A 288,358-nucleotide genomic window follows, 5' to 3' on the forward strand; every position below is an offset into this window, starting at 1 on the left:
TAGCCCCCTCTGATCCACAGGAGTTATGCTCCAAGACCCCAAGGGATGCCAGAAGCCACAGATAGTACCAAACCCTATCTACACCGTGTTTTTTCCTACACATGCATACCCCTGATAAAGTGTAATATATAGATGAGGCACAGTGAGAAATTAACAAATGACTAATAATTAAACAGGACAATGATACGAATATACTGTCATGAAGGTTATGTGAATGTGGTCTCTCTCAAAACACCTATCGTGCCGTACCCACCCTTCTTCTTGTGACGGTGTGAGATTATACGATGTGACCAGATGCAGTGCAGTGGCCAACGCAGGTGCTGTGATGTCGCATTAGGCTACTGCTGACGCTCTGACCAGGTATCAGAAGGAAAATCACTGGCTTCCGAACTGTGGATGACCTCAGGTACCTGAAAGTGCGGAAAGGAGACCACGGACACGGGGAACCACGGCAGTTCCTTAGATTAGCGTCTGGTCTCCGGCAGACGCTATCAATATTCACGAATTGATTATCGTCATTGATTGTTGTCAATTGCCATATTGATTGTTGTCATTGCCATCATTATTTTCTTCTTCTGGAGAATTGCTCAAAGGGCAGGGACACATTAGGTGCTACAAAGCACCCACCTAAATTAATGGAACGGGTACATCAAAGAATGAGAAAAATTGTGTCCTGTGTCTCCTATTGACATAATAGTGATGCAGCATTGACTTAAATCATTAGTATGGATGTTCCTGCTTTCAGATAATCGATAATGGCTCCTTAAGAGGCAAAATATCTATATTCCTTTTTTTATTATTATGGAAGGGCGTGGCCTCAGAAGGTACTTCTTTTTTTTTTTTTAATCCTTATTTATTTTTGAGAGAGACAGACAGAGTGCGAGCAGGGCAGGGGCAGAGAGAGAGAGAGAGGGAAACAAAGAATCCAAAGCAAGCTCCAGGATCCGAGCAGTCAGCACAGAGCCCAAAATGGGGCTTGAACCCATGAACTCATGAGATCATGACCTGAGCCAAAGTCGGACACTTTGCCAACTGAGCCACCCAAGTGCCCCAGAAGGCATTTCTAAGAATGGTTGTCACTTTGTAACACCCTGTGGTAATAACCACAATAGCAGCCGTGTGAAGGGTGATTGCTCAGTGTCACGCATGTTATGTATACTATTTCATTAATTTTCAGGATAATCCCAACAGGGATGTTATCACCGCCCTTATTTTACAGTTGAAGAAGCTGAAACTCAGAGAAATTCAATCACAGCTGGTGGGCGACAGAGCGGAATTCAAATCAAGAGCTCTAGTCTCCCACACCTGGCCCCTTGAATCTAGAATCTTGATTGCAAAGTTAGTTATGAAATTACCGAACAATGGTTCAGACTTTCAGTTGGAAGCCGCCCCCAGCTTCCGAGGCTGCTTCACCAGCAGAGCGAGGGCAATTCACCAAGTGTTTCCAGAAAAGTGTGCAGGCTATAGCAAGTGAGTGGAAATCATGGGTCTTTGAGCTTATGATTAGGAAATTTAAATAATCTAGGGGAAGAGATCAAGGTTGAGGGAAAATAGTAAGTATAATAACGAACATTATACTCATTAAACATTCGTATGCCCCTGCAGCGCACAGATGTTCAAAAAACAAATAAAGAGAGTCCCTGGCAAGATCTCCTTAACAGATAGTGTAGTGTGGTTACATCCATTCCCAGCCGACGCATTACCCTTCGGTGTGCGTGCTACAGAAATCACGGGTAGGAATTAAGGTCTCGGGCTGAAATGAAGCCACCCAGCCGGCAGTCAAAACGAGGGACCCCGCCAGACGACCCGGTGCCGCCCGCCTCTGCCCATCAGAGATGATCTGTCTTCCTTAGAAAGTCAGCAGAATCAGAACGGATTGTTTTAAACACTTCGGCAACTTTGATGTGACATTTTTCCACGGGATCCAGTTTTGTCGCCTTGCACTTGATCGGTGTTGGCAAACCCCTTAGGTTTATTAGCAGGTGGTGTTGACAGGTTAATTACAGGAGGAAATGAGCGCACATCAGAGGCCACGGTAATCGCGCTTGCTTGCAATCACCTTTCATTGTAAATGATCTGATACAGCTTGTCATTCACCTCTGGGGCTAAGGGTTTGAACAATAAGGAAGGTCCGCGCAACTCAGGCCTCTTAGCCTGGCTGGGAGTCTAGCCCTGTGTCTTTGCTAGAAACTTGGCAAAGACTAATTTGAATGTATAAAATATTAAAGATAACCGGCACACAGCATATTCCTTCCCTGAGGCTGCCGTAACAAAGTGCCACAAGCTGAGTGGCTTAAGCCTCAGACACTTTTTTAATTTATTCTGAGAGAGAGAGAGAGAGAGCAGGGGAGGGGCAGAAAGAAAGGGGGACAGGGGATCTCAAGCAGGCTCTGCACCATCAGCCCAGAGCCCGATGTGGGGCTTGAACTCATGAACTGTGAGATCATGACCTGAGTCGAAATCAGGAGTCAGACGGATGCTTAATCGGCTGAGCCGCCCAGGGGCCCCAAACCTCACACATTTACCCTCTCGCAGGTCTGGAGGCAAGAATTCTCAACTCAAGGTGTTGGCAAGGCCATGCTTCTTCTAAAAGCGTCTGTGTCCAAATTTCCATTTTTTTTATAAGGACATCATCCATCACATTGGGTTAGGACCTACCTTGGTGACCTTATTTTAACTTGAATACCTTCGGAAAGACTCTGTGTCCAAATAAAGTCACATTCTGAGGTCCTTGAGATTCGGACTTCAATACAGGAATTTGGGGTGAGACACAAGTCAACCCATAACACACTGTGACTATCATGATGGCTCTAGCAGCCGAGGTGGCTGAGGGAAGGAGGAAGGTACCCCATTGTATGGTCAAATGGGCTCAGGGTCGTGCAGACCTGGATACGAGTCCTGACCTGGTCACCTGTGAGATGGGGCCTTCGGGAAAATACTTGTATTAATTGCTGAAAGGTAGGTCGTAACTGAGTACCTTGCAAAGTGTGATCCTTTAAAAGTACATTTATTTTATATGTGTAACAAATACGTAGTTTACAAATATTATTTTATAAAATCCTTCTAACAACCCTAGGGGGTAGATACGCTTGCCACACAGAAGGCAAACCAAAATTAAGTAACTCACCCTCAGCCACACAAGTAGCAAGAGGCAGGGCCTGGCCCAAGACCTAAGGACTTAACTCACACTCTCTCTTCTGCTTATCAACACCAGGGCGGTGGCCCCCATTCCACGCAGGAGGTCATGCCCCACTTCCCCTTGCTCAACATAGTTGGCGGGCTTCCCATCTGACTCGGAGGGAAAGTCAGGGTCCTGACCGCAGCCTAGGAGGTTGTCAGAGATCTCACCCCCGCCCGCTTGTGACTCATCTGCTGTCACTTCCCCCTCATCACTTCCGCTCCTGCCAAACTACTCTTCCTGAACACTCAGGCACTCTCCGACCCAGCCCTTTGCCTTTGCCTTTCCCTCTGGCTGTAATGCTTTTCCCGATACAGCTTCTATAGGACGTGCTTGAGTCCCTTGCCCAGAAAGCACCCAACTGTATGCCTGGCCACTCTCTCTGCACCTGATACCGTTTGTTTTCCTTCACGTTGCTTATGTCCACCTGACATAATATGTTTATTGCTTGTTTGCATGTTGCTTTTCTCTCTGACCGCCAGGGCTTCTGAAGAGAGAGTCTCTGTTTATTCACCGCTGTGATCCCAGGGCTTTGTGACTGGGTACATAGGTCAATGGCTTGGGTGATCACCACCAGGCTTGATCAGGCTTAATACATAACAGTGGTGATTTTTTTTTTTTTTTTAATGCAGAAACCAAAAGCCATTGAAAGGGGCACAGAATTGGGTTGAGAACAAAATGATTTGGGCTGGGGGAGTTCTTTTCTTGATATTGAGGAGGATGTGCAGGCACTGAAATTCACCATGCATCAGGCTTTCCAAAATGTACTTGGGCACAGAGTCCGGCATATAGGAAGCACTCAGTGGCCAGGGGTTGAGGAAGAAAGAACACGAGGAGAAAGAGCTAGAAAGGGAAGAACATGGGGGGAAGGAGAAGGGAAGGCCAGCAAAGGAGAAAGAAGGGGAAGGGAGGCAGCCTGCTTTGTGCTGGCAACGAAGACGAAAAGTCAGGGCGGGCTCACGAGAAGCCCACTGTCTGGAAACCGGGGAGGTGCCCGTGATAAAAGCTACAGCATGACAAAGCCACTCTACTTTTCTGCCGATCTGGTCATCTGCATGGCCCTGAGTGCCTCCCTTCTTCATTTCTCCTTTATGCAGAGAAAGGATTTTCTCGGAGCCCCTGAATGCCACGTTTCTACGCCAGGGGGGCACCCAAGATCAGCAGCGAAACTCCTTAGACGTGCGGTCACGTCCGGAGGCACTTTTTGTCCTTGGTGACACAGGGCAGTTCACTCAGCCTCGTGTCAATTCGTTTTGTCACTGGCTTGTGAAAGTCGAGATAAATTATTTTCTGATGGGCTTTTTTTTTTTTTTGTCTCTTCCTGCGGTTCTCAGCAAAGGGAAACAATAGCTTGCTAGTGACTCTGAGTCTCTGTCACCCCTATAATAATAAACTACCACACTGAAAGTCTAGCAGAGGCAAACTCACTCCGCAGGAAGTGCATTTTGGCTTGCAATTCCAAACGTTTAGAAGAAAAATGGGCCAAGCCCAGGTCAGAGCGTCTATGACCAATAAAAACTCTGCCAGCTGCCACCCTTCACTGGTCTGAAACAAGAGCCGGCATTTAACGGGTAATCATGCTGCAGGGATCCTTCCTTAACCCGACCCCAGCATTCTCTTGTGGAATGTCCTTATCAGCATGAAAAGTCACCGCATTCCATACAGATCTTTCTAGCACAGGGAGTGTGAAGCGAAGTTACTATATAAGGTTATGTCCAGCCGCCAAAGGACCACTTTCAGTGACAAAGCTTCATGTCTCAGACCATTCTTCCCTAGCCCCCAGCCCCCCGCAACAAACCGAGAGCAAGAGGGAGAAACTTCTTGGATGAGATCGTTTGGAAGCTGGACCACAAAATGCAGAAGTAGGCTGCTGTTAATGACAGCTGACGATAATATGCATTCGACATCTGAAAATACGTGCCCTTTTTTGGCATCTGGAGAGCCAGCTCTTCGGGGTCATGGTTCACAAAGGTACATTTCACGGATTGCGCAATTCAGGAATGCACATATGCACATTCACGGTAGAGATATGGGAGGGTCCCCCGATGATTACTTTGTTTTCAGAAAATTGAAAGAGGAATGAGTTCTGATTTCTAGGTAATTTTCTAGTAACTAACTTTTCTTGTGAATTCAAGGTTCACACTGTAGAGGATGGCTGGAGGGAGGGGAGAGAGACAGGCAGCATCCATTGTATTTGATGTAGGTTATGGAGTGGAATACATCTACCTTCCATGGGATATGTTTTTAAACTTAACATGACAATGCATTTGCATATTCTGGAAATGTACCAACTCCTCTGTTTACTCAACCAACGCTGATCTGCCCCATTCTCTGCTGCTATGAAACGTTTGGAAAGAAAAAAAGAGGTCGGCAAAAGTGATCCAGAAATGTCCTAAATAAATTGTGAGGGATAATTAAGAGGTGACAATAATACCCACAACAATCAATAATTTTGCATTCTTGGAAACGTAGCCAGAAAATAAGAAATGCAAATGCCCTTCGAGTTATTAAATAGAATAAATCTCTCAGGACGCAGAGGAAAAGATTTTCTCTATAATATAACGGGGAGGAACTTAGCATGTCTAAATCCACAGGGCTTCCATTTCCTTCGCTGCTGTGGCCTACAGCTTAGAAACTTTTGCTTAGCCCTGCACGTAGGCATGTTGCAGCAAAGATTTGCAAAAACCACTTTTACCCAACACCAACATCACCCTCGGAGATAAGAAAGTGCATACAGAAACGACTATGCTATGTTTAGGAGTTACGGGAACGATGTGACCAGAGTCCTGTTCTCAAAGATCAACTCGACCAAGGACAAAGAAGTTACACCACCTTCCTCAGATGTCTACAGATGTCAGTCACCTTTGGACTCCAACCCCCTTCTGATTTCCCCTTTTGCTAACACAAAAGAAGCTCAAATTCCTTGCCTAGTCGAGGTGGTTCTTTGGAGCAATGGTCTGCCACCTCTTTGGTTTGTTGGCTTTCCCAATAAAATAACTTTCCTTGCCCCAACATCTTTCCTCTTGACTTACTTATTGGCCTGTTGTGGGGCAAGTCAAATGAGCTTGGGCTTGGTTACAAGAGAAGAGAATAGAAAATCAAAATCACCCCTGTCATATTTAAAATTGTTTCAAAAATTTTTTTTGCTGCTAGGCAATACTAGAAGATATGGATTTAGATCAAAGTGCTTTTCCAAATCATAAGAATGATAGAATTATAGAAACCATTTTGGTTTCCTAAGTGTAGAGGACATGGTCTTTGGTAGAACTCATTTGGTTTTCTTCCCATTTCCTTTCATTCTTAAAGTCAGCAAAAGGTTACTTTCGTGAGCCCTCCCTCCACATGCATAATCATAAAACCAACCTCTAAACACATCGTAGAGAGGAGGCAATTAGGAAAACTGTTTTTAATAGTAACTTCTCACATTGGATCTACATAAGAATTATTTTCTATCTCCACAAACTAAGTTTTCTTCACGTTACCATTAGTGAAAGCAAAACATGATGAAAATTATTCCAAGAATATAGGATTCATCGTGCAGGACTGGGATCAACAGAGAAGAAAAGATGATCAGAGAAGTCTCTTAGGGAATTCTCCCCAAGTCATTGGTGAAAATAGAAATTATGTGCATTGGAATCCAAGGCATTCATCTTGGGAATCTCCAATACGACAGACCATGTCTTATACACATTCAAAACATATTCAATTAGTTCTGAATCTATTTAAATGAGTAGAAATGAACTTCTACTGGGGGCAGGGGGAAGCATATGCTTGGAAATACCCAGATTCAGATAAGAACGTGCAAAAGCCTAGATGAGTAAACCAAGATTTACTGACCATCTGTCTACTAGATACCTACATCTTCAAGGTATATAAATCACAAGGCCCCCAAAGTATGATGGTCAACTAATGTAATCAGTGGTTTGGTATTAACTTCTATGTTTATATCGCTCAGTCTGAGCTAGGCATGCGTTAGGTAAGGTTGTTATGCCAAGGAATAGGAGTTTCCTGATGTGCCCATCTTATGCAAAGACATTTTTGAGGGGGTTATTAAACGATAGTAATATTATAAAGTAGAATACAGAAGTCAGAGGAATTTTTAAATAAAACAAAAAGAATTCATAGCAATTTCAGGCATGAGGCAGAGTTTGGGGGGTTATGTGTTCATTCTCTTTGGTCCGAGGGAGTCTTTGGTAGAAAGTGTAAGAAGTGTATCTCTGGGTAACTTTTCAATGGATTTGGAACCCTCAGTAGGAATATATGCCAGATGCCTAGAAAGAGCTAGACCACATAACAGTTTTTCTAGACTCTGGGTTCTAGACTTCCTCAGAGCTCACCACCCATTTGTGTTGAATTGAGCCCACTTCATTCTTGTGGAGTCTTGGTGTTATGGACTGAACGTTTGTGTCTCTCCAAAGTTTCTATGTTGAGCCCCTAATCCCTAACGTTGAGCGTGACGGTATTTGGAGGTGAAAACTTTGGAAGGTGGTTAGATGATGAGAACAGAGCCCTTCTGTTGGGGTTAGTGTCTTTATACTAAGAGATAAGACAGGGTTTGCTTTCCTGTTCTCTCTCCCTGCCATGAGAAGACACAACATGAAGACAGCCATCTGCAAACCAGGGAGAGGTTCTGACCGGAGCCCTGGCATGCTGGCACCCTGATCTCTGACTTCTAGCTTCCAGAACCATGAGAAACAAATTTCTGTGGTTAAGGCTGCCCAGTCTGTGGTAATTTGTTATAGCAGCCGGAACTGACTAAGACACTTGGTCTCCAACATTCTTCCCTCTTCTTCCCCATCTCATGCTTTGGCTTCAGAATTGGATTTGGAACTCTCCACCTTTGACCATCCTCCCTACTCTGTGTATATTGAAGGTAAATAGGTTCCCGTGTCTTGCCATAGTCAGTTCAGTCCCCAACCTACCTGAGAATGGTGATAAGACAGCACAGCACAGCAAAGGTTGGGCTCTGCACTGGCAAATCTACCAGAAGGGCCAAATGTGTCCTATATACGGGTTTTATAATTTCCACTCAAATATCTTGATATAGTATGCTCAAATTGTTGTGTAATATGGAAAAAAGCAAAACTTCTGTTAAAAAAAAATGGTGAGCTTATTCACCATGAAAAGGCAGGAATGTGTTTACATCGAATTTTCTTTGGGTCTCTCCAAGTGCTGCTTTTAAATAGTCACTATCTTCAAATGTGCCCCTTAGGGTAGGAAGGGAACTAACATTCACGGATTTCCACCACACTGTGCCAGGAATTAAGCACCGCCTTAAGATACATACTATATTAATATGTATGTATTAATACATACTAATATTATACATACTATAATAATATCACCAAGGGTTATTTTTAGCACCATCTCACAGATGAGTAAACTGAAGACCAAAAAAGACTCAAGTCCAGTTCTTTCTGGCTCCAAAGTCTGAATCCATGGTCTTTCTACATTATATTGCCTCTCAAAAGACATCATCCCTTTTTTTTTTTTTTTTTTCATGCCCAACACAGGCTCGAACTCACCATCCTGAGATCGAGACCTGAGATCAAGAGTCAGGTGCTAACCAACTGAGCCACCCGGACACCCCTCCAAAGACATCACTCTTAAGTTTGCTCCAGTTCCCAGGTAAGACTTAAAAGCTTAAAAAAATCAATCCTCTGCCTCTGCATCTCACGTGATGCAGAAATCCCCCTGCAGTGTCCGGACAGATTATTTAGCCTCCTTAACATTCCGTAGGCTTGGGATACCTCTGTCAACAGAGAGCTCACTACCTTAAGAGACAGTCCATTCCACCGTCTGGCAGCTCCAATTGGTTCTGGTAAGTTGATTCCACTCAATGTTTGTGCAAACCCATTAAGGACTACAGGCTTAGGAAACAAGAGGAATAAGGGAATGTAATTTTTTGGTAATATTTACAGCTGAATGACGGATTCTGAATTTTAAATAGATTTTTTTAATAGACTTGTTCTTTAGCTGAATTCTGTGTTCCTGATTTTTTGACAATCTTGGCATGTCTTCTCAGACCCCCCAAGACTAGGTTAGGGGTGTCTTTACGTGCTTCCACAGCATCGAAGACCAGCACCCATCACAGTTCATAGCGCACCAGGTGAACGCTGACATTTTAAGATCTGTCACCCGGGGCGTCTGTGAGGCGTGCAACTCCTGATCTCAGAGTCATGAGTTCAAGCCCCAGTCAGTTAAGCGCCTGACTCTTGGTTTAGGCTCAAGTCATGATCTCACAGTTTTGTGAGTTCGAGCCCCACGTCAGGCTCTGTGCTAGCAGTAAGGACCCTTTTCGGGATTCTCTCTCTCTCTCTCTCTCTCTCTCTCTTTCTCTCCTTGCCCCTCCCCTGCTCATGGTGTCTCTGTCTCTGTCAAATTAAATACACAGACTTTAAAAGAACAAAACAAGACAAAAAACCTTTGCCTAGACTAGTCCAAGGTTTCAAAAAATAATAAAAAGAAGGTTGAACTAAAATCTCTGCCACTCTTCCATTTTACTACAACCATCCTTGAATGCAAAGAGCTGAGTTTGATTCTTTTTTGTCTAGGACCTAGCCCCATCTGGCAGATAGTAGGGACAAAAAAGACTTTTGTTGGAGGAATGAATATACCTCTTCTTTTCACTAAGTTAACCATTCCAATTTGTTTGTGAAATCCCGTTTTGAGACCACCCCCACCCCCACCCCCCACCTTCTTTGGATTATCTCTAGCTCCTTAAAAAGATGGAGGCCAGTCCTGAGAAAATCACTGTAACCATGAGCCATGACCTGATAAAGTGCACCGTGTTATCTCCTGCTCGGGACACCAACCTACCCTTCCAAGGTGATGGAGTTTTGCTTAGTTTCCAGCGCACTCTGTGCGGGATCCAGTGAGTTGACAGTACTCGCCGTGATGATTGTGAATTATGAGCAAGACGGATAGCGGACAAGGATGCAGCGGACGGCATGCTTTTGGATCGGTAGGCCCCCTCCTGTGCCTTTCTGTTGTAGATGTTGAGGATGATCCTTTATTACTCATAACCTTTGTTATTTGAACCACGAAGATGATAGAGTAATCTGAAATGCCATGGGCAATAAGTAATCACGGTTTTGATAACTGTTACAAAGCATGAGTACTTCTTCGAGCTCAGGGACGATTTCTGGTCATCTTTGTCCTCCAGCAGCGTGACCGCCACAGGCAAAGATATCCAGGTGTTGACCACGTCTCACAACCTCTATTGTAACATCCTGGCTGGGAACCGTCATCATCTCGCCCCTGTGTGAATACAACAACTTCTTAATTGGTCTCCTTGTTACTGCCATTCATCGGCCTCTGTGATGATTAATTTTATACATCAAATTGGCTGGGCCACAGTTCCCGGGAAGTATTTGGCCATTTGGTCAGGCAGTATTCTAGATTTTCTGTGAAGGTAATTTTTGGATGAGATTAACATTTAAATCAGTAGACTTGGAGCAAAGATGGTGGCCTTCCATAATGTGACTGGGCCTCATCTAATCAGTTGAAGGCCTTATGAGAAAGACTACCCTTCTTCAGAGAAGAGGGAATTCGGCCAGCAAACTGCTTTCATACTCAAACCTCAATTCTTTCCTACATCTCCAGCCTCCCAGCCAACTCTAGATTTTGGATTTGCCAGCCTTCACAATTGCACGAACCAATTCCTTACAATAAATCTATTGTATGTGTATAAATATCCTACTGATTCTGTTTCCCTGGAGAACCTTGACTAATACGGCCTCCAACAGTCTATCTTCAATGCAGCCATCAAAACAACCTTTTAAAAGCTAAGTCAGGAGCTGTCTACCCTTTGCTCACAACCCTCCAGTGGATTCCTATTTTACTCCGAGAAAAAGCTATGCCTCCTACAAAAGCCTCTATGTGATTTGTCTACCTGGTACTTCTATGGTCTAATCTGTTACCCTTACCCTTGCTACTCTGCTGCAACCACACTGGCCCCCTTGCTACTCTTTGAGGTTCAGATTATTTGTACTTGCTATTGCGCTGCCTAGAATATTCTTTCCATGGAAATCTGCCTGGCTCTCTCCATCTCTCCTCACTTTCTCAAGGAATTCTTCCTTTAATCACTACTTCAAGCACACACACACCCTCCTCCAACTCTCCTTGTCCTCCTTAGGTAGACATATTTTTCTCCGCAGCACTTGTCGCCCCCTAACACGTTCTATCATTTACTTCTTTCCTGCTGGCTCTCTCTTGTCACCGCTGTCATGGAGGCTGCACGAAGGCAGGGATCTTATGTTCCCAGCTTCCAGGAGGCCTTCAGGAAATATTGAACAAACAAATGGATGAATACTTTTTGCCCTCTCTGAAAAAAAAAAAATTACTCTCTAAAAAAAAAAAAATTCTTCTAGAGTCTCCATTTTAGCAAAACAAAGCAAGACAACAAAGACCAACTGTGAACCTTTTCCAGGGTTCCAGTCTCAGTCCTCTGTCCTTAGCACTCTGTCCTGGCTTCCTGGGTGACTTTGTCAAAACCCAGGGTTTCAGTCACAAAGCACGCACTGATGGCGTCCATGGGCGTCATGATCTCTGGACAACCCTACACATCCCTCCCCTACACTTCATAAACATCTCAGACTCAGTGTTTCCAACAGCGAAGCCATTGTCATTCCCCTCAACCTACCCTTCCTGGGTGTTGCTGGTAGGTGACACCTTTGTCCACCCAATTCGTTCCAGCTGGAAACCCACATTCCCTTGTATGTCTCCCCACCTCCTCATCCCCAAATACACATTTGCGTGACGTTCTTTCAATTTTACCCCCTAAATCACTCTCAAACCCATCTTTTCTTCAGGGGCCCAGTTAAGACTCTCACCAGTTTCTGTCTGTAGTACCACCTAACCCCTAATGGCCCTTCCTTCCTCTTGTCTTCTCCCTACCCCCCTCCTTGATCTTCCATGGCTGCCAGAGGCAGTCCTTCCAAAATGCAGACCAGATCTTGTCACACCCCAGCTTAAAAAACCGTCCCTCGGCTCCCCACAGCATTAAGAAAGAGAGTCTAGGAGTGCCCGGGTGGTTCCGTCGGTGAAGCGTCCGACTTCGGCTCAGGTCATGATCTCGAGGTTTTTGAGTTCGAGCCCCGCGTCGGGCTCTGTGCTGACAGCTCAGGGCCTGGGGCCTGCTTCGGATGCTGTGTCTCCCTCTCTCTCTGCCCCTCCCCTACTCACACTCTGTTTCTCTCTCTCCGAGACTCTCTCTTAAAAAAAAAAATATTAAAAAAAATAATTTAAAGAAAAGTAGAATCTAAACTCTCTTATGATCCCAAGCCAACCTGGTTTGCCCCCGCAACACCCCTGACCTGTACGTTCCCCATTCCAGACAGATCGCAGGTCCCAAAGCATCGCCTCATCAGGGTTTCTTGCCTTTATTCATGCTGATGCTCCTGCCTGGAACACGCATCTCCCTTTTATTTACACAGCGAACCTGTACTTAAGACTTCACCTTGAGTGACTCCCCCGTCAGGATGATTTAGAAACCCTGTCTCTGAGTGTGCACAGCATCACACATATAGTACGGCCAGCACCTGGCATCCATTACCCTGAATTGGAGCTGATTTACTTACTTCCTCCGTCTTCCTCAACTTTACGTTTGTTTTTTTTTTTTAAGGGCAAGGAATATATCTTTATGAATTTTTTATCTCTCATGCTTAGCTCAGTTCCTGGCATAGAGTAACTGTCCAGTAAATCTTATTTAAATGAACTGATTATCTTGTCTGTTCCCAGCATAGCATAAAGCTAAATAAATTGTAATTAAAGGCAATAGATGGACCGTGACACTCAGGGCAGCTTGAGATGAACTGAGAGCGAGGGCACTTCCCCCGGGAGCCTGGGGAAAGGATTCTACCATGGATAGAGTAAAGGCTCCTCCCATATCTCCACTAGGGCCATGGGTCAGAAATGGCAAGAGTGATTCAGAGCTCTGATGGGGGTGGCCAGTGACAGTGGGGGAGATGGAGAGAAAGGAATGGTTTGGAGCAGGGAGCTGTGTCTGGGTGACAGAAATGACAGTTCCCATGATCAAGAAGAATAGTAGGGATATTCCAAAGTGGGGGGTGGGGGTGGGTAGAGAGAACAGGACCAGTGGCCTCAGAGAACTGGAATGTTTGCCACAGAGAATGTTTGGTTGATGCCCCAAAGACCCTTTTGGAGTAATGATAGGAATGGACAGACTCAGATTCTCTTGGTTCTTTCTTGAGGGCTAAAGAGCCAAAGATTCCTTTTAAGGTGTGCAAGGAAGGTGCATGGATTAAGTGTCTACATAGAATGCACTTTCCAAAGGCAAATCCATTGAGCTCACATCTTGCTCTACCAGAGGAAGAAGCAGAAAAGAAGAAAAGAAGTAGAAAAGGAGAAAAGAAGTAGAAAAGTACGTGTAAATGGGAGTGAAACACTAATTGTCCAAGTGGAGGAGTGGGTATAAAGTTGTGTGATCCACTAAAAATGGGGGTGGGATTACCTTCTCGGAGTCACTGACCACATTTTTTAACACAGAAAGGTCAAGAACAGAGCTCTATGCCCCACGACTTCCTTTAGGCTCCACAGCAGATCAACAACTCCCCTTGAGAGCAGTGTCCCCACATACTTCCAAGTGGTCTGACCATCACACTGCCCTCGTCACAATCCAGCCTTAGTCGCAAGACTATTACAAGCGACCTTATCAAATGACCAGCTGACATATGATTCCACTTTGTTTATGGCAGTGGATTAGAACCTCTGCAAAGGCGAATGGGTAGCTATCTGGATAAGTCTCTGAACCTCTGTTTTACCCAGAAGAGCTAGGGAATTCTTCTAGGAACTTTATATATTCAGATTTGAAGGGTTTCACCGATTTTTTTTTTTGAGGTGTGTAAACCAGTTATGTATGGCATCGATCAATGTAGCCAGTTAATTAAAAAAGAAATTAGGAGAGTTTAACACAGTCTTCTTTATTGTATGTATTTTGGTTCATGATTTCCCATTCCAAGGACAACCAGTAGAGGGAAAATAACAAGACTTTGGAGCCAGATAGATGCATTGTGTGGGGCAGCTTTTCTGCTTGCCAGCTATATGAACCCTAACCAAATTACTGAACTTTGAGCCTCAGTTTCCTTATCTGTAAAATGTGTATAATATAATATGCATAATATTATGTATAATAGTAATTAATTGTGTTATTACGTGGGAGGCGCCTGGCTGGTTCAGTCGGTAGAGCATGAGACTCTTGATCTCAGGGTTGTAAGTTTGAGCCCTTTGTAGGGTATAGAGATTACTTTGAAAAAAAAAAAACAAAAGCCTTAAAAAAAAATTAAAAATTGTGTTATTGTATAGATTAAATTAGATGTAAGTTCTAAAAGAATCTTGGTACATCGAATTTTTTTAATTAGTCAATTGTAAAAAAAAAATTTAAACTATTGACATCTCGTCTGCATGATGTTTGGGTAGCTATACAATTCAGAATCCTCACTTTGCCATTTTGATGATCTGGATGTTTTCCCATTTCAATTATCTGGCAATTCTATATTCTCCGTGTACTTATACTGCATATATTTACTGATATATGCCAGGCAAGAGTCCAGGCACTGAGGGTACAGGAGTGAATGAAAGAGATTACGTCCATGCTCTCATGGAACCGATAATCTAGGAACTAAATGAGGTCAATTTTGGAAAAAGTGCCGAAGACTAGCATTGATTTCGTTACCCAGAAATAACATTTATCTGCAGTTAGAGATGAATGCTTATTTCTAACACCTCGATATTCTTGACTGACTTCCCTTCTATCTTGTGTCCATTTTCCTCTTGAGATGTTGTGTCCCTTTTCCAGCGTAAAGATGGTTCGTCTTTATGGAAAGGACAGAAGCAAAATCGGAGATGCATAATTCCATCTTCCTTGTTTCCTATGGTAATACTCTGCCGGGTTCTACACGGTATTTTTCCTTTGTTCTTCTTGGTGCCCTGGACAGAGTTTCCAAAGCTCCTTTGGCTTCTAACCCAGCTCACCCAAAGAAGAGTCCTGACACTTACTGGTTTCACTCCTTTATGTTTGTCTTTTGAGGCAAGTCCTTTAAAATCTGAATTTAATAATAAATATCTAAGCTCATCAGAACCCTCCTGGCTTGTCATATTGGTTGATGCAATGCCAATCTCTTTACTTAATTTTGTCATGCATCCTCTCTCTCTCTCTCTCTCTCTCTCTCTCTCTCTCTCTCTGTCTTGAGTCATATACCCTTTTAGGTCTCTGGCTAAAGCACTGAAATTTTGTATTGGCCTTCCTAAAATCTGAGCTCATAATGATTCTTTAGACCTGTGCCAGCTGATGTTAACCATATATGCAATACGAATTCTCCAGATCTCCTATTTAAACAAGAAAAGCTGAAACAGGTAAAATTAATGATATGTTTTATTTAACCTAATATATCCCAAACATTGGCATTTTAATGTGTAATTAATAAAAAAATTGTTAAATTAAAACAATTTTTTAAAAATATTAATGAGGGGTGCCTAGGTGGTCAGTTGAGTGTCCAGCTCTTGATTTTGGCTCAGGTCATGATCCCAGGGTCTTGGGATTGAGCCCTGGATGGGGCTCTGCTCTGAACATGAAGCCTGCTTAAGAGTCTCTTTCTCTCCCTCTGCCCCTCCCCCGACTCTCTCTGTCTCTGTCTCTCTCTCAAAAAAAAAAATATTGAGATATTTTACATTCCTGTTTTTGCATGCTAAGTCCTCAAAACCAGGCATCTATTTTGTACTTACAGCACATCTCAATTCAGACTAGCCCTATTTCAAGCATTCAATAGCCACATGCCCCTACTGGCTACCATATTGCCCAGCATCGCTGTAGACCCATCATGCTATGCATGCTTCCTTTTAATATTAAATTAATCGCTTTACATCAGTGCATTTAGTTTGTAAAAATTTAGCAAAGGATAGAAGCCCCTTAAGATCTACAGCTGAGCCAGTCTGAAGTAGTTGGACAGTATTATCTGTTCAAATCTCATGACTTTTGCTTCCTCTATTTCTCATAATTTGTATATTAATGTACCTGACAATATCATCTGAAATAATCATCACCTTAGTGGGGGCGTCACTAACCGTTTCTGCCTCTCTCTGCTCTCCATTGCCTTTCATCTTCAGTGTCTTAGCTTATCATTAAGATAAAAAGATAATGGATTAATCTAGCCTTAAAAGATATCAGGAAAACAAACAAATTGGAAAATGTTTGATCTCATGAATAAGCAAATACATGCAAAATAAAAGACCGATTGGGAGCTATTTTGCCTGTTAAATTAGTGATTTATTTTTATATATTTTTAATGTTTATTTATTTTTCAGAGAGAGAGAGAGAGCAAGCACCCAGGGGAGAGGCAGAGAGAGGGGGGGGGACAGAGAATCCGAAGTAGGCTCCTCACTGTCAGTACAGAGCCAGACGTGGGGCTCAAACCCACGCACCATGAGACCTGAGCCAAAGTCTGAGGCTTAACCGACTGAGCCACCCAGGCACCTCAGTGATTTATTTTTAAATGACAGCACCTGCTGAGGATAAACCTTGTAAACTCTTTCTCACACACTATTGTTGATATTGTCACATCCTTTGAAGAAAGCCCTTTGACAGTGTGAGTCAGTGATGTTAAAAAAATCTTCATTCCTGTATATCATCCTACAGGAAATTTGTTCTACAGGAATTGCCAGGGATATTGACCATGAATTCACATGGAATGCTTACTCCAGAATTATTTATAAAAGCAAAACGCGAAAACAACCTCAACGTCCAAATGGAAACGAGATAAGTAAATTACAGCACATTCATTGGGCACCGTATTAAATATGGAGTGAAATTAAGCTCATTGAAAACCTTTCAGCAAGAAAAACATAAGAATGGCACATTAAGTGAAAAGCACACGGCGAAATTTTATACACATAGAAAAATCTATTAAAATCGTACGCAAGTCAAAGAAAGATACTAGAAAGTAATATTTAAAAACAAAAACAACGGGGGCACCTGGCTGGCTCAGTGTGTGAAGCATGTGACTCCTGATCTCTGGGTGGTGAGTTCAAACCCCACATTGGATGTTGGGATTACTTAGAAACAAAATCTTAAAAAAAGACGAAAACAATGATTTATTTGGGTACTAGGATATAGATGATCTTTTCTACGCACCCATGCTCCATGTATGTATACATTTTACAAGTTATTCATACGATGTTAAGGTGCTGCAGAAGCATTCAGTTTCCAGCAGCCCAAGAAAGGGCCTGGGTCGTGTTCCTAATGAGCTGTGAGGCCTGAGCACACAGCGTGCTTCTCGGCCTCAAGTTTCTTCTCTACAAAATGAAAAACAGAGCAAAGCGACCCTGTGAATTTTCCAGCTCGAAAAGTCTATGATTTCACAAAAGCATGGGCCAAATGAGGTGCAGTGCCAACCTGGGTCCCTGTTTTCCTGTTTTCCTTGGGGACTGGTGGACAATGGAAGACATTTCAACAAATTCAAATCCGTGTCGTTGAAATAAGAGACCTGAACGTGTGTGTACATCAGCTTGTGTCTTCCTTTCCTCGCGCAGGAACAGTTAGCTGAGAATCACACTTGAGAACAACATTTCTTGGGGGTGTTTGAAGACTACTGCCGGCGTTATGCATCCATCTAGTGGTTTCTATGATTACGTGTTTCTGCGCTCTTTTTTTTCTGATTTGGTTATCAAAGCGCGGACATTGTCAGGACGATACGTAGAAGTTCTGTGTACAAAACGGTAAAAAAAAATACCGGGCATCATGAGTTTTAAATACTAAAAATAGGGGCCACGTTTGACTACCAATTCGCAAGGCCTTGATTCTGTTGAGTTGTAACACAAATTTGGGTTTTCACGCATGACTTAATTTATTCAAGAGATGGCTCCGTTCCAACCAATTTCGAATGTCGTGGGCGTCCGCCGACTAAAAAATAAAATAGGAATGTTACCTCGAGGAGTTTACAATTTGAGGAGGGGTGTAGAAGGACACTAACGAAGCCAACAAATAAAGAAACAAAAAACATCTATGATAAGTGTGACTAGAAGGTGTTAGGTGCCGCAAAAAGTCTACTAAAAAAGGACTCTCCTTTTTTTTTTTCTGAAGTTTTTATTTAAATTCTATTAGTTAACATACGGCGTGGTGTTACTTGCAAGTGCACCATGTAGTGATTTGACATTTCCATTGGGCACCTGGTGCTCATCACGACAAGTGCCCTCCTCCCTCTCGGTCACCTGTTTCACCCACCCCCCACCCCTCCTCTCTGGTCACCATCAGTTTGTTTTCTAGAGCTAAGAATGTCTTTCTCGGTTTGCCCCTTCCGCTCTCATTTTTTTTCCCTTTGCTCACTCGTTTTGCTTCTTAAATTCCACATAGGAGCGAAATCATATGGTATCTTCCCTTCTCTGACTTATTTGGCTTCGGATAATACTCTCTAGTCGATCCGTGTCGTGGCAAATGGCAAGATTTCATCCTTTTTGTGGCTGAGCGATATTCTATTTTACATATATATTTATATGCATATGTATTTATATATGTATGTGTATGTGTGTGTACGTGTGTGTGTGTGTGTGTGTGTGTGTGTGTATACACCACATCTTCTTAATCCACACATCAGATAACGGACATGTGGGCTGCTTCCCCATCTTGGCTATTGTACATGATGTTATAAGGAACGTAGGGATACTTATATCTTTTTGAGTTAGTGTTCTCATATTCTTTGGGTAAATGTCCAGTAGTGTAATTGCTGGATCATAGGATAGTTCTGGTTTTAACTTTTCGAAGAACATCCATACTGTCTTCCAGAGTGGCTGCACCGGTTTACATTCAGTGCAAGAGGGTTCCTTTTTTTTCTCCACGTCCTCACCGACACCTGCTGTCTCTTGTGTTGCTGATTTTAGCCATTCTGACTGGTGTGAGGTGATAACTCATGGTAGTTTTGATTTGTATTTCCCTGACGATCAGTGATGATGAGCATCTTCTCATATGTGTGTTGGTCGTCTGTATGTCTTCTTTGGAAAAATGTCTATTCATGGCTTCTGCCCATTTTTAATTGGATTATTTGTGTTTTGGGGTTGGAGTTGTATAAGTTCTTTATATATTTCGGATACTAACCCTTCAATGGATATGTCATTTGTAAATACATTCTTTCATTCAGTAGGTTGTCTTTTAGTTTTGTTGATTGTTTCCTTTGCTGCACAGAAACCTTTTATTTTGATGTAGTTAAAGTGGTTTATTTTTGCTTTTGTTTCCCTTGCCTCAGGAGACACATCTAGAAAGAAGTTTCTATGGACTGTGTCAAAGAGCTTACTGCCTATGCTCTTCTCTAGGATTTTTATGGTGTCAGGAAAAGGACCCTACTTTAGACTGCACGGTTAGGGGGTGCTCTCTCTGAATAAATGACCACCATTACTGAGAGAATGAGGGAGAGAGGGAGCCAGCCAGACAGAGGTGGCAGAAAAGATCCACCGACAGAGAGCAAGCAAGCACAGACACTCCTAGGGGCGATAACTGACTTTGTTATCTCCCAAATAAGCCATCGCTTCTTTAACGATAAAAAACTCATGTATTAGAATATAGTAAAAGTAGATTCAATATATATTTTGGTCTGTTTTTACGCTCCATCGTCTTGCTCCCTTATAGGGATATATATTTGCCAATAATAACATATTTTAATTATTCTTAATAATATTTGGCAGGGATAGGCACCTCTCATTATTCTTTCTTCAGAATCTACTTGGTTATTTTTCCACTACACTTAAAATTACTTCATACAATTGCAAAAGTAATTTCCTCTGGTGTTTCTATTGAGATCACATCAAACTTATGATTTAATTTTGAGGAAATTGAACTTTACACTATTGAATCATCCTACCCACGAATAGAGTACATCTCTCTATTTGGACAGGTATTGTTTTTAATTATTCAGTAGTATTTGAAAGATTTCTTTATAAAGATCTACTACATTTCTTATTCTCTTTATTTCTTGCAATTTTACAGGCATTACAGTGATTTTTCTAATAGATTTTCTTTTTTTTTTTTTTTTCAACGTTTATTTATTTATTTTTGGGACAGAGAGAGACAGAGCATGAACGGGGGAGGGGCAGAGAGAGAGGGAGACACAGAATCGGAAACAGGCTCCAGGCTCTGAGCCATCAGCCCAGAGCCTGACGCGGGGCTCGAACTCACAGACCGCGAGATCGTGACCTGGCTGAGGTCGGACGCTTAACCGACTGCGCCACCCAGGCGCCACTCTAATAGATTTTCTAACTGATTTCTTGTATAAGTAGTTAATTGATTTTAATATGAACTTCATAGCTTATGTAAGTTCATTTATTGTTTTTAGGGTTTCCAGATAGACAAATCATAGAATCTATAAATATCAATATGTTTCCTTCATCTCCTCCTAGTTTTTACTTCTCATTTCTTTTTTCTGCCTAAATGTACTTATTCTTCAGAATAGCATTAAGCAATGGTGATGATTCTGGACACTCATATGTTTGTGACGAACGTATCCATCTAGGGGCATCTGGCTGGCTCAGTCCATACAGCAGGTGGCTCTTGATATCAAGATTGTAAGGTTCAAACCCCCACCTTGGGTATAAAGATTACTTAGCCAACACCGTCATAGAATGTAGGAAAATGACACAATGAATTTTCATGTTGGTAACACTGTGGTAAAATTTGGAGCTATCCCTGGTACAAACCCCACTTGGTTGTGGTGTGTATTCTTTAAAGATGGACCTTGACCTTATTAACTACTATTTTATTTATGACTTTTTTTTAAGTGTATTCATTTTTGAGAGAGAGAGAGAGAGAGAGAGAGAGAGAGCATGAGTGGGCGAGGGGCAGAGAGAGAGGGACAGAGGATCTGAAGCAGGTTCTGCTCTGACAGAAGGGAGCTCATGTGGGGCTCAAAACCACAAACTGTGAGATCATGACCTGAGCCACAGTTGGACGCTCACCTGGCTGAGCCACCCAGGCGCCCCTTATTTATGACTTTCATCTTGCTTTCATAAGGTATATCTGTTATCAGTGATAAGCTAGTTTCAAAAAACTTAGACAAAAAAAGTGTTTCCTCAATGCTATGAAATAGTTTAATGATGTGAAAATTGTATGTCCTCCAAATTTTGGTAGAATTCAACTCCAAAACTAACGGGGCTTGAAACATTTTTGTTGGAAAGCTGACTCGTTAGCAACTTCGAAAGGTTTTAACCTGTGGTAATCAGCCTGTCTTCATTTTCTAACATTCTTAGGATCAGTTTTGGTGGCTTTGTTATTATAGAAAATAATGAATTTGTCCAGACTTTCAAATTTATTTTCACAGAGTGAGACAAAACTTTTATGTTTCAATTTCTTTGCTATTTGTGGTTATTTCTCACTATCAGTTTTTTTGCGTGTGGATTCCTTCTTTTATAGATAGTGTTTTTTTTTTTTTCTCTCTTTCAAAAGGCTAGTTTTTGGTTCATTTTTTCCATGACATTGCTGTTTTCTAATTGACTGCTTTCCACTTTCACCTTTGTAACTTCTCTATATTGTTTCCTGCTGGTTTGTACTATTTTTCTAATTTCTTGAGGTTAAGTAGAATTGTTGTGTGCTTAACAGATTTATCATTATCACGTAAGCTTGGAGAACTTTAATATTTTCCGTTAAGCGCTAGTGACATATGCTCTCAACTTTTAACTGAAAATGTCTTAAACTTTATTTTTGAAGTATAATTCCTCTGGATACAGAATTCTAGGTTGAAAATTTTCTTCTTTCAACTCTTTAAAGATGCCAGTTCTTGGGGCATCTGGGTGGCTCAGATGGTTAAGTGGTCAACTTTGGCTCAGGTCATGATCTCACAGTGTGTGAGTTCAAGCCCCGCATTGGGCCCTGTGTTGACAGCTCTGAGCCTGGAGCTTGCTTCAGATTCTCTCTCTCTCTCTCTCTCTCTGCCCCTCTCCCACTTGCTTGCTCTTTGTCTCTCAAAAACATGAATAAATGTTAAAAAGATTAAAAAAATAAACATGCCAGTTTTTGGTAGGCTGTCTCATACTGTTTTTAATGAGAAGTTAATAGTCATTCTTACCTTTGGAAAAATTTCAGCCATTATAATGTTTCTGATTTTTTTCTCTACCTTCAACTCTCTCTATGTTCTTCTGTGGCTCTAGCTATACATATGTTTTATGCTTGATATGTCTCATGGGTCACTTCATTTGTAAATCTTTTTCTGTGTTCAAATTTAGATTTTCTGTTCCCCTCCATTAAACTTACTGTTCCCTCCTGTATTTTCCTATCTGCTGTTCAACTCACCTAGTGAATATCTCATTTCCGATTTGTTTTTCGTTCCAGATTTTCCATGAATTAAATTTTTATGGTTTTGACTTCTCTGCTGAAATTTCCTCTCTCTTCCCTCAGTGTGTTTATGCTTTCCTTTTAATCCTCAAACAGATTTATAATACTCTTTGGAAGTTTTTATTCATAATTCCACCATCTGAGTCATCTCAGATCTGTTTCTGTTGACTTGTTTTGCTCCCGGTTATGGGTCACATTTTCTTGCTTCTTTGTATGTCTAGGGACCCTGTATTGCACGTTCGATAATGAAGCCGCTATGCTGCATAGAGTCCGGATTGTGTTTCATCCCTTTAAATAACGTTGAGCTTTATTCTGACAGGCAGTTAATTGACTGATGAATGAACATGACTTTGGCTTCACAAAGATGGCTCTAGCATGGCACTTACTCTATGGTTAGTCTAGCCCTACTGTGTGTGTGTGTGTTTTTTAAAACAATCCAATGATTTTAGTACATTTATAGAATGTGTCACCACCACCACAGTCCAATTTAAGAACATTTTCATCATCCCCACATGCTCCTTTGTGCCATTTACAGCTAATTAAAGTTTCTATCTTCAGTCCTAGGCAGACACTGACCTGCTTTCTGACTATAAATTTGCCTTTTCTAGACATTGCATATAAATCCAATGGTTTTTGTATCTGGCATCTTTCACTTAGCGTATTTTTAGCTTCGGACATTTTATAGCATGCATCAACAATTCGTTCCTTTTAATTGCTGAATGCACCATTTCCCTGTATCCATTTAGGTTTATTCCATCACCAACTGATGGACATTTAGATTGTTTCTTTTTTTTTTTTTTTGGCTATTATAAATAATGCTGCTGTGAACACTCATGTACAAGTCTTTATGAAGACCTATGTCTTTACTGGTCTTGGGTAGATTTCTAGAAGTGGATTTGCTAGGTTGAATGGTAAATTTACGTTTAACCCTTTAAGAAACTGCCAAAATGTTACCTGAAGTAGCTGTACCGTCTTCATTCCCACAAGAATACATGAGGTTTCCTGGTTCTCCACATCTTTGTCAACACTTAGTAGTATCTGACTTCTTACCACAGTCGTTTCAGCGTGTATGTAGTGCTAGGTCACTATTGTTTTTTGGTTTTGTTTGGTTTTGTTAATGTTTATTTATTTTGAGAAAGAGAGAGTGAGCAGGGGAGGGGAGGAGAGAGAGGGAGACACAGAATCTGAAGCAGACTCCAGGCTCCGAGCCATCAGCACAGAGCCCGATGCGGGGCTCGAATCCATGAACCGCGAGATCATGACCTGAGCCAGAGTCGGAAGCCCAACCGACTGAGCCACCCAGGCGTCCCTAGATCGCTATTGTTTTAACACACATTCCCCTAACGGCTAATAATACTGAGCAAATTTCCATGTACTGATTAGCCATTCATCTATCTTTGTAAAATAAAATGTGCATTCGAACATTATGCTCACTCTTTAGTTCAGTTGTTAGCCCTACTTTTTTTTTTTTTAGTTATTATTTTAATTCCAGTTAGTTAACATACAGTGTAATATTAGTTTCAGGTGGACCGTATAGTGATTCAACACTTCCATACAACACCTGGGGCTCGTCATGATCTCCTTCACCTAGTTAACCTCATAACCCCAAACTCCTACCCTCTGGTAACCAAAAGTTTGTTCTATAAAGTTATGAGTCTGTTTCTTGGTTTGTCTCTTTCTCTCTCTTTCTCCCTTTTTCATTTTCTCCCTTTGCTCATTTGTTCTGGTTCTTAAATTCCACATATGAGTGAAATCATATAGTATTTGTCTTGCTCTGACTTATTTCACTTAGCATCATACTCTCTAGCCCCACAAATTATAGCTGTCTTAGAAGCCCTGATCTCTTGACATCTGTTTCCTCCACTAAGCAAAACCACGGCTCTCAATCTGGGTTAACTTCCTTGTCCTATAGTTTGGAAAGTGCCCCAGGCAGAAAGCTGAAGTGAATATAGGAGATATCTACATTCATGTGTTTTCCTTCTTTTAAGAACAGAAGACAGGGGCGCCTGGGTGGCGCAGTCGGTTAAGCGTCCGACTTCAGCCAGGTCACGATCTCGCGGTCCGTGAGTTCGAGCCCCGCGTCAGGCTCTGGGCTGATGGCTCAGAGCCTGGAGCCTGTTTCCGATTCTGTGTCTCCCTCTCTCTCTGCCCCTCCCCCGTTCATGCTCTGTCTCTCTCTGTCCCAAAAATAAATAAACGTTGAAAAAAAAATTAAAAAAAAAAAAAAAAAAAAGAACAGAAGACCTACCTGGTATATGGTCTGATGTCTGAAAACAGCTAGCTCATATCTTTTGTGTCTTAGGTAGTTAAATCCAATAGCTGTTATATGGTCATGTCCATAACCAAAAGTTCCATCTTTATTTAAGAATGTTTATGTATTTACTTTGGGGAGGGGAGGGGCAGAGAGAGGGAGAATCCCAAGCAGGCTCCTTGCTGTCAGTGGGGAGCCTGACGTGGGGCTCAATCTCACGAACGGTGAGATCACGCCCTGAGCCCAGACCAAGAGATGGATGCTTAACGGACTGAGTCACCAGGCACCCCAGAAGTTGCTTGTTTTTTAACACCCAAATGGTTATCTCAGAAATTTTACTCTAAATGTATATATGTACGTGTGTGTGTGTTTATTTATTTAAACACACCTTAAACTAGTCTGAAGTTTTATAAAAACATTTTGAAGACCTCAACTGCTTTTTATTTTCAAACAAATAATGCTTTCTCCTGGGGAGATTTTTAATGTTTCCATAAAACAATAATACATATCACTTTCCAGCTGAAGTTTTCACTGTTCTGGGACAACTAAGTAATGACTTACAAAAGCTTGGTTTTTTTTTTTAGGTGAAGTTTAAACTTATGAATCTGGATTGTTTTTGTTTTGTTTCCTATTCTAACTGCTTCATAGAAACAGAAAATGCATGCTAAAAAAACCTCTCCCTGAGAAAGCAGATTGATGCACAAAAGGGCTGCAGTTCACATTTAAGAGGCTATTAAAAAGGAAAATAGAAGAAACCATCAGTAGCCTCATTGATCTAATCATAATGAAATTAAAATGTAAATATAGTCTGCCAGAATGGGATTATTTGTGAATGCCACATTAACAGATGGCAATGACTACAGATCAAAATACACTTTGTGTGCGGGTCTGGAATAGTGGAATGCAGAGAAGTGTGTTTGAGTCTGTACTTAGTGCGATGGATAAGGACATTTTTTTTAACGTTTGTGCCAGATGTCACTACAGGGATTCATATCTAAACATTTTGCAGCTAACGTCCTAGAAAATCCCAGATCAGCCCACAAAGTGGAGACAAGTCAGTCAAATTCTCAATACAAAGGCTTTGAGAGATTCCAAATTAGGATCTCGGCTAAAAAGACTTTGCCTAGCCTCTCTTGAAGCCAAACAAGAAAGACAATCCATGTCATTTCAACTGTCTGCAAGAAAAAATGACCTGATGGAATCCTAACTGTCCCATTTACATTCTGACAAATAACTCCCCCTACCCACAAAGACTAGATATCTATGTATGTATCCATTTTATTTATCATCTATCCGTCAATGCGTTCATATCAATAACATGATTTAGTCTAGCATTTCTGCCACTGTAATTTGTTAAAGCCGTTTGAGTTAACAACTTGAAATTCTTTATCATTTATTTTTGTTAGTGATTTATATTTCAAACTTTTTTCATTCACATGGAAAAATATAAGCATAGATTCTACCCTTTGTTTCGTATTTCTAATCTCAAGGGGCGGGACAAAATTATTAAGATACAGTTAGTTTTGATTCATATCCCTATATAGGAAATGTGTACTGTAATATAATTTTGAGTAGTGGCGACTAGACAGGGTCCAAAAATGAGTTGAAATCACTGTCCAATAATTAAATGATCATATCTTGTAAATGTGAAACATGATGAAAGGTGGCAAAAAAGATTAGGAATCAGGAAATCTGAATTCTAATCCAAGCAGGACAAGATTAAATTAAGTGATTAAATCTTCGTTATCTCCATTATGTTTTTCATCTAAAACTAAGGGCTTTTATCGGAAAGATCACTGTGGAACACATCTCCAAGAACTTCATTTTATGGCTTGCAACCCAGACGTTTGCACAGAATATTTAATAAGCACAAGAGGGTGCCGAAGCCAGCCCCGGAAGAGCCACACCTTTCAATACGCCTTTCCTTCTCTCTCTTTCCCTCATTCTTTTTTCTCAGTGTGCTTTCTGAGCACGTAATGTATCTGATTGCTCCTGCAGAGGGCATTAAGATCAGTTCAAACCACAGCTTTGTTTTACCATTATTTATGAATCCACGAATTCTCAAGTTTTTCTGCTTTCCACAATGATTACACCTAGACTTGGTAGGCTTCTAACATTTCTTTTGTTTTCCTTTGGCTTAAAACTTGTCTGGAATTTTTTTAAAAAAACATTTCTCTTAGCTGTTCTTGTTGAAAGCACATTTTCTTTGTAATACATAAATCTTCCCTATTTGATGCTGGGGACAGTTACTATATATATATATATATATATGTGTGTATATATATATATATATATATATACACACACACACACACATTCAATATAATATAATATTATAATAGACAATATTATATTGCAGTTTGGTCTCTAGCATGATTCTTGTATCTCCACTTTCAAAAAATCAGATGATGCACACCCTTTCCTGAGTTACTCGGGAGGGTCACCATTTGAGCTGACACCACATCCCTGCAGGAAGCATTCACACAGTGTCACTCTCATTAGTAATCGCATAGAGTTTCTAATATTAGTAATGACATCTTCGCGTACAGCACTGTCTGTTTTGTTAGATGATTCTAATACACGTCTTCAGTGACTCTGCCTCTCAAAGCTCTTCCGAAGGGGGCATGGCAGGCACTCCTCTTTAAGAAGAAAGAAAAGGAAGATCAGAGAGAGTGAACCACAGCGACTACAAGTAATGGGATTGAGGGGAGAACCCACGTTCTACAGCCCCTGGTTCAGGACTCAGTCCAGGGGGCCATCTTGCCTCTCTGAAGAAACAGCCATTTCCTTCAGCCCTGAATGACAGTGAAAATCTCACTGGACATCTCCATGAAAATACCTTGTTTCATATTAACTCACACGCGATCAGAACTCTTGCTCCTAGTTGGAAGAATGATAGATCTCAGAGTTGCCAATGATCTGCTAGCCTTCTGACTGGTATACTGATTGTGCTGTCTTTTTACTTCACATCCCTGAGGCGTGACGTGAGGAAGCCATTTCAGAGAGTGATATATATATATATATATATATATATATATATATATATATAGTTTTGGCTTTTATTATTTTTTTATTTACATAAAAGGCAAATTTCAAAGAATGGGGGGGGAAATGGTATTCCAATGTGATCCGATTTCCCTTTGACTTCCCTCCATGATGAGTTCCTAAAAACAGATGTCCAAATTTCCAAATACCTGCTTTAATCTGCATTTGAAATTGTTTTTCTCTTTTGCATGGTTTCCGATTGTTAATACAGGAAGTGCTTGAGTTTGGGGCCCCATGTATGGGCTAATTCCAAAATCTTAAGGAGTTGGGAATAAATGACAAAATAATTGGATTATTATTCTGGGAATAATAACATGGGATTATTATCGGGGGAATCAAGTTTTGGGAGAAGAGCTGTGAGGTATTCCATCGTTTCTATATCTTGGTTTTCAATCTCGATCATAATCTCAGTCTTTTGGCAGGTAAAAAAGCAGCTTTTCTTTTTGCCAGGCTGTCTGGCAAAATACGTTATCGTTATCCAAAGAGAAGAAAAGGATTTTAAGATGAGTCATCAAGATGTTAGCTCCCATGTTTTATGACATGAGAAGAACCAAATCTGCACTTCGACAAATATAAGCTCTTACCTTAACACACTTGGGTTAGCACAACGGCATCCAAAATAATATTCACATTTTCACATACTGACTTTAGCGAGGGAGTGCTTTGGCATTGGGGTATATTTTTGTTGGCTCGAGAATCTTCTGGAAGTCCCCAAATACTTTCTTTTGGATTACCTCAGTTCTTTTCTGCAATAACAGATTGGAGAAAGCTCACAAGCCAAGCTAAACATATGTACAATCAGAATCATAAAGTGGTCCGTACATTTGGAGTATCAGCTAGTACCCTGACATATCTTTGTTGGCCGGTGAATCTCACCAAACTGCCATCATCGCTTTTACTGCTGTGTAGCCAATGGAGTCATATGTTGTTTGCACCTATATGTGATATAGTCTTTATTTGGGATTAAATAGCATTTACAAGAAGAAGGAGAGACGGAGAAGGAGGAGGAGGAGGAGGAGGAGGAGGAGGAGGGAAAGAGGAGAGAGGGGGAGAAAGGAGGAAGAGGAAAAGAAGAAGCTTTGATGCAAATGAAAACAAAGATATGTTCATGTATTTGATTATTAATCTCTTATGTAAATTTCCGACATTGTGGAGGAAGATCTGAAGTAATTGAGAAGGAAAAGAATGTGAGAATGCTTCCAGTAGACTTAAGCCCAGAGTGTGGCCTCACACTGTTTCATATTAGAAAATGGAAATTGTCGGGGCGCCTGGGTGGCTCAGTTGGTTAAGTGTCCGACTTCAGCCAGGTCACGATCTCACGGTCCCTGAGTTTGAGCCCCGCATCGGGCTCTGTGCTGACAGCTCAGAGCCTGTTTCTGATTCTGTGTCTCCCTCTCTCTGACCCTCCCCCGTTCATGCTCTGTCTCTCTCTGTCTCAAAAATAAATAAACAAAAAAAAAAAAATGTTAAAAAAAAAATGGAAATTGTCATGGATGGAAATTATATGGTTGTTTATGAAGTACAGGAAACACTGAAGATCTTTCTCATGTCTTCATACTAAAACATCTATTTATAATTATTTGTTAAGAAATTTAAAGAACCATAGTCATCTGGAGAAGCTGACAATTAGAGCAAATCTGTAGGTGATTATTAAATACCTAGCACAAACAGAGACATTTTTCTCTCTGAAAATATTGAGCGCTTATAATTATAGTTTACAAGAACAAAAGCCTCTTTCTTCTTTGTAGATGAAGATTCAAGTTTGTGAATCACTGCAAGTGTATATGCCAAGAGAATAACTGAATTTATCTTAATTTTAAACACATATGTTCAGCTTATCCAATGGTGGCCTGGTAGCTGGGAGAGAATTTTGATAAAGAACAAGGGAGATAAATATGCATTGAAGTGGACTCAATTTTTCTGGGGCCTTGGACAAATATTTATCCATTTTAAGCCTCAGTTTCCTTAACTGAAGAAGCATGCAAACCCTATGGTGCTTAAAAAAAAAAAAAAAAAAGAAAAATGAAATGAAAAAAAAACATGTAAAGTGTAAAACATGTAAAGTGCCTTGCACACAGTACTTTTCATTTTAATATTTATTTATTATTTCAAAAATGCTATTCAATAATTTGAATGTATAGTGGTGTTGATATAAAACTTACTGAACGTCTACATGTTCAATTTCATAGAAATTTCCAGTCCTTTTAAAGAAAATTCATGTGATATCTTTTGAGCTTTCTTTTTTTTTAATTTTATTTTTAAATGTTTTTAAACTTGTTGTTTTAACATTTATTTATGAGAGACAGAGGGAGAGCACATAAGTGGGAGAGGAGCAAAGACAGAGGAAGACACAGAATTTGAAACAGGCTCCAGGCTCCGAGCTGTCAGCACAGAGCCCGATGCGGAGCTCGAACCCACAAACCATGAGATCGTGACCTGAGCAGAAGTCAGACGCTTAACCAACTGAGACACCCAGGCACCCCTATTGAGCTTTCTGTTTTGTCTTTAATCTTAATTTTTATTCTATTACATAACTTGTACAAAAATATTTTTTCCTTGGAAGTATTAACACATTACTTGTACGTGACCACTGTTCTGAGAAAAAGCTAACACCCTTTCTAAATTTCTATTTAAATTTTGGTTTTGTTCACTTGTGTTGCAAGAATACATTTCCTCTTTCTAAAGCATTAAAACATTGCTTGTTAGCAACGCTGTTAAGGGAGGCACTCATTCATCACCATGGTGGGACAAGAATAACGGTAACATTAAAAGCAGCAACAAGAGTAATGCTGACCTGGCTACCCCTTCCTTTCCAGACTTACTCCTCCAGAGGATGTGAAAGAAAGATGTGTTACCTAGGTGGTGGGGACAGCATTGGTCCACATTTTTAAGTCAAGTGGAGCCCGTCTCTTAAAAGGTTACGAGATTGAGGAACCGGTCTTTTAACTCCCTTCTCTGGCTCTGACCATTATGAGGTTATGAAGAACTAAACTCTCTTGCAGAATGTCCCCAAGGCTTGGACTGAAAGGGAGAGGGGACATGCAGGGGGTAAATGTGATGGGAGCAAGACCTCAGCAAGCCTGTTTGCTTGTGGACCTAAGCCATCGGCTCCGTTATAGCCTTTATCCATCATAAAACTGACATTTTTGTCCCTGTCTACATATTAATCTGTTCTTGACTTGCTGGGCCCATAAAACCCGATGAATGTCCACCCCCCAATGCCTTTGCCATGATCCCCAGCTCTTCAGCTATGAGTTGTATCATTCCATGACTTTTCTTGTGCTTCTACGTAAAGACATATGACTCCAGGGGTGCCTGGGTGGCTCAGTCGGTTAGGTGTCTGACTTCAGCTCAGGTCATGATCTCATGGTTTATGAGTTCAAGCCCCACGTCACGCTCTGTGAGGACAGCTCAGAGCCTGGAGCCTGCTTCAGATTTTGTGTCTCCCTCTCTCTCTGCCTCTCCCTCTCTCTCTCTCTCAAAAGTAAACAAACATTAATTTTTTTTTTTAAAGACATGTGACTCCAAACATCTGTACTCCGTTTGGTTATATCTTTTTATATTCTACATATAAACTGTACCTATTATATGAGTTTTCCTGCTACTGTTTACTTTTATCTCAAGCTAGGCCCTGGAGATCTATCCCTCTGTTTAATACTTTCCTTTTTAATCATGCTTAGCATTTCAGAGAAGGAATATGCCCTGGTTTATTCAGCATTATTCCATCGAAGGAGAGTTAGGTTTTTTATAATTTTTCAACATAGAAAAAAACCCCAAAACAATCACACATTATTTTGGTTCCCATTTGTCTATGTGTTTCTGTCTGTGTTCCTGCATATTGAGCATTGGTACAGAGAAGGAGGGACACAGACTGCATTTTGGGTTTTGGTGAAAACTGCTAAATTGTTCTTCTCAATGGCTGCATCAACTCAGACCTCGCCAGCCGTGTCTAAAAACAGCTATGGCCTGTCTCCATAGCCCTATCCACACTCGATGCCATTAGGTTTTTAATATCTACGTACCTAGGGAGGGAAAAAAAAATCTCATTTTAATTTTCCTTTTCTCATTTTTGTTGAAGGTGGACATTTGTAATATATGCGTTGGCCATTTGAATTTTTTCTGTGAGTTTCTTAGTCTTACCTTTTGAACATTTTCCTACTAGGTCTTTTGACTTTTTTTCCTTACCGGCTTATAAAATATTTTAAATATGTTTTGGGTGAGTATCTTTTGTGAGATATCTAAGGCAAATCCGTTCCCCAGCTGAGTTGTCTTTCTTAACATTTTAATGTTTTTATGTTGAACCAAAGTATGGCATTTTGATGAACTTGAATTTTTAGTTTTTGCTTCTTACCTAAAAAAAAAGGCTTTTTCTACCTCAGTGTCATAAAGATAATACCTTATATTTTTCCTAGTAAATTTACAATTTTCCTTTTTATAGTAATACTTTGAAATGCCATCTTAAGCATTTGAAGTCCCCAAAACATAAACTCAAAGAATTAAATTCTTTCAAACACTGTTTATAAAATAATCAAATTCTTTAAAAACATTCCAAGCATAACTTTTATAACCTAATCCTCTCAGGTACTCTGAATACTGCGCTGGGAGGCAAAAACAAAAACAAATAACCCTGAGTATAAAAATTCTCCTTATCATTTAACCAGCTCATTAGAGGTCAAGAGTGAAGATCAGAGCATAAAGCAATGTTTGACTGTCAGCCCATTGTCTTCTGGTTTCTTTCCAACTTAGGTTTCCCCAAAGTAAAACCAACAGGTATAATTGTAATATAAGAATGAGGCAACCTTGATTGAATACTTATTATAGGCTAGGCAGGTTCATTACTAAATACCCTAATGAGGTGTCATTAGATCTTCCCGCCGATTTCTGAGTTTTGGATTATTTTTATCCCCATTTTTAGATCAGGAACTTGAAGTACAGGGAGGGTCAATGACCTATTCGGGAAAGCTTGTAAGCAGAGGAGGAAGGAAGTAATCTCAGGAACTGTCCTGGAAGCCTGCGTTGGTAGCCAGTGGCTACTTTGTATCTTTCCTTTATTTATTTTTTTTAAAGTTTATTTATTTATTTTGAGAGAGACAGAGAGAGGGAGAATCTCAAGCAGGCTCTACACTGTCAGCCCAGAGCCCGATGCCCGAAACTGTGAGATGATGATGCGAGCCGAAATCAAGAGCTGGACACTCTAATGACTGGGCCTCCCGCGTGCTGCCACCCCACCCCCCGACTTTTTATCTCCCTAAAAGGATGTAGAGTATTTACCTTCTTGGGACATCATTTTCCTCATCGATTAAATGAGAAGATTGGAGGAGCTTTTTATATCTAAATTCAGTGATTCTTAAAAGCACACCCAAGACTCAAAATAAGAAAGTGACCTAGAATCAAACCACATCAACTATTTCCAATCACCGCTTCAACTGTGTAATTTGGATGTCCTCCTGTCCAATTGGGTGTGACCTTGAAGTTGCCAGGCAGTGAGAGCAGCCCCAGTTCGGGCACAACCGGAGATGCTGAGAGGCACCAGCCTAATTCTGCTGGGTGGGGCTTCTCTCAGCAACCTGAGGTTTAGTGGTTCTCTAACACCGGTCTCTGGGCAGACCTGGGCTCTGTGGAGATTTTGGCTGTGATCTTCCCTAAAGAAAACTCTCTGTGCCTCACTTCCTGCTAGATTCCACCAAGAAAAAAGGCAAGCATGGAACAGCCTCAGAAATCTGTACCTTTCCTTGAGTGGTGTACTTTTCATTTGCAAATATCACACAGCTCTTTTTGCCAGCAGGCCGACAGCCCATCTTCCTGGGGATGAACAAGAACAACTTCGCTTTTTCAAACTTGGAGACAGAAGAGTTCCCGTAAGCTGTCAGCAATAACCTGTTCGGCTTATTCATTTTCCTTCTGCCTTGTCTGGTTTTCCTGCAAAGCAACAACGTTAGAAAACATTGTAAACATGGGGCGGCATTTACACAAGGGCGCGGGTGGGTTTTAGACAAAGTCTAAGACTAAGACAAAGTCTTAGTCGCAGACAAAGATCTGACCGTGGTCTTGCGCAGGGAAGGTGCTTGCAAGTATTTGCTGGACGACTGTTGGCATCTGCCCTGTTGCAAAGCATCCCAACTCACTTAAAAACTCTAGTCATCAGTGCTAACATATATTCAGATGTTTCTATGCACCAGGAATTGTTAATTTCTGCGTACTTGCTATATTTTTAACTGAGATATAATTGACAAATAACATTGTGTATGTTTAAGGTGTGCGCTGGGTTAACTTGATACGTTTGCATATTGCGATGCGATTGCCGTTGTAGCATGAGCTGACACTTCTTTCACGCCATGTGATCAGCGTTTCTTTTTTGTGGTGAGAACAATTAAGATCTAGTCTCTTAGCAACTTTGGAGTTTATAATACAGGATTGCTGACTATAATCACTATACTGTGCATTAGGTCTCCAGGACTTACGCATCAACTAGTCGCAAGTTCATACCCTTAAACAACATCTGCCCAACCCTCCGTTCTACTGTGGCTCCATTCTACTGTTTTTTCCAGTTCTGCTTTTTTAGATTCCACATGTAAGTGAGATAATACAGTATTTGTCTTTCTCTGTCTGACTTATCTCAGCATAAGGCCCTCAAGGTCTATCCATGTGGTCATAAATGGTAGGGTTTCCTTCTTTCTCATGGCTGGACCGTACTCCACTATATATATCTGTATTTATATATAATGATAAAACAATAATGGTTATTATTATATATAAAGATCACATTTTCTTCATCCATTCCTCCTTTGATGGACACTTAAGTTGTTGCCATAAATCTTGGCTGTTGAGAATAATGGTGCAGTTAGAGGCATGGGAGCACTTACCGTTGCCCTAAATGACAGATGAGAAAATTGAGGAACAGAAAATAATTTGATAATTAGCCGGGAAATTGTGGAGTTGGGATGTGAATTTAAGCATTCTGTTCTTAAGATTACTCGTTTCCATACGCAAGATGTTACATGCCTCTACCCGTAGTACCGAAAAGAACTAAGACTGAAGCTTCTGTTTTGATTTGACAAACAGGTAAACTCTAGAACATATAACACCTACGCTAATAATAATCTATGGGCCTGGAGATACTCTTTGCACATTCACTCTTTCTTGTTCATATTCCATACGGTCATACATCTGCGGGACGATTTACAGCAGTTAGGAACGCAATCATTGGCCACTGGAATAAGTCCTGAGCAGAGGCTGAACTGAAGTTCAATCACACTCCAGCCAACAGATCTAAGTGGCCCCTAAGACCGGGCTAAATTTTAATGAAATGTGCAGGTTTTACACATCAGTTACACCATATTACAAGTCATTTACAAACACACTCAGAATGTATGCCATATGCTGAAGAGGAAGTTATTGAAGTAGCAAGAGTAAAAACAGCAATGAAAGCTTTAAGTGCTTGTAAGAGACAATAACGAAAGTATGTTGTGAAATATTGGCTCTAGTTCAGCTGAAACGCTAAGGAACATAGGACTCTCCCTCTAGAAGAAACTTTAAATGTTTTGACGCCTCAATCTGTTTTGTCTTCCAAATCCCTCTTTTTTTTGAAGGATTTAGAAAAATGACAACAAAGAGTTCACAGGAATTTGTTTAGTTACAAAACAAAACAAACACAACATTTTCTAGGATAGGCCCCTGGGGTCCCTGTGTCAGTTCTGATCTTTATCTCTATTTAAAGAACCTTCGTGGGCATTGACCTGAAGGCATTCAGGGTTGCTTAAGCATCAAAGAGGATTGATGTACCATGTACTAAACATTTTACAACTATTTCCAACAGAGGCTGAAACAAAGAAAAATATCTTTTATCAAGCATTTAACTTCGTGGTCATCCACCAAAGGAAGTCATTAGTGATTTGGGTCTGAAATTAATTTTTAAAAAGCTGAGTTTTAAAAGTTATTTTTTCTCCCATAGATTACTTCCTGAGGTTCAGTTTCTTACGGTCAACATTATGAGTTCGGAAAGTTGCAGCCCCTTGTAGACTATGAAATGGTGCAAGTTATTTTATCAGAATAGTTGATATACTTTCGATGAAGGCTGGATCTTTGAATAATTATTATAATGGTACATGGTACATTGGTTGGTTATGAATAAGCGGACTCTGCATGAAATCTTAAACTACTTTTGGTGGGCTACTTCTAGGGAACACGAGTGCGGAAGTAACAGAAACGGTCTCAAGGTATAATGTATAAAGATATTCCAAAATAACAAAAATCAAAGCTCTCAAAGGATGCGATTGCTGAATCAAAACCAGTCTTAACATTTGACCCCACGGGGCCAAACTAAGCCTTGCTATTAGCAAAGAAAACTAAGCATGCCTGGCTAATTGACTGATCTCAAAGCTGGCTTTTCTTTCCATGATTGACCTCCAGGAATGTAAACTCCTGTTGTCTTTCACCTAACATGGTTTCCTTAGACCCCATTTGGCAACATTCATAGGTAAATAACCAAACATAAGGTCTTTCAAGTAACTGGAAATGACTGAATGAAAGGTGTCCTGTCTCCAGCAAAACCAACTACAGAACAAATGTCTATTGGTCTTTACAACGTTATAAAACCCACAAATATGTGGACTTTATGAAATGATTCACTTCTATGACTCAGACACCGAAAGTAAGAACTGGCAAGTAGGCAAGGGTTAGTTCTATAGAGTGACCTCCACTGGTTTACTCCGAGATATGGAATCACTTGCTAAGGAGCTCAATTATTTCTTTTTCACTTTTACTGCTTCTGTAAAAGGAATTTATTCATGTCTTCATTTCCTTCTGAATTCCTATCTTTGCTTTCTTGACATTATATTTAAATAGCACAATTTAAGATATTTTTTAAAAGTACAATTTGATGCTCCCTTTTGCCCGAGAAATACATTTAAATAATTTTCTCCTCTATCAAAAATCATAGAAAATTGCTTTATTTCTTCTTAAAAATGTTTCCAAAAGGATCAAATTCAGAGACTTTATGATATAATGTTACGCTGTGTTCAAACCACGTTTGTATCCAAAACAATGTGGATCTATGTTCAACTTTCCCTTTTCGCCTGACTTTAACTACCATAAGATAGGTAACAAAGACCTCTTTCTGAATGATGATTAATAATTGACACCTCATATACTTTGGAAATTTGCATGTTTTATGCTTGATTAGAATTGTCACTTTACATGCTATTTTATCTCCTATTTAAATATTGCTTCACTAATATTTCTATGGCTCCTGTTATCTCAATGATGAGAAAAGGCATATAGAAAGGTTATAAAATCTAATATCTATACAAATATGCATGGCGCTGGACCTATTCATTTCATTTGGAAATTTACATGGGATGTTTTATGAATACTAAGTAGACTTTCACCTAGAAATGAATACAATACAACGCAATTACTGTGTAAATCATTACTGAAAAGCAGCATGGTTGGGGGGGGGGGGACACGGAGCTTGTTTTCAATCCTAGTTTCACTCACTACTTTGTAACCCTTAGATATATTCTCAACCATAAAATGGGATTAGCATCATATCATATTGCAATTATCAAAATTAGAAATACTGCATTATATATAACGTGACTTGTTCAGAAAATACTCTGTTGCACCCGTGGATGATCTCAAAACATATCTGCATGGATACCTTATTAGTTTAAGTCAGAAAATTGACCTAATTCTGAAAATGAACGTGTCATAACTTTTCAAGCCAGGAAATTTTCACATGTGATTTGGAGTTTCATAACAACAACCTAAGTCAGCTACTTACTTCTTTTCAGAATGGGGGATGGCCTGGGTGGTGGGGAAATAAAATGTAAAGCTTTCCATCATTATCCCAACAAGCAGCCTCACCTCTACCAGAATCCAGAGCCTCAAAAGAATAACTCTTCATTGTGCCCAACTAAACCCTTCATTTCCAACGGAACCTCAGGCATTAGGGAACGAGGCAGCCCTAACTTCTCCGAGAACAAAACCATAGTGATAAGACAACTTTTGTTATAGGGGCGCCTGGGTGGCTCAGTTGGTTAAGCAGCCGACTTCAGCTCAGGTCACGATCTCACAGTTCCTGAGTTCAAGTGCCCTATTGGGTGCTGAGCCTGCTTCCAATTCTCTGTCTCCCCCTCTCTCTCTCTGCTCCTGCTCTGCTTGGGCTCTCTCTCTCTCTCTCTCAAATAAATGAACATTAAAAAAATAAAATAAAACTTTTGTTATATGTTGTGGGGACTTTTTATTTTAAAAAGGGCCCCAACTACAAAATAAGCAACATTTGATCCGTGACGTTGAGAGAAACACCTGCCTGGCCCTTCTTCCTGGGGTTAGAATGTGGCTGGGTCACCGGTCCTCGTTTCTGGGGCTCTTCTTTGCTGCACCTGAACATCGCCAGAGCAGAGAGGTCCTAAGCACCCAAGCTCGCAGAAGTGGTATTCTTTTAGAACTTGGCTTCAGCATGCAGAGGCAGGGAGAAGAGTCAAGCATGCCCTCCCCTGGCTTGTCCTGATAGATCTTAATGGATTGGTGTGAGTAATACTGGAATTTTTAATATCCTGGTCTTCCCTGAAGATATATTCCTCTATGTCTGGTTATTATGCAAATGTGAGTTTTCCTTTGTGAGCCATGAATTCCCGCCAGCTGCTTGCTGGGAGGCTAATCCTGTTTTACGTAAAAGTTAATGGAGACAAGGCATTTCCCTCACAATGGCCCACTCTCCTTTATTCATACTCCCCAAACTCACTCTCTCTCTCTTCTCCTGGAAAGACAACGTCACGGCTATTCTTTATTTATTATTATTATTTTTCATTATGATGCCTCCTTATTCTTGCTGCTGCTGTGACCTTTCTGAAGCCGGAAGTGCTTTCTTGGCTGCATGACGGACCATCCAGGCTGTCCCGCCTGTGGCCCTCTCACAAAGGCCCTTCTCTAGGCTTGGTTTCCAGAGCTTGATGGCCTCAAAACGTGCGCATTTCTTTCTGTATTGTTCAGGCTTGGGATCCAAGCTTGGGATCCAGAAGTCACAGTTACAGAAAAGACTTCCATGATGTTCTCTGTTCGTGAGGGAAGAGAGCGTGGCTATTTTTAAAATATGGCTCTAACTAATGTATTTCTAATATCCCAAGACGATGTTGTTTTTTTTTGGGGGGGGAGGGGGGGTTAAGAATGGCACACACTGAACTTTATATAAGTGAATCTGCTAATTTTTTATTTTTATATTTTTTAAATGTTCATTTATTTTTGAGAGAGAGAGAGAGAGAGAGAGAGAGAGTGAGTGAGTGGGGGAGGGGGGAGACAGGGGGACAGAGGATCCCAAGCAGGCTCTGTGGTGACAGCCGAGAGCCCAAAGTAGATCTCAAACCTATGAACCCTGAGATCATGACCTGAGCCGAAGTCAGAGGCCACCCAGGCACCCCCAAACCGCCACATTTAAAAAAAAAATTTTTTTAATGTTTATTTTTGACAGAGAGAGAGAGACAGAGCATGAGCGGGGGAGGGGCAGAGAGAGAGGGAGACACAGAATCCGAAGCGGGCTCCAGGTTCTGAGCTGTCAGCACAAGCCCGACACGGGGCTCGAACTCACAGACCGCGAGATCATGACCTGAGCCAAAGTCGGACACCCACCTGACTAAGCTACTCAGGCGCCCCCCAAACTGCCACATTTTCAAATGCAGTTTCATTTTTTCCTGTTAAATTTTGTCTTACATCCAGCCCCTCACTCCAGCTGGCCCAATCTTCTTGGACATTGATCCTCATCTATCTGAATTGTCAACAAATGTCTTCTGTAATTTTATTGAGTCTTCCAATTACAAAGAACTGTGGTCAGCTTGGTAACGGGTACTGTGTGTCTACCTTCATGCTCCCGGCATTACTTCCTTTCCCTCTCACTTTTCTGTGCTGTTTTTGCCAGTTCCTGAGCTGAATTATTAGCACATTAAAGAAAGGACTCTGACCCACCGGGTGCCCTTTCCACTTGAAGAGCCCACACACTTCTTTTTAATCTTTTAAGTTGATTTATTTATTTTGAGAGAGAGCTGAGGAAGGACAGAGAGAGAGAGAAGAGAGAGAATCTCAGAAAGAATCCTGATGTGGGGCTTGAACTCATGAACGGGGAGATTATGACTTGAGCCCAGACCAAGAGCTGGATGCTTAACCCACTGAGCCACCCAAGTGCCCCGAGCCCACACACTTTTAATCATCTTCAATTGTGTCCCTTGTTCTTCACAATGTTACCACGGCGTTGCTGGGTTCTTGCTAGACCACTGAAACACTGTCGGCTCCCTTCGTCTTGATTCTTCTTCACGCTTCCTGCACCATTGCTTACGTGCAACGCTGTTGTCACGCAAACTTTTGAAATACCACTCCTGCACCAGCATGATGAAGATGCAAAACAATGAGAGACGCAGCCTTCTTGTCTATAAAATGGGAGAATAATACTTGCCTTGGTTAAAATGAGATTACATTTTTTTAATGCTTCTTTATTTTTGAGACAGAGAGACAGAGAGACAGTATGTGAGTGGGGGAGGGGCAGAGACAGAGGGAGACACAGAATCGGAAGCAGGCTCCAGGCTCTGAGCCATCAGCACAGAGCCCCACGCGGGGCTCGAACTCACGAACCGAGAGATCATGACCTGAGCCGAGCCACCCCGGTGCCCCTAAATGAGATTATAAACAGGACATAGTAGGGATAAATCTTAACCACATCCTCTCTGTCGGTGATGTCCTTCCCTTCTATTGTTTCAGCTTAGTGAAGTCCCTTCGAGGCCACGCTGGAATGTCACATGCTCCATAAGGCGCTCCCTGATCAATTTAAAACCAGGAGCTCTTCCTTATTTGTACTAATGCTCTTGGTTATACATATCCCCTTATTAGTGGACGCCTGAAACCACAGAGTAGTACTGACCTCTATTTACGATGTTTTTTTTCCAATACATTCATGCCTGTGAAAAAGTGTAACTTATCAATGAGGCACATTAGAAGATCAACAGGAACTAATGATAAAATAGAACCGTTGTAGTATACCAAAATGGAAATCAGGTGCGTGGTCGCTTTCTCTCAAAAGATCTTCCTGTACCATACGCACCCCCTTGGGATGATGAGAGGGGATGGAGGGAGGTGAAAGACACAGGCACCACTACTGACCTGCTGGGGATGGGCCAGAGGGAGACCACCTGCTTCTGGGCCGAGGTAGGCTGCGGTAACCGAACCCGTGAACCCGCGGAAGGTGAAGCTCCTTCGCCTCTTGAGATCCTCTGCGCCTTGTGCTTGCTCTACTAGGACGTAAGCTCCTAGAGAATAGATGCTATTTAGTTTGCGTTTAATTCCTATCTCCAAAGTGCTCTCTACATTCTTGGTGCTAAATATTTGTGGAAAGCCCGAGCGAAGGCTCTTTTCCACTTAGGTTGGTTCCCAGACATGATTTTATTTTAAAGTGTATTGATTTTGAGAGAGAGAGAGAGAGAGAGAGAGTGCAGGAGAGGGAGCAGGCAGCGGGAGAGAGAGAATGCCAAGCAGGCTCCGAGCTGTCAGCAGACCAGGCACGATTTTAAGTCACAGAGTCATCTCAGCTATTTTTATTGTACTGTGTAGCATTATCTCTAGAGCCCCAAATCCCATCCCTTCTTCAAAATACAGCAGTCCCTAACATAGACAAATCGCTAATTACTGCAGATAAAAACTTTCTTAACTCTCAAAATGTTTACAGTCTGTGGTTTCTAAGATACGTGTGGTCTGGTATTATTCTCTAGTTTATATGGCCTAAGTCTTAAGCAAGCATGCTCCTTTGGGGTAGAAAGAGTGCTTTCTAATTTCTTTTGTATCTCGCATACTATTGGAGTTTGTTGGTACTTACTACAAGTGCTGGGTTTTGGATGCCTAAATCTGCTTCGGACCCGAGCCTGGTTCAGAGGAGAGGGAACACCAAGGAGTGGGTTATATCTCTGCTTTAACTCTTATGTCTACAGTGCCTGCACAGAACCTTGTATGTATTCAAGGTTCTGGATGAACCCGATATACGTAAAAGCCTCATGACTTTCAGATTACATAATTTGTAGAAAAAGAATGTTTGACCAGTTTTGCTTTAAATTTCTTTTTGTAATGACGGCAGAGAGTCAGGGTCATTAAAAGATAAATATATAAATAATAACCTTCATTGACGGTTAAAGAGATAACTCCAAGTCATGGGAAATCAGTTCGGCAGAAGATTCTTGTCTTAGATTTAATATCCCGTGTTTAGAATGGATAGGTAGTTTTGAGACAAAACTACTTTAATAAAAGTCACCTTTTGGTGTGGCTAAAACTTGATCTCAAAGTGTAAGCTTAAAAACAGAAAAGTAAAGAAGCTCATTGATGTTATATTTTGACCTGAGCACACATCAAGAAATACCAACAGTCTTCCAACAAAAATAATGAACATCTCCATAATCCTTGTTAAGCCCTATCATTTAAAATTCAGATTAGAGATTAAGAGTATTATTTATACTGTTTCTGTGAAGTGAAATGAAAGTCACAGCTGTATTATTAAAAAAAATGAGAAACAAAACCTCTACATGAAATATTATCAGTTAATTATCATTCTGAAAACATTAAGTATCATTATAGCCTAAAGTTGAGGGAATGAAAACAAGTTACTTGAATGTCACTGACGTCCATTAGCTCAACATTTTCATAAAATGGATCTAGCAACTTTTGAAAACTAGAAAGATGAACTTTTTTTTAGAAGTTTTATTAGGTGAGATTTATTTATTTTCTTTAATCTCTACTCCCACCATGGGGCTCGAACTCACGACCCTGAGATCAGGAGTCATGTGCCCTACCAACTGAGCCAGCCAGGCACCCCAGACCTTTGGCTCTTTAGCTACAACACTTCTGAGAGTGACATTGCTGTGGGTTCATAAAAGAAGATACTGAAATTGACTCACATTATGCTTTTCATAAATGCGTAACTGTTTTGCTAATAACATCATCGGGATTTGCTATGGTCATTGCGCTCTCGGTCTCTAGTGACCTGTCTCTTTCATGACAGTACAAGAGAATAAAAGTCACGTGTAGTCTCACTAGCTGCCTGGATTGCATCATTTGAAAGTCACGCATATTTAAGAATAACAATGCTCCTTAGGAAAAGATGACTTTGCAGAAAGTGTTCAACATTATTTCCTTGTATTTTGTTTACATAACTATTTCAAAATATAATGGCTCACACTTAGGTTATAACGGCTCAGACTTAGGTAATGTTTCTTACTTAGCTGTATATTTCAAATGCCAGCAAAATATTTGCAAGCCACATTAGAGTACTAAAGTCACTAATATTAAAGATATGTGTATAATGTAATGAATCTTAAAAAGTCAAGACTGCAAAAGAAACTTAAGATACATGGCACCATTAGATAAAATTCTCAAGGGGGCATCCAATTATATCACAACATTTGGTATTTGGCTAAATGTAGGAAAATTAAGAAAATTCTCCCTCTACAAACTAAAAAGAAAAACCCGATCCTGAAATTCTGAGCATTACTTTTGAATTTAGAGAAGCTATACATACCTAAAATGTGATTACACAATAAAAATGTTACACTGCTTTAAAATCTTTGGCCAAGTACAACAAAAAGTGTAATAGAAAGCATGACGTGAAGTTAAGACAGTAATTTTGAGGTATTTGATGGATAATGGACTTCATTTTCAACAACCGTATTGATAGATGGATATAATAGAAGTTTCTAGGATTCTTTTCAAATCTATCTTGAAATAAAGTTGTTTTTTTTTTTATATTTTTGAGAGAATTTTGGTACTTAATCTGTCGGTAAGTGTAAATAAAAATTTAAGCATGCGTCCAAAGCATCACAGACCCATCAGAGCCTGCTGCGGCCAGACTGCCTTCTAGCGATAATTTAGGTTTAGGGCATGCAGACCGAGATGGCAGGTGCCTTTCCCAAAGTCACAGGAAGCGGGGGCTCACCAATAGCAGGTCTCCAAACTCCTTAGAATACTTCCCCCAAAGAGTCTGTGGTCTCAACGGCTTCAGAGCCCTGGTATCCCCACAAAGGAGGCCGCCTTTAAAAAAATGTGAATGCATTGCCTTCACGATGTGCGACATACTCAATTCCAACGTTAAAATACGTTCTCACAGATCCAGCATCTGTAACGCTTAGGTCATAATGCCAATCGCTGCAAAGGTAACTGAATTTTTTTCTGAATGAGTAAGGGCAGTTAAGCCTCCCAGGACAGGAAAGCATCATTTCTAAAGAGAATCACGTAAATAATTCAAAGTCTGAATTTGGTTCTTCTGTAAATCTTGGGCCCTCTGTGGTTCGGTACTGGTCAGAGAGCTCTCGGAGCGTAAAAAAGCAGAACTTATTATGAGGGAAAGAAAGAGTCCGCGGCTACTGGACAGACCTGGGGGTGGAGCACGGGCCTCAGCCAAGTTCTCAGGACAACTGTTTTTGTAACTTATTTTCTGCTTACCAGAAATGGTCCCACCTCCATTGAGGAAGTTTGCCCATTCCAGGCTCTGTGCCATATGCATTTACAAAAAGAGTTCTAAGTAGCGAACCTTCTAGGAGTTCATGGCTATGAAGTTACTCCTCACAGTTGGGTGGGTTTCACGGAGTTTCGCACGGCAGTAACACCAGTAAAGCCCCCGTTTCTCAAAACTAAGGGTGAGGCTGAGCGTAGACAGAATGTGACCTACGGCTATTTTCGGAACACAGATTACTGATCGCCAAACATATAAAGAAGGCGCAAGTGAAGCGAAGGTAAAGTCAGTAAACAATATTTTACTGAAACATTTCATGACACAGAAAATCTGTCTGAAGTGTAAAGTTACTGTCTTACACAGGAAGGACAGACCCATTTTCAAAGACTAATATGAATACAATAAATATGGAGTTTACATACTAATTTATACACAGAAACTCTGCCCCACAGCCATAAAAATTTATATTTAACAGTGCAACATATAATTTAATCATTTGATTTATTTGACAGGGTTTTTTTTTTCTTTCTAAACACAAATAACTACCTGGTTTTCATATACATATATAATATATATTTTATGTATATAGATATTCAACAATCTGTACAGCTTCTAAACATAAACTCCTAAAAGGCACAAGTGTCTATACAACATGTACAAAAATGGCTGGAGCGGACACAAAACAACAATTATTGGTCAAAAGTTCATGATTGCACAAAGATTAGTCATGAGTTTATGTCAGAAAAATGTGCTTTAAGGAAAGGAGGGTTTTCAAAGAAACCTTTAAGTGTTATATAAAAACAAAAACAAAAACAAAAAAACCAAAAAAACACAAAAAAACCCAAAACCAACCCCACCAAAAGCCCAGACCAAACCAAACCCCCCCAAGTCGAGGCCCACTAGGTGGCGATCACGAGCCTGTCCTCGTCGTCGTCACTACTCACGTCGCTGAACTGCGCGGTGGCCTGCCTTCGGGGCGGCGCTGCGGGCCCGGGCACCTGGCCCTCGGGGGAGCGAGTCCGCAGGCCGCAAGGCTCCAGGGAAGCTTCGGGACGCACCTGCAGCAGAGGCTCGGCCGAGGCGGCTGGTTTGCCCTGCAGAGGGGCGAGCTCGTGCCTGGGCTTCACGTGATTCACGGCGGCGGCCTTGCCCGCGTCCGCTTTCCTTGAGCCGTCGGGCCGGCCGGGGTCTCTCGCGGGGGCAGACGCATCTAGAACGTGTGTTGCATTTTCCCGCTGGACTTGGGGGGACCCCTGAGGAGACGAGGCCCCGCCGCCCTGATCTGCGCCGGCTCCCGAAGTCGGCCTGGGGGGCGCCTCCCGCGCCCTGGGTTGGGAAGGGGGCATCTCGGGAACCCCCGGCGGGTCGGCGGGCACTTGACCGACAGAGGGGATTAAAGTGGGCAAGGCAATGTTCAGGATCTGGAGGCCTGGAATGTGCGCCTGAGGGGTGGGGCTGCTCTGCGGGGAGGGGTTTGCGGTGAGAACCTGCAGGCCCACGGCACTGAGCGCCAGCCCCGGCGGGTGCACCTGCGGGGCCACGTTGGTGTTGGCGAGGCCCAGGATGTTGACGGTCTCCACGCCCAGCGAAGGCAGCGGCTGCAAGGCCTGCGTGCTGAGGTTCTGGAGGCCCGGCATGCGGATTTGGCCAATGGGTATACACGGCACCACGCCGCTCAATTCGGCCACTCCCGCGGGGCTGGGAGCGCCGGGAACTTCTGCAACCGAATCCCCGGGCGGGCCCACAGTTCTGTGAATCACATTGACGGCGGGGATCGTGAGCTGCATCGGCCCCGCCTGGATGGGCACGAACGTGGAGTACGTGAGGCCGGCGGGGACCACGTGGATTCCCCCGACTGGAACCATGTTGTAAGGTGTCCTGGACTGCTGTTGAGAATGCAGAGGGAGGTGGCTGAACAGATGAGTCTGGGGAGAGGGCAGGCCCGGAGGGGTCTGGAGGGTCACTTGCTGCTTCTGCTCTTGGGCGTCAGGCTGAGGCGAGGCCCCTGAGGGAGCCCCCACTGCTGTGTGCGGGCCGCGCTCAGCGGCAGGAGGGGGTTGTCGCACGCAAGCGGTGCCCTGAAAGACAACAGACAAAACCCCTTTCCAGCGAAACTGCCAGCGTAAAATCTCCTCTTCCTAACGAGGAGAAAGCGTGTATATTCACATAAAAATGACAGGCCTGCTAAAAAATGATGTCTTCGTTATAAAAAAGAAATTCCCAACTAAAAAATCTATTATGTCTTTGATCTCTAGGGCAAGGAACAGCAACGCATTTCATGGAATACTCTGCAGTTTTGCAAATTTCCTCCTTCCCTTTCCCTTTCCCTTCCCTTCTTCCCCTCCCCTCCCCTCTTTTCCTACCTTCACCCCCTCCCTCCCTCCCTCCCTTGCTTCCTATGTTTGTGAAAGGTCTACTGAAAATCAGATTTCCAGGCACTGGCAGGTATGTAAGTGATCTGGGATAGAGAAGCTGAGAACACAGGTGACCAGTCTGGAAGTAATTTAATTTAAATATCAAGTATAATGTAAATATTAATGCAATTGTTAAATTATATTAATTTAGAATAGCCTATAGAAATCTGAGCTTTCACAGACTTTTTCGTTTTCTCCAGTGTTACCTAGCAAACCAAGATCTGCCACATTTAGAAATAAACCCTATGGCCATCGTCAATACATACAAGACATAAGAGAAGGTAAGAGACGTTAAGAGGTCAGTGGGATGAATATATTCGGCATAGAATTAAACACTCCTCATGAGCCACCAGGGGTAAAAAGCACACGGAGGGTGGCTTTCTGTAGGCCCGTGTCTAGCCCCGAGCTGGTTCTCCGGCAGGAAGCTTTCCCAAGCTGTCACAGCAATTTCATCATTCAAGCAAAGTGAACTTCTTGATACATTTTTGGGGGCCACATTACCTTTGCCACAGACACTGGTCGCTGTCGTGTCGACAGGGGCAAAGTGCAAAATGTTTGGATAATTTAGCACAGATCCGTCACATCAATCGATGCCACTGGAAAAGCAATTCAGGGCAAGCGAGGGGGATAAATAGGTCCCAAGAGTCAGGTTCCCAATTGGAACATATATATTTTTAAAAAGGAGTGTAGTTTTAGAGAACCATTTGGTTCTTTCACAGATTTATGTGAAGTAACATGTGACCTCTGATTAAAATACCCAGCAAGAATCCAGGGGGCATAAATAAAGTCCTTTGCCTTTAAATACAACCAAAACTTGCGCTTGAACCCACTGACTTAGCCATAAATTAAAAAAAAAAAAAAAAAAAAACAAACTTAAGTACATTATTTTCTTGAGCCATGAGGATCCTCCTGTGGGGAATCCCTACAACAAGACATTTACCTGGGTTAAAGTAGTGTTCTTTCCGGCCACAGAACTTCCCAGAATTTCTTCTGATTCAGGGTAGTCTACAGACATCTGGTGACACGGGGACCTGGGCGTGGCCTCAGGTGATCTAGAAGAGTCGACGGGAGTAGCCGTTTCTTCTCCGTCTTTTGCGGCGTGCGGCCCGGTCTTCACCGGAGACTCTGTCTTCCGGCTGTGGTCTGACTGCACCGTGCTAAGTACGGTCATCTTGGTGGGCAAGGCTCTGGGTAGAACGTCCATCGGGTCCGTGTGCGCCCCAGAAAAGCAGTCGGCGATCCTGACGTCCTCCTCTGCGCTCCCAGGATCCTGGAGGCCACCTCTAGACGGAAGATGCTGCGGGCTGGCCGTAACGGAGGGAGCCGCTGACAAGACAGATTCAGCCTGACTGTCTTCATCGTCATCTTCATTTTCGTTATCGTCCTCATCCGGGCCATCCGACTCTTCAAGGTCATACCCAGACCGCTCGAAACCGAATCTTTGCTTCTCATCTAATAAAAACAACCGAGGGGCGATGTTATAGCATGTTTCGCATGTGGACAGGTGCAGCCTTTTATTTTCTTTTAGTTTTTATAAGCTTGGCAATGCTGTGAGGACCATAACAGAGAAGGGCCCTACTCACAGAAAGTCTCCAGTTTAGCCGAGGAGGGGTGGCAGGGGGAAGAATAAGTCAGTTGGGCCAGGAATCGGACAAGTGGGGCGCTGACAGAGAGTGGCATGGCCAGTACACTTGTCAGGGACGCAGAATGTGAAATGGGCCTCGGGAGGTTAGGCAGGTGAGGATAATATACCAAGAAAATCAGAAATAAAGGCCTCAACTATTTTTGTTTTTTAATTTTTTAACGTTTATTTATTTTTTGAGTGACAGAGAGAGACAGAGTACGAGCAGGGAAGGTGCAGAGAGAGACACACACACACAATCGGAAGCAGGCTCCAGGCTCTGAGCTGTCAGCACAGAGCCCGTAAAGGACTCAACCATTAAAGAAGACGGGAAGATATAAAAAATTTGACAGAGTTCAACACAACTCTTCCTGAGCTCTAGCTACTTCTCTGCCTCTCTTTTGAACAAACTGAAACAAAAAGCGAAACAAACTGATGGCATTTGGATTTGTGAGCCCAATAATTTTATTTGATAATTCTATGAAATACGTGAACTGATATTTGGATAGTATTTTAGAGAGGTTTCCATTGTGCTCTGGGTAGTAATACTCTCTAGGACTTAAGACTTCTACCTTTTTCTTTTCTTTTCGCTAAGAGAGGTGCTAAATTTTCCTGTCATTTTTTCCCTGTGGTAATCCAACTCGCTCCTCACAGGAAGAGGAACCATAACTAATAAGAGTCATTAGTATCAGCCTCATAATGTCACACGGGACCGTGTTTAACAAAGAAGATTCAGGAAGGTCCAGGGAATAGTTTCTTAATTCTCGTAAGATCATGTGGAAACTGGATTTAAATTTTTATCTGTTCAGAATCTCACAAAATTAGAGGTTCTTTCCCTTAGAAAGCTAATAAACTTTTAAAAAGTTAAATGGCGGATGAATGCAACACCTCTACCCCAAATCTCTGGCGCTGAGCTATAATAAAGAAGGTATCAGAATGTATTCAGCTTAGCTGCGAACCGTTCTGTCATTTACGCATACTTTTAACATTCTGCATTTATGTATACTTTCTGAGCAGGAAAAATAATAGGGAAATAAGCAACACGTTTGCTTCCTGCATATCCCAAATGGTCTGTGTATTAATTGATTTTACTATTCCTTCTATATTACCAAGTTCTTAGAGAAAAGTCTCAAAGGATCGACACCAAACCATTGGAGGCTGATTATTTCAAGAGGGTGGAATGGACTAGAACTTTTCTGCTGTTGATCTCAAGCACGTTACTTTTACAATTAAAACATTCAAGGACAAAACACATTCATTTAGGTTACTTTAACACATGATTTCATATGCTTTTTGCGTTGAGGGTTCTGCTGGTTCTGCTATGAAATAATGCTAATATCCTGAATCCCACCAGGCGCCCGTGCTAGAGATGGAATGGGTGATTTCTGGGTAAATGGCCTGCCCCCTGCCTCACAGATAGCTCTCCTGACCCCTATCAGATGGTTGAAATTCAAAACTGGAGTCATTCCCAATTTGTTTTGAATTTGCTCCAACAGTGCCGAGTCAGACATATTTTAAGAGACTGAGGGGAAAGTGGGAAAGAAAATCCAAAGACATGAGATGACCAGGGAACAGGTTACCAGACAGGGGGGCTGACTTCACCAGAGGCGAGCCCGGCTCCAAAGTCCAACTAGGGTGAGATGTGCTTTCACTTAAAAATTATTACTCTATCTTCAACAAACAAACAAACAAACAAACAAACAAGGCTATCTTCATATTGATGACTTTTTCAATATTCCCTATAAAGCTGAGGTCCCCGTCAATCAAACACTCCAAACTGTAAACAGAGACGGTGTCTGTGGGAAGAGAGCAGACATAAGCCAGCATCATCTGGGGTGTGTGCGATGGGACACTGGCCGGGAGGTTGCTGTTCAACAGATGACAGGCTGGTCAGAGCCAAGTATGGACTGCCCACGTTGTGTGAATCCTCTGAAGCTACTCTTTCCTGCAGGCTCTATGCCATGAACCCCATTCAAGTCCTCACAGGAAAGAGTGTGAGGTATCCCCTGTTGTCCAGATCTGGGGGACAGGTGCCGTAGCCAGAGAGAAGGAACAAGACATTCCACCTGGATCCACTTCCTCTCGCTCCGTTAGGGAAAAACACTGCGGAGGGAACGGCACAAGCACTGCTGCCCTTAGGAACCTAGTGAAAACTTACTGCAGTGGGGAGAGGGGAGGAACAGGAGAAAAAACACAGCTCTACTCCTTGAGGAAGGACAAGATTACCAGCTGAGTCCCCCACAACAGCTGAGGGAGTGGTGGGAGAACACAAGCGCCACGGCCCAGAAACCTAAAAGCATGGCGCATGTGGGAGTCTGAGGCTGAATCGGAACCCGAGGGCATCCTGTCCTCCCCCTCACCCCTAAATGCCAAGCTAAGACCTTTACGTAACGGGTAACAGCCGAAAACTGTTGGGAGAGGGATAGGAGATGAACGGGAATGTGTAGACTGACACTCACTGAGACGCCTAAAACTGGGACTGAAATGGGCATTGCCATCCTAATCAACCCCTCCTCCCCCAAAGACAAGTTAAGTCTAGAGGAATCTGAAGCCTCTGGTGCTGGAAGCCTGCCGTATATCACGCACCTGCAGCCCCACTTCTAACTACAAAAACTCTTGATGCCCACACTAAAGGCCCGGCAGGAGAGGCACACCTGTCAAGAGGCAGGAAGCCTATTTACGTAGTCTCCACTGTCTTACACAAGATGTCTAGCTCTCGTAACAAAAATTACGAGACATACAAAAAAGCAGGAAAAAAAACACGTATGCAGAAGAGAAAAAGCAATCAGAACCAGTCGGATAGGACACAGATGTCAGAAGCATCAGAGAATTCAAAATAATTGATGGGTTAAAGGCTTGTGGACCACCCGCAGGGTCCAGTGGGAATTTCAGCTGAGAGCTGGACACAGGTGACGGAGAAGGCAGTGAGATGCTACAAATGAAAAACAAAGTAACAATGACGACAAGAAAATGGCCAAACCCAGAGTTCTATGCTCAACGGAAACCGTGTTCAAAGACAAAGGAGAAATGCAGACTTTCTTAGAAAAATACAAGCGGAGGGGATTCACTGCCAGTAGACTTACTTGACAGTAAATGTTCAAGGAAACTCTTTGGGTAGAGAGGATACGGGCTCAGAAGGGAATGTGGATCGACACAAAAAGCTGAAGAGTATCAGAAGCAGAATAAGGATTTTTCTGTAAAGTTTTAATTGCTTGCTCTAAAAGACAACTGAACATCTGCGGCAGACATAATGGAGCGGGTGTTTACGGCACCGGTAAACGTAGACAGTATGAAAACAACAGCACAAATAACGGAAAGGAGGTACTGTGAATACAGTTACAAAGTCTCTAAGCTGCATGTGAAGTAATGCAGCATTATGTGAAGGAAGACAAGTAAATTTTCTAAAGAGGGGTAAATAACAAAGTCAAGGAGGAGATAAAACAGAGTCAAAAAAAATGCGCAATTAAGTCATAAAAAGAAAAAAAATTAAATAAAAAAAAACACACCCAGGTGGCAAGGTGGTAGGTTTTATTCTACTACATGAAAAATAACATTAAAAGGAATTTAAGTCTAACACCTTAATTAAAAGAGAGAAATTGCTAGACTGGATTAAGCAAGCAAGTGCCAAGTATATATACTATATACAAAAAAAACCCATTTTAAACAGAAAGACATAAACAGATTGAAAATAAAGTTTGGAGATGGGGCGCCTGGGTGGCGCAGTCGGTTAAGCGTCCGACTTCAGCCAGGTCACGATCTCGCGGTCCGTGAGTTCGAGCCCCGCGTCGGGCTCTGGGCTGATGGCTCAGAGCCTGGAGCCTGTTTCCGATTCTGTGTCTCCCTCTCTCTCTGCCCCTCCCCCGTTCATGCTCTGTCTCTCTCTGTCCCAAAAATAAATAAACGTTGAAAAAAAAATTTTTTTAAAAAATAAAAAAATAAATAAAAAAAAGAAAATAAAGTTTGGAGAAAAGTATACCTTACAACATTAACGAAATCACAGCTGGAAAAACTGTATCAGTACCAGGCAAAGTAGATTTCAGAACAAAGAATACTATCAAGAATGAACAGGAACATTACATCATGATAAAAGACATATAATCCTAAATGTATATCAACTAATAAACCAGAGCCTCAAAATAAATGGGGCTAAAACTGAAAAAAGTGATAAACCAATCCACAATTAGAGTTGAAGATTTTAACATCCCACTCTTAGTAAGTGATGGAACAAGCGTACAGAAAATGGGCGACAACACAGAAGGAAGACCTGAAAAACACTACCAATTAACTAGTCCCAGCTGACAGTTATAGAACATTCCAAGCAGTAACACACTCTGCTTTCCTTGTAAGTGTACATGGAATGTTCACCAATCTCTGCCATATTCAGAGCTACGAAGCAAACCTCAACACATTTAAGTTAATAAAAGTCACAGAGTAAGTATTCAGATGAAAACAGAATCAAACTAGAAATCAATAATTGGAAGATACCTGAAAATCTTCCAATATTCCAGACTTACGAAACATATTCCTAAATAATCTGTGGGTCAAAGAGTAAGTCTCAAAGAAAGGTTAGAAATACTTTGAGGTAGATGAATTTATATTTTTAAAATGTTTATTTATTTTTGAGAGAGACAGAGAAAGAGCATGGGGGAAGGGTAGAGAGCGAGGGAAGACAGAGGATCTGAAGCGGGCTCTGTGCTGATAGAGAGATGGATGTGGGGCTTGAACTCATGAACTATGAGATCATGACCTCAGCTGAAGTTGGACGCTTAACTGACTGAACCCTCCAGGCGCTCCTGAGCTAGATGAATATTAAAATATAACACTCAAATTGTGGCATGCAGCTAAAGAAGTGGTTATTGAGAAACTTACTGTATCAAACACTTCTGTTAGAAGAGAGGTCTCAAATAAATAATGTAAGTTCTCCCCTTTAGAAATGAAAAAGAGAAACCAAAACTAAACCCAAAGCAGGGAGCAGAAAGGAAATAACAGAGATGAGAACAGAAATAAAGAAATTGAAAAAAGAAAAACAGGAATCCAATAAAACCAGAAACTGGGTCTTTGGGGAAAGAAATGAAAAAAAAAAAAAATTGACAAACATCTAGTAATACTGGCCAAGGGGAAAAAAAAGATACAAATCACCAGCAATAGGAAAGAAAAAGGGGATATTACTACAAACCCATAGATATTAAAAGGATAATAAATCTATTAAAAACTCTATTGCCCACCAATGAACAACTAGAATTCAAAATTAAAGATACAATACTATTTGGGGCTCCTGGGTGGCTCAATCGGTTAAGCGTCTGACTTCAGCTCAGGTCACGATCTTGTGGTTTGTGAGTTCGAGCCCCGCGTCGGGCTCTGTGCTGACAGCTCGGGGCCTGGAGCCTGCTTCGGATTCTGTGTCTCCCTCTCTGTCTGCCCCTCCCCCATGTGTGCACGGGCACGCTCCCGCTCTCAAAAATAAATAAACATTAAAAAAACCCCACAATGCTATTTAAAATAGCACCAAAAGAATAAAATTTAAAAATGTGCAGGATTTGTAGGTTGAAAACTACAAAATACTAGTTAAAGAAACGAAAGACAGAAGTAAATGAAGACATCTAGTATATTCAGAGACAGACTAGAAGTTTCAATATTGTTAAGGTAGCCTTTCTCCCAAATTCAATCTATAGATGCAATACAATTGCAATAAAAATCTCACAAAATCTCATAAAAAAAGCTCAGTCAGTTAAGCATCCGACTCTTGATTCTGGCACAGGTCATGATTTCACAGTTTGTGAGTTGAAGCCTCGCTTCAGGCTCTGTGCTCACAGTACGGAGCCTGCTTGGGATTCTCTCTCCCTCCCTCTCTTTCTGCCCCTCCCCAGCTCACACTCTCTGTCTCAAAAGTGAATAAATTAAACAAAACAAAACAGAAAGGTAGCTCCATGGGGAAAGGACAGTCTTCTCAATAAATATCACTGAAACGAATGGACATCCACATGGGAAAAACATGACACATACTTTATATCTTCCACAATCACTCAAAACCGATCATATATCTAAATGTAAAATACACAACTGTAAAACTTCTCAAAGAAAACTGTAGAAAATCTGTAACCTTAGGGTAGACAAAGGTTTCTTACGTAGGACACCAAAAGCACAATTAAAAAAAAAATTGATAAACTAGGCAACCTGAACATTCATTTTTTTTTTCCTCTGAGAAAGACATTGCAAAAATGAACAAAAAGATAGACGTAGATGGCAAGACCACTTCTGCAAATTACATTTTTGACAAAGAAAATATTTCCAGGATATATTTTTTAAAAATATTAAGATTCAACAATCAATAAATACATGTCCCACTTGAAAAATGGACAAAATTTCTGAATAAATACTTCACCAATACTTTTCCAGACATCTGGAAAACAAATAGCATATGAAAATATGCTCAATATCATCAACTAAAGAAATGCAAATTAAAACTGCAACCAAATACCACTGTAAACCTGTTAGAATAGTTTTTTTAAACTGTGCTGGGAAGGGCACAGAATAACTCGACTCCCATGCATTGCTGGTGAGACTGTAAAATGATGCAGGCACTTTGAAAAGCAGTCTGGACAGTCTGTTATAATATTAAACCTATACCAGCCATATGACCCAGAGATTCCTACCCCTAGTATGAAACCATGCAGAAATGGAAATTTAAATTCATATAAAAACCTATACGTGAATGTCTTTAAAAAAAATTTTTTTTTTAGCGTTTATTCATTTTGGAGAGAGAGAGAGAGACAGAGTGCAAGCAGGGAGGGGGAGAGAGGGAGACACAGAATCTGATGCAGGCTCCAGGCTCTGGGCTGTCAGCACAGAGCTCGATGTGGGTTCGAACTTGTGAACTGCGAGATCATGACCGGAGACGAAGTCGGATGCTTAACGGACTGAGCCACCCAGGAGCCCCATGAATGTCTTATGACAAGTTCATTCATATTTGCCAAATACTAGCAGCACTCCAGATCTTTTGGCTGGTCTGTGGATAACAAATCATGACACATCAATACAATGGAATACTACTTAACAATAAAAAGAAATGAACTATGGATAACTCTTACTTGCCTTATGCTAAGTGAAAGAAGCCAGACCCGAAAAGCTACTTACTCTGTTTTCCCTTTTATATGCACTCTGGAAAAGAGATCAGTGGTGCTAGGGGTTGCTGGGTAAGAGAAGCAGTTGTCTATGAAGGAATGGCACTAGGGGAGTTTTTGGGGTGATGGACCCTAGGTGACCTTCGCAAAGAGGGCTCTGACCAGGTGAGGTGAAGGCTAAAGACAAAAAGAACTGCACCCAAACACTGCACTGCAACTTAAGTCTGTCCTTCTCGGGTGGGTTAGGATTTCGGGAACTGGCTCACTGATGAACACTGGAGTTGAACAAATACGTAAATGCATTGTAGATGAGGACCGGGTTCCTCATTGTGGGTGAAAGAAAAAGAAGGAAATAGAATATGCTAGAATCAACTTTGTGGTGCTGGCCTGGAATTGGAAACATGTATGGACTCGTGTTTCATTCATGTATATGGCATAACATGTATGTGTGCGTGTGTGTGTGTGTGTGTGTGTGTATTCACACACACAGATACAGAAATAGTGTGTAAGTAGGAGTTAGCACATGTACATATACTTCCTAGCACTATCCACTGAGAGGGCTCAGAAGCAGTGACAGGTCAGTAGCAATGAACACACCATCCAGCGAGATCTTGGTTTCTAAATACCATTCTCCGGTAAAGAGAACCAGAGGCCTTGTAGAAATGGTTGATTTTGGGGTTGAAACATCTTGGGGTGCTAGAAAATCAGGAACTTCTTAAAAAAACAAAACAAAACATGGGGCAGGTTGAAAGGGCACAGGAAGAGACCTCAAAGAGCTCTCGATGGCCCGTTTTATTGAGCTGTACCCAAGCAAACACCGTAAAAGATTATAACCCAAAGAATACAATACATATCTTTGAGTCCATAGTGATATAACTGAATAAAAGGCTGAGGGGACAAAAGGAGACATGGTAACTTCTCCCTGCAGAAAAATTCTAATTAATAAATTAGAACGCTCTAGTAAATCCCTCAGCAAGATCCACCAATGTAGAAATAGGACATCTACATATTCTCAAAGCATCTCCCATAAACGTTTAACAACGACAACAGGCAGTAAGTTAACAGTAGAGAGTCCTGGTTAACGTGACCAACAATACCTACTGACGTAATGTACCTTCCGATACAAACACTAATAAAAGTACAGTCACCCTACGGCACCTTCCTAATACTGCCAACCCCAATCCCATCGTGAGCGTACATCAGAAAACCCTGAATTGAGGACGTTCTACAAAATAACCGATCAGTATTCCCTACAAACATCTAGGTCACGGAAGACAACAGCGACAGGGGAACACATTGGCAGAGTCTAAAGAGGCATGGGCCACGAAGGGCAGTGTGGGATTCTGAAGGAGACCCCGGGGCAGGAAAAGGACAACGGTGGCAAAACTGGTGAAATTCAAGTCAGTTCTGTCCTTTAGTCAGTTAACGCGGAGCTGGAGTTAGTCTCTTAGGGTTGGCAAATGTCCTGCGTTATGTAGACGCCGACACAAGGAGAGGCTGGGTGAGGAGCTCACGGGAACTGTCTACACTCGTTTGCGGCAGCTTTTCTGTGAGACTAAAATAATCTTTTGGAAAACTGCGTGAAACAAACAATTGGTCAGTACTCCAGGGTCTTGTCCTTACTCTATCGACACGAATATTCCATCTCATTCAGATAGGCTTGCATGAAATCCACCTCCCTGCTGTTCTCACAGTCATAAAGACTTCTCTTTCTGCGAAGCAATTTTTTTCTTTCCTATTGTTTAATAAGAAACTATTGGTTCTTGAGACCAAAGCCAACACTTCTCTTGGTCAATTTAAAAGCATAGGAGATTTCTCCAAAATATACCAGGATCTACATACACATGTTAAATTTTTACCACCTGAACCTGTTCCTACCTTGTATCTTGCACCTATTGTTACATCTCTTGGTTCATTGTGCATAAGGGGACTGAATGGCTCTACTCTGGGTCTGGCCACCGGGACTCTAGTAGAATCTAGCTTAGCACGTCACATAGCTCAATCCTATTTGATCATGACTAAAACAAGGACTAGTTAAGGACGTGACATTTCCTCAGATAATAATTTTAAAAACTGTGAAATGCAGTTAATTATTTTCAAGTGTCAAGCCCACAGCTCACAAGTGTCGGGGCCGAGATTCAAACCCAGGTTATGTTTGGCTCCTGAGTCTGTGCTAAACATCCCCCATTCCAATGTCATATTTTAAAAATCTAACTACAGAGTGATATGAAAGGTCAACAATAAATTACAGAAATGCAGCTAGCTTATGACTATGCATGAGTTGAAATGTTTATAGGTACACACATTAGAATCTTTGATTATGAATAGGAGAACATACAAAATGCAATCCCCAAGAAGAATGTAAACTAGTAACTTAACCTTTTATATTTCACCACAAATACACTGCAATTTATATATAGGTACAGATTTTCAGTGTATGCAGTTTATGTGAGAGATTTAAAAAAAAAAACAACAAAAACCATACACTGTTTAAGGAGAAGGGGGTAAAACTATTTGCCTCCATTTTAATCTGATTTCGCCTCGATCACGCCGAGTTTCAGACCAAAGTTGGAGGTATGATGGGTAGGAAGACACACAGGGTGGTTTTACGGGACCTTCCTTTCTCCCTGGCCAGAGCCACAGGCCTACAGCTTGGGAGGACCTAACAAGGGCTGGGATTCCTTTCTGCAGATTTCCTTCGCCAAGACAAGGAGAGAGTAATGTTTACCTCCCTGCATGCGCTGTGTCTTCAAACTCCTGAAGGGGGAGACCACTGTCCTTGTTTGGAAACCTGAAAATGAATTCTGGATCATTACATACTTGTTAAACAGGGTTGATCCTCTAGGGTGACAGAGAAAAGATGGACCGGAGAGCTTAAATGAATGGAAGATGATGGCATCCTTTTAAATATCCGTAGCACCGACGCAGAGCCCACCCACTCACATGAACACGAATTTGTTTATGTGTGCTAATAAAAGTCCTTTCATGTAACCCCGCGGTCCCCTTAGCCCCACTCCTACCCCCAAAGACGATGATTGCTACTGCCCGGAAATTAGGCTGACAGAAGACAAAGCGGGGAAAAGTGACTCGTCTGTGATCACAAGCCAGCGGGGACGAGAACACAGACTTGTTAACCACTCCCCAAACTTAACCATTTAGGACTCTGCGGTATCGCTCGTTTTGCTGTAGCAGGTTACACAGTGTAGTAACTACTACGCCAGACCACGCCGAGCACCTGTTACATCAGAAGCCGGTAAACTACGGCTGCTGGGCTGGCCGCGTGCGGCTTGCTGCCTGTTCAGGTCAGTCAAGTTCCACCGATGCACAGCAGGCCTGCTGGTTTACAAACCGCCTAAGGCAGCTTTTGGCCACAACCACAAGCGTCAGTAGTCACGGCAGGGACCGTATGACCCACAGAACCTAAAAATATTCACTATCCGGCCCTTTCCAGAAGAAAATTTGCCCACGTCTATATTCTGCTGTCATGCTTAAATCTAACAAGCACCTCATAGCAGCACCGATCATCAAATTCATCCTAGTTCAGCGATTTCTATACGGCTCGGGCGCATCAGAGTGGAAATCTGGAACCAGGTTTCCATGTATCCAGGAGTCCTGTCGTTACGCCAATAAGATGTACTGACTTCGCACTATTCTTGCGACCGTTCCCTTCGTGGTGTGGACAATACAGAGTGTAATATTCCAGGAGCGTCAAGGCTGGAGCGTCTGACCCCTCTGCATCACCCGGGGAGCCCGGAACAGATACAAAAAAAAAAAACCATACTTGTTCCCAAACTCATAAATGCGTGGCCCTTAAGACTTCTATTACTTCCTATTTTTCCAATACTCAGTAAAATTTTATGCAAGTGTAAAATTAACTTTATTTTCTGTGAATTTAAATTCACGAGGGAAAGAAGAGGTATTCGGTGCAGTGACCTTGCTCTTCAAGAGTAAATGTTTCGAACAATATCCCTAGACATGGATTTCAAAACCCAGCGCGGGCTGGATGAAGGGTACCCCGCCCTCCCATCCTTGCCAGACAGTGACACCTGCTGGAAGGTGCTCAGACTCACGAGAGGTCAGCACCACCCCGTCCGGGATCCACACTCTCCTGCTGTCATCTGTTTTTGTTCTTCTCACATGTTTAGAAATATTACTTGGAGATCCAGACAAACAGCCGCAAAAACTGGGGAAATTTTCCTTGAAAGCCCGCAACTACTGCAGTAATAAACTTTTGTGTTATTTTTGGATGTTTTTAAAAAGATGAAAACATCATTCAGCATGTAATGGGCCAGAGTTTACCGTTTTACTTTAGGAAGTACACCGAAAGACTCTTATCTGTGTCGTTTGTTAATGGCATTAAGACTTATTTATCTTAAATATAAATCTTAAGAGCTCTTATGGTCTCACATCGTACACGGAAATTTTTCTTAGGAGTACTAATGTTTTCCAACAAAATCCCAGTGACAAAAACATACTGTGCAGGTTTCATGTAGACAGGATTTCATTTAGAGAAACACACTTCAATTTATTTTAAGGGTAAATGTGCTACAGGTTTGAAATCCTGCGAGCTAACATCGTTTTCTTACACACATTATCCTCTACCTCACCCCCAGCGAGAATCACTTTTGCAGCTGCATTTTGCCACGCTGAATGGCTCTCCCAGTTTGGCAGCTGAGGGCACATATTAACATTCCTAGCACTGAGGTCCGGCATTCTGTTGACAAAAACATTCTTTGGATCAAGGCATGAAAGCAAATAGCCAGCAGCGCGTTTTTTGACATAAAAGGTGAAAACGAAAAAGTATTCGCTAATACCCCAAGAACACAGGGACCAAATTCCTGAGACAGTGTAACTTTGCACGACAAGACGAATAGGAGGGCCACGTGCAGCTGGCTGGAGGGATGAGACTTTTCGTGAGCACATACTATAATTACAGCTCGAGTTGCTGGTTTTAAGCTAAACAGAAACTTCTTCACAATGCCAAATGTCCGTATTTTATTTCCTTTTAATTAAAAAAAAATCTACTTTTTTAAATATTTATTTTTGAAAGAGAGAGAGAGAGAGAGAGGGAGATGCAGAATCGTGAAGCAGGCTCCAGGCTCTGAGTTGTCAGCACAGAGCCGGATGAGGGGCTCGAACTCAGGAACCATGAGATCATGACCTGAGCTGAAATCAGAGGCTTAACTGCCTGAGCCACCCAGGCACCCCTTGGCAAATGTCCTTATTTTAATGGTAGGCTTAGAACAATTTGTAATTCCTCCTGCTTCATTCAAAGTAAATGTTTCCAAGCATCTGTCCATTTACTCCCCTTGGACATCAGCACAAGAATTACAGGCTAAAATGGGCAGCCATGCAGCCTGCTGTTACTAAGAGTAGTAAGGAATTTAAAATATCCAGGGTCTTCAGTCCTTCGTCCACCATCCTTTTCACATTGATCCTCAGTAAGTGCTCTTTATCACCCAGCGAGCATGCACGTGACCCCAATGAAGGACATTCCCAGTATCATGTTGGTGGGCACAGAAGAGAACAGGTTTAGGATAATTAAAAAAAAAAAAAAAAAAAAAAAAGATTGACGATAATACCAGGAAAAGAAACACGAAGGTTAAGGAGAAATAAGCCCAGAGGAAACCTTTGTTGAAACTAGACAAAACGAGGCAGACATCCAGAAATAACTATACATATAGCATAGGAAGCCTTGGACTTTTCCCAGAAGGCCCTAAGCTGGCCAAGACATTACCAAATGGTAAAAATGGTTAAGAAATAAATACTCGGGGGTGCCTGGGTGGCTCAATCGGTTGAGTGCCCGACTTCAGCTCAGGTCATGATCTCACGGTTCGTGAGTTCGAGCCCCACATTGGGCTCACTTCTGTCAGCGCACAGCCTGCTTTGGATCCTCTGTCCCTGCGTCCCTATCCCCCTCCCCTGCCTGTTCTCGTGCTCTCTCTCTTTCTCTAGAAAAAAAAAACACAAAAAACAAAAAACAAAACAACCGAAAAAAACCACAAAAAACAAACAAAAAGAAAGAAATATTCTGGTGACATACTCTAGTAATTCCTGCCTTTCTGAGCCTTTGCTACATTTTGTTGAACAAATAGAAGCTCAGAGAGGCTAGTTCTTGGTGGCAATCACACGTGTGCTACAGAAAAGATCTATTTAAATGGCCAAACCCCTAAATTTTTCCTGTAAGCCTAAACACACTGTTCTCAGGATAGGGTTTTGGGTGCTATTCTGGCAAAGTCTGGCATTTAGAATCCGGTTTCCCTAATAACATCATTGTGGGTTACTTTTTCCTTTAAAAAGATTGACCCCCATCTCTCAGAGGTCTGAGGTGATCAAGGTTTAAAGATATGCTGTACGTTATTACATGTCCTGTTAGCATGGGCAGTCTGTCTGCGATGGTCGTGAAGGTAAGCCCCCCTCCTACGGCACCGTAGGACCCCACTGCCCATGCCGCTCCTACACTGTTAAACCAGGAAATCTGTCACGCGGCTATCAAAACTCCGTAGGAATTTAAACCAGTACCCGGAGAAGACAACATCACAAATTTTCATGCTGATCGAGCCTTGACATTTTAGAGGAATGGGTTCGGTTCCCAAAAGACAAGGGGCTCCTGAATCTCACTTAGTTTTCTTGAATCACTATTCTCTTCAGTAGGCATCTACAACCTGTCAGTGTAATTAGTGACCAATGTCAACTGCATTTAGGAAGAGCCAGGTGCTGCTAAAGGACAGTCAACTGGTTGAGTTTACTTAGTTATTCCTGACTTCCACTTTTCACCTGGCTGGACTAGCTGGCTCCCAACAACTTGAGGCTGTGTCGGCATGAAAGGCATCTGCGAAGCCACCGGTACCACTACCTTTCTGAAATACAGGTAAGAAAGCTAACCGTGCTAAGAGCCGTGCACCTCACTGCCAGCCAAGCCCTTGGCACTTTCCTGAATGTTTACTGTGGACACGCGGCAGCTGGAATCCCAGTGTGGTTTCTGACAGTGCGTGTGCACAGGCTTAATACTGGATATATGTTAGATTACAAATATGAGAAACGATATCAAGACCCCAGGATGCCACAGAAGCATTTGAGAAAGCTGTTCACCACTGAAGAACAAAGACAGCAGGTTTGCTCGTTTTCATCGGTGGGGCCATGAAGACGGAGAATACGCTCTCAGGCAGGAATGTCGAGATGGCAGGGGATCCTAGGTGGCAGCTAAAGTCGCAGGAGGAACCACTGCCATGCATCTGATCCCTACGAGGGGGAGGCTGCCCTTGTGGCCAGGGTGATGGGCAACCCCAGCGGGTAAGGAGGGTGCAGAGAAGCGAACTTGAATGGAAGATCACTCGACACTGACCAGCCTCAGAGCCCCAAGCTCCGGTCTACCAGCAGATGTACGCTTCAAAATTTAAAACTGCAATACCTGAAAGCATGGACTCTCCTTCCTAAGTTTTTAAAAGGCAGCCACTTCATCTCCTACAAATGTATGCCTGGTAATTTGTATGTTTCCTCTGGAAGGGAAATTGACGGTAAAAGTGAAACACTTCATAACAAGCTGCTAGGCCTTATCACATCCTTATGGAGTCGATAAGGGCAGGGTTTCCAAATATACACAGAAACCTTAAAAGTGGGAACAAATCAGGCCCTTACCTTTTAGGACAGTCTATTCTATGGGGACAATTCTATACCAGAGTGATGCTGGGTCAGAGTAGAAATTAATTCCAGGGGAAACAGTGCTCCCTAATTTAATAAATGAAGAACGAGATTTCTAAGTTAGTCGATACACATGTATACATGCAATTGGATGTCATGAGAGAGAAACCACACCAGACTTTCCACCCAACCTTGTAAACTCCATCTACAGGGGAATAAGGGACATAGAAGAACTGAGGCACTTTCTCTATAGAAACAGCTTTCCAGAAAGAGCCTTTTGCCCTATGCTATGGTTTTATTGTTGCTGCTGAACGGGACCATCCACTTAATGAAATCATGCTTCTTTTAGTCACTATGGTCTAATTTCTCACTACAAAATAAAAATCACATCATCGGTGGGGGCGGGCGGGGTGGGAGGAGAACAAAAATAAAACCAAAGCAAAACAAAAAAAGAGCTCAGCAATGAAAATTCCAGAGTCACGGGTTAAAAGCCCCATTATCTTTTCTTTTGTGAAAGACAGGTGTATGTGGGTCTAAGGAGGCAATGGCTTTAAATGACTGTAGGTGACATTAAAAAAATTAAACTTTTTAAGTCTTGGGAACACTTTACATATTACGGAATGTTTAAAAGAATAAAAATATGGGGGTGCCTGGGTGTCACAGTTGGTTAAGTGTCTGACTTGGGCTCAGGTCATGATCTCACAGTTTGTGAGTTCAAGCCTTGCGTTGGGCTTTGTGCTGAGAGCTCAGTTTTGGATTCTGGAGCCTGTTTCGGATTCTGTGTCTCCCTCTGTGTCCCTCCCCCATTCGTACTCTGTCTGTCTCTCTCTCAAAAATAAATTAAAAAACAGAAGAGTGAAAGTACTAGAAAAATCATAGCAAAGAAATAATGGTTTTCGAGTGTCACAACATCAAGACATCTGTATCAACTGCCACAGCAGAGACTCTGATTCTATCTAAGGATAAGTGAGCATAGTTTGCACCTGGAGCGAGTGCGCCCTTGCGTAGTCGGACCCGTCCCTCAGCACTGGTCAGCTATGTGTCCTGTCCAACTCTCTCACATCTTGTCCCAGTTACATGCTTATCAGTACCCTACTTCGCTCTCCTAACCTCGGGGCTTTTGCCCAAACGACTCCCTCGGTCCAGAATGCTGGCCCCCGTCAGCTGCAGGTACGTCGCCGATAAAGCAACGTATGGATGGATAAGCCCCTTCCCCTACTTCCGGGACACCCTCGGTCATCTTTCTACAACCAACGAGGCATCTCTGCTCCTTCCCCAACCCCAGCCTTGGGGAGCAAGCCCTGCTGAGTCTGTGCCTCCTGAGGGCAGTGACTATGCATGTAACAGCTGCTCAAGTGCTAAGTACGTAAATGGATGTGTCAATGAGAGAATTAACTTTTCTTCTCTGGAACTACTGAAGAACAGAACAGATCTTCACCCATCTGGAATGGTGGAATCATCGGAGAACTTGAACTAACTTCTAGTCTTCTGATCCAATGACCAATAAATAACAAATTAACACATGCCGTCATCGCCTCAATGTCACCTGTGTCTGCCTAGGCCATGTCATGTAAACACTGCTTATAGTAAAGGCATTAAATACTATATTAGGGCTACCACCGGATTTGAGTGAAGGGATTTCATGGAAACTAACATGTCAAATTCTAAACATAATAATATGGAACAATTTTCTGAGAGCTAATAGGTCATTTTCCCCTCCAGTCCTTCATTAAATCAGCAACTATTTACTACCTGTCACTTGCCAGCCACCATCCTAAGAAGCTGGAGATATGGCAGTGGGCATATTACAATCCGTGTCCTTATGATTTACTTCCTAGTTGAAAGGAACAGATAATGACACACACACACACACACACACACACACACACACACACACCCCGGGTAGGGGTAAGTGCCATAAGAGACAAAGCAGAACAGAGAGGAGCAGGAATTGCTGGCAGGAAGACAGTGAGGGTGATTTTGGCGCAGGGGGGTCAGGAAGCCCTCCTTGACAGGGCGGCACTGGAAGAGGGCGCTGAAGGAGGTGATGAGCGAAGTCCTGCGGGATCTGGCGGAGGGCACTCCGGAGAGAGGAAATGAGCGCAGGCCCCGAGATGGGGCCTGCTGGGCTGTCTAATGAAGAGCAGGAAGGTGCGTGTGGGTGTAGCTGACTGAGCCAGGGCAGAAGACACAGGAAACGAGCTTGGGAGAGACAGTGTGAGGAAGGTGAGTGGGCTGGAGAGCCCCGAAGCACACAGCAGAGCAGAGCTCTGAATGAGACGGGAAACCTTTAGCGGGTTTTAAGCAAAATGATGACGTAAGGAAAACAAAACACTTTGGCAGCCATGTTGGAAGAGTCCGTAGAGAGGCTGGAGTTGGACACAGAGACCAGTCAGGGTCTCCTCCAAGCGATTTCATAGAGGTGGTGATAGCTGTGACCAGGGTTGGGCGGTAGAGGTAATGGGATCCTGAACACCTTTTGAAAAAAGAAAGAAAAAAAAAAAAAAGCCAAAGGTTCTAGGGGTAAATTGGAGACGGAGGGTCTCAAGGGTGACTTCAAGACTTTTGGTTTAGTAGCTGGAAGGATGGGAGAAGACGAGAGGGGAGGCGTGCTTCTTGGAGGTAAGGGGGGAAATCGGAAGTCTGGGGCTCGTCCGACTTGAGATGCCCATCGGATTCGCGAGTGGGGGTGGCCGGCAGCCAGATGGATGTGCCAGTTTGGAGTGAGTGCTGGAATCAGCAGCAGATAGATGGTATTTACGGTCAGAAAACGGAATGAGATTAACCCGGTGAGTGGGTATAGACAGAAAAGAAAAGAGATTAGCCAGCCCAGCCCCAGGGTGGGGAGGTGAGGCCAGGGAGGTGAGGAGGGGCAGCCAAGGAAATGGAAAGAGAAGAGCCAGCTGGTGCATTCTGGGGCTGTGTGCAATCAGAAAACAGGACAGCCTGCAGACAGGCAGCACCCCACTGCAGGCTTCTGGGCTTTCTCCCTTAAAAGCACAGACACCTGAGGAACTGTTAAGCAAGATCCCCTGGCTAACTATCATTGATTTAATAGAGCGGAACTTCTTTCCAAAGAATAATAAGACACAACCACCTTAGGAGAGTAATGAAGAAAACACAAACAAAGATGGCAGACTATCACTCATCTAATGGGCCGAAATGTAAATTCCTGCAATGTAAGTATGGTTAAGGCTGTGCAGAAAAAGAAATGGCTCCGGAAACCCATTCAAAGTTATCAAGCAAAATTCATTTTCTTGGCATCGACATACAAGGTGATAGATACCGTTCATGCAAATTTAAAACACGAGCCAACCAACCACATACTAGTCACGGATGTGGAAATAAATGTATGTCACACGAACTGAAAAGAGAACCCCTTAGCTCAGTTGGCGTCCGCCTCTGGGAGGGAGAGTGACCGGGAAAGGTGACCTAATGACTTGTTTTGCTGTTTTTGTTTTCCAAAAACACACTGAATTTATGAAAAAGACTTGAAACAAATAAGAGAAAATATAATAATCAACTCTGGCATGAATACATGAATACAGGTAATAAAACTCTTTGTAATCTTTTTGTATTTAGAAAAAAATCAAAATATTGTTTTTTGAAAGCACAATAGAGTGAAAGGAAAACAAGACCACTGGTTTCAAACAACAAATTTTTACTACATTTACACCTACATTCCAAGCCCATAATAAAGCGAAGGAAGAAGAGATTTGTTGGCATATTCGTTAGGAACCGTTAGGTCTCCAGAATGGCACGACACTTGGCAAAATCCACCTATGTGCCAATATTGAATCTACTATTCAATAAAAACGGTGAAAAAACAAAATATACTACCCATAATCACAGTAATTAAAAAAAAAGTAGCCAAGAGAAAAACAAGTAAAATACCTAGCTTTAGCAGAGGGTCTCCTCTGAATACGCAATTAGAATATCAAGTTTGAGTTATAACCTGAACCCTGCTGCATGTGCTTTTGGAACAAGCTGCGGAATAGAAAAATGAATGAATAGATGTGTAAGTCGGTCTGTCAGCCAATCTAAACAATACATGATAATTCATGGAAACCACACTTGATTGTCCTATGCAAATTCAGAATATAAACACTCCCTTCCTTTAACTGTAGAGGCTCTTTCACTTACTTTTTTTTTTTTTAATTTTTTTTTTTTTCGACGTTTATTTATTTTTGGGACAGAGAGAGACAGAGCATGAACGGGGGAGGGGCACAGAGAGAGGGAGACACAGAATCGGAAACAGGCTCCAGGCTCCGAGCCATCAGCCCAGAGCCTGACGCGGGGCTCGAACTCACGGATCGCTAGATCATGACCTGGCTGAAGTCGGACGCTTAACCGACTGCGCCACCCAGGCGCCCCACTTACTTTTTATAAGACAGAGAGATCTTCCTCAAGAAGTAAAACCTGTAAATGAGCATATATTGTAATAATACTTCCTGTGTGTCCGTGTTTTTCAGACAGTAGTATTTCCCATTTCTGCCTCGTACCTTTCCTAGTCAGTGGGTAATAATAAACTTGCTGAAACTCTTATTCATTCTTCCCAGTTTTCTACTTCTGAATGACTCGGTAGAATAGCAATACAGCAAATAATAGCAAAGCAAATCAATAATAAAGCAAATAAAAAAATTTATTCCCTTCATGATGGTAGTTCACTCACTGCATGATTACTAACAGCAGAAAATAAACCAACTGTCTATATTAGAAGTGAATTATAATTAATTCTATCAACTGTGTCAGTGTCTTTGTTTCAAGACACGGACGTAGAATTCAATTTCTGGCAATTCAACAGTCGGCTTTTAATAAATAAGTTCCTAAGAAAAGTGACATGTACATTAATGTGATATGCACTTTTAAATCCTGATCTGGCCACCCCTAACATGCATCAAAGCAACAAGGTGTCTAAAACACTTAAAAAACTCCTTATTGTCCTAAATTTGTTACGATTATCTTTTTTCTTCTATCGAGAATGCATCAGTTTATTCCCCAAAAGGAGTTAAAGGCAATCCTCTCCATGTGCTTAAAATACTGAATCATATCAGCTGTACCACTTAAGACGTGAGTCACTTCCTCTGCATATTTAGAAATAAGTTGAGGCTCATTCATTTAGTGTGCTACCGGTTGTTAGGTGGAATTAAAAGCGTTTTGACTTTTTACCTATATTTACCATGGTGTGCTCACCATTTACTCTTTGGAAATATTCTATGTATCAAACTAATGCATGTTAACTAAGACATGGCAAGCAGGTAAATGTCTAATTTAGGGCACTTTTCAAAAACAGAAAGTTTCTTTTTTAAAGAAAACTTATCTCTTTGATAAATTCTTTTTTTTTTTTTTAATTTTTTTTTAATGTTTATTTATTTTTGAGACAGAGAGAGACAGAGCATGAGCAGGGAAGGGGCAGAGAGAGAGGGAGACACAGAATGTGAGGCAGGCTCCAGGCTCTGAGCTGTCAGCACAGAGCCCGACGTGGGGCTCGAACTCACGAACTGTGAGATCATGACCTGAGCCGAAGTCGGACGCTTAACCGACAGAGCCACCCAGGCGCCCCTCTTTGATAAATTCTTGACCTATGTAAAAAGTCTCACGAAAGAAGAATTCTACTTTCTAATTAGAACAGAAGAATGGGTTTATTTTCCCTCAAAATTGGTCAGAGATAAACACTTAGATTTGTTAACACCGTCATGAAAACCCCCAGCCAACGTTTTCAAAATGACAAACATTTTGGGGAAGCACACAAGTGTTTTACTGCACAAACATTCCCAGAGCGGCTGCTACATGCAAGGCCCTGCATTAAGGGCTGCGGGTGCAGCTAGGATCACTCCGTCATCAGTTCTGCTCATGATCTGCTTAAGAATCTCCGTGAGGAGGAAAGGTCGGCACGTAAATAATCCAAAAATGAGGCAGAAAGAGATTCAATGCTTTCAGAGAGCAAACTCGGAAATACTACAGGAGCTGAGAGAAGAGAAAAATGGTTTCCCACAGTGTGGGAAGGAAAAATCAGAGAAGGCTTCATGGCAGCGGTGGATCTGAGGTAGACCTTGAAGGAAAGTACGATTTTGTCCGATGCGCGCTGGGAGCCACGTTTTGCGTGGGGATTGAGGGCAGGGTTTTGAGGGAGGGCTGTACAGGCAGAGAGCCAGATCAATGTCACGTAAGCAGGAAATTTAAGCATTAGGGTAGGTGAAAGAAAGAAAGGAGAAAGAAGGGTGGTAAGGCAGGCACACACCAGATCATAAAGGATTCGGGGGATGCGAGCTCATCATTTATTCAGTCGGCAAATGGAAACCAATGGAAGACTTGCAACAGAGTAGTATGACCAGACGCAGGCTTCACGAAGATTAATTTAACATCCGTGGGAATGGATGGACGGGAAGGAAGACAAATTAATGATGGGGAAACTGAGCAGGAGTCTGTTGTACAGTGTAAATAAACAGTAACGAAAATAAGAACTAAGCAGTATCAGTGGGAATGGAAAGAAGAACATGGACGCAAAAAAAAAAAAAATAGTACATCGTAAATAGCATTTATGAAAAATATGGAATAAAGCCTTACCTGATTCTTCTGTATCTTGTTCATCTATTAAACCTACTGAGACGCCTAAATCCACACATTTCTTGCTATGTGTCTTGGACTTCATGTGTTTTGTCAGATTTCCTTAAGGGAAAAGAATGTTTACTAAGCTTACGCAGTAGTATTTTGCTGCTGCATTTGTCAACACTGGCAAATTCCATTCCTACTTCAAATGAAAGCACAGACTGTGGTTATACAGTTCCAAGACTCAAATTTGGACAAAAGAAAATACTTGTATCTGTATGTTGTAATAACCTTGTTATTTACTACTAACAACTTCTCTTTTCAATTCTGCCTCTTCTACTCGGATAATGTCTACTTTTGCCTTTGGTCTCTATTCTGTCGTCCTTATTTATTTTTTTAAAACATTTTAAACATCCTCAATTTAAAGTCCCTTTTGGATCGCACTAAGATGTGTAGTTCCTGGCGTCCAAATTCTCCACCACTGTGCCTGCCGGATCTCCCTCATGGTACTTTGTTTCCCTGCATGCCTTTTAGTTTTTATCGTAAGCTTATCTTTAGCAAGACTGTTTTCCACGGAGCCTTAAATACCCTGAGTTGCAGAAACATCTCTGTGGGTCAGTTTTCCAACTGCTTCTACTCGGGGCTGAAGGTTTCAGACCTCTGATTCTAGACCAGTTCTTTCTTTCTTTCTTTTTGCATGGCATAGGTATGGGATTTTGCTCTTCAGCAGAAATGTTTTTCCCACATGGTCCAAAGTCACTGGACAGGAGGGCCAGGCTTATTTCAGAGGCCTCGGACTCTATTCCAGTATTAACATTAAAATCCTTGAGCTGTGGGCATTATACCTGGCTTTGCTGTGCCCATGAATTCTTGTATTTTAAATGTTATTTATTATTATTATTATTATTATTATTATTATTATTATTATTATTATTATTTTAAGTGTCTATTCACTATACTAGCATGGAGTTTCTTTTTTATTTCTGTTACCTGGGAATTTGCCTTTTTTAAATTTCAAGCTTGACTATGTATTAAAAACTACATGTTTTATATCATAAACAGCAGTTCTGTTATTTGGAACAGGAGAGAATTTCCTGTGTTAATTTCACTTCACCATATTGACTAGACGTCCCATAACAGTATCTCTAAAGATGTGTTTCCTTTGGCGGCTAATGTAGCTAAGTATTATCAGGTTAACTGGGACCCACTGGGAACGTCCGTCCCAAGTGATCACGAATGCATGGGAAGAGCTCAGATTCTAAGGATGCCAAGCAGTTTGAGTGCAGAACGCCACACACACAAAACATCGCCAACAAGGGAAGGTCCTCTCTTTTGAGAAAACAAAATCCAGATACCTAGCTTGCTGAGCAGGGGCGAATTAGTATTTGAGAATAAGCCTTGAGTTAAAGATGTCTGAATCCTTGGTCTTAACTTTGGGCTTGCAGTAGCTGAAGGGCCTGTGAAACTGCTGTATTTATAGAGCCTCAGTACCACTAAAACTTCCCTAAGTACTTGGAACTGGTCACACTGTTCAAGCCACTTCTTGCACTTCACAGCATGCAGCACCTCAGAGCTTAGTGCTTAAAGGGCTCAAGGGTGACAGGGTTACCTGGACTAGATGATATCTAAGACCCAGCAAACCCTGACTTCTGTAATTCCGGAGATGACACCCGGCTTAAATGGCTTGGCCATGTCTGATATTTACTTGAAATACACTTAAAACAAACAAACAAACAAACGACACATGAGGTAAATATGGCAAAATGTTAACAATTAGTAAAAGGTGGACTGGTTGGTAGACTGGTGTTCATGATACAAATCTCTACTTTCCCGTAAGCTTCAAAATGTTCATATTAAAAAGTTGTAAAAAAAGATGCTTTGGCCATCTCAATACGGCTTAAATTTCCATTTACAAGCCAAAGCACTTCCTAATACGATAACAATATTACAAACCAAATTACTTTACCGAAAGTGCTTTCGTTCCCTACATGAACAGTCACGGAAGGTTATTTGCTTCTTAGAGACGTTAATGGATAATTGTAACCAGACAAATTTGGGACTATAAGCTTTTAATAAACATATCTTCTCATAATTCGAGCTATTACTTACTACTAACCTACTTCTTAAATAAGTTAAAATAAACACGACAATTTGCATTTTAACATGCAAAATAGATGCATATATCCCTTAGCAATGCCATAAACTCTGTGCATCAACATAATAAGTAAATTTTTTAACAGACTTAACAAACATTAGTCTAAATCGTCTGGAAAGCATGTGAGGTTTTGTTTCTGGGCTCCTACAGCTACACAGAGAGTCTAGCTTTCTGTGATATAAATGGTAGTAAATCCTGCAGGGGTGCAAGCTCACTGTGTCTTTTCTGCTGACTGACCTTTAAAGCAGAACAGTGAAAACAAATCAATTACAATTCTTTTGGAAGTGTACTCATCAGATAAATTAAGGGGACAAATGACAAAGTAGAGATTTATAGGCACGAGGCATCAGAAGCATCAATTTCTAGCACTGCAGACTGTTTAGCTGGCCGCAGCGTGCTCTTTCTCGGTACCCATATTTATGTGGCATGCCATTACATCACTGTTTTTCTGTTCCTATCCAGACACATCCAGTGGGGAGTAGAGTTGCGCTGGCTAGGACGACAGAGTAAATCAAGGAGGACAACATCTGCAGCCTAACCTAAAAACGAGTCTACTATTATTCAGCTGCATTTAAAAGATACTATGGAATCTGTTTTACAGATATTCACAAAAGGCAGACTTCTACGAGCAAGCTGACCCGTAAAATAAAGAACTATCACCCTGAGAAGAGGGAAATACTGAATTTCTAATATTTTCTTCACCGGTCTCCTTAGCTAGGGTCGCATTCCTCAAATACGTATTTATCGCATAATTGCAATGGATTTTCTGACAAAACAAAACATCTAACATAAATTCAGATCGGCAGCATATCCGAGAAGTTGGAAGACGTGAAAACTGCAAAGATCTAACGCTCACTCTTCAGGGGTCATTATGCTCTGTCCGCCTCTTGGGAAACATTTATCTAAACCTTTACGTGACGCTGTTTGGAGTTATTTCACTAAGATTACTTACTTGGTGATTCAGAGTATTTTTCTTGGCCAAGAAGGTTCATTTGGTTTTCCACACCTAAGCTTCCCTCCCTTTCTTGCCCTCATTTTATGAATATCATTTAAGTATCCTGATTCCTTCTCTTCTTTCTATTGAGAAATACACATTTCACATTATACCTTGATCCTCTTTTATTTAGCAACATCATTCTGTACTTGGTAATCTTTTTTGAGTTATATTGGCCCATTTCTGGTCTCCTGGCTGTGTACTGGAAATTCGCAGATGTTGCATAATCACAGGATCAAAACCAGTGAAAGGGCAATAAATTGGGTTAAGAAATCATAGTACCTTCTCCTATCAAAGCCTGCACACAAGACCAGGAAAAGCATTCTGAAACCCACCCTCCATTTCCAGAAGATGAATCTACATCACAACCAGAGGACTACAGACAGTGAACCTCTCAACTACTCATGATGTCCCAAAGCTATTCAGAAATATTCAAGGCTAGCTGAAGAACAATTCTGTTATTGTTATTTCTATTATTCTTGCTTCGGGTACTCCCGGCATCTAAGGAGAGCTAATGTGAATGTTTAGTTGCTATGTATCATAACTCTCCTTAAACGCCAAAAAATTCTAGCCAAATAACGTAGTAAATTTTGCTGACGAGTTGATCAATCTCTAAAACAAAAACCCTGAAGGCAGCCAATATAATCAGAAAAAAGTGAATGTTCACTCAAAGGGAATAAAAATAAAGTTTCTGTAAAAAAATCGTCAATTAAATATTTTTTACAGATATTACACTTTCAGACAGAGAATTTTAGGATGACATTGTTTTCTTTTAGAGAGGTTCTTATTTTTAAAAGGTAGGTAGGAAATTGAAGTCTCAAGTAACAAATTTTTATGTAATGATTCGTGAGCAAGGAGCCTAATGGAGAAAGTGGGCATTATTTTTTAAGTAGTGTTCTCGTTATATGTAGCAGGGAATCTGGAGAGGGTAAAATTACCTTAACTATAATAAAGACTTGCAATTTAAATAAAAACATATAAAGCATACAGAAAGAGTACTAAATATAATTTTAATGACTAGTTCTGAGTTCTATGCACATTAAATAGGACAACAGAAGTTTTCTGAAGCTGAAATTCAATAGAATTTGGGTAAAAAACAAAAAGCATCATGGAAAAAAAATGGCCTTTCATGCCTAAAATTAGATAATAAGACATGAACGCAGTCATTGTAAGTTTACTATAGTTATTATTTAAACTTTCACTTCAATCCTGTAGCACAGAAAGGAGTTTCCTTATCATCATGAAAATTTCTTTTTCTTCTTCAGCTCCAAAGTATTTTTGAAATGTATTAGTCATCATGTTATGCAACTCTAATCTGGGGAGGGAAATAAAAAAGGGTAGTTGCTCCTTTTAAAATGTTATATTTATTATCTATATTGTGAGAGTATATAATTAAAAAAAAAAACTTTTTCTTCCTTTCCCTGAGAGGTCTAGAGACATATAAAGAGACAAGGCTACCGTGTTGACAAGATGTTATTTCTATCAGTCTATTCAAGCTACTGCATCCTTGGTCACAGAGTGTCAAGGTGGATCTTGGCTCTACTAACTCAATGCATATCAAAAGGACCACCGAACAATGTCATTTCATACCTTTCGTCTTAAAGGAGAAGTTACAGTAAGTGCAGTGGTAGGGGCGGACATCCGTATGGGTCCGTATGTGTTTCTTTAACATACTAGGTTTCTTACAACGTATTCCACATTCTTCACAAATGTACTTTCCTCTTCCCCTGCCTCGGACATATACATACTCTTCATTTGATTTATATCTAATTTAAAGAAAAAAAATAGGGAGATTGGATACTAGGTCTTTGAGAAAATATCGATGATTAGAATTCAGCTTACAAAATACAAGAAGTCACAATTTTTACACTCAATCAATACAAATTTTATGCACATGTAAGTAACAATATTCCAGCTTTTCGCATCAACATTTAATATGCAAATAGCTAATTCTGATCAAACCACCTTACTCGATACCAGGTTTAATTTTAGAACAGAACTCCCTCTTTCTCAGCCACTGGCTCCAAAGTTTTCTTTATTATTAAATTCAATTACAGCAACTCTAAAAGTACTGAAATTTCTCTTGGCTTCACTAGAGCTACAATCAGCTTTTACAATGTGTTTTTCTCATAACCGAAAACACAGAGACATCCAATAGGCAGTGAATTTGTCTCTCTTCGAGCAGATTTCCCACGGAGCTCCTTATTGTAAATCAACGTGAAACCCAGAGTTTACTCTGAAAATAGTTCTTAGCTGCCTCCTAGGACCTATGAGGTTTCCTAAATATTTTCTTGATCAAAATGGATTTATTTAACATGACATCTAACATATATTTTGCCATGAAGATTCTGTTAATAAGCTGAGAAACCTTGTAACATTTATATAAAATTGGCACTGGTCAAGTCTTCATTCACATGAAAACAAATGTACATTTAAAAAGTAAGTTTAAATGTACATTTAGAAAGTAAAATTTGTACTTGCCCTCCATCAAATATTTTAATTCTTCTTGGTTCACTTTTGATTAAGGAATTTTCTTTATCTTGCTCACTGTTAATTTCAGAGGCATCTTTATTGCTGAATTCAACTACTGTGGACTTTTGATTACCTAATGCTCTCTGAAAGGAAAAAAAAAAAAAAGAGAAACTAATTTAATAAAACTGAAAACACAAACATGCTAACGTTTCACTTGGAAATTAAAACATGGCAGAGTACCGTACGCGTAGTTAACTTAATGGAATGCATTTCAAGGAAATAACATGTTTAAAGGTCATTTGCTCTCTCCCCTCCCCTATCTTTAACCTATCTGTCTGCACCACTGCGAACTGATAAATCCTATGTTGTTTTAAGATCCCACCACAGTCTCCTGACCAATCACTCACACTACACTTTATTTCTGAAACGAGCTTTATTCTTCCGAGATGGGAAAGCGCTCAGCTACCCCGTTTGGTATAATAATGTCTCATACTCTGAAGAACGTGACCAATTCCCTGCGACGTCGGTGGACTGTAACCGTGCACTTCTGTTCAAGCAAAAGTCCGTTTGCCAACATTCTCCCCTTCTCCTATCATTTTAAACCATAATTATGTTTCCCTGCTGTATCTTCTCAAAAGTTCCTGAATACCGATAACTGTGACACACAGGCAGGTCAGAAGTCAGGCTGTGGACTGATAATAATTAAATGTCTGGAAAACGGTAACACACATCAACATGGCGAGCGTTGGGTGCTTCTCCTATGGAAACACTACAGTGACACCACCTTAGGATTTCACAAGCGTCCCCCTCCTCAGCCCCTACCATTCTCACATATCCTGCGGTGCCAGCAGCACAGGATCCAGTGTGGAAGGACATTCTCAGGGTGAAGTCACTTGTCCAAGGTCAAGCTTAACAGCAAAGGCTCAAACTCCAGTCCTCTGGCCAAATCCAAAGCGAGGCACAACTTTTCTGATCAAGGGGCCTCTTTGTCACAAACCCTTAAAAACCACATCCCCAAGCAGATGGCTCTGCACTGAGATGACCTGATTCTAGCAAATGAGAGAGTGTGCGCCATGGTCAGTGGGCCCGCGCAGCCTCAGAAGGTGCACCCTGGGGAGCTCAGGAAGACAGTGCAAGGAGGTAATGACACTGACTCTAGCAGACAGGAAGGCATCGGTCTCCTCTTGTCCTAGCAAACACACCAGGTGTCCCCACAATCTGGAATGCATACGCACACTACTCCTTGACTTTATACCGTTAACGCTAATCCTGCTTTTTACCTTCTTTTCAACACCAAATTCCCATTTCTCTTTGGCTCACTTTCCTACCATCGAATCTGGCTTCTGTTCACCAATTACCAACGAGCCAAATGCCCAATTCCTTATCCCTTCCTTAGTCTTTATATGCTTGGCCAACTGTGCAGTTTATGTTGTTGACACCTTGCTTCTCTTAGAGACCCTTCCATTTCAGCACCTTTCTTTTCCATTCTCCATTATAAGTACATCAACATCTGGGTTGTGAGTCAACCTAGTACCCAGGCCTCCACAGCCACCTGCCCATGTCCCCAACACTCCAGCGATATTGGGACCGCTCGGTCCAGGAACCACGTTAGTCTCCATCTTTATGTGACCTTTATTTGACCTCTCTGAGTATCTTTCCATGAAATTTCCTCCTTGATCTATGTGATACCGCTTTCTCCTGGTCCTCCTCTTTCCTTGATGAACAACCTCTCTCAGTTTCCCGTATGGACTTTCTTCATCCATTCAACCCTTTAAGCAGTGGTGAATCCCAAATCCATTCTGAGATCTTCTGTCCTTCCTCCCGCTCTGAGCAAGCTCATTAACTACCCCCATGCACCAAGGAATCCTGACACCTTCCACCAGGAGTCCTCGCCTAGCTCCAAATCTAAGTACACATTTCCAGAGGCATTTCTACCAAGGCACTTGATGCTGAAGGAGAACCACTTTTCCAGAGGCGCTTTGGGAATATTCCAGAAGCTCTGTCTAAATTCTCATGATCAGGTCTCATCTTCCAAGATTCTGATTTTAGTAGATCTAGAGTAAAGCCGGGTCATTTAAAAATTAAATTCTGAATGGTTGCCTGCACCCTCCTTTGTTGAAAATGTATCAATGGCTCTCCACCAGTGTGCATATTTTTTTGGTTTTTATCTATATTTCCAACTTGGAAGCATGTCAGTGTTTCAAACTTATACCTTCTAGCCACCCATGGCAGACTCCTCAGGATTCTTTAAAAATGAACTAAGTTCTTTATCATGTCCATGTCATGTCAGCAGACTGTTAAAATTTCTCATTCTTTTTACCTGAAACAAAAATCCCTACATTTTTTTTTTTAAGACTCAGCTAAAATATCACCACTTTGGGAATTTCGTCCCTGTATCCATACCTCTTTAACCTACCGGCAATTTAGAGACTTCCTTCTTGGTAAGTATGTGTGTGTGTGTGTGTGTGTGTGTGTGTGTGTGTCTGTCTATATATATATATATATATATATATATATATATATATATATGTATGTATGTATATATATGTGTATGTATGTATATGTATGTATATGTATGTGTGTGTCTACATATATGTATATGTATGTATATATGTGTGTGTCACATATCATATGTCTTCATATGTCTATGAACCTATATTGTATGCTCATGAACCTGTAGAGGTCACGGACTTAATCTATAATTCTTAATGTCAGGAGTCCACCATGATCCCCTTACCTATTTATTTATTCTCACTTAAATGATTTTTCCCATTTTATAAAGCCAACAACTCTAGTAAGACTCATTACACAAATAACTCCAACTTACAGTTTTATGACCCTATTCTATACATCTTGACCAAATCAACTTAATTATATCAAGTGTATGAGTCAGCTATTCTGTGAGTCTTCTCTCTAGCACTAAGATGATTCTAACACCGGGTGGGAGTTGGGACTAGCATGGCCAGGGGAGGCTAGTCAGGTGTACAAAGACAAGTATGAATGTCTCTCTGCTTATATTTCGAAATGAAATGTAACAGTCTTTAATTACTCACACCTCTATTCCCCCGCACCAGCAGGGACAAAACACAAACATAATCTCCTTTCACTTAATACAAGAGAAAGATGAAAGTTAAACCGTGATGATCTGTATGTACCATTACATAAGGACTTAAACATTCAGCTCAGGGCAAGTTATTTCCAAAATGTCTCAAGACAGAATCACCGAAGGATTCCATGTAACCCTTATCAGTCTAACTCGCGGGGTAAACTCATCCTTTCGTCTGGGTGACTTTATACTTACACAGCACAATTTGTCATTCAAAATTAAGATACACTTTCCAATTAAAACATTTAAAGGCATCAAGACATCGCACAAACTATTTGTGAAGATAAATGATATGTCAAGTACCTTGCTTAAGTTGCTTTTCCACTTGCTTGAATAGACCAATAAATCTGATTTGGAATGGGTAGTTATTGCTTGACAATATAGTGATTTTCCAGTCTTCTGTTTTGAATTAAGGAGAGAAAGGGCAACTTTTGTAGGCAAACCAAGTGGGTTTGGATTACTGGCACTAACTGTCCAATCAGTATAGGCTGAAGTTTTCTGGTCATTCTGAGGCAAATGCAATGCCTTCTGCTTTAGTAGGTAACACCAGGTAAAGTTGGTTGAGGTCTTCAGGCTGGGGAAAGGCAGCTGCTGTGCACCTCCCGCATCAGACACTAAAAGTGTGGCTTGACTTTGGTCTTGGATGCTCTCTTTGTCACGTTGAGTTTTAAGCCCTGGAGACTTCCTTTCTTGGTTACCGTCTACACATTCCAAAGGAGAAATGTGAATGTCTTCTGCAGGGACAGGTGAATTTCTCACTGTAAGAGTGAGCGACGTGGAGGACTTGATGTTTTCAAACTCCTGTAGTTCGATTATAGGTTCTGTAACTACAGACTTAGAGTGTTCGGATGACAAATCATCAGCTGGCAGGACATCTGTCAAACTAACAGCCTCGCTACTAATTTCAGGTTGAGAAAAAACATCCTGTTCCGACAGCACACCATCAAGAGGCTCCGTAGTACAAACCTGCCTCACTAAAATAGGTTTCTTCTGTTTATTAACTTCACTAGGTCTTGAACTCCCTGGTTCAAAGGGTCTGATCTCTGTTGTACAAATAGCCCCATTCTCATCTTTAGCACGCTTTTGGTGCTTTTCCATGGCAATGTCTAGACTGTTTGCTGGGGAAAGCATCCTTTTACTTGAAGCTGAAGATTCTTGCTGGGGGGAAAGCCTACCAACAGACGTTTTCTGGGTTACGGGCAAAGGTTCTGATGGAAGGAGAGTCTGACCCATCTCTGAAAAAACATTTTCACAGACAGGTTCTGCCTCTGGGTTTGACAAAGCATTCTGGTGATCTGTCTGCAATCTTGGCACGGAATTTTGTTCCTCGCTGATTGGCACCATGCTACAATTAGCCTGGCAAATTGGCTGGTTGGACAGGTCTTGGGTCACCAGGATTTGTGGCAGAGGAGTGACTGTGGCAAAACAGTACGCTGGAACGTTACTCTGCAGATGCACGGGCAATGCAAACGACGTCGGCACGTTCTGCGCCTGCCCACCTAGCTTCAGTGGTGGTGGAACACATGAACTGGACATGGCATCTATCAATTTGGTTGGTAATGCTAACGAAGTCCCGCGATGGTCAGCAGCCCCAACTGGATCCGAGAGAACTTGCTTTGGCAAAGAAAGCACAGGATTGGAAGCGCGAGACTGGCTTGAAGTGAAAACCTGACAATGAAGTTGGTACTTGGGAGCAAAGCAACCTTTACTTTTAGAAGCTACACATAAACTGGGATTTGCATCCGGCTGAACACTCTGCATAGACACTTGCAGAGACGGCTGTGTGTTTGGGTGGCTATGGGGGGTGTGGACTGGACTTAACACGTTGATACCGAAAAGCTGTTGAACGGGGAAGATGTTAGTAGAGCTGGAACTGGAGGTTTCTGTTCGCTGATCCTTAACTTGAGTCTGGGAGTGCGGAGCGTTTGCAGGAAACTCGGCTAAAGATGCATCCGTGAGCTGAGGGCCCGGAAATGGTGCTGTGTTCACGCTCGCAAGAGCGATTGTTTGGAAAGATGGTGGGTTCCCGGGAGACACACGACTATCTGGGGCTAGGTTTAAAGATATCTGCCGTATCAGTGGGCCCCTCCTTCTTTCTAAGAGAGGCACGTGCCCGGTGACCCCCATGCCCGAAGGGGACGTCAGGGGCTGCGATTCAACAGGTGGTGTTGTCTGGGGTGGAGTTATGCTTCCACAGTCAAACGATTTACTCCTGAAATCGGAGACCTCCATCGACGTTTGCACGCAGCTAATGTGTTCTGAAGCGGTGCGCCTCATTTCTCGGTGAGTTCCAGGAACGTTCAGTGTATTCGAGCCAGCTGGAATCATGAGAAACTCTGCTCTGTTTAGAAAATCCATTTTGGGGGAAGCCTCCGTTTTAGAAACCTCCTCAACGTCCAATGAAGCTGAGAAACTCGAAGTGTGAGATAAACTACTCTCCCTACTTAGGCTCCTGGACAGAGTGGAGTCGAAACTCGATTCTGTGGACGAGTGCTCCATCTCGGCAAGACGGAGCCTCTTCTTTTTGGGTGGCAGCTTCTCGGTTGGCAACTTTGACAAGGTTTCACTACGCTGAGGCCAACTGAACTTCTCTGACTTTTCCTGATCATAGCCTTGGGCTTCGAGGTCCCGATCTGGCTCTTCGGTGACCAGAATTTCTGGGACTTGGATGTTGTGCTGCCGAACGAGTCGGGAGGGCTGTCCCAACACATGCCGTTCACTTGGACTCTTCCTGGGACCGTCCTGAAGTTCTGCTCTCAGAGCATCTGATGACAGCGCAGGCTGGTGAGGGTGAGACGTGTTCTGGGGAGGGCGCCCTTCTTCTGGGGAAATTCCCATCACTTGCAGAGACCCGGGCTTCACTGTCCTGTTCAGCTCCTGGAAGGAGACTGGGGAACCTCTTTCAAAAGACTCAAACTTGTCGAATGAATTGGGTCTGCTCAGCGAGTTTGTATGCTGAATGACGGAGATTCCAGTTCCGTGCCTCTTTGGCTCCGTCTTGTCCTGGGCAGCTGAACTTATGTGTTGCTCCATGATGGTAGACAGCTTGGGATCCATGGTCTGGTCGGGACCTCTGGCCGCCAGCTGGATTTGGGAGGCCTGCAGCTGTATCTTTCTGTGCTGGTCACTTGTTATTGCAACGTTATGCTTAGACAAAGTGGAAGCAGGGCCCAGAGAATTCTGGAACTGGAGGCCTTCGGAGCTTTTCGGGGACGCCCCCCTTTCATTTTGCTGAAGTTCATCGTCATCTCCAACACTCTTCATCTTCCTCCGTTTTCTGATCTGAGGTGTCTGCTCCCACACCCCTGCAGGGCCCGCAACTCGGTAGTGCAGAATCTGAGGCTGTGTACCACCAGCAGGCACGGGGCTGTGTTCAGGTTCCCTCACGGCCACCTTTGTTTTTGGTCCATGTAACTCTGAACAGTAAAATTTCTTATGGTTTTCAAAATTCTCCAGTTTTCTATACCTGTTTCTGCAGGTTTCACACTCAAACATTGTCCCTCGCCCTTGATGGGACTTCTTTTTCTCCAAATGTGAGCCTGGGGCCAAGGACTTGCCCCTTGCCGGCCCAGTGTCACTGGCCGCACCGCATCCTGGATAGCTCTCGTCCAGGGACTGTCCAGCACCGAGAAGGTGGTTTTCATTTGCTGAAGAGTCTTCTACTGCTGACTGTCTGACAAGGGTCCGCGGATGTGCACTCTGGGGCACGGCAGTGTTAGGGCCTGACACAAAGACGTCATCGTAGAAAGCGCCGATTTTGTCATCAAATGACTGACTTCCTCTCAGGGGGTGAGGGGGCGGGATGACGCTCGCAGGTACTGCTGAATAACCTGTGGTAGGCATGGAGTTACTTCTCGTAATGGGCAAGCAGTCAAGGGAAGGTACAGACAGAAGGAAGACTTGCTTCGATTTCTCGGTAGGGGTGAAAGGGGACTTTGGTATATCCGAGCTGGAGCTTGTTCTCCGTCCCATTGGTTTCAAATCGAACTGGAAAGAATCTTTAAATATGTATGACTTGGGAGAGTCGATACTTCCTCGCCTCGAGAGAGAGGTTCTCCGTGGCTTTACGCTATCCAGCTGCTTATCGTCAACCAAGGCTTCGTTGTCTGAGATCAGCTTTGATATCCGCTCCTCAAGTGTTTTTGTCGCCAAGGGTGGGCGCATCTGACCCGGTAGAAGCAACGCTTTTTCACTTGTTGACAGAGCAGAAGGTGCTGGTGTACTGATCCGAGGTGCAGAGGGCCCATTATTCTTACTTAAGTCTTGGTCCGTGGTGGGCAACGTTTTGGCAAAGGGAGTCGGCGGACTCGCGGTCTGGTCGGCACTTTCCGAACGTGAAAAGTACCCAGAATCCGTACTTCCTAAACTCCGAGGACTCAGAAGTTTTCCTTGCTGCTCTTGGGAGCAATCGGTAGCCTGCTGCCTTTGCAGCTGGGCGTGTCCTGTCCCCACGTGAGGTTCCTGTTTCCCTTCTGGCTGACTCCCGTCCCCTTTCTGACGGGACTTCTCGTCAGTGTCGAGGGAGGATGTCCAGGCTGAGTGGGACAGGACATTGGTTCCCTGAAGGTCCTTCGGTGTCTGTGCACTAGACAGTTCAGGCTTGGAATCCGGGAGCTTTGGGCTGTCAACTCTTAAAGGGGACACACCGACAGGGTGGACCACGACTTTTGGTAACTCTGGCACAGCCTGTGATTCTGAAGATTTGTCCTGTAGTGGAAAGTCACCTACCACATGGTCTGGATTGCTTGGAATGGAACTTGATTTTGGTAACGCTTCAGAACGGGACATCATTTTCATTATCTGCACAGGCTGCGGGTCCATGGAGACCGGGTCGTTCTGTCTGTCCTCAGCAGCCCCCTCCTCATCGCTCTCCCCACTGTCTTCTACGTCCGATTGGATGCTAAGTGCTTTGGGGGACTCCTGTGACAAGAACAAGCCACCAGCATCCGGTTGCAAGACAAGACCCAGTTTGATAGTATGTGCATGGGATTTTTTGTGCTTGTATAGATTGCTTTTAGTCTTAAATGAAAATCCACAGGTCACACAGGGATAGGGTCGCTCTCCAGTATGGGAGCGGATGTGCTTCAAAAGCACGCTAGGCTTTGCACAAGCTCTATTGCAATACTCACAAATGTATTTTCCTTGTTTTTTTGGCTTCTGCTCTTTCAGAAGAAGATTGCACATTTGCTCCACGCTGTGGTTAATGACAGAGGCGACAGGAGCTGAATTATAAATTGGCGTGGGGGCTGATGGTGTCGAATGGGCTGGACTCACGGACATCGGTGAAGCAGAATCCATTTGCTGGTTTTGAGGAGTAACCTGAGTTCTACTGGAAGGTGGAGTCAGACCCACGGATGACGTCGCTGCCATATGATAAACCTGTTCAAGTTTGGCATTCTCTTGATTTTGCAGATTCACCAGGGACCTTGGGAAACCTGAATGTGCTGGAAGCGGCTGATTTTGTTGGTGAGGCTGAGAAACGAAGTGTTCGTGTTGGTTACACGGGTGAGACGCTGACTGAACCGTGGCTGGCTCACTCTTCTGAGTTGCAGACACGTGCACTGTGTACGAGGGACAAGGAGAAGGCTGCGATTCAGAAACAGATCCTTGGGAAGTCTGAGTTGGGGCGTCCGGTGAGCTGCTGTTTAACTGAGAAGGGGGTTGTACAGTTTTATTTGGTCTCAGTTTTTCTACCTTAACTGCACAAGATGAGCCCTTTTGCGACAAGGTGCTCAGCTCTGGCTCCATTGCCTTCAGTAAGACATCAAATGCGGTGTTTGTGTAAGAGGAAGCGGGACTACGAGTGGAGGAGATACATTCACTGCGGTCAGTCCTGGTTTTACTCGACAAAGATCGAGAGTCACATTTTGCATCCGGGAAGCCCGACCTGCTGGGGTCAGAGCCCGCCGATCCCCATCGGCGCAGTTCGGATGGGTGCTGCAGAAACACGGGCTTCTTTGGGGACACAGAATCTTCGGATTTGGAGGCCTCAGCGACTACCCCAGGTGTTTCTCCATTGTGTTTGGCAAACTGCTTCCCATTTTTCACAGGGCTAGGATTCTGCTTCTTGTGAGACTCCGGCGCGCTCTGAAGAACAGCAAAAGCAGGCTCGTCTGTATTTTGCTTATGTTTTGCCTGAAGGGGACTCCTCAGGGGGGATTTTGGTATTTTTTTCAGGTGGTTCTCAGCTACAATCTTTTTTCGTTTCACACCTTTAAGTGATTCTGAAGTTGCTTTAATACCAGCCTCTAAGATTTCTGTTAAAAAAAAAAAAAAAAGAAAAAGTTAAAAAGTCAACTGGTAAGACGGTAGACATGCCAACCACGCGTATATATTTTTTTTAAACGAGGATTACAATCACGAGGGCGTTACGACAACTAAAGAAGGTAGTTTAAGGAAAGCCCACTGTGGATAAAACTGTATTTTGATATCTTGGCATTTGTAAGAATGATGGCAATCAAAAGCTATTGGAACAATCGTGCAGAGACCTTAGTGGCCATTTCCGGAATGCTTTGTTCCTCCCTGGACCCCCAGCTCACCAGCGTCCTAGAACCTGACCTTTCAAAACTACGTTATTCTCCCTCTTCCCAGTGACAGCTGAGGACTCAGTCTATCCAACAGTCTGAGACACCTGCTGCACAAAGAAGAAAACTCAACCTTTCAATGTGGGGTATTTGACGGTCTTGTCGCAATTTAATATCTTTTATTTTTATTTATTTTTTATTAGACGGAGAGGCAGAGTGAGCAAGGGAGGGGCAGAGGGAGAGGGAGAGAATCCCAAGCAGGCTACACGCTTAGTACGGAGCCCAATGCAGGGCTCGATTCCACAACGCTGGGATCATGATCTCAGCTGAAATCAAGAGTTGGATGCTCAACAGACTGAGCCACCCAGGCGCCCCACATTTAGTACCTTCTCGAGAAAACTTCTCAGCCAGTTTTAAAGTAAGAGGATTCCAAAATATGCAATAGTGCCATTTTTGTGAGGAAAAAAAAAAAGCTAGTATACAATAATTTTTGGAGCAAACATATCTCAGATGCTTATGAGATATTAAGGTTGGTAGAATCATAAAGAACTACTATTGCAGTAATTGTATCGGTGAACAAAAACTATGAAAGTAAAAACATCTCCCTTATTTGTGGTTCTCCACCAACACAATTTAAAAAGTCATAATGTTGTAATGGCCCTTAGTTTTAAAAAAAAAAATCACCATTTTAACGGGACAAAACATCCAATGGCTAGGTTTCTTTGTCATTAACGACAGGTAGATGGAAGGCAGGTGGACAGGTAGGTAGAGCTAACTGTGGGAGACAAGACAGGAAGCTACCTTCATTTCTGGCTGTGTTGGAAGGAAATCCGTGTTTAACTGGCCTCAGCCACCCACAACCTCTGTCAACTATGACCTTTGTGAGCAGTAAATACCTGCCATAATTTCATTTGTTTCCATTTGTTGGATTCTTGGGCACAGAGACAAAAACTCATTCAAGCTCCTCTTATTTATTTGTAGAAAAGTCAAATACTCAAATTCCTGGTTATTTTCAAATAGCTGTTGCAACGGACGTATTTGAAATTCATATCAGACCAAATGCCTATGCCATAATAACCACTGAAGATAAAAAATTTACATGAAATAAAAAAAAAATACCCTAGTCCTCTTGTGATGATCGGTTTATGTGCTGTGATAGATTAAGTTAATGAAAAAACACAGGACTAACATGCTAATGATACGTTTATCCACCATAATCAGAAGAGCAAAAATTTAAAAAAGGGGAGGGTCCCTCATGACTAAAATGCTTGAGCTAAGAAAAACAGAAAAACAAGCATCAGGTTTGTTGATACGAAATGATGTTGAGCAAATCTTTTTTATGTTTCGATCTACTCATTTACAGAATGTTTCCCACTGTTTTTCCCTTTTCAAGATAAACGCAATAAACTGAATGTCATATGTTGTGCCTACCGGGCTAATGGACACCATGAAAAACGTGAAGCATCATCTAGGATGAGTAGTTTCCCCAGTCACTTCCAAAAGGCTTGGAGTGGGTTGTAGGAAAGGTGAAAGCCACCGGGCTGTCAAAATACATATAAAGACACAGAGAGGGGCGCCTGGATGGCTTAGTCGGTTAAGCCTCTGATCCCTAACCCATTTCAGCTCAGGTCATGATCTCATGGTTCTGGGGTGGATCCCCATATCAGAATCCCTGCTTGGGATTCTCTCTCTCTACCCCTCCTCTGCTCTCCCTCTTTCAAAAATAAACATTAAAAAAGACCGTATGTATGTAATGTATGTGTATACACACACACACACACACACACACACACACACACACACACACACACCCATGCCAAGCCCCTTCCAGAACCTATGGAACCAGTGGCTTCGTTGGGTAGATAGGCTTATTTTGTTATGTTGTACGTGGTTTTTGGAATAAGCTTTTATGTTCAGATAGAGTTATTTGTAAAAAAAAAAAAATTTAAATAATGTCTTACACTTCAAAAAAAAAAAAAAAAAAAAAAAAAAGCAAAAATTCAACCCACGAGCAGAAACACCCGGAAATACCACATTAAGTTTTAAACGGATTCTATAAGCCATCCTATGTATGTTTTAAACAGAAAGGGTAAAATTTAACTTTGTACTTAAAATGAAGCTGAGTGAAAATAAAGGAAAAACCGCCCTTAAATCTGTATTTCTTTATGGAGACACCACTTTCCTAAAAATTCTTCTGAAGTTAAGAATTTGGACAACCGTATTTTAAATAGATATTCTGAACTGCAGGCTTCAATTTTAGATGATTCAGCTCCCTTTTGTCAGTGTCTAACATTTACACTCTATTTGCATAGTTGTTGACTCTTGGTCTCTCTGAATTTTAACACTTACTTGGTGCTAATGCATCAATTCTTTCTTTCAAAATGTTGTAATCTCTTTTGCTTTGTGGCAGGAGCCTGGAGCCAGCCTGGCTGATGGCCTCTCCTCCTTGGCATGACTTGCCTTTTTTCTGTTTGTCTGTCTGCAAAATTCTTTTACTTCTGAAATCTGTTAACTGCGAGTCAGCTCAGAGTTTGTTACTACACAAACTTTAAGTCTTTCCCCCTAGAACATAGTGTCCTTCTCCACGAGGAGACGCGTTTTGTTTCTTCCAGAAAACTTTTCTTTCTTTTTTTTTTTTTTGCATCTTCAAGTAGATCTATCTTCTGGCCAATGTTTTCTTTGGGATGGGCTCCTTTATGGACACTAATTATCTTTATGCTGCACCATCTTTACAAGGATTTAAATTGCTTCCACCTTTTTGGGGTTTTCTTGCCTTTCACTTTCTCTAGAACTATCTAACGCTTTTCCCTATGTCAGTCACTCAATTTTCAGGCTGTTAAATTCCTTACTGTTTCAAATGTCTTTATTTGTTTTGGATGAAGATTGTTTCGTTCTCATCTTGTTCCCTTAGCTCCATATTTCCCGTTTCATCTCATTTTATTGTCTCATACCATGTTTGAGTTGTCGCTTAAGTTTATGATCTTGGGGCACCTGGGTGGCTCCGTTGGTTAAGCGTCTGAGTCTTGATTTCGGCTCAGGTCATGATCTCACAGTTCGTGGGTTGGAGCCCAGCATCAGGCTGTGCTCTACCAGCGCAGAGCCTGCCTGGGAGTCTCTCTCTCCCTCTCTGTCCCTCCCCCGGTCACGCTCTCTCAAAATAAATAAACATTAAAAAAAAAATTATAACCTTATTAAGTTCAATGCTTAGAACACACTTCTGTTTCTGAGGGAATATTTTAAGGCTGAGCGTTTAGTCTGTCTTTTCATGTTCTGTGTGCTTTTCTAAGACTGCCTGAGATCATGGGGGAGGGGAAGGGGATGGCGTTCACTGGAGAATATGATCCTAATCATTTTTGTTCTGAGCTGCAGTCACACCTCTACGATTTTGTCGTGTCTCCTTTAACAGAGTTCACACTCCTTGCTCAAGGGATAAAGCCCATTCCATCATGGGTGGCTGGATGGGGATGACTTTGCATGTTGGATCAGTCTCTAAATCCAAGGACTTTGTGGTCATTGTGGTTGTGAATGGAGAGGGCAGCGGATGGGATCGGAGAGAATGCAAACACAGGGAGGGGACCGGGCACATCTGAGATGAACACCACACTATCATCCCAGAGCTGAGACTGAAACCAGTTGTGTGCCTTGGTTACCTTGGTTCTCAAGATCGGGGCAGGCATGCACAGAGTGGATGGCTAAGGTGTGCACAGGGTGATTTGGGCTACGAATCATAGACAGAAGCCTCCTTCTGGGAACCAAGGCCTGGAGTAGGAGGACGTGGCCGACCCTGGGGCCCTGGAGAACGAAGCACCCGGCATACTTTTTAATCCCGATCAATCTCCAGTGTATCCACCAGAGAGTCAAGGAAGTTGCTTTCACCTGCCCTCTTATCTACAGGAAAGGGCACGATCCTCACACGCTGTGGCTGCATCTACCATGTCGGGTATACAGTTGCCAGAGGCCACAGTTAAGAGGATACACAGACCAGAATGCCTCAAGGCAGAAATACGGTGGGGATGAGGGCTGGGAGGGGCTGCTGTTCCCATCAGGGCCTGCGATCACTTTAAAGGCGATCTGGTATTACGGCGTACTGAACGGAAAACTAACTAGAGGATCTGAGAGCCCACAGGGTGAACGGCAGAAGGCAGCGTAAAGGATGGTGGCTTTTCGATACGCCCACTCCCCACTGGCCAGCGTGGGCCTACCTTCCGCTCGCCGTACAGGCACCACTTTGTATTTCTACCACAGGGTTCCAGGGCTGCTGGGGTTTTACTGACACTGGGGTTGGAAACACTTGGGGCGCGTGCCCTGTTTGTGTGAACGATGAGATACCACCCACTTTCCTTACGCAGTGCTGATGTGCAGTCAGAGTGGGCAAGGGTGGGACAGGCCCCAAAACGGGAGTCAACCAACTGCTGAACCCTGCGTTCTGGGGGGGTGGGGGAGAGGCATGCTCCTGGAAAGGCCGGCGGCCAGGCAGAGGCTCTGAGGCATCAACGGGTCGGAACCCCAAAGAGCAATTCATTTAACAAGTACCAGTCACACTGAGGGGAGGGACCGCAGCAGGCAGCGTGAGCCTGTTGGAAGCTTCGATCGGCAGGGCTTCGTCAGAAAGCCAGTCCTCCACTGGGGAGGCAGCCGAACAGCTCAGAAAGATCACAAAGGCCACTTGACGGGGGAGAGGGTCGCGGTTGGAGAAACAGGGGCTAAAGCTCCCACCTTCTCTGAAAGGAAGGCACTGGCACCTCGTGTGCCAAGGACAAGCCTAGTGAACGTGAGGCCTCCTCTAGTTTTGGGAGAGGAGCACCAAGGAGCGTAAAACGGCACCATCCGCGGGTTTCCAGGATTACTTTAGAGAGTAACAGAATGAAAACAAACACGTTTCCTGAGACAGAGCATCTGGGTTGCCAGTTAAATGCGGCAAAAAATACTCCCGAGGCTGGTACTAGGTATCGGGAACTACAACCCAAAGGTGTGTTTAAAGAAAAAAAAAAAAATTTTAATGCTTATTTATCTTAGAGGGAGACAGCGCGTGAGTGGGGGAGGGGCAGACAGAGAGGGAGACACAGAATCCAAAGCAGGCTCCAGGCTCCAAGCCATCAGCACAGAGCCCGACGTGGGGCTCGAACCCATGAACCGTCACATCGTGACCTGAGCTGAAGTCAAATGCTTAACTGACCGAGCCACCCAGGTGCCTCTCAACAGTGGCTTTAAAAGCCTGCCTTGCTGGAAGGTGAATCACTTTTCTGGATTTATTCAGAGACGCATCAGTGTGAAAAACTTTAGGGTCTTCTGGGTCTTGGGGACACAAGGACTACTTGTCCTCTAACAACGTAGAGCATGTTGTATCAGAAAGTAAAGAGACCAGGAGTGCCTGGGTAGCTCAGTCGGTTAAGCGTCGGACTTCAGCTCAGGTCATGATCTCACAGATCATGGGTTCAAGCCCCGTGTCGGGCTCTGTGCTAACAGGTCAAAGTATGCACGCTGCTTCAGATTCTGTGTTTCCCTCTCTCTGCCCTTCCCCACTTGCGCTCTGTCACTCTTTAAAAAAAAAAAAAAAACTAAAGAAACGAAAAAAGAAAGTAAAGAGACCGGAGACATGGACAGCACACAGAAGGCCCTTCCGGAGTTCACGTGAAAGTTAAAACGCTACCTTGAATCCAGGTAGTTGACAGAGGGGCCTCTCAGCTGATTCAAAGCAAGAAAGCCTAAAAAAGGTTTGCCAAAGATTCTGCTCAGTTCCTGTCTTTATCCGTGAGGCCCAAGCCAGTTTGGGAGGGGTAAAAAAAAAAAAAAAAAAAAAAAAAAATTCAATTCACTTTCCATCCCACCCAGGCTCAAACTCAATATACATGTGGAGAATTCTAAAGTGTAGCTGCAAATCCAGGGCTAGAAATTTTCAACAGAGAAATGCTTAGGCTAATTACAGCACAGGCACTTAACAGAACATTACACATCCATTTAAAATAATTACAAAGATTACATAGCAATACGAAAATTACGATCTATTAAATATAGATGCATATTCTTTTCTTTCCCTAGAGAGAAGCCTGGGCTACGGGCATAGATCTGGAAGTACACGATGAGAGCTGTTTTTTGTAGAAGTACATTAATGATAAGGCAGAGAGAATATGCCCAGTAAAGAGAAAAGTGTGACATCAGCAGAGAAAAGTCTGACATCTTGGGTAATCCCTCTATTTAGCGTGAACTAGAAATGAAAAGAAATGGGGTAATAAAAAAGACACAACAAAACTTGTGACAGTGAGGTGCCCAGGAAGTCAGAGGTTAGAGACATTAAAAAAAAAAAAAAAGTTTATTTTTGAGAGAGAGAGAGGGAGGGAGTGGGGGGAGTGGGGGGTGGGGCTAGAACATGAGTGGGAGAGGGGCAGACAGAAAGAGACAGAATCCCAAGCAGGCTCTGCACTGTCAGTGCAGCGCCCGATGCAGGGCTCGAACCCATAAACCGTAAGATCATGACCTGAGCCAAAATCAGGAGTCTTACACATTGAGGCACCCAGGCACCCTAGGGTTTGGAGACTACCAAGGAAGATGTGGCCAAGAGTGTATTTTTAAATACTCCATTTGGATCCAGAAGCATAAACAAGAGGGTGCTGGGTTTGGTGGCCACTGGGATTAGGACACTGTGATGGCAAAAACCAGTTCACAGAAGGGGAAGGTGGGAGCGTGGGCAAGGTGAAGTGCAGGCCAGCAAGCACGGAACACTTTCTGAGAAGTGGCTGCGAAGGCACTGAGAAAAGGGGGGGGTGTATCCGGGGAAGAAAAGGATGGGAGAAGGTGTTGTTAGGACAAGGGGGGTGGGGGCTGAGTGTGCTTATGAAGAGGAAGGAAAAGGCAGCACTCAGAGACTGAAAATGTAAGCCAGGTAACGAATAAGCTAATGTGAGATAAACAAGGACACAAGAGGCGCACAGGCACACCTTGCTTTATTGGGCTCTGCACTGCGCAGAGAGTGCTTTTGTTTTGTTTTTTTCCCCCACAAATTGAAGGTCTGTGGCAACCCTGCACCAAGCAAGTCGATCGGTGCCATTTATCCAGCAGCGTCTGCCCACTTAGTGTTTCTGCGTCACAGGTTGGTAATTCTTGCAATACTTCAAACGTTTTTATTATTACTATATCTGTTATGGTAGCTGTGATCGGTGGTCATCACTCACTGAAAACTCACAAGATGGCTGGCATTTCTTAGCAACAAAGTCTTATTTTTTTTTATTATTTTTAAATTTCCTTTTATTACATTTATCTTTGAGAGACAGAGTGAGACAGAGCATGAGCGGGGGAGGGGCAGAGAGAGAGAGGGAGACACAGAATCTGAAACAGGATCCAGGCTCCAAGCTGTCAGCACAGAGCCCGACGTGGGGCTCGAACCCACGAACCGGGAGATCATGACCTGAGCCGAAGTCGGACACTTAACCGGCTGAGCCACCCAGGCGCCCTCAACAAAGTCTTTTTAAAAACTGTATCTTGAAGGGGCACCTGGGTGACTCAGTAGGTTAAGCGTCTGGCTTCGGCTCAGGTCACAGTCTCGCGGTTCGGGAGTTTGAGCCCCGTGTCGGGCTCGCTGCGGTCACTGCAGAGCCCACTTTGGATCCTCCGTCCCCCTCTCTTTGCCCCTTCCTCACTCACTCTCTCTCTCTCTCTCAAAAGTAAACATTAAAAAATAATAATAATAAATGTTCAAAATTGTGTCTTTAACTTTTGCTTAGGAATAATGCTATTGCACAGTTGAGAGACTACAGCATAGTATAAACATAACTTTTATTCACACTGGGAAGCCAATGACTTCATTTGACACACTTCACTGAAATACTCGCTTCACCGCGGCAGCCTGGAACCCACAATGCCTCTGGGGTGTGTCCGTAATCCGGAAGCTACTGCATCGACGTGGGAACAACTACGAGCAACAGGAGCCACGTTCCTCACCACGTTCTTCCCCTTCCTCATGGAATTCAAACGTGGAACGCGGCTGGAAGATGGCACGGCCATCTGGCTCTGATGACCTCTGCGACCTCCCTTCGTAACATTTCCCCCGTCCTCACTGTTTCGGCCACGTCGGTGAAGTTCTGATCTTCCACCAGGGCTCATCTCCTTCCTACCTTTGGGGATCTGTACTCACCAGCTCCTGAAAAGCCCTCCCCGCTCTCAACTCTTTTAAGTGACTGGATCCCTTCTGACCTTTAGATCCTAACACCAGTGTCATCTATCACCAGCTGGTCTTGTCCACCCACCTAAACTAGTTGCCCCCACCGCCCACCCACCCTGTTCATTTCCTTCCTAACTATGATCACAATCTAAAATGTCCTATTTATCGGGGCACCTAGGTGGCTGAGTTGCTTGGGCGCCCCACTTTGGAATCGGGTCACGATCTCGCGGTCCGTGAGCTCGAGCCCACGTCGGGTTCTGCACTGACAGTTCAGGGCCTAAAGGCTGCTTCGGATTCTGTGTCTCCTTCTCTCTCTCTGTTCCTCCCCTGCTCATGCTCTGACTCTCTCTTCTCCCCAAAATGATTAAACTTAAAAAAAAAACACTTTTTAAATGCCCTATTTATTTATTTACATGTTGTTTTTGTCTACCTTCTGATTACAATGCAAATCTATAAGACTCCGTCTTTATTATCCATCCCTCTAAACCCAGTCCGTAATAGGTATCAAAGAAAGATTTGCTAATGAAAAAATTCTTCAAGTGAGAGAAGATAAGGGATGAATTTAGTATGAGGTAACCTACTCGTATGATGCATCATGTCAGGAAGAATAACTTAGAAATTCACATGGCCATTTTCAATAAGGGTGAATGTTATTTAATAAAATTCAATATCCATTCCTGATTTTAAAAAATAAAGCTAGATGAGTCTGCTTTTGGATGTAGACGCTTGAAAGGAATGCTGCTCCCACCACAATGGCACAAAACAGCCAGAGACAGCACAAAAGTCCTAACTTCTTTTGAGCCCGTCACACAGTTGGGGTCGCAGAGCAACCAAAGCCTGAACACCACGGAGGGATGCAGGAAACGGCTCACCTGGGGTCAAGCAGGGAAGATGTGGAGGACAAGAAAGCCATGCAAACAAGCAAAATATCATCTAAAACTACAGCAAACCCTGAAGGGCTGTGCATGGGCTGGATTCACCTGGCCTCGGACCCGGGGGAGTCCATACTCACACCCAGGCTCTTTCCCGTGGGCCCCCAGCAGGTGCTGACACAGGGGCCGGGGCGGGGGACCAGAGAGAGCACCCTCCGTGGGAGGCACCAAGCAGGGGGTGCAGCTGTGGAAAACACACAAAGCCCGAGGCCCCGAGAGCTTCTTTCATGTGGAGCAAAAGCCTTCGACTTTAAGCTGCTGGGAAAAGGACAGCAGGCACATCACCCACAGGGCACAGGTAAATGCCACAGTGGCCTGGGAAAGGGCAGAAGAAGAAACCTTTTATCCCCGGGGAAGGAGGAAACTGTCCCGGGACCAGAATCCCGTACCGATAAAATGAGAGGTCTGCTACCATGGGAGAGGGTCATGTCTGAGACTGAGGGTGGAACAGGACAGGAGAGCAATCCTCACCACCCCCCACTACCAGCCCGGCAATGAGGAACAAGTAACAGGGGTCTACCGCTAGGAGAGGCAAAGGGGTAGAGGCTTCCTCTCCCACAAGGATATAGGCGGCTTAGCTCAGTATGGAGCACCAAACTGAGAAAAGCCATCCAGGCCCCCCGGCTCCTCCGCATTCACAGGGAAATGGCAGATCGTCACCGGAATACCTGGAGGCCAGTGCGGCACACGGAAGATAAACACAACAATACGAAATCTGAACCCAGCCCGGCTCCTGAACAGAGAGCCTCAATTCCCCTCCTGATGACCTCACAAAAGAGAAACAGTGCCCATTTCTAGCCATTAAAAGCTCATGACCCCAGTAACTACTGTTATGCACACAATATCCGAACCTCAATAGAAAGTTAAAATACAAATTGGGGCGCCTGGGTGGCGCAGTCGGTTAAGCGTCCGACTTCAGCCAGGTCACGATCTCGCGGTCCGTGAGTTCGAGCCCCGCGTCGGGCTCTGGGCTGATGGCTCGGAGCCTGGAACCTGTTTCCGATTCTGTGTCTCCCTCTCTCTCTGCCCCTCCCCCGTTCATGCTCTGTCTCTCTCTGTCCCAAAAATAAATAAACATTGAAAAAAAAAAAAGAAAGTTAAAATACAGGCACGACTGACCCGCTGTCAAGAGACAAAATAGTCAAGAGAACCAGACTCGGGGATGATATAGGTGCCCGAACGCTCAAGACAGGGGATTTAAAATGACTATAATCAACGTGTCAAAAGGGCCGGAGGAAAAAGTTGACAACATGGGAATTTAAACTCAGTGAGATGGTCAAATGAAAACGTTAGAAATAAAAGAAAAAGTAATAGAAACAAAGCCGTTTATACACCCATTAGTATATTTGACAAAACTAAGGAATCAGTGAACTTACAGATTAACCAAAAAAAAAAATCACACAAAGAAGAAAAACAGCATGGAGGGGTCCCTGGATGGCTCAGTCAGTTAAGAGTCAGACTCTTGATTTGGGCTCAGGTCATGATCTCAAGGCCTGAGATGGGCTCTGCATTGAGCATGGACTGCTTAAGATTCTCTCTTCCTCTTCCTCTGAACTGCTCATGCTTGCTCACTTTCTTGGTCTCTCTCTCTCTCTCTCTCTCTCAAAAATAACTTAAAAATGTAGGGGTGCCTGGGTGGCTCAGTCGGTTAAGCTGCTGACTTCAGCTCAGGTCATGATCTCGTGGTTCGTGGGTTCGAGCCCCGTGCCGGGCTGTGTGCTGACAGCTCAGAGCCTGGAGCCTGCTTTGGATTCTGTGTCTCCCTCTTTCTCTGCCCCTCCCCCACTCACACTCTGTCTCTGTCTCTCCAAAGTAAATAAACAATAATTTTTTTTCTAAAAGGAAAGAAAAACAGTATGGAAACAAAACAAAAGAATAGTGCATCCAAGACCCATAGGACAATGTCAAATGGTCTAATGTAGAATTAGAATCACAAAAGGGGGGCATCTGGGTGGCTCAGTTGGTTAGGTGACCGACTTTGGCTCAGGTCATGATCTCACAGTTTGTGAGTTCGAGCCCCACGTCAGGCTCCGTGCTGACAGCTCAGAACCTGGAGACTGCTTCGGATTCTGTGTCTCCCCCTCTCTCTGTCCCCTCCCCTGCTCACACTCTGTGCCTACCTCTCTGTCTCTCAATGATAAATAAACGTTAAAAGAAATTAAAAAAAAAAAAAGAATCACAAAAGGGAAAAAGAACAAATAGGGTAGTAGAAATAAGTGAAGAGACAGCAGCAAGTATTTTCCAAAAATAAACAAACCATAGATCAAAAAAGCTTAGAGAACTTCAACTGGATGAGTAAAAATAAGGAAAGATGAGAAGAAAAACCAAAAACTAAAGAAAAAGAAAGAAAGGAGGTAAAAACACATAGCTAAGTTATATTCAATGTGCTGAAAACCAAAGAAAAAAGAAAATTCAAAACTTCGAAGGTACCCAGAAGTTAGAAAAATGTATTACAGACAAAGAGAAAAATTAAAGCAGACTTCTCAACAGAAACTCTGCAGTGATATTTTCACACTACTGAAAAAAAAAAATGGCCCACTCAGAATTCCCTATCAAAGGATAACAGTTTGCAAAAATGCAGGCAAAACAAAGACTTTTACAGGAAAAAAAAAAAAAAAAAAAACAGAGCATATTGCTGCCTGGCCTGTGCTGAAATGTTACAACTTTAATTTGGATCTCCATATATAAATAAAGAGCTCCGAAAATAACAATAAAAGGAAATTTAGAAAAGAATTTTTAAAATTGCATCACTTTAAAATATAATGCAGTGAGGGGCACCTGGGTGGCTCAGTCGGTTAAGCCTCCGACTTCAGCTCAGGTCATGATCTCGTGGTTTGTGGGCTCGAGCCCCGTGTCGGGCTCTGTGCTGACCGCTCAGAGCCTGGAGCCTGCTTCGGATTCCGTGCCCCTCCCTCCCTTTCTGCCCACCCCCTACTCACACTCTCTCTCCCTCTCTCCAAAGTAAATAAACGCTTAAAAAAACTTAAATATAATGCAGTAGGATGCCACATTGTCCTACATGGTAAGCGTGGTAGACAAAATAATGGCCCTGCAAAACGTCCACATCCTAATCCCCAGAACGGGCGACTAGGTTCCTTGACACGTGCAAAGGGGACCTTGTCGATGTGATAAAGTCACGGACGTTAAAATGTGGAGCCTACCCTGGATTATCGTAGGATCTCTTTAAAGTGAATACACTGACAGAAGACGTGAGAGAGAAAGAGAAAGGAAAGGGAGAGAGAGAAAAAGAGAGATCTGAAGTGTGACGACCCCAAACAGCTACTGCAGCCAGGATCCAAGGAAAGCAGGTGACGTTAGAAGCTGGGAAGGCCAGCATGGCCACGAGGAATTCAGGCTGACAGACACAGGAGTTTAATTCTGCCCAAATCTGAATGAGCAAGGAACCGGATTCTCCCCCAGAGCCTCCGGAAAGGTGGCCCTGCTGACAGACAGCTTGGTTACAGCCCGGTGAGACCACTTCAGGCTCTGACCTAAAAACCGTAAGATAATAAGTATTTTTTAAACTGCTAAGTTCACAGTAATTTGTTCTGCAGCCCCAGGAAACTAACACAGGTAGCCGCTGGGCACAGGTGACTTTAAATTTAAAACCAAGGTCTGTTGCTCCAAAAGGTTACAAGGACACAAAAGGTATGGTCTCTGTGACCACAACAAAATCAAATGAGAAATAAGAAGCAGAATGGCATGTGGAAAGCCCCCAAATATTTGGAAATGAAACAACATATTTCTAAGCAGCCTAGGGGTCAGAGAGGAAGTCACAGGGAAATCAGAAAAATCTAAACAAAACTCTAGAGAACCAGGAAAACACCATAAAGAATATTTACCTTGCCCACGATATGCAACACTCAAAATCAGACACTAGAGAAATCTCTTTTGAACCATGGGACGACAAAGAGATTTTTGCCATAATTGCTATGATTTAAAAAAAAAATTTTTTTAATGTTTATTTTTGAGAGAGAGAGAGAGAGAGAGAGAGAGAGAATATGAATGAGCGAGGGAGGGGCAGAGAGAGAGGGAGACAAAGAATCAATCCAAAGCAGGCTCCAGGCTCTGAGCTGTCAGCCCAACGCAGGGCTCGAACTCACAGACCATGAGATCATAACCTGAGGTGAAGTTGGACACAATCGACTGAGCCACCGTGATGCCCCAAATCCCTATGATTTTTAATCAGAAGGTAGGTGTCTACCAATAGCATAAAAATATCAATCTTGTCATTTGCACCAAAAACAACTAGTTAGAAAATACAAGGAGGGGGCGCCTGGGTGGCGCAGTCGGTTAAGCGTCCGACTTCAGCCAGGTCACGATCTCGCGGTCCGTGAGTTCGAGCCCCGCGTCGGGCTCTGGGCTGATGGCTCAGAGCCTGGAGCCTGTTTCCGATTCTGTGTCTTCCTCTCTCTCTGCCCCTCCCCCGTTCATGCTCTGTCTCTCTCTGCCCCAAAAATTAAATAAAAAACGTTGAAAAAAAAAATTAAAAAAAAAAAAAAAAAGAAAATACAAGGAAAAAACATTCTATCTGTAACAGCAATAACAGAAAAATGTCTAGGAATAAATTTGGCACAAAATATTCAAAACGTACAAAAAATTAAGCGATTTTCTGCTATTTTTTTTTTGAAAAGACTTACAAAACAAAGAAACACACCATGCTCCTGGAAAGAATATTTTGAAGATATTGATTCAGTTCTTTTCAAATTTCTAAACTTCACACAATTTCAAACAATAAAAAAAGTTATTTTTTTATTATTTTTTTATTTTTTGAGAGAGAGAGAAAGAGAGGGCTCAAGTGAGCGAAGGGCAGAGAGAGAGAGAAAGAGAGAGAGAGAATTCCACAAGGGGCAGAGAGAGAGAGAAGCTGGGCTCACCCAATGCAGGCCTCAAACTCACAAACCAAAAGATCATGACCTGAGCCAAAGTCAGATGTGTGACCAACTGAGCCATCAAGGCACCCCAAAAAAAGTTGTTCTTTTTAAATTCTCTTCATTATTTTTTTATAAATCTAATTTTTAAATATTTATTTATTTTTGAGAGAGAGACAGACCACGAGCAAGGGAGGGGCAGAGAGAGAGGAAAACACTGAATCTGAAGCAGGCTCCAGGCTCTGAGCTGTCAGCATAGAGCTCAAACCTACACAGGGCTCAAACCCACAAACCACAAGATCATGACCTGAGACGAACTCGGACACCTAACTGACTACGCCACCCAGGCACCCCAAAAGTTGTTCTTGTTTTTAATTTTACGTGACTCTAATCTTCACTTGGGGAAATAAATATTCTAAATTATACTATAAAATTCTGAAAAAGAATGTTATAAGGTCACCGACACGGAGAGGCATTTAATGATTAAACAGTACTTTTCCAAAATCAGATTAATAGTTAAACTGAAAACTCAAAGAAAGATCCCATCATATGTGTATTCAGTACACGAAAAATATTTCAAAACCTTGGGGAAAGGATGATCTAATTTTTAAACACATGGAACAAAGGGAAGGTAAACAGTAAGCAAACACCACATTCCACACTAAGCTCACTCACATTCAATGTAAGCAATAAAACCACAGAGAAGTGAACTCTCTGGAAGAAATCTGGGTGTGTATAAAAAAACTCTTTGATATGCAAAAAGGCAAATGACAAAGAGAAACATACTGCAATACGTAACGCAGATAATGGGTTGATATTCTGAAAATAGAAAGAACTGTACAGTGATGGAGAATTAAGTAATTTAAGCACTTCAAATGATATTCCTTGGAAGATGACAGAATAGCTAAATAAAATATAAATATTATCAGCTTGAAGGCAGTGAAACAGTAGGAAGGTAGTGGAAAGTTAGTGGGCCAAGATCCAGGGGAGGGTACAGGTCCAAAAGGGTGAAGTCAGCATGTAGGACTCCTTTTGCTCAGGGAAGGTTTGTCCAGAAGGAGCAGGTAAATGGCTGGGGCAGTTCTCACGACCATCTAAAGGAGCTGAGTAGATACGTGACAGAATCCGGGGCACGCCAGGCGTGGAGTCCCTATGAATATCTACGTATTCCCTGTTGGGAGACTGAATGGCTTTATGCTAGAAACGAGAGACCTGGATGTAGACCAAGCAAGCTTCATATGAACTGCCAACTCGCATCCAGTGCCCCGGAAAATCACAAACCCCCAAACTGGATTAAGTAGATACTGGATCGTTAGCTCTCCTGGGAGCCTCACAGAAGTGAATTCAAATCTTCTCTGGTGGAAGATGTCAACCAGGACTTCAAACCATTCTGATAATTTTTACTTGTTCTTTTTTTTTTTTTTTTTAATGTTTATTTTTGAGAGAGAGACAGAGTGCGAGCCGGGGGGGGGGGGGAGACACACACACACACACACGCACGCACACACACACGCACACACACACGCACACACACACACACATACACACAATCCACAGCAGGCTCCAGGCTCCAAGCTGTCAGCACAGAGCCCAATGAGGGGCTCAAACCCACAAACCACAAGATCATGACCTCAGCTGAAGTTGGTGCTTAACTGACTGAGCTACCCTGGAGGCCTGATAGTTTTTAATATAGAATGTCTAACTATTCAAAGACAACGAGGCACCTAAGAAAAGAAAGAACCAACATCACAAACAGATCAACAAGGGTCCAATATATTGGAACTGACATACAGAGACTTTAAAATAAATGTACTTACTTTGTTTATATTGAAATCTTATTGAAAATTCCAGAGGGATAACTGGAAAGTATAAAAAGAGATAGTAGTAGAGGGGCTCCTGGGTGGCTTAGTCAGTTAAGGGTCCGACTTCGGCTCAGGTCATGATCTCATGGTTTGTGAGTTCGAGCCCCGCATCCGGCTCTGTGCTGACAGGTCAGAGCCTGGAGCCTGCTTCCGATTCTGTGTCTCCCTCTCCCTCTGCCCCTCCCATGCTAATGCTCTGTCTGTCTCTCTCTCAAAAATAAACAAACATTAAAAAAAAATTAAAAAGAGATAGTATAGTTGAAAAGCCAAATATAAATGACAGAACTGAAAAATACTTGCAAATTTAGACTCACTGGATTGATTTAAGTCCAGATTATGACAGGGAACTGGGAGAGGAGTCAAAAAGAAACAACAGAGAATAAAGTACTAGAGACAAAAGGCAAACAAAATGGAGAGGTTTTGAAACAAAAGATGAGTCGAAAAGACTGGAAGTGGAATCTCGGAAGATGAGGACATAAATGATTGGGCACGACTGAAACATGTGACTGTACAAATCCAAGAGTGCTATAAAGCACACGCATGGTAAATACAGAGAAATCACACCTATTCGCCTCACTCTGAAACTGCAAGGCAGGGGCGAGGCCAAACTCTTAATTACAAGTCTCAGGAAGACACATTAAAATGAAAAGACAGGTTACCTTCCAATGAGCAATATCAGACTCACAAGTGACAATCTCAACAGCAACAACGTGCTCAAGGAGATGAACTGCCATGCCGGAAGGCTCTGGTTTTATACTCAGTGAAAGTATTTTTCGAGAATGAAAATGAAACAGACATTTTCTAATAAATGATACTTGAAGTGATTTGTCACAACAGACCTGCGCTAATGGAAAACTGAAGACTGTTCTTGAAGTAAAATAAAATGATCCCAGATGGGAAACGAGAGATGTAAGACGAAGTGAAAGACCGAAAGCGTGATGAATATTGTGGCTAAGTCAAAATGAGCAGCGACTGTATGAAAAAGAACGAAGCCTACGGAATTCAAACTCACGGTAACAGATGGCATGGGAGTCAAAGGCAGGGGGGGAACGAGCTCCTAAGGGAAAAGAACTTCAAGCTCTGTGACAAAGTTCTAGAAGCCTGGAGTGAGTACGGACACAGCAGCGACTTCTGAGAGCATCAGGAAGCCTCATGAAGGGCATCTCTCCAGAAGATTAGAGCAATTAGTTCTTGCGGCATTCAGGGACATGTGAGTTGAGTTTTACCAACCAAAGTCAGTTCAGAGGCTTGTTAATATTCCTAATGGAGGAATACACTGAAAAGCAATCAGAAGACAGCAGCATTCCTGAACAAGAACCTCAGCCCTGAAAAGAAAAGCAAGGATAGAATGTAAGTGGAATTTGAGGTCAGCTCCCATCCCGAGTAAGACCAAGAATCATCTGGCTAAAGGTTTAAACAGTGCAAGAGACAACATTACTAAACTTCTGTAACATAATAGATGGGCAACAACATACAGTAAAAAACTGTTCAAAAGAAAAAGAACAATAATTATGGGGGAGGGTCTGAATTCACTAGCCAGCTATGGCAGATGTAGTAAAAAGTTGCTTTGGAAACAAACTTTGTATTTCTCGGTCCTCTTAAATTTATTGATAAATCGTTCCATGGCCTAAGTTAGGACCTATCTTGGAGAATGCTCCACGCACACCAGAGAACATATGTGTTCTGCTGCTGTTGGGTGGAATGTTCTACAGATAGATGTTAGGTCCAGTGGGTTTACTGTGCTGTTCAAGTCTTCGAGACTGACCTTTTGCCTAGCTGTCCCATCCATTCTGGAAAGTGGGGCACTGAAGTCTCTGACCACACTGCTGAATTGTCTACTTGGTCCTTCATTTCTGTCGGTTTGCTTTGTGTATTTTGGGACTGTGTTGTGAGGTACACATAGGTTTACGACTGCTATGTCTTCCCAAAGGATTCATTCTTTTGTCATTAGAAAATACCCCTCTATTTTAAGTCTCTAATATAAGTACTCAGCTTTTTCATGCTGGCTGTTTACATGATAAATCTTTTTCTAACCGTTTAGTTTCCATCTAGTTGCGACTTTGAATCTGAAGTGTATCTCCGTGTAGGCAGCACATAGTTGTATCTTGTTTTTTTAACCGGTCCAACAATCTCTGCCTCTGATGGGGTGATTCAACCAATTCTGGTGTGATGTTTTGGTTGACACTGCTGGGTTCCTGTCTGCCAGTTTACTTTTCATTTTCTATTCATCTTGTGTCTTTCTTGGTCTTCCACTTCTCCTTTACTGCTTTATTCTATATTAAGATGGTATTTTCTAATACACATTTTAATTTCTTTAATGATCTCTTTTCAGAACTTTTTTGAGTGGTTCTCTTTGTAGTGATCTAGAACTGACCTTGCATTCTAACTTATCGGAAGCTAATGCAGATTCTAATACAATATGGAAACCTTACGACTATACAGCTCTGTTCTCTTCTGCCGTATTACGGTTGTGCATATCACTTTCACAAATATTACACTCCCACAAAACACTGTAGCCATTACTCCTTCACATAACTTACGTCTTTGAAGATGCCACTGAAAGAGGAAACCAAGTATATACTTCCAGATTTGTTCTATTAATCTTATTTACCATTCCGATAAGTACTTCTCCTTACTTCTAAAGAGCGCCTCAGAAAAACTGGACTTCTGTGGCTATGCTATAGCCGGTTAGCAAAGGTAGAAAAGTTAACAACAACTGAGAGGAGGCATTATGAGTAAGTACATTTTCCATTTTTATAAGTTGTTCTAATGTCTTATGACAGGGCTTGTGCAAAAATAGTGAGCTGGAGAGGCAGGAGATAAAAATCTGACTGTTGTTAACAAGAGAGCTGACACGGAGAATAAAATCAGATACCCGGATGTACTTCTGCAGGTTTAAGAAGGTCACCTGGTAGGAGGCTGACTCAGCCTTCAATACAAATAAGAACTTTTTTAAAGACAGTCAGATTCCCTTGTCTTGAAGGTCATTCAGGTTTGTATCCTGTTGCGCTTTCATAAGAAAGATTCCAAAAACTCTGGCAATTTTTCTAAGAAAGTCCTAAACGTAGGACTGGGGCCCGTTTCGTTCTGAGTCTTACTCTCCCTATACTTGAAACCACAAGAAAAATACTGCATGATGATAATTTCTTTGAGCAGTATGTGCTCAAGACAGCTCTATTAAATATTCAGGAATTCTGGAAGCCACACAACCCTGGGCAGCTTTAAAGTCAAGTCTTGGTGGGAGTATTTTCACCACAGGGGCAAATGCTACCAATTGTCCCTTCCCTACCCCAGGGACCAGCACATGACTGGCCCTCAATCGAAAAGAAAAGAAAAAGAAAGAAAGTTTAAATTGAGGCTAACGCTAACCAAGACAAGAAAGTATGAAATCCATTTGATAAACATTTCTTTTTTTTTTTTTTTTTCAACGTTTATTTATTTTTGGGACAGAGAGAGACAGAGCATGAACGGGGGAGGGGCAGAGAGAGAGAGGGAGACACAGAATCGGAAACAGGCTCCAGGCTCTGAGCCGTCAGCACAGAGCCCGACTCGGGGCTCGAACTCACGGACCGCGAGATCGTGACCTGAGCCGAAGTCGGACGCTTAACCGACTACGCCACCCAGGCGCCCCGCATTTGATAAACATTTCTACCACGAAGGCTCTTGGGGTTATAGCGTTAAATCTTCAGAAAGGTGAAATCCTCAAATCTTTATGCAGAACATCACAACCTCTCACCAGGTTAACGAAGATATTGTTATCTTACCAAAGTATCCAAGAATAGTTTTAATCTTAGTGCTCAAATAAAATCATAAGAAAGGATTCATTTGCAGTGGCTGTCCGCAGTCTCTACTAAAGGTTAGAGAAGAGCTTTAATTTTTGCTCGATATACTTAAGTGAGTTCTGTGGTTCACCGCGGAGACATACAATTAAATTATACAGACAATTTAATATAATGAAAAACTTACTTCAGATACGCAATCTAGGTTATACCAGAAGAAATAAAAAATATTTGTGTAACCACACATAAAAAATAGGAAGAAAGTAATAGTACGTATTGTTTAAAACTCCTGCCTGTAATGCGAAGGAAGTCACTCTCTTCTCTCCCTCATGCACGTACCCACCCACCTTCACCTATTCAGTGACCGTCTGCCAAGTGCCTACTACTCTATGCACTAGGAACTGGGGCAAGTACTGGTGGTGGGGCAGTGGGCAAAAATTAACTGGAGGAATCCCAGCACTCACAGGAGGCAGGGGTGAGTGGGTGAGGGGCAGGGCTTAGCGAGCCGAGGTCTCTCTCATTCGCCGCGTTTTGGAGACTGTCTTCAGGCTAAGAGCCACAGACAGCCATTAAAGGGTTTCATTAAACAGTTTCTGAGTGGCTAACCCCATGCTCGGTGGTGGGCCTCCAGAAATAAACACCCCACAGCAACCCCCCCCTTCCCTGCTCCTGCGCAGTTAGCGCGCTGCACCCCCAATACGATCTGTTCTGCGGTCTGGTGGAGTCTACTTCCCACTAACTAACCATCGGACGACGTGTCGATGCCACTACCTACATTTGTTCTCACTTAAACATTCTTCAGTCCTCTCTGTACCCTTCCTCCCTCGTCCACAGAATCTCATTTGCTGCTTCCGAATCTCTTCTTAAAGGAAACAGTTAATTTTGTGCTTGGTGCTCAGGGCAAAACTCTTAAGGCATCGCCACTCACAATTTTATACTCCTCCCACAGGCAGTCCAATCCAGTAAAACACACTCCGAGTCGTGAAACTGACAAAAGGATACCATGTCTGGGTGAAATGGTACTTTGCTATTTCCACAACAGTGTTTAATTTTTTTTTTCTTCTTAATTTAGTTTCCAGAGTTTCTCTCAGTTGTTTAATCCATTTTCAATTTATTCTGCCTCCGCTCGCTTTTATTTTCTATTCTTCCTTTCCTGGGATTCTATTCCTTGGTTTCATGCCCACACTGTCTAGTGCTTTCTCTCATCTGTGTTAACAGAAAAGAACAAGTCTCTCTGTAGGCAATAAGTATCTGAGCTTGCTTCCCTCTTTTTCCTTTTGCCCCACACGTAGATTACAGCAGCCAAGTGGAGAAATGTCTAAATAGATCAGCAGTAACACAGATTATCCTGTTAAGTCACCGTGCGACATTATTTACGTAGAAAATACTGAGGCATGTGCATGGGGTCGGTTACACATGAAGCAAAGAGTGTAAGTTGAACATAACCTGTTCCCCCCCGCCCCACATCATTCTTCCATGAGTCCCCAAGTGAACCAACAGAAAAAGATCCATTCCTTTGTTCTTCACAGTCCTCCGGGATGCGGTCCTCAAGGCCGCTCAAATCCACACGTCGTCATCTGAACCACTTCATCTCTCGTACCAAAAAATGAAGTGGTGGATGTAAATATGTACTCTGTGGACTCTCAAGCAAACACGCTTTGAAATTTTAATCTCCCTGAAATCAGGATTCATTTTCTACTCAATTATAAGAGCACTGTGTCACGATTCAACCGGCAGTGACTTTCCCTTTCTAAATGGTGCATGAAATCAGTGCGCATCTCACCATCAATAGCATCTTGAAGTCAATGGAATATGCCATAAAAATGCAAGAGAATGCAAATCGATGATATCGTGAATCCCATAAAATAAAAATCCTGTTAGCTACTGAAGTTTCTAATTTAATGAATGATTACTCAACAGATAAGTAATCAGTCACAGAATTTGCATTCTGCTAAGAAAGTAGGAAGGATTTTTGCCTATCGTATTCTACGGGCAACAAAGTGTTGGGTGTTTTTGCATTTAAACACCACGGGTACGGAACGTTGAAAGACATTTATTTTACACTGGTGTACTAAAAAATGCTTTGATTTACCGTTGTGCAAATCATCTTCTATGTGGCTGGCACAGTCTATCTGAACAACAATGATCTCTTAGCATCTGGTGTTTTTAAATCTACAAATATTGACAGGATTGACCTATGGTGCCTTTAGGCCAGACACACTGCCCATATCATTAAAACAATTCTAATCCTTCCGTGGTTCAAATTAGCATGGTTCGTTACACTAGGAGAAAACTTCATGAAACCTGAATGTTTAAATCTAAAATTCCAAGTACTAAAATACTAAAAGAAGAGGGCTTCTTTTCCCTAAAAATCAGAAAATCTGTTGCAGTTCTCCCAAGGGAAATTTGTTAGGCATCACTGCCAGGCTACATAAAACCTCATGAATTTTGATTCTACCAATTCAGATTTCAGGATAATTTGGCCAAGAGCTGAGCTAAGGTGATGGGTTCTTTTGAGGGTTAGATTTTTTTCTTTCCTATCTACTCCCCAGGGCTACAAAGAATGTCTGAAGCACAATACAAATTTATTGAAAAAAGAATGAACTAACAACCTTACAGGAAAAACATGATGCATTTTTAGGGCATATATTAAGAACGCCGAATTTATAAGTGTTTTTATTGAAAATAAACATCCATTAACAAGCTCGTTTAAACACATTATTTCCTAGCAATTAATTTATAAACTCAAGGACCACAACTTGTCAAGAATATATACTTGACGAGTGTTACTACATACTAAAGTAACAAAACTGCATTCCTTTAAAATACTCTGAAGTTCAGACATCTCAATGAAAAGTACACCAGCCTTTCCTCTGGCTGGGAACTTGCATTTAGTAAATTGTTAATGCCCTTCTAGATTTATTACATTTTGATAAAGCCAACCAGGTTTTGTTTTATTGCACAAACTTTCTCCCAAACTATTTTAAAACCTTTTTATCTTACTTTTATGGCATTAACATTATTCATTTTAATTTAATGAAATGAGTCCAAATTTTCCATAATGCACCTCAATTTTAGTCTCAGGAAGGACTTCACTGTCCCTAATCTAAGAACAAGCCCTTATATTTTCTTAAATATGCTTAGCAGAATTCTTAAGGAAGAGAATGTCATTAGCATTAAAGCACATTATTAATATATAATATTATTCCAAATCAGCCTCATTTTTTAAAGTAGCATATGCTGTACTTAAAAAAAAATGGGAGTATTTTTTGTACTTCTTGCAAACTTACTCATCTTATAAGAAGCTTAAAAAAATTAGGAAAGTAGGTGAGCAAAGTCTAGGTTTCTCATGTACACCCTAATTAGAATTCCACAACCTAGTTTTCTGCTCATTAGTCTGTTAGTCTCACTTCAGAATTACTCTGTCTAGTTTGTCGCAGAAACCTAACTTCCCTCAAGCTTCCCCGGATAGCAGGAGGGTAATTCCAGGGCATAAATTATGCCTATGTTAACAAAAATCCTACTTGTCAAGTGATTCCTCGGAGCAAATCTGAAATCACAAAGTTACTTGAGCAGTCAGTACGGATTCCTTACACTGTCTCTTAAACCATATAAACCATATATATATATATATGCTTAGGACCTCCTTACTCTCAGATCCATGGTAAAATGGATGATTAACAGAAACTATTTTGTACATACAAAACTTTCTGGTGGCTGGAGTATAAAACTTCAGAGTGATATACCCCAGGTGCTGGAAGGAGATGGCTGGCGTTATGACGGCAATGTCAGGATTTTGCTGTTTGAGACAGAATTAATGCGAAAAATTCCAGTGCAAGCTGACCTACGATCTCTACCTTCTTCAGTACCCACTGTCTGAATCCTATTTTTTCCTGCATTATCACAACATTTTTAAAGGAGGTGACTTACACACTATCATAATCTCATCACTCAAAGGGTCATTTAGAATAGGACTCATAGATTCAGCTCTCACCCAGTTAGGACACGAAATAATGTTAGAACAGCACAGTCCAAGACAAGGACTCGAAGCCTCCTCATTTCACTTCCTGCTTGCATTCTCCTGGGGGTAATGTTAATTGACATCTTCCAACTGCAGCTATTTAATCTTTGTAACCCTAAAGTTTATAAGGCGCTGAATTCTAAATTTCTAGCTTAAAATCCAGGAGCGTTTTTGTAGAACATTTCCCGAAAATCTTGAGTTCACAGTGTTCAGATACAGAGAGCAAATTATTTCAGAAATACAAACTGGTTTTAAAAAAACAATTAATATAACATGCAATTAAGTGAGAAATCACTAACAAAAACATAAATAAAATCCCCAAAAATGTGAGGAAAAAAATTGTCAAGAGGGTAAAAGAAGAAAACAGCATAGACATTAATGAAAGCAGTAAATATGAAATCGTGTACAATTTAACTAAAGCAATAACTTAGAAGGTAATTAATACCCTGAAGTGATTTGAATTAAAAAAAAAACCAAATGCTTAAAATAAATTAGCCCAGATTCCAACCTAAGAAATTTGGTAACAGAGTGAACGCAAAGAAAAAGAGGAAAAAATATAATAAAAAAGCAAAACTTACTGATAACTTAAAAAGATGCTACAAAAGAGTTTGAAGAAAATCAGAAGTTGGTATAATTGGAAGTGAAGCAGACAAGCCTTTTGTAACACTAATCAAGAAAGAGAGAAAAAAGCACAAATGAACAAAATTAACAATGAAAAAATCCAGCAGCAATGAAAGAGTAAGAGAATACCACAAATGACTTTTTACCAATAAATGTGAAGACTTAACAGAATGTATAAATTATAACAATATAACGTACTCTCTGATAGAAGAGAAAAAAGAAAACTTGAGTAGATCCATACTATTATACTGATTTGACACTTAAAAATATACCCTCAACTCCTCTTGAAAGTCAAAATAGGGGCACCTGGTCGGCTCAGTCGGTTAAGGGTCCAACTTTGGCTCAGGTCATGATCTCATGGCTCATGAGTTTGAGACCCATGTCGGGCTCTGTGCTGACAGCTCAGAGCCTGGAGCCTGCTTCAGATTCTGTGTCTCTGTCTCTGTCTCTGTCTCTCTCTCTCTCTCTCTCTCTGCCCCTCCCCTGCTTGCGTGCTCTCTCTCTCTTAAAAATAAACATAAAAAAATGTTTTTAAAACAAAGTCAAAATATATCCTACGACCTTCCTATAAAGCTATCATTCCAGTATTAAACAAATACGTCCATAGGAAACAGGAGGATAGTTCTCAGATCACCTCTACTGAGCTACTATAATTTTGAAATAAATCAGGCATGGATAATTAAAAGAAACTAAAACTACAGACCAATATCTTCAGTTTGAACCTGGATATAGAATACTTCCACAAATATATATTTTTCAAATTTTATTTATTTATTTTGGAGACAATCTTAAGCAGGCTCTGCACTATCAGCGTGGAGCCCAATGCAGGGCTTAGTACCGTGAAACTTGAGATCACGACCTGAGCTGAGACCAAGAGTCCGAAGCTCAACGGGGTGAGCCACCCAGGTGCCCCAGAATTCTTCATCAAATATTAACAAATTAAATCTAGCAGTGTATTTAAAAAGATAAAAATCGAGACTAAATTCATTGTATTAAGAGGATACAAGAGAAATTTAAACACTAGAATGAGAGAAGGGAGACCACAAGATTAAGCTCTACATATGAAGAAAAACCATTTGATGAAAAAAAGATCCACTTATGATTCTTTTAAAAATCTCAGTAGATCAAAAAGATAACCTCCTTATGCTACTTAAACAAGCGCACGCGTGGACGTGCACACACACACACACACAACAAACAAACAAACAAAACCCTGACCCTCCCTTCCCCTAAAAAGACTTTAAACATTTTCATGAAATATTAGAAGCATTCCCTTTACAATCAAGAACAAGTCAAGGACACCAATACTACCATTCTTTTGATTTTACCAGAGCCTACTGGGTAAAACAAGAAAACTAAATAAAGGAACAATAATTTAAAAAGGTGGAAACAAAACTTTCATTACTGCTAGCATCAGACTGTTTACAAGAAAATCTAAAGCACCTGCAAACAAATTTTTGGAATGAATGATTCAGCCAAGTGGCTGGATACAAGATGAATATACAAAAAATATACTGCATTTCTATTTGCCAACAAGAGCTAAAAAACAATTTCACATATATACACACACAATCAATGTAATCAGTAAAAAAATAAAGTTTCAAGAAATAAATTCAATAAAATAAGTACAAGATCCATATGGAAGAAACTATAAGACAAAGAAAACACAAGAATCAAAAATATATTATTTTTGGAGATAGCCTGAAAATTGTGACAATCATCAGTTTGCCCCAAATTCAATGCAATCCCAAACAAAGTCCCAACAAGTTATTTTAAAAGCTGATTCTAAAATTTAAATGGATGAACAAAAAACTAGAAATAGTCAAAACACTTTAGGAATTTTCCCTGCTATGTATTGAAACATGTAGTGATAGTAATTAACACATTGTAATATTAACTCACAGATTAACAGAAGAGAACAGAGAGCCAAGAAACAAACCCATACCTATCAAGAAAATTAAGATGAAAAAGAGTAAAAGGAGAATCAATGTAATAAATACTCTGGGACAAACAGTTATCCATTTGGGGTAAAAAAAAAAAAAAAAAAGAAAGAAAGAAAGAAAGAAAGTGGAACCCAAACTCACACTGTATTTTTTTTTTTAAATAAACTTCAGATGTATTTTTTTATCTGAATGTGAAAGGTTTTTTTTTTGTTTGTTTTTTTGTTTTGTTTGTTTTGTTTAGAAGAAAACAGAGAAAAAACATGTAAGACCTTGTGGGAGGGAAGAATTTAAGGCAAGCAAATATATTTAAAAATCTCCAGAAAAACAACAAAAAAAAAATACTAATCATAAATGAAAAAGCTTAATAGTTTGATGATATTAAAACCAAGAACTTCTGTGTACCAAAAGGTACTTATTTATTTATTCATTTTCAAAAATTTTTAAATGCTTATTTATTTTTGAGAGAGAGAGAGAGAGAGAGAGAGAGAGAGAGAGCACAAGCAGGAGAGGGGGAGAAAGAAGGAGACCCAGAACCTGAAGCAGTCTCCAGGCTCTGAGCCGTCAGTACAGAGCCCGACGTGGGGCACGAACCCACGGACCGCGAGATCATGACCCGGGCCGAAGTCGGACGCCCAACTGACTGAGCCACCCAGGCGCCCCCCAAAAAGTACTTTAAAGAAAGTAAAAAGGTAAGCCCAGAACTAAAGCACATAACATGAATAAAGAGCTGTTATCCAAAATATATTTAAAAAAAAAAAGATGTTTAAAATGCATAAAAGATACAAGTAAGCATTTCAATAAAGTGGTATACAAGTGAAGACATGTTTAACATTATTACTAATTGGGGAAAAATAAATCCAGAGCAGAACAAAATACTATTTTTTACCCATCCAACTGGAAAAAATAAAAACAATGACAATACCAAGTACTGGATCGCACAAAATGAATTCTTAGACACTGATGGAGGAAATGTAAAATTTCCAAAAAACTCTGGAAAACCATCTCGCATCATCTTATGAAGCTGAACATCTACGCTCCCTGTGTATGTCCTGGAAAACTCACACATGTGCACTAGGCTATGAGAGTATTCGGAGCTGCACTGTTTGTGACAGCAAAAAGGGAGAAATAACTGAAATCCATCAACAAGAGAATGGAGGTACATATTGCGTCATGTAATAAAATATTGTTACAGCAATGGGAAGAAATAGCTACTTTCAACAACATGCATACATTTTAGAAACAAGGCTGAGTGAAAAAGCTGTTAAAATTAGGGAACATAATTTTATTTTTAAAGCTCAAACTCAAGCAAAGCTAAAAAGTATACTGTTTGAGAATATGTAATTATTTTTATGAAGCATTAACATGATGAACAGAAAGTTGAGGAAAGTAAATACCCCTAAAGAGCAGACAGAGGGAAATACTGACGAGCACGCAGGTTGATGCAATGGTATTGACGATGCGCCAGTTTTCACACTGGGTGGTGGAATGAAAGATCACCATGTTGTTTTTATGCTTTATAACACATTACGTACAGGGGCACCTGGGTGGCTCAGTCGGTTAAGCGTCTGACTTCGGCTCAGGTCATGATCTCATGGTTCATGAGTTCGAGCCCCGTGTCGGGCTCTGTGCTGACAGCTCAGAGCCTGGAGCTTGCTTGGGATTCTGTGTCTCCCTCACTCTCTGCCCCTCCCCCTCTCGTGCTCTGTGTCTCTCTCTCTCTCAAAAATAAACGTTAAAAAACAAAAATTTGTAATACATTACATATATTAACTTACATATGTCAAATATTGTATGGTAAAAATTTAAAACAAAGTATTAAAATTAAAGCTTACACAAAAGATAGACTATGAAAGCTCTCCTGAAAAACCGATCTATTTATTTCTTCCTAGTTTATACATTTTCCATTCCCACATCTGTGACATTCACTATTTTATTTAAATCCCATGTGGGGCGCCTGGGTGGCTCAGTCGGTTGAACGTCCGACTTCGGCTCAGGTCATGATCTCACAGTCCGTGAGTCCAAGCCCCGCGTCGGGCTCTGTGCTGGCAGTCAGAGCCTGGAGCCTGTTTCAGATTCTGTGTCTCCCTCTCTCTGACCCTCCCCTGTTCATGCTCTGTCTCTCCCTGTCTCAAAAATAAATAAAACGTTAAAAAAAATAAAATAAATCCCATGCAATAATTTTAAGAGTAGTGTCAGATATGATGGATGTTAAGAACAAGTAAGGAGCACTGTAAGGAAGAATATAATGACGTTATGGAGAATTATGTGAATGTTACATGTTACGTTTATCCCCAAACTGATTAAAATTAAAATAAATCAAAGTCATCTAATTTTCATTCATGTATTCTTTCTCTCTAGAAAGAGTAAAAGAAACACATTAACATAATTTAGTGCCCTTCTTTATTTTATTGGTGCGTAATGGGCAAAGTCACTTTCTTAGCCACCCTATTACACTAAACAGATTAATCTTTTCTTAAAATGTTAGAAAACAATAAAGATCTATCAATGACCGAGGTGTTTTTTCTTTTTTTGTGGGTTTTTTAAGGGCTTGCCATTAGTGCTAGATTCAAATTAGTTACTTGTACTGATGGTTAAAAAAAAAAAAAAGGAAAGGAGGAGAAAGAACAATAAATAAATTGAACAATTACAGTATCTTCAGTGGAGAAAAAACCTTAGAACCACAGCATTGTAGAAAAATAGCCATATATAGAAGACAAAAGTCAAACTTTCAGGGGGAAAAAAGCAAAGGCCTGTTGAAAAAATAGTGAAATTAAAATAAAATTAAAAAAAAAAAAAGGGGGCGTCTGGGTGGCTCCGTCGGTTAAGCGTCCGACTTCAGCTCAGGTCACGATCTCGCGGTCCGTGAGTTCGAGCCCCACGTCGGGCTCTGGGCTGATGGCTCAGAGCCTGGAGCCTGCTTCCGATTCTGTGTCTCCCTCTCTCTCTGCCCCTTCCCCATTCATGCTCTGTCTCTGTCTCAAAAATAAATAAAAACATTAAAAAATTTTTTTAAAAAAAGAAAAAATAGTGAAAAAGTGATCTGCCCTAGATGAATCATCCTAATAAAAATAACAAATTTTTACAGCATATTATCCAAAGGAAGAAATGAATTTCCTTTAATCAGCAGCTCGGCCAGCAAAGATTTGAGAAATCTCAATACTTTTATTACTGTAAGATTTTTATCTCATATTGTTAAAGACAAAATGATATTATTCCTTAATTATATTTGAGAGAAAAACTATTTCATTTAAAAAAAATTTTTTTTAAATGTTTACTTACTTGGGGGGCGGGGGGAGGTGTGAGCAGGGGAGGGGCAGAGAAAGGGAGACACAGAATCCGAAGCAGGATCCAGGCTCTGAGCTATCAGCACAGAGCCCAATGCAGGGCTCGAACTCACAGACCGTGAGATCATGACAAGAGCTGAAGTTGGATGCCTCACCGACTGAGACACCCAGGCGCCCCAAAAACTATTTCATTTTTATTTTTATTTTTTTTTTTTTCAACGTTTATTTATTCTGGGGACAGAGAGAGACAGAGCATGAACGGGGGAGGGGCAGAGAGAGAGGGAGACACAGAATCGGAAACAGGCTCCAGGCTCTGAGCCATCAGCCCAGAGCCCGATGCGGGGCTCGAACTCACGGACCGCGAGATCGTGACCTGGCTGAAGTCGGATGCTTAACCGACTGCGCCACCCAGGCGCCCCAAAACTATTTCATTTTTAATTTGCCCCGAATGTGTGCGTAAAAATGAAAGCCAAGTAGTAATTCTAGGCAGCGAACCGCACAGAACAATGCTCACTTGGTATTCATCCTCGGTCTTAAATAAGTGTAGCCTGCCAAGTGTAGCCCACTGGATTATTCTGAAACTCATTATCCAATTTCTTTTTCTAGAACCTTTGTTCGCTTCCTCCTTCCTATATAGGCATTTAGTTCACTGTTCTTAAAATTCTTTGCCACGGGAGTAAGAAAGAAGGAAATGCAAAACAAGCACACATTTATTTTTCTCCTTGCAGCAGCTCTAAACCATTACTGGATGTAAAGCATCTCTTACAGCCTGTGTGTCTTAACATGCTTTATGTCTACAGCAATGAGGGAAGGGACCTTTAGTCAACCTTGGAAAGGGACAGCATGGCTATAGTGATTTCTCTGTTCTTTCTAGGCTTTTCTGCAAGAATATCATTAAAGGATCCTGTTTGTTATGGACCTTCCAGATTGCATGGAAGAAGGGGGTGCGAGAAGAAGAAAATGGAGAGACACTTCAAGGTTGCTGCACATCACAACATAACTATTCAGACCAACGCCACAGCATCTTGGAGGTTTGCAGGTTGGTCCAAGGGATGGAAAACCTGAATAGCCAGAAATATTTCTACTAAAGATACTTAGCTAGGAACCTAAATCGATTTAAAAAAAAAAAGAAAAAAGACTTTCCATTGGATTCATATATAGCTAAATTACTGTCAAAATATTCCACTATAATTAGAAAATATAATAAGGACAAAGAAATAATAAGTCATGAAATATAAATGCTATAATGGGAGCTTTAATTATATCCTTTTAATCGATTTTACTCATTAACATACAGTGTTGGGAGACGATCCACCTGTCTTCCCCTCTCCACAGACTATTTAATATTGAATGTATTTTTCATATTATCTGGAAAAACGAACACTAGGTTTTCTACCATGAAAACCAATTTTTGCCTTTAAATTTTTTATACAAAATTGCAACCATTGTAATTAATAAAAACCATAAAGCCATATAAAGGAAAGTTAAGCTTCCTCAAACCCTTCCTTCCACCTTTGTAAACATATTTGTGTGAAATGTGTATAAATACGTAGGCGTGTATGCCTTTGAAATTTGATTAAACTTATAAACTGAGATATTTTACAAGCTACCGTGCAATTTCATTTTCCTCATTCCTCAATAAACCACCACTGTCAATTGAAAGAATTAACGTTTCTTGAAAAGGTGCAGAATATATCCCAAAATACAATGTATTAAACTGATTCAACCATTCTTCCCCCTGACTAGCATTCATATAATTTTATCTATCTTGGGCTTTCGCCATGACAAAAAAATACTGCATCACAAGAACATACAGAGATAGGCACATACATGTTGAAACACAGGCATCACATTGGTACTTTTATTGCTATGGGACAGTCTCATAAATAGGACTTTCGAAAGAGCTGCAACGATCTCTCATAATCCTACCAGCAATATCTTAATTTGTAGAAACAGTTACAGAATAGCTACAGAAGTAGCTAAAGCACTTCAGGAAGTAAAGTCCATATACTTTCAGGTATCAATCAGTCTAAGGTGATTTCTAATTCCGTGATATGTTTTCACTGATAGATTTAGTAAGGCTGCAATTATAGGGATCTGAATAGGAATCTCTGTTAAGAATACAGAATACATTGGGGTTGACTTTAATTTACCTTTTTTTGACACTTCTGCCCCATTAAGTTCTTTTTGTGCTTCTTCAATTTTATCTAAGAAAAACAAAGAGATTTTACAAATCAATGCGTCATATACAAATAAGAATGCGGTAAGACAAACACACTACTTATACAAGGAGCCTCATACATAGTAATCAATATTTATTGAATTACTTATGAAATAAATATGTGTAAACTGTTAAAGTAGTGACATATTCCCTTATTTTAAAACTGAATATATAATTTCAATCACGTCTTTGTCACAAGGACGAGTTGCAATCAATGAATGTTTCCATAATGCAAATAATTAGTGCGTTTTAAATACTGAACGATAATTAACACATGTTTAGGTGCCTAATAAATACCTAAAAATAAAGCTTTCCTTATAAAGATACATGAATGTCAGCAGTGATTTTATTAGAGAGATGTAACAAATGCCTGCTAGCTTAGAAACAAGTCTAAACGAAGTCCATGGATGGCCTAAAACCTATGCCAAACATGGAAGAAGGAAAAGGAAGAACCGGGCAAGAAATGAAAGGAGAAGCAGAAGAATAGTGGAATACCCGGCCCTCTTGCCAACGCTTGGTACCAGGATAGTTACGTATGAAGTGTGTGGGTAGCCGACTGCAACAGAGAGCCACTCTATCAGAGTAATGACTCTAGAACTGTTACACGTGAGCCAGTTCTGAACGATCAGGTGTAACCCACAAGTAATAAAGGTGTAACACACAAGTAATAATTACCAAGGCGCGGGGAGGGCTGCCCCAGGAGCAGACAGGAGAGGGTGATGAGCGTGGGCCCAGAGCCTGCAGTTGTTAGAGCTGAGGCTCGGAGCACAAGTGGATTTTGTAAAAAAGCGTGTGTTCTCCTTTGGTTAACAATTAATGTAAGGGCGCCTGGGTGGCTCAGTCGGTTAAGTGTCAGACTTCAGCTCAGATTGGAGTTCATGAGTCAAGCCCCATTTCCAGTTCAGTGCTGACAGCGCAAAGCTCGCTTGGCATTTTTCTCTCTCCCTCTCCCTCTGCCCCTCTCCCACATGCGTGCGTTCCCTCTCTCTCAAAAGTAAACATTAAAAAAAAAACAACAACGATTACTTTAAATTGTATAAGGATGTACTTATTTGATGATGAAGACAATAACTAATTCCAGCTTTAATACGGGGGCCTAAGTACTCGTTATAATGGTAGAAGTTACAAAATTCCCAGGGTACTTTCTTGTACTGAAAAGAATACAGTACCAATAATTACATAATATTTTAGTTAACGCATGGAAGTATCATTTAACAATTTTCAAAATATTGGTACTTCAGCCATTTACGCCCTCTGGCGTCCACCGCCAGTTCCCAAAATGGTCTCCAGTGCTAGGCCTACCGCCACTGGCCACGCAAGATCAACTTCCAAAATGTATCCTTTTCCAAACGAATAAAAGACACGGATCCCCACCACAGGGGCCCTCTGAACCACCTGCTTCTTCTCCCATTAACCTTGAGGAAGAAGCCAGAAAATTCAGAGAACCTTCCATTTTCTGATCAAACTTCTTTTAATCACAGATTGATTCACCCGGTCGGCAAAATAAAAGCGGAGTGGGAGCAGCAGGAAAAACGGAGTCGAGCTAGCTTGAAGTATTAGACACTGTCAGCACTGGTCAAAAATAAATTTTCATCCTGATAAGTGTATCCCCACAGCAATGTCCTATTTGTTTGCTAATTATCAGATCCAGCATGAGATCTACAAGTAGAGGTAACCTAGAGAAATATTACGATTTTTCTTATTTACAAATTTTGGTTATTTCTCATGAAATGACAAGCGAACTGGAAACGGTCCTAAAAAAAGAAAAGAAAACAAAACAAAACAAAAAGCAAAACACCTCTTATTAAATGTAGAAAGTGGACCCTGCATCAACAGTAATTTTATTTCAAAAAGAAAACTACCAAATGCATGGATGAAATCTGTGTTAACATAAGTAACAAAAGGACAAGGGCCGCTTTTTAAAAAAGTAAAATATATGAAGTATGCTGTATACCTTTAAAATGTAAAGAAACAAACCACGAATTTAAATACACAGTCCTTGAGAAACATAAAAAGGAAAAAACACTCTCATTTCTATGCCAGCAGTCCCTCCAAACTTAAGAACCATAAATATATACATACATATTATATATATTCTAGTAGTAATGACTGTGTTTAAGAGTTTATGCACACATAATTTGGCATTATATAATAAAACACCTTTTTTTATTAACAGAAGTGATTGTGGCTCAAAGCAACAAAAACTCATGATTTAACACATATTTAAGAATAACTGCTATTCAGTACACTGAGGTTTGGCCACCTTCTGCTTGCACTGGTAACATAAATTCTTAGAAAAATGACCTCAATTTACATGTGATCACAAAATACTGGTCTTTGTTGTTGAATTTTCAATTAAGTTGCCTTTTTCCCTTGATAATAACTATGCATAAATCAGCAGATTTAGGACATCTACTTTGGTAGGTATAAGTATCTACTTAAATTCTTTTACCGAAAGCCCCAGTTCAATAGGTAAACACAATTTTCATTTAGAGAGCTTGTAATAGTCAGTATTAAAAGCCTTTGCTTCAATTTTTAGAGAAAGTCCTGTTTATATTTAACCTATGCTTTAGGATTTTTCAGGTCAAATATGTTTCAGAGACACTCCAAAATCACAGAGAAAGGACTCATACATTGTCTGCTCTTAATTGGTTCATACAAGGCAATTTACTGATTTTTAAAGCACTATTTATCATTTTTTCACTATGACTCAGAGCAATAAATGTGTTTTTACATTTCAACCAATTACACATGTGTACACATAATTCAGAAACAAACTTACCCACACTCCATCTTCCATCTTTTCCTATTAAAAATGAATAATGCTCCCTTGCCCAGCCAGCTGTATTGATTTTACAACCCACTGCTGGATTCAGAACCTGATATAAAAAGAAGTTCCCTACGCAACTTTTTTACTTTTTATTTTTTTCCCCTTTTCCCTTTACCAAGGGTAACACTTCCCAGCAGGAATACACGATCTCACTTGTAAGCCTGGATTTGGGGGCCTGGGGGTGTTACTTAGAATGGGATCTCAGATTCGGAGACACTTCCGTCATGCCCTCCATGGCACTGTTATCTGAGGTAACAATGCACAAAGAAATACACATCGAGAAATAAACTGTAGTTTCTCTGTTGCTGTTAAGAATAAAAATAGATACGTAAGCAAAATGGACATTCACACCATGTCAGTCGGTCTAAAGTGAGTAATGCATTCTTACTGTAATGAGTTTTTAGCGTATTTAAGATGTAATTCTAATTAGTTCAATTTTTACTAAATGTATTTGGAGGAGCTGTCACCTGGTAAAGACTCCAGCAACATGAATGGATCCATATCTTTTCTACAATCCAGAGGGGCCCATGGCTGAGCAAGTAACAGGCCAGGAGAAGGGAGAAGCTACTAATCATGTAAGTCGTATTTTGGTTCTGCAACTGTTGAAAATTTACAACTTCTTACAGATTTCCTTCCCCAATAAGGCACAGAAATTGTGAATGGTAAAGATTATGAACAATTTTGTACAATGCCTCACGTATTTAAAAACTTCTGTACACGCAAACCATGTAAAAATACTTTATTTCCATCATCCATAAATAATTAAAGGGAAAACATCTCTTTATTTGTGAAAAATAATCTGAAACCATGGAGCAAAAAAAAACAAAAACAAAAAACAAAACAAAACAAAAAAACACCCCAAAACAAAAAACAAAACCAAAACCAAGTCCCAGAGCCCTTAAGAAACAACCTTTCTTGGGGCACCTGGGTGGCTCAGTTGGTTACGCGTCCCACTTTGGCTCAGGTCATGATCTCACAGTTTGTGAGTTTGAGCCCCATGTTGGGCTCTGTGCTTACAGCTCAGAGCCTGGAGCCTGCTTCGGATTCTATGTCTCCCTCTCTCTGCACTCCTCCACCGTTCACACTCTGTCTCTCTCAAAAATAAATTAGCATTAAAAAAAAAGTTAAAAAAAAAAGAAACAACCTTTCTTGGGGTGCCTGGGTGACTCAGTCAGTGGAGCATCCAACTCTTGATTTTGGCTCAGGTCATGATCTCACAGTTCATGGGACTGAGCCCTGTGTCATAGCACAGAGACTGCTTAGGATTTTCGCTCTCTCTCTCTCTTTCTCTGCCCCTCCTCTGCTCTCTCTCTCTCTCTCTCTCAAAATAAATAAATAAACTTTAGGGAAAAAAAACCAAAATAACCTTTCTTTTAGCGCTCTGGGGAGAAGACTGAATAATTGAAACAAATCACAACAGTAAAGCAATCCTCCTGGTAAGTTTCTGCTCTTGACCATTTCCACCCCGTGGTGAAGTGGGGTGGGGGTGGGGCTCCCTGAACACCACCCCTCAAAAGCCTCAGGATGCAGGGCATCCCAGCTTCGGGGACCAACACACAAAGTCGTTAGGATTTGATTCCACAAAAGCTGGATTTTCACTGTGGTGAACATCCACCCCGTGTCAGGAACAACAGGAGGGGCTGAAGATGGGAGAACAAGCCAAACCAAACAGACAGGCTTTCCTGGAGGGGCTTACAGATGATCATACCCTTTAAACAATCCCTTGACTCTCAATTTGAAGGTAAATATAAAGCCTCCTCCGCCTCACCCCCAGCCCCACTGCTGTTTTCTTTCCAGCTTCAGCCGCCCCCTCGGGGCAGGCCCCGTCAGCTCCCACCCCATCCCTTCTCTTAACACCCTCATTCACAGTCTGTCACTCCCTGCTCTGTGCCACCACCAGACCTTGCATACAGAACCCTGTCTCTCTGCGGTGACCTGTCTCGTGATCATTAGTAATCATGACGATATGACGGCCCTGCGTGATTTACTGATTGGAGAAATGCTGGCAATAACCTGCCAGGCTGCAGAGAAGCGCTGGTGCATTCTGAGAAAGAGAAAAAGGGATCCAGGCACACAAACTTACAACCGGCATTGGGTGGTTTCACTGAAGAACCCAGCATCATATCCTCTTTAACGCCACAGATGATTTCGACATTTGGGAAGCTGTATGCCTACCGTGAAACACACTTGAGTAAACTCTTTCTTACTCCATGCGATCAAGAACAAATGATCTCTACCTTCATTTTACTAGCTCATCCTTCTCTGCCACTTTTCGGATCTGTACCTAATAACCCCGGCTCTAACACCACAGACTCTCCCTCTTCCCTTGGCCCTAAAAGCACAAAGAGAAAAGCTAATAGTAGAATCGTATGAAGTAGATCCTAATGAACTGTAAAAGGCACCTCTATTTACTGAAAGAGAAGCCATCTGATTGAAAAAGGATCACCATATGCGACTGTACTATTTTTACTACTAAATAAGCATAACTCCTACGTCCCCTCGTTACCCGTCAGCACAAGCTCCCTTACTCTTACTGTTAACTGCTACAGCTATTTCAGTAAGACTAAATATAGACAATGATGTAATGTTAAAAACGCATCTAATACCCATACATGCTTTTAATTTTTTTTAATGTTTGTTTATTTTGAGAGAGAGAGAGAGAGAGAGAGAGAGAGCGCGCGCGAGTGCCAGGGAAGGGCAGAGAGACAGGGACAGAGAATCCCAAGCAGGCTCCGTGCTGTCAGTGCAGAGCCTGACGCTGGGCTTGATCTCATGACCTGAGCTGAAATCAGGAGTCTGACTGAGCCACCCTGGTGTCCCCAATACATGCTCTTTTAAATGATACTTGTCCCTGGTGTTCACTACTAAATCAGCTAAGTAAGCCCACATTTGTAAGTCACACATTTTAACCTGTAGTTACACATCTTTGTGCCTCTGGACCTGTGTCTTTCAGGAAGAGGACACTGTGCAATAGTGCTGAAAATGATTATCCAGACCAGTAATATTTCAAATTGGAAAATACCGCCTGAAGTATACAGGGAAAAAAATACAAGACTCAACTCTGTGCTAATGAATTTGAAAATTGTGATTGATTAGTAAAAGGTTCCAGAGAGCATGAAATTACTCAACTTGATCCAGGAATAACCACAGATGAAACGAAGAAAGTTACCAGAGGACGACAAAGAACTACCTTGTTTAAAGGTTCCAGGCCCAGATGCTTTTGTTATCAAATTCTTTCCAATTCTGAAAAGTAAAGCATTTCCTAAAAAGTTTCAGAGCACAGGATAACACAAAAGCTGTTCTAAGTCATTTTATAAAGCTGATATGGCCCTGACATCAATGTGACCAAAGGGGAAGAAAAATCAGCACCACAGACAAGTTCCATATATGAATATGGATTTAACAATCTATATCAAGGGGTTCCTGGGTGGCTCAGTCAGTTAAGCATCCGACTTCAGCTCAGGTCATGATCTTACAGTCCATGAGTTTGAGCCCCACATCAGGCTCTATGCTGACAGTTCAGAGCCTGGAGCCTGCTTCATATTCTATGTCTCCCTCTCTCTCTGTCCCTCCCCTACTTGTGCTCTGTCAAAATAATAAAAACACATTAAAAAAAATAATCCTTGGAACAGAACAGAGAACCCAGAAATGGACCCACAGATGTATGGCCGGCTAATCTTTGACAAAGCAGGAAAGAATATCCAATGGAATAAAGACAGTCTCTTCAGCAAATGGTGTTGGGAAAACTGGACAGCAACATGCAGAAGAATGAACCTGGGCCACTTTCTTACACCATACACAAAAATAAACTCAAAATGGATAACAGAACTAAATGTAAGACAGGAAGCCATCAAAATTCTAGAGGAGAAAGCAAGTAATAACCACTTTGACCCCGGCCGCAGCAATTTCTTACTCGACACGTCTCTGGAGGCAAGGGAAACGAAAGCAGAAAGAACTATTGGGACCTCGTCAAGATAAAAAGCTTCTGCACGGCGAAGGAGACAATCAGCAAAACTAAAAGGCAACCAGCAGAATGGAAGAAGATATTTACAAATGATATATCAGATAAAGGGGCAGTATCCAAAATCTATAAAGAACTTATCAAACTCAACAGCCAAAAAACCAAATAATCCAGTGAAGAAATGGGCAAAAGACGTGAATAGGCTCTCTTCTAAAGAAGACATCCAGATGGCTAACACATGAAAAAATGCTCAACATCACTCATCATCAGGAAGATACAAGTCAAAACCCCACTGAGGTACCACCTCACACCACTGAGAATAGCTAAAAGTAACAACTCAGGCAACAACAGATGTTGGCGAGGATGCAGAGAAAGAGGATCTCTTTTGCACCGCTGGTGGGAATGCAAGCTGGTGCAGCCACTCTGGAAAACAGGATGGAGGCTCATCAAAAAATCAAAAATAGAACTACCCTACGACCCCGCAATTGCACTACGAGGCATTTATCCAAGGGATCCAGGTGTGCTGTTTCGAAGGGACACATGCACCCCCATGTTTAGAACAGCGCTATCGACAATAGCCAAAGTATGGAAAGAGCCCAAATGTCCATCGATGGATGAATGGATAAAGAAGATGTCGTGTATATATATATATATATATATATATATATATATATATACACACACACAATGGAGTATTACTCAGCGATCAAAAAGAATGAAATCTTGCCATGTGCAACTATATGGATGGAACTAGAGGGTGTTATACTAAGCAAAACTAGTCTGTCAGAGAAAGACAAAGATCATATGACTTCACTCATATGTCAAATTTAAGATACAAAACAGATGAATATATGGGAAGGGAAGCAAAAGCAATATAAAAACAGGGAGGGGACAAAATATAAGAGACTCTTAAATACAGAGAACAAACTGAAGGGGTAGTGGGTGGGGGGATGGGCTAAATGGACAAGGGGCTTAAGAAGGACACTTGTTGGGATGAGCCCTGGGTGTTACACAAAGGGGATGAATCACTGGATTCTACTCCTGAAATCACTGTTGTGCTGTATGCTAACTAACTTGGATGTAAATGAAAAAATAAAAATAATTAATAATTTAAAAAATAACAATCTATACCAAGAAGTACAGGGGCGCCTGGCTGGCTCAGTGGAGCATATGATTCTTGATCTTGGGGTCGTGAGTTTGAGCCCCACGCTGGGGCATAGAGATCACTTAAGAAAACTTAAAAAAAAATTAATTTTTTTAAAAGAAGTATATTCAAAGTTTGGAAAGCCACACCCAAGTAGGGTGTGAAATAAGTATGCAAAGATATTTCAGTATTAGGAAGGATACTGTTGTAACATGACTGCAGCAGGACAATGGAGGAGGAAAAAGGTAACAATGTCCAGAACGGACTTGACTAAATCACATCTATCATTAGTATAAAAACAAAAAAACTACAAACAAACAAAGAAAAACCTGCCAACAATAAATAGAAAAGGACAGACTTCACCATATAAACCAAGTATTATTCTAATAAACACGCTAAAACAAAGAAACTGACCACCAATCATGTTCTCATTTCCTTGAGGAAGTCTTCCCCAACCCAGTCTCCTACCACTGGTCTGCACCCCCAGCACTGTGCTCTCACCCCCAGAGCAGTGTTCACCACTGCCAGATCTTCTGGGATGATTTCTACAACGTTAACACACAGGATTTATTCAATTCAGAATATATTAGCTCCCGTGTGCTAGCCTAAAGATACACAAAGATGAGCAATTCTACGTGCAGGAACTTACAGAAGGAAACAAGCCATCTCTCTACACGTGTAACAGTGTGACTCTATCCACAGGGTGCTAAGGGAACACAGAACGGGGAGATGTGGCCGTCTTGGCAATAGGAAGAGTCCTGAAACAGCTTCATGGATGAAATACACAGGCTGAAAATAAACAGAAGATGAGTGGTCTCACCATGGAGAGTGGATGAGGGCATTCAGGTAGGGGATCATGAGGAGGTTGCAAAGGCAAAGAAGAAGACAAGAAAGTGTGTCAGGAACTCAGAACAGTTTGGAAACAAACCTGGAGAGAGCAGGTCTAAAGATACAGGATTTGGAAACTGCCGTCTTACACATCTAGTAGTTAAAACTATACCACAGAGTCGGTGGAAGTGAAAATACGACTACTCTATGAAGTGATCTGGCCATAGGTGGTGAAGATCTTTGAAAACCCACCCGTCCTTAAAATTGTGACTGAACTGCTGGAAATCTAGACTGAGACCATGAAAGGAGTGGAGCAAAGGCCATTCATCACGGTGCTTCTTCTTCTATGAAAAACTAAACCATCCACAGCGCCTGGGATAAAGTAGGTGTTCAATAAGTATCTGTTGAGTGAATACTTGAGAAATGGTCAAGTAAATATGGTACCTCCATATGACAGAATATTAGAAAACTATTATACTATATGTTTCTGGAAGGAGGACCTACTGAGCCAATAACTACAGTAATGGTGGCCCCAGATTATATAAATTTTAAAAGATTTGACAAAGGATTTTAATGGGCCACCTACTCTCCAGTTAAGAATTGTGGCACACTGAGAGGCAGCTCCAACTGTTCAGGAGTAGGTAGAAGAATGGGAAACCCAAGAAAGAGACAAAAACAAAACACAACAAAAGGAACGCATGAAAAAATTAGAACCAGAAATAATTTTAGTCACAGAGATCAAGAGAACAGTGTTTCATTGTCAAATCGGTAGATGAGGCAATCCAGAAAGACTGAAAAAGCTTCCACTGGGTTGAGCAATTAGGAGGTCCTGGCGATGCTTCACAAAAGCAGGAGGTGAGACAAGGAGGCTGGGGGGCCGAGGGCGGAGGCAGTGATGGGACGGGAGGCAGAGAAGAGACCGGGGCAGAACTATATTTCAAAACATTCAGTGGAGAAGAAGAGAGTGAACTGGGGAGCCACTGAGAAACACAGGGTTAAGAGAAAGACGTTTGGTATGGTTTTCAAAGACGTTTATAGGCACAAGGTGGGGAGCCCATAAAACGAGAGCAAAAATAAAGGGAAGAAGAGGACATAGGCAGGGGCAAGACCCTTAAGAAAGCAGAAAAGAGCATCCAGAGTCTAGAAGGGCTGGTTTTGAACAGGGGGAGAGCCAGGGCCATCCTCTGAGGTCACAGGGAAGGAGAGGAGAAGGTACGTCAGATGAAAAACCTACTGATGGGAAAGATGAGTTTGACGGAGCGCAGATCCAATGGACTCGATTTTACTGAGAGAAGAGGCATAGCATAGCTGGCTACAAAGGAAACGGAGCTCAGTGTTTCTGGGACAGGTCTTCCAGACTGGCTAAGGTGAGCCAAGTTATTGATGCGAATGGAAGAGCTGACCGGTTTTAAGGCCCTTTTATTTAAGGACAAATAAAAGCTCTTGATGAACAACAACTAGGGAGTCTGTGAAGTAGAAACCTACGTGTATCTGACGGCTCCCACGTGCACAGCAGTGCTGTTTATCCTAACAAAGTCTGGCAACCTGCATGAAGAATTGGAGAAGGAATGCCGAATTTGGACTTTTCCAGGGGGAAGGACGAAAAGAATTCCGCCAGATGAAGGCGCTAGAGGATGGTTCCTGCAAGCAGCCAAATACACAAGATGGGGTAGTGGCTCGGTGGGTGGTGGGTCAGGAGGAGCCGAGGAAGGAAAAGACGGGAAAGTGAAGGCAGGGGACAGGGAGCAGGACCAAAATGTACCATAAAATTCCAACTGTGAAATGCCTAGCCTTGCTGTACTTCCACGCATACGGAAAAGTATACCTTTATGTATTTTGCAGAATTGTCCATTTATCTTTCGGAAAGCATATTTCCGTTGTGACGCTGAGAAAAAATTACAGTTGTTCAAAGAGAAAAGTTAAAAGCTTCACCATGCTTTTAAAATTATGGATCAAGGGTGCCTGGGTGGCTCAGCCGGTTAAGCATCTGACTTGGGCTCAGGTCATGATCTCCCTGTCTGTGGGTTCGAGCCCCGCGTCGGGCTCTGGGCTGACAGCTTGCAGCCTGGAGCCTGAAGTCTGCTTCAGATTCTGTCTCTGTCTCTTTGCCCCTCCCCTGCTCACGCTCTGTCTCTCTCTTGCAAATATAAACAAACGTTAAAAGAAATCTTTTAATAAATAGATAAAACTGTGGGTCGACGAAATGCAACGTTTCTTCCATAAGAAAATCATCTTGATAGCAAAGCTAACTATGGGGTGACAAAATGTACACGGACACACTGTGAATATGTTACCACTAAACCATCTCAGGCTTTTGAATTATTTTTTGTCTCTTAATAACATATACCTGGTTTCACTTTGCAGACAGTTCCTTAGCCTTGATGAGCAGAGCTAAGTACTAGGCCACTGTATGCTAACTACTTATAATAGTGGGGTAACTATACCTTTCCACCCCTAGAGGGAGCTGGGAAGACCACTGGTTTTTAGAGCTGAGCACACGTTTCCTAAGAAGTCAAAAACTAAGCAAACTCCCAGAGTCTCCCTCCTGAAACTTCACCCAGGTTCAGAACCCACGAGAAGTTCCATCGAGGAGGCTAAGCCTGATGCAAGCTCCTTCCTCAGACGGCTGCCAAAGCAAGGTCGGGTCCCTCAGGGCCACCCTTCTGGCTCCTGGCTTCTGTTCTTTCATGCATCGCCTAGAACAGCAGAACTCAAGCTCTGCTCCCTTAGTACTGGAGTCATTTTAAAAGTCTTCATATGAAGGCTGCACCCCACATCAATCAAATCAGCATTAGAAGTTTCCCAGGTGATTCTAATACGCAGCCAAACCTGAAAAATCAATGTTCTGTAAATTACAGATATTATCAGGTCAAGATTCAAAGTTGTTCAAAACGCAAGCAGTTAGGGAAAAAAAAAAAAACGTCTTATCAGCTGGCTCCTTGAAGCAACTTTTTATCAAGCCATAGGGACGGGGAGCAGGCAGCGTCTGCCTTATCAAGGGAGCTGCTGATGTTGGGAGAGACCAGGGAAGATAAGGAAGGTCAAATTCCATGTGTAGTTCATGGCTAAGGGGGTACAAGCAAAGTATACAGCTAAGGTGCAAACCCAAAGTATACATTCCTAATAAGCATTATATCACAGATAGATCCATTTATTACCAAGATGAAAATCGATCTCCACCTGAAAAAATGTATGTTTGGAAACACAGAAACTATTTAAACCTAAGAAGCTACCGCACAAAGATGCTAAAATTGACATGGAATAATACAGTTTTCCAATAATCACATTAAAACACGTGGCCTATCTTGGTTCAGATATTATTATTGTGAGAGTATGGCAACACTGGTATCCTCATCCCATTTGATGCTTTCTGATGTCGTGGATGGGAGGAGGTAGTCATGGTAACTATGATGGGGAGAGAAAGGAATATGAAGACAGAGCGTTCTTATCCTGAGACGTTAAATGCCAGGTTCCACTGAACTTGAGTTACTAACCCAGTAACAGATTCACACACATACACATACACGTGTATGCCTCCATGCATGCATACACACACACACACACACACACACACACACACACCCCCCAAATTCAGGGGTAAGCATGTAAATATAGAGATGGCTGAGAGACACCCAAGAGGTATGGATCTCAACGTCTGAAAAGAACTCTTCTGCTTTTCAGGCTGGCTATCTGCCTCATCCCTAGTCAGCAAATAACACATCTATTTTCCCTTTAATTTTTTAAAAGCCTCTTATTGAAAGAAAGAGAAGGGGTGGGGGAAGGAGCGAGGAAAGAAAGGAGGAAGGGAAGGGAAGGGAAGGGAAGGGAAGATTTAAATACAAAATGAAGGACTGGAACACAATTAATAGCAACACAACTGCTATTACAGGGCAAAAGCACAGAAACTAAGCACAGTGAGCCACACACCTCCTATGTGCCTGGGGACCCTTCCTGGGATAGCCTCCCCACCTCTCACCGGAAGCCCCTCACCAGGAAACGGTCAACACTCACAGCATGCCCAGGACCTTGGCAAGTATAATACGGGCTGGGGTAAAGAAGTTTGCTATTTCAGAGTTCTGGTTCCACTGGTTCCACGTTGTGATCTCCAGTTACTTCAGATACAAATAAATCTATATTCTCTAAGAAGTGGGAAAAAAGGTTGGGGTGGGAGGCGGGTGATGAAGACTAGAAATGTGAGGGAACAAGGAAAGCAATACTGGAAATAACCGCCCGTATTCCCTTCGGGTAGAAGAAAAGTATTTAGAGACTCACAAGACTGGACACGGAAGTACGACTACATTTCCTCTAGAATTCTAATTGGATGAAATGTCAGTCTGGCCTAAGGAATACTTGCATATCTGGGTTTCCCGCTGTACATCTGGCAAAGAGCTATGACTTACGGTCTTCCCAGCTACCTGCCACTGGATTTATCACCACTGTGTTGGCTCCTTCTGGGCCCGTGGATGTGCCCGCTCTACCCCCTCCCCTCATAAGTCTAGACGTTATGTTGCAGTGGTTCAAGCCCTGGCCTGCTGGTTCATACACAGCACCCCTTCAGCAAGATTCAATGCTATGGAAAGACAAACTCCAAGACATCTATGCCACAGTGAAGAGACCCTGGAAAGGCCTCCCTCTGTATGACACTGAGCAGTTAACTGCATTCTAATGAAAAAGGAAACAAGATTTTTGTTTTGTTTTGTTTTGCTTGTACCCCTACCACAAATTTAGCAGATACAATACACTTATCATGTAATGCATGGGTATGGCCACCTCTCAGGATTGTATTTAAAGTGATTTTATCTGGGGTGCCTGGGTGGCTCAGTCAGTTAGGCATCTGACTTTGGCTCGGGTCATGATCTCAACGCTCCCGAGTTCGAGCCCCACTTTGGGCTCTGTGCTGACAGCTCAGAGCCTGGAGCCTGCTTCGGATTCGGTGTCTCCCTCTCTCTCTGCCCTTCCTTCCCCTATTCATGCTCTGTCTGTCTCTCTCTCTCAAAAATAAACATTAAAAAAACTTTTTTAAATAACTTTATCTGATTTTGTCTTTTATTTCCTTGTAAATTTTTATTTCAAAGAACATTCCATATTTCAAATCCAGAAACATGCATTTAACTAGTAACTCAAACAAAATAAAGCCATAAATGCCATACCTGGACGATTATTTTTTTATTTTTTATTTCTTTAACTAACGAGAGAGAAAAAGAGCGAGTGTACAAGCAGGGGAGAGGGAGAGAGAATCTTAAATAGGTTCCACACCCAACATGGAGCCCAACGTGGGGCTTGATCTCACAACCCTGAGATCATGACCTGAGCTGAAATCAAGAGTCACACACTCAACCGACTGAGCCAACCAGGTGCCCCAGTTGAAGCAATTTTTAAAGAAACCTATTTATGTATTCAACCATTTATAAACAGAACCACTGGTAGGAAAAGTCTAACAGAACAGAGAAACTAGTTTCTCTGACAAATGTGCAAAGAATAAAAGAATTAGGAAGGGTACCAATACATCAAAAGAACATAAAAGACATATCAAAGTATAAAGTACGTGGACCTTATTATTAATGCCCTGATTCTAACAAATGCTTTTAAAAATTATGATACTGGGGAGAACTGGAAATTTAAACACTGTGGCCATTTGATCATATTAAGGAATTACTGTTTGTTGTTGTTTCTTTATAAAGATGTTGTGATTATGTGAAAAAAATATTACTTAACTTTTGGAGTTTATACAAAAAAGCCTATTAATGAAATGGTACATCTGAGGTCCGCTTGAAAACATTATGGGGTGGGGGCAGGGAGAGTGCTCACAGAGTAAATGAAACCTGACAGGCTATCAGCTGTTAACCGCCAAAGGTAGATGATAGACAAGAAGAGGTTTATTATACCATTCTATTTTGTAAGCATTTTAAAACTTCCGTATTCAAAAGTTTCTAAAAGATGCGCAATTTAAAAGAACTGAAAGAGTACCAAAGTATTATTAATGTGTTGTTATGGCATCATAGTTCAAATAATAACCACAAGCAAGAAATGAGATACAACAGGGTTAAGTAAATGAAACAAAGCATCCATGGGCTCAGCACGCAGGGGTCATTCAATGAAGGTCACTGCCCCCACGAATAATCAGAAGCGATTATTCTGATCAAATAATTGAGGAAATCAATAATTTCAGAGGAAATCAAATAATTTCTGAACTACCACTAGGAGTCAGTTTTGTACACACCAAAGCTGAAAGGGGTATCCAAAAGAAGAGAAAATGATTAATTCCTTTGGGTGTGGCAGGGGAAGGATAAGAATTTGAAGATTGGCAAGTTTTCTAAGATACAAAATTAATGTACATAGTATTCTTCCAGTTGTGTCAAAACAAAAATGAGTGTGTGTGTGTGTGTGTGTGTGTGTGTGTGTGTGTGTGTTATGGAAGGATACAGAAGTCACTTCTGCTGGTATTCAGAGCCACCCCTGAGGAAAGGGGTCCAGATAAGAAAGATATATTTCATTGTATTTTTAAAAGTCTTTTCTGTTTGAATCTGTTAACATTGTGAGATTTACTTAAGTTCTGAAACTTAAACAAAAATATATGGTATGAGAATAAAACAATATTTCAACTACATAAATTGACCACTGTTAGTATACTGGCACATCAGATTCCAGGTTGTTTTCGGTGTGTATACACACACACACACACGCACGCGCGCGCACACGAAGTGAACACATACTTTTCAAAATGAATTGATGCAAAAAAATAAACAAGACACCTTTTTTAAAATTGGAATATCTTCATCCTACTCCAATACTGATCCATTACTTTTTTAAATTTTTTTAAAAAGCTACTTAAAAACAATAAAATAAAATTTCAAAACGTCTCTATTAAAAAATCCTATGACCATCGTGTAGCCTCTGCTAGACAGTGACACACACACACACACACACACACACACACACACACACACACACTTCCATATGATCTCAGGGACTGCAGCAATCTACAGAGATCCTAAACCCAGGTTAGGAATTTCTGACACGGACCTGATCTACACTATTACTACTCTTTTGTATTCTAAGTGAGGAAAAAAGTTAAATTTTCACAGTGATACTAAACATGTTTTCATTTTTTCAATTGTTAAATCTCTCCCCGAATAATGTAACAATATAGCTCTTACTAGTACAAACTTTTCTTACGTGGCCACATGAAAAAAAAAGGGGGGGGGGAAGAGTAGGTGCTTGTAATAAATAATCTGTTCTTTTTCTTAATTTCCCAGTCCTGTTATATTTAACAACTCTTTACAGAGCAGAGGAGAGTAGACAGAAAAGAAGAAAAAAATCACTGTTCTCAGGACATCAGGCATTGTGCTTGGCACAGTACATTTCATGTCATCCTTAGAACCTACCCTATGCAAAGATCTGATCTAGATACAGTATCTTCCTTGTGGAGCCCAAGCTCTAGCGCAGATGAAAATATATGAACCGAGGAAAATACATGACTGTAGTAGTACCTCCAGCATATGGTAAACAATGGTAACCTCACAAGAGGAAGAGGAAAAAAGGACACGAAGCAAAGCTCTCCTAGTACATGCTCACCCCATAATCCATCTGCTTTTGCTTACAATGGTGTGCGATAGAGAATGCTATATGGTAACATCTTCCTCCACCTCACCTACAGCCAGCTGCCAGTCAACCCGGGACACCAAACTCACAAACCAAAAGGATTAGAGGATGGTCTTATTCCTCCACTATGCCAATCGGGAGGCTTCCCAGAGTCTCTTAAGTCTTTAGATAATCATCTTACTAGTATTATAAAACTCTTCCGCTGACAGCAAGAATTTATTACCTACCTATTTAGGATTTCTGGCTTCTGGAAATGGCAGAATGGCTTACACGGGACTAACTCTCTCGTCAATACAATAAGAGTGTGTACAAAATATTAAACAAACAACACAAAGAAAGGCACTGGAGAGTGACCAAGAGCAGGCAGAAACCGGATGGGATTTGACCTTGGAAGGGTAAGCAGCAAACCAGGGAAGGTCCACATTTCATTGGCCGTTTCCCCAGGGGCAGTCACCAGTCCCTGAAGAGCCGTGGCTGGAGCAGACAGCAGCAGTTCCCCTGGGCTGAGGAGACAGAGCTACAAGTTGGAACTGCCGCAGGAGCTGGGCACTGAGGGCAGAGGGAAATCCCAGGAGAGAGGGAGCCCCGGAGAAGAGCCTAGAACCCGTGAACAAGCCCCTCAAATCCTTGGCGGAGTCTCCAACTACTTGCGTGGAGGGTAAGGCTTTGAGGGACCTAACGGAAAGGAACCCAAGGGTGGGCTGAGAGAGCCGAGCAGAGTAACAGCAGCACCTACCGGTGTCAATATGGAGGACACCAAATTTGGAACTCAAATCTTGCCACATTAGAGGACCCACGTTAGAATACAAGGCAAACACCTTGTGCTTCCAAAGAAGTCCCAGTAGGCCACGCCTTGGGATTAACATCACATCCTAGCCTCGGGGCACATGAAACAGACCTACTCTGGGGGCACCTGGGTGGCTGTGTCAGTTGAGAACCTGACTCTAGAGTTCAGCTCAGGTCATGATCTCACGGTTTGTGGGTTCAAGCCCTGTGTCAGGATCTGTGCTGATGGTGCCCTCTCTCTCTGTCCTTCCGGCATGTGTACTCTCTCTCTCTCTCTCTCCCAAAATAAATAAATACACTTAAAACATTAAAAAAAGAAAGAAAGAAAGAAACCTACCTACTCTGAAAAGCCTCCACAAATTTCGGAAGATCTGATAGTACTTTCACTGTCTGCCAGTACAAAACTCAACAATCCTCAGATGACGATAAGGGAATCCAGACCTCTAGAATGTATCCACACATCGTTCTGTATACAACAAAAAATCAGGATGCATGTGAATCATGAAATGGTTACACTTTAGAGAAGGCAGGAAAAAGGATCAAACCTACAGATGACAAAGATGTTGTAATTAGCAGACAAGGAATTTAAACTAACTATAATATATGCCCAAAAAGCTAGAGGCAAAAAAAAAAAAAAAAAGGCAAAATCTTGTAAAGAATGAATAGTAGGAGAATTTCAGAACATATATAAAAACTCTAAAAACGGTGGAAATAATATCAAGAAAAATGCCGTATCTGGGGGGGGGGTGGAATTCACTGGATGGTATTAAGAGCAGATGAAACGCTACAGAAGAAAAAATTAGTGAACTTGAAGACAAGTCAAAAGAAATCATCCAGGGGCGCCTGGGTGGCTCAGTTGGTTAAGGTAAGACTTTGGCTCGGGTCACGATCTCACTGTTCCTGAGTTTGAGCCCCATGTTGGGCCCTGTGCTGACAGCTCAGGGCCTGGAGCCTGCTTTGGATTCTGTGTCTCCTTCTCTCTCTGCCCCTCCCCCCGTCAAAAATAAATAAACATTAAAAACATTTTTTGAATTATCCAAACGGAAGCAGAGAGAGGGAAAAAACAGAAAAATAACATAGTTTCAACACTCCATGGAACAGTACCAAATAATCTAACATATATGTCACTAAAATCCCAGAAGGAAAGGAGAGAGCAAAATGGGAAGAATAGCTGAAGAAATAAAGGCTGAACTGTTCCCAAATGTGACTAAAAACATCAACCTACAGATCCAAGAAGCTCAGTGAGCCCCAAGGAGGATGAACAGACAGAACGATACACAGGCATGTCCTAGTGTACCTGCAGGATGTGGGGCGGGGGGGGGGGGGGGGGGGAGGGGGGGGGAGAGCGGCAATAGATTTCAAAATGCAGAAGAGAAACAAAATGTCAAGCTAGGATACTATGTTTAGCAAAATTATCCAGCAAACATGAAAGCAAAAGAAGGCATTTTCAGCTGTTAAAAGTTGAGAAAACCCGTTACTAATATTATAAGCAAGGCTAAAAGTGGTGATTTAGACCAAAGGGAAATGGTAACAGATAAAAATATGTATTTATAGTAGGGGCCAGCAAACTGTGGCTCCTAAGTCAAAGCTAGACCACATCAAGTTTTCGTAAGGCCTGTGCAGGACTTTAAATGTTAAAAAAAAAAAAAAGTGGGGGAGGACAAGATGAATATGTGGTGGGGAATATATGAAGCCACAAAGCCTAAAATGTTTACTATCTGGTCCTTTCCCAAACAAATTTGCAAGCCCCTGATTTATAAGAAGAAAGAAGGCAGGGGAGACTTTGGGAGGATGAGAAGAAGAGAGGACAAATAAAAAGACTATGGTTCTCCTTCCTTCAATTCTCTAGGACAATTGGCCATTAAAGCAAAAATAGAAACTGTGTATTAAAGGGTTTATAACATACACAGAAGTAAAATATATGACAAAAACATTTACTCATCTAAAAATGTCCTCAAGCCCAAGGCCATCCCTAAATAATGAACTCATCCAATTCTGAATCTTAGTACCTCAAGCTATTTTGTAGTATTTCAATAAGTTTTAAAATAGTAGATTGAAACGATTATGGTATTTTTTTAACTTTTTAACGTTTATTTATTTATTTTGAGAGACAGAGAAAGCGTGCAGAGAGAGAGAGAGAGAGAAAATACCAAGCAGGCTCCGGACCGTCAGCACAGAGCCCGATGCGGGGTGCGAACTCACAAACCGCGAGATCATGACCTGAGCCAAAACCAAGAGCTGGACGCTCAACCGACTGAGCCACTCGGGCGCCCCTGAAATGATTATTTTTTAAAATAATAAACCTGAAATAGATGGTGTGTTCCCAACCTAATTTCTAGTACACATTACAAATAGCGAGTACGTTATCAGCTATGGCAATCTTTCGAGAAACTGAAAGCATCCTCTCTTTTTCAAGTGCTTTTTAAATAAATTACAAATTATTTCATCCTATTAAAATCTACTGGCAAAGCATGAGCTCATGTAAATCCTGGGGGACGTGAAAAAGCTTCTGGGAGGCAAGAGCACGAAGAAGGCAGGAATAATCATGGAGCATGTGGGGCACGGAGAGCGGTAGGTGGTGGGGTGGGGCAGAAAGCAAGTCTGCAGGGTGCAGGGAGAATGTGGTGAGAAGTTAACGTATCAGGAAAGTCATCAGAGCGTCTCAAATGACATGGAAGGTTCGGGTTTGCTGGCGGGGTGGCTGATGGTGCCACTCTGCGCGTCACAGAGGCAAATGACCTGCCTTCCCCCACGTCCATCCAACACCTGACAACGCACACATATGACAGAGCAAACATCCTACTAAGATTTAGGCATCCGCCGGTCAATCACCAAATGAACAAACGAATAAAGAACCAACCGTGGTTTATTGGGGATGGGAAGCAGTCCATATGCAGACATGATAATGAGCCTGGAACAGGAGTCCGAGGGGATAAGGGCTTATTCCAGGAGAGATAGTCGAAGGGAAACTGAATAGAACACTACAGACTGGTTGAGGCTGGACACAGAGATTTGGAATTAAGAGTCTAGACTCACTTCGTGTTTATGTTTAATAGATTCTGGTCTGTGTTTTCGCATGTTTCATCACGAGAGACAATTGGAAGTACTTTCTCTCTCACACTATTTCAAATATATATTCTGAAAATAATACTATTATGAGTGAGAAAACTTTAAAGATCAGCAATAAACTGACAAAGACAGTGACCTAATGGGAATAAATGAGAACCTAAAATCCTGCAGGAGGTTTGCGGGAAGCCAAGTTTGATCAGTCATCAGCTCAAGAGGAGATGTTTTCCTACTGGTACGGCTTTTGCTTTCAATTTCAGTTTATAACTGCGGGGATTTGGGTGATGACTTCTTGGAGTATGAGAATCCCAAATTTAAAAAGCATCAGAGGTTCAGACCAGCATATATGATGTAATTCAGCTCTTTTTTTTTTTTCTTTTAATGATGTTGCCATGTCTACAGTAACATTTCTGAAAAAGTGACAAAGAAATTAGTATGAGTGGCTACCTCTCGGTGTGACAGGTTCTTTATCAGAACAGGGGCAGGAGAAGGGAGGAATGATATATATATTTTTTATTATACATGCCTCTGTACTAGTTGATTTAAAAAAAAACAAGTGTATGTATTATTCATATTGAAGATGTATTACTTACTCATTTAAATATATATGCAAGTAGGAAGCTATATGTATGAACATGTATAAGCACGGGTAGCCAAATCAAAAACAAAACATGAATGCCTCAATCCCCTAAGTGTATGTAAGTGCTTACTTACACGCTTAAGAAATACACATACTACATATATGTGTATTATCCGTATATTACACACACACACATATTAAATAGATATTCATGCTTTCATATTTTGTGTCAGTATTCTCACCTAAACTCTACGTTATTCCGTGTTTTCAAAGTATTTGATGTCAGTTTCCTCTTTGCAAATTGGGATACTTGAACATTTGCCAAAGGGCAAAAATAACATCACACATTGCAACACACTATCCTTTACGCTTCCCTTTAACTCGTTCAATTCAACATGCTAGTCAAAATATTCAGAGGTCACATAACAAATCTGTTTTTCCACCTTAAAGCGGTCCAATTTGCATCCGTTCCAAAGGGTAATTCCCTCAGCAGCAAGAATCAGAAGGTAAACGGATCTGAAAAAGTTGAAGTAGGCGGTAGAGGGAAGGGAAAGGAAGGTGAAAACAGACAAAGCCTACCAATTTTAGTCATCAACTACAGATACAATCTGGAAGGGGGCAATCAGAGTTGAAATAAACCAAAACACCCCAACATTTTGTAGTTCACCAGGACCAAGTTAGGGGCCACCGACAAGTATGGACTCCTGTAACACCTAACCCCCTCCGCTGTCCCTGCCACAGCAGTCAGCTCATTTGACTGTGAGCAATGGCCTGCTAGGGGGTCCGCGTCCTCACTGGCCCACAGGTGGGTGCTAACCACCCCTGAGTCCCAAGCACAGCGCTGGACACACAGCAGGTCAACTGCCCAATAATCTGGAGCCTGGCACCTGACAAATGCCGTAACTCCTGACCATTCGACAATGTATAAAGCTACTCAAAAGCAGGGAAGAACTCAAATGCGATAACCCCAAGAAAAATAACCTTACAACATGTCCAAGTTAAGACTGGCTACCTCTTTTAAACAATCCTTATTATCTTTCCTGTGCTGTAAGTGACTAAATGATCTAGAGTGAAATAACTTTCCAGTCAAGAAGTCCTAGGAGAAAAACTCCCCAACTTTTCACAGTTTCACAGAGATAGATGAAAATATATAAAATACAACTATTTCCAGTTACTAATATTCTCTGCCATAATTTTTAATGTGAAAGGTATTAACTTCTGAGACAGAGAGATGAAAATATATAAAATACAACTACTTCCAGTTACTAATATTCTATGCCATACTTTTTTTTTTAATTTTTTTAACGTTTTATTTATTTTTGAGACAGGGAGAGACAGAGCATGAACAGGGGAGGGTCAGAGAGAGAGGGAGACGTAGAATCGGAAACAGGCTCCAGGCTCCGAGCTGTCAGCACAGAGCCCGACGCGGGGCTCGAACTCACGGACAGTGAGACCGTGACCTGAGCCGAAGTCGGACGCTTAACCGACTGAGCCACCCAGGCGCCCCTATGCCATACTTTTTAATGTGAAAGGTATTAACTTCTGAGTGATCTAGGTCACTACAAATACAAAATGGTGGAGAAACACAGAAATGTACAGGTGGTCCACCGGGTGATCCGCAGAACTGACCATGAGGTCAATCGTGAACTTAAGAGTTAGCTTTTGGGACGCCTGGGTGGCTCAGTCGATTGAACGCCCGACTTCGGCTCAGGTCGTGATCTCGCAGTTCTTGAGTTCGAGCCCCAGGTCGGACTCTGTGCTGACAGCTCGGGGCCTGGAGCCTGGAGCCTGGAGCCTGCTTCAGATTCTATGTCTCCCAATCTCTGCCCCTCCCCCACTCGTGCTTGGTCTCTCTCTCTCTCTCTCTCTCTCTCTCTCTCTCAAAAATAAACAAACATTTAAAAATTTAAAAAAAGAGTTAGCTTTTTATTACTGGCCAACTCACTCAGAATGCAGTTCCCTAAATTGATTTTTAAATAAATAACACTTACAAAATATATCACCAAATCCTCTGATTACATTCAATTATATTTTAGGAAAATAAACTCAAATTATTGTTTGAAGCTATTAGCCTGAACAGTCAAATCACAGTTTATATAATTTTAGATGCTTGTGTATGTAGTTGTGTATAATGGATGATGTATGTGTTTGTATTATATGTATGTTGGGTATATACATATTACCTTATTTGAAATATGCCCACCATGCCATTTTAGGTGTATATACATATATATGTCTTCCATTTATTAGCCTTCATTGTTATCGAGTAATAACACATAAGATAATGATAGCACTGGGCCCTTAGTACATTTAAGTGATTCTGAATAAGTATTCATGATGAATTTTACAATGCATCAAATTCTCAATCTAAATCTTTACAATTCAATCACACATACATACACACACACACACACACACACACACACAACTCATGCTGTAAGCAATCATCACAATTGAAACAATGAACAAATGTCATTTTTTTCCACAGAGGAAGTACTTGGCTACCTCCCACACTTGCAAGGACTCGGGCCAAAAATAACAGTAATTAGGCTTGTAACTTCATATGTATGGATCTGATCTAGTCGAGCCAAAAATAGTTTTTCAGTCATTTGTCAACTGTTGTCATTTGCTTTAGAGGCTACTGTATTATTACAGACCGAGTTAAGCAAATCATGGTGAAAACACACTAGAATATAGCTAACCTCGAGAAAATGTACAGCTCTTTTTCAATTATAATATTGTAAACCCTGAGAGATCCCCGTGATGTAATTACTTCGGATAGCTAATAAAGCTAACTCTTTTTTGCAACTCCCTAAAACATTAGGTAAATAAACTAGCAAAACAGGACTGGCACACATACACGTTTCTTAAAACTGATGGAGAGATCACAAGATATCTGTTCCAAGCCACCTCTAGGAAACCTTCCTCTTGAATGAGTGCCAATGCCTTTTGCGGATGCCCACAACATCGGCCTGCCTTTCCCCACCTCTGTTTCGAACTCACGGTGTTCCTTCTGCTGCTCCCCTCACACCTTCCTGGAAGCCTCCAGCCTCCTTCAGACCCTACCGGGGAAAGAGCTCTCAGGAAGAGCTAAAATGTATGTGTTCACTGGGTGCTGGGCACTGTTGGAAGAATTCATGTGCACCAAACGATTCAATCCTCAGGAAAAAAAAAAAAAAAAAAAAAAAAAAAAAAACCTAGCTGGTGGCTGCTTTCCAGAGGAGCGAACCGTGGGGGCACACAGAAGCCAACGTCACAGAGCTAATGAGAAGTGCCAGGTCTGAATCCCGGCACACGGCCTTCCAGAACGTGAACTGCACCCTACGCCTCTCTCACGGCTATACCGCTTCTGCATGACTAGATCGCCACACCACTTCTCCGCGTATCTGTGCGCCTCGAAATGGTGTCGTGCCTGGGCTGGCAATGCCCTGCCCTCTTTCATGTCTGAACTGGGAATACCACATGCTCTTGCGGCCCTTTCCGGAGCCCCTACGGGGGGCAACCTACTGTGCACCAATGCTACCCTGGCTCCTCCTGCATGAAATACGTGTCTCTGTGTGTGTGTGTGTGTGTGTGTGTGTGTGTGTGTGTGTGTGTGTGGTGGCTGCCCTCATGTTTGTATCAAATCATGCTAAAGTCATCAACTCCAAGGCAAAGGTCCACCACGGTCACTCTATCGCTCAGGCCCCCAGTACTGACTCAGACCTCACCCACGTTTCATGACCAAGCTTAAAACTCAACTCTCGGAAACTTCTAACGGATCCAGAAAAGAGGGTTTCTTACCTTCCTCTACATCCCACAGAACTCGATTTATTCTGTGCTCCTGTCTGTAATGAAGCACCTCTTCCCTGGTATCGAACTGTATCCTGTTTGCCCCTTATCAGTGGTCTCATTTATTCCTTAAATTCTCTATTACGTGGAAGTCTCTTTTCCATCTCTGTGATTGTTAGGCTGCCTGAAGATAGGAAACGCGATCCCCACAGCACACCGCAACCCCAGAAACACATTGTGTGTCCAAACGTCGTTGAATTCACGTCTGGCAGAGCGAATGAACGGGCTAAGGCCCATGGGGGAGATGACTCAGGATGGGAAATCGAATTCAAAAAGTCCTTCTGCCAGAGGGAAATAAAGCAACCAATAGCTGATCTAGCTGATCAATAGACCTGGAGTGAGGATGTGGAGGAGGGGAGGGGGAACCAAGAAATGAAAACTCCATGCAGCTGTCGGGAAAGGTGGCTTCGTCTTCTCTTTCCTGTCTGTCTTCCCTCAGGCCAGACCTACGAACTGAAGAGCCTCAGTTCTGGTGCAAAAAGGAATTTCTCCTTTACTATTGTAGAAATCACTGACAGACACGCTCGGCTACACACAGTTTCGGCAACATACTTTTGGTGGTGGTGGGGAGGGGGGTGCTTTTTATCATCACTGCTGAGTAATGGGCACGACAATCGTGTAATCCTAGCATTTAAAGCATAATCACAACTCTTAGTGATTTTACCTACGAGTACTAACAAAAGATCATTAGGTTACGCTCCTATGATCTTCCTTTTACTAAAACGGCCTCAGAAAACAGCCTGTTGAGGTTATCTGCTGCATAAAGAAAGAAAGGCCACCAGGTTTCCCTGAACGCTGTGCCCCAGAAAGGGTCGGGGATGTTGTGTCCCGACCGTCTGTCCCACGTATGGTACACACTTGTGCCCACCATAGAAACGCGCTGCTTTAAGCAACCTGTGAATTTCAAAATTGTGACTCAAAAGCAAGATAATCACTTGAGGTCCAAAAACTCATCTACCAGCGGATGGTTGGGGAGAAAGCTCCGGGGCCCAGGACAGAAACCTGGGTAGGGTGGGGCAGGGGCAGGGGCCCAGGAAGAAGCAGCAGTGTGTGTGGAGGCCACGCCACCAGCTAAAACGGGAGGCCTCCCACCTCTCAAGATCTCACAGAACCTGGGAAACCAGGCAAATCCTTCCGGTTTTAAACACGCGCTCAGCTGGGAGTCCCAGACGTAAGACTCGTGGTTGCCAATATTCACAAAGGTCTAGGACATTCAGTCACTTCTGACTTTGCTGAGACCCATGTGAATCCCAGGCACGGCCGAGCTGACACACAGAGGGTTCACGCGGCGGGTGAGGGAGTCTTGCAGCCTGGCCAGCGTCCACTTCTCAGACCCTCATCGTTCCTTCCTCTTCGTTGGCAACAAACCCCAGACCCTCCGAGTCTCTCTGCAGGCACCTCTCCCAGCTGTCCAGCTCCAGCGACTGGTCCAGGCCCTCACCTCTCACTGAGACCTCTACCACAGCCTCTGTGCTGGCCTCCGTGTCTTTGCCTGCCCTTCCCTGCTGGCCAACACACACTCCACGTGCAGCCACACTCGCCACCACGGCCAGCCCGGTCCCTCACATTACTCTTGCTTAGAGCATCCTGGTCTTTTCCACCAGAGTTCTCGGCACCCTCTGTAATTATATTATGCTTACTTACTTGGTTAACCCCTGTATATCCCTGGTGGTTTTTAGCCAGGGATGATGTGGTCCCTCAGAGGTCACCTGACAATGTCTGGACACATTTTTGGTAGTCACAACTGAGGGGGAAGGAATGCAGCTGGCCTCCAGTGGGTAGAGACCAGAGATGCTGCTAAACACCCCGCTGACACACAGGACGGCCTCCGCAGCCAGGAATGATCCGGCCCCAAAGGTCCTTCGTGCCGAGGCTGAGAAATCCTGCTGTGGAAACTGATCCATATTTGAAAGGCTATCTGAAAACTGGTTCCATATTACTTTAATCATATCCTTTACTCCTCTTTTATTCTGTTGTCTCCAAGCAGAACAATAAAATAGAATTTTGATTACTATCCTGTATTTTAACATGATGAATAATAATACAAGTTAGTTAGCAAATAACTCCTCCCATGGGGGGGGGGGGGGGGCAGCCTCCACGTTAGCACTAAAATCAAATATTCACATGGATTCCACTACTAAGTACCTACCAAAAAACTTAGGCATGAAAAGGTCTAACTTCCACTGTGTCACTTGGCTAAGATGTGCAAAGCTGGGATTCCATCCCAGGACGGCTGAACACAAAGCTTTTCTTTTCTCTCTATGCCAGACTGTAGTTTTCATAGGCAAGAAACAATAGTGTGCTGGTTAAGAACTTTCATAGGTTCAAATCCTGGTCCACCCCTTCTTAGCTCTAAGATATTGGACAAGTTACTTTACCCTCTAAATCTCAGTCTCCTCATCTGTAAAATGGGTAAGAAAACAGCATTCGCCCCCCCTTACAAAGTTGCATGAGATTTCTGAGAAAAGACAAGGGTAAGTGTTTAGAGTAATACTTAGCTTGTAGTTGATACTCATTAAAAATTACTTACCATTTTTTAAGACATTTTTTTTCTTTTAAATTTTTTTAATGTTTAATTTTTGAGAGAGAGAGGGATAGAGAGAGAAAGAGGCATCGAGTGTAAGTGGGGGAGGGGCAGAGAGAGAGGGAGACACAGAATCCGAAGCAGGCTCCAGGCTCCGAGCTGTCAGCACAGAGCCCGATGCAGGGTTCGAACTCACGGACCTTGAGATCATGACCTGAGCCGAAGTTGGACACCTAACCGACTGAACCACCCAGGAGCCCCCAAAATTACTTATTATTATCTAACAAGCCAACATTTTACACTTCACAGCCCTTTGACTTGCGTAGTGATTTTGTTTTTTTTTGTTGAACTGGCATACCTTGGAATTCATTTAAAAATTAAGAAAAATAATGAAAATGTCAAATTCATCAATATCTGTACCTAATAACTCATAAACTTGTCTTTAAATATTATATGTAAAAACTAAAGAAATTTATCCTTAATATACAGTATTCCCGAAACAAAAGAAATAGAAATTTTTAGTAAGCCAAATAAGGTTATCATTTAAGGAACAGTTTTATATATATAATCTCCAATAAATATTTATGGAACACTTTCCAAAGTACCCTAACTTGAAGTAATATTTTCCAAGTAAATTCTGCAATAAACCTGTACATTTCACAAATCTTTTCAGAAGCACTGTGTCACCACTCTGTGTGACACTGTGTATACATTTTAATAATGCTACCTTACAAAAAAAAAAAAAAAAAAAAGACTTGGTTTGGCATTTCTCTCAAGGACCAAATCAGCCAATTAGTTATCATTCTTAAAATAACTAATAATATGCATTAAGCAGTCAAAGATGGTAACAAGACCCAATGTATTCTTCACCATTTCTGACTCAACTACTCTAAAACAATATTAATACGCAACTCTCATTCAGATTTCATCGGAAAACTGAGAAGTCGAGTAAGTTTCTTTAAACTTGGTAAATTTAACACAGTATATGATTTCCTCAGGAGTAACATACATTTGCTTAGAAATACTCTCAACAGTGGTTCTAGTTAAAATTACCAATCACAATTGTCCTTAAACAAAGGCATTATCCACAATGATATCCATGAGAAAACAAAAGACTAATATATCATCAGATTCAATTTACCAGTTACGTGAAGAAAACAAAAAAAGAAAAGTCCTAAAATGATCATACTACGCAGTCAGTAACAACCATTCTCTATTTGATCTAAAACTGTTCCCAATAAAATACACTAAGTGATGACAACATCCCTAAAATTCAGCTCTTAAGATCAAGCAGATTCATCTACAAAACACGCAATTGATTTTCTTCTACCTGTTAATGGAGAAGAATCCTGACAACTTTTCTTGTTGTCATTCTGCCTGTATTATCTAGCTACACACGGCTCTCTAGCCTCTGGAAATTAACGACTCCAGGTTAGTAACACATTCATTGCCGGATGCAGTTTGAGCTACCATATTAGATTTCTCTGAGTGTGTTATTCCCATCAGAATTTATTTGACTTCCTGTTGATGTCATTTATCTATATGCAAACATGCCAACCGAAGTTAGTTTCTTATTAGAATGAGGGTGTACCTTTGGGTCAACATGTGTGAACTCTTCTCATCAAATCTCGAGTGTAAGAAATCACATGAAGGGTGGAAATACATACAACATCACAATCCTTCCACTTCACACTGAGAATCCACAGGCACGTCCACAAACATGTCTGTCACACCCAGGGGTATGTGCACGGTCACGTTACCAGCCATGACAGGTCAGCCAGCCCCCATTATCTGTGCACACCTGAGCTCCCTGCCCCTCCACGTCACGTTCTGGAGCAGCTCTAAGACGGAATCGCTCTCCCGGGCTGGGTCCTGGGAGTCCTCCCCCACTACCTCTCCATGGCAACCGCAGCTACAGAGAAGCCAGTCCACCTCTTACGCAAATGAAAAGAGGCCACAAATGTCAGCAGTCACAACATCCCCCTGTTCCCTCCCGGCTTAATTTCCTTCTTAAAGTAACAGCGGTGCATTCCTCTTATGTTGCATTTTAGAGCACCTTCCACCGTTTAATGGATAGGCAAGCAACTTAGGGAAATCAGCGTTAAAAATCCATCTGTATGACCACTTACATAACATGACTGAGAACCCAGAGAGGCTTCTGATTTGCTGAGTTTCATTTACCAAGCCAGCCTCTCAGCAAGTCCCCTTTGTAGCTGGGCATCCCAGTATTTGAGGTAAGCATCCTTTAAGATATTAACCATCCTACAATTTGGCTTTCCTAGAGAAAGACAGAGAGAGAGAGGCCACGCATTATGATTACTCAGTACTCAATATGCATTGTTTCTTCCGTAAGTTCATATTTATACACAAAAGTCAGGGCTTTTTTTTCCTTTAGTTTCTGAACCAAATCGCCAATTATCTCAATCACTGGCAAAAAGGGCACTGGCAAATGCTCCCTGATCAAAGTGCCTTACAAGGCAGCAGCGTCTTGGCTTTAAAAATGATCTTCTTTCTGGAATCCACGTTTACAGCCTTATGGATTCTACATAAAAAGGAAAGCAATACACCCAGCCCTCCCAAAGACTCTGAGACATTTTTTAAAACAGACACAATAGTTATCAGAAAAAAAATCTGATTATCTCGATCCCTGCCTTCTCCCACTAAGGAGACATGGACTCCATGTGCTGGCTTCGGGGATTTCTCAAGTTTACACCTAACATCCTGCATATCCTACAATTGCTGAATAATGATTATTAATTCTCAGGAAGGATTCTGAAGAAATATCAACCCCCCCACCCCCCGCCCGCTCTCCAAAGAATAATTACGTTTTACATTCCCCATGCTAATCCGTTTAGGTTCAAGTCGTAATATTAAATGTTCAAGATTAAATAGTTAAGAAAGAAGCATCTTAACCACCCCTGAGCATACCAGAAAACAACAGTATTAACTCAAATGTCCCAGAGCACTAATGTGCAATTGATAGTAAAGCTTTACGGTGAGTTATTTCGTGACACTATAATGCAATCATCAGATTTTTGAGTCTTAGATAACAGAAAATAAAAGGTCTGAAAGCTCCTCTCATGTCTGGCGCTGTAGGGTGTGCAGATTAAGGTCACGATCCTCTTCTAGATAATGGACTCCTCTGCGAAACTACCAGAATGAGAGCAAGGAGGAGCATAAGATTGGTTTTTAAGTGTCCAGATTATGAACTCCCAACCACTTCAAGGCTGAGCACCTCTTTTTAACCAAGAATTCTGTAGTCCTCCTTCCTCCCTGTGATAGGAGCCATACTTTTACTATCTGTTGATGTAACGAGCATAATAATGATAAAAATGTGGAAGAACAACACTTCTAAATGGATCTGCATTTCATTAGTCACAGCAGCATCCACATTCACTGACCTACTTAAAATATAGTAGCACCAAAACATGTTAAATGGATAAAAGACCATCGCCCATTAGGATTTATCTCAGGAATGTAAGGACAGGCTTGACATCAGAAAAATCTATTACTACCATTCACCACATAGGTGTATTAAGGGAAAATGTAACTATAGAAACCAACTTCAGGTGATAATAATTCCATACTCGTTCCTAGCAAAATACCAAAAAAGTTATGATTAGAGGATAATCTCTAAAACTACATGAAGAATATCCACCAGAAGGTAACTGCAATCACTGTATTCAACTGTGGGCTGTAGGAAGCATTCCCAGTAAAGTCGGAATTTTATCAGATACTATGTAATACTTCACTAGAGGTTCTGGATAATTCAATAAAATAAGAAAAAAAATTAGGACTTTTGAAAATTGTAAAGGAAGAAACAGAATTGTTTCTTCGTAGCTGATAGGATAGTCTAATTAGATAAATGCAAGAAAATCAACTGAACTGGTAAGAGTGAATAATAAAAATTCAGTCAAGGGGCCATATACAAAGTCAACTTACAAAAACCAATAGTTTTAATGTGCTTTCAAATATGCCACAAACAAAACCAAAAAGAGTACACAGAGAGGGAGAGGTGGCAGATGTGACAAGATGTAAACAGCTGTGAATTTAAGTGACGGACACATGGGTATTAATTACATTAACCTTATCATGGCGGGGGGGGGGGGAGTGGGGAATGCACACATGTGCACACAAGCAGGGGAGGAGCAGAGGGAGAGGGAGAGAGAGAACCCCAAGCAGGTTCCACGTCCAGCATGGAGCCTGACACAGGGCTCGATCTCACAACCTGGGATCATTACCTGAGCTGAAATCAAGAGTTGGCTGTGCAACCGACTGAGCCACCCACGCTCCCTTTAACATTATTTTTAAGAGTATCACACTCCCCCAGTCTAAGACTCCATACAACATGCTAATAAACTCAAGACATCTTCCTCTTCAAATCCTCTCATCCTGCCCAGTTACCTACTCTCACTTTATAGATCCTACTTTACCTCCAAATAAATCCAAGGGCATTTAAGTTGATTTTCAGTTCTGTATTCTTCTGTTTCTTCATTAGCTAATCACTTTGTAAATCTCAGCTTTTCTTCCAACTTTGGCATCAGATCAAGATTGAATCTAACCTGGACCCCAGATCAACTGCCTACAGGCTAATTCCATATGTGACTTCTGCTAACTAAACTGCTGAGCCATCAAATGTCTAAGAACCACATATTAACTCACCCCTTCCCATGAATATTCCATAAGGTACAGTCCTCCTAAATGATGCACAGTATCCTCCCACGTCTCACTATACTAACTTCATCAACGGCACTGGCTTACTAGGACCCTTGTCGTAGGCACATGTCTGTCTATATCATTTTGCTTATTTTGTGCCTAATTCACTTTGTGATCGGGCCACTGCTTTTTAATCGTGGTGATGAAATCTCATGCTTCAAAACCACAATGCTGGCTAGAAGAATTCAACTTATACCCTGAAATTTGCTAGCTCAGAAGAAATTCCAGCTCAGAAGTCAAATACTCAACCGAAAGGATTAATAGTTTCTTCTCCTCCAGACTGGGTATTTGGTGGGAGCAAAACACATAAATAAAGGTTGGTGGCGGCTCCTCAGAGGAAGCACAGAGGCGTTCTGTTTTAAATGCAAGGCACGGAGGACAATAAAACTAACAAGAATGCTTTTAATTGAAGAATTGTCTTTTTCTTTCCAGTTTAGATTCCTCAAGTATATGTTCTAGTGCCACATTGTAACTTTTGGTATGGAACAGGTATTACGGGTGTGATTCTATAATTTGATTATTTAATTGTTTACTATAATGATTAATTATATTTTTGCTAGAATAATTAATAATTTATTTAATATAATTATTGGGTAATTATTTAAGATAATTCTTCCCAACCAGGCAGTCCGTTCTAGGAGAACAGGAACCTCGTCCATCCTGGCTGGCCCTGCAGTCTGACCACCTAGCACAATGACCTTCAATCTATAGTTCATGGAAGTATGAATGAACGTAGATCAAACTGAAGCTAACAAAGACAGCTTTTTAAAACAGGTGTTTAAAATTCAAGGATTTTTTTTTTCTTAAAATGACTGCAGGGTAAATGCAAAACTGGAATACCGCCGTCCCGAACGAGGTTCTCAAATGTTCTTTAATGAACAAGAAGTCATTTTTGATTAAATAACAGGTTATGCCATCAAATCAGCACGCTAATGATAAAAGTGAAAAAAGAGGTTCCAGGATAACCATCAGATAAAATGGAAACAAACCAATCAGACGCCAGGCTAGAGAATGTTGCATGTGGCAAATTCCTACGATGCAAAAATCATGGAGTCATTTGAAACTGATGTCTTTAAGGAATTTTAATGACATTGAGACACTCTAGTGACAGAGATAATCAAAGGGGAGCACCACAGAATACCTCCTATATTATCCCAGCCGTGTTTTAAAATTTATACATATGCGATTATACGTTCAAACTGTTAGTAGTTGTTACTGGATGGTACAATTAATTACGAGTGTAATATTTTGTGAGTATGTGGATCGTTCCGATTTGCCACAGAAAACATCCTAACGATATATATATATATATATTTTTTTTTTTGATAAATGCATGTAAGGAGGGGGAGAGAAGTTGGACTATATTCTGTTCTTCATATAGTAACTTCCGCAGCACAAACATCACTATCAATCCAATTATTCACACTCTCATCAGTCAAATGAGTCAACCAAGCATTATACTCTAAATATAATACTCCAAGTACCTCGGACTGGCATTACAATGGACAGAGTAAAGGACTGAATGCAGAGTAGATGCTTTCTAGACGTTGCCGAGGGCCAGGAGCTGTGAGGGCCAATAGCGCTCAAGCACCGCACACTCGACTCGAAACACAGACAAGAAAGATACCTCAGTTTTTCCAATACCCACAAGTTGTAGGCGCTATCTCGGCACGGAGAATGATGAAAATGTATATTCCTTTTCTGTTATCCTACTTGTGGAATCCTTCGTCGAAACAAAACACGACAAAACAAAACGCTCTTAAACGCAGAACAAGCACTCTGCATCAAGATGTTCAACACGACAGTATTTATTCTGGAAAAGACCTGGAAGCCACCGCAGAGCAGAGCTTCTGTGTTTATGCCTTGTGCTCGTATGCTGCCTCTTGTTTTGCTTGGGGCTTGATAAGGTTGGAAAGGAAAACCCGGTGTTCTCTTTTCTCTGCAAACGCATCCTGGCTGAATCAGTACATAACCTCCATACGCATTTCCAACCACCGCCACCTGGGTTTCAGTCAAGGCAGGGAGTCAATTCTGCCCTTACTTAGGGCTGCGCAGTCTGATAACGCCCCACACCATCTCCCCAAGGTCTTAGAATATTTCCTTTGGTCTCCTGTCCCTAAGACCTGTGGGTATCTTTTTAGGTTCCTCTGTTACGTCCCAACATTTGGGTTAGTTATGATTAAAAATGTTTTCCTACGATAGTCCTTTATCCCCCATAGTTTATAACACACTTCCATGCTGTTTCTCTTAGGTTTACCCTTGATCTTCTCACGACCAGAAGAAAACCCCAGGCTTCTTTTTAAACAAACCATAAACTGACAGGACAGCTTAATGTTTGAAGAGTAACAAGCAAAACTAGACATCCCTGAGAACATATCGACACACAAAAGAACTAGCCATTAGGAAACATTTACAAAAACGTTGTATCTGGTCTCCAAATCTTTGTTCCGAAACACCACTCATGGTGCAGACGCATGTCCTTTCAGATTTTACATCCCGGAACAGCGATGTAAATTAAAGCAGCTGCACAGAAAGTCTCCCGATCTAGGGAAAAAGTATCCTGTGAAGTATAACAGGCACAGGAGTCCAGTTACAAGGAAGTGTACAGCTTTTCCAATAATGAAAATAAACTCCTTTAAACTGTGCCAATGAGAATCTTCACCCCCACTCCAAGAAATTAAGTGCCTGAGCATTTGTGAAGTCTTCAAAAGGTAACACTTCCTAACACTTTTGGCATGCATTTTTCGATCACAGACACAGAGGAAGGTTACGTCAACTAAAATTTCTAGCTTACAAGCAGTTACCTAGTTTTAATCTGGTGAAATGGCAACCCTGGGTTTCATTTTTGGATAAGGAAGTATACTGAGAGAACATGGTGCACCGGGAACAGCATGGGAACAGCATGGGTTTTGTTTCCAGGGAAAGGGAGGCTCAATTCTGGGTTCTGCCACTTACTAGCTGCGTGACAACAGGTATGGGTTCGGGCTCTCCACACCTCAACTTTATCAACAATAACAAAAACAAACAAAAACTAATTTGCCTCACAAGATGGCTTTAATTCCTGAAACTGATATAGAGGAGATATTCAATATATGCTAGTTCTCTCCCCCCTCTTCACAGATACAAATATTTAGAACTTACCAAACAATTTCACACAGGTAAGGGTCAGACATTATTGTTAACGGCCTCACGCACTATGGACGGTACATTTAGAACACTAGTTTCTGTTTTCGTTTTTGTGTTAAATAAAGTTTAGTGAAGTTAAAATGTAGTAACACAAATCCTCAAATATTCCATCATGCTGCACAAAGCTATCTTTAGGGAGCCCCTTAGGTATGGATTTGCCTCCTTTGGGTGCTTCTGGTAAGATACGTTTCACGATTTCGGTTTGTGCCTTTGCTAGGCAAAACATAATACAGAGGGAAAGAATAAATGCATTCATTACCTGAATAGGTGTACCATGCTTTGCCATAGAAGACATTTCTTTATGCATCTAAAGCTGTGTACCAATGGAAGTCAGAGTTTCCAAATACTGCTTTTGACCCAAAGGCATGCTTCACAAGTTAGCAACAGCTGTTACAGTCCCTTAGATTTGTATTGGCTAACCACGCACCCTGGCATGCTTTGTTCATTTGGAAAGTCCCCACACACTGCTTAAACTCATTTTGAAACTAGAAAGGACAGTTCCTCCTATAACTCATCTGGGCAAGTTTATATAAAAGAACAATGTTTCAGAAAGCCACAGAATTTCTCTCCTAAGACTGCTCAAGCATAATTATGAGCAAGTGTAATTATGGAAAAAGAAGCTAACCCAAGGCACAGAAAAATAGAGCATAGTGAATAAGAGTTATGAAGGAAAAAAAAATAAAGACGATAAAAACTTTAATCCCTCTATTGAAACAATTTTAGAAATACCCACTCATGTACCTTCCTCCCCCATAACCTCCCTTCCCCACAGGGAAAAACAAAACAAAACAAAACAGTTAGTCTGTATGTTAACCGGAAAAGTATAACCAGGCAAGTTTCCTTTCCTTTGGAAATATAAAGCACAGATCAGTATACACATACAGACATGTGTATGATTTTCGTATTTTACCTATGAGTTATATAATATACATATATATATATATATATATACACACACGCATACACAATAAAGATAAAAAGGGAAGAATAAACTAATTTTTTAGACACCTACCACATTTTTTGAGATATGCTAAACATATATTACAAATTAATGATTTCAAATATATATATATATTGTGAAATCATCAACATAATAATACTATGGTAATATTCATCACCACCATACATTTTTTTGTGATGAGAAGGGTTATTTAATTTTTTTAATATTTATTTTTGAGAGAGAGCGAGGGATACAAAACGTGAGCAGGGAGGGGCAGAGAAAGAGGAAGACACAGAATCCGAAGCAGGCTCCAGGCTCCGAGCTGTCAGGAGACAAGTGGGGGTGCCTGGGTGGCTCACTGGGTTAAGTGTTCAACTTCGGCTCAAGTCACGACCTCACAGTTCGTGGGTTTGAGGCCCGCATCGGGCTCTGTGCTTACAGCTCCTATCATTTGATAACCTAAGCCCCATAATAAGTATTTTGGTTATAAATGGTTTGGGAGATTCACCCTCCTGACATGCATACCTTTTTCTGTATTCTCGCCTCTGCTATTCTCCAATGGATAACCAAGAGTTGACTCTACGCTAAAACCCCAAATCTTATGGTGCACAATGAATACCTACTTTCACGGTTTCTTATACGGACATTCTTTTTAAAAGGCAGTAGGCAGCCAGTGTGTTCGGTAGATATTGCATAAACACTCTTGAGGTTTGATTTTGGTTTGAACGGAGCAGACTAGTGGTGAGAAAAATAATACAGAAGTGTTCCCAGGCAGAAAGAACAGCCTCATCGGTTTGCTCAAAGGCAAGCCAGTACCTGGGTAGACAAGCATCATGAAACAAGCATGTGTGCAGTTTCACAGAGGCTGAGGGTATGTTTATTTAAATAATATCTAAGAACAGAAAAAATCTGTTTTTAACTTCTAGGGTTCTTCAACTCAACTGGAAAGATCTTTTGAAAAACAGGCATTCTATTTTGGACTTTTATATTGAATTATCTAATACAGAGTATATTCAGGTCCCATTAACAATAGACTGTGTAACACAAGTAACATCTTGATTAAAACACACACACACACACACACACACACACACACAGGTAAGAATTTTGGGAAGGATGGTGGATTATTTTCGGTTCGAAGACAAAGAGCTATTTGTAGAGACAGGGCATATTGAAAACATAAGGTGTCTCTCCCAAATGCGACATGATCATCTAATGTCCGGGTGACAAAGTTCAAAAGATACTGTCATTCTTTACTCGAGCAAATTTTCATTCCCTTATCTAACAATGTGGAAGAATGTGGACTCACAGGGCCCTCTAATAATGCTGTTTTCGGGAACGGCGTTGAGATGCCTTCCCATGGCCAGTCATATGCTCTGCACCGCTCACCGGCTCTCGCCACCGGGGCCTAGGGTACCTAGAATTCATGACTCTACATGAGGATACCTGCTTAACAGAGAGCCTGGAAAGAGCTTAAAACGTCCGTGGGCATAAAAGTCCAAGTCTCCTATTCAGGGGGTGCCAGGTGCATCATAATCACTGAATTAGGAACGGCAAGAGTCAAGCGCAGAATTCACTTATATACTCAGACGGTCTCTAGCCACACCCCTAAACGATGCAAACTGCTCACGCACTCAGATTTTAAAAAGTGCGGAGAGTGCTGTTCACAATAGAAGAGCGCAATGAAGCCCCAACGGAGGCCTGAGACTCTCCTGGTAGGCTTACTGAGAAGACAGAGTTTTCCACGACTGAAGGTAACACGTCTTACAATGGAGAGAGCAGTAAATTAAAATGCTCCCTGCTTGGTACATCAGTAAGACTGAGGTGGCCTGCATGGAATGGCCTAGAATGTCACATTGGTACTGATGAAAACAAAAGGAAGCACCACCCTAAGAAGTCACCACCGCAAAGGCAGAGATGAGGGGAAGGCCAAAACCATACACAGCGATCAGCCCTGTGATGCGGTGGGAAGACATGTCTGTGGGCAGATGATCGGCGTGGGCAACAATTTTCCCCAGGTGGCTGAGGGTCGTGGGACAATTTATCCCAGCTGTCTACGGCTGTGAGGAACGTGCCTCCCCCAGTGCTGGGCGCATTACGAGCTGACAACACACGGGACCAGCACAGCGCGTGGCGCAGGGGGAGCACTAGACATAACCCGTCCCCTCGCCTTTATCCCAAGGACTCCTTCCAGAAACACTATGTCAGCCGCCGGCCAGCTGTACAACTTCCTGGTTCTTCTGACAACGATCCTGGCAGAGTGCCTCTAATCATTTAACACAGTCTCTCTGTGCACAGCCTCTCGGTGTCCTGGTACATCGCTGTACAAGGCTGTCCTTATACTCACGCGTCCCCAGACTCCTAAGACCTACGCACATCTGAAAGGCGAGCAGAATTATGTTACTATTAAGTCATTTACAAATTATGGTGAAATGTACTTGAGTATTGAGTAGCATTTCACGCACTTAGAAGCGGTGGGACAGCGAGTGGAGGTGTAAGGCTCCGGGTAAGACAGAGCAGAATTCTACTTCTTAGGGGCGCCTGGGTGGCTCAGTCGGTTGAGCATCTGACTTCAGCTTGGGTCATGATCTCACAGTCCGTGGGTTTAAGCCCCGCGTCAGGCTCTGTGCTGACAGCTCAGAGCCTGGAGACTGCTTCCAATTCTGTGTCCCCCTCTCTCTCTGACCCTCCCCTGTTCATGCTCTATCTCAAAAATAAATAAACATTAAAAAAAAATTAAAAAAAAAAAAAGAATTCTACTTCTAGTCTCCCACTCGATTCCTGTGGCTTCTTGGTCCTTTATGCCTCAGTCTTCCCCCTTCTGAAACAGGGACAACATGCTGGTAATGTGCTGCAAGATATTTTTTTGAGGATTAAATGAGGTAATGAGATTAGGACAGGCCCAGAGACACAGTAAGAACTCAATCAATGCTGATGACCATTATCCTTAAAAGTATATTGCAAATAGTATCACCATGGGGATAATTTTTAAACTTCTCATTGACGTTACAATATCAAAGTGTTTCAAATACATAAGGCTTTTGAACACAATCTTAAAATCTATAAAATCTCCCAAGGTAGTCCACATGGTCAGGACACCCAAGGTGAAATGTTTCTAGTTTCTGTTTTGCTAAAACTATTTAAAAAACCCTTCCCCGGTGAATTCTGGGTAACTTTAATCATGTATTTCACCTCCTCACTCAGTGTTTCTATCAACAGCTACCTAACGTTCTTGAAAATCACATTCATTTATTTAAAAAAAAAAAAACCCTTTAAGCATTAAAAATATAAATTACTCGATTTCAAGTTGGTAGAGTGTAAAGCATGGCTTCCCGGTGCTTACAAATGTTATAATCAAAATTTTATTAGGCATGTTTGCACCACTACGCAATAGAGAAAGCATTTGCTAAGCACACGCTGTTGAAATGATAATGTGTTTTTCCACCGGTTAATAAACGAGGTTTGAGATGTGTCACGAAAAGGTGTTTACACGCTGCGAACACCACGACCACACCCTCCGAGGCCCGCGTGGGTCAAGAGCCAGCATCCACCTCCTGCATAGAGGGGTAAGCTTCCCTGGCGAGAATTAACTCCAGATGAGTTTACGGGTAAAAGTCAGGGGACGCGGCAAGGCTGTGCGTAATGTGCAATCCGAGGGGACGCGACTCCCACGGTCTCCTGCGGTGGTCAGCACCGTGGCCCTGGGCCACCTTCCCACCCTTGACGGCAACATGAAATATGCGCCCAACTCCTGACATATTAAAGGAAATCAACAAAGCAAACACATTCTCGCTGGAGATGTCAGGGTCAACATATCCCCCCTTGCCTTCAACGGATCCAACGCGTCAGCGGCCAGTGCTGACGCAGAGCAGAACTGCCCTCTTCCTCCGTCTACCTACCTGTGGAGCCTCCAAGGACCCTGGGGCCACTGCGAGTCTGCGACGGCCGGCGGATCTGATGGCTCCACGTGCACGCTGGCCCCACCTAATCGTACACACACCGTTGGGACCCACGACATGGACGAAAACGCGCAGCCGCTGCCCAGGGCGAGGAACAGAGCTGGAAAACTGGAAGCCAAGGCCTGCAGCGGGCTTCGGCCCGCCGGCGATCCCACTAGGCCGGTGTTCCCGATCACTCAGCTCTAACCAGAAATAAGGGGGGGAACTCCTCACGAAGCACATTCACCCAAGATCTGCAGGCGACGACAGCTCAGCCTGACAGTGGAGGCTCCGGAATGGCTGTAAAGAAGGGGCACGAGGCCAGTCTGCTCGGGGGAGGTAGGACGAGGCTGCTGAGACCCGGAACCGGCAAGGGCGCTCGCAGAGCAAGGCCTCGGCTGTAGTCGAAGGCCGTGTGGCTGGAGGGGGAGCTGACGGGGTGAGACCGGCAGCTCTAGAGCGCCCCGAGGTACACTCGGGTGCCCCCACTCAGTCCCTAATTAAAAAGCTGCAGTTTTCGAGTTCAACTGAAAACCCTTTTGTTCAGAAAACGGAATATGTTTTCCCTAAGCAAAAAATTACACATGTTGGCGTGCTGACCAGCTCATAAAGAAGTCCGTAAGTTTGCCTTCAAAGTAACAAAATATTAACAGAGATCCCAATTTTTCATTATCACGATGTTCTGTGGGGACAGCAAATTCATTTAGAATTCTTATTGAGGAAGCCAGAAACCCATCTTCCCTGGCTTCCATTCATGGCTTTAAAACAGTGGTCTCAGGGGCACCTGGGTGGCTCAGTCGGTTAAGGGTCAGACTTCAGCTCAGGACATGATCTCATGGCTCGTGAGTTCTAGCCTTGGGTCACGCACTCTGCCGTCAGCACAGAGCCTGTTTTGGATCCTCTGTCCCCTTCCCTCTGCTCCTTCCCCACTTGGGTGCTCTCTCTCTCTCTCTCTCTCTCTCTCTCTCAAAAGTGAATAAACATTTAAAAATAAATAAATAAAAATACAACAGTGGTCTCAACAGGGGCAGTCACCCTGCAGAATGCATCGTTTACATGTATGGGACATTAAACACACACACACACACACACACACACACACACACACATGCAAACTCTTTATCATGGAAAATTCCAAATGTATAAAAAATAGATAAAATGCTATAACCCCAATCCTCTCACTCTTGCCTATCTTCAGCGATTATCCAGACTCTCCCGCCACGCCCAAGGTCCACCTGTCAGTTTATTCTGAAGCAAAGTTCTGGGAATTTTTGTTTGTCATACTGACTGAAGTGCCCCCGGCATTCAGAAGACAGACATCAGAGGTTGTTAGAAATTCCACAAAGTGTAGGACCGTCTCTTAAGTTTTATTAACTTCTGGAGGTACCACTCATAATCCAGCAAGCAAACACTGGGAAACACCGATTCACTGGGACCCTCTCTTGCCCCGGATACAAAAGTATCTAACGCCTCCTGAGGTACAGCCAAACCCAGGAAAATGGGTGATGCTGTCTCATGAGCACTCCCGATCATGCAGATAACATATGAAATGCCTGCCCACCTAACCAAAACTTTAAGGAAAAAGAACGGTTAAGAGCACTTTGGAATTGAAATGTGGGATATTTAAAGCAAACGTTAACAACTGTTACTGTTAAAAACACAGTGAAGACAAACCTACCCTTTTGGAATTTAAAACCCACTAAAAGCCATTGCCACCAAAATGGTATGGTATTAGCACAGGAATAAATAAGTTGGTAAACTAGGCCAGGAGGCCAATTCTATATGGGAAATTACGGCAATTCTGTGAGAAAAGAATTCTTCATTTAATAAACCATCCTGACAAACTGGTTTTGTTTTGGGGGGCGGGGGGAGTAGACTCCCTACCTCACAATGTATAGAAAAAATAACCCCAAATAAAGATCTAAACACAAGAGGGGCGCCTGGGTGGCGCAGTCGGTTAAGCGTCCGACTTCAGCCAGGTCACGATCTCGCGGTCCGCAAGTTCAAGCCCCGCGTCGGGCTCTGGGCTGATGGCTCAGAGCCTGGAGCCTGTTTCCGATTCTGTGTCTCCCTCTCTCTCTGCCCCTCCCCCGTTCATGCTCTGTCTCTCTCTGTCCCAAAAATAAATAAACGTTAAAAAAAAAAATTAAAAAAAAAAAAAAAAAAAGATCTAAACACAAGAAATGTCACATTCTAGTGAATTCAAAGCATCGGTCTTTACACAAACTGTTGTTTTATATGCCACCTAAAGAAAAATGCACCACCAGTTAAACTATGACCCGCTATTAAAACAACTTTGGAGATGTGAAAGCATAAACAAAACACACACACACACACACACACACACACACACACACACACACACATCTGTGCATCTTAGAATAAAATATGGTATTTCTGTTAAAAATGGTACAAGACACTTCAGAAGAATTACTTGTGTGACTGCAGGTTAGAAGAGAAAAATGTTGATGGACTGGAGTATATAAAAGCTTTAAAATTCTGTATAATTAAAAGGTGCCATGGGCAGAACTACAATACAGGCTGAGAGAAACATATGACAACTCATATGACTGACAAAGTGTTAGGGCTCCCAACAGAAAGAAGGAACACTCCGTCAAAGTGATGGGTGAAAAGTCAACTAAGACGAAGTGAGTTAAGGGCAAGAAGACGCAACAGGGAAGATCAAAGGGAAGTAACAAACATGTTATGTTTGTTTAAACAAGAAAATGAGTAGCATGCACATACCAAGGATATTTACAGCATTAGTTTGTATCGGCAAAGGGAACAACAAAAACAAACAAAAAAGCAACACCCAAACCAATTAATTTGTTCTATCAAAGAAATAATTGAAAAAACTAGACAAATTGATATTTTAGATTACTAATTATTTTAGATTAAACTAATCAAACTGTGAATTAAGATCTACGTATGATGAGCGGAAGGCTGTCCCTATCAAACTATCAAGTTAAAAACAAGGAAATGTTAGAGTGTAACATATATAGCATCCCATCACTTGGGGCAAAAAATTGAAAATTAGCAAAACTCTCTGTGTATTTATTTCTAAAGACAAAAAGATGTAGAAAGAGATACAGTAAGCCGCTAACAGCTTAGAGGGGTAAAAAACAAGCAGAGAGAGGCCAGTTCAATGTACAGATCCACACTGCCCATCTCTTAGATCCTTCCTCTGAATAAATCCAATTAGAATCCCTGCCGTGCCTCTAAGCCAGCGCATGTGGGTACGAGATGCAACTCTGCTTCGGACGGTTCCATGTGCTCTGAGTCTTTGGCTAGACCTGCGTCTCTTGCACACAAAATGACAAAACCGGACAAAGTGGATCCATTTCCAACATGCTACTCCTCTCTTTTTGCAAAACTGCCAAGAAAAGCATTGTAACCTTTAAATTGTCTACTTGACTTATTCTCCAGCAAAACACAATCTTTATGACAAAATAGACACAATTCTGCTTTATTTCTCCTTCTAAACACAAGTCCAAAGAGAGTACAAGGTAAATGGGAGATGTAGGGGCGCCTGAGTGGCTCAGTCGGTTAAGCGTCCGACTTCAGCTTATCGCATGATCTCACGGTTTGTGGGTTCGAGCCCCACACTGGGCTCTGTGTTGACAGTTTGGGAGCCTGGAGCCTGCTTTGGATTCTGTCTCTCTCTCTCTCTCTCTCTCTCTCTCTCTCTCTCTCTGCCCTTCCCCTGCTCGTGCTCTGTGTCCCTCTCTCTCTCTCAAAAATAAACATTAAAAAAAATTTTTTTAAAAGAAATAAGAGAATTCACTCACATCTCACCTGAGAAAATGTCTCCAAAAATTACATTGTGTGGGTCCACATTGGTTTGGGAGGCAGGGAGTCCAAGACCCTCGATACCCTCTGGACTCAAGGAAGATCAATAAGGTATAATCGAAAAGCACATTTAATTTCCAGTCCTTAAAACAAATGCACCATATAAGCAACTGACTTGCAATGCCCCTAGAATCAGAGCACAGCCATTCGTTTGCATCATAGACATGCCACCGATAAAGAAATGGTTTCGAGGGCAATATACCCTAGATCATGCTTTTTCCACAGGGGCAGCAGTGCCTCAAATGAGGAAAAAACTAGTTCTTGGGGGGCAAAAACAACTTGGTTATTACCATGGTTTGTGGCCATTCGAAATCCACCCTACCCAACAAGATCTTCCTAATATTTAATGTTCTTCATTAGGTGGAAACTTAAAGATAATTAATGGTCAATTTTTCTCTCTAATGAGATAACAAAAAAAAAGTGAGAAACACTGACCCAGATCATACCTATAGAGCAGAGTTCCAAGTGCTATCAAAAAAGATCATATTTAGTAAGTTTTCACCTGAACTCTAGACACAGAGGATGGACCTTGAGGATATCTAGTGGGCTTGGGATATTTGAAATGTTGTTAGGTGTAAATTAGGTGCACCTGGGTGGCGCAGTTGGTTAAGCACCTGACTTTTCATGATCTCGTAGCTCGTGGGTTTGAGGCCGGTGTCAGGCTCTGTGCTGACAGCTCAGAGCCTGGAGCCTGCTCTGGATTCTGTCTCTCCCTCTTCTCTCTGCCCCTACCCCACTCATGCTCTGTCTCCGTCTCCCAAAAATGAATAAACGTTAAAAAAAAAAAAATTAAGAAAAACCTGTTACTAACTATTGGTATACACATCCGAACTATTAAATAATCAAATTCAAATGTTAAACTACCTTTGAATTATTAAAAATTAATCTTAGCAATGTGTATTTTAAGCAACTCTGTTAATGGTATGTGTGTGTAATATTTAAATTTAGTAAGTGTGTTCAAATAGTTTTCTCCAAAATATTCAAAACATGTTAAAACTGAAACAGTCCCAAGTTTCTAAGACAACTGTAAACATATTCAAACACAAAATTCATTCTTGTCTTCATCCTAGCAATGAAATATTTATACTTGGCTTACAAAGATCCTACACTATGTTATTTCTACCTCTCACAGATGAAAAATGTTGTCGAGGGACCTGTTCCATTCAGCAGCCTACCTTCCTGTTTTGATTACGATCCCACTTGTCATTTGGGTCACATTACGAGACAGTTAAAATATCCGACATGTTTGCCACAATGCACTTTCATCTTCAAAAACTGAAATCATACAAGTATCAAGCAAAAAGTTACAAAACTGAATGAAACAATCAGCATACTGAATAGATGAGCACTTTTTCCCGAGTGTTCTCTCTCTCTAGAAAGAGCAAAACGAAATAGCGTGGTACGGTCCCAAAAATCTACGGCTAGTTAACGCCCATAGTCGGTATTTTGTAAATTATATAAATCCACCTATTTCTTTATGAAAGACAGAAAGAAGGCGAGAATCGGATGAATGATCCTTCGTTGCTGTGTGCTAGAATTAAACTCTTAAGAGAGAAAATGATTTAATTTTAAATTTTCCTTCTCTTTTAAGAGGATTAACTTCTGGGATCATAAAAGATTTGCACCACCTGGTGGAAAAGCAAAGATTCAAACGCAGTTAAATCTCTTTATTATAGAGCATTTCTTAGTTCCTCTGGGATCAAAGGCCCTTTTAGGCCCCTGATAAAAGCCACGGGTCCCCCTCCTCTCCCAAAGCAGGCATGTGTATGCATACTCACAGCAGGTGCACACTCGAACACACAAATAATAAGCACTTGCAACGTCTCCTGGATCCAGCAGTAGAAAACATTCATTTTTCTTTTTGTTTGTATTTTCTCTGGGCTGCCCAGCATCTGAATCTATGCCCCGGGGCCGGGGAATCCACCACTGGGTAAGTCCTGGTGGGCGGCCAGGCCCTCCCTGCTCTCCTTTGCCACGATCTCCCGTGTTCTGGACGCACACACAGCCTCCTCCCTGACTTGTAACCACAGATATATCCACTGTGTTGGCAGTTATGTGGACTAATCCATACCCTTCCAATGAACCCCTTCTCCGAGTTTCGATTCTTTGCCATCGCAAACCCTGACTGGATGCGCGTACTTTAAGTGTCTGCCAACCGCCCGGCCGCGCATCCGCCATCCACCAATCAATCCAACCACCTTGGATCGATCAAACGGGGCTTAAGAGGCTACTGGCAGGGAAGATTAGGGAGAGTGGGCTGCCAGTCACAACGTGCGGAAATACCGCTTTTAGAACTGAAGCGGGATTCCCGCCAGCCAACCCCAAAGAGAGGCCTGTTTACCAGGACGGCTTCCATACGGCTCTAGCCGGTACCTGAGACACGGGGCTTGGTTTCCGCCAAAGGTGACTGGCGGGCATTTAATGAGAGAAAACTGGTAAAGAGAAGCTGGTACAGAAACAAAAGACCAAAAATGTCCGTATGTGCCTGCTTTAAATCAACAAGGTAAAGGTCTCCGCCTGCTTCCCTGTGGGGGTGCCACAGGAGGACGAGGCCATCGATGCTCCTCAGCACGGCTGAATTAGTCCCCCAATTTGCAGAAGGCAATCCTGATTTTTGGAATCATCTCCGGTTTCCTGTTTAGTTGAAACAGAAACAGCCAGGTCTGAATCCTTTTAGTTCAGATGAACACACAAGACCAAGAAATGAGAACTCCTTTGCTAGACACACGGCTAGCTTCTGGGAAGAGGGCCGAGCGGTAACAACATCGTTCTACTCGCAGGTTACCCCGCCGGGTATGTTAACTAGAGCATCTATTTTAATCCTCATCACGAACCTGGGCTAGATGGATCATACTCATTTTACAATGGAGAGCGAATCTCGGAAGTTAAATGCCTCAGCCACAGAGCTCTTAAGAGGCACAGTAGAGATTCACAGAGTAGAAATCTGTTCATCTCTAAAGGTCGTCCTGGTCCCTTCCCCTCCTGGCTTTGGGGCTTGGGGGACGGGGCGGGAGTGAGAGGGTTCGCACCTTTCCGTGTGCCGTATACACCATCTTTGCACTTGAGTAAAAGCTGTGGATCTCTTCTCGGAATGCTGTTTTCATTTTTTTTCACGGTGAATTCTACCTAGTTTTATTTTTAATTGAAGTACAATTCACAAAGTGTAATATTTGTTTCAGGTGACAACACAGTGACTCAACAGTTCTATCCGTGCTCGGTGCTCACCGCCATGCGTGTCCTCTTAATCCCCATCACCTATTCCACCCATCCCCCACCCACCTCCCCTCTGGTAACCATCTGTTTGTTCGCTATCGTTGTCTGTTTCTTCTTTTTTTTTTTTCTTTGTTTGTTGGTTTGTTTTGTTCCCAAATTCCACACATGAGTGAAATCATATGGTATCTGACTTATCTCACGTAGCAATACACCCTCTAGATCCGTCCACGTTGTTGCAAATGGCAGGATTTCATTCTTTTTTGTGGCTGAGTGATATTCCACTGTATATCTATACTACATCTTATTTAGCCATTCATCAGTTGATGGATACTTGGGTTGCTTCCATATGCCTTTAAGTGCATCGAACATATAGGATAAAAAAAGGAAACCAATTACACCAAAATACAGTCCTCAAATATTACAAAACACATTTCGAAATTATAATACCTGTGCTTCTTTATGAGAGCATTAAATAAGATCTAATAGACCACCTAATAACTACTGTTATTTGCTTTCAATCGAAAGGACATCAACAGATCAAAACATTTAAATGTAAACAATTTGCATGATATTAATGTCCTAAGAAATGTATCACGCTCCTTAATTTTTCACCAAACATACTTAAAATAAAAAAAGACAAAGAGAAACAATAAATGGCAAAATTTATCATTTAGACTTTATAATGAAGAATTAAAAAAAAAAAACACAGCAAAATACTGCTACTCCTTCTTGTGTACACAAAATGCTTTCCCATAATATTCAATAAAACTTATTTCCCAACCAAATAAAACTGCATTATCCACAAACATGTTCATATTCAGCTATAACCTGCAGCCATAAACTGCAAAAGGAAATACAGTTTCGTGGATCAGGAGTCAGAAAGTTCCATTTTTGCCACCAATTCCCGTAGGGTCTCAAGAAGATCATCACAGATCAATGGATGACCACAACAGTGAATGCTCAAAGAAACTGACACAAATGAGTACCTGTTTCAATTCTCTGCACTTCACCTGTGTTTCCTGTACAGCCAGGCAGCCAAAAATGTCCAATTATGCAGAGGCTGGAGCAGGAGAAGAAAAGCGAAGAGTGTGTACAGCACTCTCGAAGAGGAAAAAGCTGCATGAGGTGAAGACACGAGTCCTTTGCCATCCTTAGTAACGCGCACACCCTCCATGACCTGTTCCTCACCACCCACTCGGTGCCCTCTACACCACTCATCACTGTCCCGTTCGCCCTGGAAATAAGGCGGTCCTTGTAAAGACACACATCCCCCAGGATTCACACTTCACGCCTTCGTTTGCACGGCCACCGCTCCTCAGATCACTTCCTCCCAGATGATTCGGCCAACTCCTGTACATTCTCCAAGACTCGGCTCACAAGTAACCTCCTCTGGAAAGCCACTCTTTCAAACCGTAGCGTCAGCTGTGTAAGTGTCCATCCGCACGACCATACAAAACCACCTGAGGAGCGCTGCCTCCCCACGGTCCAGAGCAGTGCCCGGAAGGCAGGCTGACAAATGAAACGGAGCCACAGGCCAAATGCTCAATGTCTGCAGTGGTTTAAAATTCTCATGTTGCATTTCCACAAAGGCCATATAATTGCACGTTCTACGCTACACATGCATTTTCACATACAGCAAGCATTTTTCCTATTGCCACTGGATCTGAAACTACCATTTTTCAATCAGGAAATTTTTGAAACAGAAGCTCAATCTCCTATTCTACATTAAAGGGCATTCAAGTCCCTTCCACTATTTTGCTATTAAAGGTAACAGTAAAACGAGTATCTCCAGGGAAATATCTTTTTTGCCCCTGACAAATTATTTCCTTGGGATAAGTTTCAAGAAGTAGAACACCTGGGTAAAGGAGTTTATGCTGAGTACAAACGGAGCGTGTGCGGAGTAGAAGCGCCTTTAAAGCTCCACCACGGCATTAACAACAAATGATTACACCTGTTCCACCAATATCAGGCACCCTCAGCGCTTTTTAAAAAAAATATATCAAATGCTGGGGCACCTGGGTGGCTCAGTCGGTTAAGCATCTGACTTTGGCTCAGAGCATGATCTCAAAGTTGGCGAGTTCGAGCCCCACGGCAGGCTTCTGCCATCAGCAGAGACCACTTTGGATCCTCAGCCTCCCTCTCGTTTGGCCCCTCCCCGGCTCACTGTCTCTCTCTCTCTCAAAAATAAACACTAACGAGAAAGTTTTTTAATCAAATGCATTGGCAAATAAAAATTACCTCCAGTTTCTAGTTTTCACTTTTTATTACCAAAAGTAATGTTTCCACGTATTACTTTGACCATTTCGAACTTCCTTTGTCCACTCACCTATTACGTTTTCTTATACATAAGAGCAAACACCTTTTTAATCTTGACTTTATCATCTCTGAAATACTTTATATTTTTGTATCTGCCGTGCTTTTTATTTCTGGATTGTAATTCCCTACACCTGAGAAATGTAACCCCCTCCAGACGTCTGGGATGTTCTTCCACATTTTCGATACTTTCCTGTATCTTAATTTTCTGTATGTCGCTCTTTAAAACGTCTATTGATTTCTGGGGTGACGTTTCAGTACCTTGCCCCCAACAAACACCTACTCGTCGATGTCAACATCTTTCCTTGTTTTGGGGTGTTCACGCATGTAGAAGGCAATTCCGAAATTACAAATGTTAGAAAATAAGATTCACTTTAGAAATAGATTTTGGAAACAACCAACTTGGCTGATCTGCACGCAAGTCCACAGAGCAAGGCATACATGAAAAGTAAAATGAACTCTGTGCCATCCTTCCATGCAGACTTATCTGGACTCGCCTGGCAACGGGTCCTCAAAGCCACCTCTCTGCACTGTCCTTGTTACCTCATTTTAAAAAAACAAAACCATGATTGTGATTCTTTCCTTAAAACAATAATGCCCATAAATTTGAAAAGGGTAACGAATTACTTAAATGCTACCTTGTTTTCACTTTTTGAGTAAGTCCTATCAGCAGAATTCTGTAGAACAAATATGGATGCTTTGGGAGAGATTAAGCTGTTACTCAACAGACATACTCCAACTTTATTTTATTTTTCAAACAACTTGGGAATATACTGAACAGTTGTCATTGTCACAGATTAAACTCACAGATCGGTTTGAGCCAAGACCGTACTTGTGTACGTCCTCGTACTCAGATTAGACTCTGCGACATATGCACACACGCTTTATGCGACTAAAAATAATAATATCCACATCCATGAGGTGTCAGTAGTTCTTCATGCATTTGGTACCAACAGCTTGATTCACACAAACGGTATTTCTCCCAAATCCATCTAGCGTGTGTCCAGCCCCTGAGCTTACGCGAGTTATTTTCCCAGGATCTTTTCGCTGAGTGAGATCCTGCACTTGCAAGGCTTTTCCAGGGACATGTCCGGTCAGACGCCACACGCAGCCTGGCACAACCCTCAAGTGGAGAAGCCACACCAAGTGTCCAAGCGACGCTCCTTAGCCAAGTCTCTCACCAACGAACCCCTCTGGTCTCTCCTTCAGGCTACCATGGTGAAGGGCAATCAGAAATGTACGTGCAAGTCTTGCGCACTCAAACGGGGACTCGGAGAATTGGTCTGGGAGGGGCAGGGAAACCAAAAAGGATTCTGGGGGACGGGGGACGGCTTTCCCACCAAACCAGAGAGCGCTCCTTCCCTTCCCAGGCTCCCCTGGCAGCTCTACTCCCCCCAGGGCACTTCCCACCTCGTACCTGTTACCGTCTGGGGCTTGTCTTACGGCTCCTATTGAACCGCAGGGCCCTGGAGGCTGGATGCCGGAGTCACTTTCGTACCCTCCACAGCGCCCAGAGGGCCCGGTGCTTTGCATGGTTTATTTATCAGACGTTCGCTGAGCGCCCAAGAAAAAACATCCACTCGACACAGAATATAAAGTCTAAACCTTCATTTCATTTAACAAGACTGTTACACGTTTTGGTCATAAATTACTGGTTTGATTTTTAAAGCCTGAGAGAACAAAAGTAATTGTTGTAAACCTGTTACAGACCTGTCTCAAGACCTGCATTTGTGTCAGTGTTTAATAGAAGCAGCACGCACATACAACTTCACACTTCATTCCTGCAACAAATGCGGGTGCCAAAAGACCATTTAATGTTGGCAAATCCATGATTTAGCTGCAGAACTTTGACTGCATCATGTAGGTTACAGGCCTGTATGAGTTGTTGGATCAGATCTCATTCCGGACAACACACAGCTACAACCACAAGTGCAGGGTGACTGCCTATAAAACACCCGCGTCACCCTGGCCCCTGCGCACCCGTCTTCCTGATTTCATTTTACAAGGAGAGAGCTCTGCATCCCGATTTCCTGCACGTGTAAATTCTGCAATGTCAATATTGTGAAATTTATAACTTAAGTACTTTATTTTCAAGAATTACTCGTGATAAACACCTTGTCCACAACACGCACATTCTTCAGGAGAAAATTAAAGCTTCCAAGAAGAGGCAGTGTCTAGAAATTTAATTTTTGAAATTTTAATAAAAAGCATTACAAGCTATTCTGGTCCAAGATGCTCTGAGGGTTAAGTAAAATGTCACGTAAGAGGAATCGTCAACTTCTCAGTTCTGAGAATCATAGGAAAGGACGGCTGTTCATAAAAGGATCTGGATTTGCCTTAATCCAATCATATCCCCTCTAAAACCAAAAATGACATTACAACTAATGATGCAACGGAAGCCACTGCCTCCTCCGTATGCACTTAAATATCTGAGAACAGAGACTCCGAGTTGAACGGAGTGAGCTTTGGTCCAGCAAGGTTCAAGAAAATTTCTCTGTAAAAGTCTTTGATCATCTCTACTAGAGACCTTGTTTTGCCCCTTCCAATCATGTCCTGAGAACATCTAGATAATGATCCACTTTCTTTCGTTTTACAGACCTCCTCATTTTACAGCACTGGGTTCACTGGGTGAGCTCGTTCACCATAAAGTGGCCATACAGAGTTTCACTGCCACTTACAATCACATAAAATTTGGATGTTACAAAGGAAATCACTATGAAATTATCAGGAACACTTGGATTTCTAGAAAGGGCGTTCAACCAACATGTACGCCGAGGAAAACACACTATATGCTTCAGTTACTTTATAAAGTACCAAAATTATTCCATAAAAGGAAAAGGAATCTTAGGAAGCAAAGCTAGGTAAAGTAAGAAGCAGATAATTTGAAAAAGGAAAAGTTACCAAACCTGCATTCCCAACCACAAACTAACATTTACTGAATACATGCTATGTTCCAGATGTTTCCTCGATGTTACGTTTAATCTCCAGAATAACTCATCAGGTAGGTATTATCATTCACAATCTAAGGTGAGGAAACACAGACTCGAAGAGATCAAAAAGCACTCTGTAAATCACAGACCTGGTAAATCACAGAATCAGGCTTCAATCCCAATTCCACAACTCCAAAACCCCAAAGCCTCTGCAATTTTTTTTTCCAACTAAACCACACAGTTGATAGATGCTTAGACGAAAAAGTTATCAGTGGACTAGTGTTTGTAGGAGTAGTATGGATGTAAAATACCAGTAATAGTTACACTAGTATGCTAAGGGCACAATCATTTCACTTTTTCTATCTTTTCAAAAGCAACCAGATTTTCAGCCAACTAGATGGGTCTCTGTGAGCAGTCCTGGGTAGAAAGCTTGTTAAAACATGTCATGAAACTGATGTTCTGAGGACCCAGGATGGAGCTCAGAAGACCTTCGGAGAAAAGGCAGTGATGACAGAATGAACGAGGTGGACAAATCTTACCCCCAAAACACAACTTATAAAGCCACACAAAACTCAAAAACAACAAGCTCAGCGTTCTGGAAACCAACCAAAGCCAATCACAAACTGGAAAGTATTTAAAGTACTGAAGTTCAGATAGGACCAGCACAGCACCAGCCTATGTCATTTCTGCTGGTGGCCGTTCCCATCCCCTCACCCCCAGCTCCATTGGTGCCACAGCTCAGCAGTGAGAGTGGGTGGAGAAAACCAGTGGCGTCACTGCCACCGCCAGTCCCAGCCCACCGGACAGGGAGCAGAGCACTGTCAGGTCAGGTGGCAATCCCGTCAGCAAGAGAACACAAAGGCCCGAGCTCTGCTGGCCGGAGGCTAAGGTCCCATGCGGGGCGAGCAAGAGATCAGCAGACTAGCCAAGATGGAAAAGGGAATTCTGGGAGGTAAGGCAACCAGAGCGCACTTGATAAACTCTCTACGGACGTCCCAGGTTGACCAGAGATTCTGTATGTGCATTGCAGACACCAGACTGGGCTCATGGCACCCACACACCCCGTGCTGACAGATCCCCCACCTACACACCCCGTGAAGATGTAAGGGGGTCCGGCCGAAATTAGAAGGCAGGGGAGACATGAGAACTGCCTGAAATCTGAATGTGCCTCTCAGCCTACACACAGACCCGTCAGCCGAGGGAAAGCTCTACTGAGTTGAGGTCAACCGCTCATCCATCTTTGGCTGAACACAAAACTAGGAGCCAGGAGGGTGACCCTAAGGGAAGCCAGGCTTACAAATAACAACGAGAAAACAAACAAACAACAAACCTGGGCAGACAGCAGCAGCCACACGGTATGGGAGAGACAGCCTTCGCAGATGTGTTCCAGGCAAGTTACTAAAGAAATAAACAGAACATCGAAAGCAACAACAAAATACACAAGCGACAAGAATCAGAGTAAGAGCTGCTACAACCTGTTACCTGAAGCATAAAAATTTGACAAAAGACTTGGGAGACAGGAAGAGAAACAGGGAAGTGTGACCTGTATGCAGGAAAAGGTAGTCAATACGAGCTGTCTCTAGTGTCCCCAAATGTTGGATTTAAAAGATTAAGACTTCAAAGCAGCCATTATACGAATATACACATTTGAAGGAAAAAAACATAAAGAACTGAAGGAAACCATGTTTAAAGAATTAAAATAGGGGCACCTGGGTGGCTCAGTTGGTTGACCGTCCGGCTTCGGCTCAGGTCACGATCTCCCAGTTTGTGAGTTCGAGCCCTGCGTCAGGCTCTGTGCTGACAGCTCGGAGCCTGGAGCCTGTTTCGGATTCTGTGTCTCCCTCTCTCCCTGCTCCTCCCCTGCTCATGCTCTGTCTCTCTCTCTCAAAAATAAATAAATAAACATTAAAATAATTTTTTGTAAAAGAATTAAAATAAAATATGATAACTCAACAAATAGAGAATCTCAATAAAGAGACATCAATTATAAAAAAGGGAACCAAATGGAAAATTCTGGAGTTGAAAAGTAAAACACATGAAATAAAAAATTTACTAGAGGGGTTCAATGGCAAATTTGAGCTGGCACACACACACACAAAAATCAGCAGAGTTGATGAGAGCACTATGGAAATTAACCAATCTGAGGAGAAGAAAGAAAAATGAAAGGAACCTCATGGCATGTGAAAAGACCCCAGGCTTACCAACATATGTGTGATGGGAAAAGAGAAAGAGGTAAAAAATATATTTTTAGAAAAATGGCCTGAAACTCCCCAAATTTAAAAAACAAAAACAAAAAACACTAACGTCCATATCCAACAGGTTCAACTCAAAATAGGATAAACATAAAGAGATCCACACCTAAACACACAGCACTCAAACTGCTAACAAAGAAATAATTGAAAGCAGCAAGCAAAAAATCTCATTGTGCAGAGAGGAAAAAAAACAACAACGAAAAACCAACATGAAAAACAGCTGACTTCTCATGAGAAACAATGGAGACCAGAAGGCAGTGGAAGGTCCAGAGTGATAAAAGAGGAAAAACTCTATCAGCTAGGAAGTCTATAGACAGAAAACTACTTTCCAAAACTGAAAACGGAGGGGGGGAAAAAAAAACATTCCATGATTTTTTTTAAAAGATCATTCGCCACTAGAAGACCTGCCTTATAAACAACGCTATATGAAGTCGTTCAGGTAGAACAGAGGTGACACAGAGGATTACTCCAACACATGTGAAGAAATAAGGAGCACCAGAAAAGGTAAATAAATATGTGGGTGGATACAAGACTCTTACTTTTTCTCATTTCTTGTCTTAAACGCTTTAAAAAAAAACGTTACGATTGTGTAAAGCCATAATTTAACACAGTAGGGCCAGGTTTATAACACAAAGGGATTTAATACATCTGACAATAATAGCATAAAGGGGAAAAGAAAAAGAAACTGGGACAAAGTTACTATGTTTTCCCAGGTTCAAGCAGATAGGGAGACATGAAGGTGCACACTATGATGTCTAGGAAAATTAGTCAAAAGTATAGTTAACGCAACAAACGTAACACAGAAATAAAAATTGTAGACTAAAAAATACTGATGAGTGAACACAGAAATCATACTCAATTTACATATGTAAGAAGGCAGTGAAATAAAAATTGTACCCTAAAAAATATTTAATACAAAAGAAGGCAGTAACATACAGAAGAACAAAATTATGAGGCAATAGAAAAGAAATAACAGGGGCACCTGGGTGGCTCAATCGGTTGAGTGTCCAACTCTTGGTTTCAGCACAGGTCATGACCTTGTGGTTCTGTGCTGACAGCATGGAGCCTGCTTGGGATTCTCTCTTTCCCTCTCTCTCTGCCCCTCCCCCTGCTCATGTTCTCTCTCTCTCTCTCTCAAAATAAATAAATTAAATTTTTTCTAAAAAACATTAGAAAAGAAATAACAAAATGGCAGACCTATTTCCAACAATAAGTACGTTAATGTGAATGGAACAACCCCCCGCCCCCACACCCAACCAAAGACAAACTGTCAGATGGATGAGAGAGCAATTCCAACAACACACTGTCCACAAAAAAAAAAAAAAAAAAAAAAAAAAACAGCCCTTAGGTTCAAAGAATCCAAAGGTTCAAAGTAAAAGGGTAGGGAAAGATATACCATGCAAACAGCAAACTGATTCCTGAGGGGGTTGGAATCGCTATAATTACGTCAGGTAAAACTGATGTTAACAACCAAACTTGATGTAAATGACATTCTAGAACACTCCGGCTCATTGCAGACTTGGGCATGGCTGCTTACAATATTATTCATAATAGGCAAAAACTGAAAACACCCCAAATGCCCATCAACTGGTGGACGGATAAAACAAGGGTGATATCTATCTATCTATCTATCTATCTATCTATCTATCTATCTATCTCATATATCATGCAGGGATTTAGGGAGGCAATGAACTCCAGTCTGGAGACTGAAAAAAGGCACTCTTTCCGCAAGAACTTAACCAAACTCTGGCTTCACTCAGACGTTACTGTAAATGCAAAGCGCAGTGGCATTAATTCCACCAAATAGAACAGATCAACCTGAACTATCAACAGACAGAAGGCCAAATAACGCACTTAACCCCTCTGCCATGCAGTTACGCATCTGCTCATGTATGTAAATTGAATATTATTTCTATGTTCACTCATCAAGTGTTTGCACAGCTGCCTGGACGGTCACGTGGCAACCACTGTGGTCTCTAACTCTTCAACTACAAATGTCCTGAAAGCCAGGGGCAGAGCTGTTGAAGTCCACAACATGTCCAATCCATCCCAGCAGGGCCTACAGAGGTCCAGGCCGAGGCTTCCGGAGCGGCCCCGTGTTCTCACCTCACTTCATGTCCACTACAGGTTCTGCCTTCCACTTGAGAAAGGGGACAGGTTAACATACCGAATCTCATACCACTTCTGAGCCACATGCTAACACTGTCTGGTTCCAAAATAACAAGGCTGGGGGCGCCTGGGTGGTTCAGTCGGCTGGGTGTCCGACTTCGGCTCAGGTCATGATCTCACGGTCCGTGAGTTCGAGCCCCGCGTCGGGCTCTGTGCTGACAGCTCAGAGCCCGGAGCCTGCTTCCAATTCTGTGTCCCCCTCTCTCTCTGACCTTCCCCCATTCATGCTCTGTCTCTCTCTGTCTCAAAAATGAATAAACGTTAAAAAAAAAAAATTAAAAAAAATAAATAAATAACAAGGCTGATGCTCCAACGTGTCTGTGGAGAAGCGGCACTGCCATCAAAAGTGTTTCTCAAACTCTTCCAAGAGCCGCTACGAGCTCGACCGAGCCTCACCTTCACGCAGAGTATTTAATCGTAAGCAAAATAAAGGACGGCAAAACCCGAACGTAAGACGTATCTCCTCTCATTTCACTGCCCCCAACACCACCAGAGAATAAAGCACTGCTCAGAGATTAAAGATCGTGGTGCGGGCTAATATTGAGAATTCGGACACTCCGACATGTAATCGTGTTCTCTGAAACCCGAAGTTCCAATCGCAGAGCCTGATGCGTGAACAGCAGGTATCACAGGCATCGTGCAGGTAACGGGTCCCGTTCTCAGCGCACGACTCTCAAGTGGCGGGCCTGCCTCTCACTGGCCACTTTTCTGAAGGCACTCCTCTCAAAGCCAGCTCTTTGGCTCTATTTTCCTGAAGAACGATCCTTCACAAAATGCGTGGGGGTACTGCCCTGGGAATCGTGCCTAACCGTATTTTTCTACCACCGTGAGTTAAATACAGAGGTGACTGATGGACACTGTACAATTAGAGAGAGGACACTCCGACAGAACGGCTCCCAGGCCTTCTGAGTGAAGACCCATGATCCTGGCATCAGAACGTGGGGACTAATTAAATCCTCTGTCAAGACCAACTCAACCTCTGAGGCCGTCCCACTTCCCCTTAGAACCAAATGAATGGAAATTCCCTTACCATGCTTGGCGGGCAACGGACCCTAACATGCCAAAGCAGCCCCTCTAAATTCCCCTGGAAATGCATTCCTACAGTCCTCCAAAGAAAGATGGAACATTCTAACTTATTTCCAACCATGAAGGGGTTTATAAATAAATAATCCAATTCCCCTCTATTCCAGAGACAGGGGTCAGCAAACTGTTCTTGTCAAAGGTTACATAGCCAATATTCTAGGCTTTCTGAGCCGTTTGCAATTACCGGACTCTATGGCCACAGCAGGAAAGCAGGCACAAACATAAGTAAATGAATGGGCGTGGCTGAGTTCCACTAAAACTGTGGAAACAGTTCCAAACACAGGTGGAAGACTGGCTTCGACCATTCGACTGTGGTTTGCTGAACCCCTGCCTTAGAATAACCGCTGTGGAAAGCTAAAAAGAAAATTCCAGATCGACATCACCCCACGCCCAACTCCTGCCCACTCCCATGCCTTATTCTCAAGGAGGAAACTAAACTCAAGTCATTTGCTCCAGGTTCTATATTACTCTTTGGCTGGTTTGTTCATACGTAGCAAGATAATTTTCTGAAATACAGACAGACAGAGAGACAGAGCCTGCCTCATTCGTTTAACCTCACATCCTTTTCCTGGATGTCACCAAATTATACTGACCCTAGGTGGAGGTGGGTTTTTTTGTTTTTTTTTAATCTACTTTATTTCTTAAAGCAGTTTTAGGTTCGTAACAGAGATTTCTCATACACTCCCTTCCTCCACACACGCACAGCCTCTCTTACAATTGACATCTCCCATCAGAGCGATAGACTGCTTACAAGTGATGAGCCTGCACGGACACATCATCACTCAGAGTCCACAGTTTACATGAATATTCACTCTTGGGGTTGTACATTCTACAGATGCGAACAAACGTCGAATGACCTGTATCCACCATTACAGTACCATATAGAGTAGTTTCATTGCTCTAAAAGTCCTCTGTGAGGAGGTTGTTTTTAAATTTCAAAGTATTATAAGAGAGTCTCTAGCCTCTGACATAACCTTTTAAAATATTCAACCTAGCAGAAAAAAACCTCAACTTGGTGATCTTATAATTATCGTAAATACAAACTGCACATGTCAAACCTAAAGGGCTTCCTTTATTCTTCCCTAAAGTTTCAAGTTCATCGAGAAATCCACTCCAATCAAGCAAAGTAGACCAACAACCACTTCTCTGTGATTTTCTCCCCGTCCCTTTGTTCTTGCCGACAAAGTCTCAAAACAACTTATTTTCCTTACCAACCTATCCTTCCTTTCTTCAAAAGTCCATCTCAGAACTCTACTTGACTCTGTTTTCACTAAGAAAAAAGTTCACTCCTCCAAGAAGTACTTTCTGATTGCTTTCTCTCACCCAGATGGTTCTTCCTTCATGTTCCTTTTGAGATGCCTATACTGCACGTTCCATATTAATCTTTTTTTTTAATTTTTTTTAACGTTTATTTATTTTTGAGACAGAAAGAGACAGAGCACAAATGGGGGAGGGGCAGAGAGAGAGGGAGACACAGAAGCTGAAACGGCTCCAGGCTCTGAGCTCGACGCGCGGCTCAAACCCACGGACCGCGAGATCATGACCTGAGCCACAGTCGGACACTTAACCGACTGAGCCACCCAGGCACCCCTCCATATTAATCTTAAATTATGTATTTGTCGCTTATATTGCCCTGAGATCTTTTTCATATGTTTGGAGACCCATTATATTAAAAACCCTTAAAAGGCGCGTGTGACATTTTATTTCTAACAATAGCATACTTACTGCACATTCATGGTCAGAGGAATTACACGGAAGACTAAGAGAATCTCCTAACCCGGATCCCTTACAAGTGGTTCTTTTATTTGCCCTACATCTACACCACAATCTAGAGGAGTCCGAACATAACTGAAATAGTACATTTTCTATATTCTTCTGTACCTACTTCATGAAACACAAAATGTTTTCATCTATATTTTACTTAGAATTTTACTGCTTTTACGTTAGTTTTCCCAGATACAGTTTTTAAGCACTTATGTCTGAAATTTCAGCTATTAGGTGGAGACTTCCATTGAAAAGATGCCATTCTTCTTAAAAATAGACATACTAGGGGTGCCTGGGTGGCTCAGTCAGTTAAGTGTCCAGCTCTTGATTTTGGCTCAGGTCAAGATCTCATGGTTCATGAGACAGAGCCCCACACTTGGGATTCTCTCTACCCCCCCCGCCCTACTCTCTCTGTCCCTCCCCGACTTGTGCTATCTCTGTCTCTCTCAAAATAAATAAATAAATAACTCTAAAAAAACGACAACAGAGATACTATCCAATAATTCTACTACTGGTATTTACCCAAAAGAAACGAAAACACTAATTCAAAAAGATACACGCACCCCTATGCTTTATAACAGTCAAGATATGAAAGCAACCAAAGTGTCCACCGATAGAAGAATAAAGAAGATATATGGTACACGTATACAATGGAATATTACTCAGCCATAAAAAAAAAATGAAACCTTGCCATTTGTAACAACCCGGTTGGATGGAGAAGGGGATGGAGAAGATATTATGCTAAGTGAAACTAGGCAGAGAAAGACAAATACCATACGATTTCACTGATATAGGAATCTAAAAACAAAACAAGCAAACAAACAAAAAGCAGGAATAGATCCATAAATACAGAGAAAAAATTGGTGGTTGCCCGAGGAGATACAGATCGGGGGATTGGCAAAACAGGTAAAGAGGGCTAAGAGGTACAAACTTACAGTTATCAAAAAGTAAGTCACAGAGATGAAAAATACGTACATACAAAATATATTCCAATACACAAGGAATACAGTCAATAATATTGTAACAATGTTGGATGGTGACAGATGGTGACCACACTCATCATGGTGAATGCTGAGTAGTGTAGAGAATTGTCACATCGCTATGCTGAACAGCTGAAACTAATATAATATTGTATGTCAACTATATTTCCATCAAAAAATGTTTAAATAATAATTATCAAAAATAAATAAATACTGCCGCTTTCACTTTTAAGCAAGATAGCTCTACTTTCAATATATATTACTAAGTAAATACGTAAGCCAACATCTTTGATGGAACAACTACTCTTTCTCTCTTGAAGAGCCTGGAAATTCCTTTCCTTCTAATAGCAAACCCAGCAGGGAGTAATATATACATAACCAACTCTGAAATGAATTTCAACAATTAAAGACTCAGAGAGGGAAAATCAGCGTCCTTGGAATTCTGACCTTCTGAGTAACCTTGGCCCCAGGCGCTGTGCTTGACAAGCTTTATTTTGCAATTAGGAGGGGGAGGCATTTGCCAGCTCTTACTAAGCCGGAAAACTCTACCACCAGCAATAGCAAGTATAAGGGTGACAAACAGTCAAGAGCAAAGGCAGTGGAGACTCCCGGCTGCGGGACCTCAGCAACCAGCAACCTCTGTCTATGTAACAGGGGCATGAATGGCACCTGTCTCGCTTGGGTGTAAGGATGACATGAGCAAAGATCGTAAAAGCATGTTGCAAAGAGCCTAGCATCCAGACCTGTGGACAGGTTCGCTCTTTCGATCGTAAAAATGACATAACACAACGTCCCTCTTGCCATGAGTCCATAACAAACCGTAACTATGGGAAGCGGTATGATTTAAAAAAAAAAAAAGAAAAGAAAAGAAAAAAAACACAAATTCCTCAAGACCACTCCGCAAAGAAGCTGCTTGAAGCCAACTCACTTCAACTTCTCTAGTTGGACTTTCTCATCCATAAAATGATGGAGATGAACCAAATGACCTCCAAGGTCTGTCCTTCCCAGTTGTAAAATCTGTACGGCTCTCTTGGAGAGCCAAATGAGAAACCAGCCTGACACCCCTCTGTCACTGTCCAACCACCTTCTGGGTCCCTGGGCTATCTATCATCTCAGTTCATTTTCATTTCTTCTTAAACTGTCAAACATGGCCCCAACTGAATGCTTAATTTAGTTCTATTTGAATGGTGAAATATTAAGCAGTTATATGCTGATCTGGTCCTGTTTTTCACAGATGAATCTTTGTAATTGGAAGATAAGCACATATAAGGATACTACTACCGATGCAAAACATAAGTATGTTTAAGAAAATACATACTCTACCCATATGGGCACACAGAAATACAACACATGCACAAATACCCAAGTACCATAAAAATCAAGCTTTGCCATCGATTAGGCAGGAACAACTCTTAGACTACAAGGGTTCCCCTTCACCGGATTGTGATTCTAATTAATGATGTACAACCAACTAGTTTATGATCACTATAGTTTTCAAAATACTTTTGCATGGCAGCACAGCCTTAGAATATTTTCTAGAACAAAATTCATCACTGAAAATTTCTAAGAATCTTACGCTATTTTAAAAAGTCAAAATTAATGCAATGCTACCCCAAATAAAAGCCCTAAGCCAAATAGTCAAGAACTTCCTTCTGAAGAATGACCTGAGTATTGAGAAGAAAGGACACTATTTGGTGATAAGTTTCTGCTCTGCTCTTACAAATATCAAGAGTGGGGTTGTCTGGATGGCTCAGTCGGTTAAGCATCTGATGCTTGATTTTGGCTCAGGTCATGATCTCACAGTTCATGAGATCGAGCCCTGTATCGGGCTCTGCACTGACAGCGTGGATGCTCTTGGGATTCTCTCTCTCTCCCCCTCTCTCTGCTGCTCCCCACCACCTCTGTCAAAATAAATAAATAAACTTAAAAAAAAAAAAAACTTAAAAAAAATCAAGTGATTTATAAGAATACCTAAGCACCATTTGAAATTTTGGCATATTATTAATATGCAAAAGAGGACTGTTAAAGTGTTTTAAAATAATACATATAGTAATGAAAAAATAAGGCATTCAATTTACTCACAAAATATTTGTTCAGATAACACAAGAACCAACTTTGTCCCAGACTTGTTCAAATTACATGGCATTCTAAATGTAGGGCTTAAAAATGTACGCATATAATGTAAGACTTTTATACACATTATGTATTTTCCTATTCTATGGTAAGATAAAATTACACCTCTTCAGAACATACTTTGTGCAAAGACGTTCTAAAATAAAATCATTACCCTGATTAATCTTATTATTACATTTTGTATTTGCTTTTAAAAAGAAAAAAGCATTTGGTGAATGTTAAGCATTCAAAAAGCACCAAATAAGCTCTCAATATGAGCTGAAAAGTAATTATCTGAAAACAAATGGGAGGCTTGCTATACTAAATCTAGTCTTTTTATCCTCGTCAAAGTAACAGCTACCTATACGGTAGCTGCTAATAACTTCACTACTTTTCTTACCTTTAGCACCAAAAACTATAGGTGAAATTATTTACTTATTTCCTTTCTAGCTGCAGTCATATACAGAATTTTATTTTTCAATAAGCCGTGGGGTGTTTACCCTACAAGATTTCTGACTTCTCAAATCTTAAGGTGGTCAACATAGAACTGCTGACTTAACATTTAAATATATATATATTAAAAAAAATGTAGAAACGGCTGGAACTCCATGTCAAAATCATCAGAAATAAATTTATTCTACTTATAAGCCCAATAAGACCATCCCTACATCACAGGAAAACAAAAGACAGATGATTTACCCAACAAACCACTGGAGTGGTGATCCAACAATCACTCCACACGCTGACAACAAATGAAAATAACCACATTCATCAGATTATTCCTGAATACACCTACAGGGTTTCCGAGGGCCCACACAGGAGGGGAGCACAGAGGACAGAGGGAGTGGTGCCATCTCTCAACCTAAACACAAGTGAGGGCTTCTGTCCTACAGGATCATGAATGTCGCCGCTTTTAAATGCAGTTATAACACAACAGAAGACTTCACAATCAGTTTCCTGACAACTACATTCAACACATGAGGTGAGGTTTGAATGAGTACAGACTGAGAAGGCAGTAAGAGTCTTCCTTCCCATATTCTTTCCTACAGTGATGTCTCTCCCTCACGTCCCAAGCCCTAGACAAGTCAGGACAGTAAGACCTATCGGTAATTAACGCAGACCCGTAGAAGCAGCATCACACCAGGCTTCTGGGCTTCCTCTGTTTGCAAAGCAAATGCAACCCAGGAGTTTGGCATAAACCGGTTCTTTATAGTAAGCCACAACTCAGCATTGTTTACCTGGAGTCAGGCCTGGTGCTAAATGCTGCCGTATTATCTAATCTTCACGCATTATCCAATGCTTGCAGCTTGCCCAAGGCCACACAGCTAGCCAGTGATAACATGAGGCCAAACTCTTTACCATTATATTAATTAAACGTGCCAAAGAGATAAACTCTGGGAATCCTAAGGCAAAAACTCACGTAAAACAGAAGTTAGTAATAACTACTTGGTTCGGGCGATTAAAATTTTGTATTCTAACAGGTTTCTTCATCCGAGGCTACCAAATATCAGAAGAAGCATTTGCTAACCAAGGTCCAAATGCATAAACAAATTTCCAGAGTGTAAATCATCTTTAACCCTCTACCTCGCTAATAAGCTAGCGCAGATACACTCTTGTTGAACACAGAGGGACGACCAGAACAGTCTATCTTGACACGTAAGTTATATCCGGCTAAGACAACAGGTCTGCAGGCGAGTAAACAAGATGCAATATCAGAAGTGTGGTCAGGTACCTGTAGACACAAGCAACGGAGGAGGCCTACTGTATTCTGGGGAGTGAGATGGCAGGGGAGAGGGGAGGAGAAGGGGAGAAAGCTCAAAGATGAAGAGAAAAATCTTCGGCAGAGACGACTCCTACATGAGGAAAGAAAACAGTAGAAATGAGAGAGGAAAAGAAATACTTTCCAGAAAGAAGAGCAAGCAGAGAAACGCTGGGCCTGTGTGCTGAGCTCCTGAAATGGCAGATTACCCATCAGACACAGGACAACGAGAAGGCCAAACCGGGTCGGAGCCAAACTCAGGACTTCGGGCCTCATCTGACAAGGTGATGGGCTTCCTCGGACCCCACGTGTGTGGACCTCACCCTCTGCTTCTCACGTCAAAATAAAGCAGTGCGTTCAGAGCCAAGTGCGCTCAACCATAAAAATGAAAAACAGCCACACCGAGAGTCCCCAGATATGTTTTGCAAAAGGTTAAACAAAATTCACCTTTTTGCAAAAGGTTAACACTTGGTGTTTTCTAACACTGACTTCCGATCTTAAAGTAGATCAGTCTTTGAAACCCTAGGCCCAAATTCAACGATAATAGGTTAACACCTATTTTCTTTCTTCCCCAGAGTTTTGCACCACATTCACAATGATGCCCGGCGCAGCAGAAAAACAGCCCTTTCTCTTAGGAGGACTGACATGGAACCCCAGCAAGTCTCCGGCTCCTCCATCCGGGTTACCTGAGTCCAAGTAAAGACCTGGGAGGGCAGGGGAGATGGGGGATCAGAAGGGAGTGATTGTGGGCAGAGGTGGCACATTCACCAAGACCACACATGGGAGCTCCAGCCCGGGAGTCCGCCATATAGTGGCCGAGAGCCCTTCTCCGGGGAACCTAGGACAACACACGGCCTTTCTTCTGAACACCCAAGTGTTTCCCTCATGCTCTTCAGAAATTCTTATTCAACCTCGCAAAGGACATGTCCGTGTTAAACTCTACCCATCTGCTTCGTGCAGACAGGCACTGGAGACGAAGGTTCTATGTGGTTTATAGGGCCAAGGACGGAGAATTCAACAACCCTCCCTCCTACAACCTGTACAGATTAATCTCCCCATCAGTTCTAACTCTGTTTCCGTTTTGCCCCAAATTCATGTCTTGCCCTTCACATGTCAGTTCTTTTCATACCTGTCCTCTAAAGAACCTTAACATCGGAGAAGTGTAAACTCCACCTCTCACAGGACTGAAGTGTGGATGTGTCTAATTTCAGTCCATATAAATTTTGTATCCTCTATGATAGATTATACTTGCGTAATATTTTTGTACATGAACACACGCACACACACGTGTGTATAGTTTCCCCCAAATAAAATTTACATTCCAGAAAGCTGTAATATGTTTACCCTCCAGCTTTGTATATCCACTGGACCACACCAATACCAGTTGAACCGAGAATAAATCAAAGAAAAATTGTATTTTAAGAATTAAAACTGCCACGAAAGCATAATACACATATAATCCGAGTTTGAGCAGAAATGTTTTTATTGTTGACTTAATTACCAAACACAAGACAACTACTTTGCCGACTATTTTCCAAGGAGGCCTAAAAAGAAGAAATGCACTTAAAGCAGTGTGAGCAGTCCAAACTGGGCTGTGACTCGCTTTCTGGTCTTCTGATTTCCTCTCTCCCTATTTCAGAGCTAACTGACACAACAAGTCTTCTGTCAGTCAAAGCAGCGGGTGACAGGTAAAGCAAAACAAACAGGATATTTCAACTGTCACAGTGAGATACAACATAAATGCTAAAAAATTCATCCCTAATGTTTACCAGCTTGCTTACCTTTTTTTTTTTTTTTTTTTTTTTTTTTTTTTTTTAACCAGCAAAATGGACTTATTCAGGAATAGCAGAGGAATTACAATTCAGGACATACCTGCTTACACTAACCCCCAAACTGTGCCTGGGGATACAGTCATCAAATACGTTTTTTGGAAGGGAAGTAGAAACTCTGAAAGTGTTACATCTTAGCACTTTCCTGCCTCTGTGCCTTTGTTTGCTTGGGTTTCCCCACCCATAACAGCCTCACCCTCATCCTTCTCGGCTGACTAAGCTCACTGGCTGGGATACACCTCTTCCATGCTGCGCTGTCCACACCCCCAGTCAATCCACCCCCCTGCCCCTGCCCCCCCTCACCCCCCCTCCCCGCCATTCTGCAGGTCCCACCACCTTGGCTAATCTACTTTGATCTGCTCTTCGGTGCCTGAGAGCTCATTACTGCCTTAGCCAAACAACTTTCTGGACTCACTGATGGGCCAGACCCCGATTTAGTTCAAGTTCTCTTGGAGAGGGAGCTGGGTGGCTCAGTCAGGTCGTGAGTTCGAGCCGAGCCCCGCATCGGGCTATCTGCTGCCAGCGCAGAGCCCACTTCGGATCCTCTGGCCCCCTCTCTCAGCCCCGCCCCAGCTTGAGCGCGCACACACGCTCTCTCTAAGATAAACGTTTAAAAAATAGTTAATTATTTAATTAAGACTCAGACGGGGTGGACCCTCAGGATCTGATTTCTAATTCTCCCCTTCCAATCTCCTACCCTCTCCCACTCCTTTGGCCCCTGAAGAGAACCTACTTCAGATGGTACCCTTGCTTCTCTTTTCTTCCTACCCTGCCCCATGCCAAACTCCCCCTGCCCCCACATCAGGGCATAGTAGGACACCCGGCCTCTGTGGAAGCTTCATACCTCTGCTCTCCCCTCACCACGCTGGCGCAGGTATGCGTTCACCCATCTCCCCTCCTCAACTCCACGCTTCTTTCAAGGTCCACATTTGAGTATCATTTTGTCCCTACCTCCTAGAACAGTGGCACTTGAAGGCATCCAACAACTACCTGCCAGGTTGTGCATTTGGGGCAGGAGGGAAAACAGTCTGTGGCCTGACATCTGCATTTCTCTGGATAGCCATGGGATCTAGAACATTATAAAGGACAAGCACGCCTCATTTTATTGGGCTCTATTTTACTGCACTCTGCAGATGCTGTCTTTTACAAACTGAAGGTTTGTGGCGACGCCGTGTTTAACAAGATCAGCAGCATTTGCTCACTTTGTGTCTCTGTGTCATGTTTTGGTAATTCTCACGACATTTCAAGCTTTTTCGTTATCATTATTATATTTGTTATGGCGATCTGTGATCCAGGATCACAACTTGCTGAAAGCCCAGATGAGAACAAGCATTTTTAGCAATGAAGTATGTTTGGAGTACGTACGCTTTTTAAGACAGTGCTATTGCAAAATCCATCGACCACAGCAGAGTATAAACATAACTTTTACGCTAACTGGGAAACCAGAAAATTCATTTGACTCGCTTTACCGCGATATTCGCCTTATTGCAGTCATCTGGAACAGAACCCACAATAACTCCAAGGAATGCCTGTGTATATGAAATACGAAAAATGTTTACTATTTATGACCTCATGAATAATACTTTAAGACCAATCAGGCATTTCTGTCAACGAATAGCTGGGCTCCTATTAGTTGCCAGGACCTGTGCGGGCCTGGGGCGCCTACAACCCCCAAAGCTGCCTTTGTGCACGCTGGAACAGGGCACCCTCTTCAGACAGATGAATTATAAAAGCTGGGCCCAAGACTCTAAACGCCCACCTCAGCTGGCACCCAGGAGCGTGAAGGCTCTGCCTACAGTAGTAAATGAGACAAAGTGCCTACTTTTCGGGAGCTCAGATGCCAGCGAGGAGGACGGGCAAATACACGGTCAATTTTCAGCATTTTCTATGTAACTCTGAAAACTCAGACTTCGACGCACAAGACTTCACGGTCTCCATCTAAATCCTCACCTCATTAAACACTGGTGCTATAATCATCAATTTGAACTTGGTCTGAGGCAGCCACCTCTGCCAGCAGAAGTCCCAGTACTCTTTTCGGCAGGAAACCAGCACTGTTCCAGATTCAAGTAGGCCACAAGACTGACCACATTTCCAATTACCACCTCACAGTGACTGGCTAAATTGATTTCACAACGAAACATTCCAAATTAATTGGTTTGGTCTTAATTTTTTACCTTGCGTGTACCTGAGAATGCCTTTTTTTTTTTTTTTTTTTCCTGTAATGGTAAATATTTCGCTAAGCTACTTTACTCAGTTGGGAGTTATTTGCTGTAACCGTTCTTTGCTTAGCCCTGCTAGACCCATACCTGCTGAAACTGAATGTAAAAGATAATTGTCCTTCCCAGTTGCTGTAACACACTAACCAATATACTATTTGAAAACCATAAGCTAAAATAAACTCACCTTCCTAAAATTAAAATCTCTCTTCACAGCTAAGGGGAAACGCGCATGTTTTCACCTTTGTACGAAATACATACAATGTACGTAATTTGGAACCACTGCTTCCTCGTGGAAACATAGGTCATTTTGCCTCTGAGTTCTGCAAATGATGGTCTGAGTTAATGTCCACCGCAACCCTCTTCATTTCTTGCCAATCTAATGTATAGACCAGCACAAAGACAAATCTCAAAAGCAGTGTGGGGGAGGGGCACAAAAATTCCCATTAATCCGGTTGGCAGAGGATATCCCACTATTCATTTCAGACTCCGAGAAGCAAACACGGTCCCTGTTAAGAGAAAGTAAATCTCTCATTTTCATACCCACACTGATGGTTGGGAAGGCACTGTCATTTCGTCAAATTGGATTGATTCATTCCACAAATATTTACGAAGCATTTCCTGAGAGACGGGCATCACACGGGAAAAGTGGCAGTAAACAAGAGAAATGGCACATTCCTGGCACTCACCATGGGGCAGGGTTGCCATCCAGTGAGCTGCTGTTTCTGGTACCCAAGAAATACTTTATCATACGATTTATTGTGAACCATCCCTCTACTTAATGCCGAATCTTACCTCTTAGATTTCTAGGATGAATCTGTTTGGTGCGAGGCATCTTTTTTGATTCAGGGGCTCCCTTTTCTTCTCAGAAACGGTGGGAAGTGTAGGTCACAAAAAGGTAGCTCCATAAACTCAACATCCATCAATTAATCCATGTGCTAAAAATGAAAAAAAAAAAGAAAAATCACACTTTACTACCTTCAAAGGAAAAAGATATTTCAAAAGCATGGCTTCGTTCGGCACTAACCTAATCTCCACAAAAGATAACCAAGCTAGAAACACCTGCAGAAGATCACTTACCAACTTTTAATTAACCATAGGACATCTCATTTTGCTACTATCTGGGCTTTCTCCTTAAGAAAACAGAAAAAGAAAATCACCATACCTTTACCAAACAAGAGTGAAAAAGATTCACTCAGCTATGTTTTACAGTAACATCACAGGGTACAATTAAAGTATTGGGGCGCCTGGGTGGCGCAGTCGGTTAAGCGTCCGACTTCAGCCAGGTCACGATCTCGCGGTCCGTGAGTTCGAGCCCCGCGTCAGGCTCTGGGCTGATGGCTCAGAGCCTGGAGCCTGCTTCCGAGTCTGTGTCTCCCTCTCTCTCTGCCCCTCCCCCGTTCATGCTCTGTCTCTCTCTGTCCCAAAAATAAATAAATGTTGAAAAAAAAAAAAAATTAAAAAAAATAAAATAAAAAAATAAAGTATAGCGTTAGGCTATACAAGGGTTATACATATGTATACACATACACACATGTTATACGTGTATATATAAATATATATATACATATATATATATATATATATATATATATATACACATATATATATATATAATACTTCTGCTTGTCCAAAAGCACTTTGGGAACAAGGACCATGTCTCATTTATCTTGTTTTACTGAATTAATTCAGTTAATATATGTGGTTGCTACCGGAGCTGCTCCCCAATTATTCCAGCTTTCTCTTCTAGGCTTGTGGTAGGACTGTACCTTCTGCCTCCCTACATTTAGCTACAATGTGTGACCAGTTCTGGCTAATGACCTGTGAGTGGAGGAGACACCCACTGCTTCCAGGCTGTACCATTATTACCAAAGCAAAATCCTCTAGCACTCTCTGTTCCTTCTGCTGTGGGACAGGCACCGTTCCAGACAGTGAGTACTGCAACACAGAGCTGAGGTCATCATCACATAGCATAAACAAGAAAGAGACCTTTTGTTGTCATAAGTGGCTGAGCTTTGGGAGTTATTTGTTACTGCAGCACAACCTAGTCTGTCCTGACTTCTACCCTTTGAAGACGGTGATCGGAAACGCAATGTGCCAAAACGTTAATAATCCCAAACCTGATCATCCCTCTTCCCAAACTGGCCACTTGTGTCTCCTCTGCCACAAGATCCTCAAGGATCCTCCTGCTTAGTTTTAATTTCCCGGAATGATGCTGATAAGCAAAGCCTAATGCGATGATAAACATGAAATTATGTCTAATCACGAAGCAGACACAAAGAACGGGATAGGAATGCTTTGTTTAAAACTTGTTATATCCTGTACTACAGAAGAAACTGAGAATACTTACTAAGCACCTGCAGAGTGCCTATGTACTTTCTACACATTACCTAATCCAATCTTAACAATAACTGGTAATTTAGCTATCATTTATTTGCTCTACAGAGAAGACGACGAGAGAGGAGAGGCTGACTAACCTGCCCATGGTCAGCGACTAAAAAATATGGTACCAAGTGACTTGGTTACTCTTCAGTGCTTATTCCCTCAGCAGAGGTAATACCTAGTCTGTGGTTTTATTCAACAGGCTGTAGGACACAAGTCAGGACTATATCGTTTGCTGTCAAACCAGATTGGGTTCAAAGCCAGGTTTTTACCCCCTTACTGTGTGGCCTTGTTCAAGGCACTTAACCTCTCTGAAGATCAGATTTCCCAACACTAAAACTAAGAAATAGTATCCACCCCATAGGGTGGTTATAAGGTCTAAACTAAACAATGTTGATGCTGGCACACAAAAACACTCAAATATTAATACTCCTTAAGAAAGACTATATGGGAAAGACTGGATCTAGTACTCCTGTATAAGGTTTTGGAAATTTATTATTTCATTATAGCAGTGAAGAATTGGAAGGAGGCTACAATTAACTTCAGTGTTTTATGCCTGGTAAGGCCTTGTGTGGGTACTACACAAAATTATTTGCAATGTTGTTGTTTTTTTTAACTGCATGGGGAAGAATACGAAATATGATGGCAAAATACCATCACAGGGCTAAATGGTCTATAAAAGATACGGTTCCTCAACTCTCTGCATTAAATACATCCACCATCCGATTCACGAAGCTTGATTCAATAGAGAATTCCGAGACGTTAGAGACAAATTGCGCGAACGCTTAACTAAAAGCTTTTAAATGGTCATGATATCTGGAAGTTTTTAAAGCGTGAACTCCGAATGTAATACAATCACGTGACCCCGAATCAGGAGCCTAAATATAAAATATGCAAATTCCCAATCAGTAACAGCTCTTGGCTACCCGGTTCCCTACCTACCCACTGTCCCTAGCTGTCCATCCCATGTTTAAACCCTTGTGGGGGGGAAGTGAGTATAGGGAAAGACAGCGGCACTGGAGCGACTAGGACGAGTAATAAACCGTTCCTTTGCAGGAAAGAAATAAATACTACATGGAGCAAAACCATGACAGGATCAAAAAGCGTAAAGACAGTTGCAAGGAGAAAAAACATGAATGAATGTGGAGGGCGGAGCCTGGGAAAACCCCTCTGCAACGCTGCACTGAACAAAGCGCTTCGCATGCCAGGAGGAGGGGGAATGGAAGTGCCAGCTCAGGAAGGAGCCCGGAGTGGATGCGGAGAGCATGAGGAGGAGGAGGAGGAGGAGGAGGAGGAGGAGGAGGAGGAGGAGGAGGAGGAGGAGGAGGAGGACGGGATGAGGCGAGCGCGGCAGCCCTGAGACTCCTCCTCGCCGCCGGCTCCGCCACCGCCCCCTCCCCTCTCCAGCAACTCAGTCCCCAGCCCGACCCCAAGGCGAGCTAGAGCCGACCCGCGCCCAAACCCACCGCCCACTTCCCAACTGCTGCAGGCGCGTACTCCCAACCCGGAAAGAAACTACCCAGGTGGCTGGGAGTAAACAGGCACTTAGAGCAAAGAACGAAAGGAAAAAAAAAGCCACAAAGCCGGGAGGTTGGGAAGCCGAGGCCTGGTCTCCCTCACCCCCCACCCTCTTGCAAAATGCGTCTGAGGCTGGAACGCGGGGTGGGGAAGCTGAGTCCCTCCGTACCTGCTCGCCTCCCAGGACCGCAGCTCGGGCCGCTCGCGCGCTGCGAGGGCGCCCAGAAGTGGCAAGTGTCTCCCGCACGCAGCCATCCCCTCTGCAAGGTCGGCGGTTGCACACACACGCACGCACACACACACACACACACACACACACACACGCGCGCGCCCGCACGCCCCCCGCCCGCGGAGGGGGAAGTGGTCCTGCCCTCCCCCCCCCCCCCCCCGCCTCCCGCCGCCCTCCCAGCTGCAGCGCCCCCGCCGCGGAGCCCGCGCCGAACCTGCTGCCAGGACGCCCGGCGGAGCCGCTGCCGCTGCAGCCGGCCCTGGAGCTGCGCTGCTGATGGCGGCGGCCGCAGCTCGGAATCTCCGCGACCCCCGCGCGGCGGCGGCGGTGGCGGCAGCGGCGGCGGCGCCCGGGATCCCTCCTTCACTTGACAACCTCAAACACAAACATAGCCTCCTCCCGCCGCTGCTCCCGGCCCCCAGGCTCCGTCCCCCTCCCCGCCGCCGCCGCCGCCGCCGCCGCCCCAGCAGCAGCCACACTAGAGGCCGGCGACTGGCACTCACACCACCCAGCGCTGAAATATTAAACAGGGGAGCCGGCCGGGGGGCGGGGGGGGGAGCGCGGGGCGCGCGGGCGGGGGCCGCAGGCGCCGGGCGGGGGAGGCGGCCGCGCTCGCCGGCGCCCCGGGCCGCGGCATGACCGCCGCCGCCGCCGGGAAGGGGGCAGCGGGGGGCCGGGCGGCGAGGCTGGGCGAGCGGCCCCCGGGTCCGTGGGGCCCGGGGCGCGGAGGGCGGGCGCGGGCTTTACCTCTCCCCGGGGTAGAGTAGGGCACGTTTAGCGTCTTTAGGGGCGACGGGAGGTGCGCGGGCCGGGCGGCGCGGGGGAGGGAGGGCGAAGGTCCGAGGCTTTCCCGCGGGTGGGCGGGGCGGCAGGGGATCCCCGGGGGCGGGAGGCGGGGAGGCCGCGAGCTGAGCCGCGCGGGCGGGGGAGGGGGCGTCCCCCGGCGAGGGCTGAGGCTGGGGCTCGGCGGGGGAGGGGCGAGGGGGGTTCACTACCGGCGCAGAGACCCGAGTGGACAGGCGCGGCCGGCGGCCCTGCGCAGGCTGGGAATGGGGTGGGTGCCCCGGTCGGGGCTCGCGTGGAGCCCGGAGCCCCGGGTCTCCCCGGCGGGGCGGGCCCGGGACCGCACCTCCCCCCGGTCACCCGCCCGCGGCTCCGCCCAGCCCGGCCGCCGCGGGGACGAGGTGGGGGTGCCGGAGGAGGCGGTGGCGCGGCCCGAGGGGGGGAGGGGCGGGGTTAGGGACGCGAGGGGCGGGAGCCCGGGGTCGCGCTGGCTCGGGGACTGGCGCCCGGCGGGGGCAGAGGGGCGGGCCCAGCCGGTCACGCGGCCCGGGGAAGGCCTGGCCGGGTCGCGCAGTTGGGGGCGGTTGGTCGGGGAAGAGGGGCGGGGACGGGCGGGGCGGTAGTTTCTCTTTACCGTCTCTTTACTTTCTAAAGCAGGATGTGGGCCGGCCCAGTGACGTCATGGGGTCTCCCAGTCCCGCCCCCCGCCCGGGCCGAATGGGGGAGGGGAAAGGAGAAGGGAGGGCGGGGGGGGGGACCCCAAGGGGGTTTCCTCAGCAACGCGTGGAGGGAAGGGGAAAGTCATTGTGAAACTTGAAACTAATTAACTTTGAAAAACAACTTAAAAAAAAAAAAAACAGGGAGGGGGGCGGGGTGTTGGTTTGGAGGATGGAAGGGGACATATTATTAACCCTGAACTGAAACCACTTCTTGGTGGCGGATGTTCTATTAAAAGATTGAGGGAAGCCAAGGTTATTCCAGAGGCCGCTCCAAAGCCCGCTGGTGGTTCCCAGAGCCCGGGCTGCCAGCGAGGTTAACCCTTACCGGTCCGCCTGACAGTTTGGGTCAGGGAGGGGAGGGGTCTTTGGGGTCAGAAAAGGAGGTTTGGTGCTGGGCAGCCGACTAGGCTCCTAGGACGCTGAGGAGGAGAGGGAGAAGAGGGAGTAATTACCATAAACCAGAGTTTGACCCTTGCTGCTAGAAAGCCGTAGAGGAAGCAAGGAGTGGTAATCTATGGAAATAAATCGGGAGGGGCTGGACCAGGGTGTCGAACAAGGTCTTTGGGGTTAGATTACTAAAGAAGGTTAGAAATCTGGGACTCAGAAATTCCACACGTACACCTAAAGAAGCAGGCAAAAGTGAACTGGTTTAAGGAGCCGCGTTGAACTTGGGAGGAATAAGGCAAAACAAAAATTCTGATGCATAAAAATTTCTCAGATTAAACCAAACTGCTTTTTCCCCTTTTAAGGAATAAAAATGCTAAACGACCGTACACCCACTATGTGGGCCATCTGTGAAAACTTGAGTTGTTTTGTTCCCTGGGGCTTCCATAAAGACATCTAGGCTTTTCCTGCTAGGGTTGACCCCGAAAATTCCCTGAGGAAATCCTACCTCTAGCTCATTTGAGCTAAAAAAAAAAAAAAAAAAACTTAATGCACCAGAATGGCAATGATTAAAAATGGAATACTCGGTAAAGGCAAGCTTGTAACCAAAAGTCATGTCACGTAAAGGGGAAAATATATCTGTTAAAAACTAAATTTGGTCATAAGAGCAAAGATCATCCAATAACTGCCTAAATTTGAAATGATGTTTCTTAGCATACTATGCTCCCAACCTTGCAGTGAAATAATGCAATCTTTAAAATTTCCAAGTGATGTAATCATCTCTCTTTTATAAAAGTAGATGCCATCCAATGGATTGCAGTCACAAAAATTAGGTAAAGTCCAACTGGGCATTTGAATAAAAAATAAGCCTTCATTTAAATGTTCAAGTATACCTAATCTGTCCCAAGATAAAGAGTAAGGTAACTTGATAATTATTAATTCTGCCTAGTGTCACTTGCTAAATCAAAACGCTAACTGGATGAATATGATTTTAACCCAATAGTTGGTGAATCAATAACAAATACACACTGTGAACACAATGTTTATATGGGATTTGGCACTGTTAGGAGCTTTCTAACAGATTAAATCTGCAATTTGGAGTTACAGACAATTTTGTCATTTCAGCCTGTTAAAGAACTTTTTTTCTTAAATAGACTACTCACAATTTAACTTTCTTGGGCGGCAAATCAATATTAAAACTCTGCTTTGAAATACATGCAATACGGAACAGTTTCGTATTTTCTAGTTTCGAATTTCCTAAATGCAATTTCTCTTCCTAACTCTGCCTGCAGTTTTAACTTCCTAGTTATCAGAACGCAGGCAAAGCCAGCTGAACGGTAAAGTAGCTAGTTTCGGCTTGTTTTGTGGCAAATTAAATACAATTTCTCAAATAGTATCGGAATATGGGGGGGGGGGGAGGTGTTAACCAGAAAATAAATGTGAGGGGTGAACAGCAGTTTGAACTGTCAAAAATTCTGGAACAATGGGGGAGGTGACCATACTCTGGGGGATGGGGGGGGTGGGGACACAGAGGGTTCCTACGGCCCCATTTCACTCTGGCTGCAACCCTGCCGGCCGTGTGAACGCTTCTGCAGCCCCCCTCGGGGAGTGGGGTTCAAGTGAGGGCAGTGTCACGGCAGGGCTCTACGCACATTTTCCTCGCTGAGCAGTTTTGGGAAAACACAAGTCCACGCTGCGGCTGGGTCGCGGGACCCAGCCGTCCCGCCGCGTCCACCGAGCCCCGCGCCGCCACCGCCGCCCGCGCGTCCTCCAGCCCCGGTTCCCACGCGGCCGCCCGGCCGGGCCCGGCTCGAGCTCCCCCCTGGCGCGGCCCCGCGGCCCCGGCCCTCCGCCCTGCGCGCGGCCCGGCAGCGCCGCCGCCACGCGGAGATCCCCGAGGTTCCTCCCCGCCGGCCGCCGGGTCACGCCGCCGCCCGTCCCTCCCCTCCGCCCTCCGCCCTCCGCCCTCCGCGCGCGCCGGGCTTTCCCGTCCACCGGCCGAATCCCCTCCTCCTCGGGGCGACCCGGCGACAAAACCTTCCCCGCCCGCTCTGCCAACTCTGCCCCACGCCCAGGCTACTGCCAAGCCAGACGCCAGACAAAAGAACCCAGAGAAAACTTACCCGAACTGCAAGGCAAAAAGTCTGATCCAAAGCTTCCTGGGTTTAACTTTTAATTTTAAAAACAACAAAAGCAGAAACCAAAAGCCTCCTAGGTTGGAAGTGGGCGTGAGAGGAAATGCTAGGGGGAGGCGCTTCATTCCCTCGGCTGCTTTGCCCCCCCCCCCCCTTTTCTGGCCCCTGCCTGGGGCTTTGATGTTATCTAGTGCACCGCCTACGTTGGTTTATACCGTGGGCTCCGCGCCGAGAATGATATACGGGTATTTGGCACTTTCTGTGCCGGTTTGAAGCGAAGGAAGCAGGTGGTCACGGTAAAGGATTCCCACTTCTTCCTCCATGCAGTGAGAAAGGACCCTTTGCCCAGGCTGTCCTTTGTTACCGGGACCGAAATGAACAATCCACCTTCCTAGTGATCCTGGAGAGCTGGACCATGTGGTATTTTCTGTTAGACACACGCACACACACACAGGCCTTCTAAATTAAATTCCTTTCCCCTCCTCTCTTAGCACAACTTTGAATATTGTACGTTTTCTGAGGCTGTGTTTGCTTTGTAGACCTGTTTTGAAAGTAAATATTATTTCTCTTCTGAGATGGACCCCCAGCCTTGCAGAGACAAGTATATACCTCTGAAGAAAATAATCTCCATAATAACATGCCTTTCATATCTAGTCTGACAGATCGGAATATGCCCTCACCGTCCCCCTCACATTATGGAAAACTTGGAACTGTTGATTTTATCTTCACTGGACACTAGCAGAAACCAGATATATTTTCACATTAGATGAGCAGTCTCAGGGCCATCACTACTAAGAAAGCATTAATGAAGGGTGTTTTTTGTTTTGTTTTGTTTTGTTTTTTAACAGATTAGTAATCAACAAGGTTTGCACTGTCTGCCATTCAGTCCTAACTGTTCATCCACTTAATACCAACACCAAGGTGTGTTCAAGCTTTGCCCTCTGGGAGTTTACAAATTAATGGAGACAAGATAAACACATTAAAAAAAAATACCTAGAGGGGGAAAAAAAGATACAAGAAGAAGCTTATAAACAAAGCCAATTAAAGTTATACAGACTTATTTACATGACTGCTGAGAGCTTTCTGGATTGGGTAGAGGGCAGGATTATCAGAGAAAGTTCCATCCTGAGACTGAGCTCTGAGTAGGATTTTGAAGGCGAGAAAGTTCACGATTTGGCAATGGTATGAGAGCAACATCCTGGGCAAGGGGAATAGCTTGGAGGGGAGAGCGAGTGAACTAACTATGCGTGAGAGTGTTGCTGGCTAGAACCGAAAATCAGAGGAAATGTGAGACATGCAGAGTGGCCACATAAAGGTAGCCTCCAAACCAGGGAAGCTATTAATAACTCTACCCAGATGAGTTAGAGTAGATTTGTTAGCAGCGTATATATTACTATAGTAATGGTAGCAGCATGCTGGTGGTGGTAATTGACAGTTATTGAGAGCGTTTACGACTTGTCAGGCTTTCCTGTGTAAACTTATTTAATCCCCACTGTAAACCCATGCTACAGGTGAAGGAAGAGAGGCTTAGGAGTGCCAAATACTCTACCTGCGGCCGCAGAGCTAGTAGGTGGTAGATCCATGCTTGGAGCCCAGAGAATATGGAGATGCCTAGCAGCTTAATGACACATTACAAGAGTTCCAGAATGTTCTACATCTGTGGAAAAAGAAATGAAAAAAAAAAAAAAGTTCCGTATTTGCAGGTTTTGCGACTCTGGTAGATTGTGTGATGAAAATGGGGGAAGTCGGGATGATGTGATGGACGAAGGCAAGGAGTGAGAATGACTAATTTTAACCATGTCTAGGTTTAAGAAGAATGAGTTAATTCACATTTATGCCGCTGTTGATACTATTAACCTTACAGGATACATTATTACAAGAAACCTGGTCTCTAACTTCATTTAAAAGCACCTAGTTCAATGCCAATGAATAAGAGACTTTATTGAGTATTATTTGGTGCACTCTCTGTGAAAGGGCTAAAAGAAGGCCAGAAATGACCGATGGAAGTGATTCTTGCAGTTCCTAAAACGATGCCTCATAAACTACCTCTGCAAGTGGCTTACTGACGAGCACTGGAAACAGGGATTGGTGGGGTGCCTGTGTGGCTCGGTCGGTTAAGCGTCCAACTTCGGCTCAGGTCACGCTCTCTCGGTTCCTGAGTTGGAGCCCTGAGTCAAGGTCTGTGCTGACGGCTCAGAGCCTGGAACCTGCTTCAGATTCTGTGTCTGCCTCTCTCTCTGGCCCTCCCCTGCTCGTGCTCTGCCTCTCTTTCTCTCAAAAATAAGCAAGCATTTAAAAAAAAGAAAAAGAAAAAAGAAAGCGGCGATGGCATTTAACCTTATCTGTGATCTGAATAATTCAACTTTATCCATGATCTAACGATGTGGAAGCAAGCGAGTGCAATCTGAGACATTGTATTTGTCGGCTCAGGCTGCTATACCAAAGACTGGGGGACTCCAACAATAGACGTTTATTTCCTCACAGAACTGGAAGCTGAAATTCCAAGATCAAGGGTCACCTGATGTGGTTTCTGGTGAGACCTCCCTTCGTGGCTTGTAGCCCATGAGCCACCTCTGTGCTGAGCTTCTCCCATGTGTGCGCATAGAGAGCCAGTGAGCGCTCGCTCTAGTGTCTCAGACCAACCCTAATGCTACAGAATCAAGGCCCCATACTTATGACTTCATTCAACTCACCTCCCGAAGATTCTATTTCCAGATACAGTCACACTGAGGGGAAGGCTTTACCAGATGAACTTGGAGGTGTGTGTGGGGGGGGGGGGGGCACATTGCAGCCCCGAGCAGACACCGGGACTATCTTTACACGAATCCATACAGACCTGGGAAAGAGTCTTGTCAGGGCCTTGAGGATGAAATAAGTAAGATGGGCTTTGGGTTCATGCCTGGGCTCCACTCAGAGAGGTCACTGGTGACTGTAGGGAAGGTTGCTCTCATCTCTTTAAGTTCTAGTACCTTCCTCCTAGGGGTGAAGCCAGGATTGAGTGAAATAGTAGAGTCTCCTATTTCCAGAAGAATTACTCCTAAAATTACCTCTTAAAACAGTGCTGTGTGCTCTACTTTTTAACATTTCTAGCAAGACGGTTTCAAACCTCCTGTGGAAAGCTGTTTTTGTATACACATTTACTGCATTATAAATAAAGGCCATTTTACTGACTGCGAAAGGATCGAAGGGTCTCATCTTGCCCATTGTGTCCACAATCGGAACACATGGAAATTAAGCATTCCCTACCTCTGCCTACCTAAAGTGTGGGTACCCCTTCCCCTACGCCATACTCTCTGTCTTATCACTGCGTTCATTTCCTTTATAACATCCAGCATTCTGGAATTATCCTACGGACTCACTTGTCTGTTATCGTTCAACCCTCAAGTAGAATATGAGGGCCACGAGTGAAGGGGGCTGGATTTCTTCCCCACTGAATCCCCAGCACCTGGAACAGTGTCGCAATAAATGTCTGTTGAAGGGCGCTTGCGTGGCTCAGTGGGTTAAGCGACGGACTCTTGGTTTCCACTTAGATCATGATCTCAAGGTCCGCTTTGTGAGTTTGAGCCTCTGCGTGGGGTTCAGCGCTGACAGCGTGGAGCCTGTTTGGGATTTTTCTCTCTCCCTCTCTCTCTGTCCCTCCCCCACTCCCACTGTCTCTGTCTCTCTCAAAATAAACAAACTTTAAATAAATAAATAAATAAATAAATAAATAAATAAATAAATAAATGTTGTTGCACAGCAACTCCTTTCCACCCGTGTGCAATCCCGCCAGTTACTTTCAGATCCCGCTTTATTGGTGGCGAGACCCACTCTCAAGACGGCCCCAAAGTACTGAGTCCTGCTCATCTGTCGGTTTAGTTACCAAGATTTTGATGCCAGCTTCACTGTGTTCTTACTTCTGTATTTTCATTGAAACAACTTGGAATGTTTGAATTTCTGGACCCGATGTCATATAATCCGGTTACAAGGGATCTGCTTATTTTGTAGCTGGGGAATGGAAATACAAAGTGGCCATGTGTACCTACAACATTGTCAAGCTGGTTCCTGGCAGAGCTTGACTGGAGAACCCCAGTCGATCCTTCTTTCTTTCCGCACCCAAATCCTTCTCCTTTTCTATCCTAACCCCGATTCTCACCCCCCCGCAACTCCATTGCCTTTGCTGGCTCTCACTCTTCATTCCCAGATTTAAAATAAAAATTAAAAAAAAAAAAATGCTTCTCATTTGGTACAGTTTTGGTTGAGGTTTCGTGGCTTAAGCCTTTTATGTTGAAAGGAAGGAAGGGAAGGAAGGAGAGACCGACAGAAAGAAATAGGTGTGTATGTTTATGAAAGTAAAAATATGGCACAGCAAGGCATCCATAGGGAAAGTTGTTCACTGAGGGCTCCTGGCTAATTCAGTCCATATTCCATACCTTTTCTTTCTGGGTTGCTGTAACTGTGGGGTTAAAGAGGGCACAAAATCAGGCACATTCTTAGAAATGGGGGTTGGGAGATAACTTCTTGGTAATAACCCTGCTGCCTTGGACAGAATTCCCCAGTTCCCGAATCTACTCCCAATAACAGCATGTATTAAACATTTACAGAGAAAGGCAATCTGGTGATTAGAAGCCTGGACTGCATCCCAGCTCTGCCAGAAGCACGATCTTGGGCAACTTACTTGAACTTCCTGTGCCTCAGTTTACTCCTCTGTAAAGTGGATGTAATTGGAATCTTCATAGAATTATTGTGAGAATTGGGGGCGCCTGGATGGCTCAGTCAGTTAAGCATCCAACTCTTAGTTTTGGCTCAGGTCATGATCTCATGATTTCATGGCTTCAAGCCCCGCATCAGGCTCTGTGCTGACAGTGCAGAGCCTGCTTGGGATGCTCTCTCTCCCTCTCTCTCTCTCCCCCTCCCCCGCTCACGTTGTCTCTGTCTCTCTCAAAATAAGTAAAACTTAAAAGAAAGAAAGAATTATTGTGAGCATAGATGAAGGGCACTCGGTTGGCTCAGTTAGAAGAACATGCAACTCTTGATCTCGGGGTCATGAGTTCGAACCCAACGTTGAGTGTTGAGATTACTTAAATAAATAAAGCTTGAGAGAGAGAGTGAGAGAGAGAGAGTAGAGGAGCTGGTATTTCTAAAGCCCTTAGTGCCTGTCACCCAGTTATAACTGCAGCATATATATATAAGTGTTAACAAATTCCTTATTGCATCTTCCACACCCTGCTGAGTGTGTTTAACATTTATTACCTTTCCTATGTTGAAATAAGTCTGTGGACATGGGGGAGACATGATAACTAAGTCCAACACGGTGGCTAGGATGGAATCCTGGGATAAAAAGAGGACGTCAGTGGAGAAACTTGGTGGCATCCAAATAAGGTCTGGAGTTAACAGCAACGTACTCTCATTTTTTAAATATTTATTTTATTTTTGAGAGAAAGAGAGAGAGAGAGAGCTAGAGGCAGAAAGAGAGGGAGACAAGAGGATCTGAAACGGGCTCTTCACTGGCAGCGGCCAGCCCGATGCAGGGCTCGAACTCGTGAACCTGACCTGAGCCAAATCATGACCAGAGCCGAAGATGGACACTTAACGGACGGAGCCACCCAGGTGCCCCTGTACTCTCATTTTTGACAAACGTATCACGGTCATGTAAGATGTTAACCACGGAGGAAACTGGCTGAGGGTGTATGGGAGCTCTCTATATAATCTTTGCCTATTTTCTGTAAATCTAAAATATTCCGAAGTAAAGTTTATTTAACCAAAACAATAACTCGCTTATTACAAGTACTGTTGTTATCCACATGTTACTGAAAAAAGGAAGTCGGGTTTACAGAGGTTAAGTAACATGTCCAAATACAACCACGGATGGCCTCACAAGGACCCTCACTGCCTGCAGAAAAGATCACATCCTGAACGTCGAGACCTCCCCCGCCACCTCCCTGTCTTCCCTTTGCTCACTTATCTGCAGCAGCATGGAATCTGGGGACACAGGTGGGGACTGCCACAAAAATATACTTGATATTTTCATAACTGTACTTTGTAATTCAGGCTTAAATATACATATCATATTTACGTATGTATGCTGCATATTATATATAATCTCTAGCAATTTTTCATTTTAATAAGGGTCATGTCTATAATTATGGGATTTCAGCATCGGCACAGAAGTACACTAGGTGTGTAAACCAGGTTACAGGACAGGATTCAACGGCACATTAAAAGAATGTTGCATTTCCCATCTAAATCACTGGTTATACGTAACCTTTTCTTTCCGTAAATAAACCGCTGACCCCACAACTCCACTCCCACCTTTACAAGGGCCCTCTTTCTCCAAACACAGCTTCACTCCCAATGTTTACTTCCTACACTAATGTCTCTGTTACCCCAGATCTGACCAGGTCCCAAACTCACCAGCGTCTGGCTTTTTTTATTTTTAATTTTTTTAACGTTTATTTAATTTTGAGACAGAGAGAGACAGAGCACGAACAGGGGAGGGGCAGAGAGAGAGGGAGACACAGAATCTGAAACAGGCTCCAGGCTCTGAGCGGTCAGCACAGAGCCCGACGCGGGGCTCGAACTCACGGACCGTGAGATCATGACCTGAGCGGAAGTTGGACGCTTAACCGACCAAGCCACCCAGGCGCCCCGCTTCTGGCTTTTTAAATATGTCGTTGGGCTCTCAGAAGTTTTCTCTAGATACCTGTTCACTGAATGAAATTTTGCAATTAAATTGCTTCTAGTAAACAACCCTTAAACCCATGATTTTTTTCCTTCCCTCCACTCAGGGCCGTACTATTCTGTACTATTTCATTTAAGTTTCTGTTGGCGAGAGCTCGCGGTTTAATTTATGATTTTGAGGTTATCGGTTATCTCGTTTTCTTGGTGGTTCCTTTTATGCCAAGATGTCTCTGGGCATCAGTGTAAAGGAACCCAAGAAATCGAGAGTCAAAGTCCGAATGGGGGCAAACTGGAGAAACAGCAACAGACAACGAACTTAATAGAAACGAAGGAAAATGAAACTAATACTAATATACAAGTAAGAGATAAGTAAGTGAATGAAAGATAAGAATAAGCCACGAATAATAGGACAATAACGGCTCACGGTAAACTTTAACATGTTTTGAGTGCCTTGTAAATTGCAACTATTTTCATTTTTGTAAGAGGACACAGAGATTCGTTTACAGTACATAACTGGATATGCAACAAGGATTATAATAAGGCATCTAAATAAGGCTATATGTGTGTGTGTGTGTGTGTGTGTGTGTGTGCATAGCGAAAATCAGCTAACCAGATGGCTGTCTAACCTAAAGACAGAGTCGATATTATTTGTGAGATTTTTTTTTTCCGTTAATGGATTTTGCACAGGAGGTTTTGTAATTATAAAAAATATTGATACAAGCAGGAAATCTTGTCTTGGCACAGTCGTGCTGTGTGGTGCTTAGAACAGGAGGAACAGGACACACACATTTATCTTCTGCTTTGCTCCTTGTACAACTGTCGTTCCCAACTGTTGTGGAACCTTCTGGTTGCAAAATTCCAGCCCTCACATAGTAACAAGAGAGTCAAAACAGTCCCTCCCTCCCGAGCTCTAATCACACAACAGTTTCGTAACCATGTTCTCTCAGAAAGTTCCATAGTCCACCCCTCTGGAACAAAATGAAATGATTTCCAGAAAGGTAAATCAGACAGTTCTCTGACGGTAACTCTTCTCTTACTTGTCTTGTTCTAAAAGCATAGTTTCTATCACCCTGCAGTCCAAGTGGGGGAAGGAATGTGGTTAGCTTCGGAATACACTTCAAAAATATTTTTTAGCAGTCTCAATAACCATTTCTCTTAAGCATATGTTCTAAGCAACTGATGATCTTGTAGCCATTCTGATACCACTAAAACAAATCCACACAATTTTTTTCACTCAAACCTCTAATGAGATTTCTTATCAAGAAATTTTTTATTTCCTTATTTAGGAAAAAAAAAAAAAAAAAAAAGGATTGTCCCAAACGAATGAGTATTCAAAAAAGTTTTCGAACATCAGTTCTTTTATGACGTGACCTGTGATTCATATTCCCAAAAGGCCAAGCTGTTATTCTGCAAAAAAAAAATCACCAGAAACTATTTGTGTCTGTTCTCACAAACTCAAAGAAAGCCAGAATAAATTTGGGCAACACTTAAATAAGAAATTTTAGGATGGTGCAGAAATATCAGCAAGTGATTCAATAGTATGGATTTCTTACTACTCCGATTTCCTTGAAGCTTGCCCGATTTTTCTGGTAACGTAAAATATATGACGGTGTTGAGGTACCATGATGGAACACTGACCACTTGTGTGGCAGATAAGTCCAAGGAAACATTCTTCTGGGTTAAACTAAAGACCCTGCGTGGGGGTGGGGAGGGTGGGGAAAGAAACGATCCTGTTTCTTATCGTGGCCAAATTACACCTCAGATACATTGCTAATTAGCAAGCTGCGATTCATGAGCTAAAATACTAAGGAACAGTTTATGGTATCCTCATCTGTAAAATGGGGTGATAGCCATGACATGTTTTCTAGGGATGCTTGACAGAAGAACAATGAGAGCCTGTTAAGTCCTCTGGATGTATCTACTTCTATAAAACTACCGAAGTAGCTCTTTCTCTTATCCTTTCATATGTGCAATGTCCCCTTTATGCTGTCCTTCAGTATCTCCTCATTATACTTCCTCTCCGTCTTCACTTCCACTGTGACCGGATCCTTTTAAGCAAAGATTTATTTCCATACTTGTAACTATTTTCCATTCTGCTGCTCTATTTTCTTTCTCTTCTTTGCTTTTGAATTGGAAGGTGAATGGTTTGTTCTTAAACCGAGAACAGTATTATTTTTAGGTGCTATGAAGTCCGTGAATTGGATACCTGTCCTTTTTCTTCTAGTTCGCACTGCCGTGACACCTGGGTTTTTGACTATAGATTCTCTAATGAAAATCAGATTAGCTCTTTACAACTACCCATAGCTTGCGAGTTTGACGTCATTTCCAACCACGTTTTTCCAATTCCCTCATTTTTTTTTTTTTTTTTTTTACCAACAACCCCGTTTTCCCAGCACCAACATTTAGAAGACTTGGGATTTCATTAATATTACCCTAAGATGTAGAGGTCAATGTCATAGATCTAAAAATATTTTCCTCACCCGTCTTCAAAAGCTTGCTAAAGATGAACAGGAAGCACGCTCTATATTACATGAAATAAAAAGCTGCTCAGTAGTAGGTTAATCCAGTGGTACTCCACTGTTGCCAATATTAACATTGGAGGGTGTCTGGAGAGAGAACACAGTTGTCCACCAATGCATCAACTTGGAAAAGATAGGGCTACAGTCCAAACATTCCTAGCTTCTCTTAATCAGGCACGCCACCCTAATTATCTCCTAAAAATAATGCTTTGAGTGTGTAACTCTCTTACTGAAGAAAGCAAGCAGCCCACTGCTAACTACAAGATGAAATCCATATTCCCTAGCGGCTTTCAAATCGCAGTGTGATCCAAGCGTACATTTTCACCGTTACTGTTAGCTGCCTCCCCAAATAAAGTCCTCACGTTCAGCTGAATGGATCCACTCACTGTTTCTGCAAACAGCGTCCATGTTTCCAATCATTGTCATCACACGGCATGCCTGCCTTCCTCCTCTTTGCTCATCCAAACCCTACCAGTTCTCTAAGATCTAGTTAAATTGTCCCTTTTCTGTGATCATTTCATGAAGCGGTCCAACGGGCTCACAGAAAATTGGCATACTCTCAATCAGATAGGTTATCATGCCTGAAACTTTAAGTGCTATTATTGTTTTACTCTTTCTAGGTCTCTATTTCCTGGTCTAAACTGTTAGGAATAGAAAACTGTATCTTATTATGCTCTATAGCCCTCTCTTTCGTCTTCGTCATTAATCAAAATTAATTAACAGCTAACTCTGGGTGTTATCCATAACATCTTTGCAGGGAAATGAGATCTATAGGCTATTTTACCTGTTTTTTTTTTTCCTTTTTGATGAAAAACACAGTTAAGTATACCTTTTATCACTAACACTGACATCTCATTGAATTTTAGTTTCTGTTTGTAAAGTGACTCTGTTGGACTAGCTCACTATAGTCTATTGTAGAGTAAAGAATCTATGATTTTGTTGGTTCTTCTTCCAAGGCTGGTGAATTTTCTAATCAGGTACATTGTGGTGATGTAAACTTTAATCACGGGCCTCACCTATTTTAAATTTTTTTTTCCACGTTTTTATTTATTTTTGGGACACAAAGACAGAGCATGAACGGGGGAGGGGCAGAGAGAGAGGGAGACACAGAATCGGAAACAGGCTCCAGGCTCTGAGCCATCAGCCCAGAGCCCGACGCGGGGCTCGAACTCACGGACCGCGAGATCGTGACCTGGCTGAAGTCGGACGCTTAACCGACTGCGCTACCCAGGCGCCCCAAGCCTCACCTATTTTAGATGTTCTTTGACACGCACTCATACTATGGGCCCCTTCATTTTTTTTCATTATGACCTTCAGGTGGCATTGTGCAAATTGCACAGCATTTCCGTATAGACAAACCTTCAACAATCCTCAGTTACAACATTTAGATTATGTATTCCAGGCTCTCTCCAATCCGAGATGACAGGCAAGATGTAGTGGCGTTCATGGTATAATATTGATTTGAAAACAAAATTAATCTGTGCATTTGGCCCCTTCCTTCAGTACTATATAATTTTGTTATACCTGTAAGAATTGTGTGATCATTTCTACCAATCTTACCGCATTTCAGTAAAAATTAAAATTAAAACAATCTCTTCTCATATTATTTCTCTTAGAGAATATTGAGCTATAGAGACTACTGGTTGGAAAATTTCCTAAAGGTAATACAAACATACAAAACAAAAATCTTTTCTATGATTGCTTTGAAGTCCTGGTGAGAAGCAGTAACACACATGCAAGATCTAAATGTTCATTTCATCCCTTGTGAGTTTTCCTCAACTTAAATGTTAAAACATCAAAACTATCTTAGAGGTGATGTAATTTAAATGGTAGATTATGGGACGCCTAGGTGGCTCAGACAGTTAAGTGTCCAACTGTTGGTTTCAGCTCAGGTCATGATCTCATGGCTTCTTGGGTTTGAGCAACACATCAGGCTCTGTGCTGGTAGCTTGGGATTCTCTCTCCCTCTCGATGCCCTTCCCCACTTGTGCTGTGGCTGTCTCTCTCAAAATTAAATAAATAAATAAATAAATAATAAAAAAAACTTAAAAAAAAATTCCCAGCGCTTCTATAAGGTGCTAATATTATGTGTATATTTTAAAAAGATAGATTAAATGCTGTGGGTCCCCTAAAACTGTATAACACGAGGAAGGGAACACTCGTGTAAACTATGGAATTTAATTAATAATAACATATCAACATTGGTCCGTTAATTGTAACACAGGTACCATACCAAGGCAAGGAGGAGAAGTAGTGCTCTGGTAAAACTAAAACTACTCTTAAAAAATGAAATCTATTAGGGATGCCTGGGTGGCTCAGTCGGTTGAGCCTCTGACTTCGGCTCGGGTCATGATCTCGCCTTTGACAAGTTCGAGCCCTGTGGCGGGCTCTATGCTGACCGCTCAGAGCCTGGAGCCTGCTTCGGATTCTGTGTCTCCCTCTCTCTCTACCTCTCCCCCGCTCATGTTCTGTCTCTCTCTGTCTCAAAAATAAATAAACATGAAAAGAGTTAAAAAAAAAATCTATTAGGGATGCCTAGGTGGCTTGGTGGGTTGAGCATCTGACTGTAGCTCAGGTCATCATGGTCCATGAGTTCAAGCCCTGTGTCCGGCTCTGTGCTGACAGCTCAGAGCCTGGATCCTGCTGCGGATTCTGTGTCTCCCTCTCTCTGCCCCTCCCCCCCCCATGCTCTGTCTTTCTCAAAAAAATAAATACACATAAAAATTGTTAAAAAATAATGAAATCTATTAATTTCTTTAAAAGCTATGGGTTCTAGTTAATGTCATACATAATAAACCTCTGATGAAACTGTCCCTTTTATCCTCTTGTCATTTATCCTGTGATATCTTTAAAGATAGGGTAGTCTAGGGGCGCCTGGGTGGCTCAGTCGGTTGAGCAGCCGACTTCGGCTCAGGTCATGATCTCGCGGTCCGTGAGTTTGAGCCCCGCGTCAGGCTCTGTGCTGACCGCTCAGAGCCTGGAGCCTGGTTCAGATTCTGTGTCTCCCTCTCTCTGACCCTCCCCTGTTCATGCTCTGTCTTTCCCTGTCTCAAAAATAAATAAAACGGTAAAAAAAAAAAAATTAAAAAAAAAAAAAGAAAAGATAGGGTAGTCTACTTTTTTTCTGTCTTATTATCTTATCCAGTGTTTTACTTTTTGCTCTCACTTGAGATCCTGAAAGGCCTCTTCTCCAGAGATAATTTCTCTCTCTCTCTTCTTTTTTTTGCAAATCTTTTGAAACTTAAGCATTTTACTGTAAACTCATCTTCCTTTAATGTGATGATAGTATTTTAATTAAGAATAAGTTAACATTAAGCACCCCTGCTTTCAACGTTTATTTATTTTTGGGACAGAGAGAGACAGAGCATGAACGGGGGAGGGGCAGAGAGAGAGGGAGACACAGAATCGGAAACAGGCTCCAGGCTCTGAGCCATCAGCCCAGAGCCTGACGCGGGGCTCGAACTCACGGACCGCGAGATCGTGACCTGGCTGAAGTCGGACGCTTAACTGACTGCGTCACCCAGGCACCCCAAGCACCCCTGCTTTCAAACATCTCCTAGCAAGATATGATTAACTATGGAAGCACTGGAAAGTAGGAAAGATGGCAGTAAGATTTTTGGACAACCATAAAATTCTAACTTCAGTATATTTAATACCCAATTAGTATTAGATGATCTGTTTAAAAATTTCTCTTCCCACCCAATTGTTAGGAAGTTGTGCTTGTGCACCATAAGCACGTGCATTGTATAATACCAACCCAAACGATATCTTGGACAGTATCTTGGGCAAGATCTTGACTTTATCTCCGACTTGTGAAGCTTCAACTTTCTTGCTGACCAAGGAACTATTCAAGAAAAAAATGCCTATTTCATAACTTCAAGAGAATGATTTCCTCCCACCAGTGAGCAAATATGATTGAAATTTTTATAATAGGAGACAAAAACCTACTTGCCCCGTCATTTGGGCAAGTTATTTCTTTCTCACCTTCAGTGTTCTTATTCTGTGATATGGTGATTGTGTATGAAGACCAATGAGATCAGGGCGCCTGGGGGCCTGAGGCAGCTGAGTGCCCTTGAGTCTTGGTTTTGGCTCAGGTCATGATCTCAGAGTTATGGGATCAAGACCCAAGTTGGGCTCTGCACTGAGCATGGAGCCTGCTGAAGATTCTTCCTTTCTCTCCCTCTGCCCCCTCCTCCACTCGAGCTATAAATAAATAAATAAATAAATAAATAAATAAATAAAGACTAGTGAGATCATGTTTTTATTTTTATTTACTTATTTTTAAAACCAGAGCTTTTTTTATCTTAAAAAAAAAAATGCCTAATGTTCATTTTTGAGAGAGAGACCTCGAGTGAGCGGGGGAGGGGCAGAGAGAGAGGGAGACACAGAATCCGAAGAAGGATCCAGGCTCTGAGCTGTCAGCACAGAGCCCACGACACAGGGCTTGAACTCACAAACCCTGAGATCATGACCTGAGCCGAAGTCGGATGTTTAACTAACTGAGCCACCCAGGCACGCCTGTTTTGTTTTTTGTTTTTGTTTTTGTTGGTTTTGTTTTTGTTTGAGAGAGAGAGAGAGAGCACAAGCAGAGACAGGGCAGAGAGAGAAGGGGACACAGGATCTGAAGTGGGCTCTGTGCTGATAGCAGAGAGCCCGACTTGGGGCTTGAACCCACGAACCATGAAATCATGACCTGAGCCAAAGTCAGACATTTAACCTACTGAGCCACCCAGGCACCCCTGAGATCATATTAAAAAAAGAAAAAAAAAAAAAAAAAAAAAGAAAAACACACAACTGTTCCAAAAACATACTATGTTGAATAAACCATAGCTGCAATATATTAATATTTTGCTTTGGTCTCAGCGAACTTGTGTATATTTACACTTGATGGTCCTTCTCATAGTTGGGTCTCTATCTCTGCCCTTTTGACCGGAAACCTGTCTGCTACTTTCAAACTCCTAACTCCTCCCCCGACCCACCGACTTAACCTCGCTTTTAGCAGAAGTCCTTGACTAGCTCCTGGAGAAAGTTAAGGCTATTAAAACAAGACATCCTTACCCCTGATGCCACAATTTCTTTGCTACTACACCTCTGCCCTTCCACTCCTCTCCTCTTGAGGAAGTGGAATCTATTCACTTAAAGGCAATGTGCTTCCCTGATACCAATTGAGCCACCCAGGCGCCCCCAGAGATGATGTAGGTTAAATACACCTATTACTTGTCTAGGTCTTCATAGTTTACACAGTGCTGTCTTCGAATCTTGTGAATCATAATGGATTTGTAGCTTCGTTCTCAACTGTGTTTCGTGTCCCCAGTCTTTTGGGTTTTTCTTCTTTTATCCTGTTTATACTGCCTTCGTGCATTTACATATCCTTGAAAGGTATCTGGTACCCTTGAGACAACAGGTAAAGGATTATTTTTAATTCCTAATTTTCCTAATAAAGAAACTGTTATTCATTAAAGACTTGTTCCCATGACTTCTCACACTCATTAAATGATAGAAAACAGGATTTAAAGTCAGATTTCCTGACCCCAAACTTGGTATATTTCTACAAAATCATGGCTAGCTTTCACAATAACTGCTCTGTGTTTCCTTCTTTCTACGTTAGTGGCTAATGGATATCACTCAGACCTTTGTTTTTCATTTCTTGCTGCCTAAATTGGCATCTCTCATGTTTCCAATCTATCCCGAATTCAGCCATCAAAATTACAACCATGATAATCCTCTCCTCAAATATTTTATTACAGTCTAAACTCTAAGCGCCTTAAATGGCATCACAGCCGTCTGTTAACAGCTCCTAACTTAGCTTTCCAATCTTATCAAGCCATGCACAGGGCAAATGTTTTTGAGTATCTATTATGTGCCAGGCAATGTTCTAGATTGTTGAGGTCAAAATGGCAAGTAAGGCACCCAAGATCCCTGCTGTCTTGGAATTAACATCGTCATTCCTTGTCCTGCATTATGTGGAATGATTTGAAGCCTCCAAGCTTACTGAAACATTTCCTTTATTCACGATTTTGCTCACGTTAGTACTAGTTACCTTATCTACCTCTTGCTTTGATACTCAATTCAGTTTGTTCCATCCGACAGGCAAATCCCTATCCCATTTCTTTTATATTGTAATATGTAGTTCCTTTGCCTCCATATCCGTCATCTATTCATGTAAACACGTAAAAACGTGTTTCACGTACCTTTCTTATTTGTTTGGCAACAACATGAGGAAGAAAATCACACTGTAGTCTTCCTGTTTACTTTTTCCATGGTGTCTTACATGATATCTTGCACGGGTAGTCATTTAATAAAATGTCCATTCACAGCTTTACTATATGGATGAATCAAGAAATGGACAGCCACCTGGGTGGCTCAGTCAGTTGAGCGTCCTACTCTTGATTTTGGCTCGGGTTATGATCTCAGGGTCCTGGGATCGAGCCCTGCGTCAGGCCAGGCTCCATGCTGAGCGTGGAGCCTGCTTGTGATTCTCTCCTTCTCTCTCTCCCTCTGCCCCTCTCCCCCCACTTGAGCTCTGTCTCTCTTTAAAAAAAAAAAAAAAAAAAAAAAAAAAAACTTTAAAGAAGATAGGTTTGATCTTTGTGAGATAAGTTATCCACCTTAGTCATATCTCCTGAAATGATTTACTCAAAGCTTTTAAGAGTACATGTTGTAACCTGAACTAGTTTCGTTTTGAAAAAATTAATGTCCAATTTTTCATGGAAGTTTAAAGAGTCGGGTGGTTTTAATGCATGTTATGAACGAAAGCTGTTTCCTACCATCTCCCTTTTTCCCACGCCCTAGACACAAATATTTTCAGTTCAATGCTTTAATATTTACATTTGTAAACACATATAATGTAATCATGTTGCCAATTTTTGACTTTTCAATTTAGACACTATCTATTGACTTCTAACTCTGAAACAAGTGGCTTTGTGTCTTTCCCATCCCCACGCCTTCTAACCTGAAGTGACAAAAGTTCAAGGCCATCCCCCTAGGTGCCCCATGTAGGTTATAGTTTTGCATGGCTTAACAGTGTTTATGTGTATATTATCACCTTGACCACATGTATTACTATGAACACTATTCACAGCTAAACCATATAATGCTTTTTCTTCATTTCTCTGGTGAAAGTAACTGACCGATTTTTATATTTGCTTGGCTCTCCACGTACTTATTAATTCAGTCAAGAATGGGTAAATGCCATCTTAATACATTCAGACTCACTCAATATCGTATTGCTTTGCTCTCTCCTGGAGCTGTTAGACTTGCATTCTGGAGAGTAACTCTTTAGGCTTGACATATCACTGTTTCCATGGGGATCTCTTTCCCACCATTCTGGGGATTGCCGTCTCCTGTTTCTCAGGTGGGACACCATTTCCTGTACCCCATGCTTTCCTCTTGATTTCCTCCCATATTTTGGTGGCGCTTCATCCTCCAGAGGCTTCCTAAGAAAGAGTTCATGGAAAACAAAACAAAACAAAAGCCTTGAGACTCGAAACACTCGAGAATGTCTTTATTTTACCTTCACACTTGACTTATACTTTGTCTAGATAAGAATTCTAAGATGGAAGTAACATTTTTCCTCAGAATTTTGAAGGCATTAGTTTATTGTCTCCTAGCTTCCAGCACTACTATTGAGATATTTCATGCCATTCTTCTTATGGAGTCTCTTCCTTCTAGAAAGCTCATAGTATATTCTCTTTCTTTCCAGAGTTCTGAAATTCCATAATGATGGATCCTAGTGTAGATTTACCATTATCTCTGGTGCTGGGTTTATTTTGATCTGAAGATTTATGTCTTTCTGTTTGGGAAAGTACTGAGTTCTTCCTTTAGTGATTTTCTGTTGTCCATTATCTCAGTTCTCTCTTTATGGAACTCCTATCATATGGATGTTAGACTTCCAGAACGTGTCCTCTGTTTTTCTTATCTTTTTCCATTTGCCTTTACTTAGGGACACCTGGGTTATTATTTTCAGATCTTTTCTTTTAGGCTGGTCAAATTCCATAAAGACTTCCCGTTACTGGCTAGGACGTGTGGTGTGTGTGTGTGTGTGTGTGTGTACCAGTGTTCTTGAATGGAAAGGGCAAAAAATACTGGGAATCTTAGCATTCATTATGTAGGCTCAACCCTTCTGTGCATCTGTCTACAGGAAATGAGTCTCTTCAGTCATCTGCTGGGGTATGTAGTTGGCCTGTTGTGTGGAGTAGGGGAAGGTATCTGGAGGTCTAGCTCTTTTTTAAATGACCCCACTTGTTAAAAATGTTTATTTATTAATTTTGAGAGAGAGAGAATCCCAAGCAGGTTCTACGCTGTCAGTGCAGAGCCCGAAGTGGAACTCAAACTCACAAACCGTGAGATCATGACCCAAACCTAAATCAAGAGTTGGATGCTTAACTGACTGAGCCACCCAGGCACCCCATAAACAACCCCACTTTCAACAGAACTTCCAGAGGTACCGATGATGCCCATTCCTGGATCATTATTTGAAAATGATCCCAAAGATCAGGCTACTGCTCAGCTTTCCCTGCAGCAGGCTTCGAATTTAGCTTTCCCAAGCCTGCTCCAATTTTCCAAATTTTTGTTACTGTTGTCATCACTTTCATTTATCTTGTCTTTGTTGGTTTGTACCTTTCGAAAAAAAAAACCACATGATTTTCGTTTGAGTGGAGGAAATGAGTTAAATGCCAGTGGTTAATCTACCACCTTTAATAAAATGTCCTAGGGTATCTATTCACGATGGAAAAAGATCCAGATTATTGTTTAATAACGAATTATTTTTGGTACACAAGCTTCCATAAAAACAGAACTTAAAGTGTTGTTATTCTTATAATTCGTATTTCCTCGGGGAGGCGGCGGGGGGTGGGTGAGGTGGGTAGTGGGACCTGCTAGGCAGTTACCATACATGAGTACATTAAAAAAAAATCCCCCCAAATTTGAGAACTTTTTTTTAAAAAGCCAAGAACAATTTTTTTTTTAAATCTTCAAGTGTCGTCATTAATAGTTTAACAATATGCCCTGATTCTTATTTTCGTTAATCTGTTCCCTGTTTAACTGGGCCTTCTGAGTTTATGGCCTTTCAGCTGGCTGGCATTGCTATTCTAAAATATACCTGTGCCTCTGAGGTTCCCGCAGGTTACTTTTGGCTGCTGAGGAAACTGCCATTACTCGTGCTGAATTTCAATGACTTCCTGCAGGCAAACACCTGGAGGCAATTACCTGTTCTTGTCTGCCAGCAGACACAAATATGCTTTGGGATAGGAAAACTATATGTCTGATTTTATTAAAAAAAAAAAAAAGAGTCCAGCTCCTTTGCGTAACGTTTTACTTGTGTCTGAATGAGATGCTAGGTTATCCAGCCTCAGAACTTACCCTCTGACCTGGTACGTGTTGAGCAACCCATTTCTTTAGCATAGAATTTCTGAATATGGGAGATTTCCTACTACCCTTCTCCTCCATCTAATGTCAGAACTCGTTTTTGCTCTTCCAGGATATGGGTCAGGGACAATGAGTGAAGAAGAAAAATGAGTAGCCTAGATGTTATGAAGAAATGGCAAGACATTAACTTGGGATTCCTTACGAATAGACTCCCCAGTCTGTTAGCAGAAGGGAGAATTCCAGGAAGGAGTCAGAGAACATGTGAAACTGTATTCACCCTCTATGTATTTTCAGTTTGTTTATTTATTTATTTATTTATTTACTTATTTATTTTGAGAGCGCGTGCGAGTGTGTGTGTGTGTGTGTGTGTGTGCGCGCGCGCGCGCGCGCATGAGTGGAGGAGGGGCAGAGAGAAAGTCCCAAGCTGACAGCGCAGAGCCCCACATGGGGCTCAAACTCATGAACTGTGAGATCATGACCCGAGCCGAAATCAAGAGTTGGATGCTTCACCAACTGAGCCACCCAGACGCCCTTCACCCTTTATTTTAATATACACATGAACTTAGTAATATCTTATGTATCTAGAGATGGTCTCCAAGGATAATCTTGGTGACCACCACTACTTTAACTAAACCATGCAAGTTTTGCCCTTGAATATAAATGTAGATTTCAACTATAGGTGTTAGAAATACCTTCAAAATAGGTTTTAGAGTATTTGAATATATGTTTATGATTTTGTAGACTGCTACAGTGAGAGTAGACGCTTAAATCATTATGTATGCAAATGGGTCTCCGTGTTTATTCAGCGTAACTTCTAAAGTTTCACTTCTTTCTGAGTTTTTTCTTATTCAGGCAAAACGAAAGATGATTAACGAACTCTGAACTTCCTTTTTTAGCATGACCAAATTTCAAGAAAAATTTCATTCCTTTTTCTCATTCTTCATTCTGTAATCTGTCATTTTTTATACTTAAAGTATTTATTATTATTATTATTATTATTATTATTATTATTATTTGCTGTTTAGAGGCACAGCTTCCTACAGCCTTTACTCCTTTTTTCATAGATATAGTTAATAACAGTTCAGGTCCAAAATACATTTTCTAAATTTTTACCGTACACATTACTAATGCATAGAGTTGCTGTTTTGTTTATCACAGGGCCTTCCTAGAGCTCCTGTGAAGATATATTGTTGGAAGGCAAACCATATTTTCCCATAGTCTTAGTGTTCTAATTAGCTATTGCATTCCCAAACAAGGACTTGACGTTAAATAAATCAAGAATGGGACCACCAATAGGCTGTATGACTGAAACTATGAGCACAACTCTCTTAAATGATTTAAAATACTGCAGTGTTTTTTTGTTCCAAGTCTGGCAGGATTTTAGAACCAGCAGAGATCTTAGAGATCATTGACTTTCACAGGTGAATTTCACAGGTGAAAACGTGGACCCCAAGACTTCGGCATTCCCTGGTAATACAACTAGCTAGTTATCCACTGTCAGCTTGGTGTTCTCAAACTCCTTGTTGCCTCCTAAATAGAAGATCGGTTGATTCTGACCTAAGGTTCCCTCTTCAGTGTCCGGGCTGATGTCCCAATTCTGAGATAGACTCCATTTTCTTCCCACCTCTCACTGGAGTCACTTGTGATGCAAATTGTTTTCCCTTGGAGATCAATGACGCTCCTTGGATGAAGCATTGACTGATCCTGCTTGCGGATGGCATCCGTCACTTGTGAGGGTGTATTACCAAGATTAAAATATTTGCCTCACTCCCTCCTAGTCGACTTATTTCCTGAGGAAAGATCCTATATCTGAGCTATTTTGGTTATTTTTACATCTCTTAAAACTATTCACGCGATTAGGCATTCAGTAAAGTTTGTTGAAGGAGTGGCTACCAACCTTTGTCAGACTTTCCAGCTGGATTGGTTTGTAGGGACAACTCAGGGTTAAGGTGACTGCAGGACAAAGAATCACCCTCAGAAAGTTCCCCCTGTTGTTTTGTTCTTTCGTGGCATTCCTGCATTCCCTTAATCTTGCTGGCATGGTAGAACGAAGCAAATGGATATGTTCTTTGCTATTAGGATATGTGTAATGGTAATGACTATTCAAAACTGTTTGTGATGTCTTTATCAACAGAAAGCTATTCTTCTTGGGAGACCTGGGTGACTCAGTTGGTGAAGCATCCAACTCTTGATTTGGGCTCAGGTCATGACCTCACGGTTTGCGGATCTGAGCCCCACGTTGGGCTCTGTGCTGACAGTGAGGAGACTGCTTGGGATTCTCTCCCTCTCTCTCTGCCCGTCCCCTGCTTGCTCTCTCTCTCTCTGAAAATAAATAAATAGACATTTTTTAAAAAGGTAAAAAAAAGAAAAAAAAAGCTACTTTTCTCTTGGGATGTCCCCCAGGCCACCTCCTGTCCAAATGAGAACCCAACACTGGCCATTTCTCTTGCTGTTGGCTTGAACAATTCTTTAAACCTCTGTGGTCTCATTTGATCTTTCAGATCACTGACAAGGTATAGCCTCTGCAGAATGGTCTGCTGGTTCCTTGGTCCAGTTTTATCTCCATATGTACCTTCCTGGGACTTCACATTATGGGTATTTACAGAGGGCTGGGGGCTTTCTCTGATCGTAGCGCAGTGGCCACAACAGTGTAAAAACAGTCTACTGGCTCTTGGACTTTCTCCTGATTACCACTGTGTTATTGCTAGTTCACACCAAGCCCACCAAGCCTTATTGAGCAGGTAGTACCATGCGGCTTTATCCAGTTGGTGAAACTCTCCATCCATATGACTATCTTCTCACCTCACAGATTGCTAGACCTTTTCGGCCACCCAAGAAAAACATGAGAAAATCTAAACTTTTTCTTTCTCCTTTCTTCTAAAAGTTTTTGATAGGGACTTATGTCGGTTAACTTTTGATGCATAACAAACTACCCCAAAGTGTAATAGCTTAACATAATTATTTAGCCCACAATTACACAGGTTGTCAGTTGGGTGGGCTTATGTACGCAGTTCTTCTGGTCTTGGTTGGGTTCATTTGCGTGTATGGTCAGCTGCGGGGTTGGCTGGGAGCCGGGTGATCTAGGATGGCCTCCGCGGGGACACCTCATCTCCTCACATGGCCTGTATCCTCCAGCAGGCTAGCTGGGTCTTCATTTGGCGGTTCCTCCAAATTCGAGAGAAAGAAAAAATGTGCAAGAATTCACGAGCCGTTGGCTTGGAACTGGGACACGACTGCTTGTCAAAGCAAGTCAAAAGGCCAACCTAAATTGAGGAGTAAGAAAATAGACTTCAAATCTTGATAGGAGAAATTGCAAAGTCGTATGGAAAAAGGATGCACATTCAATGACAGAAATAATTGTTTCCAATTTTTATAATTTATCAAATTATACATCTTATAGGTAACTTACAGTTTACCAGAGCAACTCACAAGGCTTCCAACAAAACTTGTCTAGATCACCAATATCGGAAAAATACATTCCTCCATAGGGAAGAGCTAATAAGGAAGAGTAAAAATCCAGACGTAGGAAAAAACTTGGAAGTTCAGAAAAGGGGATGAATTTGAGATAATAAAGTAAATCCCTCTTTCTCACCAACTTCTTTATTTACAGCAAGAAACAAAAGGCCGTTTTTAAAAATCTCTGGCCTGCATTCTCAGTGTGATCTGAGAATATATCATATCTATTCAAATAAGAGCAGGTAATCATAAAAAGGGAAGTGTCTGAGAATAGGGCAAATTGAATTAAAGTGTTCTAATGTTCTTGCATTGTCCTGAAAGAGAAGACAAGTTATAAGTTAGTATTAGAATTTGATAAGTCAAGAATGCCTGAGCTAATCTCTAGGTTAATCGCTAAAAGAATAATCAAGGAGTGTATTATTTCCAAACTAATAGAGGAAAAGTCAAAGAATAAGAATAATCAACCCAAAGCAAGTATTAAAAAAATGGAGGGTAGAAACCTAAAGTAGATGGGCAGCTAAGAAAGCACTCAATAAGGCAGTGGATTTGAAAGAACGTACTAGTAATTAGATCAAGTGAGACAGACCAAATAATCCAATTAAAAGATAAAGATAAGAGACTGAATAAAAATGGAACTCACAGCTGCTTAGATGAAATACATTTAAGTCATAAGGTTGAAAATAAGATAATAGAGAAAGATACACCACATGAACTGCCAACCCAAACAGCTAGTGTCCCCAGAACAATATCGGTCAAATGAAATTTTAAGGCCAAATCTAATCTCTTTACTGGACACGAGTGGCACACTTTAATGGTCACATTCCAACAAACAAGGAGGATCTAAAAAATTTAAACTTACATGTACCTGATACTGCCCCAAAATATGTAAAGCAAAATTGGCAGAACTAGAAGAAAAACAAACAAACACACAAATCTCTTATCTTACTGAGAGATTTTAACATGTCTCTCAATATCTGATAGAACTGGTTAAAAGCCAACAAAAATATAGAAAATTTGAGCAATACAACCGAAAAATTTGATCTGACAAACACATATGAAACATAGGATCTGACTGCAGTTGGCCCATTTATTTCGATTACATGTGGAACATCTGCAAAACTTGACAATCAGGTGGGCCATAAAGTAAGACTTGAGATATTTGGCTTGAAATCGTGCAATGAAAATTTTCTCTGACTCAGTTCCATTAAATGTAACCACCCCAAAAGATAAACAGAAAGTTTTCGTGTGTTTGGAAAACTAAAAAATTGTTGAGAATGTGAATCTACATGACACCTCGATCAACAGAGACATCACAGAGGATTATAAAATCAAAATAAAATACTATGTACCAAACTTGGGGGATGCAGTTAAAGCTATAATTAGAAAGATCTTGATGGCTTGAAATAAGTTAATTAGAAATAAGATAGGCTGAAATCAGTGAGCTTAACATCCACCTACAGAAGTTAGATTAATGGGCAGCTCAGTCGCTTAAGCATCCGACCTCGGCATAGGTCATGATCTCACATCTGTGAGTTCGAGCCCTGAGTCAGGCCCTGTGCTGACAGCTAGGAGCCTGGAGCCTGCTTTGGATTCTGTGTTTCCCTTTCTCTCTGCTCCTCCCCTGCTTGCACTCTGTCTCTCTCTCTCTCTCTCTCTCTCCCCAGAATAAATAAACATTAAAAAAATTAAAAAAAAAAAAGAAGTTAGACTAATGAATAGTAAGCTAAACAAACAAACAAAAATAATAATAATAATAATAATAATAAAAGGGGGGTGTAGTTGGGCAGTGATAAAGTCATAGAGGTCATGAAGAAGATTTGTTTGGTACTTGTGCAAACACAAAGACAGGATCGACTTCTAACCTTCTTTTTTTCTCCAGTGAAGAGGACAGTCAGTGCCCACTCTAGGGTTGGAAGGTCTGCTACTTAAAGAATCTTTCCTTGGGAAGACTGGGTGGCTCAGTCGGTTAAGTGTCCGACTTCAGCTCCGGTCATGATCTCACAGTTTGTGAGTTCGAGCCCCACGTCGGGCTCTGTGCTGACAGCTCAGAGCCTGGAGCCTGCTTCCCATTCTGTGTCTCCCTCTCTTTCTCTACCCCTCCCCTGCTCATGCTCTGTCTCTCTCTGTCTCTCGAAAATAAATAAACATTAAAAAAAAATTTTTTTCTTAAAGAATCTTTCCTGGAGCAAGCTTGTTTTGCTTAACCTTTGGGGGAAGGACAAGAATCTACTTTTATGGAAGTAGATAAAATATGCCTAGGCTACCCCAAACTCTGTCGATTTCCCCTACTCTGCCCCTTTGTGAATGAATGACGAGGAAAGGTAAATCTTCCTTCCACAAACAGATTTGGGTTGGGACTTGTCACAAGGGTAAATAAAAGCCCTTGGATCCCACTCTGTCTTTTGTAACACTGGATCAGTCATCATTCCTCGCCTTCAGGATTTCATAATGGTTCCCTAATAGCCCAGACCCTAAAGGTCACGGCAGAAGTCCAAAGTTTCAAATTGCTAGATAGTGGCCTGCCTTCCCATGAGCCTCTCCAAATGGAGATAGACTGCAAAGGAGGACTCACAGCAAGCTGGCCTGTTCTGGGGGGAGGGAGAGTGAGGGGGAAATACATAGCAAGCAGCCCATCCCTTGGTCCCATGTCCCTACAGGCTCCATGATATTCCTTTGAAGGTGTCCTTGTCCCTTCCTGTCCTTACTTTCTCACTGCCACTCTTGAACCCCATTCCAAGACCCTTTCCCTGGAGTTTCCAGTATAATTGCTTTTAAAAAAATGCATTGTTTATCTCTAATGTCATTGGGCCTTTATTTTCAGGTATTTTTTTATATCGAATTTAACCTTTTGCTAAAAATAAAATTAGAGAGAAAGAAATAACAAAAGAAAACGCAGAGCAGATATTAATGATAGAATACAAACATGCTATAAAGAAAATCAGCAAAACTAAATATCCTTTGATTAGGAATAAAGGAGAGAGGGCAGATTTAACCAAGATCAAGAGCAGAAGAAAAAAAAAAGGATAAAATAGTTTAATCCTGAAACATGACAATGACCATGAGACCATTAAGAAAAGCATTACCCCAACCCTTTTGAAAATGTAGAGGAAATGGACAAATTCTTACAGAAAACAGGAAATATACACAAGGAGAAGTAAAACATCTGTGTAGTCCTTTTTCTATTAAAGAAATCAAACTCATAGTCAAAAGCCTTCCTACAAGGAAAACTCTCAAAAACTTAGAAACCAAATGACACTGGTTTTTACCAAACTTTTAGAACAGAGAAAGAGGGAATATTCATGATTTTATGAGACCAAAAGAACCTCAATTAAAAAAACAAATACCCCCTCCCCCCAGAAAAAGAGCAAAACATTACAGGCCAATCTTACTCATGCATGTAGAAAAATACAAATTCATTTTTAAGGAAATTTCTTATAAAACTGAAGTAGGTTACATACTTTCCAAATGTTTAGCAGGGAAAAAATATCACAAAGAAAAGTTGTTCAACAAAAAAAATCTAAGAAAAAAATCAGTAAATATCAGATGGAAAGCAGAAAGCATAGAAGAAGATGGCAGGAACAAGTGAATATTTATGAACGTCAAGATAAAAATGTGAATGGATTAACCTAATTTGTTAAAAAGAGAAAAAAAGCAAAGATTCTCACATTGGGTAAAAGCTAAAACGTAATCTTTTATTGTTTGCAAGATATCTGGAACACAGTGATTCATTAAAGGTGAAAATAAAGAAATGGGTCAGTATATTCTAGGCAAAGATCAATTTAAAGAATACTCGTCAGGCACCTGAGTGGCTCAGTCAGTTAAACTTCGGACTTTGGCTCAGGTCATGATCTCATGGTTCAGAGTTTGCATTTGAGCCCCGCATCAGGCTCTCTGCTGTCAGCGCAGAGCCCCCTTCAGATCATCTGTCCCTCTTTTCTTTGCCCCTCCCCCCTACTGTGTGTGTGTGTGTGTGTGTGTGTGTGTGTGTGTGTGTCTGTCTCTCTCTCTCTCTCTCTCTCTCTCTCTGTCTCTCAGAAATAAACATTAAAAAAAGGAAGAGTACTATTTTTCAATAAAAAGGCACAAAGTACGATAAATGCTGCAGTATGGTTAAACTTCAAAACCATTGTGCTCAGTGAAAGAAGTCATACATATTGTATGATTCCATTTATATGAAATGTCCAAAAAAAGAAAAAAGACAAATAATTAGAGACAGAAACTGCATTAGTTGTTGCTTAAAACTGGGGGTGGAAATAGGGAATTCTTAGCATGAAGTTTCTTTTTAGTACAATGAAAATATTTTAAAGCCAAATGTTGGTGATGGCTAAAAAACTTGGTAAATATACTAAAATTCACTAAATCGTACACTTAAAACAGATGAATTTTATGATAATTATGTCTCAATAAAACGGTTGAAAGTATCAATTTAAGATAATAAGCATAGGATGAGATCCAAATAGATTATTTTATGCTGATACAATAAAACTTTCAAAGTCATAGCCCAGTGCTGAGCCCAAAGCGAGGCTCGATCTCATAACCGTGAGATCATGACCGTGAGATAATGACCTGAGTCAAAATCAAGTCAGGCATTTAACTGCCTGAGCCCCCCAGGACAGCCAGTCATAAACTTTTAATTGTAAATAGTGTTGCATAGAATGTATGCATAAAAAATACCAGAAAAATTTGTCTTCAAAGCAAATTGTGGAATTAATATCTATAGCATATTCCCATGGAAGAAACACTCAATATTCATTTGTACAGATTTGTTGAAAGAGAAAGATGTGGAAGAACACAAGAATATACCCTGAACTTCTGACATTGAGTTCATACTTCAGGAGGAGACAACTGAAGGGGCCGGAGTAAAGACGTTTACGTTTTCTATTATCTCTTATGTAACTTTGACAATGAGCTTTATTACTGTTCTAATTAAAATAACATTTTCAGCTTGGTCTTTGAGTTGAGGCAAGCAATACCATCAAGCAGGCAATAATGCTAAGTATGAATATGAAGGATGTAATAATGTAATTAGTAATGATTTAATAAGTATAAATAAAACTTCGTTCCTTAGAAACAATATCCCTACTTTACTAGTACTTGAAGAATGGCAGAGCATTTACATCAGTCATGGTGAAGCTGGTCCAAGCGGTCTGCTACGATCCAAGTGGTCTGCTAAGAAAGAAACATTGGGCTTGTTCAGTCAACACGCAAAACTCTTTCTCCCAGGTTGGATATTAAGCAAGGAAGGACCTCAACTACTCCACCCTGATGGCACAAAATAGACCAAATAAATAATGAAATAAAAGTTACTTTTGTAATTAATTCACAGCATTTTTGAGCAGGTGTTTTTGGAGAGTTTGTATTTTTATTTCCCTGAGCAAAGCTATTTTTGAGAATATTCGTGCCCTGTGTAGGCTGCATTGTGGATGTACCTACCACATCCCAGGTCACTCTGTCCCTGATCACTGCTGGAGAGGCACGATCCACAGGTGGGTGAGACAATGAATTGGTACCATCACTTCCGTGATACTGGTCACCAATATTTTAGCCCATTCCCCCACTCTCCACTGACTCTGCAGAAAACAAAACCAGGCCTGGTAGGCACAGGGAAGATGTCTGTACTGCTGCTCTGTTCTGTTCTGTTTTGTTCTGTTTTGTTTTGTTTTGTTTTTAACTAGTGACGATTCCAAGGAAATCAGGGGCTGTCTCGTCCTGTTCTAAGAAGCAGAGGAGCCCATGCCATCGCTGATTATGTTTTTGTGAGTTTTGTCCTTTGGGAATGCAAGTTTTCTTTGAGAAGGATCTCAATAAATTATACAGCAACTAATTTCCATATATGCAATTACAGATTTAAACATTATTAATTTATTTAGACATTGACCATAATGAAACATTTATCATCAGGACAATGGAAGCTATACTCTGAGAAGAAAAAGTCGTCTTTAATGCTTTCCACTCCCAGCCTTATTAAGATATCATTGACCAACAAGCATTCTATAATTCTTAAGGTCTATATTCTAATATAGTTAAGGTCTACAATGTGCTGACTTGATATGCATATACAGTGTGAAATGATTACTCAATCAAACTAATCAATACATCCATCACCGTATGTACATATTGTGTGTATGTGTGTGTGTGTGTGTGTGTGGGTGGGTGGGTGGGTGGGTGGCAAGGACACTTATGATCTGCTCTCTTAGGATTTCAAGTATGGAGTACAGGATTATTAACTATAGTCACCATACTAAACATTAGATCCCCAGAATTTATTCATTTTATAACTGAAATCTTAACTGCTTTTTAAATCACTAGACCACAAAGACTATAACAACAAACAAATAAATATTTAACTCTAGAAGCTAATAGCACAACAAAATCAACCCAGGAAAACGAACAGAAATAACTATTAAATGTAAAAGTGTAATAATAATAGGTCAGAAGAACAAAAAACTGACCAATACAACAGATTATTTCTTAAATAGTCCAACCAAATGGATAAGTATCTGACAAGATCAACTGAGAAAAATATGAACAGAAGTACAAATACCTAAAAGTAGTAACGATAAAGAACGTTCTACTTCTGAAATCAATATTGTCCTGTTTGTGAACTAAAAAAAAAAAAAAAATGATGCTAGATGGGGGATGGGTATTAAGGAGGGCACTTGTGATGAGAACTGGGTGTTGTATGTAAGTGATGAATCACTAAATTCTACTGAAAACAATATTGCACTGTAGGTTAAGTAACTAAAATTTAAATAGGTAGATAGATAGAGAACTATTTAACCGCAGATTAAAAGAGAATGCTCTGCTCTGCGAGTTTAAAGCGATGTGGATGCATCCAAAGAAATGCATTAGAGTGGTCGGCAAATAAAATAATGGAAAACCTACTTTTATGTTTTTTACCTAAAGTTTTGAGAGTAAACTTTCCTAACACCGAAGCTTGTAGTTTACAGCGGCGCCTCACTTAATCTGATGTCAGACCTGGGTCCCCCCTGGCAGGTTAGAGGAGGTCAAGGTGTTACCATGCTGAGGTGTGGACACTGATGGCTTTTCTTTGCTTTCAGTGCGTGGGCACATATTTGGTTAGCATATTCTTAGCTAAATTGTAGTCAGACTAAATTATTTAAAATAATACAAGCTTTACAATTCTTGGAAATGTGCTGAGGAGTTCTTAGGAATGTATTTTGTTTTCCACAGAGAATCCCCCCAGTTGCCTTTTGGCAAAGTATTTAAAAGAACCTTTTTCTTTTTTTAAACCAGGAGTCTTCACTCTGGGCTAAGCAGAGGCTTTTTAAAGGGGATACAATGTGACTAGTTTAAAGGACACAATATACAGAGGACAACTTTGTTATATTCTCTACCCTGGTGTAATGTAGGTTTCTCTTTTCTTGTCTCCCCTTTCAAAATAGCCTTGTCCCACTTTACAAAAGACAGTTGAATTGGTCAGGATGGTCTGGGAAACTTCAGAATCTCAGTGGCTTAGAAACAGATGTCTGTTTCTCACTGATGCTGTACCTTCAACCAGGGAAGGTCTGGGTCTTTGTATCGCGTTGTCCTCGCTCTGGGACCCAGGTAGCCAATGGATGAAGGGTTGCTAATCATTATGACCAAAAGAAAAGAGACTTCAGGAAGGTCTTGTACTGGAACTGAACGCTCCTGTTTGCAAAGGCCATACATCATTTTCCTTTTTGATGCAGTGGCCAAAACTAGTCTATTGGTCTGAGTCTACCATGAGCATGGAAAGTAGAAAGCCTGGACAAATCCAGGGAACAGCATTACGACTACCCTGAAAGATTTACCCCCCCGGCAGTGCATGGCCCGTAGTCACGAGGTGCTTCCAGGACATCAAACAAAGGGACTTCTGGAAATATTGTCTTCCGTGAAGTCTCCTTTTATGATGAGTCTATGAATCAATAAGTCTACAGGATTTCTAGTCTTCTCCTCTCTCATACATACTTCTTTAAAAAAAAAAAAAAGTACTGCCAATGTATCAGAAACAAGATTCTTTTGCACGTGGGAGATTGTTTTGAAATCTCACCTTTCAGGGAGAAGAGAGTGATGGATATTGGCTTCTAAAGTCTCCCTTCTCACTTCTAACAAAGATGGTCAGAAAGTGCACTGCTCTCTGAGAGGGAAGATTAGAGCGGGGAAAGCAAAGGGAACATTGGTTAAGCCCTATTGTTGCTAACATGACTCTTTTTGCTTTCATTTGTGTAAATAACGTGAACAATTTTCTCCATCTATTCTCAACCCTCATCCCTAGGACTCGCTAGCTAGAAAGTAATGCATATATGCAAAGAACAAGTGTGCATTGGCAATACTCTTTGCTTTAGAAGTAACTGGCGCCTGGGTGGCTCAGTCGGTTAAGCGTCCAACTTCGGCTCAGGTCATGATCTCATGGTTCGTGGGTTCGAGCCCCGCGTCAGGCTCTGTGCTGACAGCCTGGAGCCTGTTTCAGATTCTGTGTCTCCCTCTCTCTCTGCCCCTCCCCCATTCATGCTGTCTCTCCCTGTCTCAAAAATAAATAAACGTTAAAAAAATTAAAAAAAAAAAAAAAGTAACTGGGGTCCAAATTTTTTCTGTGACACTAATTTTTTTTTTTTTTTTTTTTTTTTCATTTTGGGTTGGGTATCTATTACTCAATTATTGGTTGGGGCTTGTTATGTCAAGTCATATCTTAAAAATCATTATTTCGTCTTCCAGATTTTTTTTACTTCATTAAAATTTTAAAGTCCTAAGATAGCTCCTAAAAGAATGGATTTTTTAGCAGTATATAAAACCTTGTTCCATAAGATGTGGAAATGCTTGTTTATAATGTGAACAAAATTAATGAAGCTGTTTTTGGATCTTTACACATGATTTTTAATGATTCTAGAAGCCAAATGTCAATGTCCAAACACATGCATATACGCTCCATTTAATAGACACCATGATTTTACTGTATTTCTCCTTTCATAACAACATCATTTTAGCTATATACCACGCTGTATTATTAGAAATTAAGATATTTCAAAGTGTATAGACTTATTTTTATTTTTAACTCATAGATACATTTTTCATATTGAATCTACACAATTTTAATCTTAATCACATTTAGTAAACTATATTACAAAAGACAACCCATAATTTACTCTGCAGTGTTTTTTTTTAAATAACATTTCTTGAAGTAAATATTAATATTTTTATTTGAATGGAAAAATGCAGTGAGTATTTTTCTGATGCAAAATAAATCTAAATCTGATTTACTTAGTAGATCTGAAAACAAGGAATAGCTTTGCTAAGGAAGTTTCATAGCAGACTTCTCCACAAGTTAAATGCCCTCAATCTATAGTTCTAGAGGTATTTATAAAATACACCTTTAAAGGCTGTGATATGGTAAAGATAAATTATACAATTTAAAAATACAATACAATTAAATATAGAAGTAATACAATTATAAAAATTTTGTATTGAAAAAGGTTCTGAAATGAAAAAGAATTTTCTCGGGGCACCTGGGTGGCTCAGTCACTTCAGCATCTGACTTTGGCTCAGGTCATGATCTCACAGGTCATGGGTTCAAGCCCTGCATTGGGATCTGTGCTAACAGATCTGTGCCAGGCCTGGAGCCTGCTTCGGATTCTGTGTCTCCGTCTCTCTCTGTCCATTCCCCACTCATGCTCTGTCTCTCTCTGTCTCTCAAAAATAAATAAATGTTAAAAAAATTTTTAATAAGAAAAGAAAAAGATTCTTTCTCAACTCCTCATTCAAAAATAAACTCGTATTTAAAGTATAACATAATGGGGCGCCTGGGTGGCGCAGTCGGTTAAGCGCCCGACTTCAGCCAGGTCACGATCTCGCGGTCCGTGAGTTCGAGCCCCGCGTCGGGCTCTGGGCTGATGGCTCAGAGCCTGGAGCCGGTTTCCGATTCTGTGTCTCCCTCTGTCTCTGCCCCTCCCCCGTTCATGCTCTGTCTCTCTCTGTCCCAAAAATAAATAAATAAACGTTGAAGAAAAAAAATAAAGTATAACATACTTACAGAAAAACTGCATAGATCATGAATGTGCATTTTAATGAATTATCACCAGTTAAACCCACCTGTCTATTTTTTTACCACCCGGATGAAAAATAGAGCATTACCAGCGTCTCAGAAGCCTCCCTATGCCTTTCTTAACCTATTAACCCTTTTAAAATCGTTTTGAACCTGATGCCACTAAGCAAAAACCGAATCCTAAACAAAAACAAACAACAAAAGAACAGGCATGGTAGATTACATTGGTCAGGAAGTATTCACTCCTCTACCTGGTATATCATCCATGACAAGACTATTCATCCCACCGCAGTGAAACTGGGCTTGGTCATTGGACTGTCTTTGGCCAATGGAATGTGGGCAGAGGGGCAGTGTTCTAACTCTGAGCTTAGGCTTTAAGATGTGCACATATCATGTTCACTGACATGAGAAGACATGCCCACTGTGCCTTCATTCTGGACCCCCGAAGGCGACACATGGAATAGACCAGAATTGCCCCAGGTGACCTACATACTTGCCAGGGACGGAAATAACCACTTTTTGTTATATGCCGCTGAGATTTTGTTGGTTACACAGCAAAGGCTGACTCACATAATAATCATTTGGTAGATCTCAATAAAGCCCAAGTGAATGAACTCTAATGACCGGGTAACACATCCATTCGTTGCTTTCAACAAAATTGAAGACTGAATTAGAATTGTCAAAAGATAGACTATTAAAAGTAATTTCATCAGTGGGTAGCTTTTTGGCATATGATCCAGAAGTGGTTAAACAAATTGAACAGCCTTGCTAAAATAAAACTTCCATTCCTATCTATTTATATGAACAAGGTTTCACAGGGCTTATATCTAGAAACATGAAACATATAAATAGAATTGTGAGCCCTGTCTCTTTCAAGGCATAAGCAATATTTATCTTTAATATGAGAAAATAACCCAAGTTTATTCATGTAATTAAGAACTTTTTTCCCAATCATTAAAAAAAATTGTTTAATGATTATTTATGGAAATTTGTAATATAGTTAAGTTGTTTTGACCAATTATATACTACTAACAATTGTAGTGATAGCTTTACCCAAGAGGCAATTAACACAGCCTTATGTTCATTCACAGGTAATTATAAAATTAAACATTCAATTTATGTGCATATTTTTATTATAGAAAATAATGGTGATAAACATAGATTTCAAAAATAAACATATATTAAAACAAATCCTCTGGGGGAGGAAATAGTGGAAGCAGGAGACAAATATAAATCCAAAGAGAAAAGGGATGAAGTACAATTTCCCGCTGTTAAATAAAATCTGATTCATATATTTCAAAAAATGGATAGTAGTAGGGATCAAATTGTTATGGCATTGGGTTGCCACTGGGTATAATGGGATTTGTTTCATTTTTAAAATGTCAGTAGTTGCCGAATTCCATAATCATATCTTTGCAAACCTATACGCTTTTGATGAAAATGAGGAGCTCAAAACTAATGCGGTACCTGACATTTCCTGTCTACCGAGAGGGTACCTCAAAATTTGGGAACAACCAGTTTAAGCTATTGAGTTACACACGTTTCCTTTCTAAAGACGAGTATTCTAATTCCTGACGATTTCTGTGAAGGTAACTGTCAGTCAGTTGTATCCACTCAGAAGACACTGTATTAACACAATCTACCATTTAAAAGGAAACATGAAGGGCACCTGGGTGGCTCAGTCTGTTGAGCGTCTGACTTGGGTTCAGGGCATGATCTTGCATTTGTGGGTTCGAGCCCTGCATCAGGCTCTGTGCTGACAGCTCAGAGCATGGAGCCTGCTTCAGATTCTGTGTCTTCCTCTCTCTCTGGCCCTCCCCTGCTTATGCCCTATCCCTCGCTGTCTCTCAAAAAATAAAATAAAATGTTTAAAAAAAAAAAAGTAAAGATGATATTTTTACAAGAACTAGAAAGTGACTGTTTTTTACAGAAACGTCTACAATGGAGATAGTATTTTGAGGATCATTTTGGAGAACATTTCTGTCATTATATGATTTTGTTGCTGAAAACGGTATGCGTCACTTAAAAACTCATATCTGCACACTCTGAAAACCTAGATGCAAAATGACCTCATCTACTTTTAAAATATTAAAAATATGCAGTCTCCATGGTTTTTAAAATTCATTTGTTAAAAATACAAAAACCTGGGGCTCCTGAGTGGCTCCAGTGGTTAAGCGTCAGACTCTTTGATTTTGGCTCAGGTCATGATCTTGAGGTTTGTGAGATCGAGCTCTGTGCTGGCAGTATGGAGCCTGCTTGGGATTCTCTCTCTCCCAGCGCTCCCCACTCACATTCTCTCTCAAAATAAATACATAAAGACGTTAAAAGATATATACTTGCAAAACCTGACAAGTTCTGATTATTTTAAAAGACCAAACTAAAAAAAAGAAAAAAACCAAACCGATTGGGCTTCAGGAAGGCCATTTCTTTTTTTTTTTTTTCCAATGCTTATTTATTTACTTTTGAGAGAGAACAGGGGAAAGGCAGAGAGAGAGAGAGAGAGAGAGAGAGAGAGAGAGAATCCCAAGCAGGCTCTGTGTTGTCAGCATAGAACCTGACACAGGGCTCAAACTCACAAACCGTGAGATCATGACCTGAGCTGAAACCAAGAGTCAGACGCTTAACCCCTTGAGCCACCCAGGCGCCCTGGGGAAGCCATTTCTTAATACTTCCAGAAATATCTATATAACTGACAAGTGAAACTAAAAAAAAAAAAAAATGAATATGATGATTTAATAAGCCTGCCATGATTTGTTTATTTTTCCCAGTTTGAACCTATGTGTATTTGCGAGGTTATTTTTATAACTGAGACAGCTTTTTAAAAATATCAAGATAAATTGAATTTTGAAAAAGTTCTTTGATCTCTGGATCCCAATGTATTATATGAAGATTAAAGTATAATAATAAAGACTATTTAATCACATGACTCTTCCTAAAATATTAAGATTGTTTCATGCCAGGAGGTAGGAGACATGGAGAGATGTAAGGTCAAAGAGTATAAATTTCCAGTTATAAGATAAATGATTTTAGGATCTAGGGGTCCAGGGTACAGCATGGTGCTTATAGGTAATATGGTATTATATACTTGTACGTTACTAGTGAGTAGATCTTAAATGTTCTCACTACAAAAAAAAAAAAAATGGCAATTTTGTGATGTGATGAGGGTGTTAGCTAATCATTTTGCAATGTGTGAGTGTGTAAAACAAATCAGCACATGGCACAGAAACTTACACAATGTTCTATGTCGGTTATATCTCAATAAAGGTGGAAAAAACAGACTCTTTCAGAGGAGCCAAAAGGTTGTTTTTACTACAGAAGCTTTTTTATTGGGTGACAAAAATAGAAAATTACTTTTAAAATGTTTATTTCATCTTTATTTTATCCTTAAATTTTTTCTATTATCAAATTTGTTGTATAAGTAATATAATCCATCAATATAGCAGAAAAAATATGTGAAATTATTAAATCAGTACATTGGGGTGTGTACTCTGATATTTTTACTTGATAGGTTGCAAGGATAAACCATTGGGAGACACTTCTCTATAAAACTTCATGCAACTGAGTTAGAATATCATAAAGAAATAGATTGTCAGCATGGAATATATAAATAACCAAAATTGGCTCAATATGTTGAGGACCCATCATGAATAAAATTGAAAAAGATAATTATCCCCCCAAATTTGCCAAAACCAGATGATTTTATGGATGTTATTTTAAACTCTGAAATTATAGAGTTCTTTGCAATTTAAAATGTCCCAGAGCATAAAGAAAGATGGAAATCTTCCCAGTTTATTTTAACCTTATACCAAAACCTGATAAAATTATCACAATGAAAGAAAACTACAGCTAAATTTCAGTTATGATTATAGAGGAGAAAAACTCCTAAATAAAATATCATCCATGTAGATGTATTAAAAGAACAACAAATTACTACTATAGTAGGGTTTATTCTTGGAATCAAGCATCATTTAGCAAGAAATCTATTAATGTAAGAGGTACAAATGATACAATATATCAAATCAATAGATGCCCTCCAAAAATACCCAGCGTAGTTCAACATCCATGTTTGATAACATATTTAAGGAAACTAGAAAGAATATTCCTTCAGTGTTTCATATAGACATATATTCTTTCACACATACACAAATACAAATACAAATAAATATGTAGATACGGATACGTAGATGGGTCTCTCTGTGTCTCCTTCCCTCCCTCCTTCCCTCTCTCTCGCCCTCTTTCAGAGGCATTTCTATATAGTCATAAATACTGATGTAAACAGTTAACGGCTATTTTGTGATGTTGGAATCTTAGCCAATATAATGAGAAATGCTAAATAGGCTAGAAAATACTCAGATGAAAGAAAGTATCAAGTGGATAACAGTTTGCAGTTGAAAAATTACTAAAATAAATAAGAAAGTTTAGTAAAATGGCCATTTACAAAACACGCAACACAGACGTATTAACTGCAAAACAGTTTTCCAATAATAACCAATGATAACCAAGCAAAGAACCCTTCACAACGGCAACAGCAAGTGTGAATTATCTAGACGTATACTTAATTAGAAATGCAGGGGGTCCGTAGGAAAACATTTACAACATTTTCCAAAGGCAACAGCAAAAAAAAAAGTGATATTGCCAGATCAGAAGACTCAATAATGTTATCGGTTTTTGTTAAATTACATACAAATTTATCAGAATTCTAGTGAGCTTCTTTTTATAATACATGGCTGAGTGATATCAAAGTTCAACAACAAAAATAAACAAATTACAATAACCATGAACATTTTGGAAATTAAGCATAAGAAGAAATTTTTCTTTCATGGTTTTCAAAACATAATATCAAAATATAATAAATTAAAAGTGGAACTGAAATAGATAGAACAATAAAACAGGATAAAAATCCTAGGATTCCAAGCATACTGAAACATTTAATATATGCGGAAGTAATCTTTATTAACAATAGGAACACAACACGTATTTTTTCAAAATTGGTGTTAAAGCAATTGGCTAACCATTTTGGGGCAGGGGAGGCAAATTTCTCACCTCATCCCATAATCTAAAATAAGTTTCAGATAGATTAAAGATTTTTAATATGAAAGATAAATTGTTTCTAGTCAAAAAGAATTCTCTACACATGGATCCAGGAATTGGACGTAGGTTTTGTGGGATCCAATCAATTTTAGAATTTTCTTTAAACTAAATAATCTAAAAATGTGAATGCAAAATTAGAAATAATGGATTAAAATTATTTATAATTATTCATTAAAAAATACATGTTAACATTTGGTTGCTCTTAAAATTTTAAATTATTTTGCTAATTTGCATTAGTTTTTCCCAGCTCTACTGAGGTATAATTGACAAATAAAAGTGTAAGATGCTTAAAGTGTATACATGATAATTTGATATACATATACATTATGAAAGGATGTCCCCTAATCGAGATAATTAACATATTGTTACCTCACATGTTTACTGTTTTCTTTGCACAAGTGCATTATTTCTTTTTTCTTTTCTTCTAATTTTTAAAAAATTTACATCCAAATTAGTTAGCATATATTGCAACAATGATTTCAAGAGTAGATTCCTTGGTGCCCCTGACCCATTTAGCCCATCCCCCCTCCCACAACCCCTCCAACAACCTTCTGTTTGTTCTCCGTTTTTAAGAGTCTCTTGTGTTTTGTCCCCCCTCCCTGTTTTTATATTATTTTTGCTTCCCTTCCCTTATGTTCATCTGCTTTGTCTCTTAAAGTCCTCCTATGAGTGAAGTCATAGGATATTTGTCTTTCTTGGACTAATTTCGCTTAGCATAATAGCCTCCAGTTCCATCCACGTCGTCGCAAATGGCAAGATTTCATTCTTTTTGATCGCCGAGTAATACTCCATTGTATATAACCAGTGCATTATTTCTCAAGCAGCATGCATAAAGTAGTAAACTCTGCCAAAATGATGTTTGAACTCATTATTCAAAAACGATGTATAGTTAATATGGAGTTTCCCAATTACTCAATTTGAAATAAAGAAAGCCAATTAGCATAGGCAATAACACTTCCAAAGAGAAGAGGAAATTGACAAAGTCACAGAGAGTGGATGAGGGAAAATGCAATTCAGGGGACATGCAGAAAAAGACCATGGGAGACTAGGAAATTGGAGGAAGAGGAACATGTGTGCAGCAACCAACCTGATTACTTGGCCAAGACAGGTGTGTCTGACAGTGGGGGGTGGGGGGGGGGTGGGGGAGACAAGCCTAACCAGAGTTGTCCTATGATATGTATAAGAAAGAACTTCATACAAAAAAAAAAAAAAAAAAAAAAAAGGAGAGGGGGCAATTTTGGAAAAAGTAGGACCAGCTAGAGTAAATGGTTGCATAAAGATAATTCTATTTTTCCCCCATCGATAACTTAAGTTATTTCTTTTCTTGAAATTTGCTTTGTGTAACTCCCTGATACATTAAAACCTTGGATTGTGAGGAACGTGTTCTGTGAACGCTCCACAAGACGAGCAAACATTTCTAAGGAATTTGAATTTGATAAACGAGCGACGTCTTGCAATGCGAGTAGTGCATGATGCCGAACATCCCATGATCACCCTGAGCCAATGGTTCTTGAAATCCGCTTAGATATACAGGTGCTTTGGATTGCAAGCATGTTTCTGGGATGAATTATGGTCGCAAACCAAGGTTTTACTGTACTTCCTCGGGGTTTCTCTTTTTCCTACACGTCATTTGATGTTGTATGCAGTACAAATGCTGGAATTTAGGGAGCCGAAGTAGGACTTCTTTGTGTGGTATACGAAAGATTTCATTTTCATTTTACAACAATAAGCCAAATGCCAAAAATGCATGCTACCATCAATGACTATTTTTAATATGTCAGTTTTAGGGACATTTTAAGGCGATATATTCCACACCATCTTCATAACCATTGCTATCAACTCATAAATGAACTCATCACCATTTGCTTAATCTTTGCTTCTGGTGGGATATTCCTATTCCCCTCTCTCAAATGGCTACATGGTAACTTGGGGCAGAAATCCAGGAGTCATTCTAGATCCTTCTCTCAAGCGGACTTTGACTCTGACCTCCAGAATATTTAACTTCCTTTCCCCCTCTCTCTCTCTCTTTATTTATATACCACTTCCTGTAAAAAAAAAATCGATAGCATGTCTCCCCATTGGAGTGTAAGCTCACTGAGGAAAAGCCTAATTCCCATTTTTGTTCTTCCAATGCTTAATGCATTGCCTTCAACACAAAGCAATAGATGCCGTAAACATTCAAACAGTTTCACATTATGTTTTTTATGAAGGTCAAGGATTTAAAATGTCCATACTCAGGGGTGCCTGGGTGGCTCAGTTGGTTGAGTGTCTGACTTTTGATGTGGGCTTAGGTTATGATCCCAGGGTTGTGGGATCGAGACCCATGTTGGATTCTGCTTGAGATTCTCTCTTTCCCTCTGCCCCTCTCCCACTTACGCGCTGTCTCTCTAAAACAAAACAAAACAAAAAACTAAAATTTCATAAAATGTCAATACTCAAAAGTTGACAAAACTGGCCTTCTATATATGAAGGTTTGTTCCCTAGTGGCTGTCCAGAGTCAAGTTCTACAGGACTCCTTCTCTGCTATCCCAGCAGGCTTCGTTCACTGGCCGGGGATCCCTCACAATGTTGTCCCAACCCACGGCAGGTGCCCTCCCAAACTGGGATGTGTTCCGAGCATCCACATTCTCATGTACATTCCGTCCAATAATTACTCAGCACTGCACATTGGAGGGTCAAATTAACCAATAACTCTTCAAATTAGTGCAAAGAAAATCGTTCCCAGATTTATACACCAAATTTCACTGTGTTTCATGTAAGTAAACCACAATCCTTCTGCTCAATAATCTTCTATCTTAAATATAGATAAGGCTGACACACCTAGAGATAGATAAAACTGTGGATAAACAAAACGAGTTCTTCTGACATCATTCCAAAGGAAACATCTCAAACTAAATTAAGAAACGCCTAACTTTCCTCCTTCTCAGAGCTTTGTTTTTTTGTTTCGTTGTTGTTTATGTGATTATTATCATGGAAGGCAGAGAGTCATTCATTTTGACTTTGCCTTTTAATTAATCCTATTCTTCTTTCACAGTTCTTTTTCTTCAATTATTGTCATGCTAGGAGGAGATTTGGGGAAATTTCTCAGTGCAAATGATGCTGTGGTAATTTTCCATCTAATTTTGACTTAAAAAAACACTTATGTTATCACTTGGAACCATCCCATATTTTAGTTGTCTTTGTTTCATTGTTCACATGTTCCCCTTGAAACCAACTTATTTTGAGAAAATGAAAGCACTAAATTTCATTCTGGAATCGCTTTATTGTTATTTGGTTTGGGTAGTTGTTATTCATTTGTGAGTTTCTTGAGCCAAATTTCATGTGTTTGGACTTCCTGAACCATGAAAGCGCCTTCTTTCTCATGCTATGTGAAGGTTTGGATGCCAGGTTTCTGTAGGGTGAATTGCATATAACGGCAGGGTATTTGCTTGATTGTTTAAGATTGATTAACTTCAGATTAGTCACTTAGACTAGAAGCAGCTTCTCAGGACTGTGACAAAATAATGTTTTCATCCTTTCCTAATGAGTTCAATGTGGTTATTTCCCTTTCTGATGGAGTGAAATGTTTCTTTAATAAAATCAATTTGTACCATGCATTTACTGTTTTATTTTTCCTTGAATGCTTGGTCTAGCTCACTAGTAGTGTTCATGGGAAATACATGGAGACCCATTGTATAACCACTTATGGTGCGCTTAGTACCAAAGAACACAGACCCACAGGTGGCTTACTCAGACAGAGAGGAAATGATTTGCCTTTTAGATTTGCTCAGCTTGCATTTCGTTTATTCTGCAAAGAGCCAACAATGACACATACACTTTAGTTCCAATTTACTTTGCGCTGTTTGTCGTTTAAAATGATACAGTGTCTGTGCTGTTTACCAGGGGCCGTTGTACAAGGCTGACCAGTTCCTTCTGAATTCGGCACTTCCACGCTCTGGTGAACTAGCCCAGTCGTGTTTGCCCAATAGTCCCCTGGCCAATGCCGTGCATCCCTCGCTACTCCAGGGAACAACTGGTCTGAGGACGCAATTCTGTTGCAAACGACAGCAAAAGCAACCAATTGGGCAGTAGCCGGCATTGTAATTCCACTTTCATGTTTGCTAAATGTCTTCCTTTGGGTTCCCTAGCACACCCCAGAGAAGAACTTGGGAGTCATTTACTGAGTCATCCCAGGAGGTGCAAATGAGGGCACGGGGAGAAGCAGAAATGTAGCAGGAAGGAATGGGGGAGGAGTAACGCCTAGGGGAGCTAGGGCATTGCATCCCCTTACTGTCATCCCTGCTGGTCAGGCATTGCCCCAGGGGTGTTACATCCCCAGGGTTCCCAGCTGCCCTGCGCGCTGGTTGGACAAGCTCTCAGGGTTTGGGCGACCAAAAACCAAAAACACTCAGAGCAACTGAGAGAAGCTGTCAGGAGCCTAGAAACTATCCGTTGCAGATAGGAACGAGCTCGGGTGCGTGGAGGATATGGCGTGTACCTGCCACACTAATTGCATCAAGCTTCCTTGAAAAATCTGGGGAAACCTTGTCTTAAGATGACTGCTTTAAAGATACTGCCAAATTGGATGTTGGCATGACAAGGGTACTGGAAAAACATCTATCTTGTCCCCAAGAGATGAAATGGAGATTTGGAAGAGAAGATCATTGCATCTCTGGCAAATTACAGACATTATTGCGGAGCAGTGTGGTCTAGTGGTTGAGTGCAGGTGGAAGGGTCTGACCAGCTGGCTGTGGATGCCGATGATAACACCTGCTACCTGTGTGACGTTGGGTCAGTTACTCAGCCTTTCTGGTTTTACAGCCCTGTGTCCTCATCTGTAACATGGAGGCAGTCGTCGTATCTGTCTCTAAGGGCTGTTATCTCTAAGGACCAACCGAGATCCCGAATGTAAAACTCTTAGCACGTTGAACACCCCTGAAGTATATGTTCACTATTGCCATAACGACAAAATAACGTCCTCTGTTGCTTCTTAACGGAAGGAACTGGTGTTATTATCAAAAGCATATTGTTAGCCAGTCACGAAAAGACAAAGGCTTTATGATTCCACTTATACAAAGTATTGAAAGTAACCAAACTCATTGAAGTATGAATGTAGGATGGACGTTGCCAGAGGGTGGGGGGAGGGGAAAAATGGAGGGGGGGGGTTGTTCAATGGATACCAAGTTTCAGATTTACAAGCTAAACAAAGCTCTAGAAATCCCTTGTGCACAAATGTGAATACATTTAACACCCCTGAACCGTATAATTATGGTTTTTTTTTACCACAATTAAAAATAAGATATTTTTAAAAAGCATGGTGCTGACAAGCTCCGTCACTTATCTCTATGAAATACAATCCATAGCCTGTCCTCAGCCTTCCTCTTCTGTTGTAGTCATCGACATCAACATTGAAATCTGGAAGACATTTCGGATCACTCGTCTGTTTAGAATGCATGTCCCCCAAAATGCCGCTTAAATTATTCATCGTGGGCTCCCCAGGGGAAGACCGTAGCCAGTAAGAGAGCTTCATTCCCCTCCAGAGATATCAAAGCAGTTGTTTCTAATAGAAACACTGCCTCTAAACAGCAGGCTTCCAATAAGTTCAGGAGGATACAAGAAAAACATAATTCAAAGGTTTTGCCGATCGACACAGATCACTCTGCCTTCAGCTCCATGGGGATAGATTCAATTTTCTGATTGCACATTCCAGGATGTGGAAAGCGAATTCGTTAAGAAGAAAGACCATTGTGCAAAAGAAGACTTTGTATGAATCACCTGGCGTAACGTCCAAAAGTTGCATTATACCTGCCGGTCCCAGAGTGAGAAGTCTCAAGGTATTCCAGAACGCTACAGTGGCCAAGAAGGAAGTAAATTTCAGTCACGGCCCACTATTATTTTTTTTTATAAAATTTTTTAATGTTTTTTTATTTTTGAGAGAGAGACAGACTATCTGTTTTTACTGGCAGTAGTAGATGAACGCCAACAAATTCTTGATCTCTATTAGAATACCCTGTTGTCAAGCTCCGGTCAGATTATCTTCTCTCTTAACACCTTTGTCTAGATGAGGTTTATTGATGAGGCTCCAAAGTTCACAGTTACAATCATATTCTTTCCCTGCTTTCTTCAGATGATTCTGACAGAGGCTTTTTGAGCTTGGAACTTACCCAAATTCTCCAGCCACGTATTTACTGGAAATCTCTTGGCTTATTTCTGCTGATCCCCTCCAGGCCAATCGGTCTACTTTCACTTTTAAAGGGGAACAAGTCCTTAGGATACCTCGCTTAAGATTTTGAGACTATTTACACAATGGAGTACTATGTGGCAATGAGAAAGAATGAAATATGGCTCTTTGAAGCAACGTGGATGGAACTGGAGAGTGTGATGCTAAGTGAAATAAGCCATACAGAGAAAGACAGATGCCATATGTGTTCACTCTTATGTGGATCCTGAGAAACTTAACAGAAACCCATGGGGGAGGGGAAGGAAAAATAAAAGAGGTTAGAGGGGGAGAGAGCCAAAGCATAAAAGACTCTTATGAGCGTCTGAGAACAAACTGAGGGTTGATGGGGGGTGGGAGGGAGGGGGGGGTGGGTGATGGGTATTGAGGAGGGCATCTTCGGGATGAGCACTGGGTGTTGTATGGAAACCAATTTGGCAATACATTTCATATATTAAAGAAAAAAAAGATTCTGAGACTAGGTAGAGACGATTCTGAAGTTGGCAAAGGCTTTCCCCTACAGCAAGAACAGCAAGGCGTAGTCGTGAAATAAGAGAACTGTTTTGCGGTCTATGGCATTTCTGGCATTGGCACAGTGTCTGAAGCACATTCAGTATGCCCGGGCATTCAGTATGGGCATTCAGTACGCCCGATAAGTCTTTACTGCTGTTACCACATTCATACAGCTCACAAAAATCCCCATTCCCCATGCGTGCAACTCTATGATGAGCTCGCACTGGACCATGGATGACAGAGCCAAGAGAAGAAGGGCTCCATAGCACGGTATAGAGTCCCTGGTCTGTAATAGGCGGTCCAGAAATCGTCATCGAAGAATGGAGTATAATCATCATGGATTCGGTGGTGCCTCTGTGAAGGGAGGAGCCATCAGGCAGCAGCATGGCCGGGTGCCGCCAGTGGAGGTCACATAGTCCGAATCCTAACTCTGTTGTTTCACTACGCGTATGATCCGAGATGAGTCGTTTATCCAATCTGAGTGGTGTCCATTTCTGCATGTGTCAAATGGAGCTGGTAGTACCTGATCTCACAGGGCAGTTGAGAAGAAAACGCATGCACAAAACCCACGCGATGCTACTTGGTAGAATGGAAGAACTCCGTAGTCACAGGTTCCTCACCCTGACGGTCCCGTGGTGCCCGGTGTGTTCAGCTTTGCCATCCACTTGTTGTCAGACCCTGACATGCCAATTCAGTAGCTCTTAGCGTTGGATCCCAATTTGGCATGCCACCCCCCCCCCACCCCATTCTCATCCCTCCTGCTTGGCCTAATCCAGCCCTGGCCTCTCTTAGCCACTCAGAGAGATTTTGAAGTCGTATAGCCAATCTTCTCATGGTGTTTCCTGCTTAAGTTCTACCTTCCCCTTCTGAGCATCTCGCTGATTTTGGTTGTAGCAACTTCCTTGCTATGTCATTGCCACAGCTCAGCACTAGTAACTGCTGAACCTACAGTCTAGAGGCTTCTCCGCTGGGTCCTGTTGTAGGACAGCCCAGCAGGATCAGAAAAATCCTTAATTTTATAATTTTGGGATCACATAAAGCTATCATTTTAGGATTTTATGAATATCTAAAGATCTATTTCTAGATATAGAACCTGAAGAATTTCTAGGTCGTTTCAAAACATCAGATATTCAAGGTAAAGAAGATAAATTGAATTTAGAACATCCAGTGTCACCATTTTGGGCTGTCACATCAATGCTGTTGGTGTTAATTCCTCTCCAAGCAAGGAAGAAATGAACCTAGTTCAAAAACCCAGGTTGGAGCTCCAGGCCTCACACGGCTACTGCGTATTTGCAGCACTTTCCTTCCGGGAAAGTAAGGCTTGACCAGTCCCCAAAACCTCCCCCACTCCCAAACCCATTGTGCTGTGTGCAGACTGGGATTCAGAGTTTAATGAACATTAGTCTGGCTCTGAGGTGGGGAAAGGAGAAGGAGGGTAGTTAGTGGCAAGGAGCTAGATTGGTCCTTGTGTGGAATCGAGGATAAGTCAAGGAGTAGCAGCATCGATGTGAGAAACCAAAGCCCACACATGTCAAATGACCATCTCAGGTAACAGTCAGAGCAGCAACGTAGAAGGGGGAGGGTTGACTAAGGAAAGAAGACCACAGTGACTGAGGGCTTGGAGTAGAAGATAAAGGTGGAATCTGTCTTTCTCAGAGGCTACAGGAACATTCTGTAGCTCCTCTCCATAGGCTACCTGTCTTGTCTGGATGGGCATTCTTGTTTTTTTTTTTTTTTTTAAGTTTATTTACCTATTTTGAGAGAGAGAGAGAGAGAGAGAGGCAGAGAGAGAAAGGGAGAGAGAGAATACCAAGCAGGCTCTGTACTGTCAGCACAGAGCCCGATGTGGGCTCACGAACCCACATGAGATGTCGAACTCACGAACCATGAGATCGTGACCCGAGCCAAAATCAAGAGTTGGTCGCTCAACCAACTGAACCACCCAGGCGCCCCTGGATGGATATTCTAAAACCCATTTGCCAAGGACCTGCTGCTACTGGCCCATGACATTTGCATTTGTCTGCTGTTAACATGTAACAGATTATCACAAATTTAGGGTTTTAAAACAATACCCATTTATTAGCTCACTAATCTGTAGGTCAAAAGTATGGCACGACACAGCTGGGTTCTCTGCTCAGAGACTCATAAAGCTAAAATCAATCAGCCAGACTGAGCTCCCGTCTGGAGGCCCTGGGTAAACATCTGCTTCCAAGTTCATAATTGTTGTTGGCAGAATTCGTTTCTTATGGTTGTAGGACTGAGGTCCCCAATTCTTTCCTGGCTGTCAGCTGGGGCTCACACGTAGGTTCTAGGAGCTGCCTGCTGTTCTGAGACGTGGCTCCCTCCATCTTCAAGCCAGCAACAGCCTGCCCATGGAGTCTTTCTTGTGTTTTAAACCTCTGAATTATTTCAATACCAACTGGAGAAATCCATCTTCATAGCTCCAGAGATTATGCGGGGTGCAAACCTTTAGGAAGGAGTGGGAAATGTGAGGTGCCATGTTAGAATTCTACCTACCACAGCATCCTATAGAGTTGTTTCATCAATAGGGTCCTTTCAGCTGTTATTGATTTATGAGCCTGGGCTACAGTATACTAAACAATTATATATATGTTATCAGTGGTAATTCACTTTGCTGTTTTGAATTTGTTTTCATGGCAAAATCCCAGTTGTCACTGAATGTATCTACTCCCTTCTTGATGGGTGATAAAGAATATCCAGGCTAGTGCATTAGCCAAGTGAGCCAAATCAGGGACTCAGTTTCAAAGAGCTGGAAATAGGTTATGCAGCTCAAGCCAGCCAGGAGCTAAGGTGTGTGTGGGGGGGGGGTGAGTCTTAGCCAAAGTTAGTAGGAAGTATTAGAATCCTACCAGGAACCAGAATGCAATGCCAATTCCCAAGGCCCAGAAAAAGGGCCAAAGTCTGAGATAAAGACAAAGCAGGAGCTTGGTGGTATGGAATGGATAGAAGTAGGTTAGAAGCCAAACACAGACAGGGTCCCGGATGATTGCTTCAAATACCACTGGGGCATCTATCTGTCTGGGGCGGGGGGGAGGGGGCTGATGTGGAAATATATATGCTCCTCGCCTTTTCATGAAGGAAATGGTCACCTATGGAACTGATGTCTCTCCACGTTAACAAAGGAACATTTGAAGTTACCAAGGGACAAGATTCACAACAACATTTTCTTCTGCCTGCTCTGGCCCTGTAGAGGCAGCCAGCCTTTCTTCAGTGTCACAGGGAGCACGTCCAGGGTTACAGATGGCACATTTCTGCCTGTTGTTACTGCCTTTCTCTGTAGCTGAACTAGCCAAGCTCCTATGTGAAGACAACCCTTCCTCTCCACTAAATCCCACTTGCTGTGACCTGCTCCAGCAACTTTCTCCTCTCTCTCTCTTTCATCAGCATTTCCCCTGCTACTGGGTTCTTCTGCTGGAATTCCTCCTAAGGAAAAACTTCTCTGGTCCCTATGTACGGTCCCATTTATTTGATCCCCTTGCAGCAAAAGTCTTTGAGTTATTGTTACTCACTGTTTCCCACTACTCTCCTCTGGTCCCCTCTCTAAACTATCCAACCAAGCTTTCATCCCGCATCCCTGCTGAAACTCCTCTTGTCGAGGTCACCAGGGGTGGCCACACTCCTGTCCAGGTCCCAGGTCTCGGCTCATCTGACTTGTCCCAGCAGCATTGGACACTGTGGATCACTCCGTCCTGATATAGTTTCCTCACTTGCTTTCCGGGATCCCACACTCACTTGTTTCTTCCTTCCACCTCCTGATTGTTCCTTCTTCATTTCCTTTGGTGGGTTCTGCTCTTCTCCAGAGTGCTTCCTGCTGGGATGCTCCCAGGATCAGCCTTCGACTCTGTCCTCTATTCAACTCTCACTCCCTTACTGATTTCATCCCATCTCGTAGCTTCACTCTCCACATGCTGATGGCTCCCACAAGCAGAGATTTATGATGACAAATGCCTACTTGACGTCATTACTTGGATGTCTAATAAAGACTTTTAGATCAACATGTCCAAAAATGAACTCCCAATCTGTACCATAAAACCAGCTCCCCCTTCAGCCTTCCCCATCTTAGTGGGTAGCAGATCCCTTTCTTTTTTTCACTCCTCACATCTGATTATTCAGAAAATATATTTGGTTTTATTTGCAGAAAGTATCCAAATTCTGACCGCTTTCCACCACCTTCATGGCTACCACCAAAGTCGTGCTATCACCCTTTCTTTCCTGAATTACTCAATAGCTTCCAGACTGATCTCACTGCTTCTGCCTTTGCTCTCCTGATAGTTTTTCCCAACCTGGCAGCTGAAATGATCCTTTAAACAGGATCTAATAGTAGATTAACATGTATTTTACATGTTTGTATTATATACTGTTATATATTGTATCCTTACAACAAAGTAAGCTGGAGAAAAGAAAACGTTCTTAAGAAAATCGTAAGGAAGAGAAAACACACTTATAGGACTTACTATATTTATTGAAAAAAAATCTATGTCTAACTAGACCCACGTAGTTCAAATCCGTATTGTTCATTGGTCAACTGTACATCTATATATCTCTCCATCTCTCTCTCTGACTCCCTCTTTATCTTGTTGGTTCTGTTTCTCTGATAAACTCCGACTGATAGGCTTGTGTATAATGAAGTTGTGGCCAATGGTTCAATTTGAAAGCACCTTCAAGGACAAGGCTTATGGTTTGTTCAGACACAAAATTCCACCTCTTTCTTAGAAACTTGAATAGAAGTAGCTGACATTGAGGGTTTGATTCTGAGGAGGCCTGGTTAATAATTGATGGCTCGAGGGATAATACGACTCAGATGTTTGAGGCTCATAGACTTTGTGAGAATGTTTCGGTCATTCATCCTTGGGCAATGCCTCTCCTTCATCCTCTGCTTTGAAGTGGGATGTTCTGGATCAAGTTGGGTCTAAGGGAGGCCAGTAAAAGTGTACCACCATAGACTCATCCAACATCTAGTTATTTCAATGAGTGGCTAAGCACAATTGTTTCTTACCTTGGGTCTACATTTCCTTTAGATATGCAATCATGTATTCACCCATTCGGTCATTCAACATATTTCTTCAGTCCCTGTTATTTTGGGGGTTTTATTCTAGGTCTACAGCAGTCTAAGTGAATGAGAGAGAGATTCTCTATCCTCACAAAGCTTCATTCTAGTGATGATAGGTGGGGGTGATAGGTAAAATACAGGTAAATGGAAAAGATAAACAAAAGGATTGTACGTTGTGGTAAGTGCTGTAATGACACCAAAACCAGGCTGGGATGGGAATATTTCAAAAGGAGGATTAGAGAAGTTGTCTTAAACATGCAAGCAAAAATCTAAAAAATAGGAAGGAGTTGTCCATGTGAAGGATTGAGGAACAATTTTAGGCAAATAAAACAGGAAAAGCAAGTGTTCAGGAAAGAAAACAACTTATTACAGTGAAGAGTCTTGTGGAAATAAATGAAGACCAACCAAAAGAGAATAAGCAAAGGTCATTTATTCCAAGCTTGCCATACATAGCAAGGGAGTAGGCCATTGCCACTTATGTTCTGGCAGGGACTCAAAGGCTATCAGTTATTAATAAGTCCTGGCCATTTTGGTCCAATTGTTGAGGGGTTATTGTTTGGTTTCTTGGATCAGTTGTTAGAGATAGTGGCCTGACTTCCTACAAGTCTGACTCATAAGAAGCAGGCTGGTTTCCTTGGCTGGTTACTGTAGATAATGAGTTTGTTTCCTGGGCTGGTTGTTGCAGGCTGTGGGTCAGAGTTCTGTTTTTACATATGGTCTGGCCATTGTCCATTTGTGTACTCAGTCTGTCAATCTGCAAGCACACCAGTGTATTGGGACATCTAGAGGGTTGGGGAGAGGGGCATCTGATGAGATTGGAAACGTGGCAAGGCACAGAACACACGGAGCCAACATGAATAGGGAGCTGGATTTCCTTCTAAAGTAAAAAGAACAATGGAAGGGTTTTAAATAGAGAGAGGTGATTGGATGGATGTTTTTGTTTTTTTTTTTAATTTTTTTTTCAACGTTTATTTATTTTTGGGACAGAGAGAGACAGAGCATGAACGGGGGAGGGGCAGAGAGAGAGGGAGACACAGAATCGGAAGCAGGCTCCAGGCTCTGAGCCATCAGCCCAGAGCCCGACGCGGGGCTCGAACTCACGGACCGCGAGATCGTGACCTGGCTGAAGTCGGACGCTTAACCGACTGCGCCACCCAGGCGCCCCATGGATGGATGTTTTTAAAGAAGCACTTTGCTGCTATCTGCTTAATAGATAAGTGTAGAGAACAGTTGGGAGGCTGCTGTAAGGATCCAGGAGTAAGATAAGGGCGACTTAGTCTAAAATGATAGTACTTCAGCTGCGTAAGTAATTTGTGCCCAGGAATCTTTTCTGAGCTGTAGTTATTATTTGCATATAATTAGCTATCTATCTCTCTCCTATAGGGAGTTATTTAGCTAAACAAAAATTGAGGATCAGGTTGACTTGACAGTTGTATTTTTTATTATAGATTAATGAGTCGGCATTGTAATGTACACATAGAACTGTCATAGGTTTGGGGCGCCTGGGTGGCTCAGTCGGTTAAGCGTCCGACTTCAGCTCAGGTCACGATCTCGTGGTCCGTGAGTTCGAGCCCCGCATTGGGCTCTGGGCTGATGGCTCAGAGTCTGGAGCCTGCTTCTGATTCTGTGTCTCCCTCTCTCTCTGCCCCTCCCCCGTTCATGCTCTGTCTCTCTCTGTCTCAAAAATAAATAAAACGTTAAAAAAAAATTAAAGAAAAAAAAAGAAGAACTGTCATAGGTTTATTCAATATGAGTCAGTCATTAATCACCATGGGTTCACTGACAAAATTATTCTAGATCCAATAAGTGAAGGGCAAACACGATGGCCATGTTGACTTCCCAACACACTGTGTGTCTGGGAAGCCATTTGACATCCCTAGAGGGCCCTTTATCTATCCCTATATTATCATTTCTATCTTTAAATCACATGACTACTAGCTATTCCTATTAATCTTTACCTTGTTAGGCACTTCTGTCCTATTAAAGTATTTCTGGACATGATGATGCTGGGTTTACCTATTCATTTACTGAACACCTACCGCATACCAAGTACTGAGAATATAGAGGAGAACAAGATAGACATAGTCCCTTCCCTCTTTGAATCTATACAGTAGGGGAGAGGATGTACATTAAACAGGCATACCCTAAAATTAATATGTAATAACACATTTCTGTACACACTATGGAAGAAAAGGTCTGAGACCAAAATGGTTGATGTGAGGGCTGCTTTAGATCTTGTAGTCAGGGAAGCATCTATTGGTAAATATCATTTCAGTTGAGACTTGAATGATGAGAATGACTCCATCAAGCAAGAACTTGGGGGAAAAGAGTATGATGGACCGGAGAAGGAACACAGGGAGAGAAAGGAAGCAAGACCGGCTTAGTGAACAAGGAGAGTGAAGATAGAGAGAGAGGTGGAGTAGGGAAGGCATAGCAAGTATCATGTCTTGAAGGTCACCACAGGGCAGGCCTGGAAAGTAAGGACTCATTAAACAGAATAGGACAGGACTATTTAAGTTTTTAAGAGATCACCCTGGTTGTTATATGAATGAGTTGGAAGGACAAGAGGGCGGACTGAAAGAAGGGTTAGGAGTTCACTGTGGTTGTTCTGGGAAGATGAGACAGTGGTGACACCAGAGTGGAGGCATGGGAGGTAGAATGCAGTGGCAAGGTTTGAAAGATACTTTGGCAGTTGGATGGATGGAGCCATTTTTCTTGTGATGATGGAGTGGATGTAGAGGTGAGGGAAGGGAAATATAAACAATGACTTCCAGTTCCTGGTTTGAACAATGGGTGGATAGCTGGGAAATTATGCATTTCAATAGTTCCTCTATCAGTTGACTTACATTATCAGAACTCAAATACGTGTTTTCAAATGGCGTGACTCATAGTTTTAGCTTTCGTTCACTGCTTCTCGAATATCCCCTCTAGCTTTACGTTGGCTCTGTACTCTTGCTCTCTAGTTTCCATGTTACCCAGCAGTTTCTCTACACCTGGCTTTGTAGACCTTACATCTGCTTTTCTTCTTTAGCTCAACATTTATTTCCATTAAGCACAGGAAATGTATTCAAATTCATTTGAACAAATTCATTTGGACAAATTCATTTTTCTGTTTCTTTTCTAATTGAGTGGACTCTAGGAGTCAGGCTATACTGTTCCCCAACACACACTATAAAAATAACTAGGCTATTAGCCATAGCTGGGTAGAACTCTAAGCCCTCTCTCCATGTTGTACCCTTCAAAATAAAGATGCAATTTACTTGATCTATAGTTCAATGAGTTGTGTTTAGAATGAAATCATTCACATTTTCAAGCTTTACCAAGAAAATCTATTGCCTGGTTTAATCTATGGAATACATATTTTTGGTTCCACATTCTACTTTTAGCCCATTTTTTCCTTGTAAGTGTGACCTTAAAAGTTGGACAAAATAACTATATTTACATAGAGTTGCTCTAAATCATAAGGAATCTTATTTTTTCACTTTACATTTTTAGCTACATGTGTCATGAATGAATCGATTCTCAATGTAAAAATTCAAACCAAGAATTAGATGAAACAAATACAGAGTAAAATATGTAAGTTCTCTACCATCTACTTACATGTCTGCATATATATTATATATAAATAAAAGCATATTGCATCAATTGATTATGCAACTTGCTTGTCATAAAATTTCTTGAAGATCTTTCCATATTTATATGTAAACACTGCCTCATTCTTTTTTAATAATTGGAAAGTATTTTGGTGTCTGCATATTTTATAAATGTTTTTGCCCATTCCCCTTTTAAGGAATATTGAGGTTTTCCTAATATTTTATTGTTGCAAACAATTCAAATGGTCTTTCCCATACATGCTTCCTATGTACACATTTGAGTATTTTTATAGATTCATAGTAATTAAATTACCAAATCAAAAGATATGTGTGTTTCATTACATGGACAGCTTACTTCACATCTATCTAACCATCAACATTGGACATTAATAATCTTCAAAAATTTTCATCAGTTTGGCAAAAGTATGAAATTATTATTTCATTTTGTACTTATTTTTTATTATGGAATTGAGCATATAATATTTGCCATTATCCTTTTTTTGCATGTACAAATGGCCAGTTCATATTCTTTTCCTGTTTTTCTGTTGTCTCTGTATTGATAGGATCTCTTTCTATATATGTAAGTCATCTTTATATACATTTAAATGTTTTTCAGCCTGTCCCATGTCTTTTAGCTTATTCATGGTCCTTTGATCATGCAAAAATTTAAATTTTATGAAATTAAAAATTTCCATTTTTCCCTTATAGCATATAGATTTTCTATCCTGTGTAGAAAGGTCTTCCCCAACCCAAGATTATAAAAACTATTTTTCTGTATTTTATCTTACCATTTTTACAGATTAAAGCTTACAGGATGCGTGGGTGGCTCAGTCAATTAAGCATTTGACTCTTGATTTCAGTTCAGGTCATGATCTCATGGCTCATGAGTTTGAGCCCTGCATCAGGCTCTGTACTGACATTGAGGTGCCTGCTTGGGATTCTCTCTCTCTCCCTCTCTCTCTGTTCCTCCCCTGCTTGTGCTCATGTTCTCTCTCTCTCTCTCTCTCTCTCTCTCAAAAATTAATAAATAAACTTAAAAAAAGACCTACTTAGTTTATTACATTGGAAATCTGCTTTTTGTATATAGAGTTGGTTGGACATAATTCCTATTTCTAAAACATGCAGGCATTTAGAAAATAATAAGGAAACACAGCCTTAGGTGACACATTAAACCACAAGGACTTAATAGGTATACACAGAAAATTCGATCCAAGCAGTAGAAGACATTTTTCTGAAGTTCATATGGAACATTCTCCAGGATAGAACACATGTCAGGTCACAAAATAAATCTCAATAATTTAAAAAGATTGAAATCATAAGCATCTTTTCCAACCACAATGAAACTAGAAATCAATTACAAGAAGAATACTGGAAAAACCACAAAAATGTGGAGATTAAGCAAGATGCTACTGAACAACAGTTGGATCATTAAAGAAATCAAGGGAAAATAAAAAAAAATTCCTAGAGACAAATGAAAACAGAAATATGACAAAATTTATCAGATACAGCAAAAGTGGTTCTAAGATGAAAGTAAATAACAATAAAGGCCTCCTTCATGAAGCAACAAAAATATCAAATAAACAGTCTAATTTTACATCTAAAGAAACTAGAAAAAAGGACAAATGAAACCCAAAGTTAGTAGAAGGAAGGTAATAATAAAGATCAGAGAAGAAGTAAATGAAATAGAGACTAAAAGACATAGAAAGATCAATGAAACTAAGAGCTGTTTTTTGTTTTGCTTTGTTTTGTTTTTTTACTGTTTATTTATTTATTTTGAGTGGGGTCAGGGGCAGAGAGAGTGGGAGAGAGAGAATCCCAAGCAGGCTCCACATGGAGCCTGAAGTGGGGCTTGTCTTACCACCATGAAAACACAACCTGAGCTGATATCAAGAGTTGGATGCTTAACCTACTGAGATACCCAGGTGCCCCAAGAGTTGGCTTGTTGAAAAGATAAACAAAATTAACAAACCATTAACTAGACTCACCAAAAAAAAAGGGGGGGGGCAGGAATAGGGCTCAAATAAATAAAATCAGAAATAAAAGAGAATTTATAACATACCACCAGAAATAAAATGGATCATAAAAGACTAATATTAACAATTAGACACCAACAAATTGGACAACCTAGAAAAATCGGTTAATTCCTGGAAACATGAAGAAATCAAGGAGAAATAAAAAATTCCTAGAGACAAATGAAAAAAGAAATATGACATATCCAAATCTTTGGTTCTTCCAAGATTGAATCATGAAGAAATAGATAATCTAAACAGACCAATTAGTAGTAAAGAGATTGAATAAATAGTCAAAAACCTTTTAACAAGCACAAGTCCAGGACCAGGCAGCTACTAGTGAATCCTATCAAACACTCAAATAAAAATTAATACCTATCTTTCTCAAACGTTTCCAAAGATATTGAAGAGTAAGAAAGACTTTCAAACTCATTTTACAAGGCCATCATTACCTTGATACCAAAACCAGACAAGGATACCACAAAAAAAGAGAAAATTACAGACCGATATCCCTGATAAACATGTATGCAAAAATTCTTAACAAAACATCAACAAACCAAATTGAACAATACATGAAAAGGATCATATGCCCTAATCAAGTGGGATTTATTCCAGGGAAGCAAGGATGGTTCAACATCTGCTAACCAATCAACATAAATACCTCATGCTAACAAAAGATAAAAATTGTAATATTATCTCCACAGATGCAGAGATAGCATTTGACAAAATTCAACATCCATTTATGATAAAAAACTCTCAATGAAATAGGTATAGAGGAACATACCTAACCATAATAAAGGCCATATATGACAAAACCAAACCTGATATCATACTAAATGGTATGGTCAGGAACAAAGGTCAGGAACAAAGACAAGGTCAGGAACAAAGACAAGGATGCTCACTTTCCCATTTTTATTGAACCTAGTAGTGGAAGTCCTAGTTGTAGCAATTAGGGAAAATAAAGGAAATAGAAACCATACAAACTGGTAAGGAAAAGGTAAAACTCACTATTTGCAGATGACATAATATTATATATAGAAAACCCTAAAGACCCCACCAAAAAAATGTTAGAACTAATAAATAACTTCAGTAAAGTTGCAGGACATAAAGTAAGTATACCAAAATCTGTTGCATTTCTGTGCACTAATAGCAAGATACCAGAAAGAGAAACCAAGAAACCAATCCCATTTACAATTGCATCAAAAACAATGAAATACCTAGGAATACCTAGGAATAAATTTAACCAAGGAGGCGAAGACTCATACACTGAAAACTATAAGACATTGATGAAAGAGTTTGAGAAGACACAAATAAATGGAAAGATACTTCATGCTCATGGATTGGAAAATTAATATTGCTAAAATATCCATACTACCCAAGCAATCTAGACATTGAATGCAATTCCTATCAAAATTCCAATGGCATTTTTCACAGAACAAATAGTTCTGAAATTTGTGCGGAATCACAAAGACCCCAAATAGCCAAAACAAATTTGAGAAAAAACAAAGCCGAAGGTATCACACTCCTGATTTCAAACTATACTATAGTCAAAACACTATGGCACTGGCATAAAAATAGACACATAGATCAGTGGAACAGAACAGAGAGCCCAGAAATAAACCCATGCTTCTATGGTCAATTAATTTATGATGAAGGAGGTAAGAATATACACTGGGGAATGTACAGTCTCTTCAATAAATGGTGTTGGGTAAACTGAACAGCTACGTGCAAAAGAATGAAACTGGACCACTATCTTACAAAAAAATGACTCAAATAGATTACAGAACCTAGGACTTGAAACCACGACACTCCTACAAGAAAGCCCCCTGACATTGGTCTTAGTGATGTTTTTTGGATCTGACTCTAAAGGCAGGGGCAACGAAAGCAAAAAAGAAACAAACATGACCTCATCAAACTGAAAAGCTTCTGCCAGTGAAGGAGACCATCCACAAAATGAAAAGACAAACTATTGAATGGGAGGAGATATTTGCAAATCATATATCTGACGTTCAGGTGTCTGTTAGCCTGGTGCTTGGCACGGAAAAGTCATTCCATAAGTATTTGTTAAATGAATGTCAGTATATGTAAAATCTGTAAGTTGTTACAACCATATTATTTGCCTGGCTTTAAACATTGGAATGATTTCAGACTTACAGAAAAGTTGCAAAGAAGTCCTCTATACGTCCACCCAGCTTCTGGAAATAGCTTACCCAAGCAGAGCACAATCACCGAAAGGAGGAAAGCAACACAATGCAATACTGATGCAATACAATGAACTATGTCACCATCCTCGTTCAAATGTCATCAGTTTTTTTTTCACTTGGGTCTATTTTTGGTCCAGGATTCAATCCGTAAACGCGTATGTTATTTAATTGTCATGCCTCCTTAGTCTCCTTCACTCTGATAATTTCTCAACGTTTTTCTCTTTCTCACCACCTTGACACTTTTGGAGGGTACTGGCCAGTCATTATTTAGAAAACCCCTCGATTTACATTTACCTAGTATTTTCACTGGATTAGATTGACATTCTGCATTTTTGGTGAGAAGGCAGAAGTGATGTTGTGCCCTTCCCAGGGCATCATATCAGGGGATACATCATGTCAGTCTATCTTATGACCGATGATGTTGACTTTGACCAATTGGTTAAGGTGGAATCTGCTGATTTCTCCATTTAAAATTAGGATCTCTCCCATTTTAATTAGCATTTATCTTGTTAGGAGATGCTTTCAGGCTATGCAAATATTCATCTCAGTTTCTATCGTGACCGTGCCCACTGATTTTAGCATTTGTCCATGGTTCCTATGTTTGCCTAAATGGTCATTTTCTCTTTTGCTCACATCTTTCATATTTATTACTTGGAATTCTATTGTAAAGAAGCATAGTCTCTTCTCCTCTACTGATTGATTGATTGACCGATTGATTGATTGACTGATTGATATGAATATGGACTAGTGGATATTTATTCTATTCTACAGGTTATAATCCAATACTAGAGTTTATTTTTTCACTCAAATTATTCCAGGTTTGGCATTTTGGAAGCACTTCCAAATTGGTTCCTGTGTTCTTTTGACATTTGCGAACAGGTCTTTACTTTCTGGCACCGAAAGATGTTCTGGGCTTATCTTGTATGTTCCCTCTCACAGTCCTGAAGTCAGAACTTTCTCCAAGGAGCCTTGGCTCCTTTTATTAGAGAACAGCATTTAGAACTGATATCTGGGCTCCGAGCATGCTAATTGCTTCTAGGTCCTCTCAGTAGACAAAGCAGGAAATATATGCCTCTATACGAACCCATGTAGATATCTGTATTTTGTGTCTATCAATCTGTGTGTGTATTAAAAGCCATGAATGCATACTGACAACCTTTAGTTTCAATCCAATGCCAGAATTTATTCTATTGTCCCCCTTTCCTCCTGTATAACTTTTTCCCCCCAGAAATGAGAACCCAGCTCTCAATACCCACAATATCTTTATGCATTTGTGCAATCCTAGTATAAATATAAGTAGTACTATGAACTTTCTCAGAAAACTTTTGGATATTACCTGGCATATAATTCCCTCATTTTACAAGTGAGAAAATCCAGGCCCCTAGAGATTAACTTGCCAAAAGGAAGAAGCACATTAGTAGAAGAAAAAAATTATAAATGTCAGAAATTTAAAATTTTAACCTTGTGTTTATTTCACAGGAGGGTGTAGAAAGGACAGGAAATGTAATGTCAGGTAACTGCTAAGAAGCATGAATTCACTTTTGTTTCACCATTGCTGTATGAATGATTGCATTCTGGCTTAAAGAAATGGGACATTTGGTCAGCGTGGCTTCTGTATATAATATGGCCCACAGCCAGAAAAATTAGGCACACTACTCATGTGGTGTTAAGAAGGCCTCCGGAAAATAGAAGAACCAAGTGTTCCGTTACTGTGTCTAATTTCTACAATTATGGACACAGTGAAATCCTCTGAGGTCATTAAAGTTTATAGGTCTTCTTATATGAAGTAGACATAAAGGATTTTATTCCTTCTTTCTCTCATAAAGATATTCAACCTCTTGTCATTTTGTGACTGAATTTCAGTCACAGAGGCTGATATTTCCAAAGCTGAGACGAAGAGAATATTAAGTATCCTGGAAAAGCACTTATTTTTTGAGCCTGAAAATTCACTGTTATATAATACCGTATGTTTAGACCCGTATCGTTACACCCTCCCTATGTTTAGTCTGTCCTCTGTGATACAGAGATTTGGGAATCTCTGTTTTAATGATGTCTTGGGTTCTTTTCTCCTAGTGGCCCAGTGCTAGACTGAAAGAGCAGAGCATTTTGCTATTGTTGTCAAGATGGCGATGGGAAAGATATGCTCACAGCATCTGGGAACTGAAACTCCTTTTGGAGCTTCTTCCTCAGTGAACAATGTCATATGCTATGGTCAAGGTCTAAAGTTTGTTAGCGATACAATGTACGCATGTCTTGGGTTAAAGTCTAAATTCCACGTACAGTAAAACCTTGGTTTGCGAGCATAATTCGTTCCAGAAGCATACTTGTAACCCAAAGCACTTGTATATCAAAGTGAACTTCCCCATAAGAAATAATGGAAACTCAGGTGATCTGTTCCACAGCCCCAAAATAGTCATATAAAAATGATAACAGTACAGTGATAGGATATAAAATAATAAAGAAAATATAAAATATAAGGAAAAATAAACGAATTAACCTGCATTTACTTTGGAAAACCTTCGTGGCTGGTGTGAGGGACACAATAGAGAAGAGGGTTATTGTGTAGGACAACTTTCACTATCACTAGTGGAATCGCTGCTATCTGTTGGCTCGAGGAATCTTTTCCTTTTCTTGCAACTTTAACAAGGAACCTATCCAATGACCTAGAACGCAGCAAATCATTCCTAAGCTTCCTCTTGTATGGAAAAGCAAAGGACTGTCCATAGGTGTTTTGAAGTGACAAAAAAATACACTAGTATTTCGAGGGTATCTCAATGTTCTAAAAAATCACTGATTTCTGCCAAACACCATGGCCTGAGACCGAGCATCTGAGCATGGGAGAAGACCACCCACAATCCCACAGAGAGAGAGAGAGAGAGAGAGAAAGAATGAGAAGCACCTTTGGCTTTTGTGCATTTGTGATCAAGTGACGTGCCACATCATGTACTACTCATATTACAAGACATCACTTGTTTATCAAGTTAAAATTTATCGGAAATGTTTGCTCATCTTGTGGAACGCTCGCAGAACAAGTTATTTGCAATCCAAGGTTTTACTGGATGATGTTAATTCTGTGGGAAATATTTCCAAGCAATCAACTTGGAACTTACCTCATGGGCTAGTGACATTCTGTTGAGTTCCTGTGTCTATAATAGGATGATATAGCTGAGAACTAGAATTTGTTAGTTCCTAAGTCTTTATTCGGACTCCCCAGACATTTCATTCTTGCCTTGGCTCGAACAAGCACTAGGAAATGGCAGATCAGGTCACTGCCTTGGGCTTTAAAATGGAAGCTCAACAAAGCTGCCCAATAAGTTCTGATTCTTCTTCTCTGAGACAAGCATAGGGGCCCAAGTGAAGTTAGAGACTTCATACATTTATAGTAATCTCACAGATCATCCTTATTTTCTTCAAAATGACCACTTATCCCCAGTTTCACAATTTCCTAGTTCTGAAAATTCCCTTCTGAAAAATTTCTCCTTCCATTTCCACTCGATATACATTAACGTCATGTCTTTCATAATCAAATATTTAAAGGGAGATAACTATTTAGAATAATTGTAACCAATACCACAGTCTAGGGACATGAGTTGGTCACAAATCTTTATCCAAATTCAATACATATTTGGACATTAAATTAGAGATTTGGGAAATATACTCTTGTCTTGTGTGATTTAAGGAACTGGAAATTATTTCTGAGTTGTTTGATTGGAAACGGAATCCATAAAATTGCCTTCTTATGAAACGTTGAAGGATTTATTGTTTAAATAATTAGGAAATAAAAATTTTTACCACTGAATGAGCAGTAGCCTCCATAAAGAAAATCTTCATATTGCCAAAGACATTGCAATAAATCTTCTTCAGAAAATATAGTAATTTTTTGTTTTTTGTTTTTTTTTTTCAACGTTTATTCATTTTTGGGACAGAGAGAGACAGAGCATGAACGGGGGAGGGGCAGAGAGAGAGGGAGACACAGAATCAGAAACAGGCTCCAGGCTCTGAGCCATCAGCCCAGAGCCCGACGCGGGGCTCGAACTCCCAGACCGCGAGATTGTGACCTGGCTGAAGTCGGACGCTTAACCGACTGCGCCACCCAGGCGCCCCAGAAAATATAGTAATTTTTTGTATTTGGAATTCTACTGAACACTTTTTTCTTATTTATAGAGGACAAACAGTATTTCTCAAAGGACTTCTTTTCTTTCCAAAAAATGTTGGAAAATGTTGCCAAAATGTTTATAACAAGAGAAATAAGCTTGAGACAAAAAACAGATATGTTATTTTGAGGAACCAACCAAGAATTGTGATGGAGCAGTAAAAAATTGATTCAAACCCATACATTTGCAATAAGAGTAAAATGAACAGAAAATTGTCCTCCAAATAGATTACATTTTGTCTTTTCCATATCTGTTGAGATGAGAAAGTTTCTCTTTAAATTTACAGGGATCCCAACTGAGTGAACTGTTCCCATAACTAGCATTAACATCAATGGGCCTCATGGTGAGAAAAGAAAAGTCCCCGGAATATGTCTAAATGACATTCTGGAATGGATCCTATAAATTTGCTGCATGACTAATCTTCTCACTTTGACCCATTTCATATTTGAAACAAGGAATTAAGTTATGGTAAAACAAAACAAAACAAAACAAAACAAAACAAAACACCTGTAAAATCAGCCTGTCACTGAAAAGCATAGAACCTTAAAAGACTTAGAGCTGCTAGGCCACAGTCAATTGAAAATATTCAGGAGGGTAAGGTAAATACAATTTCAAGTTCTGAAAGGAAAAAGAAAAACGGATGCAAGAATTAAAACCATGGGGATGAGAAGTCAAATGAACAATCTACCTTTTTATTATATGGTCTTATTTAAAATATTTCTTAGAAAATTGTTCTCTGAAATAGACCTAAGTGACTGAGCCTTATCCAGTATCTATCGAAAAGGACTTGCCAAGATTCTAGCATATCTCAAATTAAATTTAACTCACAATCATAATTTTCTCCATATTTTAAAATGGCGCTTTCTTGGGGCTCCTGGGTGGCTCAGTCGGTTAAGCGTCCGACTTTGGTTCAGGTCATGATCTCGTGGTTTGTCAATTTGAGCCCTGCGTTGGGCTGTGCTGACAGCTCCGACCCTGGAACCTGCTTCCAATTCTGTGTCTCCCTCTTTCTGCCCCTCCCCTGCTCACGCTCTGTCTCTTCCAAAAATGAATAAACGTTTAAAAAAAATTTAAGAAATAAAATGGTGTGCTCTGAAAATATGTATAAACACACAGGGTTAAAATGATCTATGAGAAATCATTCCTTAATCTGTGGATATTTTCTTGGGGGTTCAAAAGTTGTTTCATTTTGTTTTGTTTTGTTTCGTTTTATTTATAAGCATCACGTTTTTATGTGTGTTTATTTAAGTGATACTGGAAAAAGTGACTATTCAATTACATTTGGATGACTTTTTTTCTTTTTCAACGTTTATTTATTTTTGGGACAGAGAGAGACAAAGCATGAACGGGGGAGGGGCAGAGAGAGAGGGAGACACAGAATCGGAAACAGGCTCCAGGCTCTGAGCCATCAGCCCATAGCCTGACGTGGGGCTCGAACTCACGGACCGCGAGATCGTGACCTGGCTGAAGTCGGACGCTTAACCGACTGCGCCACCCAGGCGCCCCTGGATGACTTTTTTTTAATCACTAAACATCCTATGTTAACACAGTGTTTCTGTTTATATTTAGGATCACATTAGAGCCAAGTAGTTCTTCTTTGATCATTAAAAGCAACTGAACAGAGGCAGTAGATGATGTATTCAAGGCATGTAAAGTCCAAGTTGTACATGAGGAGGTTTCCTGAGATCTGGAGCCTGGACTGAGTCATCACTGATCCACGGCAAGATAGGCACGCAAAAATCAAAAGAATCTTGCATTTTCTGAAGTTGGTGGGCAGAACATACCTGAAAGCCCTTCAAGATGGCAGTAATGGAGTTTAGATAAAACATAGTCCTCAACCTTCAACAATAGAGAACAACACTTAAGGGACAACATTCGAGTTAAGTTTTCTCAACAAACCTCAGAAAATGTGACGAGGAATGTTGACTGATGATGGAAATCAAGAGCAACTATCGCCTAAAATGCATGCAGGTTTTGGCATGAAGAAGGCTGAGAGCAAAATATAAGGTGGGTGAGTGGCCATCCCAGTTCGTTTAGGACTGTTTTGGTTTTATGGCCCCAAATCCCATGTCCCAGGAAACCCTTCAGTCTCAGGCAAACTGGGGTGGCTTGTCAACCTAGCTGAAAGTGTAGGGTATTATAACTGAAGTTAATATATAGATGGATATATAGATGGACCTGTTTCCTGTTTCCACCCTCCACAATTGTGCCTTTGAAACAAGAGAAAAGAAATACACAAAATTTGGCTGATCCCTGTGTATTAGACGTTTGGGTAATTTTCATTGGTTTTATGCCTTTCGGTATTTTATAACTAAAGGAAACTGATTATAAGATATAATTGTTATAATATAAACTATCCTTGTGCTTATATAGTAAAATAAATACGTTTGGTTACATACATTTTTTATTATCTATGCAATACATATTTTTACAGTAAATGTAATGAAATTACTTATGAATGTGTCATCGTGATTATATAGGATTCGATATAATAATATCAAAATGTTCAGAATCGAGCAAAAAGGCAATCTTGTGCCATAGCAGTTAGTCATACAGTTGTGTTACAAGCGACAATTAACCTAACAGTGTGCTACCTCGCAAAAGTATTCCAATTTTAATTTTATGGATGTTGTATTTTTTGTTTGTATGTAATTACTTTCTCTTTCTGGCTTCATAGATGAATTCAAGATATAAACCTTAGGGCTTTATATGTGCTTTTATGTCTAATGATTTATGGACATTTATAGACATTTATAGACTGTTACACACCAGAACAGTACATTTGCTAACTCCCAACCGTGGTTGGATTAAACTGTGGGTCACAAAAACACCGTTCTTTTTTTTTTTTTTTTTTTTCAACGTTTATTTTTGGGACATAGAGAGACAGAGCATGAACGGGGGAGGGGCAGAGAGAGAGGGAAACACAGAATCGGAAACAGGCTCCAGGCTCCGAGCCATCAGCCCAGAGCCCGACGCGGGGCTCGAACTCACGGACCGCGAGATCGTGACCTGGCTGAAGTCGGACGCTTAACCGACTGCGCCACCCAGGCGCCCCTCTTTTTTTTTTTTTAAGTTTATTTATTTATTTGCGTGTGTGCGTGTGTGTGTGAGAGAGAGAGAGAGAGAAAGAGAGCGTGCACACGAGCGGGAGAGAGGGAGAGAGAGAATCCCAAGCAGGGTCCACGCTGTCCACACAGAGCCTGACACGGGGCTCCATCCCCCAGTTTGTGAGATCGTGACCTGAACCGAAACCAAGAGTCAGACGTTTAACCAACTGAGCCACCCAGCTGCCCTGCAATGACACCATTCTTTAGGAAATAAGCTACCTTTGGAGGGTCTTAGTTTCTATTATGAGATGTAAGGCAATCAATCACAAAATGCACCCAAGAGACAACACAAGAGTGAGACAGTCAGAGGCTACACCTAACGAACATTGACATTCCATAGCTCATGTTGGTTTAAGAAACTGGCTCTCAACGAGAGATTGCAAGCGTACACATTTTCTTAATAGGAGCTTTCCTAGACATCCTCAACAGACCTCCAGCCTGGAAAACCAAGCAGTCTACAGTGTGTTACATTTTGGTCCACGTACTTAGAGCAGATCTAATTGAGACAAATTCGTCTAGGAGGCTGGCAGCTTAAAATAGTGTGATTTTGACTTCTAGGTACCATTTAATATTCATACATTCATTTTTTCGCAAACTCGAAACGATTCTCAGCAAACTAAGACTCACCTAGGTACAGAAACAAAATTCCGGGAAGGAATTTTATAACCTGCTATCGACTGAACAGCGTCCCCATAAAATTCATACATTGCAGCCCAAATCCTTAATCCCCCCGTGTGACTGTCTTTGAAGATAGGCCTTCTAGGAGGCAGTTAAAGTTAAATAAGGTCACAAGGATGGGGTCCTAATCCGATTGGACTGGTGGCCTTATAAGAAGAGGAAGAGAGAGATTGGGAAAGCAGAACAGTCACGTGAAGGTGGCTGTCTCAGCAAGAAGGTTGCTCTCTGCAAGCCAGAAGTCTCTCACCAGAAACTAAATTGGATGGAAATTTGATCTTGGACTGCTGGCCTCCAGAGTTGTAAGAAGTAGATTTCTGTTGCTTAAGCCACCCCGTCTGTGGTATTTTAATATCGCGGCCCGAATATGCTGGCGCACCTTCGTTAGCCATATTTTCAATGAGTGTTCTGAACCGGATGTGACTTCTGATAGATCTGACCCTGTTTCTACATTTCTGTGCAAGTCACAGCTGACACTGTAGGGCCCAAACTGGGATGCAGGCCGAGTTGGATTTTGGAACAATGAAACTCCAAGTTCTTGGACCTTTTGCCTCCACTGTGTTCCATCCCCATGAAAACACGTAGAGTTCTGCTACCAACAATTTCCACCCGAGTACAAGTAGCCTCACAAGGTTGTTTTCATTTTACATCTCTTAACTCCAAATCTATCAGGGAATACTTGTGCCATGTATCATCCGAGGTCAACAAAATGGTAGATGGTGGATGTTCTTTTTTTTTTTTTTTTTTTTAACAAATCTGGGTAGTTTTCCCATTTGTTATTACTGAAATACCACTCTTACTTACAGGAGCAACTTAAGGTTAATCCATAAGATGTTTTAGAGTGATGGGGGCCCCGGGAGGGGGGCGGTCAGAAGAAACGGTGCACAGTTCCATATGCAGCTCTGCCTTTGCTGTCCCTGGGAGAATAACTTTGGATCTGGTCCAGATGGATTGATTCAGAGTCTATTAGCAGAAGTGACTGGACTATGGAGGTATTGCTCAATGTTTCATCTGTTTGGTTTTTTCCTAATTCCAGCCTCAGGATTCAGAGACTTCCTTACCTTGTAAAAGTCTTCCTGCCCTGCCAGACTTTTTAAAATCCTTTTTCCCAAGCATAGGACCAGCAACCTCCTTTTATGTTCATTTCTTTTTCTTTTTCTTTTTTAAAACAATTTTTAAAAAGCTTATTTATGTTGAGAGAGAAAACGCTGTGTGCGTGCATGTAAGTGGGGGAGGGGCAGAGAGAGGGAGAGAGAGAATCTCAAGCATGATCTGTGCTGTTAACACAGAGCTGGACGCAGGGCTCAGTCCCACAAACCGTATTATGACCTGAGCCAGGACCAAGAGTCTGACACTTAACCGACTGAGCCACTCGGGCACACCTTCTGTTCTTTTCTTCCCAGACTCAACCTCCACCCATTAAAAATCCAGTATTTTATTTTCTATTCCTTCTTCCTTTTTCCTCTTTACAGCATAGAGTTATTGCTGCAATTATTACAATTTTTCAGGAATCAGATCAACCATTGCCTCAAGCCTGGACATAACAAGGACACTGGAAAATAGTTCTGCCTGGATGATGCTAACTTATAATGTGTTTTTTTTTATTTCTTTTAGTGTTTATTTATTTTTGACAGAGAGAGAGAGAGAGACAGAACATAAGCAAGGGAGGGGCAGAGAGAGAGGGAGACACAGAATTCGAAGCAGGCTCTAGGCTCTGAGCTGTCAGCACAGAGCCCGACACAGGGCTAGAACCCACAGACCGCAAGATCGTGACCTGAGCCGAAGTCGGACGTTCAACCGACTGAGCCACCCAGGCGCCCCATAACCTATAATGTTTTTAAGGAAAAAGCCTAAGCCTTATTGATTTTTCTAGATCGAGAGTTATGGTGCATGGCTTGTAGGAAATATTTGTTGACTGACTAGTGGAATGACTGATGACTGAATCAAAGTAAGTGGGTTGGAAACAGACAGATGCTAACCAAAGATCCCCAGCAAGGAGGTGGAAATTGGACAAACAAAAATAAGCTGAATAAATATGAGGAAATGTAAGATCAAACAGCTCTGGAACATAGGGTATTGTGGGTGAACGGGATTTTGATAGCTATAGAATTATGTAGGACGTCAGATTTCTCCAGGAGTGTGGCTATGCATGGATGTGTCCATACACCTTCTTATGGATTGTACTGTATACAACAAGAAAGTAATGAGTATGCAAAAGTAATTAACCCTAACAAAATGAGAAGAGAGAAACTGTAAATGTTGCTTAGGTGAGTTAAGCGTTATAGTGATGATAGCTACTTAAGTCTCTCGTAGTCTTGAAGCATACTATTTACGGAAAGAGGTGATTTTATTGTAACTGAAAGAACACTAAATTAAGTACAAGAATGTGTGATTTTATCATGTATTGTGCAGGTAGCATATTTCTGTACCATAAACTAAAAAAATTTTACGTATAAGACTACTGATAAAATTTGCCTCACGCACAGTAGGTCTTCTTAATTATTTACTGGTGAGTGACGTTGTAGGTAATTATGCAGAATTCAACTGTGAAATTACAGTGTCAATGAACTAATTGTATGCTCCCTTATACCCCTAACAAATCACTTGGAAAACATTTACATTAGAATTGGTACATTTTCTAATATGATTTTTATTTTTATGTTCTTGTCTGTGACAAATCCATTTATACACACATTTGTATATATACATTTTTTAAACACTTTTTTTTTTCAACGTTTATTTATTTTTGGGACAGAGAGAGACAGAGCATGAACGGGGGAGGGGCAGAGAGAGAGGGAGACACAGAATCGGAAACAGGCTCCAGGCTCTGAGCCATCAGCCCAGAGCCTGACGCGGGGCTCGAACTCATGGACCACGAGATCGTGACCTGGCTGAAGTCGGACGCTTAACCGACTGCGCCACCCAGGTGCCCTGTATATACATTTTTTAAAAAAGGACAAAGCCTGGGACATGTGGGTGGCTCAGTTTGTTAAGCACTTGACTTTTGATATTGGTTCAGGTCATGATTTCTTGGTCATGGGATCAAGCCCCACATTGGGATCAAGCCCCTCCATGCTGGACGTGGAACCTGCTTAGGATTCCCCTTCTGCCCCTCCCCCGTTCACAGTCTCTCTCAACGGTAAAATAGAAAAAAAAAAAAAAAGGGACAAACTCCGATGATCATCATAAAGCAGGAGTTTGTTTTGATGATCACCAACGGTGATCCAAAGAGGGTGTGTGTTTTAAAAACACGCAAGTGTGTTACTGCAGTGTGAGAAATCCTTGTCGTTCTTTTCAATTTAAATCAGAGAACAAATGTTACCAAAAGTCTACTAAGTGAAAGGTGAATATAAATTAATTCCTGTGCTCAAGCCTGAGTAAAGAACACTGAAGCATATGAAAAATGAACAATAGGTAATTGTTAAACGCGAAGGGTTGAAGGTTCATATTGAAGGTCACATCTGAACCCGAGCAGTGGAAGTCAAGTCCATGCCAGGACAGTAGGAGTATTGTAACTGACACAAATGGATCGACAGACCCAGACAGCAGGAAGTCTACTTTACAGGCATAGTACTGAGTCACAGAATTTAAAATCCTCACCACTTCCTGCTTTCTCTTAACAGATGACCTTCCTTGTATTCTACTCCACAGAGGACAGCTCCTATAGGAGATCCTTCAGTGCCCTGTCTATTGAAATCATGTTGTGTTCCAAACAAAATGACTGAAAAAAAAAAGACAGATATCATGATAAAAATTTTAAATTTCACAGATAAAGAAAACAAATTCTATAACCATGGAAATGGAAAAAACAAATTCTAGGTAACTTGCTGTATTAGCCAGGGTTCTCCAGAGAAACAGAATCTCTCTCTTTCTCTATCTACACCTACATCTACATCATCTATCTATCTATCTATCTATCTATCAAGGAAAACTCATAAGGAAGTGGCTTAGCATGATTACGAAGGTGACGGAAAGCTGATGTTCCATTTTGAAGGCAGTCAGACAGAATTCTCTCTCTTTCGGGAGAAAGCCAGCCTCTTGTGTAATTCAGACCTTCAACCGACTGGATGGGGCTCACCCACAGCAGAGTGGGCAATCTGCTTTCCTCAGTTTACCAATTCAAATGTTAATCTCATCAAAATACCCTCATAGAAATGCCCAGAGTAACGTTTGTTTGACCAAATATCTGGGGGTATCCCGTGGCCCAGTCAAACTGACGTAAAATTAACCATCACACGTGCATATTCTTCTCCACTACACTATCAGAAGGCACTGTGGATTTGTGAGGGAAAACTTGTGGCCCAAGAATTCTACATCCTGGCAAGATGTCATTCACATGTGACGGCAGCAGAAAGGATAATTTAGTTACACAAGGGCTCAGAAAGAACCTCTGTACGTGTCCTGAAAAAACTTACTCAAAGATGTATCATAGTCAGCAAAGATGCAAAAGTCAAGAGCCCAGAAATACGAAACATAGGGTAAAAAAATGACCGTATGGGTAAATATACTGGGGAAATAGTTAATATCTTCATGGCACAGAAAAGACTTTGACCGTCACCAAGGATCGCACTAAATCCTCCAAATGAAACAAACTGTCCATAAGACATAAAGTGATTATAAATAATCAAAGAAAGGCAGATTCAACCAAAAAGCCATTGTTATCTGTCAAATGGGAAAAGGTAAACTATTGATAATTCCTCACATTGTGAGGCAAGACCCCTCATTCACTACTCACAGGCACCTCCTTTTTGGGAAAACAGCTTTGCAATATGGATTAAGAGCCATAAAAAATGTTCCAATCTTTTTATTCAACATTTCCAATTTTAGCAATTTTTCTTAGGATTTAATTTAAGGTATGCAGAGAAATATGCACAAATGGGCATGTAAAGATGAAAGATTAACACCAACCAAGCTCCCAATACAGGAACGGAGATTTAGAACGGCTCGCTCACGTAAGGGAAAAGTCATGCGTGCAGTTTTTGCAAGCCATGTTTTGAAGCCTAATGATGGGATAGCCCACTTGCTCTTATATGAAAAAGACAAAATAGAAATCCAAGTGCAATAAGGTCTCAATTTTCTTAAATACATTAGAAAGAGAGAGAGTTTAAGAACTAGGAGGATATGGGGCGCCTGGGTGGCTCAGTAGGTTGAGCGTCTGACTTAAGCTCAGGTCATGATCTCACGGTCCCGTGAGTTCGAGCCCCGTGTCGGGCTCTGTGCTGACAGCTCAGAGCCTGGAGCCTGCTTCGGATTCTGTGTCTCCCTCTCTCTCTGCCCCTCTCCCATTCATGCTCTGTCTCTCTCTTTCTGTCAAAAATAAACATTAAAAAATAATAATTAAACAAAGATTATTTATCAAGGATTATTTATGAAAATGTCTATTACAATTTTACTTTTTTACAAAACCAGCGGAGATGATAAAAGCAGATAGTTTGTCCTACCAATCAATCTACAGAGAAACTGAGAACATTTTACATTGCTACTGGAGCAAAGGAAGAGGGCATAAATTAGCAAAATTTTTGTGGAAATCAATTTAAAAGCGTGTAAGGGGTGCCTGGGTGGCTCAGTCGGTTCAGTGTCTGACTCCTGATTTCAGCCTGGGTCATGATCTCATGGTTTGTGAATTCAAGCCTGGCATTGGGCTGACAGTGTGGAGCCTGCTTGGATTCTCTCTCTCTCTGTCTCTCTCTCTGCCCCTGCCCCCCTCAAGAATAATTAAAAATAACAGTTAAAAAATAAAAAATAAATAAAAGTGTGTAAAAGGTAGCTTCCAAAGAATTTATTTTGACTCAGCAATTTAGTTTATTGGACTGTTATCTTAAAGGCATAGAAATGCGGTAAAAAGATTTATTAATATGGATGTCAACTGCAAAGTTTTGGGAAAAACCCAACTGTTAACAGTACATGAGTGGTTGAATAAAACATAGTGGATTCATTTGCTGTGATATTGGTCACTCATTAGAGATCATATTGTCAAAAGTTATTTAATGACGCCGGAAGATAATCACAGAATACTACTCAGTTAAAAATAATGGCCACAAAATCAAAATAAAATACAAATTTTATGCATGTGTAAATAGTGGAAGTCAACACCTCAGAGTATAGTTAGTAGTCTTTCTGGAGAGCGAAATTGTAGACAACTTTTTAAAAGACTTCTGTTTATTTTTTTAAAAGTACATATATAAACATAAAAGCGAAACCTAAATATTTTAAACACTCTCAATGGCTTGAAAGATATCTTCAAATTCCATAACATGTTACACAGATTTGTTGCCAAACGCTCCAAACAACGTCTAGACGCATTCGCTAACATTGACCAATGGTGCTTGGTACTATAACTATGCGGGCACACTTGTCTCTGAGAAACTTGGGTTCCCCTTTTGCACGCCTTTGTGCTAAATTGTTTTGCTACCAAGACGAATCTCACTCTTTTTCAACCTGTTCGAGTTAATGGTTAAATCAGCACATCAACATCAGATTAAGTGCCACCTTCTAGGGAAGCTTTCTAGATCCTTTCTGAGAGGTAAAATGCTCTTTTGTACTCTTGGCTCTGGTGTTACAGTCTATGTTATAACTCTTGTCGCACTGTATTGAGATTGTTTTTGGTCTACTTTCACTAATATGTAAAAACTTTGAGCAACAGCAGTTTATGGATACTGTAGGTACCCGGTTGTAGGACCTCAATTAAGTAGTTATGAATTAACGGATTACTGGTTGCACACACTTTAAGTTCCTGAAAACATAACCACCCATCCAGCCAATCACCAACAAAAACAATTCACAATTATCCCTTATTCTATTAGACATTTTTACCATATGAACTACAATTTACCCTTGAACAACACAGAGGTTGGGGTGCCAATCCCACCTGAAGTTGAAAATCTGTATATGACTTTTGATGTCCCTAAAATTGAACTACTAATAGCCTACCATTGACCAGAAGCCTTACAGATAACATACCAATTTACACGTATTTTGTATATGTAATATATACTGTGTTCTTAACAATGAAGCGGGTCAGAGAAAAGAAAATGTTATTAAGAAAATTAAAAGGAAGTGGGGTGCCTGGGTGGCTCAGTCAGTTAAGCTTTGGACTTCAGCTCAGGTCATGATCTCGTGGTCCGTGAGTTCGAGCCCCGCGTCGGGCTCTGTGCTGACAGCTCAGAGCCTGGAGCCTGTTTCAGATTCTGTGTCTCCCTCTCTCTCTGACCCTCCCCCATTCATGCTCTGTCTCTCTCTGCCTCAAAAATAAATAAATGTTAAAAACAAATTTAAAAATAAAAAGAAATTTAAAAGGAAGAGAAAATTCATTTATCGTGCTGTATTGTATTTATTGAAAAAGATCTGCCCGTAAGTGGACCTGTGCAGTTCAAACCTGAGAGGTTCAGGAATCAACTATATATTTACCAGCCCGTGCCATATTTTGTAATGTCACTGAGCTATTAACATGAACAGGACTAACTTATTGAACCAGAAGGACTAAATAGGATCCAGGAAATAAGAAACTTTACTTTTCCTCACTACCGCTTCTGCAAACCTTGCTCTGTGGATCTGTCTTCTTGCTCTTTGGAAAGATACCGGCATGCCCCAGAGCTTTTACCTTCTGGAGTGATGGTGACGAATCTTCTCTCAGATGGTAGGAAGTCCAGCCACTGTGATGTCAAAATGCCAAGTTCTCAACCCGTTTCAAACTTTTCCTTCTTCCCTAATTCAGGTCTGGTTACTCAACCAATTTGAAACCCCTCTTCCTCCCCCAGCTGAGGTCTAATTTAGTCGGAGTCGTGCAGTGTAGACGAAAGTTTCTCCGCGGTCTTCCTTCTGCCTCTCTCCTCCTGCTGCTTTTTGAGCTCCTCCAGAGGAAGGAGCATGAAAGCTGTGCTAGCTTAGTACTCTTATCATCTGTTAGAGAGTTCTGGGTCTAATAGCTTCCAAATGCTGATTCTTCCACTTAGGGGTTGTTCTTTGAGATTGATTAAAGACCTCCTCACCTCCCACATCTGTCTGTTTCTGAGAATCACTCCCCAGTCCCTAGCCCGCGTGATAGCTTTTCCAGCGGACTTCATGCTTCTTCCCTTAGCTTCGGCATCTCATGATTTGCTTACAGCCTCGTTTGCGCCATGATTATCTTGTTCCCGGAAGGATGTGCTCTTAGGCAGAGTCCTTTCAATATAAGCCATGGCTTGAGCTTCTGCAGGTTCCACATCTATCTAAGGGACACACACAAACACACACACACACACAGCCTTCAATCTATACGTAAACCCTCCTACGGCAGTCGTCTACTCTGTCAGGCCAGGGCTTCTCTCTTTAACCATAGGCTCTTTCCTTTATATGTTTTAGGGCATGGGTCAAATGTTAGTCTCTGACTTTACCAAACTCCAGGGGAACCATGCTCTTCGCTCAGTTCTCTTTAAGGCCCCCTTACTTGGCTTGTGGTAAAGGGAAGCATTTTCTTCTTCTCCTTGAAGAGGGAAACACATGACACACCAAACACTGTCTCCGGGGAAAACCACCCTGTTGGCCTCTTCAACCAGGCAATGAATTCTTGGCGTCTTTACATAGCCTGAAGGTGCTAGAAGCAGCAGTTTCAGGGCCCTTAATATACCTTCACGTGTCTAGCACCTTGTCTTAGCACACGGATGTTTGGCAACGATTGCGTTTCGCTCTGCCTTTGGAGTCTTTCTCTAAACTCTACCTAGAAAAAGTTACATTTAATATCTTGCTACTGACGCCTATCCTTCGAGTTATGTGTTGGTGTTTTTGGTGACAACCACCCTCGGGGATGATTTCACAATCAGGAATCAGAGGGGGAGCAGATGTGACAAAAACACCTTATAGCCCAAACCCATACCACCAAAGTGGGCAGCAAGGAGAAGTAGTGAGCAGATTTTAACGTCCTGCTTTTGTCTGCGTCTCCTTCGCTCAGGATGATCATGAGAGCCCTTTGCAACGGTTATGGTTGAGGATATATGAGCATTTCCTGGTTGGTAGGTAGTGAACCCACGTGGACAGAAATAGATCCCCTTTACTCCGGGCAAAATCAGGACAGAAATTCAGAGATAACAGTTTATTTTTGAAATAGGAGAGAATGTGATATTGTAGAAATAGCAATTCTTACTGGAGACGGCATGCGCTTCTCTGCGCTCTCCAGCCTCACCTGCCACTGGATTTTGGCTATGTGACAAGTGCTGGCAAATGGGCTGGAGGCAATTAAGAGTGGTGGGAGTTGTCCCCATGCTTTCTTCCCCTTGTGCAGCTCCATGTTGAAATGGCAGCCTCGGAAGATGGTGGAACGCTCTTACTGATACCTGAATAAATCTGTGGAACAGGGTAGTTCCCCTGGCGATGCCCACGAACAGGCAATAAATCTTTGGTGTGCTAAGTTATTGGAATTTGGGGGATTACATGTAACCGTGGCTACCTTATCCTGTCTTGACTAATCAAGTAGAACTAATGAATTAGTCTGCACTCCAAGAGTAATTTGCTAGAATTTGTCTTGCCTGTGTTCCCTCTGTTTCCTCCCTTTTGAGATTGCACTGGGTCATCTTCTTCTCCTCCATGATTTTCTTGGTCTCAGAACTCTAATCATCAAAATGTATAAAAATTCGTATGAACCATTCCAACTGTACCCCACTATCCAGGCTCACTATTTACCATCTTTTTTAAAAAAATCATAATCCCTAGACATTCCTAGATCATATCTAGATATTCCTCATCATTCCATTGCCTTGTTTATCTTGTGTATTGTACCGTGCAACTTTGATTATTTGCTTAGAAACCTATCGTTCGTGAATGTAGCGTGATCTCTTCTCAGGGTGACGTTCAAGGTCTTTTGTGTCAGTTACCAGTGCTCTTTGCGGCTATAACTATTGTTATTTCCCAGCATGCCCCTGCGACTTCAAATCAGGCTGATCCGCCTCCCTGGTGCTACATCATGTTATGCCTTTGCTCCCATCAGATGTTCTCTGGCCAGCCTACACTGGCCACCCTTCAAGCCCAGCTTGGGTAGTACATCCTTCCAGAAGGCGCCACTTGCTAGGTCTTGGTGGTCTCTCCTTCTGAATTCCTCTAATGTACAACGTAAAGCACTTGTTTGATTGCTCACCTGTGTGCTCCTTTCTCAAAACCTGCCAAGGAAATTGTAGCTTCGTCTCCAATATATTCTTATGGATGTCTGCATTCAGACTCTAAGGAATAATCATTTCATCAATCCTCGGCTTTAATAACAGACTCAAGAAATAACGTATGTAGATCAAATCTAATTTTCTCATCTGAAGCATCAATCAATGACTTTGAAAAGGTGGAGCCTGAACAATGATACTGAATTGTAAATGCTCATTATAAAATTCTATTTATTATTTTAGTTATGAGTGCAGTTTTTCTTTTAATTGCTCTATCAGATACCTAAAATTTCAGTCTGGTCAAGGGAATTCATGAGTTGATCTTTCTGATTAACGCCGAGGCCTATGAGCTTATTTAAAATTCACTTGTATCATTGACAATTAAGTAAGTGAAGTGTGTTCTCTAAGTAACCAAGAGTTGCAGGTTGAATTGTGTACCCCAAAAAGATTTGTTGAAGCCCTAAACCCGCAGTCCCTCAGAATGTGACCTTACTTGTAAATAGAGTCACTGCAAATGTAATTAGTTACGGTGAACTCATACAGGAAGGAGTAAGGTGGGCCATTAATCCAACATGATCAGTCTCCTTAGAAGACAGAGACATACAGAGGAAAGATGGCGGTGTGAAAACAGAGGCAGGGATTGGGGTGATGCATCTACAAGCCGAGGAATGCCAAGCACTGTCAGCAGCAATCACAATCTGAGAGAGAGGCATGGAACACATTGTCTCTCAGAACCTGCACGAGGACCCAACCCTGCCAACAACTTCATTTTGGCTTCTGGCTTCCAGAACTATGAGAGAATAAAAATCTGTTGTTTTAAGCCACACAGTTTGTGGTACTTTGTTAAGATAGCCCTAGGAAACTCATACACCAGGTAGTCAACATAAATACATTTAACGGTAGGTAGCATATTACAGGGCCCAGCAAACTATGGCCAGCGTACCAAATCCTGTTTATTACCTGATTTTATAAATAATACTATTGGAATACAGCCATATTCTTTACATAGCATCCTGGCTGTTTATATACACCTATGGCAGAGTAAAGAGACTATCTGGCCTTAAATATTTCCTGTCTGGTCCTTTCCAGAAAAAGTTGGCCAATTCTTGCTATATCCTACTAAGCTTTTCCTTAAAAGTTTGAAAATGTGTAACAGTCTGACTACAGATTTTCATTTAGCTCTCAGGACCCAAATCCATTATTATCTATAAGAGTCAAAAGGGGCTATGCTGCAGTGACACACATTTCCCAAATCCCGGCACTTTAACATGGAAAACATTTATTTTTCACTCGCCTAATGTCCCGTGTGGGTCTGGAGATCCCGCTACACAGCAATTTGCATTGTGGGTTACTTCAGTTGGCATCATTGCACACTTTTCTGCAAACTCCGTAGATTTACAGATAGTGGAGAATTGCCAAAGGTCTTTCCATGGCTCTAGCTGGAGGTGACATACTACATTTCCTCTTACATCCATTGTGTGGCTCTAACTGGGAAAAGTAGGAGAACAAATAGGATATTTATGAGTCCTACTATGTCTATCACATACTCAGACAGTGTTAGTCTCATAGGATTCACATTTAGTGACTCCTGGAACAAAAACCAACATAGACACTCATCGTCAATATTGTTGAAGATTCACAGATGGGTACTACTTAAAACAGGGAATTCTTTAGGAATCTCTAGTTTCCATTCATAAACTTGCGATCTTTCTAAATGGTGGGACCTTGTGTGAAACACCTTGTGTGATTTTGTGCACATTATAATGAATAACCCTAATAAAAAAACCCATAAAAATCTCAATATATACACCCTGGTACCAGGTTATATGCATATGCAAGCATTATTATTAATCTCTGCCTTCTTCATACATATAAAAGGACCCGGCTTCAGAAGTCACACAATTGACTCATATCTGCAGACAAAGAAATTATGTAGGTAGGCTTTCCCATGTGGGTGTGTAGGCTTTTTTTTTTTTGCTGGAAACAGGCAAATAAATTAAAGAAAATAAAATACCACACAAAAGCCAGTCTTTTCCATCCCAGCTGTTATTCCCTAGCTGGAAGAGAATCAAGGAGTGAAATGAAGGGCCAGTAGTGTATTGGTCCGTCTACCCTCTGCCTTGTAGAAAGAGTCATCAGGAAAAGAGGTCAGGGGATGCTTGAGAGGGAAAGGTCCTCAGACAGGGTTTTTGGCCCATGATATTCAGATACCATGACTGCTGTTTCTGCTCCCGCTTTGGCGACAAGGCCTGGTCAGATGATCTGAGGCCATCTTCAAGGCCATCTTGAAGACAATTCTTCATTCTCTTGCCCTCCCGCCATTAGCACTCTCAAACCCTTTATACCCTGTTCCCGTCCAACTGCTCATGGATTCTTTGTTCTTTCTGCCAGCATGGCGGACGGGGGAAGAAAGCATGGTTCTCTCACTGCCATTACCAGTGCTGCTCTGATGAGGACACCCACGGGAATGGATGAGCCTCTTTGCGATCTTTGCCTTTACTTAAAAGGTTTGTTTTTGTATGTCTACCCAGGCTGATTATTTCTTTCCAGTCACCTCGGTGACATCTAAGCCTTGAGGTTTATCTGAAGTGTGATTGTTGCCGATCGATCGCTTCTAGAGAAGCTGACGTAGCCATCCGAAAAGTTCAGAATCAGGTGTTTGTGTTTTGTTTTGTATCCAGGATGGCAAACCAGGTAACTTGAAAACATAACTATACACCAATTTTCCTCAACAAATCGTGGTGTGGTCACTTGAACTATTGACCGACACAAATATGCTTACCCAGACGAAATGGAAATAAAGTCAAGAAAATGATAATCTGGAGAAAGAAGTGGAAATTCATCACACATACAACAACCTGTGTCATGAGAAATACCATTAAGTCTATAGATAAGACACTGTGAATTCACCCTTCTCACAGAAAGAGCTTTTAAAATATAAAATCAAGTTCTGTAGTAAGTATCGTGATACAGATTTCTTTGTGCCACCAGACTCAACAGGTTTTCAAAAACGGTACACATTTATGAAGCAAAAGAATATTAAGTGGATTTCAGCAGCAGGTGAAGTAGCTTTACATGAATTTGACTAATTGTACATAATATGTTACGAAAGATCAATCACTTCCCAACTGACAAATAAACTGATGTCAATGTTGGGATCTATAGGATCAAAATGGTGTCTTTCTGTAGTTTGTAAAGTCTGTCTGCACGCATAATGTCATCTATTTGCACGGATCCCTACAATAATCCCATGAGGTAGGTAGTATGACCTTTATTTTGAGGCTTGAGAAACTGAAGCTTCATCGAGTGAATGACCACCTGTTAGGTAGTCTGTTAGGCGGCATTTGGTTCACAGAACAGGAAGTGATCTTGGGGTCCAGGTCTCTGACTCCATGTACATGTTTAAGAGGCTCAAAGAAACAGGGAAAACAATGCCACTGTCGGTTCTTAATTAGTAACCAGAGCTCTGAGTTCATTGAAACGTTTCGATGTTTTCCTCATTGGAGTCTCCATAAACGTCTCTGTTCACTGCTTGCTGAAAATTCTGCAAATCTCATGTCTGTATTTACTCTTGGGGTCAGTCTGCCTGACTATACCAGGCATTTTCGTCTTGTTCTGAGGTATGTTTTGTTGGTAGAGGGTTGGGGAAGGTTTTTGATTTATTTTAGGCACATTTCGTGCGTAAAGTTTATAAAGTGAAGTAATTTGATCATTTCTTTTTTATTTAAAAAAAATTTTTTAAGGTTTATTTGTTTTTGAAACAGAGAGAGACAGAGCATGAACGGGGGAGGGTCAGAGAGGGGGGGGGAGGCACAGAATTCGAAGCAGGCTCCAGGCTCTGAGCTGCCAGCACAGAGCCCGACGCGGGGCTCGAACTCACGGACTGTGAGATCATGACCTCGAGCCAAAGTCGGCTGCTCAACCGACTGAGCTACCCAGGCGCCCCAGTAATTTCATCATTTCTAAATGAGAAGGGCTAAGGAAGTTTCATTTGGGAAAATGTGAGCTTTTATTTTTGTCATAAGATTATTTGATGGCTTCCATTTTTCTACAAGTACCCAGTGGGTGCAAAAATAAAAAAAAGTAATTTTTCTGTGGGATCGGTGTTAATTATCTCAAGAAAACATGGAGGTATTATTGGAAAATCCCTGAAATGTAATTAAATAATAACAAAATATTTATTAGTAGCTGAAATGTATTAAAACCCAGGACCCAACATCTCTGAATCCACAATCCCTATTTCTGATGCGCATCGAGCTTCCTGATAGCCAGAGTGAAAGAGAAATTTGCCAACGTACAGATTTCCCATCTCGTAACAGAGGAGCCACCTCAACAGAGTTTTGTTGAATGGAATATTCCTTCATTGATTGATGCCTGACTAGGAAAATAATAAAGTGTAAGACCTAACTACATTTTTAAAAATAAAGCTTAAGAGAAAACAATAGTAGATGCTAAAAATCTGGGAAAAGATGTAATTAACCCTAGAGTGATTTCGAGAGGGACAGAACCTGTGGTCTTCATGCTGTCACCGCCCCACAGTGACTGCGGGATTCAGCAGCTGTGGAGTGCAGACCACGTTGTGGTGTTCCAGGGTCCCACTCCCTGGAAAGGTTGTTTATGAAATAGACCTGATGTAGTGGAAGGCATCTAATATCTTCCCTTTCCGCAGCAAGCCAAGGAAAAAGGAACTGTACAGCTCATTAAACACTCTGCAACCCTGCAGCCCATCTTCCTCAAGGTCCGTACGAGGTAAATAGGTTTTTTTTTTTTTCCTTTCTTTTCCCGTCTTATCTTGAGAGTGAGGAGGGTGAAGGTAAAGACAGAGAAGAGCTTTGCAGAGGCACTCTACAGATTTGGCTAAAATGAATTCCTCCTCCCTCTGCTGGTTTATCAACGTTGCCCGAGGTACAAAAAAACGCGCTCTTTGCCACACGCATTTCAACTTGTGAATGTGTTGCAAAACACGAGGAAGACTCGCTAGAGAGGTCTCGCCTTGTGCAATAAAATTAAGTGAAGGTTGAAGGTACTCAGGCAACCAAAAATGGTCCCGAAAGATCAGCTTTTACCCTGTTCGCCCTCTCTCCCAAATCACACTCGTCGTTTGCTGAAATGAAAACGGTCAGCATGGGGGCTCCTGGGTGGCTCAGTCGGTTAAGCGTCCGACTTCAGCTCAGGTCACGATCGCGCGGTCCGTGAGTTTGAGCCCCGCGTCCAGCTCTGGGCTGATGGCTCAGAACCTGGAGCCTGCTTCCGATTCTGTGTCCCCCTCTCTCTCTGCCCCTCCCCCGTTCATGCTCTGTCTCTCTCTGTCTCAAAAATAAATAAGCGTTAAAAAAATTTAAAACAAATTCCAGGGGCGCCTGGGTGGCTCAGTCGGTTAAGCTTCCAACTTCAGCCCAGGTCATGATCTCACGGTTCGCGAGTTCGAGCCCCACATCGGGCTCTGTGCCGACAGCTCAGGGCCTGCAGCCTGCTTCGGATTCTGGGTCTCCCTCTCTCTCTGCCCCTCCCCCGCTCGTTCTCTCTCTCTCTCTCTCAAAAATTAATAAACATTAAAAAAATTAAAAAATAAATAAAACAAATTCCAGGTAATTCTTACGCAGTCATAACAAATATGTAGTTTGGATGGCTGCTTTGATTCCCAGGAGAGTTCAAGCAGGATGAGTTTTAGATGGGCAGGCAGGAAGGTGGAAACCTGTTAGAGGCATTTATTTAAACTGCTAAAGTTTTGGGGCGCCTGGGTGGCGCAGTCGGTTAAGCGGCCGACTTCAGCCAGGTCACGAACTCGCGGTCCGTGAGTTCGAGCCCCGCGTCAGGCTCTGGGCTGATGGCTCAGAGCCTGGAGCCTGTTTCCGATTCTGTGTCTCCCTCTCTCTCTGCCCCTCCCCCATTCATGCTCTGTCTCTCTCTGTCCCAAAAATAAATAAACGTTAAAAAAAAAAAATTAAAAAAAAAAAAAAATAAACTGCTAAAGTTTCAAGGAGGCCCAGGACCCAGGGCAGTCTTTTCCAAGAATACTATGTTGTGGGACCCAAAGGGGCGACAGAGGATGTTAAAGATAAGGTGGGGTGCAAGGCAGTCCAGGTGCAGTCTGCTGATAGCCCATCCAGAGGCTTCTAAGTGGAAAACTCCCCTCGGAGTCACGAACACATCTTTGGAAACGTTGTTGTGCGCAAAGAGTCAGAGTCAGATGCTTAACCCACCAAGCCACCCAGGCTCCCTGCCTCGATTCCTTTTTTAATCCCAGAAGGTGCCATCTTTTTGAAATAAAATGTTGCCCGGCAAGAATAAACATGAGACCAAATTCAATTTGTAAATATTATTTAAGATACGTTTGCAAAAGAAGACTTCCTATGCAGCTTCGACACCATTTTGAAACACGGTTGCGAGCGAAGATTTTTAGGGGCAAATACTCACAAGCTGACAGTTAGGTACCCACCCATGTGCATAGTTCAGCCCTCTTCAAACCTTTTGGTCTCGGGAAACCTCTGCTCTTAAACATGACCGAGGACCCCCAAGAGCTTTTTATTTATTTATTTATTTTATTTATTTTATTAAAAAATTTTTTTTAACGTTTATTTATTTTTGAGACAGAGAGAGACAGAGCATGAACGGGGGAGGGTCAGAGAGAGAGGGAGACACAGAATCTGAAACAGGCTCCAGACTCTGAGCAGTCAGCACAGAGCCCGATGCGGGGCTCGAACTCATGGGCTGCGAGATGATGACCTGAGCCGAAGTCGGACACTCAACCGACTGAGCCACCCAGGCGCCCCCCCCAAGAGCTTTTTAAATTGTAAGTCGTATCTGTCAATATTTCCTATACATGAAATGAAAACAGAAATATTTTTTAATATTTACTTACAGATGCGTTAAAAATAACAATAGGGAACCACTACACCAACATGAGTCACATATGTTTATGAAAAATAACTGTATTTTCCGAGACAAAAAATGTAGAGGGAAAATCATAGCCTTGTTTTACGTATTTACAAATCTCTTTAAGGTCTGGCTTAAGAGTCCAAAGTTGGGATTCTCATACCTGCTTCTGCCTTCAGTCAAGTGAGTAGGTTGCAACTATCACAGGTCATGTAGCCTTTGGGAGATATCACTGTCACACGAGGGACAATGAAATTGACAAAGGTGAACACCACATTGGTCCTCTTATCGGAACAGTTTTGACTTGGTGGCTCCCCTGAGAGGTTGTGGGGATCCTTGGCACACACTTTGAGAACTGTCCTTCTCCATCTTGTTTCTTGATTCTCATACGGACAGGATTTTATGTAGAGATATATTGAAATAATTTTCTTTGCTAACAAAACTTACCAATAGTGGTTCTTAATACTGCTCTTATGAATGTTCAAGAAGAAAATGGAGTTGAAGCTGCATAGGAAGTCTTCTTTTGCAAATGTATCTTAAATAATCTTTACAAATTGAATTTGGTCTCATGTTTATTCTTGCCGGGCAACATTTTATTTCAAACAGATGGCACCTTCTGGGATTAAAAAAGAAATCGAGGTGGGGAGCCTGGATGGCTTGGTCGGTTAAGCATCTGACCCTGGATTTCGGCTCAGGCCATGATCTCATGGGGCATGAGTTCAAGCCCCATGTCAGGCTCTGCACGGACAGAGCAGAGCCTGCTCGGGATTCTCTCTCTCCCCTCTCTCTGCCCCTACTGTGCTTGTTCTCTCTCTCAAAATAAATAAATTGGAAAAAAAAAAAAAAGGAATCTAGGAATTGGTACAAGTGGTAATAGCATGCATGACACATGTCATGTGTCCGTGACCTGGGGACACGGTTCACTTGGGGAAATGGGCAGTTTTGATTAACCATTGGGGACGGTGGGTCACGGAACAGCAGTTGGATTTAGCTTGTCAAATAAGTGTCAGATATGGACGACATCTTTTATGGAGAATGCACTGAAGATTAAGTATAGAATGGTTAAAGACGTCTGTCGTTGACCTTGTGGGTAATATAAAGACGGTGCGAGTACACAGTGTGTGCATGAACGGTGTGTGTGTGTGTGTGTGTGTGTGTGTGTGTGTGTGCGTGTGTGCTGGGGATAATGATACAGTGGTACACAGTATTATGACACCTAAACAGACACGACCTTGCAATGTGGGACACACACATTACATCGCTGTGGATGTCACTGTTGGCAATTATGTCTGCCCCACTGTCACCCACTCATACATGTCTGCAGAGTATTAAACAACCTAAATTCTGCTCCTGCCCTGGAAGTGGGGGTGTGTAGCCGATGATATATCCTAAAGCAACATAAAGCGAGGCAGCGATCTTTGCGAAGTGGGGGAGGTTATCTTCTTCAGTTACAACAACCATTTTGCAGAGTAAACACTGCAGGCTAATGAGCCTCCTTGAATTCCAACATGCCATGGACTTGTACAGTTGCAAATTAAAAATAGCAGCATGTAGTGCTATAGAAAACCCAGCACAATGCTTAGCGTGTACCCATTGAGTTCATTGCCTGAAAAAAAAATCTCTGCGATTATTTTATCAGCCCGGATACAAGGAAATGACTATTCCAGTCCAGAAGAGTGTAGTGGGTGGACCAGAAGAGAGAGAGAGAGAGAAGAGAAAGCCAGGATCCTCAGAAGATGATGGGGGGTCAAGATGACAAGGAGGAAATGAGGACATAGTTAGGACCCAGCTGGAGACTCAATCATTCTGGGGTAAGGATTTTGCCCATGGCATAGCACAATACACTTTTTAATTTAACAATCTGTCCTAAATGTGGGTTGTTGATCGTTGCTCAGTTTATTGAGCATTCACTTCATCTGCCACACAATGCATTAGACATGGAGGAGGGGGGGGGCAAAGGTGCATCAGAGGTCACTGCTGCCATCAGGGAGTGCAGGCCCATCAGAGGGGACACACTATCACAGTGTGATGCAGCACAGAGACACTCACGAGGGCCAGGAAATGAAGGAGACACCTCATTCAGCTTGGGAGTTAGGCTGATGGACAGACGAGGAGGCCTCAGGTGGGGGTTGGCCAGACGGAGGGCAGTGACAATGGTCAGGGGAGGTGTGGGCAGCCTGTGAGCAAGCTCATGCTGCCGATGTCTGGGGTATGAAGCAGGAGAAGTGGAGGGTGGTTGGGGCAAAATTGGCCGTATGACCGAGACAGGTGGCTGGGGGGGGGGGGGGGGGGGCAGGTGGCAAGATGGCCGGCCTACGGGACTGGGGATTCCAGCTGGTGTACCTGGGGAACACTGATGATGCGACAGGTTGAGGCAGGGAGAGAGGAGGAGTGACAGGGGCGTGTGATCATTATTTTGGTATATTTATTAACATCTGTGATAAAATAACCCTTTGGGGAACACGTAGGTAGCATATTCCTTACATAAAGGTTACAGAAAAACCAGATCTGAAAATTAAATGTGATAAAGTCAAATCACAGGCTCTTGTGTTAGTAGGGAAATATCATTCCCAAAGAATTAAACTAAAAAAAAAAAAAAAAACTTAATACTACTTACCTTCAAGATATGCTCCTTGATGAAATTATTTTTTTCCCCTTCTTCATGATTCAATATCATCAAGGTTAAATCTAGTGAATGAAAAAAAATCATATTTGTGGTTTAGAAATCTTCATCCCTATTATATCAAGCATATGAGAATTAATTTATGTATCACTATCAATTGTCTTTCTTTCTCCCTTCCTTTCTCCCTTCCTCCCTCCCTTCCTTCCCCATTTCCCCTCTTCCTCCCTTTCTTCCTCCCTTCCTTCCCCCCTTCCTCCTTTCCTTTCTCCCTCCCTCCCTTCCTCCCTTCCTTCCCCCCTTCTTCCTTTCCTCTCTCCATTCCTTCCTTCCCTCCTTCCCCCCTTCCCCCCTTCCTTCTCCCCCCTCCTCCCTTCCTTCCCCCCTTCCTCCTTTCCTCCCTCCCTCCCTTCCTTCCCTTGCTTCCTTCTTTCTTATTCTTTCAATTATTTGCAGTAGGGAGACCACTTCTTATATTCTTTCTTCTGAACACTGCTATGCTCTGGTATTCTTTGTCCAAAAAAGGAATTATATATTACAGATATATATGTATGTAGATACAGGTGACATACCCCGTGTACTTGATCTCATTTCCCTCCTTTTTCCCCCGGATGTAAGGAGTTCATGCTTTTGTTTCCCTTGTGCATTTTTACATTTCAACGACAAGTCTGTGTGCACACTCAATACTATTTTTGCTTTATATAAATGCTCTTAGTTGGGCTTACCATCTGTAGCTTGCTTTTCTTCCTCAAATGTTCTATTTCTGATATCAACCTATATTAATCCAGGTAATTTATTCCTATTAACTGCTGTATAATATTCCATTAAATGAATACACTGAAATGCTTTCATACCTCTAATCTCAGTACCTATTGGAACATTACAAAATGAGCTTTAACGAGCATTCTGGCACATATCTCTTTGCACACAGAGAGGCTGGAGTTTCTCCAGAAGCATTTAGCTAGGAGTAATATTGCTGGGTCCTAGGATATGAGCATCCTCAACCTGACTCAGGATTGCCACATTATCTTTTTTTATGTTTGTTTATTTATTTTGAGAGGGAGAGAGAGAGCTTGAGCAGAGGAGTGACCGAGAGAGAGAGAGAGAGAGAGAGAGAGAGAGAGAGACAGAATCCTGAGCAGGCTTCGTGATGTCAGTGCAGAGCCCAACTGCGGGCCTCGATCTCACGAACCATGAGATCATGACCTGAGCCGAAATCAAGAGTCAGATGCTTAAACGACTAAGCCACCCAAGCGCCCCATGTCACATTATCTTTAACTCAGTTGATCTGGTTACACTCCCACCAGAAATGTATGTGGGTCCTCTTTAACTTAGATGGTTAACCTACGAGCATGGTAGCAGTCTGATGGCCATGAAGGCTTTTGGATTCTTCCACTCTTCTTTATTGTTCCTTCAGGCAGCTTTCATCCATTCAGAAGGGTTTTCTTGCATCTGAAAAAAACACACACGCAGGGCAAATAAAAGCAGGCTAGTATGTTTGCAAAACTGATACACTCTTTCTCTTACAGCTAAATGCAAAGTTCATTTTAGTGTCCAAATGCTATATAGTGCATTCATTTTGTGACCAATTATTAAAACAATGTATCTTTGGGGCGCCTGGGTGGCTCAGTCGGTTAAGCGGCGGACTTCGGCTCAGGTCACGACCTCGCGGTCCGTGAGTTCGAGCCCCGCGTCGGGCTCTGTGCTGACTGCTCAGAGCCTGGAGCCTGTTTCAGATTCTGTGTCTCCCTCTCTCTGACCCTCCCCCGTTCATGCTGTCTCTCTCTGTCTCAAAAAATAAATAAGCGTTAAAAAAAAAAAAAACAATATATCTTTGAGTATGCAAAGAGTTACCTTGCAGTGAGGCTTTTGCATGTTTCCAAGAGATGGGAAGATGTATTCTGTAAGCCCTGCCTTCAGTTAAATATAAGTATAAGCCTTTCTGTGAAACATCATTTACTGCAACTAATTTAAGTTAGGATACATTGTGCAAACCTGGAGGACAATAGGATATCCAGGAATCTGTTATATAGCAAGTTGAATAACTATAAGACGAGTTTTGAAAACCCCATGGCCTCAAGCCACAAGCGGCTACCGAATAATAACCAAACCAACTTGGGGTAGTAGCTACACTCAGAGAAAGAACAAATACATCGGCAACATAGCAAGTAAAAGGATACTATTCCTAAAAGAAGAGGGGGCTGTTTCCCTAACTCTGGGCTGTAGAAGATCATGTCAGAAAATAAGGAAAAGGGCCTTTTATTAAGGAACTAGTTGCTGTATACGTCCCCCTAGCTAAAGTTGCATCGTGGATAACAATTGGTCAGCAATTTCATATCTGATTCCAAGGGGAAAAAAAAAAATCACAGGCATTAACTGTACCCACATGGAAGATACCTGCATCATTACCTGCACACAAAAAAATTAGCCACTTTAAAGCAAAAACAAAAAGTGAAAACCTTAAAATAATGTATGTATAACTACGGGGCATTTAATTCACTGCCTTTTCAAAAGGAAAGGCAGAACTAAAGATTAAACGCTCACATAATTCTATTCCTTGTTAAATATTTCCGTAAGAGAAAGCCTTAGGGGTTCTTAACTATAATGATAACTTCTACGATGAAAAAGCAAGACGAGTATTGTGAGGGAGTCACGGCTCTTAACGGGGTAATCACCACCCGCCCGACCCATTTTAGCACGCAATTTACACACATGCGAATGCACACTCTGATAGACCGGCACGATGGGCACGTCCACGCATGCGCGCGCGCGCACACACGCCAGGGTAATATCTCTAATATTTTAGAGGCGAAAAGCCAGCAAATGGCTGTGCAAATTCTATCACAAGACTGGTACAGCCAGAATGGTGAGCGAGTTTACTCCGCTACCATTGCGCATCTGTTATTACATCGCACAACTTACTGCAGGGCATTTTTCGAAAATTGCTAAATAGATTTCATTGCTTGACATTTCATCAATTTTCGCTCGGCCCATCTTGTTCTGCACTCCTCTTCCTCCCCCTGTTGCGTGTCTCATCCGTCTCAAATTACTTTTATTTTCTTTTATGCTCACCGTGCTTTCGTAACATTATACTTTTTACTTTCTATCATATTGCATTTTAAGCCCATGTTTTCCCCTACTAATGACAGATTTCAGATTTTCAAGCTCAAACGCACTGCCCGCTGTACTAATGTAAAATCTACACAACGATGCTCAAAAATGCCTTCTTTCAATTAAAAAACATTAAACCTAGTGTTTTTAAACTCGGAATGAAAAAGAAATGTCTTCTACGGACTTTTCCTATGTGATATTTTAAATATACATACATTTCATCCACAAAGAATTTTTATATATGGTTATGACAGAACAATTTTGTCTAATTTAACTGATTTCCTACTGGGCAATCAAGTTGGTGTAATTAGTTGTGCTTTAGGATAATTTTGTGTAGCATTCAGAAAGATATGAAATATATACATGCACATATGTATTTATATACACTCATCTTTATAAATCTGTTGGCTACAGCCAAAATTAAATGTTTCTATAAGAGTTCCTTAGGCAAAAGAAAATTATATTATTCATGTTTCTCTTTTCAGACTTCGTAAGATGTAGAAAATAAAGTTACCAAAGTAACCCATGTAATTAAAATAATAATATGGTGTTTTAAAAATAGTTCCAATGTGAAAAAACTTATGCTGTTTTATAAACATTATCAAGATCCGTTTTTGCGCAAAATTGAAGAGCTAAAAATCTCACCCCCAGAAGAGAGATAAGAAACCAAACAATAAAAGAAGGAGAGACAGAGCTCCCAAAATACCCAATTGTGTAATCTGAGAGACTGCCGAGAAAGCCTAGTGAAACCAGGGAAATACACAGAGAGGGCTTTAGAAGAGATTGGGATAAACATCCCAGCAGATTTAAATTGACTGGTGTACTAATACAGCTTAGGCTGGAGAGCCTCTCACGTGGGGGGGTCTCTGAGTTCCAGTAACCCTAGGGTGTTCCCATTGCCTAAATGGGGTCTCCGAGAAAAGGGACTCAAATCTTCAAGTCTCTGGTAATTTGCCATGGTCTCTTTTTTCTCATTCTAATGTTCTAATATTCTCATTCTCATGTTCTTTTTTTTTTAAAATTGTTTTTGCTTTTTTTTTTTTTTTTTTTTTTATGTTAGAGAGAATGTGCGCATGAGTGGGGGAGGGCCAGAGAAACAGAGAGAGAGAGACACTGAGAATCCCGAGCAGGCCCCATGCCCAGCACAGAGCCTGACATGGGGCTCGATCCCATGACCCTGGGATCATGACCTGAGTCAAAATCGAGAGTTGGACACTCAACCGACTGAGCCACCCAGGTGCCCCTTCACATTTCTTAATTCTGTATTCATAATTTTGCGCCCTTTTATTTAGAGTGCTCTCTAAATACGGTTGCCAGATGTATTAGTCTGCTAGCACGGCCATAACCAATACTACAGACTGGGGGACTTAAACAACAAACATTTATTTTCTTACAGTTCTGGAGGCTGTAAGTCCAAGATCAAGCTAGCTTCTTCTGAGGCCTCTCTCCTTGGCTTGTAGACACCTGCCTTCTCCATGTGTCTTCCCGCGGTCTTCTCTCTGTACATATCTGTGTCTAAATTCCAGACTGGTACGAATACCAGTCTTATTGGATTGGGGCCCATCAAATGACCCCATTTTAACTCAATGACCTCTTTCAAGGCCCTACCTCCATTAAAACCACATCCTAAAGTGCTGGGGGCTTAGAACGTCAGCGTTTGAATTCGGAGAGGACACGATTCAGTCCGTAATACCAGATTTAACAAATAAAAATACAGGACTCCCAGTTAAATGTGAACTTCGGGTAAATAGTAAATAATTGCAGACTGTATATATATATATATATATATATATATATATATATATATATATGGCTCTAACTCATGAACGGCCACATCATGACCTGAGCTGAAGTCACAAAGTAGGAGGCTTAATTGACTGAGCCACCCAGATGCCCCTGGGTCCGCTTCTCCAAACGTATGTGGAATTTGGCATGTCTTCTCTCCCTCCATAATTTTGTTTTTAAAAAGATAAGTATGTGGGTTATTGTCTCTCTCTCTCTCTCTCTCTATATATATATATACACACACATACATAGACACACATATACAATGTATATATGTATGTGTATATAAATGTGTGTGTGTGTGTGTGTGTGTGTATACACACAAAAAAAAACGCTATTCATTGTTTTCCTGATATTCACATTTAACCGGGAATCCTATATTTTACCTGGCAGCCCTCTCCCCAAATTATATTAGCTTCAGGCAGGGAGAACTACTCAGGAGGGAGAAATACTTAACAAGGAACCATTTAAATGATTTCATTTTAGTCCTGAAAGAAACTTCAAGGAACCTGAGTGCGCTCCCCTTGCCTAGGACTCGGCCCCCTTGAGGCCTGGGTTGCTGCAGGGATGGGAGCCCCAGGCCCCACTGCCCCCACCCCCACAAGCCCCGCCCCCGGGCGAGCCCCGCCCCCTTCGCAGAGAAAGTTGCTGGCGTCTTCATTTGTGTGCCCCCTCCAGGGCAGTTTCCAGAAGCAAGCCGCATGAGTCAATAGGGTTGGGCTTGGCTCTCCACCCGTCTGCTCACACAGCCTGACACACCAGAGCACCCAGGGCCCTTGAGGTTACTGGCCATCCACCCACCCGCCCCCACCAGCCTGAAGGCACTCGAGGTCTCTCCCCGGGCCCCGGTGAATTCCCGTCCTTGAAGCCGGCTGTGCAGGGCTGACTCGGATTGCTGTCTCCTTCACAACACTTGGTTAATGATTAAGCCCTTGGAGAATCCAATGAAAGCTACCGGTCTTCGGGCCCCAAAGCACACAAATTCACCGGGACAATCTTGCATCCAGTTTCAGGAGACTCAAAGAGCTCGTGACGCCCCGGTTTTTGGACACACAGGTGAAGCGCCCACGCATCATACCGTGTTGGGGCGCCAGTGTCTACCGGGGGGGTGTGGGGGGGGGGGGGAATGCTGCTTCACCGAAGCCACGTGCACACATAGCCTCACAGTGACGTGTGTGTGTCCTGAGGAGCCCGGGGCACTTCGTTCAGGATGGGGCGTGTCTGGGAACACAGTCCATTCAAGGGGTGAGGAGGCCCTACGAGCCACTTCTGGAGCCGCTAAGTTGCATTTTTAAATAAAGAGCAATTTTTAAGAAACCAGAGAAGTTCTCCAAGGAGGGCCTTCAGGCAGCCAGGAGGGCTCGGTGGGAAAGCGGCTGCAAATGGGGAAACTCTCCCCACCCCCGCTCCAGCGCACGTCACATCGGGATCCCCCCAACACCGCCTGTGCCGGCTGCTGATGGTGACCATATTCACAGCTGGCATTCAAGGACTTGCGCGACGTCACTCACAGGCACCACCGTGCAAAGTACTTTGCCAATGCCTCTGCCAGGCAGATAGATACGAGTATGGTATATATGTAATTTATTGTCAGATTGGTTTCCAAACAACACCCAGTGCTCATGCCAACAGGTGCCCTCGTCAATGCCCATCACCCACTTTCCCTTCTCCCCCACCCCCCACCAACCAGTTTGTTCTCAGTATTTAAGAGTCTCTTATGGTTTGCCTCCCTCTCTCTTTTTTCCTCCCCTTCCCCTCCCCCCTGGTCTTCTGTTAAGTTTCTCAGGATCCACATAAGAGTGAAAACATATGGTATCTGTCTTTCTCTGCCTTATTTCACTTAGCATAACCCTCTCCAGTTCCATCCACGTTGCTACAAAAGGCCAGATTTCATTCTTTCTCATTGCCGAGTAGTATTCCATTGTGTATATAAACCACAACGTCTTTATCCATTCCTCAGATGATGGGTATTTAGGCTCTTTCCATGATTTGGCTATTGTTGAAAGTGCTGCTAGAAACATTGGGGTACAAGTGCCCCTACGCATCAGCACTCCTGTGTCCCGTGGGTGAGTATGGTCCTCTTTATTCAGCTGGGGACGCGAAGGCTGAAGGAGTTTTAGAAACTCGCCCCGAGGGGAGCCGGCTCATTCCCCGGAGGGATGAAGCCCAGCCTCCTGGCTTCCACAAGCAATCCACAATCATCCCTTGCAGGTTTACTTGTGGCTGTCCCAGTTTCCAGCTGGCGGGTGGCTGGGTCTGCTTGGCCCGCTCCCATCCTCCTCTCTTGCCCTCTGGGAAAACATCTAGCACCTGGGAAAACTCCAGTGGCCACTTTAGGGCACTCGTTCTCAGAGCATTCTGGAGAGGGTTTAGGGAGCCGCTCCAAGGCCTGTCACAACCGAAGAGTTCAGGTCGCCTTCTTTTGTAATTTTTTTAAAATGTTTAGTTTAGTTTAGTTTTTTTTTTTTTTTTTGAAAGACAGAGCACAAGTGGGGAAGGGGCAGGGAGAGAGGGAGACACAGAATCAGAAGCAGGCTCCAGGCTCCGAGCTGTCAGCACAGAGCCTGATGCGGGGCTCAAACTCAGGAATTTCAGGATCATGACCTGAGCCAAAGTCGGACGCTTAACCAACTAAGCCACCCGGACGCCCTGGGTCTGTTTCTTACAAGGTATGTGGAATTGACACAGCTTCGTTCCCTCCATGATTCTGTTTTTAAAAAGCTAAATATGTGGGTTATTGTCTCAGTGACCGAAGGGAATGATCAAGACCCAGCATTTCAGAGCATTTTTCTGGTTTTGTTTTAAATCACACATGTTCCATCTTTGGATCCAGGGACAGGAACCACTGGTGTAGGTGACAGAAAAGACTAAATTAACTACAACTGGTCCTCTGGACAAGAATGTAATCCAGCAGTAAGGCATTTCCAATCTAGCCCTGTTGAGCCAACCCACTTCTTACCTTTCTCTCTCCTCCCAGCCACTGGCCTCATATATTATGACCTTCTGCCGGACTTCTGCCTCCTGTCAGTGTTCGAAAACCCAACCTCTACTCGGGTTGCTCACAGTTTTAAAAATTTATTGCTTGGTGATTTTTATTTGTTTAAGTTTATTTATTTTGAGAGAGCGAGAAAAAGTGCAAATGGGGGAGAGGCAGAGCGAGAAGGAGGGAGAGGGAGAGAGAGAGAGAGAGAGAGAGAGAGAGAGAGAGAATCCCAAGCAGGCTCTGCACTGTCAGCACAGAGACCCACATGAACTCATGAACCACGAGATCATGCTTTGAGCTGAAGTCAGGTGCTTAACTACCCGAGCCGCCCAGGCGCTCCCAGGTTCCTCACATTTTTAAAAGAACAGGTCTTAAATCTCCTCAGTCCTTTGAGGAGTTCTCTGCTCACCCCCCACCTTATGGTTGTTCCCATGTACACTTTTGTGAATTTAAGCCTATTGTACATTTAATGTGGTCTAATGAGCTTTGCTTAGGGAAAGAGTGTTCTTGGGTCACAGAACCACATTCGTGGCTGTCGCCAGCCAGCTTTTAATTACATGCTTTTGATTACCAGGGCAACGAGGGGAGAGACCGGGTCCTCTGGGTGACCTCATCGCCACCAATAGAAAAACAAGGAAAATAGCAGGTGTTCCATATGAGATGGAACATTACTTTCATCCAGTAGGATGGCACGTTTGTAGAAGGACTTTATCTTGATCATGCTGCTGGATTGGTAACTGTTTGCTGATGGGAAGTCAGGCCCCTTTTAGACTTTGAGCTTCTTGAGAAAAGAGTCTATATCCTTTTCTTTGGAAATCTTTGCTCTGCCAACAGACACACACACACACACACACACACACGCATGCGCATGCACAAACACATTCCACATTACCTAATACACAACTTGCTGCTGAGTTAGGATTTATTCCTCCTTAAGCCGACCGACATAGAAATGTTCAATGTTTCAGGAAAGGAATGTGCAGCTTAGAAGCTTCGAGGATCAGGTGTAAAGCGAAGGCAGATTTTAATCTCCAGGGAAGCAAGAATTTGCCTGCAACACAGAAATCACAGCTGGCCAATGGGAAGGAACGAGTTTAGACAGCAGAAGCAGTAGAGATCTCTGGATTGGGAGGAAATTTACAAGACCCACTTTGCCAGAAGGTCTATGATGCCCTTGTGTGAGAGTATCCGGGCCGGGCAGAGGCTGGCGTGGCCGGGCCTCACCTGTATCCTGGTGTCTTTGCCACCTCAGCACGCACGAGCTTGACCTCCGTAGGCCAGAGAACCTGCATTTCTTTCTCTGGAGCTTTCTCTGAGTAGCGAAGCTTGCTTTGCCCACCTATGAAACAGGCCAGAAGCTCAGGAAATTAACACCCCCTGGGAATCACTCTCAAGCAAAAACCCACTGAAGTTTGATGTATGCATCAGATAACTCTGCTTCCTAAGTCAGTGCCCAGCCACTATGTAAAGCAATACCTATCTATCTATCTATCTATCTATCTATCATCTGTTTGTCTGTTTATAGATATATTTGTTATTGCTCGTGATTTTGTAGGTAAGAAATTCAGGCAGGGCTCAGTCTGGGCAGTCCTCAGTTCCACATTGGGTCACTCACCAAAGTGCCTTCCACCAGTAGCTAGAGGGCTGTGACGCCAAGATGCCCCCCTTCACGTGTCTAGCACTTGACTACTCCTCAGCGTGGCCCCTGTCTCTCTACACGTGCCTCGCTATTTACTGGATGAGCCTAGATTCTTTACGGGATGGTGGTTAGCTTCCTCAGCAAATGTGAAAGTGGAGGTTTCTGGGTCTCAGACCGGCCCAGGACTTGCCCCGCGTGGCGGCGTCGCTTCTGTCACCTTCTGTTGGTACAGACAAGTCAGCAGCCAGCCCTGAAGAAAAACAGACCCCGCCTTCCGTTGTGAGGAAGCGCGGGCCTGTTCCCGCAAGGGACATCTCCCACAGAGTGTGAATATCAAGCTCTCTCTCCAGTTAGAGAGGCAGGTTGGCAGGTGGGATTACTGGGAGGTGACTGGGCAGTACGAGTAAGGGTGGGAGCTGGCTGGCATCTCCTTTCCTGGCTCAATGCCTCAGTCCCTTGACCGTGGTCCTGGGGTCTCCTCCCCAGTTAGACCCTTGAACTCAACGCCTTTCCTCAGGGTCTGCTTCCAGGGCAGCTCAAATCTAGAATCCCGGGGACGGAGGGTATTGAGGGCATAAGTGTGAGGTGTTCCTCTTTCTCATCCATTTTCCTTTTGAAAGCTGGGAGAGGAAATGGGGGGGGCAGGTGAGGGACACTTAGAGCAATTTGCTCTTTCCCCCAGTTTCCCTGATTTCTTTTTTTTTATGCTCTCGGGATAAACTCAACAGGTAAGGGTGAGGACTTTAAAAGAAACAAAGCTGCCTCTGTGGCATCCCATTGACAGCATCCTGGGAACTAGAACCTCAGCAGCATCGTGGAGAGGATCAGCTTTGGAAACAGGGCATCGTGGGTTGCTCTCCACGAAGGGGCTGTGAAAACGTCACTTCAAATGCTCTTCTTATCTGTCTTTGGACCTGTCCAGAGCAAGATGACTAATGACTTAGTTGATGCTGGTGACAGGGGCTCGCTTTATTGTTTTAATCCCTGAATTGGAGACGGCAAGTAAAATCCAATGGTACTATGCTTAAGAGACTGGTGTATTTTTCACATTCGAGCAAATTTTATATAAAAATGAACCTCGATCCTGACAAAACTAGCTCTGAGTAGATCGCGGCTTTGTTTCCTTCCCAGCGTGTTCTCAGAGTCAAGAGCCGGGTCCCAGTACACAGTAGGCACTCAGTAAATATTTGTTAAAGAAATGACTCCCTGTATTTTGAGGGGGGTGATTAATAAGGATAACATCTCCATAGCTCCCTTACCACCCCTCCCCACATCATTTTACCCATAATATAGCAGGAAATAAAAGTATGCTAGGTATAGGAATAATTATTTTCTGGTATGGAAGGAGGACTCACAGTGTAGAAAAAATTGATACCTACATTATTGAGATGCAGGAAATAAACTGTTAAATAATGTAACAATATTTGGAGGTAAAAAAAAAAAAAGAGGAGTATTTTCAAAGACGATACACAGCGA

The 288,358-nt window shown here is 41.9% G+C and overlaps 1 protein-coding gene and 1 long non-coding RNA gene across 8 annotated transcripts; both read right to left on the reverse strand.

Annotated features, from left to right (window-relative positions):
* Positions 1 to 17,268: 17,268 nt before the first annotated feature.
* Positions 17,269 to 30,753, reverse strand: LOC123609691. Of its 2 annotated transcripts, none has more exons than XR_006717903.1 (3): positions 30,596 to 30,753; positions 28,386 to 28,547; positions 17,269 to 17,897 (listed from the first exon to the last, which is right to left on the reverse strand). It is a non-coding gene; the product is annotated as an uncharacterized LOC123609691 (long non-coding RNA). The 2 variants fall into 2 exon arrangements; XR_006717904.1 differs by having other exon boundaries at positions 17,269 to 18,095.
* A 13,800-nt stretch (positions 30,754 to 44,553) lies between these two features.
* HIVEP1 (HIVEP zinc finger 1) lies at positions 44,554 to 193,222 on the reverse strand. 6 transcript variants are annotated; one of them, XM_045497395.1, is made up of 9 exons: positions 193,098 to 193,222; positions 185,755 to 185,897; positions 116,491 to 116,544; positions 78,649 to 84,602; positions 75,249 to 75,382; positions 74,358 to 74,533; positions 69,637 to 69,738; positions 47,627 to 48,138; positions 44,554 to 46,350 (listed from the first exon to the last, which is right to left on the reverse strand). In XM_045497395.1, the coding sequence occupies exons 2-9, from the start codon at positions 185,792 to 185,794 to the stop codon at positions 45,172 to 45,174; spliced, it is 8,151 nt and encodes a 2,716-aa protein (XP_045353351.1). In that variant the 5' UTR covers positions 185,795 to 185,897; positions 193,098 to 193,222; the 3' UTR covers positions 44,554 to 45,171. The 6 variants fall into 6 exon arrangements, with proteins under 6 accessions (XP_045353351.1, XP_045353347.1, XP_045353348.1 ...); XM_045497391.1 differs by having other exon boundaries at positions 44,554 to 46,410; XM_045497392.1 differs by lacking the exon at positions 193,098 to 193,222 and adding an exon at positions 189,836 to 189,985 and having other exon boundaries at positions 44,554 to 46,410.
* Positions 193,223 to 288,358: the final 95,136 nt, after the last annotated feature.

The sequence above is a fragment of the Leopardus geoffroyi genome, chromosome B2 (assembly GCF_018350155.1).
Source record: "Leopardus geoffroyi isolate Oge1 chromosome B2, O.geoffroyi_Oge1_pat1.0, whole genome shotgun sequence".
NCBI lineage: Eukaryota > Metazoa > Chordata > Mammalia > Carnivora > Felidae > Leopardus > Leopardus geoffroyi.

Excerpts from the sequence above, each read along its gene's own strand:
- HIVEP1 (XM_045497391.1), bottom strand. The coding sequence starts at position 185,794 with ATGCCTCGCACCAAACAGATTCATCCTAGAAATCTAAGAG. Across the intron at positions 75,383-78,648 it reads GGAAAAGCAACTTAAGCAAG|AGAGCATTAGGTAATCAAAA; the intron begins GTACTTGACATA and ends TTTTCCTTTCAG. Across the intron at positions 48,139-69,636 it reads ACAAGATACAGAAGAATCAG|ATGAGAAGCAAAGATTCGGT; the intron begins GTAAGGCTTTAT and ends TGTTTTTATTAG.